This window comes from Chrysemys picta, chromosome 10 (genome assembly GCF_011386835.1).
Source record: "Chrysemys picta bellii isolate R12L10 chromosome 10, ASM1138683v2, whole genome shotgun sequence".
In the NCBI taxonomy this organism is placed as follows: domain Eukaryota; kingdom Metazoa; phylum Chordata; order Testudines; family Emydidae; genus Chrysemys; species Chrysemys picta.
In genome coordinates, this window is record NC_088800.1 from 54,600,570 (window position 1) to 54,824,881 (window position 224,312).

General features: G+C 42.7%; 1 protein-coding gene and 1 pseudogene across 11 annotated transcripts; one reads left to right on the forward strand and one right to left on the reverse strand.

The window, feature by feature from the left end:
• Positions 1-2,585: 2,585 nt before the first annotated feature.
• On the forward strand, positions 2,586-183,194 carry CREBBP (CREB binding protein). 11 transcript variants are annotated; one of them, XM_042854095.2, is made up of 31 exons: positions 2,586-2,806; positions 28,417-29,129; positions 85,162-85,338; positions 97,816-98,065; positions 98,688-98,801; positions 107,469-107,711; positions 108,455-108,551; positions 109,175-109,321; positions 109,990-110,107; positions 119,107-119,299; positions 119,511-119,564; positions 121,988-122,112; positions 123,005-123,193; positions 124,446-124,865; positions 125,554-125,733; positions 125,969-126,155; positions 140,441-140,559; positions 144,979-145,218; positions 145,725-145,813; positions 152,132-152,242; positions 153,047-153,103; positions 154,044-154,121; positions 154,662-154,729; positions 165,287-165,437; positions 166,305-166,451; positions 166,960-167,073; positions 167,642-167,807; positions 168,957-169,124; positions 178,078-178,239; positions 178,522-178,803; positions 179,972-183,194. In XM_042854095.2, the coding sequence occupies exons 1-31, from the start codon at positions 2,722-2,724 to the stop codon at positions 182,144-182,146; spliced, it is 7,419 nt and encodes a 2,472-aa protein (XP_042710029.1). In that variant the 5' UTR covers positions 2,586-2,721; the 3' UTR covers positions 182,147-183,194. The 11 variants fall into 11 exon arrangements, with proteins under 11 accessions (XP_042710029.1, XP_005306237.1, XP_042710030.1 ...); XM_005306180.5 differs by having other exon boundaries at positions 152,162-152,242; XM_042854096.2 differs by having other exon boundaries at positions 124,449-124,865.
• LOC135973724 (DNA (cytosine-5)-methyltransferase 3B-like) lies at positions 127,508-131,917 on the reverse strand (annotated as a pseudogene).
• Positions 183,195-224,312: the final 41,118 nt, after the last annotated feature.

Genomic DNA, 224,312 nt, shown 5'->3' on the forward strand with positions numbered 1-224,312 from the left:
CATTGCATGGAGCAGCAAGGGGGTGCACAGGTAGATTGGTGTTGTGGGGAGGCTGTCTGGTGTGTGCACATGCTGTGGGATGGCAGCATGGGGCTGAAAAGGTGGGTGTGCAAGAACTGCAGCGAAGCAGCATGATAGATATGTGGGCAAGTGTTGTGTGGAGGTCTGGATGCTGCAGGGATTGGGTATGTGTGGATGGAGAGCATCACATAGACATTTAGGTACCATAGGGAGGCAGCCTGGGAGCTGTGGGTGGACACCATGGGGAAGTCATGGAGTGGGCACAGGCTGGTGCTGTGGGAAGGTATGGACACCACAGAGAGGCTGCATGAGGTGGCATTATGGAGAAAACAGTATGGGGAGTATGGCGGGAGCATTATGAGGTGGAAGGGGGTATGGGTGAATGTTGCTAAGAGGTTTGGGTGCTGTGGGTAGGCAGCATGGTGGATGGTGCACCATATCACACCAGTGAGATGGGGTGTGGCTGCTATGGGGATGCAGCCTGGGGGCAAGAGATTTGGCTCTACAGCAGGGGTGGGCAAACTACGGCCCGCAGGGTGGATCCGGCCCTTCAGGGCTCTGGATCCAGCCTGCAGCGCCGCCGGCACCATGTCCCTGCGGCTCCCAGGTGGGGGGGGGCACAGGGCTCCGTGCGCTGCCCTTGCCTCCAGACACTGCCCCCCGCAGATCCCATTGGCCAGGAATGTGGAACCGCGGCCAATGGGAGCTTCAGAGGAGGTACCTGGAGGCGCGGCAAGGACAGTGCACGCAGAGCCCTCCGCCCTCCCTCCCCCAGGGGCCGCAGCACTTCCTGGAGTGCCGCGGGGCCGGGGACAGGGCAGGCATGCAGGGAGCCTGCCCTGGCTCCGGTGCACGCCGCTGCCACCCCGGAGCCGCTTGAAGTAAGTGGGACTGGAGCCTGAATCCCTCCTGTACCCCATCCTCCAACTCCCTGCCCTGAGCCCCTCGTACACCCCACACCCCTCCTGCACCCAATCCCCTGCCCTTAGCTCCCTGATGCATCCTGCACCCCTGTGCACCCCTACCCTGAGCTCCCTCCTGCACTCCAGCCCTGTGCCCCCTCCTGCACTCCAACCCCCTTCCCTGAGCCCCCTCATACACCCCGCACGCCTCCTCTGCCCCAATCCCTTGCCCTGAGCCCCTTCCTGCACACCGCACCCCCTCCGACACCCTAACCCCCTACCCCAGCCCTGCATACTATTTCCCCACCCAGATGTGGCCCTGGGCCCAAAAAGTTTGCCCACCCCTGCTCTACAGGGAGGCAGCATGTGCAGGGTATGGGCAGATAGGGCAATGGGGAGGCAGTGTTGCAGCCTATTGCACCAGTATTATAGGTGAGCAGCATGGTGCAGAAGCCTGTACTCCAGGTCTCCCAAGGCAACAAAAATCCAGCTTGATGTTCTTTGTAAATGTTGGTGGGTGCTGCACTCTGTTGTACCAGTGCTATGGGACCGTGGGAGTGGGTTGGCAGGAGGAGAGTATGCACTGCCCCATGGGGACACATGGGTGGCAGGCTGGAAAAGAAGGCAGGAGTGCTCTCCTCTGAGAAGACTATGGGGTGGGTGCTGCCCCCCTTGCACTGGTCCTATAGAAGGCGGGCATACAGGACGGGGTCAGTGCAGAGAGGGTGTTTGAGGGGTGCATATGCTTGGGGGGTGCTGTTGGACCAGTGGGACAGCAGAGTGCCCATCCTATGTGGCTCCAGGTGATAGGCCCCTGGGTAATTTAGTAGGCGCTAGAGGGGAGGGATTAATTTACATGTTTATTTACATACAATTGCATCCTTTCCTCCCGCAGCCAGGAGCCCTTTGGCAACTCAGGCTCAGTTCGGTTCTTTCCGGTAGTGCTCGCGTTTTTACGGGAGCGGCGAGGAGGGGCGTGCCCGTGCGCGGTGACGCAAAACGCAGGCCCCGCCCCTGCCCCGCCCCCATGGTCCCTGGAAAAGAGAAGAGAAAAAAAAACTTTTTTTTTTAATTGAGGAATCAACAGCCGCCATCTTGTCGCGGAGCCGGAGCGCGGCGCGGGCGGGAGCGGGGCCGGGCCGGGCCGGGCCAGGGCAGCGGGGCCGCCCGCCGGGGCACGGGCAGCCGCACGGAGCGCCGCGGAGGGGCAGACGGGCTCGGCCAGCGGGGCAGCGCCAGCCGAGGGGCGAGCCGGGCGCCGCCGCCGGGACCGGGAGCAGTGGCCGCCGCGGCCGCCGCGCTGCGCTCATTGTTTTTCTTGCCGGCGGTGGCGGCTGCTCCTGGGCGGGCGGGGGTCGAGGGGCCGAGTGAGGGCCCGGCGCGGGGCCGGGGCGAGTCCCCCGCTCGGAGGGGAGGGGACGGGGCGAGGAGGAGCGGGGTGGGGGGGCGCTATGCTCCCTGAGTGACTGACTGAGCCGCCATCCGGGCACCTCCTCGCTCGGCAGGGAGGGGGAGCGGCCGGGAGGAGCGAGCCAGGCAGGGAGGGGGCGCTGGGCTCTCTCCCTACCCCGCCCCGAGCCCTCCTCCCTGCGGCCTGCTGCGGCGGCGGCCCGGCCCGGGCATGGGGCAGCGGGGGCCGCCGCCGGCCGAGCACTGAGCGGCGCTGTTGCTCGGCCGAGTTTTCCCGGGCGCTCCGCGCGGAGTCTCTGTTGGCGGCTGCCCGAGGCCGGGAGCGCAGGATCCGGGCGGCCCCGGCGGGCGGCGCGGGGCTGGAGCTGTGACCGCCGAGCCGGCTACCATGGCGGAGAACTTACTGGACGGGCCGCCCAACCCCAAGCGAGCCAAGCTCAACTCGCCGGGCTTCTCCGCCAGCGACAGCACAGGTGAGGGGGTCGGGGGCAGAGGGGGACGGGTGGGTAGCCCAGCGTAGCGCAGCTCCACTTCTTCGGAACCGGGCAGGGGGCGGCTTCATGGGGGTCGCTTATACACCAGAGCCGCCGTCTCCTTGGGGTGCGCGCAGCAGTCCCCAGGTGCAGACCCTGCCCCGAGATCGGGAGAAACGAGCCTCCCCGCGGAACCGGCCAGGGTGACTCGCACTTAGCGGGGTCCCCGCCCCCTTGCCAGCTGACAGGGCAGGAGCGGAGGCTGCCCTGCCGGAGAGCTACAGCCTGCAGCTGCCTCCTGGGGCTCGTCCAGCTGAGCTCCATGGTCGCTCGGTCGGACCCTGTGTGTAACTTCAGCCCGTAACCATAGACCTATAAACAGTGAAGGGCTCTAGGGCGTAGTAAGAGCTGACGGAAGCGAGGGGGATTGTTCCAGCCTCACCTTGCGCTTGTTTGTGCCTGAGAAACAAGTGTAAGTTAACGATAAGAGTCAACCAGAACTTTAGAATTTCTGTGTTTTTCTCGGACTGAGGCAACATCTTCAGAGGCTTTTTTGGTTCCTCAGGTAAACGTGTATTCAGACAGATTTATTCCTGCATAGCCTGTGCATGTATAACTTTGTCAAAACCGCATAGTTACCCAGTGTGATGGAATAGCTCCTATCTGTTCAGAAATGCGGTATAAATATGTGGGAATCAGTGTGAAGTGCTTCAGAGAAGTACAGTATGCGTTTTTCGTTCACAGTAACTGCTTTCAAAAGTTTTGGCTTTGGATAATGTTTTTTTCAGAGCACATGATGTCGTTTTTAAACACCCTGGGTCAGAGTATTTTATAGGCTGTCAAATTTCCTCCCTTAAAATATAACTCTGTGCAGTACACACACATTTCTTTTGTCTGTGCATCCAGTTTAATCCTTGAATGTATTATTACGAACCTGTTCTTAACTAAAAACTGGGTTTAATAAATGGTTGACTCAGTCTGCTCTGAGCAATTTTCCTTTAAAAAAAAAAAAGTGCATATCTTGTTAAGCATTTCAGTTGTATGGTACATTATCTTGTATATCTGAAAACACCCCCACTAGTTTTGTAGTGTTTGCACATTAATGTGGTGTAAATTTGACAGCAGGTTGTCTTTCAGCCATCTTTGCTGTTTCTCTGAGCCTTTCACATAACAGGTGGGGAGCAGAGGAACACTTGAAAAAGAAAATGTACAAAAATTGGCAAAAGAACTCTAGGTCAGGTGTAGTACTTAGCCATTTTAAGTCTTTTTGGAACTGACTGGAGTTGACAGTGAATGACAGTACATACTGCTGTGAAATGCACCACGTAAACTAAAAAAATTGAAATAACTTTTTCTACTCTTTCAGTCACTTTAGGTTGTAACAACAATAGATAAAATATTTGAAACAGTGTGAAGTTTGAAGGTGATAATTTTGGATGTTCTAATTTTAAAGAGAAACTGTGTGCCAATTTTTCATGTGGGTAGTCTCTAAACAGAATCACTCCGGTAGATAAAGTTAAGCATGTGCAAAAGTGTTTGCGGAGTTAGGGCCTTGGTCAATGGAAAAATGACAGTGTCAGAGCAAGTACTACATGTCTGACAAATAGGAATATCTCAGTAGGCACAATGTCGAAAATAACTTTAAAGATAAAAATTAAGATAAAAAAGTTGCAGGTAGCATTGGTTTTGTTGTTGATCTTAAGTATTTTGAAAGTGCTTTTTACAATTAAATGTTTTTATATTTGTTGCCATTGCTAGTAGGCAATACAAATTGTTAGGGTTCTTATGTAAAATATTACTGAAAACTCTGAACTTAAAATGGGATCTTCTTGCCCGTTGGTTTAATAACAAAGTAGTGTTGCAACTGTGAAAGTTGCCTTTGACCAGTTGCTCTGGTTGATGCTTTTGAGGGCACATCACTCAAACCTAGCAGGCTGTATATTCTGCTATTGAATGATGGATAAAGCCTCAGTCCTGGAAATGCTTACAGTCATGCTTAATTTTACTATTGTGAGTAGTCCCATTGCAGGATTGGACTAAAAATTTAATGAAAATACCATTATTTATAGCTAAGTTCTTCCTTGTTTCTCTTTCACATGCTGCTTTCTGTAGCAGTTAGTAGATTTAAGCAGCCCGTTTTCCTTGAGATTAGAATATGTAGAATTTTGGTTCTTTCCATTTATTCTAGGGTGATGTAAGAATTGTTTGAGGCAAATCTTCCTTAGTGTATTGGAGTAATGTTTGTGTGATTGAAGTTAGTTAGTCTTGTGAACTTTTTTGTTAATGTCATAGTTCTGTAAATTTTAAAATTACACTTTGATTTAGCATTTTATTAACAGTAGAAAATCAAGGTATATTGATAGAATTAATACAGTGTATATGTCATAAGTCAGTATATTAGTTGGATTACTAAGGTGCTTGTGTTCTTAGAACAGCTACACAGTACACTAATCAAAGCTAGTTACTGGGAATACAGCTAGCTGCCCACTAATTGCCAAGTTTCATCCATATAACTAAGCTAATGAGTTTTTAAAATATCCACGGGAAAGGGATTTCATTTATCTACCTAACCAGGAGGAAGGATCAATGCGTTTTGTTTCTGTATAATTATTTCTTTCTTAAATACTAAGTCACTTTCTTGTTGCACAACTTTAAGCATTTAACTCTCATTTCATCTGGTATTTATTTCATAACACCTAAATTGTAAAGTCTTCATAAAAATATTTAATATAAAAAGTAGGTTTATGGTAACTTGGTTATTGCAGTCTGTTAATTTTAATCTTTGAGGGCCATAATCATTTAGTATGTTGTCAGTATTCACATTTTGGCATGATGTACAGTAAACCATCCAGATTTTTAAATTAACATCTCTGGAGCCAATGCATGCTGTGTGGGCACTGATGATGTATTAATTAGTAGCATTTTATATAAAGACGTAGCAAAATGGGCATTCCTTAAGATGCCTAAAAGCGCCAGTATAATGTGGCTGCTGTGATTTTTTTTTTTTTTTTTTTTTTACTACTGTATACTATGGTGCAAACAAGGGAATGCATCTGTATTTGTTAAATGCCTTGCAAACTTTTGGTGCTGTAGAAATATATTATTTTCAAGAACTAATAATTATAGTCATTCAAATTGTTTTATTTTATAATCTTTAAAATTTTAAATGTTTACACTCACCTGATTTAGGGAAGTTAGGATGGCTCAAGTGAGTTAATAAGTTGCAGTTTCAACATTGAATTGCCTGGTGTTTTTTTACAACTTCAGATTATGTACTGATTAATAATTATGTCTGTTTCTTAAACATCCAAACAAGTAGTTGTGACAATTAATGACGTTTTGTGACTGTCCGGTGTATACATTTTTTAAACATAAATATTTTAGTATATTTCAAATTATTTAAAATAGAAAAAAATGACCTTGTTATTAATCTGCATACTTTTAAATTAGCTGTATTTCCTATTCATTATTTTTTTAACTAAAACACTTTTAAGAAGTATACGCATTTTACTTTGACCTTTTTTTCTACACTGTACCCAAGAAATATGGATATGCACTTCAGGTATCATTTCTTTCAGTTTAAAAGAAGTTAGTTTAATAAAAATCATCCAGCTTTTAAGGCCCTGAAATCTTTAAGATAATACCTTCTATTTAAATTAAACCAGACTATGGGAGTAAATATTCATGTACCTAACTGAATTCATATGACTTTACAAAGTGGTTTAAACCTATCTCCTTTTGTGTGCCATGTGAACATTTGTGTATATATACTTTAAAAGCATTAACTGTTATGCACAGCTAATAAAATTTGCTTCCATGAAACTTACTGCCTGTATGATCAAATGTGCAAACACAAAAGGTCACTTATACAATACAAGACTTTCTTGGATTTACATTCATGCACAGTCCCAACAGTAATTAGCGCATTTGAATTCTGCTGAGAAAAAATTATGAAATAAATGCTTCTCTGGGAAAAAAGGTACAGATGAAGAAGAAATGCTTTATATTGTGTTTTTAAATTGTTCTGTAGAATGTATTTACATTTATTTGCAACACATTGCATTCCATTATCCTGAAAACTTTTCCCATGACACTTAAAGCATGTCAAAAAGTTTCTTCCCCTTGGACCTATAGAACTCAGTGCCATAAGATGTAATTCAGACCAAGAGCTCAGTAGGATTCAAAAATGGATTATGTGTTTGGATGAGAACACCCAGAGTTACACTAGATAGGATAAAAATATATAAATGAGATAAAAACTTATGCGTTGGGATATAAGAAAAACATACTAACAGCATGATGTTCAGAAGAGAAATTCCACTTGCCATCTTATTCCAAAATTATCCATTATGGGGTTTCTTGCACTGTCCTCTAAAGCATATGATGATAACCCTGTGTCAGAGGTAGGATACTAAATGGATTACAGGTATGATCTTGCATGGAAGTTCATATGGGAGGTATTTTGTGTTTTGCATTGTTAATTTGGAATTCATTTTGAAATTATATTTTGAATTCTAATTGTACATGTGCCCAGAAGTTTATCAATGGGTGCATTTTTTTATGGCTTTATAAATGTCAGGATAAATTCTGCCTTGTGCTGTGGAACAGACACATTACCCATGTGTAATCCTTTGCAGAACATAGACAGGAATCTAGGGCAGGGGTTCTCAAACTGGGGGTCGCGAAGTTATTCCATGGGGGGTCATGAACTGTCAACCTTCACCCCAAACCCTGCTTTGCCTCCAGCATTTATAATGGTGTTAAATACATAAAAAAGTGTTTTTAATGTTTGGGGGTGGGGGATGTCGCACTCAGAGGCTTGCTATGTGAAAGGGGTCGCCAGTTTAAAAAAAAAAAAAGTTTGAGACCCACTGATCTAGGGGTTATGGATGAGGGGGCACACTTTGCTGCACCTTTGAGGTCTCCTGCTATCTGTTAGGGTAATTCTTGAAGCTTTCTTTGTAGAGGTGATTCCATTTCTATTCCTGCTGTAGTTTCCTGACTTGGTCATAACCATGTGTCCATACCATCACAGTTATTTCCACAGCAATCAATGTGATGTATCAAACAGAATGTTATGACTTCAGTTGAAGAATAAGCAGTCAGAAGAGATGAACTATTAAACAATGATCTTGTTTTCATGCAAATGTCTCTAATAATAAAATGTGAAGAAAGATGCATACAAAAATCTTGCTACATAAGCAAAACTTTGTTTTTATGAAACATCAGCAGAAGAAATTCAGGTTATGGCCCTGTACGGTGAAATAACTGGGACAGCTTAGGAATCTGACATCTTCTTCTTCACTTGGTTTACACTTTCAACTTGAAAAACTTCTGTTAATTCATGCACGTTATAAGCATCATAAACTGTGCAAAAACTCTGTGAAAGCCAGAAGAGAACTGGTTTCAGAGTGGTAGCTGTGTTAGTCTGTATCAGCAAAAACAATGAGGAGTCCTTGTGGCACCTTAAAGACTAAGGACTCCTCGTTGTTTTTGCAGAAGAGAACTGTCATCTTAATTATTGCTGCAAGTTACTAAATATTAAATTCTGAACCAGATGTAATTAATAGTCTGTCACTACTCCACTTCATCTTGCATTTACCTTCTCCTTTGGCACACGAGAAAAATAAGTTTCTACTCCAAAATTTAAACCGCTTGGTAAATACAATGTACACTTTTAGTGCAATAACTTTTCAGTATTCATATAATAAAATAACAGGTGTATAAGCATAGTATCAAGTATGACCTGGTGAGAACTCCCAGAGTAAGTCTGATACAGTAACTCCCCACTTAACATTGTAGCATGTTCCTGAAAAATGCGACTTTAAGCGAAAGGATGTTAAGGGAATCCAATTTCCCCATAAAAATTAATGTAAAGAGGGGCGGGGGGGGGGAGGGTTAGGTTCTAGGGAAATTTTTTGTTTTTGCCAGACAAAAGGCATTATATGCAATTTAATACAGGTATTTAACAGGCTGGCAGCCCCCCCATCAGCCCTCCTATGCCCCGCCCCCCCAGTGCCTCTCACCCGTCAGCGGACCCTGCGGATCAGTGCCTTCCCCCTGCTCCTCTCGCCTCCTGCCCACGGCAATCAGCTATCTTGCGGTGTTCAGGAGGCTGGTGGGAGGAGTGAGGCTGTTGGGGGGGGCATAGGGGAGCTGCCAGCTGTGGACAAAGCTGGCAGCTCCCTGCCCCCTATGTGGACATAGGGGAGCATTGCACAACTTTAAACGACCATGTTCTGTAATGGAGCAGGGACATAACATCGAAAGAACATTAAACAAGAGGACGTTAAGTGGGGAGTTACTGTATAGCAAAATGAACTGTTTTGTCTGAGAGGTGAAAGGCCTACATCATCCCCACCAATCACATAGGTAGAAATAATTTAGTTCTTATCTGTTGTTAAAAGCATATTTGGTGCAATGTTTTGGGGCAGCAGTCTTCTCTTGCGCAGTGAGAAGGAAGTTGGAGCATCCTAGGTCAGGATACGTTTTTCTGCCACATATAAGCAGGCATCTCACTATTTCAGGAGTTACCCTTATTCATAAGGATAAATTGGGGTGTGTTCACTTCCTCTTTGTGTAATTTCTGCTTTTGTGTACTCTTATGGGATAAAGCCATGAATTAATACAAAACTAGGATCTTCTAAATATTGAATTTGAATCTATTTTGTAGTAGCAACAGTTCCTCCCCCCCCCCCTAAATTTCAGAGATGCAGTTCAAAGATGTACAGAATCTTTGTATGGTTATACAGGATAAGGGCCAATGAGGGGTTGACCATCTTGATGGTGCTGACTAGCCTCAACTCATTGAAGTAAATGGGAATTGAGACTACTTGGCTTCTTGCAGGTTCAGGACCATAGTGCTTTACACAGGCTTGACTATCATTCTGGTATGATGATGTTGGTATTTTTATGCAGCACATTGAAAGTTGAAGGTTTCTTACAGTAAAGTGTAGAAAATCACTGTTTCCAAGTCTACTGTGGGCATGTGATCTCTTTCTTATGTATATTTGGAATATGCTTCAGTGCTGTACGCTTTTACACAGGCTCTCAAAGCTAAGATGCCAAGCAAAGGAAAAAGTGCCCTTCAGGGATTTAGAATTTAACATAAAAATACAACATTTGAGGCCACATTTATACAACCTAAAGGAGCAGTAAAGAGCATAAGTTTTTTTCATTGTTAATTTTTACAATGTGTCATGGGTTTGCTGGTTTATAATGTTGCTTAAAATTATCCTTTATAGTAGGTTACGGTAATGATTAAATTACATCTAAATATGTGTATTGTATATCTACATTAAAAAGACAGTTTGTGGGAGAGACTTTCAGAATATAATGTGTATATATAATGAGGGTATAGTTGCATTAAATTGATGTATCCTTTTAGATGAAGGAATGTAAACCCCACATTTCCTTGAACAGAAAGAAATGCTTTAGGAGCTTTTATGATTCAAAAGGAGATATGAGCAGGTAGACTTTTCACCCCTTTAATATTGCCAGTTGCCAAAAAAATAATTTGAAGCTAATTTAAAAACTAAATAGTAACTATTGTGCTACATGTCTGACTTTGACAGTAATTTTACAGTTATGCAGCACTACAAATATTTGCCTGGCAAGAGAATTTCCTCCCATTGAGTTAGTATCTGTTCATTCTTCAGAGGTGGGTTGTGTCTCCTTCACTGCACTATGTGGAGGCTGCAGAGCTGTCAGTTTATGGAGGCTAAACCAAAGGGACTCGCCTGTTGACTTTCTGTCCCATACAGTTTGTGCATTTCATGCTTCTTTCAGTAAGAGACTGCTTTTAATTTTAAACATTCTTTTCTTATAATTCCACCTTTTTAGAAGACCAGAATCAACTTAAATTTTGTGTGTGAAAATGTTTTACCTGCTGTTACAAGCAAGGCTGAAAAAATGCATTCACTGTGTCACTTGTGGTGAGACAGGAAGCTTTCCTAGGTGAGTGACAAATTTTGAGATTTAATTTTCAAACCCTGAAATTTCTAGTCTTTATGGCTGTAAAGATATTATACTAAGTTTATGTTTGGAACTAATAGTGTGTCGTCTTGGTCAGTGGATAGATAGCTTCAGTGCCCTTGCTGCTGTTCAGAGCGTTTGCAAGCTACAGCAAATAAAAAATGACATGTTTTTTGGCTGTAGCTTTTCAGAATCCAGTGGGCAGCTTGATGTGACAAAAATCACATCAGTTTTGCTGATGCTTTTGAAATATGAGCAATAGCAGAGGGAGGATCTGGAATTACTCACGGGACCAGAGGGACTGAGAGGATCTGAGTAGTGAAGATACACCTCTAGCAGCAGCCGGAGAAGGGACGGAGCTGTGGAGAATGCACATCACTCAGCAGCAGGAGGCTCTTTGGTGTCAGAGGGAAGCAGAGCAAGTGTGCTGCTTTTACCTTTCAGCTGTTAGATAAAGTTTTTGTGGAATCCAGAGGTTGATTTGAAAGATGATTACTCCCTACTCCAATGATGAGTCTATGGCAAGCATCTTGATAGGAATTCCACTATCATCTTCTTTCCGGCAGCTCGAGGTAGGGGAAGGTTGGTTTCTCACCTGGGTGTTACCCCCGTTTTTCATTTTTACTTCTGGCTGTTAACTGTGAATGTTAACTGGAGTTATTGGAGTGAAGGGTTTTTTAACCCTGACTGGTATTCTTAAACCTCAAGCTAGTACATGTCAGGTAAATTTATGAAATAGCAAATGTGACCCTTTATATTATAGAAGAAAACATTTTTTATCTAAATCTTTCAATTATTTTACTTTGTGCAATCAGTTTCAGTATTTGAGGAGTCAGTCAGTTCCTCCTTTGTTTGGGTTTTGCACACAGCAGCCAGGGACAGGGCAATTTTTTAAAAAAAATAGGAAAATGTTGGCCCTGAAATTACTTTTAACTCACATTTTGAGGTTAACTACATTTTGAGTTGGGAGTGTCCTTTTTATCTCTGACTATTTACACCACACATCTCCACTTTTACCCAAAGATCTGATTGCCATTCCTCTTGCCTGGGATACCACTGTGTTGCTAGAAGAGAAAATGGCAGAATAAAAGGAGACCATCCCTGCTCAAAGGTCAAAGTCACCCTCTCTGTTATATTGGGGGGTTGGAAGGGAGACTGTTCTGTGCTCATGGCCTTGCTCTGTTTGTGGCCCTCTTCTCAGTAGGCTCCCTAATAAGCTGGATTCTTTTGTAAAGATGGACCTATTCATGGTATCAGTTTTATTTCTCTAGAGTAACCAAAGAAGAGAGCCTTGGTAACTGATGCACTGGCTCAGAAATGGGCAAACCAGATTCTGTCTTTCAAGAAAGGTGTTCAGAAGTTCAAGTGCTAAGGAGTCTGGATAGTTATCCAGTCACCTATTCTGTTATGCAGGCTGTGGCTTACAAGATTCCATTTTCAAGATAAGTACTACTTTTGCATGCAGTCATTTTTGCACCGTTTTTTCCAAGAAAAAAAATCCACCAACCAGGTATACCCCAAGAGTTGGAAAAAATTCATATTCTGCTGTAGAAAAGCCAGGTGTTTTTCAGGAAAAAAATCAAATCAGTTGTTTTTTAAATTGTTCATTTTCTTTGAACATCTATTACACTCATTCATTTAAATGAATATAGTATGTGTATCTGTTCTATAATTTTGATACTGGAAATAGGCTCTAATATTTTTGTGCATGAAATTTTAACTGTTCTAAAAAGTTGAGTGTTGAGGACCTAAGTGTGCTTATGCCTGTTAGGAAACAATAAGAGTTTTATTAAACTGTCTGGGTGCCTAGAGGTGATGGGAATGGGACAGACTGGAGAGAGCAGCATGGTTAGTGGGTTTGTGTTCATCCTGGAAATCCAACATTGACACAGATCAGTGGAAGGTTATGCCATAAAATCTGAAATGTCCCACCCTGATCTTGGTAGTGTCACTTGTCTGTTATGCTAAATAGCATCAAATGAACAATAAATAAAAAAAAAACAGTTGAAGTATTTTGCTTAGAATATAGTCTTCCAGGAAGATCTAAGCTTGTATATCCACTAAATACTGCATGTGGAAAAACAGGAAAAAATAAACAAAGAACTAAAGAATCAACAGTGATATTAATGGATGGTGGTTGGCTGAACACAAGAAATGATCTGATAATAGTAGTAAGTATTCATACAATGGAAAATGTGTCCCTTCTAAATGCTATTGATTCTCTCTCTGAGAAGCAAATGGCAGCGTAAGTATCCAAGCTGCTGAAGATGCCATCCAAGAATGGAGAAAAAAGTGTAATAAATAAGTCTTTTTCCTTTTTTCTCAGTATACAAACAAAAAATGGAAATAGATTAGAGAACTTCTCAGGTGCAGCCATCCAAACATCTAATGCATGAATATTCCATACACTATTTACTACTGTCTCCACAAGGCTTTATACCTAACTTACAGTGTGGAAGCTTTGTCTCTGCAACAGCCATCAGGTCCAAGATTACAAGATTTACCCCAGGCATGAAATATATCATGATTTTTCCAGACTTTCTCCACTCTAAAACCAGCTACAGTTTTATTGCTTTAACCCCAATCCCAGAATCCTTTGTAGGATTAGGGTTGAGGTGCCTTGGATGGATATTGAGTGGAGTGAATCATAGAATCCTAGAAGCTTAGGGTTGGAAGAGACCTCAGGAGGTAATATAGTCCAACCTGTTGCTCAAAGCAGGACCAACCCAAACTAAATCATCCCAGCCAGGGCTTTGTCAAACCGGGCCTTAACCTCTAAAGATGGAGATTCCACAGCCTCCTAGTGAAATAGTTTTTCTAGTATCCAACCTAGACTTCCTCCACAGAGTGCTTCAGCTTCTTGCCCCTTCCCTTCTGTCCCTCCCTCCTGCACTGCTCTGCTTCAAGGATGCATAATTGTAAAATGGCATGAAGCCATTTGAGTGATTTGATGGGGGAGGATGGGGTGCAGGTGGTCCAAAGTAGTTAACTCTTAGCATTGTCTATTGCCCCTTGGAGGCACAATCTCAGTTTGAGACATGCTGATCTAGATGTATGAAGTACCTTAATCTCTATCAAAGACTGTTTTTCCCTCCCCCCCACTAATCCCATCAGCACTGCTCACTATAGCCCACCTGTTAAGGATAGGAGACACTAACCTGAGAGACTTTCCTTATCTCAGTTTCCTCAAACTAGTCTGTTGCTCCACCAACCCTCCCCGAAGCCAAGGACCTTAACTGTACTTTGTTAACATTTATCTTTCTAGGGTCATTACTCTTAAGAGAGACTTTGCTTGCATTTACCATAATTTTAGTATGGGTTTTAGCTTTGAGAGTACTGTATTTGATACAGGAGTCAGTGAGACAGGAGCCAGCCTGTGCCACCTTCATGACAGCTCTGCTGCTTCCTAGTGACCGAACTGGAGGATCAGCAGTCCCTAGTTCTGTAACAAGGAAGAAACATTTTTGTTTTCAGTAAGTATGGAATAGAGTAAACTTAAAAAAAGAAACTGGTGTCTTTTGTTTAAAAAAAAAAAAAAAAAAAAGCAAACCTTACTGATTATTGGGAGTTGAGGGAAACAAGCTATTCTCCAAACACTGACGTTAATTCTTTCTGAATTTAAGGTAGTTGGATTATTTTCAGTCTCATACACAATGTGACATACCAGTACCTAAGTTTGGTTACACAAATGACAAGAATGTTAATTTTAAACTGACCTCATAAAACAGCCCCAAATAATTAACTAAAAATTAACATGCAGAGACAGAGACATGGCCATCATATTCTGTCTGAATATTGATTTATTACTTTGCTGCTTTTTCTGACTAGATTACAATTTGAATTTAAAAGGTTGTTTCAATCAATTAATTTTTCTAAAATGTAAAAGGTGGTGTACATTTAACTTTCAGAAAGTTAAATTAAAAAAATACAAAATTCTAAAGCAAATTATTTTCTCTTTTGTAAGTGTTTGTATAAATTCTCTGTAGCTTAGGATATGTCTTCACTGAATATGTGACAGCTGTGCTGCTCTAGCATTTCATGGTAGACACTGCCTCTACTGTCAGCATAGATAATCCGCCTTCCCAAGAGGTGGTAGAAGTCTTTTGTCGACCAAGCACTGTTTTCACCTGGGGTTAGGTCGATATAGCTATGTCTCTCAGGGGTGTGGATTTTTCACATCCCTGAGAGATGTAGCTGTGCTGATGTAAGATCCCAGCGTAGACTATCCATTAGTCTAGAAAGACACTACTTTATACAAGGTCAGGGTTGCAAAGAGAAACTTGGTAGTAAGTAGTTTATCTCCAAATATCAGGGTCATTATAGGCTGCTATTGAAAATACTAAGTGTTGATAGCAATTACTGATATGTCTTTGTGCTTATGTGCTCTAGATGTAGGATCCTTTTCTTTTGGTGATCAGAAGGTTTTGGATTCTTCATAAAAACCTATGGTTCCTCAAAAATGAGATTCTAGCGGTATCCACCAAAATCATGAGATGGGCTTAAAAATCCTGAGATTTTACAAATTGGATTTTGAGATTGTAGGGTGCACTTGGGTTACATTTGTAAACTGTTCTGTGCAATGAAGGGATAGAAACTTTTTGTATATGAAAGCTGAAATTCGCACTGAATCACATTCCTGTAAGGGCTGGGGCTCTTAAGAAAAACACCAAATATTGTGATACTTGTGATTAAAATTGCAAGAGTTGGCAACACTGATTTCTCTTCTGGTATGTCTTCACTGCAGAGTTACCCTGGGCTCTTACTTGGGCGTTGGCCCTTACCACTCTCCCATCCCCACACACACAAGTCACTCATCAGAGTTAAGAGGTGCTTGAAAGTTTGAAAACTGGGCTAGCTAGCACAGCTGAGGTTGTGGGTTAGAGTTTGGGTTCTGCTTTCACTCAAGCTGGTAACCTCCCTGTTTTGAAGTGAGCACACAGGCTAAATCAGTTGATTGTAGATAGTGCTTCAGTGCTTTCCAACATTTCCCGCTGCCTGGAAGGACAGACAGAATATCCCACAATTCATTGGGAAAGAACCATAGAGTTTACTAAGTATCAGGGGGTAGCCGTGTTAGTCTGTATCTACAAAAACAACAAAGAGTCTGGTGGCACCTTAAAGACTAACAGATTTATTTGGGCATAAGCTTTCGTGAGTAAAAACCTCACTTCTTCGGATGCATAGAGTGAAAGCCCTTTCACTCTATGCATCCGAAGAAGTGAGGTTTTTACTCACGAAAGCTTATGCCCAAATAAATCTGTTAGTCTTTAAGGTGCCACCAGACTCTTTGTTGTTTTTATAGAGCTTACTGCAGCCCAGAGAACTGTAGGATGCCCCCCAGAAAGCCTAGCAATATACAAGGAAGAGTGCCGCACCAGTGAGGACACAGTAACTTGGGTAGAGTTTTGCAGGATGGCACTTCACACTCAGGCAGGCTAATGGGGGTGTTCAGACCTGGATGCTGATCACTCAGACTAAGTGACTAGTCTGCACTTTTTGGACCTGCACTTTTTGGATTCAGAACCAAGACGTTTTACTTCAGTCTCTTGTTAACTGCTGACATTCCTTGGATTTGAAAATGACAGACATAATAGAAACTAACAGAAAAGTTTGAATGTAAGCAATTGTGTTTGAGATTAGATTTTTGTTTTTTGTGGGCGGGGAGGTAGGGGGAGTGAGTGTGTTCATCTAACATGAGAATTGGGTCACTTACTCAGCCATTTTGGCAAGGAGTATTGTTTTATAGCTGTTGAGAGAATCACTTGCCTTTATGGATTTGTAGCAAAAGTGCATATGCAAACTCGTGTTCTATTGCATTTTATTATAACTATTTTAAAATGGATCCTGTATGTTGATGGGTTGTTTTTTTAGTGAACACAACACTACCGACTGAAATATAAAAACAGGAAACGGAATCATTATCTTAATGGGAATTGAATACTGAATGTTTACAAATCTACGGTGTTAAGCTTTATGCTTGGTTTTTTCTTACGTGCTTGCTTTTGATTGTCAATAAGGCACAAACATTCCATTGTTTAGAATAGATTTGTCTCATTTTGCAGGACATCAGGAATGGATAATATCTTTTTAGGTGTTCAGCGGATGTCTTCTGTTGCATTTTCTTATCTTTTGTATTATGTTTATAAAAATTCTTCCAGTCCTTATGGTGTGTGAGTACTTGGCTCTCAGGTCTCCCAAGAGCATGCACAGTGAGCAAGGAAGATGAAGCTTAGGGTACTTACGTTATGCTTTCCATCTGTTGGTATCAGAGCTTTGCAAAGCATCATTATCCTCATTTTGTGAATGGAGAAACTGGGTATGTCTGCACTACACAGACTGTACTGGCATAGCTATGCCGTTGTAGACCTGAAGTGTAAATACACCCTACACTGACACACAGTTTTTTTTTTTTTTTTTTTTTCTGTCCGGTGTAGGAACACCACTTCCCCAAATGAAGTTAGCTGAGTTGATGGAAGCCATCTTTTGTCAGCATCGCTGTATCTACACTGGAGGATGTGTCAGCATAGCTATGTTGGTCAGTGATACGGGTTTTTCAGTCTCCTGACCAACATAGTTGTGTGTAATTTTTCAGTGTAGAGAAGGCCTTAGTTACAGAGAAGTTAGTAGCTAAAACTTCCAAATTTGGGTGCCTACAGGTACACCTAAGCCCATATATAGGCACCTAAATAAATGGGAATTGCAGATGTTCAGCACCATTGAAAACTAGGTCATTTATTTAGTTGCCTAAGTATAGATTTGGGTGTCTAGCTTTTTGGCACCAAAGAAAATTTTGGCCTTACTGACTTGCTGAAGACCATGGTTAAGGCCATGACTTTGTCATGGAGGTTACTGGAAGTCATAGAATCCGTGACTTCAGCCCCTGAGGCTGGGAGCTGCAGGGTCCTGTCACTGCCTGCTGCGGTAGTGAGCTTTGAGGTATCCCGCTGCCTGAGGTACCCAGCTGCCATGGGCAGCGGGGGTGCCCGGGCAGCTCCCCGACCACCGTGGCAGCGGCAGGGGGACCCCGGCAGCTCACTGCCCTGGGGCAGAGGGACACCTGCAGCTCCCCACCGTGGCAGGGGTACCCCCGCAGCCCCCTGTTGCCACAGAGGGGCAGGGGGACACTGACAGCTCCCCTCTGCGGCAGTGGCAGGGGGGCCCCCGGAGCTCTCCTGCCACAGCAGCAGGGCAGGGCAGCCCCAGGAACTCTGAGCCCCCACGGGTAGTGGGGGCCCCAGAGCTCCCAGCCACCCGCAGCTGCCCCAGTCCCTTCCCAGTTTATCATGGATATTCTTAGTAAAAGTCAGGGACAGGTCACGGGCTTCCATGAATTTTTCTTTGTTGCCCATGACCTGTCCCTGACTTTACTAAGAATATCCATGACACAATCGTAACCATGGTTGGTGGCAGTGACTGTTCCCTTCTTCCCCCCGCCCTGTTGTTTTTCAAATCAAGTGAAAGTAAAAGCCAAAACAGAATCTTATGTTGTCTTTCCCCATTCTCCTTCTGTTTTCATCTCCTTTTTATTTCTCTTTTTATTCCTCAAGTGTGTAGCATCAGCAATTTTATGAGCCGGGCTTTAAAAAAATGTATACTTCTCTGACATTTGGGAAGTTTGGTTGGGCAAGTGCCATTATCCTCTTCAGCATCTATGTTTTCATTTAATAATAATAATAAAAAAAAAAGGGGGAGAGGGGAGCTTGTAGCCCTTACGGTTTTTATGGTAAGCTTCAAACATGGGCCAGGTGTAAACTGATGCATTATTGCCTTCCTGTGTCTGCAGACAGATGGTTTAATTAGAACTGGAAAAAGTACAGAGAAGGGCAACAAAAATGATTATGGGTATGGAACAACTTCCATAGGAGAGATTAAAAAGACTGCAACTGTTCATCTTAGAAAAGAGACTACTAAGAGGGGGTGGATATGACAAAGGTCTATAAAATCATTAATCGTGTGGAGAAAGCGAATAAGGAAGTGTTATTTACCCTTCCATATAATTTAATTGGGTAACCCCTGGTTCATGGGTTACCCAATGAAATTAAAAGGCAGCAGTTTAAAAAAAAAAAAAAAGCAAATACTCCTTCACATAATGCACAGTCAACGTATGGAACTCACTTTCAGGGGATTTTGTGAAGGCCAAAAATATAATGGGGCTAAAAAAAAAATTAGATAAGTTCATGGAGGATAGGTCCATGAGTAGCCGTTAGCCAAGATGATCAGGGATGCAACCTCGTTCTCTGGGTGTCCCTAAACCTCTGACTGCAGGAAACTGGGATTGGATGACAGTATATAGATCATTCGATAATAGCCCTGTTCTGTTAATTTCTTCTGAAGCATTGGCCTCTGTTGGAGGACAGGACACTGGGGTAGATGGACCATTGGCCTAACCCAGTATGGCCATTCTTATGTTCGTTGCTATTCAGAGCTTGACTAAGCTTCAGCAGAATCAAAATTAACTAGAGTCTTGTCAGTCTTGCTGTTGCGAATAAGGTTCTGAACAGCAGGAGTGAAAACTAACAATGAGCAACTTAGCTTTGTTGCTTGGGAAAGCAATAAGTAGCACTGAAAGTAAGCACTACAGTTGTTCACTGGGGCCAGTGGGGCATGGAAATGGGTTGGATGGAGAGATGATGGAATAATTTAGAAAAGAGAAATGTAGAGAGAAATCTGGGAGAGAAGAAGCAGAAAGTAAAGAGGCAGAATGGTGTAGAAGAGAAATATAAAGAGGTCATGTAGGGAAGAGAGAAGGAAAAGATTAAATATGAACTGAAGACAACATCTTAAGGTATACAGTGATCTCCTGTAGGAAAGAAAATAAGTAATTTTTCCTAGGTTGGTAAGAGAAATTAACAAATTCAGTGTAGTAAGTAGGGTTTGAACAAAAAATCAGCTAAGTAGAAAGTTGATAATGTTACAGTTAAAGAGTATACAACAGCATTCAGGAATTTGAAAGCAGTAATAAGGAAATAAGTATGTAAGAGTGTTCAGCTGAAATCTGAGTCGCAGCTAGACCCTAGCCCAGGGGTCTCAAACATGCGGCTGGCGGGCCGCATGCGGCCCGCAGAGTTATTAGCTGTGGCCCACCAAGCTCCCCTCCCCTGCCACCCTTGCCCCCTCCAGTGTGCCGCATCCCTGCTCCTCTGCCTATCTCCAGGTGCTTACGCTTTCCAGGGGAGCGGGGTGGAGGAGCAGGGAGCCGCGTGCTCAGGGGAGGAGGCGGGGCAGGGGTGGGGATTTGGGGAAGGGGTTGGAATAGGGGCGGGGGGGTGGAGTTGGGAAGGGGTGGCAAGGGCGGGGCCCCATGGAAGGGGTGGAGTGGGGGCGGGGTGGGGGGGTGTCAGTGATGTGGCCCTCCAGCCAATGTACTAGGCCTCACGTGGCCCTTGTGGTGATTTGAGTTTGAGATCCCTGCCCTAGCCGGCTCACATGTATAAATACTTCGCAGGGAGAAAATACTAGATACTAACAGGTTCTTGACTATAGCAGAATAATGGCTGGAAGCAGAAGCCAGGCAAATTTAAATGAAGACAGACCCATGTTTTTAGCAATGCATGATTAACCATTGGAACAAATTACTAAGATAAGTGATAGAGTCTCTATCTCTTGATATCTTCAAGACTGGATACCTTTCTGGAAGACATGTTTTAGCCAATCAAACACAAATTATTGGGCTCAGTATTCGGGTAATTGTGTGAAATATAATGGCCTGTAATGTATGGGAGGTTTGACTAGATGATCTAATGGTCCCTTCTGGTTCTAAACTCCATCTGTGAAAATGACTGCCTCATTTTTTTTTTTAGTCCAAATAAGTTATACAATACAGGGTTTGTTCCAAAACCATGGTTTTCAACTTTTTTTCATTTGTGGACCCCTAAACATTTTTGAATGGAGGTGCATGACCCTTTGGAAATCTTAGACATAGTCTGGGGACCCCGAAGGTCCGTGCACCACAGTTTGAAACCCACTGTTCTAGAATATGAATTATGTGCCTCTCCCTCAATGACAGACTGCTGACCTGATGGATACATATGCCCTGTGCTAAAATGTTTCATTTAATTAAAACCTGTCTGTTAACAGTCACAACTAATCGTATTGGGAAGGGGCCATTTTGGTAAAGGGGTGTGTGCAGAAAGGAGGGTGGTAATCTGGGGAAGGGGAGCTGAGTTAAGGTTAAGATTGTAGTATGTGGTAGTGGTAAAGTGGGTGGGGGAATAGAGGGTGTGTACGATTAGTCTTTGATGTCTTTTTCCACTTCCTTTTGGAGTTATGTCACTTGTGTAGCAACCTTAAGTATTGCATAATGAATTCTTTTGTGGATAAATAAGCTTATTGGCATAGGCCAATTTTTTATGAAGCTAGTATTCTAATGTGTATAGCCATCGAAGTGAGCTATTTTAAAACTTGTAAGCATCTAGAACTGTGTATAGGCTTTTAAATAATCAATCAAGAAACATAAATTAAAATTATAGGGAAATTCCCCTTCAAGTGACAAAGGTGCATTTTCAGCTCTTAGTAATGTTGGACAGATACAAAGTCAACTGTTCATTTATTCAAAATACCCAAATCAGGACATGATTATGTTGGTTTAGTAATTTAAAAAATAACTGTGGTTTAATATGAAAGTGAAATGGCTGAACAATGAAGGCCCTTTTCCAATTGTGAAATCACTCTTAAAGCAAAATGGGAATTGTTTTACAGTTTGACGTTGGGGGGTTGTCCCCATTTATCATTACTTTATATAATATGGTCACTATCAGCAGGAATGTTCTTATGGCCATTTAAATAAAAACCTGAATTAGTGGGTATTTTTGAAGGTATTAGCACATTAACTTTGAAAATACTATTATGAGGAAAATAATGTAGTTCTTCTGTATAATGTTTTGGGGATGATTCATCCTTCACATAGTCTAGTTATTTGATATTGAAAAATGTTGATGAGGACATTTTTAAAAGGCCCTTTTCAGTTAGGACATAGAATGATAGAACTGGAAGGGACCTCGACAGGTCATCTAGTCCAATCCCCTGTACTCATGGCAGGACTAAGTATTATCTAGACCATCCCTGACATGTGTTTGTCTAACCTGCTCTTAAAAATCTCCAATGATGGAGATCCCACAGCCTCTCTAGGCAATTTATTCCAATGCTTAACCACCCTGGCAGGATGTTTTTCCTACCATCCAACCTAAACCTCCCTTGCTGCAATTTAAGCCCATTGCTTCTTGTCCTACCCTCAGCAGTTAAGAAAAACAATTTTCTCCCTCGTCCTTGTAACAACCTTTTATGTACTTGAAAACTGTTATGCTGTCCCGTCTCAGTTTTCTCTTCTCCTGACCAAACAAACCCAATTTTTCAATTTTCCCTCATAGGTCATGTTTTCTAGACCTTTAATCATTTTTGTTGCTCTTCTCTGTACTCTCTCCAATTTTTCCACATCTTTCCTGAAATGTGGCGCCAAGAATGGATATAATACTCCAGCCGAGGCCTAATCAGCGCAGAGTAGAGCAGAAGAATTGCTTTTCGTGTCTTGCTTTCAACACTCCTGCTTATACATCCCAGAATGATGTTTGCTTTTTTTGCAACACCATGACACTGTTGACTCATATTTAGCTTGTGGTCCACTATGACCCCCAGATCCTTTTCCGCAGTACTCCTTCCTAGGCAGTCATTTCCCATTTTGTATGTGTGCAGCTGATTGCTCCTTCCTAAATGGAGTACTTTGCATTTGTCTTTATTGAATTTCATCCTATTTACTTCATCATTTCTCCAGTTTGTCCAGATCATTTTGAATTTTAATCCTGTCCTCCAAAGCACTTGCAACCCCTCCCAGTTTGATGTTGTCCGCGAACTTTATAAGTGTACTCTCTATGCCATTATCTAAATCATTGATGAAGATACTGAGCAGAACCGGATCCAGAACTGATCCCTGCGGGACCTCGCTCGTTATGTCCTTCCAGCATGACTGTGAACCATTGATAACTACTCTCTGGGAACAGTTTTCCAACCAGTTTTGCACCCACCTTATAGAAGCTCCATCTAGGTTGCATTTCCTTAGCTTGTTTATGAGAAGGTCATGCAAGACAGTATCAAAAGCTTTGTCAAGATATACCACGTCTACCGCTCCCCATCCCCCATCCACAAGGCTTGTTACCCGTCAAAGAAACCTATCAGGTTGGTTTGACACGGTTTGTTCTTGGCAAATCTATGCTGACTGTTACTTATCACCTTATTATCGTCTATATGTTTGCAAATTGATTGCTTAATTATTTGCTCCATTATCTTTCCGGGTACAGAAGTTAACCTGGCTGGTCTGTAATTTCCTGGGTTGTCCTTGTTTTCTTTTTGTAGATGAGCACTATATTTGGCCTTTTCCAGTCTTCTGGAATCTCTCCAGTCTTCCATGACTTTTCAAAGATAATCGCTAATGGTTCAGATATCTCCTCAGTCAGCTCTTTGAGTATTCTAGGATGTATTTCATCAGGCCCTGGTGACTTGAAGACATCTAATTTGTCTAAGTAATTTTTACCTTGTTCTTTCCCTATTTTAGCCTCTTCTGATCCAACCTTATTTTCACTGGTATTCACTATGTTAGCTGTCCAATCACCACCAACCTTTTTGGTGAAAACTAAAACAAAGTCATTTAGCACCTCTGCCATTTCCACATTTTCTGTTATTGTCTCTCCCCCCCCCCCCCCCCCACCCACACATTGAGTAACGGGCCTACTCTGTCCATGGTCTTCCTCTTGCTTCTAATGTATTTGTAGATTGTTTTCTTGTTACCCTTTATTTCTCTAGCTAGTTTGATCTCATTGTGTACCTTGGCCTTTCTAATTTTGTCCATACATACTTTTGTTATTTCCTTATATTCATCCTTTGTAATTTGACCTAGTTTCTACTTTTTGTAGGACTCTCTTGATTTTTAGATCATTGAAGATCTCCTGGTTAATCCAAGGTGGTCTCTTGCCATACTTCCTGTCTTTCCTATGCAGTGGGATAGTTTGCTCTTGTGCCCCTAATAATGTCTCTTTGAAAAAACTGCCCGCTGTCTTCAATTGTTTTTCCTCTTAGACTTGCTTCCCATGGGATCTTACCTACAAACTCCCCGAGTTTGCTAAAGTCCGCCTTCTTGAAATCCATTATCTTTATTTTGCTGTTCTCCCTCCTACTGTTCCTTAGAATCATGAACTCTGTCATTTCATGATCACTTTCACGCAAGCTGCCTTCCACTTTCAAATTCTCAACCAGTTCCTCCCTACTTTTCTAAATCAAATCTAGAACAGCCTCTCTCCTAGTAGCTTTCTCCACCTTCTGAAAAAAAAAAATTATTTCCAATACATTCCAAGAACTTGTTGGATAATCTGCGCCCTGCTGTGTTTTCTCAACAGATGTCTGAGTAGTTGAAGTCCCCCATTATCACCCAGTCCTGTGTTTTGGATGACTTTGTTGCTTATTTAAAACAGGGTAGATTTCATTTAAATCACTAGTCAGGAAGATTTGTTTTAATCATGGATTTCTACATAAAAGTGCATTCTTGTTGGTTGTTATAACCTTAATACATATTCTTCACAACTCAGAGATGGATGTAGGTTTCATTTTTAGAAGGTATATACCATACATTTTTAAAGTGATTTATTTTGAAAACTTTTCAGATTAGTTTTATAGCTATATGAGAAAATGAATGATTGTTTAGTTATTTCATTTACCAAAGGTAATTAAAGCAGATAGTTCAGCTCCCAATGACTTCATAAATATCTCCAATTCAATAGGTTAATCATTAATATTTGGAGGCTTTTCTTGCCATGCTGTATTAGGAGAACATCACCTGACAGACATTTAAATTGTTTTATTTAACTAAAACAACAATGTTATGTATTCTGGATTTTTTTTTCTTCAACAGCAAACATATAATATTTTAGCAAAACAAGCATTTGAATTTTTGAATTTAGTTAAACATTCAAGTTTTTTAAAATCAGGTTTGTTTTTGTTAAAATAGTTTTAAACTAAAGTAGTTAAATGAATTATTTAAAAAAACAAAAATTAAGTTGACTGTCAGCCAGGTCAACATGAGAAACTTAAAATATTGGCTTTTGCAGCTAACTCAGTTGTCTTCACCTTCATTTTCCTGTTTGTTCGTAATCTGGAAAAGAAAAACAAACTTTCCTGCTTTTTCAGGTCCCAAACGATTTCTCAGTTTGGAATGAATTAGTCCAAAGGAAGAAAATATTCTTTCTACACCGGCAGAAGAAGCTACTGCTGTTAAGTGAGATTATCACTTCAACAGTCTCTGAATCCAAGTGCTTAAGTGACTTCCACCAGTTCACTGGTGTGACTTTCTTTAAAACATCATCACCAAACATATATTTCTTGAACGTTTCACCTTTAGCTCTGAAGTTTATTATAGTTGGCATTATGGAGGGGTGATTGCTGGATGTCCATATCATAGCCAACTCCTCTTCTTCAGCAGTTAAGGTTTGACCCTGGTACCAAGTATTGAGAATATTAGCAAGAAAATGAGCTGGAGATAGTGCTTGTCCCATTCGTTTTTTTAATGCTTGTAATTTAACTCTGTCATTGCATATTTCTCTTTTTAAGATCTCACTCCGTTCCTTCCAAATTTCAACAGTGTCAGCAATAAACCATCTATTTCCCTGCATCTTGTTGAAGGCTACAGAAATAGGCTTCAGGGTACTCAGCATGTGTTCAACATTTCTCTTAAGCCCAATGTTGAGAACTTTGGCTGTGACAGTGCCATCTATTATTTTTCACTATTTTGTTCACAAACTGTCATCAGATTAGGCTAGTTCTTGATATAGTGCTCAAAACAGTCCACTACTGAGTTCCATCGCACATCTTGTGGGAGAGTTAGCTTGGTTCCTCCCACTTCTTTCAGAGCAGCTGCTGCAGAGTGGTTGTTATGGAAGTATTTTGCAATTTCAACAACATTAGCCTTTATTTCTGGAACACTGAAGTCTTTGGCTAGGAGGTGAATCAAATGAGCACTGCAACCATATGTTATTAGCTTGGGACTCTCTTGTAAATAGTTTAGTCTCATCTTGGATACATTTGCAGCATTGTCTAGTACTAAGTCTGTACTAGACATTTGAATTTTTTTTCCACAGTTTGTTATAGCTTTTACTGCTACTTCTTGTAAGTATTCTGCTGTGTGTGCATTTCCTGATGTATCAATTGTTTCTGTAAGGAAGACATTCCCTTCTTCTGTTGTCACACAAGCCCATTCAACAGGATCGTTGTAGACATTGCTCCACCCCTCAAGACTCAGGTTAACAATTTTACTCACTAGACCTTTTGCACACTGCTCAATTTCTCTTTCATATGCTTTATACAGCAATTTGCCTGCCACATCTGCTCTGTTGGGTGGACTGTATCCTGGTCTTAATGACTGAACCATGTTAGTGAAGTGTGGGTTCTCAATCATACAGAAAGGAGAGTTTGTTGCATAAACAAACTCGGCAATTTTTTCATTAATTACCTCTCTTTGTAATCTGCTGGTTCTTATCACAAACTTATCTCTGGTTGTTTCTGGATGATGGAGATTTTTTTTTTCCTTTTTGCTACAGGTGATATACTGTGGCTATGTGACATACATGAAGTGATTGAAACACTATCATAGACCTTAAGGTTAAACGGGACCATTATGATCATCTAGTCTGACCTCCTGCACAATGTAAGCCACAGAATCTCTCCCACCCACTCCTGTAAGAAACCTCTAACCTATGCCTGAGTTATTGAAGTCCTCAAATCGTGGTTTAAAGACCTCAAGGTGCAAAGAATCCTCCAGCAAGTGACCCGTGCCCCACTCTGCAGAGGAAGGCGAAAAACCTCCAGGGCCTCTGCCAATCTGCCCTGGAGGAAAATTCCTTCCCGACCCCAAATATGGCGATCAGTTAAACCCTGAGCATGTGGGCAAGACTCACCAGTCAGCACCCAGGAAAGAATTCTCTGTAGTGACTGAGATCCCACCCCATCTAACATCCCCTCACAGACCATTGGGCATATTTACCTGCTAATAATCAAAGATCAATTAATTGCCAAAATCAGGCTATCCCATCATACCCCATCCCCTCCATAAACTTATCAAGCTTAGTCTTGAAGCCAGATATGTCTTTTGCCCCCCCCCCACTCCCCTTGGAAGGCTGTTCCAGAACTTCACTCCTCTAATGGTTAGAAACCTTCGTCTAGTTTCAAGTCTAAACTTCCTAATGTCCAGTTTATATCCATTTGTTCTTGTGTCCACACTGGTATTAAGCTTAAATAATTCCTCTCCCTCCCTGATGTTTATCCCTCTGATATATTTATAAAGAGCAATCATATCTCCCCATAGCCTTCTTTTGGTTAGGCTAAACAAGCCAAGCTCTTTGAGTCTCCTTTCATAAGACCGGTTTTCCATTCCTCGGATCATCCTAGTAGGCCTTCTCTGTACCTGTTCCAGTTTGAATTCATCCTTCTTAAACATGGGTGACCAGAACTGCACACAGTATTCCAGATGAGGTCTCACCAGTGCCTTGTATAACGGTACTAACATCTCCTTATCTTTACTGGAAATACTTTGCCTGATGCATCCTAAGACCACATTAGCTTTTTTAACGGCCATATCACATTGGCTGCTCATAATCATCCTGTGATCAACCAGTACTCCGAGGTCCTTCTCCTCCTCTGTTACTTCCAACTGATGCATCCCCAAGTTATAACCAACATTCTTGTTATTAATCCCTAAATGCATGACCTTGCACTTTTCACTATTAAATTTCATCCTATTACTATTACTCCAGTTTACAAGGTCATCCAGATCTTCCTGTATGATATCCCGGTCCTTCGCTGTATTAACAATACCTCCCAGCTTTGTGTCATCCGCAGACTTTATTAGCACATTCCCACTTTTTGTGCCAAGGTCAGTAATAAAAAGATTAAATAAGATTGGTCCCAAAACCGATTCCTGAGGAACTCCACTAGTAACCTCCTTCCAGCCTGACAGTTCACCTTTCAGTATGACCCGTTGTAGTCTCCCCTTTAACCAGGTCCTTATCCACCTTTCAGTTTTCATATTGATCCCCATCTTTTCCAATTTAGCTAATAATTCCCCATGTGGAACCATATCAAATGCCTTACTAGGGAGACTTGAATAAAGGGAAGACTTATATGAAGAGCAATTTAGTTTGCCAGTTATCTCCTGTTCCCTGCTGAATTTGCAAATGTTTGAGGAAGCTAACATTGTTAAACCCATTTTCTTTTGTTTGATGCTGTAGTGAAGTCATAACTGATGTTTTGCAAAACAACAACAAAAACAACTTAGGACAAATATGTACATTTAGAGGGGAGTAGTTCCACTTAATCTGCCTTACAGAGTTTGTCACTTTGCATACATTTCAGTGCAGATGCACTTCCCATATAAAAACAATCTATAATTACTGGTGCATCTGCAGTCATTCTTTCCCTGTGGAGATATTGGTGGATATTAATGTATAATATTGTAGTAAAATAAGGCATACATTCTTGGATTTGTGTTAACGTATAATGTCTCTTGTTGTGGTTAAAATACAGCTATATGAACAAATAGACTATAGTCACTTTGCCTGTTCAGTGTATTTGGTGTCTTATATACATTTCTGTTTAACTTGTAGATTTTGGATCTCTGTTTGACTTGGAAAATGATCTTCCTGATGAGCTAATCCCCAATGGAGAGTTAAGCCTTCTAAACAGCAGTGGGAATCTTGTTCCTGATGCAGCTTCCAAACACAAACAACTTTCTGAACTTCTAAGGGGAAACGGTAGCTCTACCCTAAATCCTGGAATTGGAAATGTGAACTCAAATAGCCCTGTCCAGCAAGGAGTTGGTAGCCAAGTCCAAGGGCAGCCGAATAGTGCTAACATTAGTAATCTGGGTGCTCTGGGTAAGAGCCCTTTAAACCAGGGAGACTCTTCTGCTTCAAGCCTGGCAAAGCAGGCAGCCAGCACCTCTGGACCTACCACACCTGCATCACAAGCACTGAACTCTCAAGCACAAAAGCAAGTGGGGATGGTGACAAGCAGCCCTGCAACATCACAGACTGGACCTGGGATATGTATGAATGCTAATTTCAGTCAGACTCACCAGGGCCTTCTCAACAGTAACTCTGGCCACAATTTAATGAATCAGCCTCAGCAAGGACAAGGGCAGGTAATGAATGGATCTCTTGGGGCAGCTGGAAGAGGAAGGGGAGCAGGAATGCAATATTCTGCTCCTTCCATGCAAGGGAATGCAGGCAGTGTGCTGGCAGAGACTTTAACCCAAGTATCACCACAGATGGCTGGTCACACAGGCCTGAACACAGCACAGACAGGAGCAATGGCAAAAGTATGTACATATAACTTTATAAATTCTATCTGTCTAGATGCATATTTTTTCTCCAGGTATCTGAGAAACCGATTTTAGTAACTGATAGAAATTCAGGTGCCTTGAAAGTATGTTTTTTTTTTTCAGTTTTTATTAGGTGTAAATTAGATATCCCTGGTTCATGTAAAACTAAGATACAAGACTTTTTGTAGCGGTGAGTGTAATTTAACTGACTGTGTGCTAAAGATCCTAAACAGATCACATTTCTGAGCGGAAGAGGAAACTTTTGGTCCTGCTTAAGTAATCTATTTATCATGTGAAAATTTTAAAGGTTTCATGCTTACAGTAAGATATGTGTAATTTAAAGAAAATTGGGTTTTGAAGTTACATTTTAAAATTAGCCTAAGACTATAAATTCTATGTATCAAGTCTTTTCAGCAATGAATACGTTTCACTGTTTAAAAAAGATTCTGATTCAACTCTGATTCTCTTATAGCTTATTGCATTCCATTGTGTGTAGTAAGAAAAATAAAAGAGGAAAAATATGCTTTGTGAATTCTGCACTTATCCGTTTCAGGCATTAGAATGTCCTGAAAATGAGACACTAAAAACAGTGATTTTCATTGTACTATCATAAATGAAAATGTCTGTTTAGAATCTCTTTGAAGAAGGCTAAAACTAGGACAAAATCTTGCTAGTAAGTTATTGGAAGAGAAGAATTTAGTGGTCCAAAAAAGAGAAAAGGTGACTTGCTGACCATTTCTGTATGCTTCACTGTAGCAAATAGAAAAAGTGTATATTTAAAGCTAAGCAGATTTAGTACTGATAAAGGTGCTGGACTGACAGGCTTGAAGATATGTACCTGTTTACAGAAAAATTACAGAATAGGCACAGGCAATACAAGCTTCTCCATACTGCCATGTCAGTGTGATTCCATTGAAGTCTTTGGCTTCTTTGCGTAAAGACAGGTACCAATTAGCAGAATTATAGTGACTGTTTTTGTTATGCAGACACCTGTCTGTCAGAGGGCTATGAGACCATCAGAGACAGTACAAGTGTGTGAGTGGCAAGTCACCCATTTATAGCATCCTTTTTCCTCTCTCTCCCTACAGCTGAAGAGCAGAGTCAGAGTTTTTGTATTTATTGCGTTTATTGATCTGGTCTATAACAAATCTCCTATTGGTGGGTGGGGAAAAGTCATGTTTCACAAGTTAAACAAAACTGCTATTGTCAGTCTCCTTTCATATTGGAATCTCAGGGACCCCACTTTTGTATTTTGTTGCTGTAGTTACAACTTTGAGATATTGGAAAAGTGTAAAAGTCATGTGCTAGTTTTGGAGACTGACATCCTATTTAGCCACTGAACACTGAACAAGACAGATTTAATTTCCATTCCCACTCAGTTCTTTACACTTCTGCTGAAACTGCAAACAAGAATGCATTGAGTAGTTTGGTGATGTGGCTACATATCCTCTTGGGTTCTGTTCTGAAGACTGTTCATTTCATATAGGCCACTAGGCTAAACATGACAGAGCAAGAACATGTTTTCTGTGTGAAGTCGTCTAGTCTACCAGCCACTTCACTCCTTCAGCAGCTGGGAGTGCAGAGCTTTCCAGTAAGGAATTTCCCTGGACTCCGTCTGAGGGTTGGGGATTATTTCAGTATCACTCTTGGTTGCAGTGTGTTAAATTTGTTGGTTCGTTGCTGACAGAAGTTGGGGCACAAATTCTTCTCTTCCCCGTTGAGGGATGATTTTCTTTATTTTTAAAGGAAGGGAAGCTTAAAGGTCTAAACAGATTGGCAGCGTGATGTAAAGCTGAGCATACTTATCAGTCTATGGACCTAAACATTTAGATGTGCTTTGTATAAAGATTAACTGCTATAGTTACAGGAAAAGAATGGTTATTGGGAGGTAACTAGAGAAAGGGGTAGGTGATTATTTTCTCTTACTAGATTTGTTTTTCTCTGAAATGTGTGGAAACGGAATGAAAATATCTAATTATTTGGCTTATTTCCATTTTTTTTTAAAAGTAACCCATTGGAGCAGGTTTCTTTAACTTCTACACGGCTGTGTGTTATGTAGGTTATAACTCGCTTGTATGCACTTAGGGTGAAATGGACCTTGGGGCAGAGATCCTTATTTAGGCCCTCTGCCCTGGAGTTAATTTTACCAGTTTTGAATAAGGATGACTTATCTTCCTACTGTATTTTCCACTACCTGCATCCAATGAAGTGGGTTTTAGCCCACGAAAGCTTATGCTCAAATTTGTTAGTCTCTAAGGTGCCAGAAGTACTCCTCGTTCTTTTTGCTGATACAGACTAACACGGCTACCACTCTGAAGCCTGTCACCATGCAAGGCACTGCATTTAGCTGTATGAAGTGGAAATCCATCAACTTCATGAAAAACTTGTACAGATACAGACCGACATCATCTTCCTTTCCAAATGCAAACTGATGGACATCATACCAAAAGGACTGAAGGTAAAAAATCCATTACAATCTACATACCATACAGACTATGCTGACAGATTATGCGACACACTCTCAAAGAAACTGCGGAACCACCTGATCAACATCCTATACAGCAAACGGAAAGATCAAGAATGAGCTCTCAAAACTGGATACTCTCATAAAAAAACAACCTTCCGCACAAACTTCCTCGTGGCTTGGCTTTACAAAAACTAGACAAGTCATTTACAACACACACTTTGCTTCTCTACAAAGGAAAAAGGACACTAAACTATCTAAATTATTACATGCCACAAGGGGCCACAACAGTGGTTCCCTTAACCCACCCAACAATATTGTTAATCTATCCAGTTAGATTCTTCTGCTGTATGTCCTATCTTGGGGCCTCTCCTTCTGCCCCTCCACCCCCATCGAACGTGATACAGTTCTGTGGTGACCTAGAATCCTACTTTCGATGTCTCCGACTCAAGGAATATTTCCAAAACACCTCTGAACAGCATACTAACCCACAGAAACCTTCCTACCAACACTACAAAAAGAAGGATTCTGCGTGGACTCTTCCTGAAGGTCGAAACAACAGACTGGACTTCTACATAGTGCTTCCGCCGACGTGCACGGGCTGAAATTGTGGGAAAACAGCATCACTTGTCCCATAACCTCAGCCGTGCAGAACACAACGCCATCCACAGCCTCAGGAACAACTCTGACATCATAATCAAAAAGACTGACAAAGGAGATGCTGTCGTTATCATGAATAGGTGAGAATATGAACAAGAGACTGCTAGGCAGCTCTCTAACACCACATTCTACAGGCCTTTACCCTCTGATCCCACTAAGGGTTACCAAAAGAAACTACACCATCTGCTCAAGAAACTCCCTGAAAAAGCACAAGAACAAATCTGCACAGACACACCCCTAGAACCCCTACCAGGGGTATTTTATCTGCTACCCAAGATCCATAAACCTGGAAATCCTGGATACCCCATCATCTCAAGCATTGGCACCCTGACAGCAGGATTGTCTGGCTATGTAGACTCTCTCCTCAGGCCCTACACTACCAGCACTCCTAGCTATCTTCGAGACACCACTGATTTCCGGAGGAAACTACAGTCCATTGGTGATCTTCCAGAAAACACCATCCTGGCCACCTATGGATGTAGAAGCCCTCTACACCAACATTCCACACAAAGATGGACTGCAAGCCGTCAGGAACAGTATCCCCGATAATGTCACGGCAAACCTGGTGGCTGAATTTTGTGATTTTTGTCCTCACCCACAACTATTTCATATTTGGGGACAATGTATACCTTCAAGTCAGCGGCACTGCTATGGGTACCCGCATGGCCCTACAGTATGCCAACCTTTTTATGGCTGACTTAGGGGAAGAGAGCTGAGGAAGCGTTGTTCTAACGCCCCTACTCGTGCTACATTGATGACATCTTCATCATCTGGACCCATGGAAAAGAAGCTCTTGAGGAATTCCACCATGATTTCAACAGTTTCCATCCCACCATCAACCTCAGCATGGACCAGTCCACACAAGATCCACTTCCTGGACACTACAGTGCTAATAAGCGATGGTCACATAAACACCACCCTATACCAGAAACCTACTGACCGCTGTACTTACCTACATGCCTCCAGCTTTCATCCAGACCACACAACACGATCCATTGTCTACAGCCAAGATCTAAGATGCAACCGCATTTGCTTCAACCCCTCAGACAGAGACAAACACCTGCAAGATCTCTATCAAGCGTTTTTAAAACTACAGTACCCACCTGCTAAAGTGAAGAAACAGATCGAAAGAGCCAGAAGAGTAGCCAGCAGTCACCTACTACAGGACAGGCCCAACAAAGAAAGTAACAGAATGCCACTAGCCATCACCTTCAGCCCCCAACTAAAACCTCTCCAGCGCATTATCAAGGATCTACAACCTATCCTGAAGGACGATCCCTCACTCACAGATCTTGGGAGACAGGCCAGTCCTCGCTTACAAACAGCCCCCCAACCTGAAGCAAATACTCACTAGCAACCACACAACGAAAACACTAACCCAGGAATCTATCCTTGCAACAAAGCCCGTTGCCAACTCTGTCCACATATCTATTCAGGGGACACCATCATAGGACCTAATCACATCAGCCACGCTATCAGAGACTCGTTCACCTGCACATCTACCAATGTGATATGTGCCAGCATGTGCCAGCAATGCCCCTCTGCCATGTACATTGGCCAAACCAGACAGTCGCTATGCAGAAGAATAAATGGACACAAAATCAGATGTCAAGAATGACAACATTCAAAAACCAGTCAGAGAACACTTCAACCTCCCTGGCCACTCAATTACAGACCTCAAAGTTGCAATGCTCCAACAAAAAAACCTTCAAAAACAGACTCCAACAAGAAACTGCAGAATTGGAATTAATTTGCAAACTGGACACGATTAAATGAGTCTATAATGACCCATCCACTTTCAATCTTTATTCAAGCCTATTTCCCCAGGCTAATTTTTCCCCCTACTGTTACTCAGACTTTCTTGTCAACTGTTTGAAATGGGCCATCGTGATTATCGCTACAAACTTTTTTTCTCCAGCTGATAATAGCCCACCTTAATTGATTACTCTCGTTATAGTTGGTATGGCAACACCCATTTTTTCATGTCCTTTGTGTATATATATCTTCCTACTGTATTTTCCACTGCATGCATCCAATGAAGTGGGTTTAGCCCACGAAAGCTTATGCTCAAATTGTTAGTCTCTAAGGTGCCACAAGTACTCCTCGTTCTTTTTATCAAGCTGAATGGAGGTCATGTGACTTCTGTTTTTTTTATTCTGTGATGCCATTCTATTTTCATTTTTTAAAAAGAACTTATCAGTACCGCTCGATTGCACATATGCTCCTGCCCTCCTCATGCACAGAGCAGGGGACACAAAGGTGACATGGCTGCTGCCTCCCTCTCGGTTCCTTCTTACCGCCTGTGGTGGGAGTTGGAGCTTCCTGTGTCACTCGTGAGCCTTGGTTAACCAGTTTAGAAAGAGAGATTCTCATTTGGTATATAGTTCATTTAATTTAGTTATAGTATTAGTTAGTTGATAGTTTTTTTTTTGTTTTTTTTTGGTATGCAGTAATCCCTTGGATTTAAACAATGTGCCACGTGCAGGGCTTTTATCCTTATCACTGGTAGACACAATAGTTACCTGATTTGTTTTGGTGAGGGATCTATGCCCTCTCTGTACCATGCTCCCCATGAGAATGAAAAAATAGGAATTTCCGCCTTAAGGTTCATCATCTTAAAAAAGTGACATATCCCTCTTCAGGGCCTGACCCTCACAACGAGAAAGCAGAGAGCTCCTCTACGGGGAGTGCCCTATTTGGTTGCCACTACTTTGAAGCCTCTTTCGGGTGAGGAATGTAGATCTTCCTCCTCTCCCGCAGCTTCCTCAGAGTGCTCAAAACCTTCTGAAGCTGATGGGCCATGCTCCTTATCTCTCAGAAAAGCACAAAAATAGTCCCCTGGTACAGAGTCGCAGTCTGGTTGTAAGCAACACACTCACCAGAAATCTGAGGTGGCACTGTCAAATACGGATCCAGTGGGGCTGCCAAACATTTCACAAAGACAAGGTTTCTCTTAGGCATAAAGTTGGGGTCTGGTTATATCTGCGTTCCACTTCAATCAGACCATTCATCTTCTGGTATGTGTTCCAAAACCTTGCTCTAGTAAAGTCATTGAGAAGCTCCCTACTTTGGATGTTGGAGAGCTCTATCCATGTGGTCCACAAAAGTTTTTTAGGTTATCTCCTAGACTCTTTGTAGGCTCATTCTACCCCAAACTCTTTAGTAGTTCGGCAAATGAACAGTCAAGGAAGTTGTTCCCCAGGTCTATACTGAAATACAGGGAATTTAAGAGATTGGATTTATATAGTAAAAGGCCTATACTACTGTGAGCCTTCAAATGAAGGTGTCATACTATCAGGCTTTATTGGCTAAGTATTCCTTTATTAATTGGTCAGGAATTTCTGTATTCACAAACCAGTTGTCAAAGGATTATAAAGAGCAGTTCTTGATCATTGCCTCTGAAGGTCACCTCACTGCCTGGACATCTCTCAAAGGCTATCAACGCATCTAACGTGGCTTTATGTTCAGTGGCAACAGGCATTTCAGAGGTGTTCTTCTTGGTTGCAGGCCACCAGCATCCAAAAGGAATGCTTGGACTTGCTATTTGAGGGCACCACATTTTGTTTTTTCAGAAGACCAATGATGCCATGCACATGTCAAGAGTCCCATAGAACTCTTCACGCTCTGGGAGTTTATACCCTAGTGACAAACACGACAAGCACAGCATAGACCTTGCTACTATTCAAGTCTTCAGGATGTCCCTAGATGGAGATATAAACTTCCTACATATCACCTATCAGCTTTGTTCACAGCAGGCCCTTCTCCTAGATCTTGGCTTCATTAGGGTCATCTTGTCATCACAGTTGTGGACAGCATAGAGACTGTAAATCATCTTAAAAAAAATTTGACATCTCCCTTCATCCCCCAGTTTGGAAATATCTATCTTTCTTTTACAGGGAAAGGACAGCAATCCTTTTCGACAGTTGGGATTTCAGCACTGTGCAGGAGGGAAATGTTATCTAGTTCATTTCCGAACCCTTCCCAAACCCCGCTTCCCATCCCTTTTCTGGGACCCATTTCACAAGGCTATATTCATGTTAAGAGACTTTTAGTCTCTTTTTGATCAGAGAGCAATAGCAGAAATTACTTACCAACACAGAGGGAAAGGGTTTTATTCCCGCTATTTCCTGATTCCCCAAAAGGGAGGCTCTTTGGCTCCTCCTAGATATAAGAAAGTTGAATATATTAATCAAGAAAATCAAGTTCAAAATGGTTACCCTTGCATCTATTATCCTATCCATAGTGATGAGGGATTGGTATGCTCACTTTCTGTTGCCAGGATTGAAGGATCTTTGATACGAAGTAGGGAATGTGCACTACCAGTATGCGGTTCTGCTCTTTATTGAAAGAAGTAAAGTGGAACTGGTTACAGACTAGCGTGTATATCGCTGCATTTCTGACTTTATCAAGCTCTGTTATAATCTAGCAAATGTTGTTCTTCCTTCTAGAATAACAGCCCATTCTACAAGGGTTCATTCCAGTTCATCAGCCTTCTTGAGTTACATACTGATGTGGACATTGGCAAGGCAGCAATGTGGTCATTGGTAGATACCTTCTCCAGACACTGTTATCACTCATGCTTTTCCAGGCAATGCCAATTTTGGCAAGTCAGTGCTACCGTCTCTCTTCATGTAATCCAAAGTTTCATCACCTGTAAGGGAATAGCTGATGAGTCACCTTCACTGGAATGTATATGTGCACAATCACTTGAAGGATTGAAAATGGTTTCTTTCCTGTTCCGTAACTACAGTTCTTTGAGATTGTTATGCATACATACATTATACAATTGTCCCACTATCCCCCTAGTTCAGGTATTAGACGACTGTGTGAAGAAACAAGGAGGCAGCACCATGCCCCTTTATGCCCTCTGCTCACTGCACAAGGATGCATTTGTCTCCTAGTGGTACTTCTGGCAAAAGTCTCTAACTTGAGTTAATTGGGTGCATATAAACCTACACTGGAATGTGTATGTGCACAAGATATCGCAAAGAGCAGTTAACATACAGGGAAGTAACTGTTTTCTTGCACCATAGCTTTTAGTTTTGAGGGCCTTTCAGGATTGCTCTGCTCTGACCACCTCTTTCCATTTTTCTTCTCACTGGTGTCAGTCACAGTAGTTCATCCCATGTTAGTGAAGCTTTTTTGGTTTGTTTTCTTTTTCCCATGGTTTTTCCCTCTATGATAGAGGGGAAAATTTGAGAAAGGCAGAAAGTGCCTCTATGAACTGTTTTGAAGCTGAAGCTTGTTCTGAAGGGAAGTGGAAGTTGGATTGGCATTTACATTGAGCTACATCACTGTGCCCTTGGGATCACACATGTCCTATCCATCCACATTAATGTGTCCTGGATTCTCCTAAGATCTTGGAGGATAAAGCTTGCCTTTGAATCAGAACTAGAAAGGTGCATGGTGAGTGATCGGACAGTAGGCCTCCAGACCTTTAAGAAAAGAACATTTTTTTCCCATGCTCTTCACTCCTTGGCTATTCAGTCCCAGGAAGATGTTGCCAAATTAAAAGGATATTGGAGAAGAGCAACAAAAATGCCTAGGCAGTTGCAAAGGGATTTACTTACATGGGACAAATATAAGCAAGATGTGCACAGACTGGCTAAACAGTCTTAACACCTAGCAGTTAATATACTGGAAGAATATCAGCACCAAGAGTAAATATTTAGATACAATTAGAGCTAATGTGTTGAACATCAGGAAAAATTTCATCACATGAGATCTGTTAGGCTGGGAGATGTTGTCCCAAGTGCAGTGGTTGGAAAGCATGATCACTTGGACCACTTTAAAACAGACAAAACAAAGCGTTATAAATATACGGTAAGGGAACAATCTTGTAGTCTCCGTGGAATGACCTAGATTAACTAGTGTTCTTCTTTGAATAGTGTCCCTATGGGTGCTCCACTGTAGGTGTATCTGAGCCTCTAATCGGAGAATTTAGGTAACTGTGTCCGTTCAGCCTACACATGCGCTCTCCCTCCCTTGTGATCTGCCTCCAGGCTATCTAGTACTGCGCAGGTGAACCTCCCTCAGTTCTTTCTCGGCCGCCTTTAGCCAGGCACGGTGTAAGCAGTAGTCCCTTCCTTCTTGGCATTGATAAGTGTTTAGTAGAAGCAGTAAATGTTCTTAGACTTTCCGCTTTCGTGTTTTTTTTTTTTAATTTTTCACATTTCCTGCCCTTGTTCAGGGGGGATCACCTTCTCATGGACATTTAGTAGTTGAATTAAGTTTTTCAGTTCTTTAAATAAAAAAACAAAAACCATACCTTTCACGTTTCCCTGCCTTTTGCGGGTGATTGTCCCAGGAGAGGCATGCCTGGTTCCCCTGGCTTCAAGAAGTGCCTCTTTTGCAACGAGGCAATCCCAATAATGGACAGATACTTTCATTGTATCCGGTGCCTGGGGGGGACACACACATTCTTTCCGCCAGAAGCTAAAGGCGAGATCTCATAAGAACCGGGAGCTCAAGTTAAACTTCTAATGGAGGGTTCTCTTCAGCCGCTGACTGAACCCAGTTCTCCAGGACGAAGATTGTCCACAGAGCCTTCAACATCCAGAGGGGTAGAGTTGTGAAAGAAGTTGTCTGATTCCCCTCCCGTCCCCTCTCCCCCGCAAAGCCTCTAGAAAAAGGGCTCCAAGCCCTCAAACGTCAATCCTTGGCCAGACAGAGGGGATCCCCGGTGTGCTTGGCCACCTTGTTACTGACGGCTCCGAAGCACAGTACCCAGAAATATCAGGGAACTGCCTGTATGAGCTCTGCGGCACTGCCTAGGGACCTGATGGGCAAAGGTGTGGAGGCAATGTCACCACCTCCCAGAGATAAAGACAGAGACCGAACAGTCTCTAAAAGATCAGCACAGACAAAACCATCCTTGTTCACAGAGTGTGGCAAAACACCCCTCATTGTAGCGTTCCTCCCATAAACAACTTGATACCAATGAGTTGACACCGACACTCCTCAATGGTACTGAGTGTATCAACAGTATTGCAAGAGTTCTGTTCTTGAGGGACCTGGCAGTCACCGAAGAACCGGAATCCCCACTACTTGGCACCAGAGCCCTGGTTCCAAGCATGTCTAGGTCCCCTGAATCACAGCTAACACTGGGCCATTTACCCACAATGCCCCAGTCAGCACCACCCTTCTCCAGCGAGGAATCTGTCATCTTGGTCACTGTCCATCTTTCCCTGTTCTCTCAAAATGTCCCACCATTGCAACATCAGGGACCTCCCCAACTGTTCCCTTATGCCAACCTTCAATCCAGTATAGTCCATCGTGAGTGCCACCGCTACCATTTCCATCCTCTTCCCCCCTTGGCCGTATTGGGATCCATGGGTGATGTATGGATTTATACCTTGCGAGCATCCTTTGTCTCTCATAAAGAATCCATCAGGTGGTCCCTACGGCTTCAGTGTCCAGGGGGCCAGAGCCTGAGGAAGAAACTTTTGAAGGGCAGGAGGCCAGACTTTGAAGTGGAGACTACCCCACCAGCAAACTTCAGACTCAGCCATATGAGGCTGTGAAGCCCCCTCCTTCATCACTAGCTGATGACTTGAGGCTCTTTCAGGACCTTACTAAGAGGGTGGCAGTTGACCTTCAAATTCCCCTACAGGTTGTGACAGATACACACCACAGGGTGGTAGATATTCTACACACTTAACAAGGTGCTCCTGGATCCTTCCAAGGTCATCTGGCAGACACCAGCTTCCATTGCACCAACGTGCAAGAGCTGAGAAGAAGTACTGTGTCCCCACTAAAGAGGCAGACTCTCTCTCTACGCACCCTCAACCTAACTCTATTGTTGTGGATGCAGTTAATGCACAGGGAAAACAACATCATGCCAAATCAACTCCTAATGATAGACTGGAAGATGCTAGACCCCTTTGGGAAGAAGGCGTACATGTTGGTGACCTTACAATTCAGGCTGCCGTACTACAAGCCGTAATGGCTAAGAACGAATACATAAATTATGGGAAACTCAGCATATTTATTGACTGCTTGCCGGAGGTGCAAAAAGAACAATATCAAGCCATTGTTAAATAGGGTCAGTTAGTAGCTAGAATAGTGCTACAGAAGGCCCTGGACGCAGCAGATATGGTGGCCTGCTCGGTCTTGATGGCAATGGTAATGAGACAAGCATCCTGGCTACACCTCTCCAAGGAAGTGCAGATGATGGTCAAAGACTTCCTGCTTGAAGGGCCCAAACTCTTTGCCAATAAGACTGATGTGTCACTTCACATGTTAAAGGCCTTCAGGGCTATGCTCTGCTCCCTGGGAATCTACGCAGTGGGGCAGAAGACAAAATATGGCTCACAACCACCTCACAGATCCCAAACACCTGAGTTCCCACTGTCGAAGTAGTAGTACAAGTCACAGCGTAAGACCCAGGATGCAAGAGGAAACAGTCACCCAGTTCTCAACCTCTCAACCCTCATCCTCTAAATATCGGTTTTGATGCTTTAGTTGAGCCCCTGAACAGCAGCAGCCGTTGTTGTAAGGGATGGTTATCTATGGACCTTCCATGTCCCTTCGGAAGTTGCCTGACCCTCTTCCATAGGGTTGGGAGAACATCACCTTTGACAAATGGGTCTTGGAGATTTTTTTGAAGGGTTACGCCATCCACCTCACGTCCCTCCCCGAAACCCACCTTCCAACCCTATCCCTCTTCAGGGACCCTTTTAACTTGAGTCTACTTCATCAGAAAATAGATTTGCTATGCCTAGGGGCCATAGAACCAGTCTCTGTTTGTCTGTATTTCCCAATCCCCCAGGTGAACGGATATTGGAGACCCATACTAGATCTAAGGGCGTTGAGCAAATACATGAAGGCTCCAAAGTTCAAGGTCACGCAAGTAGCCGTTGTTCCAACTCTGTAGCAAGGAGATTGGGTTTTGGCCCTCAGTCGTCTTCCATTTAAATCTGGCCATCTCACAGGAGGTTCTTCCAATTTCCTTTGGGCAGGACAATTATCAGTATAGAGTGCTCCCACTCAGTCTCCATCTTAGCAGCACAACTGCAGACATTGGGTATTGTTATCTATCCATATGTGGAAGACTGCCTCCTCCGGGCTCCTTTGTTCGAGGATGCCTTGTAGGCCACCCAGACGACTATGTGCATATTTGCACAATGGCCTACAGCTCAATACCCAGAAATTGATCTTCACCCCTGGTACACCTGGAGTTCTTTGGGGCCGAGCTCGATGCAGTACAAGCAAGAGCGTTTCTCGTGCCACACAGATTCGCCACTCTCATGAGTCTCATAGAAACAGTCCAAGCCAGTCCGCAAACATTGTCCAGGAATTGTCTGCAACTTCTTGAACACGTGTCAGTGTGCACTTTTGTGACTCGACACACCCGGTTGTTCATGAAATGTTTGTAGATGTGGCTCAGATCTTTCTGCTCCCCGAGCAGAAACGCCTTGGATTGATGGAAGCAGCCTTCCAGTGTCCATGTGGGTATTCCATTCATACAACCCCCACCAATGCTGACCCTAACACTAGACACCTCCCTGATAGGTTGGGGAGCCCCTCTTAAATGACCACGAAGTCCAGGGCAAGTAGTCTTCCTCAGAAGCAGTCCTCCATATCAACTTCTTGAAACTAAGAGCTGTCAGAAACTCCTGCACACATTCTCTCCCATTCATCAGGGATACTCACAAAAGTCATGACAGACAGTATAACCTACATGTTTTACATAAATCACAAAGGGGGTGCCAGATCACCCTCCCTTTGTGCGGAAGCGATAAAACTTTACAATTGGTGCATCCGCCACAACGTATTCCTGGCAGGCAAGCAGCTGACATGGATACAGAAAGCCGACAGTCTCAGTCGGAACTTCTCCCACGATCACGAATGGGAAACTAATCCTGCGATGCTTCATGACATTCAACCTATAGGGGACCCTCACAATAGATCTTTGCCACTTACTGCTCCCTGTTACACCTATCCATGAAGATGGCATTTAGGTGGCCATTACTTAGCTCGAAGGATAGAGGAGAGGGTGGCATTGATGGTGCACCTGCTATTCATGGTCTTCTTTAAGGACAAAGTCACCTTGAGGCCACACCTCAAGTTCCTCCTCAGGGTAACCTCAACTTTCCATATGACCTAGCTAATTCACCTCCCTGTATTTTTTCCATAACTGCATCGTGCCAATAGGGAGGCCACACTACATATGCTGGATGTTAGGAGGGCCCTAGCATTCTATTTGGACAGTACTAAGGACTTTAGGAAATCTCCCAAGCTTTTCCTTTCAGTTGTGCAAAAATCCAAGGACTCCACAATATCACCCCACAGATTCTCCAAATGGTTCTCCAGTTGTATTAACCACTGTTACTATGTTCGGAACTTGCAACCCCCGTTAGGAATCTGCACATACTCCACAAGATCCGTTTCCACTTTGATCGCGTTCGTTAAAGATGTCCCCATCTCTGAAATCTTCAGGGCAGCAACTAGGCCTCTGCCCATACTTTCACAGAATACTACGCGATTACCTGTGACTCAGCCTCTGATGCCGTCTTTGGCTCCACAGTGTTATCATCAACAACTGCCTCCATTCCAAAGTTCTAGCCCTCCATGGGGGATACTGCTGTGACGTCACCTACAGTGGAGCTCCCATAGGGACACTACTCAAAGATGTTATTCACCTTGTGCAGTAATGATGGTTCTTCAAGATGTGTCCCCCTATGGGTGCTCCACAACCTGTCCCCCTCCTTTCTGCTTTGGAGTTCTCGACAAGGGACTCTGTAGTAGCAAAGGAACTGAAGGCAGTGCTAGATAGCCTCGAGGCAGACCATGAGGGAGGGAGAGCGCATGTGCAGGCTGAATGGACACTGCTACCTGAATTCTCTGATTAGAGGCACAGATGCACCTACCGTGGAGCACCTATAGGGACACTTCCTCCTCTTCTCCATCCCTAACTTTTCTATTCCTCCAGAGTTTATAGAGCCTTGACATCTAGAGTAAAATTGAATTCTAAGGACTTGGCCTACTTTTCTAAGCTACTAGCAAAAGTATATCGTTTTAACTTGGAACAAACCCTGAAACCTCCTGTGTGCACACCCCCTCAGTCACACATACCCTCAGTCTTTCCAGTTGACAGACCAGTGGGTATATCTATTTCATCTGTCTGGAATCTCTGTATTCCAAACTTTCTTCTTCACAGTGTATGTGAGCTTCTGCAAGATGCCTGGAGCTAAACAGCCTCTTAGAAGGCAGCCTTGCCAAGGAAAACCCAGCAATCACATCAGATACTAGCAACTCTTCCCTTTGTGTGGTGGGCAGTTTTACACCTAAATGATCCAAAGATGAGAAAATTGATAGGGTAGTCAGTCTATTCAGATGTCCAGTGGACTCTGCTAAAATGAGACAGACTTGGTTATGTTGGATTAATCAAGAAGGGTCCTTATAATATCACCTAGCAACAAGCAATCCTCATGTTTCACAGAATGCTCTTTGCATCTCCTCAGCACTTACTCTAGTTCTAATGGTGGCTTAAAACAGGGCTCAGTGCTTGGATTTAAAGGGTCTTCTGTTGTTAAATTGTGTTTGCAGCTGTTGTATGTGCCTACCCTTTCCTCCCCTACATAGTTTTTTTTGGAGCAGGACCTGAGTTTACTCAGCCAGTTTCTCCTGCTGGCTTTATAAGGTAGTTGAATGTATTCCAAGACCCAAGGATCAGAATAATTGATGGATCAAAAATGAAGGAAATCCCCAAGGTCTGAGATTCCTTCCCTCCTTCCTCACCTGCTTTTGTGACCTGTTCCTTTTGCCCCATGTGCACCACTATTGCTGCTTCTGTGGGTCAGCCTTGGGTTCTCTCCCTGGGCACACAGTGCTGGATTTCAACAGCCATAAAGCCTGAGGTGGTCTATCATTTAAACAGCCTCTTGGTCTTAGATGAGGAGCTGCCTCTCAAGCTCGCCCAGGCAAACTGCTTAGGGTTCTGAGACCTCATAGAAGACTTGGACAGTATTCTACCTGTCTCCCAGTAAGATTTTCAGCAGACCCAGCCCTCAGTCATCCTATTGTCAAATCCCATTTGAATTTCTTCAAATAGCTTGCTGTCTCAGAAACCTTCCTGGTCTACTCAGACCTTGTCCCAAGAAGGGAAATGCCTCAAGAAGAGTGGCAGCCAGCTCACTTTCTTGTTTCCTACAGGGCAGACGCTGAGCTGCTCAATTATTCAGTTTGCCTAAAAAATAAAATCCTTCCTCGTAGCCTTAAAGTAAAGATGACGCACAGACTTCTTCAGCCTTGTTTTCTTTCTGGTACCTGGAGAAAATCAGACTTCAAATGGGTCTTTTTGGAGTGAAGCAAGCAATCATCAGGGCCAAGTTTATACCAGTTACAACTAGGAAAGTCAGTCAGGTTCCCCTAGTTCCCACAAGATTCTTTTCTGCATCTCAGACAAACCTAGGGCCAGCCCAGAAAATTTCCGTCATAGTGGACGGAGCAGTGCCCTCAAAATCCATAGTGGACTGGAAGAGAGCTCATTAAAGAAGGGAATCTTCCCTCCCTGGCCTGTGTAGTTCCACATGCAGAGCCCTTTAAATAGCCTTCCTCATGTTTCATCTATAGCTTGAGAGGTTTCTTAAGGGCATAGCAAACCTCTTTCCACAACCTAGGCTTCCCACTCCCCAGTGGGATCTCAATCTAGTATTAAAAGGACTGATTAGACCGCCACTTGTTCACTACCTCACCTTTCCATGAAGACTGTGTTCCTCGTCGCTATCATCTCTGCAAGAAATGTAGGGGAGATAACGGCTTTGATGGAGCATCCCCCTTTTCGTGTGTTCTTCCCTGACAAAGGCACACTTACACCACATCCAAAGTTCACTCCCAAGGTGATTTCTGCATTTCACATGAATAGGCTTATTTAGCGTCCAGCCTTTTATCCCAAACCCAATGGGGATAACAGGGAATCCATCCTCTAACCGCTCAATGTGAGAATAGCCTTGCCTTCTATTTGGACAGGACAAGGGCTTTCAGGAAATCTGAGACTTTTCCTCTCTATTGCACATAGGTCAAAAAGTATAGTGATCTCAACTCAGATTCTCCAAGTGGGTCTACAGCCGTATTAAACTCGGTTACTAATTGCATAATGTAGCACTCCCATCTTCAGTATGTATGCATTCTATGAGATTGGTCCCCTCTTCCGTCACCTTCTCCAAGAAATCTGCAGAGCGGCTACCTGGGCATCTGCTCATACCTTTGCAGAACACTGCCATCCTGGTTTCCAAATATGGTGCCACAGTACTATCATCTATATCAGACTTGACTCTGAAGTTCCAGCATCCAGTGGTGGGTACTGCTTGGGAATCACCTACAGCAGAGCACCCACAAGGACCCTGCTTGAAGGAAGTCTCTGGGTTGGGCTAAAAGGGGTAAAAAACGAGGGTGATGTCATGCTAGGCGTCTACTACAGGCCACCTAACCAGGTGGAAGAGGTGGATGAGGCTTTTTTTAAACAACTAACAAAATCATCCGAAGCCCAAGATTTGGTGGTGATGGGGGACTTCAACTGTCCAAATGTATGTTGGGAAAATAACACAGCGGAGCACAGACTATCCAACAAATTCTTGGACTGCATTGCAGATAACTTTTTATTTCAGAAGGTTGAAAAAGCTACTGGGGGGAAGCTGTTCTAGACTTGATTTTGACAAATAGGGAGGAACTCATTGAGAATTTGAAAGTAGAAGGCAGCTTGGGTGAAAGTGATCATGAAATCATAGCGTTTGCAATTCTAAAGACAGGTAGAAGGAAGAACAAAAAAATAGAGACAATGGATTTCAGGAAGGCGGATTTTGGTAAGCTCAGAGAGCTGATAGGTAAGGTCCCATGGGAATCAAGACTGAGGGGAAAAACAACTGAGGAGAGTTGGCAGTTTTTCAAAGGGACACTATTAAGGGCCCAAAAGCAAACTATTCCGCTGGTTAGGAAAGATAGAAAATGTGGTGGCAAAAGACCATCTTGGCTTAACCATGAGATCTTGCATGATCTAAAAAATAAAAAGGAGTCATATAAAAAATGGAAACTAGGACAGATTACAAAGGATGAATATAGGCAAACAACACAGGAATGCAGGGGCAAGATTAGAAAGGCAAAGGCACAAAATGAGCTCAAACTAACTACAGGAATAAAGGGAAACCAGAAGACTTTATCAATGCATTAGAAGCAAGAGGAAGACCAAAGACAGGGTAGGCCCACTGCTCAGTGAAGAGGGAGAAACAGTAACAGGAAACTTGGAAATGGCAGAGATGCTTAATGACTTCTTTGTTTCGGTCTTTACCGAGAAGTCTGAAGGAATGCCTAACCTGGTGAATGCTAATGGTAAGGGGGTAGGTTTAGCAGGTAAAATAAAAAAAGAACAAGTTAAAAATCACTTAGAAAAGTTAGATGCCTGCAAGTCACCAGGGCCTGATGAAATGCATCCTAGAATACTCAAGGAGCTAATAGAGGAGGTATCTGAGCCTCTAGCTATTATCTTTGGAAAATCATGGGAGACGGGAGAGATTCCAGAAGACTGGAAGAGGGCAAATATAGTGCCCATCTATAAAAAGGGAAATAAAAACAACCCAGGAAACTACAGACCAGTTAGTTTAACTTCTGTGCCAGGGAAGATAATGGCACAAGTAATTAAGGAAATCATCTGCAAACACTTGTAAGGTGATAGGGAACAGCCAGCATAGATTTGTAAAGAACAAATCGTGTCAAACCAATCTGATAGCTTTCTTTGATAGGATAACGAGCCTTGTGGATAAGGGAGAAGCTGTGGATGTGGTATACCTAGACTTTATAAGGTATTTGATATGGTCTCGCATGATATTCTTATCGATAAACTAGGCAAATACAATTTAGATGGGGCTACTATAAGGTGGGTGCATAACTGGCTGGATAACCGTACTCAGGAGTTGTTAATGGTTCCCAATCCTGCTGGAAAGGCATAACGAGTGGGGTTCCGCAGGGGTCTGTTTTGGGACCGGCTCTGTTCAAGATCTTCATTAACAACTTAGATATTGGCATAGAAAGTACCCTTATTAAGTTTGCGGATGATTCCAAACTGGGAGGGATTGCAACTGCTTTGGAGGACAGGGTCATAATTGAAAATGATCTGGACAAATTGGAGAAATGGTCTGAGTTAAACAGGATGAAGTTTAACAAAGACAAATGCAATGTGTTCCACTTAGGAAGGAAAAATCAGTTTCACACATACAGAATGGAAAGAGACTGACTAGGAAGGAGTACAGCAGAAAGGGATCTAGGGGTTATAGTGGACCACAAGCTAAATATGAGTCAACAGTGTGATGCTGTTGCAAAAAAAGCAAACACGATTCTGGGATGCATTAACAGGTGTGTTGTGAGCAAGACACGAGAAGTCATTCTTCCGCTCTACTCTGCGCTGGTTAGGCCTCAGCTGGAGTATTGTGTCCAGTTCTGGGCACCGCGTTTCAAGAAAGATGTGGAGAAATTGGAGAGGGTCCAGAGAAGAGCAACAAGAATGATTAAAGGTCTTGAGAACATGACCTATGAAGGAAGGCTGAAAGAATTGGGTTTGTTTAGTTTGGAAAAGAGAAGACTGAGAGGGGACATGATAGCAGTTTTCAGGTATCTAAAAGGGTGTCATGAGGAGGGAGAAAACTTGTTCACCTTAGCCTCTAAGGATAGAACAAGAAGCAATGCGTTTAAACTGCAGCAAGGGAGGTCTAGGTTGGACATTAGGAAAAAGTTCCTAACTGTCAGGGTGGTTAAACACTGGAATAAACTGCCTAGGGAGGTTGTGGAATCTCCATTTCTGGAGATATTTAAGAGTAGGTTAGATAAATGTCTATCAGGGATGGTTTACAGTATTTGGTCCTGCCATGCGGGCTGGAGACTGGACTCGATGACCTCTCGAGGTCCCTTCCAGTCCTAGAATCTATGAAGAGGAAGTTACTCATCTTGTGCAGTGGTGATGGTTCTTCAGGATATGTCTCTATGGGTGCTCCGTGACCCACCCACTTCCCTCTACTTCGACGTTCTAGTAGTTGACTTTGCGGTAGAGAAGGAACTGAGAAGCGCATGCTGGCTAGTCTCGTGGCAGGTGAGGAGCAGCGCATGCGTGGGCGGGATGGACTTCAACCAAAGTTCTCCAATCAGCAGCTTGGGATTTTTTTGTAAAAGGAACCACGTTTTTCTCCGCTTCTCTGAAGAAAGCATATTATTCAAATAGGGACACGTTCTGATGATGGACAACTAGGAGGGCTGTTCCTATGGAGCTTTCCAGAGGTCCATAAGATTGAAGGCGCACTCAGTACTTTTTTTTTAATTGAGGTGAAGTGGCATCTTCTGTCAGTTTTTCAAAATGCTTTTCCCAGTAAGACTGGGTGCATTCTGGAAGATATGGTTTAGTCCAACATGAGTGTTTGGGATTAGTACAAGGAGTAGGTGGATGCAATTGTATGGCCTGGCTTTAAAATCTGTGAATTTATAAACCAGCATATCTGTGAATCTATAAACCAGCACTCTTCCCCCTTCTGATCTTATTCATATTTTGAAATTTACTTTTGTCATCAATAACTACCTAAGGAAGCTGACAAAGGTTACACCAAAAATCTTTTAAAAAAATTGTTTTAAAAAACAATATATACCCCCATTATAATCCTAAAAATGCAAACATCCTCCTGGATCAATATCCTAAATACAGTTCACTTCAAAATTAACCCTGATTTAGGCCTTGCTGGTCACTAGAAGAGTTCATGTGGTTAACAGTTTAGTTTTCCAGTGTAACATGTGAGCTCTAGATATATATTGCTTCAACAAAATAGATATTTGGATGAAGAAATCTATGGGTTGCAGCACGGAGGTGCTGTAGTCATAATGAACAGGTCAGATTATGAACAGGAGGCTGCCAGGCAACTCTCCAAGACCACATTCTACAGGCCACTATCCTCTGATCCCACTGAGGAATACCAAAAGAAACTACACCATCTGCTCAAGAAACTCCCAGCTACAGTACGGGAACAAATCTACATGGACACACCCCCAGAACCCCGACCAGGGGTATTCTATCTGCTACCCAAGATCCATAAACCCGGAAACCCTGGACGGCCCATCATCTCAGGCATTGGCACTCTGACAGCAGGATTATCTGGCTATTTGGAGACTCTCCTCAGACCCTATGCTACCAGCACTCCCAGCTATCTTCGAGACACCACCGACTTCCTGAGGAAACTACAATGCATTGATGTTCTTCCTGAAAACACCATCCTGGCCACCATGGATGTAGAAGCACTTTATACCAATATTCCACATGAGGATGGACTACAAGCTGTCAGGAACAGTATCCCTGATGAGGCCACAGCAAGCCTGGTGGCTGAGCTTTGTGACTTTGTCCTCACCCACAACCACTTCAGATTTGGGGACAACTTATACCTTCAAGTCAGTGGCACTGCTATGGGTACCCGCATGGCCCCACAGTATGCCAACATTTTTATGGCTGACTTAGAACAACGCTTCCTCAGCTCTCGTCCCCTAGTGCCCCTCCTCTACTTGTGCTACATTGATGACATCTTCATCATATGGACCCATGGAAAGGAGGCCCTTGAAGAATTCCACCTGGACTTCAACAATTTCCACCCCACCATCAACCTCAGCCTGGACCAGTCCACACAGGAGATCCACTTCCTGGACACTACAGTACAAATAAGTGATGGTCACATAAACACCACCCTATACCGGAAACCTACTGACCGCTATACATACCTACATGCCTCCAGCTTCCATCCAAGACACATCACACGATCCATTGTCTACAGCCAAGCCCTAAGATACAACCGAATTTGCTCCAACCCCTCAGACAGAGACAAACACCTACAAGATCTTTATCAAGCATTCGTAAAACTACAATACCCACCTGGGGTAGTGAGGAAACAGATTGACAGAGCAAGACGGGTACCCAGAAATCATCTACTACAGGACAGGCCCAACAAGGACAATAACAGAACACCACTGGCCATCACATACAGCCCCCAGCTAAAACCTCTCCAGCGCATTATCCACGATCTACAACCTATCCTGGAAAATGATCCCTCACTCTCACAGACCTTGGGAGGCAGGCCAGTCCTCGCTTACAGACAACCCCCCAACCTGAAGCAAATACTCAACTACACACCACACCACAGAAACACCAACCCAGGAACCTATCCCTGTAGCAAACCTCGTTGCCTACTCTGTCCCCATATCTACTCTGGCAACAGCATCAGAGGACCCAACCACATTAGCCACACCATCAGGGGCTCATTCACCTGCACATCCACTAATGTCATATATGCCATCATGTGCCAGCAATGCCCCTCTGCCATGTACATTGGCCAAACCGGACAGTCCCTCCGCAAAAGAATAAATGGACACAAATCGGATATCAGGAATGGTAACATACACAAACCACTAAGTGAACACTTCAATCTCCCTGGTCATTCTATTACAGATTTAAAAGTCACTATCATTGAACAAAAAAACTTCACAAACAGACTTCAAAGAGAAACAGCAGAACTAAAATTCATTTGCAAATTCAACACCATTAATCTGGGCTTGAATAGGGACTGGGAGTGGCTGGCTCACTACAGAAGCAGCTTTTCCTCTCCTGGAATTGACACCTCCTCATCTATTACTGGGAGTGGACTACATCCACCCTGATTGAATTGGCCCTGTCAACACTGGTTCTCCACTTGTGAAGTAACTCCCTGCTCTCCATGTGTCAGTATATAATGCCTGCATCTGTAACTTTCACTCTATGCATCCGAAGAAGTGAGGTTTTTACTCACGAAAGCTTATGCCCAAATAAATCTGTTGGTCTTTAAGGTGCCACCAGACTCCTTGTTGTTTTAGCACAAGCAAGGTTGTTTGATTTTCTTTTTTTTTTTTTTTCGTTTTTCTTTTTTTCCTTTCCTTTCCTTCTTTACATGTTTTTTGTTTGAGGCATTGGTCAGTTGAGATCAAAATTGGTCTAAAGGTGCAGAAAGAGAAATGTAACGTGATTGGATTTCTGTTTTCTCTGTACCAATTCAAAATAATCCTACCCCTTATTTATTGTGAGACTTATCATAAGCTAATTCAGTTTTAAGTCACGGTGTATCAGGGTGGATAAAAATCGATTATATATTTAAAATTTTAAATATTTTTTTAAATTAAAATAAAAAACCATGTTGAAAATTTAATTTGAAATTGAGAGCCTGTGTAAAGGCCTAAATTTAGTGTAATTTATTAAAATCATGTATATAAATTTTACTGCATCAGTGAGCCCTCTTCAAATTTTAATGTGTTAAAGGATGCTGCTTTTTAACTATATAAAGAACAAGGGGGAAAACATCTTTAACTTATGAGGTCAAGTCAGACTTTATAAATGCCATAATGTCATGTACTGCGTTAAGTATTTATTATTTTTGGTTTACACAGTGGAGGAAGTGGTGGTTATTTACATTTTTCTAAATGTAAGTACTTTCAGTTTCTGTTTTACAGAAAAGCTTTTGCTTTAATTTTAGTTTCAGTTTAGCTAGCAGGTGCAGAGAATATTTTCTTCATTTGGACTAGTTTCATTCAAACCTGAGAAAGTGATTAATAGTTGAGAAGTCAGGAAAGCTTGTTTCTTCTTCAAATCTATGATTAAAAATTAGGTGAGACAGGAGATCTACTAATTCTAAAACACAAAGGACATAGGGCCAGATTTTCACAGGTATTTTGGTACCTAAATACCTTTGAAAATCTGGCCCGTAATGACCAAACCAATTCCTCATTTTGCTGTTATCTACAGTTTGGGTTTGCTTTTCATCAATTCCAAATTTTTGTCCAAAAGAGCATGATATCATATCAGAGTTTTAAAAAAAAATCATCTTGTAATCTTAAATGCATCACCCACCATTTTCTAATATAAATTATTTTTTTAAATTCAGAATCTGAATAAATGAGTGTGCTGAGTTATAAAATTGCTTAAATAAATGTATTGCATCCTCCTGGTTAGCAAAAAGTACCTAATGTGGTGAAAAGATTGTTTTTTAGTTGCAGATCAACATGTTTTATTGGTTACAGCAGCCAATGAGAGTGAACCTTTCTTTAGGAAAATAACTGAAGTTTTTATGTTAAATGAGATTAAAATCAATTATTTAAGTTGTGGAAGCAGAGAAAGAACTGACAGGAAGGGGATGCAATGCATGACAGTTCGTTAGCAAGACTTAGGCTAACTGTAACCCTAATAACGCGAGATTTGTAGAAGCGAGGAATGTGTGAGGCAAGTGGGAAAGAACTGTGTGAGAACTCTGTTTTTCTCCGACAAAATGAAGGTTTCCTACTTGCTGATTTAAATCATGATGATGTTGGTGATCGCTGATGTAAATCAGTTCACCCTGTGGTGCATGAATTCAGTTTTGTTGGATTTTAAAATTGTTACTCTTAAGTGCATGTTGTAGTAGAGAAAGAGTTTCGAAGAGTGTGGATTGAAGGAAAGGGGGAGCTCTGAGTAGGAGTATGAGAGTAGGAGAATACACCAAAATTGTGTGGTTAGTGTCTACCAAGGAGGAATAACCAATCCAACCTTTTAAAGTTGATGTGCAGAGAGGTAGAAAGAGAATAGTTGCTTCCTATTTAGACTTTTTGGTAAATAGGATGTAGGCAATAATAAACTATCAATATTTTTATAAGAAAATAAGTAATGTAACCGCACGTAATTGTTCACCTGGTGATGTTTTGACATCATGCTAATTTTAGGCAAACTGGAGAAATGTTGGAAGAAGTAACTGTTATGAGGATCAAGAAGCCTCCGATTTCCTCTTACATGGGTAACATTTTCATTAAAAATGTAAAAAGCAACAGAGGGTCCTGTGGCACCTTTAAGACTAACAGAAGTATTGGGAGCATAAGCTTTCGTGGGTAAGAACCTCACTTCTTCAGATGCAAGTCATTAAAAATGTAGTTATGGCATTTCTCTTGTGTATCTTAAGGAGTGTACAGTATAGAACACAGCTGATGCAGAAATACGGTATGCTCCCTGTTTAAGCACTTTGCCAATTAAATATTGTCTTGCCCTGAAACAGATTTAAACCTAATGACACTTGCTGATTGCTGCTTAATGAAGACAACTTGAGGTGTTTTTGTGTTTCTTAGATCTTCTGTATGTTCCAGTCATGCGATGGTAGTATTTGATCCTCTAATAGTTTTCAATCCGTGTATATCTGTGAAACTTACATAGTGTCTGAATTGCTTTATCACTGACTTTCTGTTAATTTGCTGCTTCTTCGAGTGCTTGTTCATGTCCATTCCACATTAGGTGTGCGCGCATTGCGTGCACGAGCGTCGGAAACTTTTTCCCTTAGCGGCTCCCGGCGGGGCTCCCGCCAGAGTGGCACCACTGCGCCGTGCATATATACTCCCGCTGTCCCGACCCCCTCCAGTTCCTTCTTACCGTCCGTGATGGCGTTGGAACAACCTCTTGCTCTCCTAAGAGAAGCAATTCCCTTAGCCTTAGTGTTGCATAGCTGTTATCAATTAGTTATCAGTTAGTTAGCGTTTCATTGTTGCTGAACTCTTAATAGATTAGGTGCTTGGAGGACTCCGGCACCCGCCCTGGGCTGCGGGGCATGCCGCAGGCCCATGGATTTAAGGCTTGCGCCACATGCCTCAAGCCTATGCCCGTTAGTGACCCCCATGATTCCTGTCTACGTTTCCTGGGGGAAGCTCACCAAATAGAGAGGTGCAAGATTTGTAAGGCCTTTAAGCCAAGAACAAAGAAAGAGAGACTTTCGTTTAAGGCACCTGTTGATGGAGGCCGTGCTGCAGCCACCGGGCCCGGAAGGCCCGACGCCGGCCCCAGCCTCCTCGGTGTAGAGCGCCCGGAGTCAAGACACCCGGTAGCTGCCAAGCATCATAAGCCGTCGGCCTCGGAATGCCAAAATAGGCCCCGGCACCGCTCATCCTCCCTGGTGCGGTCCAAGGCAAAACCAAAGGAGGGATGCGGATGCTCCCCGCAAAAGAGACAGGCGCCATCTCAGGCCCCAGGCACCGGGAAGAGCGGAAAGGATGCTGCACCTACTCCAGCGCCAGTGGCACCGGCTCCACAAGTCCCACCGAGTCCAGCTATGAGTGAGCTCAGTGTTGGACGCAGGGCTTAAGGCATGATAGATCAGCCCTCTACGCCTGACACCTTTGAGGCTGCAAAAGACCTCATCGGATTGTCGGCGGCAAGCCCCCTCCTGGCCAGGGAGATGCCTCCGGCACCTGGACCCAGGTTGCCGTCGAGGGGAAAGCCAGCAATGGTGCGCCATTCGAGGTCACCATCCCGGCACTGGTCCCAGTCGAGCTCTGAGTCCGTGGACTCCCAGCTACCCTTGACTCAGACAGAAGTCTCGATCCCGGAGATGAGTCAACACACGGGGTTAGTGCAGGACACACGGTGCTCTCCGGGGTCCCCCAAGACTGGCACCAGCAGGAGTCGAGCTGGGAGTCGCCGAAGGCGCCCAGAAGGCACCGGTCTCAGGAACACTGGTCCTGGTCCTGGTCCCGGTCTAGAGAGCAGCGGTCCCGGTCCCCGTCAGCCAGAAGCCGATCATCAGCCTCCTGCTGGGACAAATTGACGGCACCGCCATGGCCCTCATGCTCGGTGTCGCTGGAATCCGGCGCCGACTCAGGCTGATACAGCTACCCGGAACGGGCCCCGGACAGCAGGGAACAACAAACTGGCTGGCTACCACAATGGGGACCGCCAGGACACTGGCCCTTCTGGACCCCGTGGGCCTACCACCAGGTTCAAGGTGCTCCCTCTAGGGCCAGCTATTCGGTACAGCGGGTCCCGGTACCCGCACCGATGCTCTCCTGTAAGGGAAGCTATGGTATCCAAGCCGCCTGCAGCCTCGCCAAGCAAGAGACCGGAGAGCCCGGCACCGTACCCAGTGCCGTCCCAGGACCACTGGCCCTGGCTCGAGCTGGAAGCCCCTCCCCCCGGGGGAGGAGGACCGGGGGGACCAGCAGGAGGAAGCTGAGCGGCTGCTAACTTCATCATCCCCAGATGAAGCAGTTGCAAGCATGGCGGTGTCAGGACCTCCGCCATTAGGCCACAAGGCCCACCAAGAACTGCTTCATAAGGTGGCCCATAACTTGGGGTTGCAAGCCGAGGAGACGGTTGAGCAGGAAGACCCCATGGTGGACATTCTGAGCCCAGAAGGTCTTTCCAGAATAGCACTCCTGCTCATTAAGACCATTCACTCTAATTACATGACTATATGGCAGACCCCGTCATCCAGCTCACCAACGGCCAAAGGTGTGGAGCGCAAGTACTTTGTCCCGTCAAAAGGTTATGACTTCTTGTTCTGTCACCCGAGCCCATGCTCATTGGTAGTCTTGGCGGTGAATGAGAGAGAGCGCCATGGGCAACAAGCCATGGCCCCCAAGGCCAAGGAAGCAAAATGCCTAGACCTGTTCGGCAGGAAGGTGTATTCGTCAGGAGGCCTCCAGTTGAGGATTGCTAACCAACAGGCCATCCTCAACAGGCATAACTTCAACTCCTGGGTGGCGGTGGGGAAGTTTAAGGACAACCTCCCGCAGGGCTCCCAACAGGAGTTCACGGCCCTAGTGGAGGACGGCAAGGCCGTAGCGAAAACCTCCCTCCGAGTGTCCCTGGACGTGGTGGACACGGCAGCCAGGACGATAGCATCAGGCATGGTCATGCGGCGCTCAGCGTGGCTTCAGGAGTCAGGTTTGCCACCTGAGGTCCAGAATTGGATCCAGGACCTCCCATTCGAAGGGTCTGGACTTTTCTCGGACCAAACTGATTCGAAGCTACATAGCCTTAAGGACTCACACTCAAGTCACTGCGTATACATACCCCAGCAACTCAGAGGAAGCCCTTTAAGCCGCAACCTCCTCCCCAGCGCCAGTACCAGCCTCGTCCTCGGCAGGAGCCTTACCACAGGCGACAAAAGGAGGTGGCGCAATAACAATTCCAATAGGCCGGGCCAGAACCAACATAAGCCTCAGCCGGGCTCTAAGCCAGGCTTTGAAGGCGCGCTCGGGGACAGCGTACCAGATCATCCACCGGATCCATCCCCGTGTTTCTTCAACCGCCTGTCCCGCTTCTCCCGTGCATGGTCCAGCATTACGTCAGGTCATTGGGTGTTACGCAGGGTGCGAAGCGGATACATGCTACAGTTTTCCTCCCTGCCTACCCCACACACCCCTTCCCCGTCCCTCTTCAGGGACCCTTCTCACAGGCATCTCCTAGAAAAGGAGGTTCACTCGCTCCTAGAGGCGGGGGTGGTACAGACAGTGCCCTTAGACCTAAGGGGGAAAGGGTTCTACTCCCGCTACATCCTCATCCCCAAGGCCAAGGGGGGCCTTCGTCCCATCCTAGACCTGCGCGGGCTCAAGAAGTTCCTGGTCAAGACCCGGTTCCACATGGTGTCTCTGGGTACCATCATCCCCTCCCTGGATCCGGGAGACTGATACGCTGCCCTTGACATGAAGGACGCGTACTTTCATATTGCCATCCACCCAGCGCATCACCGATTTCTGCGCTTCACCGTGAACCAGGAACGTTACCAGTTCACGGTTTTACCGTTTGGCCTTGCTGCAGCCCCACGGGTATTCACAAAATGCATGGCGGTGGTGGCAACATGCTTGCGGAGACAGAGGATTTGAGTTTACCTGTACCTCGATGACTGGCTCCTGGCAGGTTCGGACTTGCATACAGACGGCATTGAGTCTATTCCGCAAGCTGGGGCTCCTGGTCAATGTTCCCAATTCCACCCTTGTCCCAACACAGAGAATGGAGTTCATAGGGGCGGTCCTAGACATGGTACAGGCAAGGTCGAGCCTCCCAGCATCATGATTCCTGGCCCTCCAGCAGGCGGTGAGCTCCCTGTGCCAGTTTCCCACTACGACGGCCAGATGTTGCCTGCGACTGCTAGGCCACATGGCAGCTTGCACACATGTGGTCAAGCATGCCAGACTAAGACTCAGAACTCTGCAGGCTTGGCTCGTCTGTGTATACTGCCCTGGCAGGGACCCCCTAGACTTGATAGTGACAGCCCTGGGGGATGTGCTGGACTCATTGAGGTGGTGGCAGTCTCAGACCGTAGTTTGTGAGGGCATCCCCTTTGCCGCACAACAGCTGGACTTGACGCTGGTAACAGACGCGTCAGACCTCGGATGGGGAGCTCACCTGGGGAACCTCAGAACTCAGGGCTCGTGGTCGGGGATGGAGCAATCACTCCATATCAATGTGAAAGAGCTCAGGGCAGTTCGTTTAGCATGCCAGACCTTTCACGCCACTCTGAGTGGTCACAGCGTGACAGTTCTGACAGACAACACGACCGCCACGTTTTATATAAACAAGCAGGGTGGATCCCATTCCTCCTCGCTTTGCCCCGAAGCTCTCCTCCTCTGGAACTTCTGCATAGCCCATGCCATTCACCTCTAGGCGGTGTATCTCCCGGGGGAGCAAAACGAGTTGGCGGACCACCTCAGCAGGTCCTACTGCATGCATGAGTTGACGCTCAAAACGGACGTCATGCTTTCACTCTTCCTGAGGTGGGGGTTTCCCCGGGTGGACCTGTTCGCTACCAAGGACAATACCCAGTGCCCACATTTCTGTTCGTTCCAGGGTCGCAACCCGGGCTCAACAGCCGACGCATTAGCGATCCGGTGGGGAAGGGAACTAAAATACACCCCCTCCCCCCATACCCCCTAGTGCACAAGGTATTACTCAAGGTGCACAGGGACAGGGCGTCCATCATTCTCATCGCCCCGGCATGGGCCTGCCAGCATTGGTTCACCACGCTCCTGGAGCTGTCGGTGGAGGCCCCGATAAGCCTGCCCCTACACCAGGTCCTCATTATGCAGGAAGGAGGGTGGCTTCTCCACCCCGACCTGCAATCACTGCATCTGACGCCATGGAAGCTACGTGGTTAAATGCTTTGGAGAGCCAGGGCTCCCTTCCTGTGCAGCAGGTTCTACTTGGTAGTAGGAAGCCCTCTGCCAGGGCGATTTACTTGGCCAAGTGGGAGAGGTTTTTGTGCTGGTGCAGGTCACAACAGGTGCAACCACTCCAGGCCCCAGTTCCGACCATTCTGGAATATCTTCTGCACCTTAAGCAACAAGGGCTGGCCCCATCCTCGATTAAGGTGCACCTGGCAGCTATTTCTGCCTTTCACCCAGGGTTTTTACGTAGTTGTTTTTTCTCCCACCCAATGGTGGGACGATTCCTCAAAGTTCTGTAAAGGGTGTTCCCTTACTCACGCCCGGTCCTGGAGATCTGCAGGGTGGCCACCTGGTCATTGGTGCACACCTTCACGACCTACTACGCGGTCAACCAGCAGGCACGGGAGGATGCAGCAGTTGGCGGGGCGGTCCTCCGATCGATTTTTCGTGACTCCTACCCTCCTCCAAAGGTAAGCTTGTGATTCACTTAATGTGGAGTGGACGTGAACAAGCACTCGAAGAAGAGAACGGTTACTTACCTTTCGTAACTGTTCTTCGAGATGTGGTGTTCCCGTCCATTCCACCACCCACCCTCCTACCCCTCTGTCGGAGTCACTGGCAAGAAGGAACTGGACGGGGTTGGGCCAACGTGGGTATATATGCACGGCACAGTGGCGCCACTCTGGCCGGGTCCCTGCTGGCCCGATGGGAGCTGCTAAGAGAAAAAGTTTCCGACTCTCGTGCACGCAATGCACGCACACCTAATGTGGAATGGATGTGAACAACACATTTCAAAGAACAACAGTTATGAAGGGTAAGTAACCGTTCTTTCTGCCACTCCAACTATGGCTATATCTTCACTGTTTGTTAAGCAAGAGGAAAGCAGTCATGGGGCAGGTTAACCTGTGGTAGCCTAACTTGCGATAGTGCAACTACATTACTGTGCTATATCTGGCCGCAACAAGTAAAACAGTTATCTGGGCACTACAAGCTTTGTAGTGCCACAGCTCACTGCACCAATCTATGCTTACATTTGCATGGACAACTTGTCTGCTCACTATGGGGATTGTGGGAGGAAATGGCCTACACCAGTAAAATTAATTTCCTGGCATGTTCTCTCCAGGAATCTCTCTACCCCTCACTGTATGTGAGTGAGGAAACCATTTGGGATAACATTATGTTCCTTCCCCAAGGACAGAGTCTTCTTTCTGCCCTGTCTTTGCGAGGGCTGTGTCTCTTCCCTCCCCCCCCCCCCCCTTTTAAAAGGGTCCTCTATTATAGGCAGTAGGGATGTAAATAAGGTTTAAAAATAGTAACTGTGTAACTTATTAACATTCTGTAGGTTAAATGGTTAACCGTTAAGGAGCCCACATAGGTGGGGAACTAGGGGTGCAGATTTTCTGCAGGGTCCCGGCTGCTGGAGTCCCGCGTGCCTGGGGCCAACAGTGGAGTTTAATCCTTAACCGAAACCAATAAGACTGATGCTTATTGGTTAACCGGTTAAACTTTTACGTCCCTAATAGGCAGCAGCTTCATCACTGCTGTACATGTATCTTGGTTTTTTCCCGCCCTCTGGTAGGAATTGTGTATTACGCAGTACTCAATGCATCCGAAGAAGTGGGCTGTAGTCCACGAAAGCTTATGCTCTAATAAATTTGTTAGTCTCTAAGGTGCCACAAGTACTCGTGTTCTTTTTGCGGATACAGACTAACACGGCTGCTACTCTGAAACCTGTCAATTGCTTCAGTTTCCCCACACTGAGGGATGTGTGTGAAACTGGAGAAACTGCAGACTGCAAGTAGGAAGCTGAGCAGAGGCAGGTTGATAGTAAACTTCTAGTTAAGGGGCTTATGAGAAGGGATTGGAGGACCATCAGGTCTCAATTGTTGAGATTGCCCGTGGTTGCACATCTTCACTGCATTTACCTCAGGGTAGCAATATGTACTGACAGCTACCTCAGCGTCTGCCCTATAGTTCAGGGAGGGAGTGTTGCTACTGTGCTGGGTGATTCTGATAGAGGCATGTGCAAACACGGAGCATGTTAAGGACAAAACCTATGGTTGAGCTGGAGTTAAATCTGCTGTGAAGACCAGCCCTGAATGTACTGGACTGCCAAACTGAGTGTCTAAGCTACCCTACTTCTGTCAGTGATAAGGAGCAGGCCCAGTTCCTATCCCAGTGCAAATAGTACCTCTTCTCAACTCCACAGGAGAGACTAAGGCTTGCCAAAACTCTGCAGCTCTCTGCTGAAAGTGTTCTGTCATCTGTTAATCGTTAATTCTTGTCTATTGGGGCAAAAGTCAAATTGGGACACCCTCATTAAGATCTTATTGTAGTGAAGAAGTATTTTTGTGTTTAGTGTAATTACATGCAGAATTTAAACATACAGAAACACATAAGACATCAGAATTGATTGTGTGATTTTGTAATGGAGCTAAAACATTTTAAAGTGAAATTCTATTCTGAAATGTCATGTAACAATGAGTAGTTCTTACTCCACAGATGTTTCCTGTAGATACTAATAAGATTAGGTGACTTTTAGTGACAAATGAGTTTTTAGTACTTTTTTGCCTGTTACTCTTTTTGGAACCAGCATAGCTGAAAGACAGTGAGCTGGATCCTATTTTTTGTGCAACAGAATTGTTTACTAAATTCCAGTTATGCTTGTGCATACCCACTGAAGACAGTAGTGGTGGTAACTGAGTACATAATCTGAATGTAATAGTTTGCACAGGTGTGTCTAAGTACAGTTTGGCTTGCATAGTATTTATTAGAAGTAATGCATGAGAGAGAATAAACCCTGTTGACTGAGTCTAGATTGATTTTGCAGGGCTGGCAGTTAGCAAACCTATCTTGTTACTTGTAAAATGAGCACATTTAATCTGAAAGTCAGATAGTAAACCAAAAATGACCTTTTTAGAGTCTCTTTCAAAGTAGAACTACACTTCAAATGGTCTACTGCACGGGTTCTCAACCTTTTTCTTTCTGATTTCCACCCCCCACCCGCAACATGCTATTAAAAACTCCACGGCTCAGCTGTGCCACAACAACTGTTTTTCTCAAAAAGAACAGGAGTACTTGTGGCACCTTAGAGACTAACAAATTTATTACAGCATAAGCTTTCGTGGGCTGCAGCTCTATGCATCTGAAGAAGTGAGCTGAAGCCCACGAAAGCTTATGCTGTAATAAATTTGTTAGTCTCTAAGGTGCCACAAGTACTCCTGTTCTTTTTGCGGATACAGACTAACACGGCTGCTACTTTGAAAGCTGTTTTTCTGTATATGAAAGCCAGGGCTGGCCTTACGGAGTAGCAAGCAGGGCGATTGCTCAGGCTTTGGCCGGCCCCGGGTGGTGGGGCTTGGGGCCCTAGGCTTCAGTCCCATGCAGTGGGGCTTTGGCTTTCCGGCCTCGGCCCCAGCGAGTCTAACATTGGCCCTGCTTGGTGGACCCCCTTAAACCTGCTCACGGTCCCCCCAGGGGGGTCCCGGACCCCTGGTAGAGAACTGCTGGTCTACTGGAAACTGCAGTAGTTTAATGTGAATCATTCACAAGTGAGAGCTTTGTCACTAATTGCAAGTCAGATTGGATTATTTTTGTTTACTTGTAATTTTTTTTGCAGTATTACTAGTAATATGAATATAAATGTGGTTCCCAAACTCTTTAATAGTCCACACGTGGCAGAAGTGTAGTTCTGATTTTCAGGCTTACCCGTCAGTATTCCTGAATACCTTTCTGCTGCTGTTTGGCTTCTAATTTTTATTACCCTTTAGTGGTATGAATCAGATGCTGAGGAGGGGGAACGCATACGAATTTAAATGTTAATCAGTTGAAATTAGGAAGTGCATGGGTAGCTGAATGTCAGGAACAAGTAGCTTTATCATAATAAGTTTTCTAATAAAGTTCTAATAAAAATTCACTTATAAATTCTGTTATACAGTAGCACTTTTCTGCCAAGACTTTTTAGCATCTTGAAAGATTTCTGCTTGCTTGTTTCTGGTAGTTGGCAACAAAGTGTGAACCTGTACAGAATGGTGTAATTAGAAACAGGTTTGAAGAGATGTCAAGGCAGCCAACATAATGGTATATAGATTGAATGGTAATGGCTCAGTTCCTTGGAAAGCAACAATATTTGACAATAGAATAAAGTTTCAAAACCACTATGTATAGTGTGCTACAGCAGAGCTGACTACAATGGGCTGTGTGTGGGGTGGAGGGAGGAGTAGATTCAGCAGAAATGTTTCAACAAATTCCAAAGCACTGTCCCATATGTATTTTAACAGTCTTGTTTCTGTCTTCTGAATTTTCGGTGTGACTATTTTTGAGAATTTAATTTGAATTTTTATTTCAAAAATTGGAGAACATTCTAGTTTTGAAAATAATCCCGTGTAACTAAGATAACCAATCAGAGGTTACATACTGGTGAAGTGAAAAATGGAAATAGAAGAAATATTTTAAGTAACACCCAGCAGGCTAAATTTTTTATTTTAAAAAAAAAATTGACAAACTTTAAATAGGAAAACATAGATTTAGAAAGAAAACCCTGCTCTTAAAAATAAAAAAAAATCTGACTGGCTCTAGTCTAGAGTAACATAATTGTTGGATTTTTACTGTTCAACACTATAAGGAAAAGATTTATGCTAAAACTCTTCCCTTGACTCTCAGGGAGTTGCTCTGAGGAAATAATCATCCTTATATGTTGTTGTTTTGGTTAGCAAATCTCAATTCTTTGTCTGGTTGGTGTTGACAGACAGTTTTGACTATTGTGAGAAAGGTATGTTGCCAGGTTTTCATGAATGTTGTTGGATGAATTTTCTTTCTTCTTTCCTCCTCCTTTCAGCCAAAACAAATTCCCCCTTTTAAAGTTCTTGAGATGAAAAAATGACACACAAAATGCTACACTCTAGCTTACAAAAAACATTCTCACTGCTGTGCGTTCGCAATATATCTTATGTTCTGAAGAGCATGAAGATCTGAAATACTTTGTAGAATTGTAATGCTTGAACAGGTAGCAATTTAAATATTCTTTGCACTGTCTATATTTATAAGTTTGCCTCGAAGGCAAAGTCATCTACATAGCAGTACATCCAAAGAGTCATATATGCCACATTTCTGAATATGCATTCTATATATACTAAATTTACAAAGTGAAGTTAAGATAAAGTAGATGCTTAGCAGCCATCACTGTGATTTTTCTATTTTGGAGTGTTTATTTAAATGTTTGAAGTTGCTACTAAATAAGAACCACATACTTTACTGTAAAATGGCTTTAGTAGCTCCCCTTGGATAGTGCACATCACAATACCAAGGATGAAGCACATGAGAGCTGAGCATTCTTGGTTAAGAGACTCTGGCTATGGAATAAAGTTTTAGAGGAGATTAGGCAAATCTGGAGTTTGGTCGTCTTTTGGAAATGTTGCAAATCCTCCTTCTTGGACAAAGTATTTCCACGATAACAAGAATAACACTCGCAGTACTAACTCCCCCTTCCACCTGCCCATTTACCCCCCACTCCCAAACAAATCAACCAAACAAAATCATAAGTGCTACCACAAATGTAGTTTTTATGATCTAAAAAAGAGAGGAGCCAGAGAGTAGGTCATGACAAGCTTCCTTACTGTTAAAATGTGGGCCCTAGGTTAAAATGTGTTTGTGCATGATGTAACTGTGTAAGCTGTTATGAGCAATCCTCAGCATGCGTAACTAGTTTGCTCCTGCAGTTTGTTGCATTTTCAGTGTTCATTTTAAACAAGACCATCAATGTAGCAGCTTTTGAAAAGCAACAGAGTAGGTCTTCTGTCCGCTCCATATGGATTGTTACATCCTCATTATTGCTTTTCAGATATTTGCGTAGAATGACTGTAAAAACTATGTATTGTCTCTAGTTTCAATGTCTTCAAAAGATACACATGCTTTTGTTATAAGAGCATTTTAAAAAAGTATTCACATTAATAAACTTGTAAAATTATACATTTAGTGTAATATTTCTTGGTGTTCCTAATCAGAAACAGCAAGGTACTAGTTTTGTGTGATGTAGCCATTTCGAGTAACCTGTGTGGGTGACGTCTTGTGTAATTCTTTGTGTGGACTTCTCCATTATTTTCTCTTGCATTTGATCTACTGCTCTGGATTGAAATAATTCTGGGGGCATTTCTGTCCTATCCAGCTTGAATAGAGGCTTTTTGTTTATATTTGGAAATGTAATCTCCCCCTTATGACATACTTGCTGAACCTGTCCATGACTCCTCTAGCGTATTTACCTCTGCTAAGGAGAATAGGTACTTCCATTTCCTTGAGCAAGGGAATCTTGGAGCAGAAGAGGATTTCTTTCCTCTCTCTCTCTCTCCCCTCCCGCCCACCTAATTGAAGACATTTTTAACTTCCCCCATTATTTCTTCTTTTCAGACACTTGTTCATCAGAGGAAATGTTTCTGAAACTATCTGATCTATCATATGGCTCAAACACTCAAGAATGGGCAGTGGGCAAATTGTGCAGGATGAAAGAAAATTACTTATTTTCCTTCATACAGTAATTGATCTAGAGGTATTACCTGTCTTCCCCCTCTGTTGTTAAAGTGGTTGAGGCTTGATATGCAACCATCTGTTTTTTCTCTACCCATCTTCGAAACATCATTAAGAGCTTTAGGCTTGATTTGGATTTCCAGTGTTGCTGATTGTAAGTGGATTTGGCAGTGTCCTCACATTCTTAGATTGTCTCCTTTCAGGGCCTGTTGGACATATGTGGAAAGGGCTGTCAGGAAGACATTTGATATAGAAGGTACAGAAACAGTTATTGGCATTATTGTTCTGTGTTTTCAGAGCTACTATGATCCACTAACATAAACAAGAAAAAACTCTAAATAATCCACAAATAGATTAGCACATGAGGTGCCATACTAGTACCCATGGTGGCTTCTTTTAAGGTAAAACTCTTTCAAATCTGATTTAAAAAAAAAATATATAATTTGGATTAAATTAAAATGTTCACCTATCGTATTGGTCATTTAAAAATGATTAAATGCTTTAATGCCATCAGCATGAGGTATAAAGGCTCCTTACATCTAAAGTAGCCAAACACTATTTCTTAAGACTATTAGTAACAGATAATATTTTTTTTTTAATCTCTTAGAAGTGTTGGTAATGGTGTTAGAAAATACTTTATAGACTGGAGAAAGTAATGTGTACAAAACAGGTGGATTACAAGTTTCTGCATAAAACCATTTCTAAAACCCCTATTCAAAATACTAAGTCTTTCATATGAGATCCATATTTAATTTTAAAAAATGCTGATTTAATATTACTATTGTATGTATTGTGGTAGCTCCTAGAGATATAGACTAGGTTGGGTCCTCATTATGCTAGGCACTGTACACTGAATAGTATTGGATGAAACTCCTATTTTATCATCTATTACCAGAATATGAGCCCTTTGTCTGCAGGTTGTATTATAATAGTGTGGCAGGGTTAAGGGCTAATGGCTGTCTGCCTGTAACATGATTCAGCAAGGGTTTAAAGGAAGGGGTGTTCCATCTTTCCCGTCAAGGAGAGTTGCAAAAGGAAAGGGCTCTTGGCCCCTGCAATCTGTTTTGGGCAGGGAAATAGCTTAGTTCTGTGTTAACTTTTGAGTTTTTGTTCGAATAATAAACTAAGCCTTGAGGCACACGCCTGAAGGAGACATGAGCATGACACTGGTCCTTTCCTGGGCTAGTGAGGGAGCTCACTTAACATATCGGTGGTGCAGAATGTGGGCAGTTGCCACAGCCTGAAGGTAGAAATGAATCCTGAAGTGCCATTGATATGTTTGGGGGAACACGATCACTAGCAGCTCTTGGCACAACAGTAACAGTACCAGCAGCTGCAGCAACAATGGTTATAATTGCAGCAACATAAGTTCCAACAGAAACAGGAAAGCAAGCAGCAGTTACTTCAACTACTGGATCAGGATGACTGGGACTCGTAATTTTAGTGTGATGCCTCAGTTACCCTTCGGTGGGGTAGGTGGGATTTCTCACTAATATGGGGCCAGAGGACAATCATGATGCCTTCTAGAAGATCTGTGAATTGGTGTCAGCTGCCTACTGATGGGCCCAAGAGATGTGGACTATCAAAATTGCCCCCTACTTCACAGGGGGAGTTCCAGGCAGATTGTGCTAAGGATAGGATCTGAGTAAAGGACCATGGAGAGCTGGAAGCAAGGAAGGACTTCTGTGCTGGTTAAGACAGGAACAGTTTGTCCCAGAATCTTTGCCTTGAGCAGTATCTCAACAATTGTTGGGCTTTTGCTCTTAGTGGCTAAAATTGGATATATGGTCCCCAGAGGAAATCAAGGAGGTGATGGCACTGAAGCAGTTTTTCAGCTCTCACCAGCAGGGCCCAAAGAGTGGGTCTGCCATCATGCCTGAATGAGGTGGTGGTGTGCCTCATGGAGAATTTGCTGAAGGCAGAACTGGACTGCAGGGCTATTGAAAGATTTCTGAGTGGGATCAGTGGTGGCTGGTTTTAGGGGGGGGGGCGGGATTACAAGGCTCCCTCCAGGAAGGGTTCTTCTGGTCTACAGGACCTGATTATGATACCCAAGGAGGTTGAGATCCAAGGTAGCCCTCAGTGTTAGGCCTGGGTTAAAGACTGGAGAAGAGGGACCTATGGTGAGAGTGTTCCTGTCAAAGAGAAAAGGGGGGGGGGGCTCCATGTTTGGGTAGTCTCCTAATTTGCTTCCTCTGTGGGCAGGAAGGCTATGAGTACTAGTATTGCCCCAGTATGGAATGTAATTATGCCCAAGTGTGTGACTCTCTGAATCCCAAGGTGATCCACATGATCCAAAAGGTTATGAAGTTCCAGTCATAGTGATGGGAACAGAGGTGTTTGTGGAGGAACAGCTGATAACCTCTGAGACTCTTTGGCTATATGTAGGCTGCGTCCAGGGGAACATCTTGTCCTATGTAATGACCGAGGTTAGGTTGTCTGTGGGAGGCTGGAATACAGAAATGAGAATAGCCATGGTAGACCTTGTAGCCAACCCAGTGGTGGTGGGCTGGGCCTGGTGCCCCATAACCACTTTCTTAAGGGAAGCAGTTGGGATGGATCCAGAGACGGGTGTCAACACTCAAGGGGCGAATTAGCCAGAAGAGAGATTTCTCTTCTCTGGTTCTGAACTCTGCAGTCCCTAGCCCAAGTTTCAAAGGGATCCTCTTTGTGCTAGGAGGGAGGCTCTTGGGAGACCAAGGGGCCACAGGGAAAAGAGTTGGGAAAGTCACAGCAGTGTTACGTAATCTGGACCCTATGGGGTGCCCCTTTAAGGACTGGACTTCTCAGGTCCCTACTCAGGGCAGGTGCTCAGTCCATCGCTAGCAGGCCTGATTTTATTCAAAGTGAGAGGGATGGTGCGGTGTTCAGGTGACTGTGGGGACTGGCTAGGGTGAATGGGGTACTGTCAGTGCTGAATGGGATTCTCAATACACCCCCCCACTTTGAGCTTGAGGGGGACATTCTGATAAGAGTGGTCCAGGATAGTCAGACAGGATTATGACAAACTCATCCTTGTCCTCAAACCATACCAGAGAAAGATATTGTACCTAGTACATGGTGTATGGTGGGCAGGCCATTTACGGGGAGAGGAGACCCAGGAGAGGGTGCTAGCTTGAATCAAGGCCTGCAGTAAGGGGAAGACCGTGCTGGAATCTCCAGTCCCCACTATGAAACAAGTGAAATCTTTCCTTAGGTTAGGAGGGTATTTATTACTGCCACTTTGCCAAGTTTTCCACAGTAACTGCTCACTTAATGGACTTCTGCGCACGAAGGCACCCTGCAAGACACATTGGTCTCCAGCTTGTTCAGATCCTTTTGGAGGTGATCAAATGAATCCTCTGCAGTGAATTGATTCTGCAGCTCTTGATTTCTGCACATCAAACAGGATACTTTCATAGATACTCCTTCATGGAGAGGACAATTGCTTGGTGATCAAGAGAGTGTTTAGTGGTGAAAAGGGCTTGTGATAGATTAGATGATCTAATGGTCCCGTCTGGCCTTAAACTCAGAATGTGAATTTATCCTACAGACAAATGCCTCTGAGGCCTGGGCTACACTACAGAGTTAGGTCAAAATAAGGCGGCTTACGTCGACCTAATTATGTCAGTGTACACACTACAGCCTTGTCCCACCGATGTAAGTGCCCTACTACACCGACATAACTCAACCTCCACGAGAGGCATAGGGCTTATGTTGGTGTAGTTAAGGTAATGCAGTGTCTGTGTAGACACTTCATTACTTACATTGGCTGTTGGCTGTCTTGTCAATTTCACAGCTCCATTCTGGAGCTGTGAAATTGACAAGAAAGCCAGGCAGCTAGAGCTTGGCTGCCATGGCTCCCTACTTCTAGCCAGGCTGCTGCCTGCAGGCTCCCTGCTCAGGGAGCCGAGAAGCACAGGTGGCTGGAAGGAGAGGGTAGTGTGGACATCAGCTAGTGCAGTAATTACAGCAGTGGCTGTAGGTCGACCTAACATAGCTCTGTAGTGTAGATGTGCCCTGAGGAGAGGCTTGAGGCCATTTTGTCACAGGTCCTAGATGAAGGCAAAAACATCTGCTGTTATCTTAGTACAAAATTCATTCCTGGAGAGGACCATTGCTTGGTGGTCAAGAGAGTGTTTAGTGGTAAAATGGGCAGTTATGGCCTTACAGTATTACATCCTTGAAGCACCTTTTACTCTGATAATCAGCCACACCCCTCTGAAAATGGCTGCAGTCTGAGAAGGAGGCCAGTGCCAGGCTGACATGCTCTGCATCACTGTGTTTTCACAGTACACCACAGGTCTGGTGCAATCCATGTAAATGTGGATTTCTTCTCCGAGGAAGGGTGAAGCTTGTTGGACAGAGTGCGTTTTGGACCCCAGTCTTGGACAGAAATGAGAGTGTGAGATTATAGAGTGAAACAGCCAAAAAAGGGTTTAGGGGTCACACAATTTAGTGTTGATTTAAAGGAAGGTGCATGCCCTTTTCAGGGTGAAGTTCATTAAATCACCAATTTTAATCTCGTTTTCTTTTGTACTTTTTAGTTGTTCTCCCCCCCCCCCCCCCAAAAAAAAAAGTTGATTCTCACTGGTAACTATTAGCACATGTTGATGTGTAACTATACATAACCTTTACACTAGATTTGCTAATCAGGAGGCTACACAATATGCATACACATTTATTTAAGTATATATAGCTTAATGTACATTTATTCAGATTCTTAATTACTTTTTTATTGTTAGAAAATGGTGCGATTCTTATAAGAATTTCTTAGTTGGAATTTGTGTCAGGCTCTACTTAGTTTTATTAACTAAAAACATCTTCAATGTACTGGATACATTTAAAGTTTATCAAAACATATTTTGCATTTAAAACTAACTGATGTATTAAACAAAGGAAGTAACTAACTAATTGAACTGATTGTTTTTGGTCATCCTGTCCAGGACTTTAGAGCTATTAGATCTCATCCTCTCACACCTAATTAGAAGAGGAAAACAAGTTTTCCTGCTTTTTCATCATGCAAATTGGTTTCTTAACTTCAAATCAGCTAGTCATTGAACTGAATTAGTTGAATAACTGAAATGAAAATATTCTCTCTGCACCTGCAGAAGAGGCTACTGCTATCAATATCTGTTTTAGCACTTCAGCAAACTCTGGTTCCAAGTGCTTAGCGAGTGATTTGCTAGTTCAGTGGTTTGACTTTTTTTTAAAATTTGGGCAGCAAACGTACTGCTTGATAGATTTTAATTTAAAATTGCCACAATTTCATATTTAATTTTAATTAGGTTTATTTTTTAAATGTGTATTTAAATAAATATATCAATTTTTTTTATTTACAATTTGATATTTCTTTTTAAATTCAATCTGGCCCTTTCTCCTGGGAGAAGTAATGCAAGAAGAAAGGCCTCTGGGCCCCTGTAACCTGTTTTTGCTCAGGGGAGTAGCTTTGTTTTATGTTACTTTGTGAGTTTTGTGTTTTGAATAATAAACTGCCCTGAGGCAGGGGCCAGAAAGAGTCTTGGTCATGGCATTGCTCTTTCACAGTCTGGTGAGGGAGCCCATTGGTGTTATAAGATTCTATAGAACAACTGTCCTCACTATTCATATATCCTATGATTTAATCACAGTTTGGACATAATGCCACTGAACTGATTTTAGTACAGGTGTCTAGAAAATGATTGGGAGAAGAAGAAATAAATGTGCTTGGAAGCTTGAATTTTTTATCTGCATCACTGACCTAATCTTATTGTCAAAATAAATTATACTAATATCTTGAGAAGACATGTTATTAGTATTTTGTCCTAAACTTGGATTTATTCAAAAATTCTTGAAAAATAATTGGGTTTTCTTCAAACTTGAGAAAAAAATTCATTTGTTGAAGCTTTGTTTGAAATTGATATAATTTCTTGATATTATTTCATTCTGTATTTGTGTATGTACTGGAACAATGGCTGTGTTCAGATGAACAAAAATTAGCTTTCTGCTTTGACCTAATAATCATAAAAGAGAAATTTGAGCTGATTAGAACACACGGATTAATCTTAGCTAAATACTTAGAGCTGCTGCAAAGTTTCTATTTTCAGAGGTTGTATTTTCCACAAATTAAACATCTTAATGCTGTTTTTAAGACTTTTTTGATCAGACCTGCAAGCCATGCTGTTTTGCACATGAATATTTTAATCTTGAATATACTATATTTGGTATTCAGTTTCCATGAATGCGATACAATCATTAACCAAAATACAAACTCCAAAATTTGAGTTCAGATAGTCTTATAAAAGCTTCATGTAGCAATCGGCGTGTGTAACTTCCTAGCAAAGTGTGGATTCTCAACTAATCAGGGTTCATCAGAATTTTTCCTTTGTTCTTCTTTGCCTACTCAGTTACTTTCATGTAATTCTTCCCAACTCTCAAATGGAGATAAGGTAATCGAGTTAATCTTCCTGTGTAAAATGGACTTGTATTGGAATGTTCAAGCTTTGCCTGCAGCAGCTGGTCTGATGACTGGCATTGTGAAAATCTCCCCGTAACTTTTACCAAATCTGTCCGTCCCTAAAAAGAATGGTAAAGTTACAGTTGTCACTGAGACATTGAATGTGTTTTCGGGAGTTAAAATAACATTAACTCTTAACAGCATGACGTTTTGAAAGCTTCATGGCATCCATTCCCTTGTCAGAGAACTATTCACAATGACTTCAAGATCTCCTTCTTGAGTGGTAAGAGCTGATTTAGACCCCTTCATTTTGTATGTATAGTTGGGGTCATGTTTTCCAGTGTGCATTACTTTGCATTTATCAACATTGAATTTCATCTGCCATTTTGTTGCCCAGTCATCCAGTTTAATGTGATCCCTTTGTAGCTCTTGGCAGTCTGCTTTGGACTTAACTATTTTGAGTAATTTTGTATCATCTGCAAATTTTGCCACCTCACTGTTTACCCCCCCTTTTTCCTGATAATTTATGAATATGTTGAACAGCACTGGTCCCAGTATAGACTCCTGGGGGACACCATTATTTCTCCTCTCCATTCTGAAAACTGACTATTTATTCCTACCTTTTGTTTACTATCTTTTATCCCGTTACTGATTAATGAAAGGACCTTCCCTCTTATCCCATGACTGCTTACTTTGGCTAAGAGCCTTTTGGTGAAGGACTGTGTCAAAGGCTTTCTGAAAGTCTAAGTACACTATCTCCACGGGATCATCCTTGTCCACGATTGTTTACCCCCTCAAAGAATTCTAATAGATTTGTGAGGCATGATTTCCCTTTAGAAAGCCATGTTGACTCTTCCCCCAACAAATTGTGTTTGTCTCTGTCTGATAATTCTGTTCTTTACTATAGTTTCAACCAGTTTGCCTGGTACTGAAGTCAGGATTACCCCCCTGTAATAGTTGGGATTGCCTCTGGAGCCTTTTTAAAAAAAATATCATCACATTATTCTGTCATCTGGTACAGAAGCTGATGCAAATGATAGGTTACATACCACAGTTAGTAGTTCTGCAATTTCATATGAGATCCCCTAGAATTCTTGGATGAATACCATCTGGTTCTGGTGATTTATTACTGCTTAATTTTGTCAATTTGTTCTCAAACCTCCTCTAATGATGCCTCAATCTGGGACAGTTCCTCAGATTTGTCACCTGAAAAGAGTGGCTCAGGTGTGGGAATCTCCCGCACATCCTTTGTAGTGAAGACTGATGCAAAGAATTCATTTAGTTTCTCTGCCGTGGACTTAACTTTCTTGAGAGCTGCTTTAGCATCTCAGTCGTCCAGTTGCCCCACTGGTTAGCAGGCTTCCTGCTTCTGCTGTACTTGAAATTTTTTTTGCTGTTTTTGCTAGTTGCTCTTCAAATTCTTTTTTGGCCTGCCTAATTATACTTGACTTTCCAGAGTTTATGCTCCTTTCTGTTTTCCTCAATAGGATTTTACTTCCAATTTTTAAAAGATTGCCTTTTTGCCTCTAACCACTTCTTTACTTTCTTATTTAGCCATGCTGGCACTTAAGTCCTCTTACTATATTTGTTAATTTCGGGTTTACATTTAATTTGAGCTGCTATTTAAGTGTTTTTCAGAATTTTCCATGCAGCTTGCAGGCATTTCACTTTTTGGGACTGAACCTTTTAATTTCCATTTAACTAGCTTCCTCATGTTTGCATTGTTCCCCTTTCTAAAGTTAAATGCTACTGTGGTGGGCCTCTATCAGTGCCTCCAGTGTGTTTGCCCTGTATTTAGGTTGATGAAACATTGAATCCTCACGCCTCTAGATGCCTTGTGTGTTCCACCGCCTTCCCTCAGTTTAAGCAAAAGTGGAAAATCGGTTACTCGACAATAGCTAGATTGTCCACCTCAGATGTTTGGTTTCTCATGCAAAGGATGAACAACAGTAATTGTGAGATTCTGCTTTCCTAGAGGAAGGCTTTGACAACCTCTGCCAGTAGTGAATTCAGTTCTTCTGTCCTGGTCTTCACCGACCAAGGGGAACATAGGTCCAAATACAAGTCCTATAATGAAGGCTTCCCACATCTCTAGTACTCCAGTGAGTGTTACTCCTCTAAATTCAATCAGAGAAGACTGCATTTGTTGCTGTCAGATACCATTCTGCTTTTATCTATAAAGTAATCAGATATAATGTAATAGGATGAACTTGGCCATAGAATTAAAACAGCTCGGATTGACCAAGTTGTCAACCACACTTTGGGTGTAGAAGGAAGTGGTTTGTGATAGAGTACAGGGTAACTCTGTAAAGCACCTAAAAACTGATGTAAAGAACTTGACAAAGCTCTGGATCTAGAGAGGAAGCCAGGGAATGGACTGAGGGAGGAGAGTTTCATGGTTGTAATGAAGCAAGAGGTGATAATTTCTGGCTGCTGCAGAGTTTTGGATAGAAAGAAAAGAGATCAGAAAGAGTGAGGGTGGCCAGAGTGGAGGTGATTATAGTAGTAGAGGTGAGTTGAAAGCCAAAATGTGGAATATAGTTTTAGCAGTTGAGGGAAATTCCGATTTTAGTCAGATAATAGAAAATGGAGAAGTTGGACTTGGTGAGAGTTTGGATATGTCAGCCTAGTGAAAGAGGCAAAAATGATACAGCTTTCAGTCTTGCTAAGATAAGCATAGTCCATTTCTCTTTTTTCCCCCTCAAGCCCGCTTCTCTTTTCCCCCTTTCCATAGTGGCTCAAGAAGTATTTTGACACACCAAACCATATTAATCTCTTAGCATCTAATGTGTGCCTAAAGTGTACCAGTCTATTTGTATCAAACCCAATGGGGTATTCGTTAGTGCTCTGGGACATAAAATAGGCTTTGTATTGGTCATAATTTTCATACCATGCCAATTCCCCACTGGTGTCCAGAGAATGATCCTTACTGTATTGATGCCATGGTAGGTGACTTAGCACAAAACGAATATGAATGTAAAAAAGATGTTTTTCTAACTGTGAGCCCTGCACGTTCCCTGGAATCAGAGAGTTATTCTGGGTTCTCTACTTCCCACCCACCATCCCTGGTAGTAAAGAGTCTGGTGGTCAGATTATGCCTGTAGTGATACCTGTGCATCTTCATTGGTTTTTCACAGGTGTAACTGGCAATAAAAATAATTTGTGAACAGTTTTGATACACAGGGAATGGAATCTGGCTGGCACCGCAGAATTAGACATTACTAAACTTGTTTTTGTCAGTAATTCAGCAGCTCTGACCCTGAATTAAAAAGATGGTGATATTTTTTCCACAGATTCTTTAAGATACACACTAACCTACCAGCAAGTTGCAACAGCATGCACAGCATTCCCTCCAAGCACTTGCATCCCTGGTCTTTGTAACTTTTACATTCATGTAATTTATACCACCCATGAGTGTGGCTCACTGAGTTTGACCGAGCAATGGGATAACCATTATGAAAGCAAACTGGCAGTGATGCGGCAGTAGATGCAGAGTGATGCAGAAGAAAGACTAGGAGTGATAGAGGAGAATTTGTTTTAACAAAGGTGGGAGTGGATGAGACAGACCACACAAAGAATGGAGTGAGTAGAGGATTTCGGATTGAACTCTCAGAGACTGATGGGGCCAGAAGGGAGACACAGAGCCATGAAAGGAGACTGAAAAAGGATTAAGGGACAAGGATATAATAGAGTTGCAAAAGTGCAAGAAAGGGAGGTTCTCAAGAAAAAGGGGATGGTCCACAGCATTGAGTAAAGAGAATCTGGTTTGTGGGAGTTTTTTGGTGACTTTAATGCTGGCAGTTTCAGGTAGAGAGGGGTGAGTAGAAGCCAGATTGAAGTTCAAGAGGAGCCATAACCTGTGAAGCAGATCTGTAACCCCAGGTGGTAAATCCAGTGAAGACCTTGCCTGTTAATTGTGGATATTGCTGCCTTTTGAGAGGCAAACTTGCCAAACTCCTTGAAAAACTTAGTTCTTCATGATCGGACCAAGAGTTTCACATTGCAATATATATACCATCACCGTATCTAGTGGAAAATTATATTACTACTTTAACTTTTTATCTTGTTTTTGGTGATCTGTAATTAGAAAGTGTAATTCTTCTGAACCACTAACTCTCCAGAAATTTGAGAAATATGAGAAAGCAGATCTATTGAGAATGGCGGTTATTTTGTGTTGCTCACAGGTATGTGGGTTGAGGAAGCGCAGTGCTGAATTGGAACAATCTGGGTTTCATTCACCTTAAAGCTGTTGGTTTCTCAGTCTGAAAAATAAGCAAAAATACTGCAGAGATTTTGCATTTTAAATTCTGAATAAATGTGCAAGCTCGTTTTGAGATTTAACAAGCCAGGATTAATTGACACACTTCTTGAAATGGTTAACTACTTTAAAATCTTCAGATACATAACTAGGAAGCACAGAATTACCCCATTTGACTCTGGATATTTTTGGTGTGTGAAAGTGCTTGGCCTTAGGTGGGTCCTCTAGATTCCTGCCTTCATTGTTTTTTTCATCTTTCTTGTTCAGATTGGTGTTACCTGCTTGGCCAAGAAAAACTGAAACTGGTTCTCTCCAAAGCAGTTACTGTCAATCTGTAGTTGCTGGAGTTGTTGCTGTAGGAATGATATGAACCGTACTGCTTTTTGGACCAAGAGTACTGCCTCAGCAGCATTGCTGACTCTAGAAGATCCACTCTGATTCTGACCTGCTGTCTGGCACCAGGTTGCTCTGCTACTGAAAGAACACCATGCTGGTCTTCTCTTTCTTTGTTTGAAATTAGTTTTTAAACACGATGGCAAAATGCAAAAAAAAACAAAAAAAAAATAAAATTGAATTATATTATGTGCATTCCTTTGTCTCTGGAAATCATAATCTAGTTGCTAATATGTATTCTTTGTGAGGCTTTGACTAAAAAAAGTAATGGTACAATTATTTTGTGATAAGACTATAGACAATAGAATACAATTAGATATTCCTGACAAACTACTCTTGCATATGGCCCCTTTCTCAACTTTGGCTTTATTTTGTACTCTCTATTTTTATTCTTATAGGAAAAACATGACTTTTAGACTGAAACATAAAAGAAGAAAAGGAATTTTCACCTCTTCTGAGTTTTATTTTTGTATTACCTTTGAAGAACTTCCACCATAAAAATGAAATCTTATGGTTATCTTTAAATTTTAATAGCAGTTTAAATAAATGTTTTAAGCCAATTCTCATAACATAAGCTTTCTATGTTATAGAGAATGTTCCTCTTACTAGTCCCAGACTGATTAATGATTTTCTTTGTTCTAAGATACATTAATACATATCTGTTAATGCACAATTTGATTTTTTGTTTAGGTGGAAGGCAGGTAATAAGGGATTTGAAAATGTTGTCCCTTTATAACTTTCTCCTTCCTGGTAGTTTGAAAGACTATTTTCTGCATGGCAGTAAAACGTTTGTTTTAATTTCGAAGCAATGATAATTGAAGTCAAAGTGCGAAAGTAACGGTGATATACCAAGTACTCAGGTTAAGAAATTCCAAAAGTTAAGTTTTTGCTCCAGCAATGTTGGATTTGGCAAGTTTATATCTGAAACATGATATGGTAAGCTTAAAGGACAGAAGAATTGGAAATTGTAGGTGGTGCACGTGGCACTATTTATAGGTTAATAGCACACCACTTTCCATTTTAAAACAGTTTTTTTCAGTTGCTTATAACTTGGCCAAACTTAAACTACTTGGGCTGACGTTTTCTATGCTAGGTTTCTACCTGAGACAGGTCTTTTAAAAAAGCTTTCAGCTAAAACAGATTGCCATTTCTGAAAAAGAGGTTTTGGGAAAAAATACTGTTTTGCCTGTGTTTAAAAAATATCTTAAAGTAGTTACATTTGAGGAGCTCTAACGGCGCCAAGATTTGGAGCAGAGACTTGAAACTTGGCAGGGGGAGTATTGGTTTTGTGTCAAAGATGTGCCTTTTGCTGTCCCTCTGAAAATTCACCCAAAGTTGGCCAGGTTCAGGGTGGATTTGATTTAAATCACTAGTCAGGAAGTTTCTACATAAAAGTGCATTCTTGTTGGTTATAACTTTAATACATAATCTTCACAACTCAGAGATAGATGTAGGTTTTGTTTTTAGAAGGTACATACTATACATTTTTAAAGTGATTTATTTTGAAAACTTTTCAGATGAGTTTTACAGCTATATGAGAACATGAATGATTGTTTGGTTATTTCATTTACCAAAGGTAATTGAAGCAGATATTTATGAAGTCAGTGGGAGGTGAATGATCTTCAATTCAGCAGGTTAATCATTAATTTTTGGAGGCTTTTTTTTTTTGCCATGCTGTATTAGGAGGAGAACATCACCAGACAGACATTTAAATTGTTTTATTTAGCTAAAACAAAAATGTTAACGTAGTCTGGATTTTTTCCTTCAACAGCAAAAATATATTTTAACAAAATAAGCATATGAATTTTTGATTTTTAGTTAAACATTCAAGTTTTTTAAATCAGGTTTGTTTTTGTTAAAATCGTTTTTAACTAAAATAGTTAAATTAAATATTCTTTAAAAAAACCCAAAATTTAAATTGACTGTCAGCCAGGTCAACATGAGAAACAACAAATATATTGACTTCTGCAGCTAACTCAGTTGTCTTCACCTTCATTTTCCTGTTTGTTCGTAATCTGGAAAAGAAAAACAAACTTTCCTGCTTTTTCAGGTCCCAAACGATTTTTCAATTTGGAATGAATTAGTCCAAAGGAAGAAAATATTCTTTCTACACCGGCAGAAGAAGCTACTGCTGTTAAGTGAGATTATCACTTCAACAGTCTGAATCCAAATGCTTAAGTGACGTCCACCAGTTCACTGGTGTGACTTTCTTTAAAACATCATCAGCAAACGTATATTTCTTGAACGTTTCACCCTTAGCTCTGAAGTTTATTATAGTTGGCATTATGGAGGGGTGATTGCTGGATGTCCATGTCATAGCCAACTCCTCTTCAGTTAAGGTTTGACCCTGGTACCAAGTATTGAGAATATTAGCAAGAAAATGAGCTGGAGATAGTGCTTGTCCCATTCGTTTTTTTAATGCTTGTAATTTAACTCTGTCATTGCATATTTCTCTTTTTAAGATCTCACTCAGTTCCTTCCAGATTTCAACAGCGTCAGCAATAAACCAGCTATTTCCCTGCATTTTGTTGAAGGCTACAGAAATAGGCTTCAGGGTACTCAGCATGTGTTCAACATTTCTCTCAAGCCCAATGTTGAGAACTTTGGCTGTGACAGTGCCATCTATTTTTTTACAATTCTGTTCACAAACTGTCATCAGATTAGGCTAGTTCTTGATATAGTGCTCAAAACAGTCCACTACTGAGTTCCATTGCATGTCTTGTGGGAGAGTTAGTTTGGTTCCTCCAACTTTTTTCAGAGCAGCTGCTGCAAAGTGGTTGTTATGGAACCTAAATAATCTATGCAGAAGTCCCTGAACCCCATAAGATTGGGTTCCTAATCCATGAACTACTGGAACTCATTTACAAAACTTTTCTTAAACATTATATGAATATATTGTCTCATACTATAGAATTAGAATTTATAATCCCTATTCCATGATGGCATATCTTTGAGCTATAATGTATCTTAATTAAAACTCTCTTTAGATAGGTTTTTTCCTCAAATGCATTTTATTAAAGTCTGATTTAAATACAAAAATCATTGATTTTTATCCACCCTGCCCAGGTTAGAAGCCTTTGAAATATCTGTGTGCACATGCTCAGTAAAGATTTGTTCTTCTTAGAGTTCTTGCTCATGTAAGGTGTGTGTGCTCTCCACATGCATTGGTGCCAGAAGTTTTTCCCTCAGTGGTATCTGAAGGGGACTGGCTCTGGCACTCTCTGGAGTGATGCGCGTATACGCTAGTATAAGGGGCACTGCCGGCTCCCCCCTCCCTCAGTTCCTTCTTACCGCCAGTGGCAGTGCTGCAACATCTTGCTTCGGCAAGCTTTCCTTCTCAACTGTGCCTAGTTATGAATTCTCTTATATATAGTTCTTAGAAAGTTTGTGTAGTGTATTAGTTCCCTTAGTGTATGTTAGAAATAGTTAGTCCCCTGTGGGACTTAACCTAGGGATGGGGCATGCTCCGGTTCCCAGGCTTTAAGCCTTGCGACTGCTACAGAAAACCTATGCCAGTCAGTGATTCTCCATCAAAGCTGTCTGAAGTGTTTTGGGGAGACCCACTTGAGCGACAAGTGTCACATTTGTAAGAGTTTCAAGCTGTCTACCAAACAGGAGTGGGACATTTAATTTAGAGTATTCCTTATGGAGTCGGCCCTCGCAGCAGCCTTGGAGCTGGCTCAATTCTGCTCCAAGGACACAGCTTCGGTGCAGAGCACGTCACCAGCCTCCGTCCGGTGCTAATCCCCATCCCGGGTACCGGCTAAAAAGCAGAGAGAGGCCGGGAGAGGGCATTCTCCTACATCTCATAAAAGGAAGGAGAGAGCTGGAGGAGAGCGAAGACCCACTCGGGGCAGATCTTCCCCTCTGGCTGGTGGCCAGGCTTCAGCACCTCTTCAGCTGTCAAGCCCACTTTGTGACCCACCCGCCACCCCGGGAAGGGGTAGAGGCACGTAGCAATGCTGTCCACGCCGGAGGCCTTTTAGGCTGCTACAGACATATTGTCTCTTCTGATGCTGCCCACCCCAGCCAGCAAGGTGCCCCGTTTGAGGGATAAACTCACTCTGGGATCTTTCCAGCAGTCCCCATTGGTGCGACACCGCTCCCTGTCTCAGGGAGTGCCCTGCCAGTGCTCACCAGAGTAACACTACCAGTTTACCCATCAGAGTTCCCAGCTTTGTTCCCTGGACTCGAGGCAGTGTTCCCTGGGATCCCGGCGTCGTTCGCTGGCTGTGTGGTGTGAACACAGGGCTATGGTCAAGAGCGGAGCTCACATTTTACATAAACATCAGGGAGCTCAGAGCCATCCGTCTAGCTTGTGCGGTGTTATTTCCTCACCTATCCGGTTGGGTAGAGCAAGTGTTGACAGAGAACACGGCCTCCATGCTCTGTCAACAAGCAGTGGGGAGCTCGTTCGTCAGCCCTTCGCCAGGAAGCCCTTCACCTGTGGGACTTCTGCAATCCACCTAGAAGCCTTGCACCTCCCCGGTGTCAAGAACACGCTAGTGGATCACCTCAGCAGGTCCTTCTTCTCGCACCACAAGTGGTCCATCCACTCGGAGGTTGTCAGGATGCTCTTTCAGAAGTGGGGAGTTCCCCGAGTGGACCTGTTTGCCACCAGGCAAAACAAAAAGTATCATCAGGTCTGCTCCCTGTAAGGCCTCAGCAGAGGCTCACTCTCCAATGCTTTTGTCAGGAGACCTGATGTACATCTTCCCGCCAATCCCACTCATCAGCAAACTCCTCTTAAAGATCAAGAGGGACAAAGTCATTATGCTTGCCCCAGCATGGCCTCGCCAGCATTGGTTCGGGATGCTCATGGACCTGGCCGTAGCAGCCCCATGGGCACTTCCCAGCTGTCCAGACCTACTATCTTAGGATCACGGTCGGCTGCTGCACCCAAACCAAACCTCACTCCACCTCACAGCTTGGATGCTGTGTGGCGGAAGCCAGAGGAACAAGCCTGCTCTAGTGATCCCTCCCAGTGCCCGACACCAGAGCAACTTACCTGGCAAAGTGGAAGCGTTTCTCATGCTGGGCAGCAGAGCGGAGTATTTCCCCGACCCAGTCATCTCTGCAGTCCATTCTGAATTACCTGCTTCACTTAAAGCAACAGGGCCTTGCTTTCTCTTCGATCAAGGTTCACCTGGCAGCTATATCTGCTTTCCACCCTTGCCTCCAAGGTAGATCGGTATTCTCGCATGACATGACGCTTAGGTTCCTGAAAGGCCTTGAAAGACTCTTTTCACTGATCTGGGACCCAGTCCTCCAATGGGACCTCAACCTGGTCCTCTCCAGGCTCATGGGCCTGCCCTTTGAGCTTTTGGCTTCTTGTTCCCTTTCCCACTTGTTGTGGAAGGTTGCATTCCTTGTAGCTATTAAAGTTCTTATTTGGGAGCCTCTGTACACAGTATTCTACAAGGACATGGGTCCAGCTGCAGCCCCATCCGGCCTTCCTGCCAAAGGTGGTGTCACACTTCCATGTCAACCAGGATCTCTTCCTCCTGGTGTTCTGTCCAAAGCCTCGCACGACCAATGAGGAGAGGCGGCTCCACGCTCTAGATGTCAGGCGCGCTCTGGCATTCTAACAGGAGTGCACCAAGCCCTTCCGCAGATCAGCTCAGCTCTTTTTATTGCGATAGCTGACAGGATGAAGGGCCTTCTGGTGTTCTCTTAGAGGATTTCAAATTGGATCACCACCTGTGTCCATACTCGTTACGAGTTGGAGCAGGCTGTGTTTCCATCGATACTGAAGGCTCACTTAAGTAGGGCTCAGGTGTCTTCGGTTGCCTTTCTGGTGCATGTCCCAATCCAGGACATCTGCAGGGCCGTGATGTGGTCTTCAATACTCATGTTCATGATGCATTACATCATCGCCCAGCAATCCAGGGATGATGCTGGATTTGGCAGAACTGTGTTGCAATCGACATGTCCAGGAACTCCTACCCACCTCCACTGGTACTGCTTGGGAGTCACCTACAATGGAATGGACATGAGAAAGCACTCGAAGAAGAAAAGATGGTTACTTTTCGTAACTGTTGTTCTTCGAGATGTGTTGCTCATGTTCATTCCATGACCCATCCTCCTTCCCTCTGTTGGAGTTTCCAGGAAGAAGGAACTGAGGGAGGGGGGAGCCGGTGGCGCCCTTATACTGGTGCATACGTGCGCCATTCCAGAGGGGGCCAAAGCCAGTCCCCTACAGATACCACTGAAGGAAAAACTTCTGGTACCAGTGCATGTGGTGAGCACACACAACTACAATGGAATAGATATGAACAATGAGTCTCGGAGAGCAACAGTATGAAAAATAAGTCTTTTAGAGTTTGGCACCTAATTTCTCTGAAGATTGTCTGTCTGTAGTGAGCAGGCTCCGTTCCTTCACAGCTCCTATATGGTTACTGAAATGTGCATGTCTCCTCTTCCCCCCCTGCCACCCCCCTCCCCAACCCCACAGAGTGACTGAGCATACGCCATCCTGGGGCTGCAGGGGCTGAACAGGACTTTCCCTGCAATTACTCCTTCAGGCTGCTGTGGCACAGAGCACCAGAACTGAGAGCAGTCCTCTACTCTCAAAACTCCCTCTGCTGGCACAATTTTTTCCTGCTGAAAAAAAATAGTGTGTAATCATGTAATTAAAGACTGTCCTAATGCACATGCACCAGGGGCACAAATTAAGGCTGGAGAGGCGGCCTTAAATATGCCATTTCCTAATTTGAGTGCTTGACTTTGCAACCTTAACGTTTTTCTAGTTTAGCTTGTTTTGGATGAACATTCTCTGTAGAATATGGCTAAATTAATGTTCCTGAAGCAACATTAACTTTGAGTGTTTTGATCTGAATGCTTGTTCACTCTGGTGACTGTACGGGCTGCTAGGAAAGTCTGTGTTGGATCTATTGCTCTGGATAAAAGTAATGTGTGTTCTTGTCCTGTAAAGTTGAATTGCAGGCTGAGTGCCTCCTTTTTATTTATTTTATACTGTAATAACTTCTCCATCTGGATTGTTCTCTGAACTAACCCCACTGTTTTTTGCCTCAGAGGAGGGTCGATGTTTTTTTCCCCCTGTTCCATGTAAGGTCCTTTTTCAAGGAAATCTCTTGTTCTAATAAACTAGTTCTCTTTACTTTTCTCCTGATAAGATTCCGAACTGTGATAGATTCCCTTCAAATGATATCTGACCACTCTGTGTAGTGCAAAAGGGCTGGAATCTGGTTGCAAATGACCAGTAGGGAATTCAGTGTGGTGGGAGCTCTGTGATGGCATAAGCTCCTATGAATGTCTCCTTTGCCAGCCACATCAAAGCAAGTAGTGTTGCAGAATTGGGAGATGCTTAATGGACCCTTTGCCTGTGGTGCAACTTAGAGTAGCCCCCCATTGACTCTAAAGCACACTGAGGAGAGGGCCAGTGTTGATCACCCCCACAGAATCAGGGAGCCATTACCAGCTCTGACATCCGTTCCTCACCTGTATTGAGTTCACAGTCAGGGGGCTCTTACACTTGTAAGCCCAAACACAGTTCTTCCCAGGTAGGGAGACTATGCCTTTTTGATTGGTGCTTGGCTGCATGCTAAACATGCAGCTTTTGCTTTCCAATCAACTGTACTAATGCAGCAACTTAGAGGTGGGAAAGGCTTGTGAGACTTCCTGCCCAATAACTCTGTCCATGCTGAGCGCTTCATAGCTGGCTGGCTATTTGACTGTTTTACTCCCTTCCCCTAATGACAGTAAGGTATGCATGGAGAATTGCAAAGCTGAGTCAGTGATCTGTTTAATTTGTCATCCAGGTACTAAGTACAGAACACCTAGCATTTGCTTCCTGTTTCTTGTTTGAAGCATATTCAGCAATGCTAGAGGGAAGGAGTGGGAGGGAGTCCTGCTCAGTAGCATCCACTAGGAAAGGCAGAAAGCTGACCTGACCTTGAAGGGGGATAACTTTCTCCCTTTAAAGCTTTCCCTCACTTTTTCCTCCTATTGCCAGAGGTGACTATGTAGGAGCGTAAAGAACCAGGGCATGGGAACACTAGAGTGCGTGTGGGAGGGAAGGGCAAGCGAGATCATCGGAAAGGGAAACTGGAGGTTGTTAAATATTTAAAATATGGACTCTTCAAATGTTTGAATTTACACATATGTAAGACTTTTGAAGAGTAATGATGGGGATGTGTATAGAATTCCTCCCCCTGATAAGAGTTATTTTTTTGACTTGTCACACTGATTTGCTGACATGGGCTTTATAAAGCTAGTGATAGAAAAGAGGAAGTAAATTATCTTGCTCTTCCCCTGCCAAAGGAATAAATTCCCTACCGTATATTTAAGTGGTTTTCTCCAGTGTAGTTCTGAATGACTCCAGTGATAGGGCTTCCAGCACTTCTCTTGGGAGACTCTTCCACAGGCAAATAGATCTTATGGATAGACAATGTTTGTTACTCATACAAGGGAAATTTTGTGTTCTGCTGGCTATTGTTAAATTTATTTGTTTTTGTAATTTATGGCAAGGGTGCAAAGAAGCTGAGACAGGTGTCCTTTTTACATTTTTGTATTAATCTAAAGAAACACATTCTACTTTGCTTTTTTTCTGTTTCATGTTTATAGTTCTTGTTATACTCCCCTTGGATGCACCTAACAATTCCTCTCCTGTACTACAGTAGAAATCCTCCTAAGTCCTTGTACATTTTTGCCAATGTTATATAAAAGAATACAGTCGTATTAAACTTGACTGCTATAAATACAAGAAGAGAAAATAAGCAATCACCACACTTGATAATCAAGCCGCTCCCATCTTCCATCCCCATTTCATCCTTGTTTGGAAGACAAACTCATAACCTTTAAAAATGTTATTTATGACTATCAATTAAATTTTACATAAGCAATCAATTTATGAGATCTTATACTCAGAATTTCTTGTTGGGTTAGTATGCCATATCTGATGTAAAGTAGGTTGGGGTTTTTTTGGTAAAATTTCAAAATGTTTAAATAAATAATTAAAAGAATAAAAAACTACTATATAGTCCTTTTATTTCCCCATGTGCAATTTGTGTACAGAGTTGCATCTCCCGCACAAAAGAGCGCACACACAAAAGTTACCTGCTTTGGGGGTCTGTTTTGTCAATGCATTATTGGAAAGAGTAACTCTTTTCCTTCAGAGTTTTATCGTGCTTTTATAAATTGGACTGCAACAAAGGGCATATGGATAAAACCAGGTGTCTAAATTTTATTGCCTGATCAGATAACTTTGAAATAAATGAGTGACACCGCAATGTCAGGGAAAGGGGTTTTTAGCCATGTGGATCAAAGAATATGAAGATGGATACTTGCATCTACTTTTATCATATTAAAAATGTTTGTAGATAAATAAAAGTTAATAGTAATATATTTGTTTCTATTCCAGATGGGAATGACAGGTAACACTAGTCCCTTTGGGCAGCCCTTTAGTCAAGCTGGAGGGCAGCAGATGGGAGCTACAGGCGTGAACCCTCAGTTACCAAACAAGCCAGGCATGGCAAATAATTTGCCTCCCTTTCCTACTGACATCAAGAGTACTTCAGTTACCAGTGTGCCAAATATGGTAAGTTGCATTTAACTCGTATGTCATTTTCCCCTTCCTTGTTATGCATTTTCAAAATATATTCCAAGTCCCCATGTATAAAGTTATATCTAGTAAAAACTGAATTCACATCATACTAGTTTAGATTTTAATGAATGATATTGAAAACTCAATCTGATTTCTTTTCTCAGTAGTATTGGTCAGCAAAATATTAAAGGTGAATTGTAAAACAAAAATGAGGTAAGTCCCAAATATGCAAAGTGTGCCCGCTATCCAGCCTATGGTGAGCATGAAAGACAGAAAGAAGCTTCAGGATACTGGGCTCTATGGACCATTGGGCTGACCTGGTTTGTCTATTCTTATGTAACTAGCATCCACCCTCCCAATAGTTTTTCACCTCAGAAATTGGTACTTTGTTTCACTGAAGATATCCCAGAATTCATTGTTCTCTGGTATCACAGACACTAGGAATTGCATGGGTTCCTCTGAGACAGTATTGCATTCTGTCATATCCCCAGTAAACTGGGAAATAATCAAGGAAGTGGGGTGGGGGGATTTAGAAGCTTGTATAAAATTTATTTCTGTGCTCAGTAACCCCCATTATTGGTTACCGGGAGCATTTAGCAAAAAGGACACACTACAAATTTCCATTTTTTGAAATATTTTCTTTGAGTATCCCTAAACAGTATACTCTGCATTTCTAAAAATTATTAAAACTAAAATTAAAGGGGGGGGGGCTGTCTCTGTTCCCTGGTGATGTTCAGAATTGAGTGTACCTGAGAGCAACATCACCGACCGTGCTCAGGCCTGCACCTTTCCTTTTCTTTTTGTGCACATTACCACCTGCTGCCTCTTCAGTCTGTTACACTTTCACCTCTACTGCTGTAGTTGAGTCTGTAGAGTCTGGGGAAGGATTTGCAAATTCAAAGAAACAGTGAAACTGAATTCACTAAATGCTGTCAAATGCACCCAGCAAACTGAAAAAGAGAAGATATTTTCCTTTCATCTTAGGGATTCTTTATAAAAATATTGCTACAAAATTTTCAATTTGAGAACCTCCCTCTACATTAGTGTTCATTTTTTGTTTTGCAGATCACCTTTAAGAAAAAGCTTCTTTACCAAAATAATCTGCTCCTTCCTAATTTTTTCTAGCTGTGTTAGAATGCTGCTATAAAGGCAACACTGGATTGTGGCATCACTGAATGAAGGCACAGCTGATTAGAAAGGAGGAGGAGCTTTTTGCATACAATTTTGGAACACAAAAGTGAAAGGAGAAACAGGGTGGAAAACAATCAATTACAACAGTTTCTCCTAAAATGATTACAGAAAAATTTGTTGAGCTTTATAAATCAAGTCATCCTTAAGGTTATAAGAGAAGTCTGCGAATTCAGTTATTTATACTATGTGGTATGTAATCATAAGGCTACTTCTAGAATAAGTTTCAGTGGTTCTCAAACTGTGGGTCAGGACCCCAAAGTGGGTCGTGATCCTATTTTAATGGGATTGCCAGGGCTGGCTTAGACTTGCTGGGGCCCAGGGCCGAAGCCCAGGCCCCACCACCCGAGGCCAAAACCGGAGGGTTTTAGCCCTGCGTGTTGGGACTCAGGTTACAGCCCCTCCCCATCTCCAGCCCCGCCCCCCTCCCGCCACCCCCACCACCCAACCCCCAGCTAGGGTTGAAACCCTTGTGCTTCAGCTTTGCCAACTCCCCTCTTGCCCACGGCAGTGGGGCTTGGGTGGGCTCAAGCTTCGGTCCCCTCTCCTGGGGTCGCGTAATAACTTTTATTGTCAGAAGGGGGTCGCGGTGCAATGAAGTTTGAGAACCCCTGAGTTAAGTAACTATAAACTTGTTTATATTGGTGGTGAACTTATAGTAAGGTCCAGTATCTTAGGTTGTGGTATCGTTACTTCATAAACTGTGTTTTCATATTTATTACTGCAAAGTTAAAGTGCCCTGTTGTGCTTAAATTTATCTAACTGTCTGCTGTCATCTTACTGTTAGTAAGAGATGCCGCTTCCATCCACAGTCTTGACAAAAGACTGAGAGCAAGAGCATTTTGACCACTCTATTGTATTTTAAATGAGAATTGTGTTTTAAAAATGCCATAATAAAATGAAATGCCCTTTTCGTACAGATTTTTAGAATTACACTGTGGTATTGGTCACCTTTTAGAACATTGAAGCAACAAATTTGCTTTGCAAAGTTCAGCCATGGTTTCTGAAACATTACTGAACTTACTTTGATCCTGTCTGCACTTGCCATTTAAACTTCACAACGGTTCACCTGATCCGCATTTTCAGCAATGGGTAAATTTTCTAATAATATAGACAAAGTTTGTATTTAGATAGTTGTGCAGTAAATTAATTCTCCAGGTATGCTGTATTGTTTGTCACAAAGGGTTGTATTTGGTTTTAACCTTGTACACTAAGTCCCAAAATAGATGCGGGAAATGTTGTGTTATGTAAGTTCTATCTGCACCACTACAAGTGTGTGTAAATTCCTAAAACAGTTAGAAGTTTTGTTTTATGTACAAAGTGGACTGTTTGCTGATAGAGTGAATACTATCTCTGATATCATTTTGGCTCTGATATGGGAAGCACACTATTGAATGCTCTCATGTTTCTGCTGTGCAAAACAAATTACTTCTAGTTAGTGCAAATTGCTTGTGAGAATAGTTCTTGTTAGTATGCTTTTAAAAAATATAATTTACTTTGGAAATTGTGGATATTTAGAATATTGCAAACTTGGCTAATTTCATGTGATATTTTCTGTTCTTGCTGCTTCTTCACAAAGTAAAATTAAAATATCACCACTTGCTTTAATATCCCTCAATGTATTAGGAATAATTTAATTGAACTGCTTGTATAGTTTCTATGGAAACTACAAATTCAGTTATGTTTTATGCTCTTAAACATGATAGCAGTTACTATAGAAACTGATAAAGCCTCTCCATGAGATGCAAATTACTTACTGTTGGTTGACAGTAGAAACATTGCCATTCTTTAGCAGAAGCATTGATGCACAGATTCCATCCTTGTCTTCTAGATAACTCTCTTAAATCTAGCAGGAATTTCAGGAATCCTCGCTTCAGGCTGTGTCTGAAAGGAAATGTAAATGGGCAGGAGAGGATATAAATCTCATAAACTTCCAGGTCTTAGTCCCATCCAGTTGTCAGAGGAGTGCTCCTTCATCTCTTGTTTGTGTTCTCTTAAAAATCATCTATATTTTGGTGGTGTGTTTATAGAAGGGGGCTGGTTGCCACGTGGTAAAGTCAGAACCCTGTTTATAATTCTATTATGAAGACATTTGCACAGCTGCATAATTCCTTTTTGAAACTGCAGTTTAATGCTATAGAATCTAAACACTTCTGCAGACAGTTGGGTTCTGGAAATTATCCATCAGGGATACTCCATAGAGTTTCGCTCCTTCCTGCCTCTCAAACTCCCTTCCTGGTTCCACATTGGGGACCACTCTCATGAGGTGATTCTTCAACATGAATTAGAATCCCTTTTGCACCAAGGGGCAATAGAGCGTATCCCACCTCATCATGGGACGGAGATCTACTCCCCGTATTTTCAATTTCCAAAAAAGACAGAGGGTGGAGACTCATCCTGACTTTGGCAATTCAACATCTTTATTTGAAAGCTGAAATTCTGGTGATAGTGGCATTGATAATCTCTTCCCTTCAGGAAAGGATGTGGTTCACAGCTCTTGACACAAAGGATGTGTATTTCCACATGGACCTTAACCCATCACACAGGAAGTTCCTGCATTTTACGGTTGGCCAGGAACAGTTTCAGGTCCTCCCCTTTTGGCTCACTACAGCACCCAGAACATTTACAAAGGTTTTCTCTGTGGTAGCAGCCCAGATGAAGCACCAGGGCTATACAGCGTTTCCATACCTAGACGACTGACTCCTGGTAGGCCACTCTTGTTAGGAGGTCAGGTCAGCGACAAGGCTTCTCGTACAGCTTCTATCAGCCATAGATGTTTTGCATAAACAAAGAAAAGTCCATTTTGTTACCCACGAGGACAATAAATTTAATGGGGGTGACATTGGACTCAGTTTCTGCAAGAGCATTTCTCCCCGCAGACAGGATTCATAAAATAACCAACGTGATTTCATGCATTACCTGCAGACCACAAGCTACAGTGCACAGGTATCTTTCACTGTTAAGCTCATGGCCGCACGCACTTACATGACACTGTTTGTCAGACTCCACTTGTGGTGTCTTCAAGCTTGGCTCCATTCAATCTGCCAACTGAACAAGGACCACATCAATTCCAAGGTGACTGTTTCCACCAGAATTATCACCTCCCTCATTTGTTGGTCATGGTGTGGGTTCCCTTCAGCCCTCCCACACCCCTGGCCACCATTGTGGCAGATGCCTTCCTCCTGTGGTGGGATGTTCACCTGTACAATCACATTGGTCAGGGTATCTGGACCTCATGAGAGAACAGGCTACATACAAACGTATTGGAAATGAGATCAGTCTGCCTTGCGTGCAAAACCTCTCTTCCACTCATATGCTTATTCCATGTACAGATAATGTTGGACAGTATCACCACTGTGGTATATATCAACCAACAGGGAGGAGCAAAATCTCATTTCCTCTGCCTGGAAGCTATCAGACTTTGGAACTGGTGCGTCAGGAAGTGCATCACGATACAGGCCGCCTATATCCCCAGTATTCACAACTCCCTTGCAGACAGACTAAGCAGAAGCTTCTTGGCAGACTGTGAATGGGAGGTTCACGACAATCCTAAGTAAGATACTTACGCAGTGGGGTACTCCAATATTTGCATCCCAAGCTAACAGAAAGCTCCCCTTATTTTGTTCCGGAGGAGCCATGGATTGTGACTCCCAAGGCAATGCTCTTCTGCTGCCTTGGACAAATGGCCTCAGATATGCCTTTCCTCCCATTCCCCTTCTACAAGTCATGGGGAAGATATGTCATGACAGAACCAGTATCATTCTCCTAGCCGCCTACTGGCCCAGACCATTCTGGTTCATGGAACTTCTGAAGATGTCTGCCTGCCCACCCACCAATCAGAGTCTGCCCATTCCCAGATCTCCTAACCCAGGATGGGGGCGGGGGGGGGGGGGGAATAAACCAACCCAATCTGGGCTCACTCCACCTCATGGCCTGGTGTTTGGATGGGTGTCGGAAATAGAATGCTCATGCTTGGCCCCCATTGAGGAGATCCTTAACCAAAGTAGAAAGGATTCTACTAAAACCTGCTATCTGGCCAAATGGAGAGACTTTTTTTTGTCTGGATTCAACTGCACCAACATTCTATAGATACCTTAAGCATCCCAGTTGTCCTAAACAATCTCTTGTTCCTGAGGACTTCAGGGATCGCTCTTAGTTCTCAGCAAGTACACCTAGCAGTGATTAGTGCCTTCCTCCCTCCAGTGGAAGGATGGTCCATCTTTACTCACCCTGCTTCAGCACAATTTATAAAAGACATGATCAGGACCTTCTGAGTAGTGCTTAAACCTACACATCAGTGGTACCTTAACCTTGTCCTGTGGACACTCTCAGGTCCGCCCTTTGAACCCATGGCAACATGTGCCAGGACCAGCCTGTCTGTGAAGGTGGCTTTTTGTGGCTATCATTTCTGCTAGGAGGGTCAGCGAGCTTGGAGCCCTCATGGCAGATCCTCCTTATACAGTGTTTCACAAAGAAAAGGTTTCTCTCCAGCTACACCCCAGATTTCTCCCCCAGATTGTTTGAGATCCACCTCAATTCAGTGATACTTACCTGTATTGTTCCCAAAACCCCACGCTGCTTCTGAAGAGAAGAGATCCCACTCCCTTGATGTCTGGCATGCCCTGATGTTCTACCTGAAAAGAACCAAACCTATTAGGAAATTACCTGAAACTTTTTATTGCCATAGCAAAGAGATTGCGTGGGCAAACCAGAATCTCCCAGAGGATTTCTAAGGGGTTTCGTTCGGGATGCATCTTGGAGTTCTATAAGATAGCAAAAATTTCTTCCCCTGGGGCTGTCGCAACTCATTCCACGCAAATAGACATGTGGAGGCAGCTTGTATCTGACGTCCTGCTCCAAGGAAGCTACCAGGAGTTCTGTCCCCACGTTTGCAGCACACTACACTCTAGTTCGTGCCTCAGTTGCAGATGGGATCGGAAGTGCATTGCCTCAGACAGCGATAGGATTGGAAGTATTGCAAGCATCTTTGTTACCAGCTTCCTGCCACCCACCTCCAGTCTGAACAGTGCTTGCCAGTCACCCCCATGTGGAATACACATAATTAGTAGCCCTCAAAGAAGTGGAGGTTACTTGCTCTACTGTCGCTTCTTTGAGATGTGTGGTCCCTGTCTGTATTCTACTACCCACCCTTTGTCCCATCTCCTTTTGATGCTGTTGGATTTGCGGTAAGAGGAGGAACTGAAGGGGCATCAACCCGCAGTGCCTCTTCTACCCTCGGTTGGGAGCACAAAGAGAGCTACTGTGCATGTGCGGGCCTATGGACACTGCTTTGAAGAATTTCTAGATTCGGGCACATGGTGCACATGCACATACCTTCGTGTGTGGTCCCTATCTGAATTCCACATTTTGAAGAACCACCAGTTACGGCAAGTAACCTCCACTTTAAGTGACTGTCCTAATATCACACAGGAACTGTGTGGCAGAGGTAGGGATAGAATATAGTTCTTCAGGCAGACATTCAATTGTCTTAACTATGAGATCATCCTTTCTCTTTCTTTATTCACTATGTATCTTGAAACTTCTGCAACAAATGAGTCAGGAGTCCTACAAGCAACAGCCTCATTCACTGTACAACTTTGATTTCTCAGAGCGTGGTCTGTCCTGTAAACTGATTGAAACAGGAATTCTGTGGAAATAGCAGTATGTTGTCATGTAGCTAAAGACTGTGTCATGATGCAAACACATAAGGGAGCAAATTAAGGTGACACAAGAAAACATAGTACTGGCATTTCCTAATTTTTGAGCACTTGATTTTGCAACCTTAATGTCCTTTTAATATAGATTGTGTAATTTCCTAGCTTTATAAAACCAAATTCCTTCATGTGGAATCATCATAACTTCACCTGGGTATCAGCATGGTTAGAACCTTTAGATCCACACCCCAGACCTCCAAATTCAGGTTAATAGCCCTGCCCTTAAAAGACAGCTTTCTTTTGATAGTGAAAGTGGTTCTTTGAAGGATTAAGGATTATTGCATTGCCTCCAAAGCCTACCTTAGAAGAGGCCTAGATAACCCCAGGGTAGAATCCAACAGGAATGAATCCAGGGAGACTACAGCCTGCTGTTCATGAAAAAGAGGTGAAGCCACTTGAGGAAGAAAGCAAGCTTTATCAAGGTTAACTTCTTTCAGTGCCAAAGAGGTAACAAGGAGAACCCTTGGCATTTTAAATGGTAAGCCTTAGGGTAAAAGGGTCTAGGCACAGAGTCTTAGCATCAGGACAAGCGAAGGAACTTTTTCTCTTCCTGGGTCCAAACAATATCTGAGCAGTGGATACTGGAGCTACATCCATTGTTCTCAATAATGGCACTGGATTGATAGAGATGTATATTATGAAAATATCAATTTGCATGTCAAGAACAAAAAGTATCTTTTTAACAGCTCTTTTTCAAAAATGTTGGGGGGATAACCAGCTGTAATTAACTGATATAAGCATTGTATAACTGCTCAGCACACTATATAGATTCCAGCAGTGAGAGCTATCTGAGTACCCAGAGCCCTAGAAGGAGAGCCTGAAGCCTCTCATGACTGTCACAGAATACAATCAGTATTGCTTTCAGTGCAGGGATTTCTGGGTTGAATAGTTACTGGGGAAAAAGGAAATTCCCTCAAACCTCAACTTCAAAGGATGCTGCAAACATGCTGATAGACCTTGTTGAGATTTAGTATGATTTTAGTCGTCTTTGTTTTATAGTTGTAATGGTGGATCTATCATCATAACTCATGCTTTTATTGGGGATGTTGAGGTGATCCCACCCTATATTATTAAATGAAGGAATTAAGCAACATTTTGCAGGTTGTGGCATGCACAGCCCTGTGCAACTGAGCTACAAGAGTTTGTGACCACCCTTTATTTGTCAGACTGTTTTGCAAACCCCAATGCGTGTAGGCACATTGGCTATAAGACAGTAACAGAGTGCCTTTTTAAGTTTTGACCCAATTTTTTCAGTGCATCCATTTCTGCATGAATCAAGTTTTTAAGAGTATTTTCTTCAAGGAAAGCACAGATACATCTATAATGTTCTCAGTGGGCTGTTTAGACAATGATTGATATGCCCAGGGGTTTGGCTACTGTACATTACAAATACAAGTTTAGATTTTACAATTATTCTTCTGACCAGCAGATGGAGTTCAAGAATATTACTTAAGAAGCTAATATAACCACCCAGTCCTAAGCTTTCTCAGTTGTTTTCTCTAACGTGAATTGGAGCAGCTCTCTTCTCCTTCTGACTTAAGTTTGTCAGAATGTTTTATAGCAAACTTAGTCTGCTGAATCTCAGCATTTGATCTTGCATGTTCCTCTATGCTCACTCTCAATAAACTTGGTTGGTTCTCTTGGTTTTGCATAATGTAGTGATTTTGATAGAAGAAATGATGAAATTGAGAGGTTTTGACCCTGCCCGTAGGGGAGTATATAAAGAGCTCAAATAATTTTGGATGTTGTCTACAAAAACTTTCTGTGGCTCAGCTCAATTTTCAGTAGTATTTTAAAGGAACTATAATTTAACAAAATATCTTCCCAGTAATTCAGTTTTCTGTCATGCAGTGAAATTAAGCAATGTGTAATCCTGACTATCATAACCAACTGAACAAAAGCTGCCAATGCAAAGTTGTGACTAAGAGGACTAATGTGATTCTTGGGTGTACAAACGGGACTATCAAGTTAGGAGTAGGGAGGGAAACGTGGAATTTCTTTGGAGTGCTGGTCCTGGTGTGTATTCCACAAATGGGTATGCGTGTGCACCATACACCTAAGACCAGAAAATCTTGCAAGTCCACAGAAATCCATTGGTCCACAGCTGCATGTTGGATTTCCTTGTGCTCAGCACTGAGGCAGTAAGGTGAGGTGCAGATCGACCATCTCTTCAGTTCCTTTTCACTGCTGTGTGGCCTGAGTCTGAATGCTCGGCCCGGAGCTATTCTTGCATTGTCTTAATCTCTCTAAATATAATTGTATATAATGTTAGTGTTTTTATAGTATTCTTATCGTTAGTGTAGCTTTGTTTTTCCCCACCCCAGGGACCCTCTCTCTCTTACCTTTTGAGAGTAGGACTGTGCCCAGAATCACATGATTTAAAAACTGTCTTGTGTTCTTGCTCCTTCTCAGTCAGCAACTACCACCAGTACTGCCTTTACTGCTTTACTTCCCACCCCAGACCTGAGGGGGACGAGAGCTCTGACTGAGGAGGTACCTCATGGAGAAAGCCATGAGACGCCAGTCAGATCCATGCCAGGAGATGCCCCTATACAACCGCTACAGTCCTCAAGCAGGGTACCTCCAAGCATGAGTTCTGGAGCAGAGGCCGGATCAGATAAATCTACCCATTATCTCGGGATTCTCATAAGAGTAAAGGGGTATTCTGACAAATATAAAAACAAATTCTCCTCTAAGTCTGTTTCCAAGAGAGAGGATCCCTTTCCGAGCCCTTCCAAGTCAGGTGAGTCTTCACATGCGGGTCCCAAGGACTTCAGTCTCCCTAAGCCCTCGTGACCATGAAGGGAATGCATGCAGGAGCAAGGCTCCAGTGGAACTGCCACCACTGTTGACAGCATTGACGACCGTGGCCTCTCGCAAGCCGCCAACGTCCTCTGGTATGGACCAAGAGCTACAGACAGGACTCTTTTTCCAAAGGTAGACTCTGCCAACCACTAAGTCTATTGCGGCACTGTATCCAGCAGAACCAATAACTGGGACCCTTTGTGCTCCAGGACATACTGAGACATATGCTACTCCAGAGAATATCTTCAACCTTCCAGACCCACAATCTCCACTGGTTTTGGGCCTGGTACTTCAGAGGAACATTTTAATGCCAGAAGAGGATACCATTTCAGAAAGAATGATTTATTCCCCTTCTCCATCCATGAGCCAGAGTTTGCTTCCACCGGCACCAGTAGTACCTCTGATGGAGATAGATCCAGCCTTCTTGTCAGCTGAATCCGATGTCCAGGACAAACTACCATCTCCCAGAGAGGTTAATCCAGACAGGGCTTTGAGAGTTTCCTGGACCCATCCTCCATGCAAGTAGGATTACTCTCCAAGGGATCATGGGTACCTCGTGCCTTCCCCCACACCAAACCAGTGTTCAACCCTTCATACAGGCCCTATTGGAGTCCTTGGAATCTTTATGCATTACAGCTTGGATCTGTGCACTCTAACAGAGTGTCACATCCCTCTCCTCTTAGGCAATTATAGAGTGGTATAGCATACACTTGTAATGTACCTCTACCCTTAAAAGGGCTGAGAAATACTACTTTCATGCCTGCAAAAGGGGAAGTATTCTTGTTCACCTTCCCTGCCCCCAACTCCCTAGTATTACAAGCAGCCACAGATTAATCCAGGTAGCAACACCCTAAAGCCATCCCTGTGGACAAGGGAGTGAAACACCTGGATCGTCTGAGGAGGAGGGTATTCACATCCACTAGCATTCAGTTCTCAGAATCTCTAACTACCAGTCCCTGTTTATAAAGTCATATTTTGCTAATTACTTGAAGTTCCTGGAGTTCAAAGACAAACTCCCCCAGGAGGACAGGGCCCAATTCCAAACCCTTGTTAAGGAAGGTAGCCTCTATGCACCTTGCAATAAGATTTTAGCTGTGGACGCATCTGGTACCACAGTAGTAATGTAGTGTGTTGTGATTTCACTCTTTGGGGTTGCCTAGGGAGATTCAGAACACCATTGAGGACTTGCCTTTTCATGAAGCTGGTCTTTTCAGCAAGAAAATAGACAAGCCTTTGTCTCACTAAAAGACTCCAGAACAGCACTCCTCTTCCTGGGCATTCATGAGCCCCAAAGAAGCATCATCATAAACAGGTGTATAAGCAAAGATTCCTTTCACAGCCTTTCTATCACCAATAAGAATATGAACCACCACACAAGCATCAGAGTGCAGATGACAAGGTATGCCGAACTGTCCACCTTGGTGATAGCCACCCAACCTCATCCAGCTGCTAAAAGCTATTTTTGATGGGATGCTTGAGCATTGCAACCTTGAGGCCATTCCCACCTGTTTCTGTAGTGCATTTTGGTGGCTGTGTAGCATATGTTGCCCTCAACTGGAGGGCTATAACAATGGACCTGTGGGTCCTAGATACCATCCAGTTTGGCTATACAATCAAGTTTGTTTACCCACCTCCTCCAAAAACACCTTTCCCGTCTCTTCAGGGAGCAGTCTCATGATGAGACCCTTCAGCAGGAGATGGAATTTTCCCTTGAATGAGGTGCCATAGAGGAAGTGCCATATCAGCATCAAGGGAAAGAGTTTTACTCTATTTCATAGTTCCCAAGTAAAAGGGAGGATTGAGGCCCATTCTTGAGATCATTTTTATTCTCAACTAAAATTCTGCATGGTTATGCTGGCATCAATAATTCTCTCCTTGGAAAAGGACACATGGGTTGCAGCTCTTGACATGAAAAATGATTACTGTCAAATGAACCCACTGACCCATCCCTCAAAGGATTCCTGAGGTTTCTAGTAGGACAGGAATGCTGCCAGTTCAAAGTACTACAGTTCAGGCTGGTAACAGCATCCAGGGTCTTCACAAATGTTGTCATCTTAATGTTAGTAGCACACATGAGATAAAATGGCTACACCATCTTCTTGCACTTGGACCACTGGCTTCAAACAGGCAGATGCCAGTCGGAAGTTCAGTCGGCAACCTTATCCTTGCTCTACTTCCCGGCATCCTTGGAATCTGGGTATACATGGAAAAGTCTATTCTGACTCCCACGTAACTCATAGAGTTTATAGTGGTGACCCTGGATTCAACTGCCACAAGTTCCTATCTCCTTGCAGACAGATTCCATGCCATGGACACTTTGATAAGACACTCACAGACCTTGAGCAACAGTGTGGATCTGTCACTTTCTTTGGCCACATGGCCTCCTGTACGTGTGTAATGCCATTAGATACTAAAGTTGTCAGTTTGAGAGTAGATTCAGAGTGCTGTCCCTGCTGAGGATGAAGGCATCAAAATTTTAACAGTAGAGGCAGAAATACTTTTCACTATAAAGAATCTAACAGCAGCAGCCTTTTCCAGGTTGGCTAAATGTGTTATCAAGATAAGAATAATCTGACTTTTGAAAATGGGTGACTAAATCTATATTTAGACTCTTAAATGACTGTCTTGTTTCCAAGTGCTGAGCACACTCTTCGCTCATTGAAATCAAGTGTCACCTGTTTTATCTTACACATTAATGCTGTTCTCAGTTACATGTATGTGAAATGTACTTGATAACACATGAAAACAAAATATTTTCTCCTAGTCACAGATGCAAACCCAGGTACAGCAGGTGGGCATTGTACCAACACAAGCAATGGCAGCTGGACCAACAGCAGATCCTGAGAAACGCAAACTGATACAGCAGCAACTGGTTCTACTGCTTCATGCCCACAAATGTCAGAGACGAGAGCAAGCAAATGGAGAGGTGCGAGCCTGTGCTCTCCCACACTGTCGAACCATGAAGAATGTCCTCAATCACATGACACATTGTCAAGCTGGGAAAGCCTGTCAAGGTAAGAGCAAATTTTTCTTTCAGAAGATCAATATAAGAGTTCTTTACTACTCTCCAGTGGGTTTTTTCTCTACTGTTTTTGCCAGCTGACAGTGACTTTTTCCCCTGGCATAAAAGTTCCTTTCTTTAAATAGCTGCTACACCTTTTTGCTTTTTTCCCCTTCCAGTTTTGCCACTTGTTACTGCCATCATACAGTTGTTCTTAGCAGAAAGAGTAAAATATTTAATCTTTCAAGGTCACTGTTAATACTATTTTACTCCTGAAAGAGTAGCATGTTTCACTTCTCCAGTCACAGATCAAGGATGTCACATCTGCAGCATACCTGATCTCTACTAGCTTAGCATGTGGAAGCCATTAGATTGTTGTTGAACTAGTTTCCTTCATGTCAGAGCAGCTGAACTAGTTTTTGGGGTTTCAGAGCAGCATCTTCATTAATGTACTCTCCGGAGAAAGAGGTGTTCATTATTTGTTCAAGTCCTGACATTTTGTGTAGTTGTATTTGGGATTTTGGTGTTTGTAGCACTATTTAGTAAAGAAAATGAGGGTATTGGAAATGGAATTCGTTTATTCAGAGCCATAAAACCAGATTTAACCTTAGTTTATTGCTTCACTCTTTTGATAGTTGCTCATTGTGCATCTTCACGACAAATCATCTCTCACTGGAAGAATTGTACTCGGCATGATTGTCCTGTGTGTCTCCCTTTGAAAAATGCCAGTGACAAAAGAAACCAACAACGTAAGTGATCATTTCTACTTATCAGCTACTGTACAAACATTAGAATGATATAGGTAAAACAAACTGAATCAAATATACCGTACTATGAAGGACTTTGAGTTATAGTGGTTTGATAAACTCATTTGCTGTATATGGTATTCTGTTATAAAAATACATTTGGGCAGTTCCCTTTTTGATCATTCTATTCAAGTTATTACTTTTAATATCTGATTCATGACACAGGGAAATTCCCAGTCCAGAAAGACAACATCCATTTTGCCAAGACAGGATAATTTCTAGCTGTCATTTTGTATTAAGGTAGGTCAGTCAAATTATTAGTGAGTCTAGTTTATTATTCCCATAAATTGTGCAGTACATTATCTGCACACAGATGGCACTTGAGAAGATGTAAGATTCTTTTCTATCTTTCATAATATCAGAAATAATTTCAAGTCTGGTCCTTAGCCAAGGGTGCCATTGATCAATGTAGGACAAACAAATTTGCATAAATGGAAACAGGTTTGTGGAGAGGAAGATCTCATGCATGTGTCCCAGCGATTAATCCTAAGAAGTAAAACTGCATTGAACTGTATATTTAACCCTAAAGAAACTGAATGAATGGCTGAAATTCTAGTAAGCCTTCTTGTGAACTCCACCATAATAGCTTAATATTACAGTTGGGTAATATTTATTTTTTAACTTCTGGTCTTTTGTGTTGTTTTGTCCTCGAAGCAGATAACTGTTGAAATTATATTGGTGGGTTTTAAAGGATTGCTGGGCAGGATTAAAATAAACTGAGATAGAAGCTCTAACAGTGTGCCAGTGTGCATGCTACAGTCTGTTAAATGATATCAAGCAAAAGTAAATTTGAAAAGGAGATAAAAAAAAAGTCTCAAGTCATCGAGGGAGGTGGTGGGAAATAACTGAGGGTCAGGGATGAACTGCAAATTTGAGTAGTTGTGTTTTGAAAGAGTTCTACTTAGTTCTGGTTTAGGCGCTGAGACCACAAGGAAAGTGTGGCAAGCTAATAAGCCATGTAAGAGAGAGATGGAAGAGTTTCACCGAAGGCAAAGGGAGTTAAGACTGGAAAGAAGCTACCAAAAAAGTGATTCTACCATTCTCTTTTGTTTAGGTTAGCTTAGGTTGAAAAATTCCTGTGCAAGTTACTCAGATTTGGAACATATTGATAAATTTGGACCAAATTGATAAATTAAACAGTAATAAGTCACCAGGATAGATGGCATTCACCCAAGAGTTCTAAAGGAGCTCAAATATGAAATTGCAGAACTAAACAAATGTGGTATGTAACCTATCACTTAAATCAGCCTCTGGTATCAGATGACTGGAGGATAGCTAATGTGTCACCAATTTTTTTAAAAGGCTCCAGAGGCAATCCTGGCAATTATGTGCTGGTAAGCCTAACTTCAGTACCAGGCAAATTGGTTGAAACTATAGTAAAGAACGGAATGATCAGACACAAAGATTAACACAATTTGTTGGGAAAGAGTCAACATGTTTTTTGTTATGGGAAATCATGCCTCACAAATCTATTAGAATTCTTTGAAGGGGTCAACAAACCTGTGGACAAGGGTGATTCAGTGTTTATAGCGTACTTAGACTCTTAGGCTCTTAAGCAAAGTAAGCAGACATGGGATAACAGGGAAGGTCCTCTCGTGGATCATAACTGGTTAAAAGATAGGATGCAAAGGGTAGGAATAAATAGTCAGTTTTTAGTAGTGGTGTCCCTCAGGAATCTGTACTGGAGCCAGTGCTGTTCAACATATTCATAAATGATCTGGAAAAAGAGGTGAACAGTGAGGTGGCAAAGTTTGCAGATGATAAATTACTCAAGATAGTTAAGTCCACAGCAGACTGCAAAGACTTACAAAGGGATCTCACACAACTGGGTGACTGGGCAATATTGAAAAATGCAAAATAATGCCCATTGGACAATGTAATATACTCAAGAAAAAGATCTTGGAGTCATTGTGAATAACATATCTGCTCAATGTGCAGCAGCAGTCAAACAAGCTAGCAGAATATTAGGAACCATTAGGAAAGGGATAGATAATAAGACAGAAAATATCATATTATCACTATATAAATCCATGGTATGCCCACATCTTGAATATTGCATAAAGTTCTGGTCACCTCATCTCAAAGATATATTAGAATTGGGAAAAGATACAGAGAAGGACAACAAAAATGATTACGGGATTGGAACAGCTGGAGAGGTTAAAAAGACTGGGACTATTCAGCTTTGAAAATAGACTATTAAGGGGGGATGTGATAGAGGTCTATAAAATTATGAATGATGTGGAGAAAGTGAATAAGGACGTGTTATTTACCTCTTCATATAACACAAGAAGCAGGGGTCACCCAATGAAATGAATAGGCAGCAGGTTTAAAACAAACAAAAGGAAGTACTTCTTCACACAATGCATAGTCAACCTGTGGAACTTGTTGCCAGGGGATGTTGTGAAGGCCAAAATAATAACATGGTTCAAAAAGAGCTAGATAAGTTCAAGGAGGATAGACCGATCAATGGCTATTAGCCAAGATGGTCATGGATGCAAAACTGTGTTCTGGGTGTCCCTAGCCTCTGACTGCCAGAAGTTCGGAGTGGATTACAGGCAGTTGATCACTCAATAATTGCCTGTTCTGTTCATTCCCTCTGAAGCACCTGGTATTGGCCACTGTTGGAAGACTGGTTAGTGGGCCAGATGGATGATTGGTCTGACCCAGTTAGGCCATTCTTATGAATAGATAATATAAATTAACGCATTTTGAGGAATATAATTAGCCCTTTTATGCTGACTGTTACTTGTTTTACCAATCACCTCCCTGGTCTCCCTTTCTTTTAGGCATGGTCAATTGCTAGTGATTCATTTCTGCAATAACTGATTTTTGAGACATTTGCTGGTAGTTTTAATCTTAAAAAAATAGCAGCTTTAATATCTGATCAATTCCGGTGAGAAATCCATTCAGAGCATTTGCTCTCAAGTTACTAACTACAGAATTTCTAGCAGTCATAATGCAGGTGTTATCATGGTGATCTTCTAATTTAAGTCACTGCAGAACACTTGGCTGTGCATTGTTCATACATTCATTGTTTTGTCACTTGTGTGATTTATCAAACCAGTAAAAGACTTGAATTAAAATAAATTTTATGTAAAAAGCAGTCTTCGTTATTAGATCTCTGAGTAAGATGTTTTGGCTTGGATGCAACAGAAAGATGGAGGGTAACTGCAGAATTTGCCATCTTTTCTTGGAAGGAGAAGGCAATGCAAATCTCAAATCCCACCTCCTTTTCCTCAATTTGTTCGTAATTCAGCACTACTCACCATTAGCACTTTACTGTCTAGCAGTGCACTGATGTGCAAAATTCTTCAATCTGAAATGCATGTCTAAGTGATATGCATGACTTCTCATGGCTTGTACTAAGCTAAAAAAATTAAGTGTTTGAATATTTACATTTTATTTATTTAGATTTAGAACACAAAGGCGCACCTGTCTCACGCTTTAGGCCCTCTTAATGTAATATTAAAATTCAGTTAAATTAATGGGGTGCAACTGAAAATTGGCACATTAGCAACATGATACACAAGGATGTAAACAAACATTGGTGTGCTGATTCACAACATCCCAAATTAAATTATGCTTGCTTTTAGATGTGATTACTTGTCATATCTCCTGTAATTGTTAAAAATGTCCATGGCAGAAAATGATGGAAAAAACTGAAAAAGAAAGGAATGGAAAGAGCAGTAACATTTACTTCTCTATCAAGTTGTGATGCAAACAGGATAATGTTTCAGGATAGCCATCTGGTGATCCATCAGAGCACTAGAATCTGTAGCCCTGTTCCATTGTCTGTCTTAAAATTTGCACTTTGAATCCCTGTTGCATCTGTGCTGGGCTTTTATGTGGCTCCACCTTCTGAATTGTTGAGTCTGTGCTTCCCAATGTTTTTAATGCTTTCCAAATTTTGGAGCATGCTGGATCAGTCACACCTCACTGGTATCTGGAACACTTCAAACTCCCTTTGAGTTCTAGAGGGTCATTCTGAAGCAGAGGTGCTATATACAAATACAGCACAGATGCATGTTGGTCCTCAGAACTATCTTTTAAAGATAGGGAAGGGGCAGCTTCAGGGGGAAAGAGCACAAAACGTAGGAAGATCTGGTGGATACCCCCTCCCTGTAACAACCACCTCACACTTGCTGATCCCCAAGCTTCTGAAATCTTCTTATACCCTGCAGTAACTCATGTTCCAGCCAGACACTCCTCCATTTCATTAACCTTTCTCACTCCTGGGACAAATGCCTCTACCTAGCCTCCAATCCCAATTGCCAAGATCTTCAAGATTCACTGTAGCAAATTTTCTAAAATCTTTACACCTGTGCATGTGTAAACCTTTTCATTTCTGGAACCCTCTGCATTACGTCAAGAATCCAGTGCCTCACATGCTTATCAAATGAATGGTGTTAAGCTATATCTTTTTAGGGTATCTTACTTAAGTCTGCGTGTTTGGATTTTCTACAAGGAATGTATGTATCTGATCTCAACTATATCCTTGATATAAAATGTAATCTTAAGTATCCTATGTACTCGTTCATAAGCCGAATTGTTTTAGTGTAAAAAAAGGGAAGCACCAGAGAAGGGGGTCAGCTTATGAACGGTTATAGAGAGGGAGAGGTGGGACACAGCCGCTCCCCCCAACAGTGGGAGCAAGGAGAGGCAGCAGAGCCAGAAGGGAAGAGGCGGGGCCAGAGTCTCTCCACTTCTGGCCACGCTGCTCTCCCCCCGGTCTCCAAAGCAGCTGCGGGGCTGGCAGGCTGCAGCCGTGCCGCTCGGCCCCGCCCCCAAGAGCAGGCTGTGGCCACACCGTCCGGCCCGCCGGAGCATGCTGCGGCTGCGCCACCCAGTCTGGCCCGCTGGAGCAGGCTGCGGCTGCGCCACCCAGTCTGGCCCGCTGGAGCAGGCTGCGGCCACGCTGCCCAGCCTGCTGGAGCAGCTCCAGCCAGGCCAGAGTCATGCTCCTCTGGCCTTCCCCAGATAAGGTGGGAAGGGATGGGATGGGGAGAGTGTGGGGGTCCCAGGCGAGGGGTGGGGTAATGTGGAGGGTGGTCACAGGGGTTACTCTCCTGACTCCCAGCTTCTCTGCCCTCCCCCCCCCCCCCCCCAAAAAAAATGTCCCCACTAGTTGCTGTAAGCAGCTGGCGCACCTGGACACTTTGTTTACTTAGGTTTACCTCCTTGCCTGTGGATGCTCGAGGTAAACAAACCATCTTGGCCCACCAGCGGCTTATCCTGATGGCTCGGGAGCCAAAGTTTGCTGACCCCTGAATTATAGGGTCGGCTTATGAATGGGTTATAAAATTTTTCCATTTTTACTTATCCATCTTGGGGCGGGGGTCGTCGGCTTATAAACGAACCGGCTTATGATAGAGTATATACGGTACTTATTTTTATTATTAGAGGTAACACCACCTATATTAAGGTTGTATGACACTTCCTCTTATAAGACCCTGTTGGAAAATTTCAGATAAAATGGTTAAGGAATTTCCAAGAATGAGGCTAGGGGAAAATGCATTGCTGTGCCCATATTAATAAATAAATCTTGACCTTTTGGACACGTCTGGTGCCCCCATGCTTTGAGGTAGTGACTTAATTTGGCAAGGGGATGTCAAAGAGATGACTACTTCTGTCCCTTGAAAATTTATGCAAATTTGGACTAGTTTACGAACCTATGAAAAATTGCAATTCACACAGTCTCAGCAGAGACGTCTTTGATTTTTAGCAGTTAAGTCTTTGAAGATTCTGTACTCACTAAGCCTACATGAGCCTCTCACTATTCCTAGTGCTGCCCAACCTCGCATATGCCATCCCTACAGAGCAACTGAACACTCTTCATCCCCTCACAGCTCCTACATGTGATTGGCATTCACATGTGCCATCCTCATACAGCGACTGCGCATGCTCCAGCCAAGGGCTATGGGGACAAGAATACTTACCCTATAATTAATGCTCCCAGTTTCTCTGGGCCAGGGTGGGGACGGGCACCAGAACTGAAAGCAGAGAATCTGTATTTCCTGTACTCTGTGATCCCATGCTAACACATAAGCAGCATGTCTGAGGAGGAAATTGCGTGATTCAACTGCAAAGGGGACAAAAGGGAGGGTGAGGGAGAGAAGGATAAGACAAGGAGTCTGGGACCGGAGTTCGGGGAGAGAAACTGTGACCGAAAGTTGGTGGGGAGGCTGGAGTGGAGGAGTGAGGAGTAGTCTGGGATTGCTTGGGCAGCAAAGCTGGGACTAAGAGCTGGGAGTGGAGAATGGGACTGGTTTGGCAAGGACTATGGATCTGGAAGCTAGGTAGGTGGTGGGAGGCTGGATCTGCCTGCTTGAAGACGAAGACTGGGACTGGGAGCTAGGAGGAGACTTGGACTGCGAGCAAGTGTAATGGACATAGGTTGGAAATATTTTTTTTTTTAAATGAAAAAAACACTGTTGCTTCAAGTTTTATCGGCTTTGGTAAATATGCACATAAGCTTGGAACTTTTGAAGTACACTGTCCTTCGAAATTGCATGCATGCTGCCTATATGCTAGTGTCCCACTACCTCAGGGCATATGAAGGGGCATAACCCCAACCACCACTCTCTTCTTCTTGACCATCATTAGCAGCATCTAGAAATGATGTCCATTGCTTCACCGTTAGTCCTCTTAAAAATTAATTAATTAATTAATGGAGATATCCCATCTCCTAGAACTGGAAGGGACCTTGAAAGGTCATCGAGTCCAGCCCCCTGCATTCACTAGCACGACCAAGTACTGATTTTGCCCCAGATCCCTAAGTGGCCCCCTCAAGGATTGAACTCACAACCCTGGGTTTAGCAGGCCAATGCTCAAACCACTGAGCTATCCCTCCCCTTGGGAAAGCTTTGCTTTTTCAGTAAAATAGTTAATTGTTGTTAAAAACAGTGTTAGAGTTTTCCTCTGTTGGGTGTTTCAATGGAGCCTAAAGAAAATTTAGTTTCCTCAGCACTGATGTGGGTGCTCCTGTGTAGTTGCAGAAACTAAGACAATAGGCTTCAAACAGTGCCCCTCATATGAGAGTTTAACATCCTGTCATGGAGAACCACACAGGATGTCTCTTTGGTTTAAGAGACGGGCACCTTTCAGATCGGTGCTCAATTCATAAATCCATTTCTACTCAGCTTTGTTACATCCAGGAGAGTTGACTCAGACTAAGCTTCTTAGAGGAGGCCATGTGAGTATCTGTCTTCGGAGCAGAAATGCCAGCAGAATCCAGTCTGAGATCCTGGTCGCACTCAGCTGAGTCTGCATCTGGAAGTGTGTTCTGATCCTAAAGACACTCTGGCACACCTTGATCTGATTTATGCTTCACAGCCCCCAGTGCTGAAGATGAGGCATCTTCACATATCCTGTCAACCTCACAATCCCATTCCCAGAAGCTCAGAACTGTGAACATGAAGGGATTGACTCCTCTTCCAGATGCTGCCTAAGATTCTGTGTTGAATTTTTGAGGCAGGCCTTCAGAAAACTGATGCCACTTGGTAGCTGGGCCCTTTAAAGGGAGCTGGACTCAACCCCACCTGTGACCATTTGCTTGCCTCTCCAGGTGGAGAAAATGGGTAATGCCAGGTGACAGGCCTTTTGGGGAAGTAGTAAGGAAAGGCCTATGGAAGAGTTCCCCCCCATCACCACCAAAAAAAAAAAAAAAAGGGTGGCCAGACAGGCCTCTCCAGAGGGTGAAGGGAAACTGGACACAGGAGGGCTGGAAGAAGATCCTCCAGATCTAAGTCACCCAAATGCCCCTCTCTAGAGGAGTGGGCTTACCCAGTTTCCCACATGACTGAGGCACTCAAACTTACCGTAATGGAGAGTGAGGCCTGGTCTACACTACGACTTTAATTCGGTTTTATCAGCGTTAATTCGAATTTACGGATATTCCTCCTCCGGAGATGGCTCCCTTCCAGTTCAGCTTTCTATCCTAAAGATAGTCAAGATGATTGTGCTGACCTACATGCTTCTACAACAATCCCAAGGTCATTCAGGAAGCTGTACAAGCTGGAATTCTCCTTCTATAAGATCTGTGACTTTCAACTGAAAATGGGCCAAACCATTTCTTCACAGCTTGCCCTCAAATCCGGTGTCTCCCTTAAGAATCCATTTGAAAGGAAAGTGAAGAACTCTGTCAGATACACCTAGAAACTAGGTTGCCCAGATTTATCAGATTTATAGCACAGTTGACATCTTTACATTGGTTCTAACCCAAGAAATGGGCCAGTAGATTTATTTATTTATTTTTAAGAATTCTAATATGCTTTTCTGCTTGAAGTTTCTCTCTCCTCTCCTTTGACTGCACATGCATTAGGCAGCTGGTTTGGTCTTGAACCTAAAATCAGTACTTCAAGGCAAGAGGGGCTCATATTGTGTAGGATTGAAGCTTGTGTTTCTCTAGTTTGGCTCTTCAGATGATAGGAAAGCCCAAGTTTATTTAAACTAAAATGAAATATATCTATAATATGCATGTTTCATTTACTTGCATGAAAGATATCTTCTATTGCCGTATCAATCTCATTTTGACTTTTTTCTCTTACCTCCTTAATCCCCCCACTCCACTTCCCTTTCTTATTTTTTTTATTTTTTATTTTTATTTTTTAGCCCTTCTAGGGTCTCCAGCTGGTGGAATCCAGAATTCTATTGGCTCTGTTGGAACAGGCCAACAGACTACTCCTTCATTAAGTAATCCTAATCCGATTGACCCCAGCTCCATGCAGCGAGCCTATGCTGCTCTTGGACTGCCATATGGCAACCAGCCACAGACACAGTTGCAGCCACAGGTACAAGGCCAACAACCAGCACAGCCTCAAGCTCACCAGCAAATGAGGACCATAAATCCATTAGGTGGGTGAAGAAAATAGCAGTAGAAATGTGTTCTGTAATAAACTTAATTGCAGCCTAATCCAGAAAATGAGGAAAGTTCAGGCATACTGATATGATTGCATATAGATAATGACTTTTTTTGTTTAGATTGAGTAATGAAACAAAGTTTTATCTTTAAGCATACTTTCGTTCAATCTGTTAGAAAAGTAGGAGGTTCAGTTTATGCCAGATATAGCTAATGATAGCTACTTTCAGAAAAGTATGATTAGCAGTTAAACATATCACCGATTTTGTTATTGCTCATAGTGCTGTTTGTATTTAGGCATAATTCCTTATGGATTTTATCTTGTTTAATAAAGCATGTAAATCACTCATATTAAGATTGTTCCGCTTCAGCAGATACTGGATAGACTGAGTGAATATGATGGATAAATTGTCAGCACTCTTTTATGTTCTCTCTTGTGGTTATGTAAGCTCATCTCAGATCTCATGACGTTAGAATTTTAACTGTCAGTTTTTATAATGAAAACAGGTGTGCTAAAAATTATAGTATTTCTAATTTCCGTCGATGAGTAGTTTATTTCAGGAAACGCCATAAGAATTAGATGTTCATGGACACGTGTTTACCCGATATAACAAAAAAAATGTTTATTTCTCATTTCTTAACCAAGTTCAAAATGCCATTTATGTGACATTTATTATCAAAACTCTGAAGTAAACCTAAGCAACCTTCTATACCAGTTTTGTTTCATTTTTTCCCAAAGGAGCTAACCAGATGAACCTTTCTGCAGGAGGGATAACAGACCAGCAAGCTAGTCTAATCTCAGAAACTGCTCTTCCAACATCCCTGGGGACAACGAAGTAATGCACACGTTTTATATTCTTGCTAAGTTAAAGATTTGTTTGCATGGAGAGTAAGTTTTTAAATGAAGAATATGCATTGTGTAATATGATTTTATTGCCATTGTATCTTCTGTTGTAACAATGAATGCTGCTCTTTGGCCACACGCTATCCCACCCCCATTGCCATTTCAAACCTGCACACCTCCCACCACAATTTTTCTTCAAACTTTTGACTTGAAAATGCATTTCCAAAAGTAGAATATTTTATTCTTTTGTGTACTTGTTCCGTATACTTAACAGCCGTGATTCTGTATCTCATAGATTGCCTGTCCTTTCATCTTTGTTCCAATATCTCACAACACCTAAGCAGTTTTAAAAGAATTAAATTAATGAGCCTCTTGACAATGGCAAGTAGCATCAATGAAACCTCTGGAGTGGTAGCAGTTTCCTTTTCTGCCCTCAAATTCCATGATTTCATTGCTTTTTATATTGCAGTTCGATGGCTTCACAGTTTCATTTTAAAATCTTTGTAACTGAAACTGTCAGTGAAGAAAATTGTTTTAAAAATAAATCTATTTCATATATGAAATGGGCAGTTTTGTTCCACACTATAACATTCCCTTGTTTGTCTTCCTTTTCAGTCCACTAATGAATGATGGCACAAATTCTGGCAATGTTGGAAACCTCAGCTCGTTGCCAACAGCTGCACCTCCTTCCAGTACGGGGGTAAGGAAAGCATGGCATGAACATGTCACTCAAGACCTACGCAATCACTTAGTCCATAAACTGTAAGTATTTACCATGATGGGAGACTTTTTCCTAAATATTTACATTCCTTGATTAGTGACTTGCTGTATGGAAGTGTCTGAGTTGGGAAATTGTGGGAACCACATGAGTGGATTTTGATGTTACTAATTGAAATATCTCTAATTAATGAAGTTTGATGTATCCAACCAATGGCTCAAGAGATTGGTAATGGGATTATTATAGCAACTGAAAAGTGAGCACCTGATAGTTGAAGGCCTACATGATTTTGTGGTCTTGGTTCAGTTCTTGTTGGGGAAATGTATACACCATAAAAACCAGCATCACAGTTTGCACTGATGGGTGCCCTGCAGGAAATCTCAGCAGATGGCCCTTAGAGATTGAGTTACCTTCTTAACCCTATTATCTCTCCAGCTCAGGTTTTAGGTTCTGAGGACAGTGCTAGCAAACATCCATTGCCTCTGCCCTTGCTGTATCTGTTTTGTAAATAAAGGACTTCATTCACTTGCATTGACAGACTAAACGCATTTCACCATTACTAAATTCACTTAAATAATTGTAGGGGAGTGGTTGGACAATGGTTCTCTCTCTTAAATAGTGTTAATGTATGTTATGTGTATACAAAGTTTAACGATTGTAAAGAATTCTAAATGTACATTTAAAGAGACGGATTTTGTTTTTTCCCCTGTAGCGTCCAAGCCATCTTTCCCACTCCTGACCCAGCAGCACTGAAGGATCGCCGCATGGAGAATTTGGTGGCTTATGCCAGGAAAGTGGAAGGGGATATGTATGAATCTGCTAACAGTAGGGTATGTTACCTCATTGCAGGCATTCACTACACTTGAGTGAATTGTTCATATTTTAAATCTGACATGTACAATGAAACCTGCTAAAAACCTTTCTTTTCATTTCACTACACGGCAGAAAATCTCCCAATGCTTTCAATGTATATTAGGTTTTCTGCTATAAAACAAGGTAACAAACTCAACTGCTTAGGTGGTTTTTGCAGTCCCAATTATCATACCCCATTCATCCACCAAACTAGGTCACTATTGGGAGACTCTTCCTATCTGCAGAGAGGAAACAGGCCCTCTAAATCAGGGTTTCTTAACCTATGGGTGGAGACCCAAAATTAGGTTGCCAGAATGTTTCTGGGGGTCACGTGACAGTTCCTGTGGCTCCTATCCCACAGGGTTGGCTGTACTCGCTTCCCTGTGCCAGGCTTTGCAACCTCTGGGGTCCCAGCACCACTCAGGTTTGGCCCAGCCATCATGATGATGGGGGTCCAGGTAGGCCAAATTTGAATGAGTGGCACTGCAACCCCATGAGCCAGGTGACAACTCCATTCACATAAGTTAGGTCCAGTCGGGGGCAGAGCCACACCCGAGCAGCGCTGCAACCCCAGAGGTTGCAACACCCGAAGCGGAGAGCCAAGCCCAGCCAGCTCCACAGCATAGGAGCAGCAGGAGCTGCCACTTTATGGGGTGAGTTCTGGGCAGGACTCAACCCCCCCAGAGGGCAGGATCTGACTGAAACTACCCCAGGGCATGGTCATAACAAGGGTGAGGTGAGTGGGACAGCAAAGACCTGGGGTGACTTAGGCCAGCCCTATATGGCAGGGCTTGGGGAAGAAGTACTACCTCCTCCCCCTGACTCATCTCAGTGAGCCACCGAGCCTCTCTGGGTTGTACGGGGTGCAACCACCACCATGTTCCCCCTGTGGTAGGGGGCACAGCTATGCTTACTTGCCCCAGGCTTTAAAATGTCCAGTTACTGGTTCTGCCCCAGGGCCTCCATTCCCAGACTATTTACTAGGTTGTGACAGGCCATAAACATTTACAAATGGGTTCTGAACCCAAAAAGATTGAGAACCAGTGCTCTAAATAAATGTAAGTGCATAGGAACTTCCTGTATATCTCAAAGTAGTGCTAAAATGTTCCAGTATTCTCTTTCAAGAATTGTGGAAATGGATCCTCGCTCTTTGGATGTCTCCCTCTAGCAAACTAGTTCAGAAGCTTCCACAAGCCATGTGTGCTGGGACCACTCCCCTTACTTTAATTTTTGGGGGTCGGCCCAACTGCACTTCAGTTTCTTGGGACTGCTTGAAAGTGCACTGGGCTTGGAGTACACAGCCCAGCATCCTTGCTGGTTCCCTGGCTGGCTTTGTCCTTCCTTTTCCCTTTCGTTTTGACCTCTCTTATTTGTAAATAGTCATTTTAAAGGTTTCAGAGTAGCAGCCGTGTTAGTCTGTATCCGCAAAAAGAACAGGAGTACTTGTGTCACCTTAGAGACTAACAAATTTATTGGAGCATAAGCTTTCGTGGGCTACAGCCCACTTCTTCGGATGCATAGAATGGAACATATATTGAGGAGATATATATACACACATACAGAGAGCATGAACAGGTGGGAGTTGTCTTACCAACTCTGAGAGGCCAATTAAGACAACTCCCACCTATTCATGCTCTCTGTATGTGTGTATATATATCTCCTCAATATATGTTCCATTCTATGCATCCGAAGAAGTGGGCTGTAGCCCACGAAAGCTTATGCTCTAATAAATTTGTTAGTCTCTAAGGTGACACAAGTACTCCTGTTCTTTTTAGTAATTTTAAAGAACACTTTTAAATTTTCTCTGTCCATGCCATTGAAGACATTGTTCTGCTGGATCCTAGCCCTGTTAGGCTGCTTACCCTTCCCCTGTTTGCAGCCTTGTTAGGATTTCTGAGGGAGCATTGACTCAACCACCATCATGGCTGAGGTGACTAAAAAAACTAGCTTTAATCTGTGTGCTTCATAAGATGCTGTGATATCAGTTACCAATACTTATCTGTGTTGCTTGGAAGAAGGTCGTAACAAGGACTGGTGCTCAGTCTTCCTCACTTTCTCTGAACCTATAAAAATCTGGATAGTTGCCTCAAACTACTAGAGATGGGGGAACTCAAAGTCTGGTCGACTGAGGTACTGAGCATCTGTTTTCAATGTTGGGCATGGGGTGAAAGCCACTTATTCAAGCCTGCCAAAGCCATATAAATGTGTCCAGCAATGGCAACCATCAATGAGAAATCTTACCAGACTGGGGTCCCTAAGCCGATGCCTAAGGAGAAAGATGCTAAGCAGCTGGTTCTCCTGGGACATGACCCACGTTGTTGTTGTTGTTGCTGCTGCTGCTGCTGTTCCTCAACCACACTCCAGATGAGGATTGCGAGCTTCCAGGCAGTAATAGCAAAATATGGGCTCCCTATCTGGGATGAAAAAATGCACTTCTTGGATCAGCTCCCTGAAGTGTAGAAGTGTCAGGACAGATGACCTGCAGCTAGCCTGGTTACCTGTTACCAGCCAGTTTAGGTGCCACTGCGTCCCACTTGAGCTACCTGATTGGCCAAACAGCCCAGTTAGCCAAAGGCATCAACAGACGTGCTTTTTAAGACCACCAGCAGCAGAAGGGCACTGGCTGCTCAAAGCATTTGCCCACAGCTTCAATAGCTCTTGTGCCTGCTTGTTCCCAGCCTTGTCTCGCTCCAGGTACACTCTACTCAGACGTCTGATGGGCTCTGACCCTTAGTTCTGGTGCCTGGCCTGAGACTTCGGGCTCCAATTCCTGACTACTGACTCATGCTCTAACCACTAGGCACGGCTGCCCACATCCTAGTCACTGACAAGATGCAGTGCAAGTCTTGTGGCAGATGGTGTCCAAACACATACTGGACATCCATCTAATGCTTCTGCCAGATCAGTGCAATGGCAGGGTTCTGATGCTCTTCTTAGTTAAAGAGCCACTGGTCAGACCCAAATGGAAGACTTTCCATTTGAGAATCCTGATGTCTTTTAGTATAGAGACAGAAGATGAAGGATTCCCAGGCAAAGCTCAGATCTCTTGGTCTCTACACTCTGTCAATAAGACAGAAATCCACTCATCTCTTCCCAACCTTTGGGCCAGATGTTGACTCAGAGGCACTTTTTTTCAGGTGGTGGTCCAAGCATTCTTACAAGAGGTCCCATTGGGGAATTCATCTGCTGAATTTAATTCCAGTATGAAAAAAAAAAAATTAAAAGGGAGTCTGTATAGTCCTTCTTGTGGATTTTTACCTTTCTCCTCTGAGGGCCATCAATTCCACTCTGACAACAGAAGTAGAATAATGTGATGGGTCCTAAGAACAGATCATGCCATCCTATTCCACTCTGGCATTACACCCCCATCTTCTCTGCCATACATTCTTTTTCAGGAATTATCGTGAAAGTGCTATGGGAACCATAGAGTTGGTCCCTCACCCATATGGGGGAAACAGGCTCTATACCAGTTATTTTCTGATACCCAAAAGAGCAAAATGATTCTACCTTCCATAATGGATCTGAGGTAAAATATTACAAAAGCTGAAGTTCCATGTGTTGACATTAGTCTCTATTGTACCTTTAAGTCCATAGGATTGGTTTGCGGTTCTCTACTTGAAGGATGCCCACTTCCCCTTCTCTGTCCATCCAGCTCCTGGGAAGAATCTACAGATTTAGAGGGAAGGAGGATTTGGGGAACCACTACCACTACCCACAGCAGTATTGTTTGGGTTACTTTGATTTCTGTAGAAAGCCACAAATCTCTGCCTATGATGGCTGTTTTCTTCAGACATTTAAGACTACCCTTATTTAGATGCTTGGCTTATGAAAAAAGTTTTTGCCTATTCAGAAAGTCCTCCAGTCCCTGTGACTTCTCAGACTATAAGATTTATTTTCAACCCACAAGAGACAGAGTTAATTGGAACCCCGAGAGAATCCTTGAAGATTTTCTCTCCAGAGGACAGATTCCATACCATGAGTATTATCTGAGATCACAGTGTTGGCGAAGCATATAATTCTTCCTTGTGGCAGTTGGGCACATGGCTTTTTGCATTTAGGTGATATTTTATGTCAGTCTGTGTCTGAGATCTGTGCAGGGGCTATCTGCAAAAAATATCATCCCTATGCAGACATATGGATAGCTCAAGAGGAGTCAAGACTTGCTGCTGTGGTGGACTACGGAGGAATAGCTGTGTCAGGGAGTTTCCTTGTCACCTCCTTTGCAAACTGATGCAACCCTCTTCTCCCCCTCCCACCCCCCCAAAGTACACTCTGTACCCAAACTGTGTCTTGAAGACCCCTAACCCCCTTTGGGGGGTGTTATACCTCATGCAGCCACACATCTCCTCAGCCATATAGAATTGGGAAAGGAGAAGCAGCCAGAGCAGAGCCACGCTGAGACTCAAGATGGCAGGCATAAGTTCAGAAGCAGTTTAAACATACTTTTTGATATTGATGTGATCACACTATGTATTTTACAATGACTGAGCATTCTTTCCACTCTGCTGGCTGACTTGACGGCTCAAGTTCCTTCCTTCAGTCATTTCCTTTCATCCTCCCTTCACGTACCTTTCGTACTCTTTCCCCTCCTCCTTTTCTTGTTTCTCTTTCTAGCTAATCCCCTTCTGCCTTCCTTTCTCACATGCTCTTTCATATTTCATATTTCATATTTCATATATATATATATATATATATATATATATATATATATATATATATATGAAAACAAATAAAATAAGCAAAAACGCACCCAAAATTTTAAAATATACAAAATAGCGGTCAAGTGATTAAAAAAATTAATTCGATTAATCATTTGATGATAAAATTTATCATGCTATTAATCAATAGAATACCATTTATTTAAATATTTTTGATGTTTTCTACATTTTCAAATATATTGATTTCAATTACAATACAGAATACAAAGTGTACAGTGCTCACTTTATTTGTATTACAAATGTTTGCACTGTAAAAAACAAAATAAATAGTATTTTTCAATTCACCTAGTACAAGTACTGTAGTGCAATATCTTTATCGTGAAAGTTGAACTTACAAATGTAGAATTATGTATGAAAAAAACCTGCATTCAAAAATAAAACCGTATAAAACTTTAGAGCCTACAAGTCCACTCAGTCCTACTTCTTGTTCAGCCAATTGCTAAGACAAACAAGTTTGTTTATATTTATGGGAGATAATGCTGCCCACTTGTTAATTACAATGTCACCTGAAAGTGAGAACAGACATTTGCCTGGCACTGTTGTAGCCGGCATCGCAAGGTATTTACATGTCAGATGCGTTAGATTCATATGTCCCCTGATGCTTCAACCACCATTCCAGAGGATATGCATCCATGCTGATGACGGGTTCTGCTCAATATAGATCCAAAGCAGTGCGGACCGACGCATGTTCATTTTCATCATCTGAGTCAGATGCCACCAGCAGAAGGTTGATTTTCTTTTTTGGTGGTTTGGGTTCTGTAGTTTCTGTATCAGAGTGTTGCTCTTTTAAGACTTAAGAAAACATGCTCCACACCTCATCCCTCTCAGATTTTGGGAGGCACTTCAGATTCTTAAATCTTAAGTTGAATGCTATAGCTATCTTTAGAAATTTCACATTGGTATTTTCTTTGCATTTTGTCAAATTTGCAGTGAAAGTGTTCTTAAAACAAACATGTGCTGGGTCATCATCCGAGACTGCTATAATATGAAATATATGGCAGAATGTGGGTAAAACAGAGCAGGAGACATACAATTCTCCACCAAGGAGTTCAGTCACAAATTTAATTAACGCGTTATTTTTTTTTAACAATCATCATCAGCATGGAAGCATGTCCTCTGGAACGATGGCCGAAGCACGAAGAGGCATATAAATCTTTAGCGTATCTGGCACGTAAATATCTTGCTACGCCAGCTACAACAGTGCCCTGCAAACGCCTGTTCTCACTTTCAGGCGACGTAATTAAGAAGTAGGCAGCATTATCTACCGTAAATGTAAACAAACTTGTTTCTCTTAGCGATTGGCTGAACAAGAAGTAGGACTGAGTGGACTTGTAGGCTCTAAAGTTTTACATTGTTTTGTTTTTGAGTGCAGTCATGTAACAAAAAAATACATTTGTAAGTTGCACTTTCGTGATAAAGAGATTGCACTACAGTACTTGTATGAGGTGAATTAAAAATACTGTTTCTTTTATCATTTTTATAGTGCAAATATTTGTAATCAAAAATATAAAGTGAGCACTGTACTTTGTATTCTGTGTTGTAATTGAAATATATTTTAAAATATAGAAAAACATCAAAAATATTTAAATAATTTCAATTTGTATTCTGTTTAACAGTGCGATTAATCACGATTAATTTTTTTAACCGCAATTAATTTTTTTGAGTTCTTCACACAAGTTAATTGCAATTTAATCCACAGCCCTAAAAATAAATCATGAAACTAATGTGGATATCTGTAAACCAATACTCGGTTCACTCTGCTTGTGTGTTATATCCCTTTCTCCCACCCTTTTTGTCTTCTCTATTTAGAACATAAGCTTTTTCATGTAAGAGTGATCTTACTCTGTACTGTGACTAGAACAGGGGGGCCCCAGTCACTGCTTCTTGAATACTAATAATATCGGTAGTAATATTCAGACATCTTTTGAATGGGCTGGCATGTCCATCTTGATAATGACACTCGTCAAGGTTTGTGGGCTCTATAGGGCACGATGATACACATCAGATAAGTCTAAGAATTATTTATCTAGCTTATGAGGCTTTCTCCCTGTCACCAGTTCCAAATTATTTATTCATTAATTGTGTTAATGTAAAAAAAATACATCAGAAAGATGGTCTTTTCCCCGAAAAGCTTACTCTTTAATTAAACCTGCCCATGCCACAATGCTGTATTACACTAACCAGCATGGAGGATGTATGGCTCATCAGCCTTGACAAGAAGCTGTCTTGATTTTGAAGTGGAGTATTCACCACCAAATTCTACTGTGGCACTCTGCCAGGAGAGGACAATGAATTAGCAGACTTTGAGCTGAATGTACACTTGGCAGCCCTAATAGGCTCTCAAGGATTCATTCCTGCATTCTCTTTTGTGTAAAAGGGCATACCCCAGTTAGATAGTTTTATCATCAATGAAAGTGCCACATGTCTGGTTCTGTTCCAGGGTGGGCAAGATCCATCATCTCTGAATGACACTTTTCTCCTGGATTGGAGTCTAGAATATTTTTGTGACTTCTCTCCATTCTCAGTAATTTTGAAGGCTATCTGGAAAGTCAGGACAGGGCCGACATGCTGTTAAATGGCCCCAGCTTGGGCACTGACAATTTCATTTCCCCAGTGTCCTGGAACTGATGTCAGAACCGGAAAACTTGCTTCACAGTTTACCAGACTTCTTGTCTGTGAATCAGGGCAGAATTTTGCACCTGGATTAGAAATCTTTCAGTCTCATCACTTAGCTTCTGGGTTGCTGGGGCACAGAAGTATAGAAGATTCTGTTGGAAGTGAGGTATCAGGGGGTAGCCGTGTTAGTCTGTATCTACAAAAACAACAAGGAGTCTGGTGGCACCTTAAAGACTAACAGATTTATTTGGGCATAAGCTTTCGTGAGTAAAAACCTCACTTCAATGAAAGTTTTTACTCACGAAAGCTTATGCCCAAATAAATCTGTTAGTCTTTAAGGTGCCACCAGACTCCTTGTTGTTTTTGTTGGAAGTGAGGAATCTTTGATCAGGGAAACCTACTTGATGAAGTGGAAGAGATTCTCCAAGGCATCACAGAGGGGCATAGACTCAAGACAGTCATCCACGCCTTTAATTTTGGATAATCTTCATCAAACAGTCGTATTGCCATTTCAGTTGGTACAAGATGGGCCTTTGAATATCACCGCAATTTATGGCAAAAATGAAATCTGTTTTAGTTGAATCATGAGAGCCCTTCTGTCTTTTTGCCTCTGTTCCCTAAAAAGGTGCAGGGCATTAGTTTTGTTTTCACAGAACACAGGCAGTTCTGCAAGTTAAATTCAATCATTCTTAATACTAAGCAAAAAAAAGGAAATGGAATCTCTGAAGATCAGTATTTCATACTAGGTGAGAGCAATCATATCCTAAGCATACAAAAAATCCAAAAAGCTCTCCAGGAACCATGAGCACTATGTTCACAGATGCATGACAGCTGCATAGACTGCAAGGAACACAGAATCATCTACTGTTACAAGCAGGGTAGCAACATGTTCATTTGTTGACTCTTTCGACATCCTTAACAAAGTGGATGTTTCCTCATCTGCAGATGCAGTGTTTGGTTGCCTGATCCTCTAGGCTGCTGTTTCTCACTAATTCTTTAAATTTTCTCCCTTCCCATGTCTCTCTTATGCTTCCCAGTAGTGACTCTGGATTGGTAGATTAGTTGTGTATATGAAAAAGGCAGTTTTATTCTTTTCTTGTAACTTGATCTTTTCCTAACAGACTAAGCTACCAGTTTAGAACATCTGCCTTTCTCCTGCAGATCTGTGCAGGTAAGCAGCTCCTATCATTAGTGACTCTGGATTGGTGGATAGGTGTGTTATGAAAATACCAACTTTTAAATAAGAATAAAAAATGTCCCACCGAAGAGTAAATTGTATCTTCATATTGCTTTCTCTGCCAGAAAGTGGCAGGCATCCTACCACAGTCCTTTTCATAAAAACCTATACATGATTTACAAGGGCCTATTCTTTGGAAGACAGACAAGATGGACAGTCCAGTCTGTAAAGTAAACTTCCCTTGTGTTTTTTTCCAAAAGATTCACTGTTCGTCTCCACTTAAGAATTACAAGGAGTCTCATCTCCATATAATAGTTGTGACAAGAAATGTAATTCTTGTTCAAATAGGCAGCTCTTTATCTGCAAGAGAATGTAAATGACACACTATTCAGGTGAATTAATTTTACCTCGTATTTTTGTAATTTTTTTTTGTAATAATACTGAATATTATCTTTCTCCTTTATAGGATGAATACTATCATTTATTAGCAGAGAAAATCTATAAGATACAAAAGGAACTAGAAGAGAAACGGAGGTCTCGTTTACATAAACAAGGGATCTTGGGTAACCAGCCAGCCTTACAGACCCCAGGGGCTCAGCCACCTGGTATCCCACAGGTGGCTGCTGCCATGGGCCAGGCACAGCCCGTGAGACCTCCCAGTAAGTACTTGCATATGGATTAGATGAGATGGGGCAGGGGAGATGGAAGAAGAGAGTGGGAGAGTTTTTTACATTTCGTTTATTGAATTCAAATATTTCTGCTGTGCAGTGTCAAGGTTGGCTGAAGTGTCATTGTGCCTTTATACTATTTCTGAATTAAAAAGAAAACAGAGAATTTTTTTCTTTGACCATTCTTTTGATTCTGTTACAGATGGGCCTATGTCCATGCCAAATGTGCCTATGAGTCGTATGCAGGTCTCTCAAGGTATTTAACTTTTTTCCTCCAGTACATTGCTTTGTTGATTCAAAACATAGCTTTTCTAGGTTGCTTTTCTTCTGTGTTTTCCTTCCCTATTGTTTATAATTTTAGGGGGAAGGATATGTGTGTGTGAGAGACTCTCTCCCCCTTCCTTCTTTTATTATTCGTATTCACCATAACAAAGTGTAATGCTTTCTGGAGTGACTCAGGACCATGAGTGTCAACCTCAGGGCACACTGTCAAGAAGCAGAATGAAAACCCCAAACTGGTTGTATATTCAATATTTAGATTTCACCAGACCAGTAACAATTGTGAACTCCTAACACACTGTAACAGTCTTACCGTGGAGTCATTGATAGTCTCTTTAGGCATTCCATTTTATCTTGTCAACCAGGCAAGCTTGACTTTTTGATAGATGGTCACTTTACACCAAAAATCACAACAATATTCAGATTATTCGCAGTCCCAAAGGACCGGTCACTTATCTCAAGTCAGTTGTATTCAAATCTCAAACCAAAGACAGAGCTTGTAGCCAGCCAGTCCTGTAACAAACAAAAAGATTTATTAACTAAGAAGACAAATGAATTATTTATAAGCCTAAGCAGATAAACATACACACAAATGAGGTATAATCTTAAATTCAAAAAGTAACAGAAGCTTCGTTAATAAGCAAGCTATTATGTCCTTTAGGGCTAACCCAAGCCTAGCAGCATGGGGATCTCTTGCTTATATTTAGGAATCTTTGCCCCTCAGAGTCCAGACAGCAAAAAGATACTAGGGTCTCCTTAACAGGTATCTTTATTCCCTTCCACTGGCATTCAAGCTGTGATGGGACACAGACTTGTGGGGGAAGCAATCAACAGTTTTTTGTCCACAATGGCTCATCTAATGTGTGTAGACCTTCCTTTGTTGGGGAGAAGATAACACCTCTTGTGGTAAACTAGGATTTCACACGTGGTAATGCTTCTCCCCTGACTGTGGGGAATTTACAGTCTTAGCAAACACTTTTACAGTAACAAAGCAAATATATAAACATTAACTTGTAACATGGGATACAGATATAAGTAGGATTAATACATGCAGCATCCTATAATCATTCCACAGTCTAAATACAAACACATTTATTAAATTCTAATACCTATTTTAATAATACTAACACACAGGTAAGCCAGACTGGTTTCCAACTGTGCATTTGTCAGTGTTCAGTGAGTCTTAGGAGCCTTGGCATGAGCTGGCATCTGGTCTGCCAGCATCACACACTTTACCAGGCTTTATCAGAGTGGTATCTCAAGGGCTAACAAGACCTGTCCAATAGTTTTTCCACAACAGGGATAATGTCTGCAAAGGGTTAGAGAGTAATTTAGCACCTGTGAGAAAGGAAGGGAATCAACAGTACCCTCACTTAACTTATCTATCAGTGCTTCTTTGTCAGATAATCCTGTTAGCCCAGAAAATACTTGTAAACTGGGAATTTTCACATTAATTGGTTGATCCCATGCACATTCTAGAGGAATGCAGTAGCCTTGCTTCAGCTGCTTTTTCCTGAAAAGTACTGAAAGTTGAGATGTTTCATCTTCCTAAGTAGTAGTCCAGGTTTTATCTGCTTCATGAATTAATGTTTATTACGGAATCTAGTAAACTGAAACCTGTATCGCAACCTTTGGAGCTATGATGTGGTGCTCTCTGTTTAATGACATGTCTAGCATTTTATTTTGGGTAGGAAAAGAAAAGTTCTTTGAACAGGCACATGTATATCTGTAAATATTATTGAGCCTATGATAAATTTATGCCTGTTACCAATGCATGGTTTGTGGGGTGTGTTTTTGAGGAGGAGGATGGTGGGGAGAGGGAACTGCTACCTTTTGTTTTAGTAGTTGCTGGTTGTGGTATTGTTTTGGTTTATACTTTGACTTAGGGAATGTGCTTGCCTTCATTGTGTCCTTTATATGGCTTACTTTGAGAATTACTTACAGTGAAACCTAAATAAGGGAACCTTTTTATGCAACTCCTGTCTTACGTACCCCTCCCCTGCAAATTTTCCTAAAAGTATTGAGTATAGTACTACTTCGTTTTTAAAGAGCATCACCTCCATTTGTTTGCCCCTTGAGTGGTTGTTTAAGACAAGTTTCAATGTTGGTTTTCCCTAAACATTTCTCCCTGTCCAGCATGTCTGTTAGTGACCATTTTGCAGTAAGGAACAATATTGACTTTTTAATGTGAAGAATGGTTATTGCTTTTCTGACAGCCTGAGGCAGAATTGTAATCAATTGCATATAATTACACACCTCACTTGCTCTCTGACAGTGTGTGTGGGCAATGCTTTTTACGATAACTGATTTGAATTATGATACTGTAGGCTGGTGACTGTACTAAATGTAAGTGCTTGATGACTTCTTCCTAATGAGCTGTTTTGGGGGTGCATTTTGCAGGAATGAATCAGTTTAACCCCATGTCCCTAGGGAATGTACAGATGCCACAGGCACCCATGGGACCCCGTGCAGCTTCTCCAATGAACCATCCTGTACAAATGAACAACATGAGCTCTGTTCCAGCGGTTTGTATTTGCTTTCCTCAAGTTCTTCTTATAGTTTAATTCCACTTAAGAATTTCCTTAGTTTTTATAACACAGATGCTCTGAGAAAAGCCATATTCATACTAGTGTAGAAAACTCGTGTTTCTGATAGTCATAGAATCATAGAATGTCAGAATTGGAAGGGACCTTAGGAGGTCATCTAATCCAACCCCCTGCTCAAAGCAGGACCAATCCCCAGACAGATTTTTGCCCCAGATCCCTAAATGGCCCCCTCCAGAATTGAACTCTCAACCCTGGGTTTAGCAGACCAATGCTCAAACCACTGAGCTATCCCTCCCCCCTCCCAGTCCATTTGAATTTCATGCTAATTAGCTTCAGGGAAATTTATCTTTCATCTTTGCTATCATACAGTTTTTGTTTGTTTATTTTCGACATTTAAATTTGACATACTGAACATAAATACTTAAGGTGGGAGGAGGACATCAGCGATATAACAGTAACTAGTGTTTTCTGGGAGAAAGAAGCTTGGTGCTTCCAAGTACTATAGCCATCCAGTGTAAAAATCACTGGTACCATTTAAAACCTTGATTTCATTTTTTTCAGCAAATTAAAATATATTTTAAGAGTTCCAGCATATTACTTTTCTGTGTTAGCCCAAAGAACAGAATTATAGAATTTAGCGTTCTGAATATAGCTTTAGTATTTTCTCCACTTTGAGTAGCTCGTTAAATGTTGTGAGGCAATGCTGCCATCATACATGTGTACAAAACTCCCTTTGATTTACGAGGTCAGTATTTTTTCTCAGATCTTATTGCCAGTTATCTAGTTTGTTTTTCCTTTATCGCTACCCAATTCATTTCTTTCTACACAATTAATTTATTTAATAACTGATATTTTTGTTTTTAAATATTAGATGGCAATGTCTCCTTCCCGAATGCCTCAGCCACAAAACATGATGGGAGCACATTCCAGTACTATGATGGGTCAGGCTCCTACCCAAAACCAGTTCCTCCCTCAGAATCAGTTCCCATCATCAAGTGGGGCTCTGAATGTGAACAATGTAAGCATGGGTCAGTCGACAACCCAGACAGGAGTTTCACAGGTAGAATTCATTTTCTGAAATATGGATTATCATAGTCTAATTTAATGGGTGGCCACGCTCAGCCCCCAACAACAGAAGTTAATTTACGGTGTATGATTGTGCTATTTTCAGTGTTCACCCCATTGTATCTGAGTCATCCATATGCTCCTATTTTTTTTCTTTGTATGCAGACTTTAGTAGCTATTATTTTAAATTATGGACTGCAAAAAAGTGTGTAATCAAAGCAGCCCTCTTAGAATTATTTTTTAAACTAGTTACATCTGAATGGGAAACTGTTGTCTATCACCAGTTGTCTTCCATGTTACTACAGAAGTTCAGTCAAATTATTTGTAGCTGAACACTTCTGCATGTGGCTTTTTAAAAAATAAAAACATCCGCCCTCCTGGAGAAAGTCTTGAATCCATGATGGATAGAAAAACAGTATCCCTCAAAAAAATATTTATAAGGCAATATAAAAGCATTTTAACAATTTGACATTTTACTACCTATAATTCATTCATATTTCTTTATATTGTTTTATTTAGATTTATACAAATACTTAAAAATACTTGTATGAAGATTTTAAATAGAAATCAGATGAAGGCATATTAGCACGGTCTACTCTCCCTGATTCTCCCTCCACCCATTCTAGTTTGTCTGATGCAGCATTTAGTAAAATATATAGTATTAAAACATATGCACATGCACCATGTTATTTATCTTGTACTATTTCAATTTTATAATGTTGCTTGACTTTGAAATGTGGATCCACAATCTTTTTGAATATCCAAAATAGTCAAGTCAGGGTAAAAACAATTACATTTTCAGGTGTATTGTGTATAGTAAACACAAGGGACACAATTCTGAGATGCCCTCCTGATCAATGTAGCTCAGTAGGTGCAGCCTAGGTTGTGGGGAGCTTTAAGCCACTTTGTGTCCTCTGAATCCTTGCCTCTACCCAGCCCGTGGCACAACGTAGCTCTTGAATGGCTGCCTATGGGGAGTGCTATCTGGGTTCCATCTCCTTTATGCTAGTAGAACAATATAAAAGGAGCAAAAGCTATTGAAAATTATTGGTGATTTTATGTGGTCAGAACCTGTGCATTTGAGATAGCAACCCTGTGTTTATTGTAAATAAATAAAATATTAAAAATATATGGTGATCTAAACTGCTACTCTTGTAAGACATTTAATGCTCTTAGAATGTCCAAGTAAATATGACTAAATTTTGGAGCAGCATTTTTGGAGTACATTAAGAACTCTCTTTTTATAGCAGGGGCAGGTTCCCAGTGCTGCTATTCCGAACTCCATGAATATGCTAGGACCACAGAATGGTCAGCTATCATGTCCACCAGCGACCCAGCCACCTCTACATCAGACTGCACCTCCTGTATCCAATGCAGCTGGCAAGCCACCTATCCAACACCAAACCCCACCTGGAATGACTCCTCCTCAGCCAGCAGCACCTACTCAGCCATCCACACCAGTCTCCTCTTCAGGACAGACTCCTACACCAACACCTGGCTCTGTTCCAAATGCAACACAGACACAGAGTACACCTACAGGACAAACTGCAGCACAGGCTCAAGTTACACCACAACCTCAGACTCCAGTACAACCCCAGTCTGTGCCAACCCCACAACCATCTCAGCAACAGCCAACATCTGTGCAGGCACAACCTCCTGGCACTCCAGTAAGTATCAGCTAGTTTATTTGGTCCAAATGCAACTGAAACCTAAACATTCAACAATGAACTTTCCCCTGTATAGTACAGTGCCATAGAATTACAGATTGCAGAATCCTTATGCCATAGCAACAGTAGCTTCTGTTTTATCGTGGAAGATATATGTTAGAATAGGTATTTATTTATGTATTTTGATCCATATGCAAACAAAATGCATTCATCCAAATGTTCTCAGCAGCCATGTTAGTTGTGATTTCAAATACTAGGATTAAAAATACTACAGAATGTTTCTACAGCTGTGCGTGGGAAGCTTGTACATAATCTGCCTGTGCTATGTTTGGCTCTAGTCGGGATCATTAGTCTTTCACCTTCATGATCATTAAATTCACACACCGTTTTTAAAGATGGGTAGAAAGAGACTGCATGGTAATCAGTGTGTACTATCCACCGTACAGTTGCTTTATCAACAGAAGATGCTAATGCATCAGATGATAAACTCATTCCTGACTTTACTCTGTATAACTCGAGATCTGTGTTCTGGTATCCAGAGTTTAGTTTTAGTGAGTATCAGACCCAGGAGTGGTGGTATTTCAGATGATCCTTTTGTGTATAATTTTGTACTATTCCTCTTAGCAAGACAAATTAATATTTCTATATATTTCCTCAATGTTCTGATTTTTGTACCTTTTTACATCAGCTATCCCAGGCAGCAGCTAGTATTGATAACAGAGTGCCCACCCCCGGCTCAGTTGCCAGTGCCGATATCAACTCCCAGCAACTGGGACCTGATGCACCAATGCTAGAAAGCAAACCAGAGATTAAAAATGAAGAAATTGAGCCAGAGCCTTGTGAAACACAAGTGGAACCTAAGACTGAGGTAAGTGAAATTCCTTCACAGTTAATTAGCGCAATAATATATAGGATGAGTGTGAATCAGTGAGCCAAGCTGACAAGAGAAAATATTAGTTAATGGAAAACTCTGATTTTCACTCTGGTGGAAGCCCTATGTATCGTGCTTTATTGTGTATCAGGCTACTGACACTCCAAACTTATATAGTGTCTCAAACTACAAATTCTACGTGTAGTTTCATCTCATCTCTTCCTTTCTTAAGCTGGAGGAGGATTTACAAGGATCTTGCCAAGTGAAAGAAGAAATAGATGTGGCAGAGTCGAAACAGGAGCCAATGGAGGTAGAAGAAAAGAAACTTGATATCAAGGTAGAACCTAAAGAGGAAGAGGACAGTGGCACTAATGGCACCACTTCACAATCTACATCACCATCTCAGCCCCGTAAAAAGAGTACGTATATAAAAATGGGAGTCCTTGCTATAATTTTTTTTGGTTTTGTCTCCTGCAGTCTTTAAGCCAACCAGGAGGTCCCTCTGTTTGCGCGTATGCACTAACACCACAAATGGGAGGCTGAAACAATGAGTTAATGTGCTAGCCTTTTTCCTCTTGGAAAGCAGTACTCTTCTATCTTTTCTTGGATCACAAATGAAAAGTAAGGTTTTGATGTCATCCTGATTTCCACTTAACATTACTGTCAATGATAACATCAGTTTGGCTTTTTCACAATAACCAGTCTCTGTGCAGAAGGGCCAAAGCCAGGATAGTAAGGGATTGGTTTCAGTTCAGGACCGAGGTGAATTGTAGGGTAATTACGTAGGTAGGTGTTGTATGCACGTATCTGACTTTAGCCAGTGCTATTTCATGAGGACTGAATTCACTTAGAACGTTTTCCTACAGAGGTCCTCTAAGTCCTGTGAATTCTTTCCAGGTTCTGTTTTCACTTCATCCCTGCTGTCCAAGAACTCTTGTTGTGGTGACATCCTCCAGCCAGAAGATCATGTGGAAGTAGCTCCCTCCATAACCTCTCCTTGATTTAGTCAGAAGGATTATTGATGAATCACGGGATACACTCCTTTCCCTCAAGAGGCTGTGTGCGCAGCGTCCATATTGTCATTAGCCCTTGTTGGCCTGAGAATTAGGGACTGAACTCAGTTCCTGAATTTAATTTTTTTACAGTTAGACTGGTATACTGGCCCTAAAACTTTTAAAAGGAAAAATACCCAGTGCAGCTGCCTTGAGAGTGCCATCACTTTAAAAGTGTGCTGGCCCAAAGCCTGTTCCACAGAAGTTTGCATGATGGTGACCACCACTCTGATCAAGTCAGTCTACAGAATTAGTGTTTTGGATATGGTTAGTTTGAACATAGATTGTTGGTACCTATCTGCTATATTTTCCTCTCTAGTTCAAAAGGAAAAAGTAGTACTATCGTGGCTAGCATCGACTTATTGAGCGGTGCTGTGCTATCCCACGGTTCCCGCAGTCTCCAGTGCCCATTGGAATTCTGGGTTAAGCTCCCCAATGCCTGATGGGGCAAAAACATTGTCGTGGGTGGTTTGGGGTACACGCCATCAGTCGCCCCTCCCTCCGTGAAAGCAACGGCAGACAATCATTTCGCGCCTTTTTTCCCTGGGTTACCTGTGCAGACACCATACCACGGCAAGCATGGAGCCCACTCAGCTCACCGTCCCTGCTGCTGTTGTGGGCAAGTCTACTGTGGGGGCTGCTGTGATCCAAGTAGCCAATGCGCAATCATTGACGTTCTGTTATCAAGGGTAGTGACTCTGGGAAATGTGCGGGCCTTTTTAGATTGTAGGTGCATCATATTCCTGTCCTTTGTCGCTGGTGAAGAAATTTTGCAGCCATACATTCCAGTCTGGTCGGCGCTGTAACATCCCATAGCACTTCTGTGGTTGACACATGTAACAGCTCCAGGGCTCTTGCTCTTTTGCTTTGGCTGAGGTACCTTGCCCTACCAGGACCTCCAAGCATTCGACACAGAAGCACCTGCGGCAGCTGGCATTGCTACACAGCAGCAGCTCCTTGCCTTTGCAGCAGATGGTGCAGTAGGACTGGTACCCGTCCTCGTCGTACATGTAGAAGAGCTCCAGGAATCGATCCCTGCAAGTCTGTCAAAGGCCCCCCTCAAACAGCGGGTGGAATGTGGCTGGGTTTTTTCTCCCGCATGATAAACAACTGTCTTCAAGGCTCCTGTTGTTGTTTGTGACTTCGGAAACCATTTGCTCTCTGCTCTGGTCCTCCTCCACCCGCTCCTTGCTGTTGTTGCAGAAGTTAGTCTTTAGCCACTTGGCCGGGAGTTCTGAGAACATCTTCTCTGCCCGGCTCCTAGGAATCTCCAGGGCATGGTGTACAGCTCGTCGATAGGAGACCAGCTTATTAAACGTGGAGTGGTTGAAATGCTGCCTAAAAGCCATCAAACCCACCAGCTTGTCTGCTGAAACCTCGGAGAACTTCCCATCCCCAAACCATTTCACCCAGTGCATTCTGGAGATTGCCTGATGTTTGGACGTGACTCTGTAGGAGACGATGATTGCAGGCCACCAGGAGAAGCCCTTGATCTTCCCCAATTCCAAAATCTTTCCCATCCTGGTATTCCACCACTTTCCCTGCAACTCTGCTCTCCTGCTCCCCAGCGATGAGCTCGGGGGATACATTCTGGTCCTCCTGGGTGCTGCTGGCAGATGTGGTACTGCTGCTCTGGGGGGACTCCTTGGAATCCTCCTCAGTGAGGTCGATCAGGGGCACCTGGACAGACATGGCCATACTCCTCTTAGAGCACCGACTGGGAGCCAGAGACTCCAGGTCATTCTCTTCAAGTTTCATCTCATGGAGATTCAGTCCTGCCTGGAATATCATGTGAGCTGGAGACGTCTGCCTCAAGCTACTCTCCCAGCCGGCAGCACCACGCGGTCGCACCCTTACCCCTTGCTCACATGGCTCATGAAGCCTGGACAATAGTAAGGAGCAGTTCAGCTATAGGCTGAACAAGTTCAGAATGGTGGTTGAATGTGCCTTTGGACATTTAAAAGCTCGCTGGCGCTGTTTGCTGACTAGATCAGACCTCAGCGCAACCAAAATTCCCATTGTTATTGCTGCTTGCTGTGTGCTCCATAATATCTGTGAGAGTAAGGGGGAGACGTTTATGGCAGAGTGGGAGGTTGAGGCAAATCGCTTCGCATCCGATTTTGAGCAGCTAGACACCAGGGCAATTAGAAGAGCACAGCAAGGCGCGCTGCGCATCAGAGAGGCTTTGAAAACCAGTTTCATGGCTGGCCAGGCTTTGGTGTGACAGTTGTGTGTGTTTCTCCTTGAAGCAAACCCGCCCCGTTTGTTGATTTTAATCCCCTGTAAGCAAACCATCCTCCCCCCCCTTCGAAATAAAGTAACTATTGTTTTGAAACCATGCATTCTTTCTTTATTAATTTAGAAAAAAAAAAAAAGATAACCGACAAGCTAGCCTGGGTGGGGTGGGGGAGGAGGGAAGGGCAAGGCCACATTGCTTATTGTAGCCACACACATAATCAAACTGTTTGAATGACAGCCTTCTGTTGCTTGGGTCATCCTCTGCAGTGGAGTGGCTGGGTGCACGGAGCCGCCTTTTCTCCCCCGCCTTCCTGGGCATCTGGGTGAGGAGGCTATGGAACCTGGGGAGGAGGGTAGGCGGTTATACAGTGGATGCAGCGGGGGGGTGTGCTCTTGTTGGCTTTCCTGCAGCTCCAACAGACGCTTCATCTTGTACGTTTGCTCCCCATTAGCCTCAGCATCGCGTCCTGCCTCCGCTCTTCGCGCTCACTTAATTCTTTCCTGGCCTCTGCTACTGAATGCCTCCATGCATTAAGCTGTGCCATACCAGTGCGGTAGGACTGCATGAGCTCGGAAAACATGTCATCGCAAGTGCATTTTTTTCGCCTTCTAATCTGCGATAACCTCAGGGATGGAGATGTTTCTATGCTCTACAATTCTGGGGGGACTGCATGGTCACCTGTGCTGCTGAGTTCGCCACTCTGACCAAACAGGAAATTAAATTCAAAAGTTTCCGGGGCTTTTCCTGTGTACTTGGATAGTGCATGGGAGTTCAAAGTGCTGTCCAGAGCGGTCACAGTGGAGCACTCTGGCATAGCTCCCAGAGGCCAATACTATCGATTTGCATCTGCACTACCCCAAAGTCTATTTTAAGAGCCCTTTATGTCGACAGAATGGGGTTGGTTGTGTGGACGCAGATATTTTTACATTGACCTAACGTGGCTAAATTCAACCTAACCCCGTAGTGTAGACCAGGGCTAAGAAATAAAATAAGGATTTTTTTTTTTTTTTGAGTGATGGTCCCTATTGTATTCCTCTGAGGGTTATACACATGTGTCTCTGCTTCCACACCACATCCGCCACGGCCTGGAGCATTGTCCTTGCGACCAGTTTGCCTTTCTCCAAGATAGTCAGGAAGGAGGCACGATTCTGTTGGGGGAGGCTTGTCTGCAAAGTCCGCCAACAAGCCATAAGTAAGCAAGTCATATTTAGCTAATATGAGGGAGCTGATGACACCACAGCATCTGAGAATGATGAAGGGAATCACTCAGTTTCCGGCGGTGCCGGTGGAGCCAGGCTAAGCAGTTCAGCCTCCAACACTGGTTCTGAACACCTACTCGATGACTGTCAAAGAAGGGTGATGGGCACTCCTCTCATGCTGAATGGGAAGGCTCTGAAGGTGTATACTGAGGCCAGGACACCCAATAGGGCCCAAAGGAGGATCCTTCATTTGCTGTGGTGGGTCCCGAGGAGTGGGGTACCAGTGGCTCCTTTGCTAGGGAAAGGGAAGGTACTCTCACTGAGTCAGCAGAGCCTTTGGATAGTTGTATCAACAGTATGGGAGGGGTGGACCTGTGCTACATCCAAGTCTCTGATGCCAAGAAGTCAGAGCCTGGTTCTAATGGTGGCACCACGGGAACCACATGAGCTGGAAGAGAGCAGGCAGGAATACTGGGTGCATTTGTTGTTGATATGGGAGGCAAAGAGGCCTGTGGTTGGAGTCCTTTATCGGGTGAAGGACTATGACTATGGCGTCGTGGAGTTCCCATTCAGGGTCAGCCATGAACTGCCTGCTCAGAGTCTACAATCACGTTCTGAGTCCCCAGAAGATAGGCCGCTGGCGACAGGATTTTGTGGGCGATGCACCAATCCCACAGACTAATCGTTTCTGCACAAAGCACTAGCGATCGCATGCCCCTTTGTTTGTTGATGTAATAAACAGTTGCGGTGTTCTATAGAACAAGGTTTCTTTGCGTATGCGCCCCAAGTTTCTGCCAAAGGTCATATTTCACTTTTACCTTAATCAGACGATACATTTACCTGCTTTTCTTCCCGAAGCCTTGCGCCTTAGCGGAGGAGAGCGCCTTCACTCCCTCAACGTCTGCAGGGCCTTGGCTTTCTACCTGCAGAGAATGAGATCATTCAGGAAGTCTCCCTGACTATTTATCATTATAACAGAAAGGATTAAGGGATAGGCGATATCCACTCAGAGCATTAAGTAAGTTTTGGGGTGCGTTATGCTCTGCTATTGGTTATTGGGACTGTCTCCACCCCTTGGTATGAGCCCACTCCACAAGAGCGTAAGCATCAATTATATCCGTGCTTCAAGATACACTGCTTATGGACATACGTAGGGCGGCCACCTGGAGTTCGGTACATACTTTTGCTTCACATTACACCTTGGAACAAGATTCTGTGATGAATGCCTCATTCCACAGAGCTGTTGTCCAGTCATCAGTTCTGTTATCTCCTCACGCACCCCTCCTCATGACTAGGTACTGCTTGTTAATCACCCTCAATGGAATACAGTATGGACCATCACTCAGAAAAGAAGAGGTGATTACTTACCTGTAACTGCAGGTACTTAGAGTTGTATGGTTCCTATTTGTATTCCAGTCCCACCCTCCTTCCCTTATGCTGTGGATCTCTCGTGAATTGTGGTGGTGAAGGAACTGAGGGCATGGTTGGTCCGCCCTGCCCTTTATCGCCGCCTCAGACAAAACCATGAGGTGGAGCAAGGGTGCATTCACGGACCAACGGACACTACTGCTTTCAAAATCTCCAGCTCCGGACATGTGGAGCATGTGTGTTACCCTCAGTGGAATATAGATAGGGACCACTCATCTTGAAGAACCTCCAGTTACAGGTAAGTAACAGGTACTTACTGCCATGATTCTTCTTCAGTGGATTGTTGTCCACTTCTTCACGTGAACGCTGTTGCAGGCTCTGGTGTAGAAAAACCCATCCCTCAAGCCAAAAAAACACCACCTAATTATGCTCAAAAAAGCAGCAATAAAAGTTAAATGTGAAAGTTTTAAGCCTGTTTTGTAGAGAGAACCTCATGGCTTTGTGGAAGTAGGGAAGCTAATTCAGAGTATGTGTGATCCTCCATGGAGGCCAAACGGAACTGGCAGGGTTTCAAGAGTGGCCAAGTTAAGCCCTATCTCAGTGATTGATATATCTTCTATGGACTGAAGGCAGGATGACAAGAAGGAAAAGCCCACTGTAGTAAAAAGAACAGGAGTACTTGTGGCACCTTAGAGACTAACAGATTTATTAGAGCATAAGCTTTCGTGGACTACAGCCCACTTCTTCGGATGCATACAGAGTGGAATAAATATTGAGGAGATATATATACACACATACAGAGAGCATAAACAGGTGGGAGTTGTCTTACCAACTCTGAGAGGCCAATTAAGTAAGAGAAAAAAAACTTTTGAAGTGATAATCAAGATAGCCCAGTACAGACAGTTTGATAAGAAGTGTGAGAATACTTACAAGGGGAGATAGATTCAATGTTTGTAATGGCTCAGCCATTCCCAGTCCTTATTCAATCCTTTGTTGATTGTGTCTAGTTTGCATATCAATTCCAGCTCAGCAGTCTCTCGTTGGAGTCTGTTTTTGAAGTTTTTCTGTTGTAATATAGCCACCCGCAGGTCTGTCATTGAATGGCCAGACAGGTTAAAGTGTTCTCCCACTGGTTTTTGAGTATTATGATTCCTGATGTCCGATTTGTGTCCATTAATTCTTTTGCGTAGAGACTGTCCGGTTTGGCCAATGTACATGGCAGAGGGGCATTGCTGGCACATGATGGCATATATCACATTGGTAGATGTGCAGGTGAACGAGCCCCTGATGGTATGGCTGATGTGATTAGGTCCTATGATGATGTCACTTGAATAGATATGTGGACAGAGTTGGCATCGGGCTTTGTTACAAGGATAGGTTCCTGGGTCAGTGGTTTTGTTCAGTGATGTGTGGTTGCTGGTGAGTATTTGCTTTAGGTTGGGGGGTTGTCTGTAAGCGAGGACAGGTCTGTCTCCCAAGATCTGTGAGAGTAAAGGATCATCTTTCAGGATAGGTTGTAGATCTCTGATGATGCGCTGGAGAGGTTTTAGTTGGGGGCTGAAGGTGACAGCTAGTGGTGTTCTGTTATTTTCTTTGTTGGGCCTGTCTTGTAGGAGGTGACTTCTGGGTACTCGTCTGGCTCTGTCAATCTGTTTTTTCACTTCAGCAGGTGGGTATTGTAGTTTTAAGAATGCTTGACAGAGATCTTGTAGGTGCTTGTCTCTATCTGAGGGACTGGAGCAAATGCGGTTATATCTTAGAGCTTGGCTGTAGACAATGGATCGTTTGGTGTGTCCTGGGTGGAAGCTGGAGGCATGTAGGTAAGTGTAGCGGTCAGTAGGTTTCCGGTATAGGGTGGTATTTATGTGACCATCACTTATTAGCACAGTAGTGTCCAGGAAATGGACCGCTTGTGTGGATTGATCTAGGCTGAGGTTGATGGTGGGATGGAAATTATTGAAATCATGGTGAAATTCCTCAAGGGCTTCTTTTCCATGGGTCCAGATGATGAAGATGTCATCAATGTAGCGCAAGTAGAGTAGGGGCGTTAGGGGACGAGAGCTAAGGAAGCGTTGTTCTAAGTCAGCCATAAAAATGTTGGCATATTGCGGGGCCATGCGGGTACCCATAGCAGTGCCGCTGACTTGAAGGTATATCTTGTCCCCAAATGTGAAATAGTTGTGGATGAGGACAAAATCACAAAGTTCAGCCACCAGGTTAGCTGTGACATTATCGGGGATACTGTTCCTGATAGCTTGTAGTCCATCTTTGTGTGGAATATTGGTGTAGAGGGCTTCTACGTCCATAGTGGCCAGGATGGTGTTTTCTGGAAGATCACTGATGGATTGTAGTTTCCTCAGGAAGTCAGTGGTGTCTCGAAGATAGCTGGGAGTGCTGGTAGCGTAGGGTCTGAGGAGAGTGTCCACATAACCAGACAAGCCTGATGTTAGGGTGCCAATGCCTGAGATGATGCGGCATCCAGGATTTCCAGGTTTATGGATCTTGGGTAGCAAATAGAATACCCCTGGTCGGGGTTCTAGGCATGTGTCTGTACAGATTTGTTCCTGTGCTTTGTCAGGGAGTTTCTTGAGCAGATGGTGTAGTTTCTTTAGGTAATCCTCAGTGGGATCAGAGGATAATGGCCTGTAGAATGTGGCGTTAGAGAGCTGTCTAGCAGCCTCTTGGTCATATTCCAATTTATTCATGATGATGACAGCACCTCCTTTGTCAGCCTTTTTGATTGATGTCAGGGTTGTTTCTGAGGCTGTAGATGGCGTTGTGTTCAGCATTGCTGAGGTTATGTGGCAAGTGATGTTGCTTTTCCACAATTTCAGCCTTTGCACGTTGACTGAAGCAATCTATGTAGAAATCCAGTCTGTTGTTTCGACCGTCCGGAGGAGTCCACGCAGAATCCTTTCTTTTGTAGTGCTGGTAGGGGGGATTCTGTGGGTTAGTATGCTGTTCAGAGGTATGTTGGAAATATTCTTTGAGTCGGAGACGTCGGAAGTAGGATTCTAGGTCACCGCAGAACTGTATCACATTCATGGGTCTGGAGGGACAAAAGGAGAGACCCCGAGATAGGACAGACTCTTCTGCTGGGCTAAGAGTATAGCTGGAAAGATTAACAATATTGCTGGGTGGGTTAAGGGAACTACTGTTGTGGCTGCTTGTGGTATGTAGCAGTTTAGATAGTTTAGTGTCCTTTTTCCTTTGTAGAGAGGCAAAGTTTGTCTTGTAAATGGCTTGTCTAGTTTTTGTAAAGTCTATCCATGAGGAAGTTTGTGTGGAAGGTTGGTTTCTTATGAGAGTATCCAGTTCTGAGAGCTCATTCTTAATCTTTCCCTGTTTGCTGTATAGGATGCTGATCAGGTGGTTTCGCAGTTTCTTTGAGAGTGTGTGACACAGTCTCTCAGCATAGTCTGTGTGATATGTAGATTGTAATGGATTTTTTACCTTTAGTCCTTTTGGTATGATGTCCATCTGCTTGCATTTGGAAAGGAAGATGTCTGTCTGTATCTGTACGAGTTTTTTCATGAAGTTGATGGATTTCCACTCCATACGGCTAAATGCAGTGCCTTGCATAATGACAGGTTTCAGAGTAGCAGCCGTGTTAGTCTGTATCCGCAAAAAGAACAGGAGTACTTGTGGCACCTTAGAGACTAACAAATTTATTAGAGCATAAGCTTTCGTGGACTACAGCCCACTTCTTCGGATGCATACAGAGTGGAATAAATATTGAGGAGATATATATACACGTATACAGAGAGCATAAACAGGTGGGAGTGGTACTACTACCACTGTAGTAGTAATGAACTTAATTATGAAAGAGAAATTACCTCCCATCACTCAGGCAAATTATTGTGTAATCCACTCAGATTAGTCTGTACATGTGTAATTTGATTAGTATACCTGGATGAGCAGCATAAGTGGATTATTCTGCACACTGCAATCATGAACCTTTTCTAATATTTAAGTTATTAAAGCAACATTATGAACCTTAATCGCTCATTACCAGTAGTTAGACACTCATGCTACAATTAATAGTTATATATTGCCAAGTGCTAGCTACTAATGGTAATATTTATTACTGGGATTTCTGGTACATAATTGCTGCATTCCAAGTTACTGTAGAGAATGCTTTAGTAATCAGATTATAAGGGAAGGAAGGAAAGAGTCTCAATAGAAACTTCTGCACGCAATTAAAGAAGCTTCACTGATTGCAGCTACAATGTTGTCACTTGATTTACTGTTTGTATTGTTAATAAAAAAAAATAAGTAAGAAAACCAGTGACAGAACAGATGGGTTGGTAAGATTCTGTATAACATTTTGTTATATGCACTTAATTGTATTTTACTCTTCCATGCTTCTTGAATGCTTAATGTAATTCCATATAAATACAAAATGAAGGTTAAGCAAAGCACTCTGAAAAAATACCGAAGTTGAGATTGTATGCAAAACCTTCCCACTGTCCATCATGTTATATGCATTATAATATCGTCTATAATTTCAGTGTAACATTATTTCCCAATCATAACATATAAACTTTTTCCCTAAAATCTTGCAAAAACTATTACATGATGTAGTAACACAAATTTCATTGTCAGAATGGTCTAGAATATCTTTATTGACAAATTCTGTAATGTTTTCTCTCTAACCAAGTATTTTAATAACTTAGTCCTAGCCACGTATTATACAATTTCTTTTCAAACAGCAGCAAAGCTTCCCTTAACTGGAAATGTGAATGATTTATATATGCCAAAACATTTTAACTATTACTCTGTTAATGGTTAGTCTGCATTAAGCTGTGGCTTATTGTGTACTTTTCATTTAAATGACTTTCATGGATTGGTTAGAATGCATGCTGGTACACAGTACTACAAGACCTATAATTGTAGAAAAATATGGCATTTCCTGATTAAATTCTGAAGCATGCAACTGTAATGCTCTCTTAATGTAACTGCCTTTATGAAATTTCTATTTAAAATATAGATAAAAAAGAAGCTTCATTCTCCTTGTCTTTTGAAGCTCTGCTCAGATACCAAAAGTCTACCTTTGGTCAGAGACCAAGCATGGAAAATTTCAGCCCAAGTAACGGGACTTAAGGGAAGGTTAGGAGTGACTGAAAACAGCTCTCATTATAAAATGACCAAAAGTTATTTTGCAGGCTCTTCACAAAGCGTGCATTACAAATGCGGGCAACCTCTCCCATATCCATTTTCTCTGAAAATGAGGTTCTGCCCCACTTCAAATACACCATGGAAGGGAACCTTTTTTTTTTTTCTTTTGCAGGCTGAGCTTTTTCCTGTCCCTCTCTCTCCACCCCCTTCCTTCACAAAGCAAGGACAGTTTGGAATGTTTATTAATTCAAGACTGCTTGATATCTCTCCCTGGAATCTTCCTAGGTAGACTTGAAGGAGCACTTCATTTCAGCTGTTCAGAAGCCTCCCAACTAAGTTGATATCTTTCCCCACCCAACAGGATCCTCTACTGAAAAGATTACAAGTAAATAGAGAACCAAAAATACTGTCTTCAGTAATTTCAAGGATGCTGCTCTAATCTTCTCTAAGAGTTTTCCCCTGAATGACTTCAACCAGGACTCCCTCTAAAGCAATTTACGGTTTAATGTTGGTACTTAACAGATAATTGATGATGATGATGATATAGGCAAAGGTCATGTTTCTTTCAGCCATCACACACCAAGACAAAATGGGATATGTGGTGGTTTAACGCTAGCTTCTGTTCATCTTTCCCATATTCACAGGACTTCTTTCCTGAAAAGGAAAACCCAGAGAATTGTTTCTCAAAAAGAAAAGCCCTATAAAAGGAATTTTTTTCCCCTCTGGAGGAATCTGAACAGCATAGGAAGAAAAGAAGAAATCCCCTGCCCACAAGCATTCTTCGCCTTATTTTTCATACCTTAAGAAGCCGACAATTCTGAAGATGAAACTAAAGAGGTTTTTTCCTCCTAAAACTTTGAAGGCTAAATTGTGAAATGATCAGTTACCTATATATTTCGGGGGGAAAGGCATAACAAGATCCAGTGTCTGTAAGCTGAGGTGTGTTTAAAAAAACAAAAAACAAAAAAAAACATTCAGACTGAAAATAAGATGCAGATTTTAACAGAGAGGGTAATTAAACATTAAAACAGCATATCAAGGGATATGGTAAATTCTCCATCTCTTTTAGTCTTTTAAAGACTGGATATTTTTCTAAATGATGTACTCTAGCTTAGCTACAGGTTAGTGGGCTCAATGTCCAGGAAATTCTATGTCCTGTTATGCAGAAGGTCTGGCTAGATTATTATAGTGATCTCTTTTGGCCTTAAAATCTATTAAATGAAATAATCCAGAACCATTAAATTCCAAAGTATCCAAGCCACACCACCAAGACTGCACAGCCAGTAGGAGGAACTTTCTCTTTTCCTCTAAAAAGAAATTCCACATCCCATTTCGTTCCTTCTTGGAGAATGCCACAAAATGTAAGTGGGAGTTTCTTAATAAAAGACTTTCTAAGCAATCTCAAAAGTTCTCAGGAGAACGTGGATCCCTTCGGAAGGAGAATTCCTGCATATGATACTCATGACTAGGAGACTGGAATGAGCACTCCATGAGGTCTGCAAGGTGCTGGCCGCATCCCAACTGTCTTGTAGCTTCCACCTGCTTTGCATGAATTATTTTTGCCTTGGCTGACAGTTTCCAGGAGGAAGTGCCAAAAACAATCCAGGGAACTTAAATCAGTGTTTCAGAGATTTCTTCAGCAGCAGCAGTTATTTAAGACTTCTTTCTGGATTCATTTCACTTCTGAAGACAGTTGCAATGGGCAGAAGGCACCATTAGTTAAGATAACGAAAAACAGATTTATAAGTTAAACATCTCGTGTCAGGTTCCAAATATTCTTGGGGAAAGCTTTTCTGGAAGTTTCTTGTCAAAGTTATCAGTAAAGAAATCGTTTCCCTCTCCAAAGCATTAAGGTAGGGATTACAAATCCTTTCGCAAGAATAAAGGAATTCTTAATACCTAGAGGGAGTTCATCCTGTGTTCAGCTGGCTGAGCAGGAAGTGGGTGAATCCATGGAATGGAGTCTCTACTAGTCAAGAATGGCAATAGTTGGAACTTTTTACATCCAAACAAAATACTAAAAGCATGCTGTTCTTTACCAGACATGCTGCCTTAGACACTGTCTCCAAAGCCTATCTAAAACAGCTCCTATCTGTCCTTCAGCATCTCTGATCTTCAGAACAGATGAGATCTGACTGAGAAAATCCTCCATTTTATTAGTGGCACCTCTCTGACCTTGGTGGCCATGTTATGCAGATTTCACCTCAAATAATCCTCTCTTCTACCTCTGCTTCTTTTCTTCACAGTCCTCCCGAAGAGAGATATTTACTTAATGTTCCTTTTACCACCCAGAATCTGAGCCCCATTAATCCACTTGGATATTAAGAAGCAGCAATTAAAAAAATAGTTACTTGAGTCTGTGGTTATAAACTCATTCCAACTTGCGTCTGATGAAGTGGGCATTCACCCACGAAAGCTTATGCTCCAATACTTCTGTTAGTCTGAAAGGTGCCACAGGACCCTCTGTTGCTTTTTACAGTGTCAAGATGGGGTCAAGTTCTATCCAATCATAATGACAGCACTTGATACCACTTTGCAGTATAAATTACAGTAATATCAAGCTCCTTGTCTCTAGGTCTGAAGGCCAACACTCTGTGCTAGCATACTTTGACAATATCAAATATTTTGGGTGTGGACAAACCGACTAATCTCCTCTCCACGTCCGGCAATTTCTGAGGACAAAAACCATTAATAAGCTGTAGAAGGCTATACAGAGTAATCCCCGAAACTCTCCACCTGGATTTGAATGCCTTAACAAAACTTCATCTTGGACCTCTTCACCAAAAGTCTTCATCCTCTCAGCAACGCAAATTTTTAAACTGTGTGGTGGTTTTCCTACACCCAACATTCATTCCTAAGGTTAATGCGCATTTTTCACTGCTGTCAGGAGGAAGTCTTCCCTCCCTCCTCCTTTTTGTCAAGGCTATGTTCATCCAAAATAATCAGTCTGATATATTTTGGATGTGCAAAGAGCACTCCATAATTATTTCAAGATTTTTCAGAAAATCTCCTTTCTTGTCCAGTCAATCCACTCCTGAGAGCAAAACAAGGCATCAGAATCATCTGTTACTGGGTGGCTGAAACTGTGTTTCAGGAAAGTGTAACTGATTTTGGAATACTGATACTGTTACTAAATCCTGATCAGAAATTTCTTATGCCACTTATCAAGCTATCTGGTAATTTGTCCATATTATAGACAATAGAACTTGGACATACAGTTTTCTGCAGATTTTAGTCCCTCCCTGCAGTTTTCTTTGTTTTAAAAATCTCAGTAGGGGTAACAGACATGGCTGTATTTGGGGGGCGGAGGGGAATTGTTCTTAACTGATTATCTTTTCTTTGACTGGCCAGGTGCTCTATTCCATCCCTCATTAAAAATTTCCCTCTCTGCCCAGTAGAAAGATCTCTTTAACAGGGTAGGATTGTTAATCTGCAGTCATGAAGTTAATAAATATGTTGAAATTCTGGAAATACTCTCTGGCAAGGTTTCAAGAAAGGCAAAGCCAAAGTGTCCTAGTGATTCAGGTCTAGTTCTGCCTCCGATCTGCACAGCAGAATGAAAAAAACACATTAGGAATAATGAACCTAGTTGTTTGGAGATGAGAAATTATTTGATAATGACAAAATTCTGTCTTAAAGTATATAGAACAGAGCAGTTTTAATATCTGAGGGAAGTTCTTTTCTTTATATTTTAACTGTGTTTGGGGTTTTTGTTTCTTTTAAAACAGTCTTTAAACCTGAAGAGCTGCGCCAGGCTCTCATGCCTACCCTTGAAGCATTGTACCGGCAGGACCCAGAGTCCCTTCCTTTCAGACAGCCTGTGGATCCTCAGCTCCTAGGGATTCCAGTGAGTTAACATTAAAAGCCTTCGTGGTATATGTATATATGCATGTATGATATCTCATAATTCTTATTTTTGTAAACTCATTTGCCTAATATCTTTGTGCTTGTTCAAGTTGTATATGGCCATGGGAACATCAGCTGTGTGCCCTTAAAGTTTTCTCTCCTTGAGTTCCAGTTAAGAGGTAAGAATGAATGTCTGAATTTCCATGGGAACCAGAATGTACAAGTTGCTCTTCTTCGAGTAGTGACCATATGGGTGCTCCACTTTAGGTGCAAATGGGCTTCTCAAGCCCCTTCATTGGAGACGTTCCGTTAGCAGTGTCTGTTTGGCCCCCACCTGCACTCTATACAACCTTGGGCCACCTATCAAGGATATATAGGGCTGCACAGGTGAACCATCCTCAGTTCCTTCTTCGCTGCCTTGACCTGAGATGGAGCTCTAGCATGTCTGCCTCGTCCATTCTTCAGCGTGTTCTACAGTTGTTCTTTTTGTAAGTTTAGTGTTTCTGATTAGTGTTACTTGCTATAGTATAGAATTGGTTAGATGATAGTGAGAGGATTGACTTTTTCCTCTCCCTTTTTCAAACACTACCTCTCTTGTCAGGAGGCTATCCCAGTCAGCAACGGTCACTCTTAGTGCATCTGCTGCTTGGGAGAGTTCCGTATCTAGCAAAAGTGTAACTTTAGCTTAGCTCTCAAATCTAGAGTATGGAAGAATTGAGAGATCAAACGGAGACTTCTGATGATGGAGCATTCCCTCCCTTCCACCTGCTATAAAGTCATGTCAGGGGACACATTCCCCCCTCCCCTAGTACATATGTTTCCAGACAGATCCAGTGCCCTTCCGACCTCAGCCCAGGTCTCCCCTAAGAAGGGGAAGACTTTGGAGGACTCAGGGAAAGCTCCAAAGAAGAGAAGCTCAGTCTCCCACCACAAGAAGCCAGCTCCCAAAGGCCCCAATTGCATGCTAAGTCTGTGGTGCTGGAGGTCTTGACCTCTTGGCTTGGTACTGCGGAGGCAAAAGGTTCTTCCTCGAGTACTGGTGGAGCCGGGAGATTCTAGAGCACTTTGGAGAAGCATGGCTCTGGCAGGCCCCCAGTACCATCTGTGAAGGACAGGGAGGTGAAGTCTAGGATGCACACTCCTTTAGAATGGCAGTGTCTGTCAGACTTACCATTTCATCAGTACTGGACTAATGAAAGCACCAGACACTTTCAGCCTCGGCACCAACGTGTTCCAAATCGACAGTACCATCCACCTCAGCTATTGCACAGTATCGATCCACTCAGTACCACAGGCATTTACTCCAGGGACTTGTCTCTTTTAGATAAGCCAGAGTCTCCACTACTTCTGGGTGCCAAACAACTTGGTACCAAGATCCTGGGTACCAGATTAAAATTGTTTCCCAGTACCACAAGGCTCTCCACCTTTTTCTGCTGATGCCCCACCATTGAAGGAGATAGGGGAGATGGACAATTCTCCTCAATCAGTGTAGTGTTCCACTCAGCATCCATACAGGAACCTGTATCCTCATCCATGACAGGGAAGGTGGGATTAGTCCTGGGCACCATCCACTCTCTGGTATGGGGCCCCCCAGTTACTGTACTGGGATCCTTGGGTTGTGTCAGCAGCAAGTTGCCAGACCTCTGGCTCTGTTGCACTAGGGGCGGGGAGTAGGGTTGCACAGTTCCTTCTTCTCATGTTGGGGGTTCAGTAGACATTTAAAGAACAGGAGACTAGGGCTGATAAAGGAGGCTGCCCATAAACTCCTGTTTTATCCTCCTATCTGGCCAAAGCAGTCATGTCTCCACCACCACTAATAGCCAACAATTTTGAACAATTCAGGGACCTTGTGAAAGAGGGTGGCTGTCACCCTTCAGATACCTCTTGAGGTCAAAGACTCGCAACACAAGCTGCTGGACTATCCATTAATTAAGCGCTCCTGGATCCAACAAAGACTGTGACACACACTCTTGCCACTATCCCAACAACTTGTAATTTGGTGGGTGAGAAATACTATGTTGCTCCTAGAGACCCAGAATATTTGTTTTTGGACCCTACACCTAATTCCCTGGTGGTGGATACTGTAAATAAGTGGGCAAACAGCATTACTCGAGATCTACCCCCTATGAAAAAAGCCAGAAGAAGTTAGACTTTTTTGGTTGACATCTTTTTTGAGATGGGGCGACCAGAACTCCATACGCTATTCAAAGTGTGGGCATACCATGAATTTCTGTTGTGGCATTATATTTTCTGTCTTCGTATTCTTTTCCTAATGGTTCCTAACATTGTTAGCTATTTTGACTGCCACTGCACATTGAGTGGATGTTTTCAGAGAACTATCCAAAGACTCCAAGATCTCTTTCTTGAGGGGTAACAGCTAATTTAGATCCCATCATTTTGTATGTATAGTAGAGATTAAGTGGAGAATCCATAGGAAGAATGCTCGAAGAAGAACATGTTGGTTACCCTGTGGAGTAACTGTGGTTCTTTGAGGTGTGTCCCCCTATCGGTGCTCCACTACCCACCCTTCATCCCCTCTGCTTCGGACTGTTCTTTGTTGAACATTTGGATAGAGAAGGAACAGAGGGCCGTTTGCCTATGCAGCCCTATGTACTCTGTGTGTGGCACACGGTTGTGTAGTGTGCATGTGCAGGCTGGACAGACACTGCAAAATCTCTGATCAATGGATCAGGAGGTGCATGCGCACCTGAAGCAGAGCACCCATCACACATCTCAAAGAACTATAGTTCTGCACAGGGTGAGTAACCTAACTTTTCCCTTCCTTAAACGAAATTATCCCATGTATGTTTTAAACACTGATTATTTTTTCTTCTGAAGATCTTCAGTCATCATTTGGATCTAGGAAAATGAAAGTTATAGCGGAGTTATTCTAAGAATGTATTCAGATTTTATAGCACAATAAGATTTTTGGTGTTTTATAGTCACCAAATAAGACTGTAGCATAAAATCGTGTCTCAAAAGCTGCATTTTTGCATCCCTCCAATACTATAGAGTGAGGCCAGATCTACACTAAAAAGTTAGGTTGACCCAGCTATGCCACTTGGTGGTGTGAAAAATCCAGACCCTGAGTGACGTAGTTAAGCTGACCTAACCCCTGTTGTAGACCATGCTAGGTCGACAGAATAATTCTTCTGTTGACCTAGCTACTGTCTCTCAGGTAAGTGGATTAACTGCAGCGATGGGAGAGCCATCTCGTTGCTCTAGTGAGTGTCTACAATGAAGTGTTACACCAGTGCAGTTGTGCTCCTGTAGCAGTTAAAGTGTAAACATAGCCTAAGTAGGTGATGGCCTCATCGGATGGCCATCTGGAATGTAGCCAAGTTGTGACAAGGCTAATGATGATTTTTAATAACATATTTTCTCTGCACTCTCTGATAACTCTACACACTTTGCAGAGTGCCTTACAACAAAATAAGAACTAATGCAATATAATAAAAGATTAGATTCTTAAAGTACAACCACACAGAAACAAGTGAAGGGGCCATGCTTGAAAGAGGAGGTAATAAGTATAGGGGTCAATAGTGATCATTCAACAAACACCTTTGAATGTGGGTGGATGAAGCTTCAAAATGTTCTGTTTTTTGTTTAAGTGGAGCTGGGATGAGGGAATTTCATGGGGGAGCAAGTTCTGCACAGTAGACCAACACAGGAAAAATGTGATCATCTGCTACCTTAGGTTCTGTGGTGGAAACTAAACAGCGCGTTGAGTGCGTGCAGGTTCCCATCAGTTCAAGACTAGAAGAATAACTTTCAAATATAGCTAGGTCAAGCACCCATCACAGAACTTGACTTGTGAATTTGTCCATAGTGTAGTTTGAGCTTTTTATGTCCGTGAAACTTGGTGACTTAGTGATCTTTGGATCTTGGTTTTTATATTTTTGTTTTTAAATCTCTGTTTCCCAAAATTCGAAGTTCCTTTGAGATCTATTAAAAGTTTGAACAACTTTAACAAAACAAGCACAGCAGTTTTCTCAAACTCTATCTGTTTTGAACTCCTTAAAGCATCCTTTAACTTGGCCTATGGATTCCAATTTTAAAGACTCAAGTGAAGACATTTGAAAGGAGCAATAGAAGTGTTATAGACCATGGATAAAATTTTCAAAAGCACCTAAGTAACTTAAGAGCCAAATCCTATTGTCTTACAGTGAAACTTTGGATGCTAAGTCATTTGGGCAATTTTAAAAATTTTAACCACTGTCCATTATGGTGGGTCCAGTTCATCTCTGTGTAGGGGGTCATTCTGCTCAAGGCCCAAACCCCATTTAAACTCCAGGTAAGCCTGAAAATAAACTACTTTGCACATATTTGTGGAAACATTTAATCCTTTTGGATGTGTTCAAAATAGTAGGAACTAGAAGTGCATCTTAAAATAATGGATGATATTTCTTGTATTTTGAAGGACTACTTTGACATTGTGAAGAATCCTATGGACCTTTCCACCATTAAACGTAAATTGGATACTGGGCAATACCAAGAGCCGTGGCAGTATGTGGATGACGTTTGGCTAATGTTTAACAATGCCTGGCTTTACAATCGCAAGACTTCCAGGGTCTATAAGTTTTGCACTAAACTCGCAGAGGTCTTTGAACAAGAGATTGACCCTGTCATGCAGTCACTTGGATACTGTTGTGGACGCAAGGTATATTTTTCAAGTTTATTATTGCTGAAAAACTAAATAGTTTGACAAAGAAGGTAAAAAAAGAAAAATCTCCTTTAGATATTTATTTTGAATAAAATTAAACTACTAGTTGGAATGGCTAGTAAAAATTAGACTTATGTCAACATAGTAAGGAAGTGGAAAATATCTAAAGGATTCTAGCCAAATTTCTATCACTGGTGGTGATATCATTTTCAGTATGAAGTGTTGAAATATTTTGCTATTATACACAATCCCACATATCTTGCACCTTCTTATGCAGATACAGGATCAGATCCTGAGCTGGAGTAAGCCATTTTGGCTCCATTGAAGTCAAGGAAGCTGAGCTTTTTTATTCCAGCCAAGGATCTATCCACATCAATCCATATCCATTTGAATCTAATAAACACATCTCAGTATATTACAATATACTTTTATAGCATGTTCACTACGTTGCATATTCACAATGTAAAATCACATTTTAAAGTTTTTTCGCCTTTGTTTTGCAGTATGAGTTTTCTCCGCAGACCTTGTGCTGCTACGGGAAGCAGCTGTGTACTATTCCCCGTGATGCTGCCTATTACAGTTACCAGAATAGGTAAGTCCAAAATTCCTTCATTAGCTGAGGAAACGAGATCCAGTGAGTGACAAGACAAGTTTGTCTTTTTGTAGCCTAGCACATATTAAGCAGAATGATGATTAACGTCTCATTTCCTTTTTCTCTACTAAATCAGCAGAAAATAAGCCTATTGATTGTCCTTCTGTGTGCAGCCCTCTTGCAGATAAACCCTTTGTTTTTTTACATTGCAGCTTATAGTACATGGTATTTATATGCTTGTCAGTATATAGACTTTACATGGCACCACTTAACTAAAGTTGTTTGTATTTTTCCATGAAATTTTCAGCATGACTTAGGGAGGGGGAGAGAAAAAGGCAATTTAGGAGAACATATCTTTTGCCTTGAGAGAGTTCTGAATAAAAATGTGCAGACATATCTTCAGATCACTGTCAGAGAGATATCAACTTAAAGGTTTATGTTGGAAAGAAAATGACTTTGTGGATCACTCCAATTAATTTGTATCTGGGTATTTTTAATATGTTGGTGCACAAAATTAGAACCTGGAGAACTTGTTAGTAAAACAAAACTTCTTAATTCAACTCAGTTTCATGGAGAAGTCTTCGTAATCTTAACAAAATTGAGTCTGTTGTATTGCATATTCATAGTAACTGTGCAAATGTAATGTAAAAGGTTTTCTTTGAGAGTTCATGATAAGTTTGACTTCCATAATAACACCCAGGATGTCACCAGGAGCTGGGAGGAAAAATAAAGTTACTATTTAAAATATAGTCCTCTGGTTAATATAGGGAAGAGTATATGATTCCATCCATGTTGGTGGTCTATTTTATTAAACAGTGTTTGGAATTAATTTAAACATCAAAATGACACAGCTCTATCATTTTTGATATTTTTATCTCTCCCCCCCCCCCCACTCTTAGAAAATGCATCTATAGCAATTGAGTGCAGCTTCTATTTAGTGTACTTTAATTCATCAGTGCTGCAGTGAGTAACATCTGTTAAAAGAAGAAAGGAAAAGTTAGCTTTTAGCTTCTTTTAAAAAAGGCTACTAAATGTAAATTAGCTGTGGCTCTAAAAAACTATAGGAGATGACATTTTTCAGGTTATAGTGTGAAACTTTTTCTTGTCAGAGATTTGACAAAGCCTGAACCATGCCAACTTGGAGGTGTACTGCAGATTGCCTTTTAATTTAAGTTATGAAGTAAACATTGACAGTCACCACTTTTAAATTTGATCTCTCAGTTAGACCACTCTCTGCACTAAGAAAATCATGTTGGCACTTTACAAAACTGTAGCGTCCAACACAGGTGAAGCAGTTCAGTCTTAGACTAAATGGGGCAAAACCACATTTTATCTTTATTCCTAAATTGCGCTACTGTCTCGTATTTTGCAGGGCTGTAGCACAATTAGGAATATACTCAAAACACCAAACCATATTTAACTGTCTGCCATTTTCATGTAGTAACGTGGTTCTGCAATACAGTTGATTTTTCATTGTGTAGACATGTGACTCTTAGGGAGGAGTGGATAATGTGGCACCTTTTTATGGGGCATTTTATGTATTAGTAATTTATATGTCCTCAGGTGTATCTGATGGTGATATTATTATACAAGATCCTTCCATGATGGACACATTATAAATGTGTGCGGTAGTAATGTTTCACTAGTTTATTACTAAATACTTTGACTTTTTTTTAACAAAAATGGATTGTGTCTGAAACACTTAAAAAAGATAAGGGATAAAAGAGTTCTTTGGTTCAGATGTCATGGATTTACGATGGTGATGGAGCTATTCACAGATGCTTTAATTTAGTAAAACAGGGAAGTAGCTTCTTAGATTATGGATTGGGCCTTACTGATCCTATGATGTTCAGTCATCATTAATGTGTAGCACCTTTACCTGAAGACTTGCCTTGTAGATGGGTCATGTGGATTTGTTTCTTCTGACTTTATTTCAAAATTTTAAAAACATAAAAGGTACTGTAAGGCATGCAGCTCAACAGGTGGTGTTTTGCACTGACACACACACATGTAAAAAGTGTGTTTTTTTCCCCACAATTGCTAAGAGAGGAGAGAACTCATTTGTAAATACAAGATCTTGGGATAAGAATTTCAAACTGATCAGACATTTCCTTCTGATTAAACATCCAGCTATTTGAATGTCCTTTTTAAATAATGCTTCTTTTTTTCAAGAGGTGATAGATCACTAGGATTATTCTTTTAAATGCAAATTCAGTTGTTAGCATGCCAGATGTATGGGATTGATAGAGCATGGATATGTAATACTTTAAAGGGGGGGGAGGGGAAGGGGCAACATTTTATTTGTTGACTAAGAAGTATAGTGCAGTCTCATTTCACTAGTAATTAAACAGATGGATAGTGAGAGACAGTCTTTCCTCCAAAGAAGTTCCAATCTAAATAGACAAAAAAGACAAGGTGGAGGGGAAACAGACACAGGGAGGGAATGTGACTTGTCTAGAGTCACACAGTAGGTCAGGGTATGACTACACTGCAAATAAAAACTTGAGGCTGGTGTGTGCCCGCTGACTTGGGCTCCCGGAGTTTGGGCTGCAGCCCGAGCTCTGGGACCCTCCCACCTTACAGAGACCTGGAGTCTGAAAGTCTACACTGCAGTTAAATTGCCCCTTAACCTGAGCCCCACAAGCCCTAGTCAGTTGGCACAGGCCAGCCTCAGGTGTCTAATTGTCGTGTAAACATACCCTCAGTGACAGAGCAGGATGTTGAACCCAGATCTGCAGAGTCCCAGTCCACTGGGCACTGTGTTCTGGTTGAATGAACAGCAGTTCAGTTAGTTTCTTTTCCTAACAGAATACAAGTATGTGCCAAGTCATGGAAAGCCTATACTCTACTGCGCTTATTCACAGTAACAATTTCCTTGTATAATTCCCTTACCAAAATCCTAGCTTTTCCCCCAGCCAAATAGTAAATTAGCATGAAACAAATTGTATGTTTCTAGCAAATCAGCAATAGGCTAAATATCCTTGTTTTTCAAATTGTGTAGTAAATATCATTACTGGGGATTGTATAACAGTGTTATCTGTTTAACTAAATCCTGACAAAGAATGCTCAGGCATTGTGGAACTCAGGCATTTCAGTTAAATAATGGCTAAAAAATAATAAATTAATAGGAGAATTTGGTCTTCACCTAGTTAGTTCAAACTTGAGTTTTAAACTAAAGGAAATATATTAATTGTTCTGGAAAATATGCTTAATATTTGAGTACAGATTTGAAACTGTTGATATTATATACATGATCAATTCCAATGTGCAGTTATTTACTTAAGGTATATATGAAGGAAAATTATCTAATTTCAGTCTGGAACTTTGAACCATTAGAGATGTGTATGCAAAGATGTTTGAACCTTTCCTTGATTTGAGCCACTGAAATATAGTGCTATCTTTAATAAGAGGGATTCACAGTTATCTAAACAGTCTGCATTTGAAAAGCTTTTCATTTTCAGTGTGTTACAAGAACCACATTGCTTGTTTTTGTATGACTGGAGTAACCACAGTATTGTGTTCTTGCTGTAGATTTTAATCTTATAATATTGACTGCATGCATGCAAAATTGTTATAGAAAACTCTGAAAGCTACAGGCAAGTCTCATTTCTTCTATGCAATTCTGTATTCATAATAATGTATCTATAAATAGAGTATCATCTGGGCGATCTGATTGTATAGCCCTTCAGAGCCTTTAGGTATCATTGTATTTCAGTTTTTTGTTTTCTCATTTTAATTATTTCATGGGACTCAATCCCTGTGAGTAGTTAACTCTGCAGGAGGCTGTGAGCTCTGGTCCTGATCCAGCAAAACACTGCAGAATGTGCTTATCTTCATGCAAATGCATAAGTGCTTTGCTAGATTGGGGTAGGAGTGCTCAGCATCTTGCAAAATAGAATCTGTAATGGTCACAGTATGAATAATGGATTGACTAGCCCGAGAGACTAATTGGATCAGTAAAATATGTAAATTTTATTGCCTTCACTATTTGATTTAAGTGACATGCAGTCTAGGGTTCCATCGTGGTTATTTATTGCTCAGTCTCATAAGTGTTTTCAAAGACTATAAACTTAATCTGAAAGTATATCGGAATTAACAATTTCCAAAACTATTTGAATGCAAAAAAATTCAGTGGAGCCATGACCATTGATTTCTCTAGTTATAGCAGTACCTATTTGGCCTGGGTGTTCAATTTGACTTGAAAATGAGCAGTCTTACTATAAAGAAAAGAAGGGAGTTTGCTGTATCTGAGAAAATATTAATATGTACACTCTCACACACCAGTATTTATTCTGGCCCAAGTGTCAGAAATAGGCAGAATTCAGAAACAAAGTTCGTAGAAGTAGGGTATGTGCAATTAGTACTCTCTGCCAAAATGCTCTTCTGCTTAATTTAAAAATGTCTATTGTCTATCTTAATCTCCTACAATCAAAAGGTAACAAGTTAGATCTGCCCCCTCTGCATCATTCTGGCAGCTCCAAAGTCCCTCCTTCATTTAGAAAAGAGGCATATTTTTAGCTTGTATTAAAGTAATTCATGTTAACTGATGCACACAAAATCCTAGTGAAGACGAGGCAGTTACTGTTTTAACCCATGTTAGCTGGTTGAGATAAACTCAGGGAGAAAGTGTAGGCTCCAAGATTTGGGACCTTCAAATGGCTCCTTTGCAGCTCCATTCCTCAGCTGCATCCAGTGCTTATTGGGCACCACTGAGGAATTAAGTTCAATTTGTTTGAATTTGGGTTGTTTTACAAATGCTTTAAAATTTACATCTTACTAGTAGCATAATGGTTAGTGCCAGTCATAAGAAGAAAGTTCCACTCAATATACTTCAGTAAGAGCCTGCAAATGACTTTGTTGTCTCCATGAAAATACAGCATCAGAAAGCTGTCACCTGGATTACAGTAGTGGGGGAAGGGAGGTATTTGAATGAATGAAGGGGCAAGCAACCCTATTTATTTCCATCCCATACATTGTTGGTTCAGTGTGGCCTTTTGAGTCCTATTCTGATGCCTTTTATGCTCATCACTCTTACCTATAGATCTGGTGTTGAGTATTAAAACTGCATTTTACTGTGCTGCCATTGCTGCTTATACTGTCTTCTCACTCTTAAACCTTCATACAGCTTTTTTTATTATCCTGTGTGGCTAGTTTTATTTTTTACGGTCATGGCCTATATTTGTTAACTTTGTTCATGTTTTAAGTCATACCCTTTCCAAACATTTAGGTGTTTTTTTTTCTTTTGTATTCTTTACAATTCTGACAACTTTGGTTCCAGTTCATCTGATACCAAAAAAATCTGTGTAACTAGATTTTTTTTTTTTCAAATGCAGATTGTATCTTTAAGTAGATCTCTGATTTACTCAACTTGGTTTACTAAATCACAGCAGTGTTTTTGCCGAGTATCACGGATTGGCTGACAGTTGGTCTAGTGACCCAAAATTGTAACCTGCTTCACATTCAATTTGCAAAGCTTCATTGCAGATCTTTAATGTACTACTTAAATATATTGTATGTATGTGCAATATATAAAAAGTTGTTCACATATATACATATATTACTTATATTTATATATAAATGGCTGGAAACTCTGACCCATAAGTGCATTTCTGTTAAATGTTTGTCTAGAGTATGGATTTGGTTTCATTTGTATTAAAATACAGTTAGCTGAGCAGTTGGTCACATTTCATTTTATAAACCAAATAACTTTTGAATCTGTAATATTTTTATAGATTTTTCAACATTAGGATTATTTCTGCCTTTGCAGTTTTACTAATACATCACTGAATGCTTTTGGCATATCTTCCCTTTTTTTTGTTACTCTCTGTGAAAATATTTTTCAGGCTTTTTGACAAGGTGTTCTTTTCCAAGGAAACTCAGTAATTCTTAGGCCTGAAATTATACAGCATTTTCTCTAACTAATGAAAATCAAATCCAAATTCTTAAATTTGAAGGATATACAAATGTAGCACTTAACAGCTACTTATAAATCATTCCAAAATTTTGAATTTGATTGACAACCTATTATTTGTTAGTACTGATGGCCTGTAATGTATAAAATGAGACCGAATGCTAATCTGTGCTTTGCCTTGGCTTTCTGCTCTGTGTTGTCTTGGTGTTTGCATCTTACCTCTTATGTCTGTGCTGTTTGTTCCCTTCCCTGTTCTCTAATCCTGCCCTTCCCTTCCCTCTGTTCCTTTTAATTGTCCACACTGACCCATCAATCAACCAACAACGCCCCCCCTTTCGTCGTGGTGATCTGCCCTTCTCTGATTGATGGCTCCGTTGCTTGGGTGGCTGTGTAATATGATGGACCAGTTCACCCAAATATGGCCTTCTTGCTGACAGGTATCACTTCTGTGAGAAGTGTTTCACTGAAATCCAGGGGGAGAATGTTACCCTGGGTGATGACCCTTCACAGCCTCAAACGTAAGTAATCATGATTCTTCTTAATGCTACATTTAAAATAATGGAAAAGAATTTTCAGTCTTGATTTGGTTGTCTGAAATTGACCATTTACTGCTTTTAGGGTAAACTAAGGGAAGGTGCAGTGTTTCTTACTAGGAGAAGGTTTATATGTGTACAGATGATTTACTGTTATAGTGTCAGACGATTATCAGTATTCTGTCTTCATTTCTTCTATTTGCCACACTCCCAGATAGCTGCCCATGTACTAATGATTTCAGAGACTGCAGACCCTAAAAAGTATAAAGAAAAAGCAAGTTTTAATGATTCATTAATCATTTGCATGTGCTAGTGAAACAAGGCAATACTTCTGGAAAGCCTGATCTGTTACCTTCTTGAAGCACTCATTTCATGAATGAATGGTATAGCTTGTTTTCAGCCTGCCAGACTGGCTTGAAGTGAGGTGCAACAAGGCTTACAGTCAAGACCAGCTATTTTTGGAGAGAGCTTCTTTACTTACTGCAATTTTTCTAGGTTTTTTTGCATCTTGTATTGGATCTTACATTGTATATATTTGCGTAGTAATCATAGTGCTTTTAGCTTAATACACAATTAACTAATTATGCTAAGTGTGAAAAAATACACACTAAAATAAAAATGAGTGGAATTGCTTTGTCTAAACAAAATGTGAATTCCCCTGGTGTGCTTTCTTCTTCAGACTTGAGATTTCAATCATTTGCTGCAATTCATGTAATCATAATAAGGTCTTAGCTTCATCTGATGTAATGCTGGCAATAGGAAAATTTCATGTTAATTCTTTCTCTTTAGAACAATCTCAAAAGATCAGTTTGAAAAGAAGAAAAATGATACACTAGATCCAGAGCCGTAAGTATTATGTCATTTTTTTATTAAAAAAAAAATTAACCCGACTTTCTGACCATCACTGTGTAGTTATTACAGCTTCCTTCTGTGGCCAGCATTTCAGAAACGGGAAATTATATAGCCAGAGCAATCCTCTTCCCCATCTCCACCCAAATAGGTAGCAAAATCTCTGTATAGAGTTCTTAGCTGTTTGTATGGCAACTTTTAAACATATTATATTTGGGGGAAATGTGCCTTTAATATCTTGCACTTTTATAGAACTTTTCATTAAAATGGGGTTGCAACCCACTTTGGGGTCCTGACCCACAGTTTGAGAGCCACTGAACTAGGTGTTAGGATGATAGTAAGCTTGAGCAACTTTACTCAACCTGTGTTGCAATGGTTAGTTGAAAACTAAAATAGATGGAGGTCATAGAATACCTGTTGTTTGCAAGCAGAATTACCTACTGCAGTCAATAGGAAATTCAGCTTAAATATGGATGACTGGTAGGACCCAGGGAAAGCGTCTAGAAAGTAAGAGTTTGGACAAAGGACCATTCTCAGTCTCTTTTGGGCCCACAAAATTTTGACAATTCCTTTTTAACTTACGTGTATTATACACATTTTTAGATCTTAAATATAATGGCAGAATATTTAGTTGGGGTTGGTCCTGCTTTGTGGACTAGATGACCTCCTGAGGTCCCTTCAAACCCTGATATTCTATGAATATATCCAGTTCATTTTGGTGTAGAAGTATTTTTCATTGGTCTATAAATTTGGCTTAATGAGGTTACTAGCAAGGTAATTATATTTAATTGATACCCAGCCACACAATCTTGTTTTATTGTTGAAAGGTAGCCCTCTGGAGAATTACCTGCCTAATAAGCATTGACCTGGTTTTTGTAGTTTCATACTCTTTACCTCTAAGGAAATTAAGGTAGCTTTTTTTTCATTTTCTTCCAAGCTTTGTTGATTGCAAAGAATGTGGTCGGAAGATGCACCAGATTTGTGTGCTACATTATGATATTATTTGGCCTTCAGGGTAAGTAGCCTAGATGGGTTTTAGCCTTTCTTCTGCAATTATAATGAAACTCTTAACTGTGTAGATCCTGTTGAACTGTTGATTTACACACAATAATCCTCTTTCAGGGACCACATATAAAGAGACAAACCACGTGTAAATGAATTTTTAATTTGGTTGTTAGTAGCTCCTTTGCATATTCAAGCTAAAATATGTGGAGAGAAACTTGTTCACAAACATTGTTTCCTCTTTATGGATTATTTACTGTTTGTAAAAGTTGGATAATGGTAGGGGATAAATATTAAAAGAAATATAAAATGAATGTGCAATATTAGTTACTCATTTGGTGGAATGAGTAAACCAACTCTAAAGCATCTAACATTTTCTGAACTTGATATACTTAAATTTGTTCCTAAACCATATTACATGATGAGACGGTAGTTTGGGATGCAAGTCATTTTTTTCTGAGTACTACAACTAAGAGTAAAAGTGTTTAATGATGGATTAAGCTACCTGGGGCTGTTTATACTAAATTATCAGCAAAAAATTGTTGTTTTACAGCTTTGTCTGTGACAATTGTCTGAAGAAAACTGGTAGAACACGTAAAGAGAACAAATTCAGTGCTAAGAGTAAGTGTGTGTGGTTTATTATTCATATATTTTAGAATTTCTTCAACCTTTATCTTGCCTGTGCTCCCACCCTAGTACCTTCCATTACAAATCCTAGTATATCTTAGGCTTGCAGAGGAGATCTCCCCTACCACTGGTGCAGCTTCACTAATGCTAGCAATATTAGGAGTACTAGTGCAACAGTGGCTGCCATTATTTTACTCAGTGTCATGTAGACCTGCTCTTCACAGGTCTCGATCATTAATGCCTGTGCCCTGGAGTTGCACCATGGATAGTGCATTGGTGAGAGATTTCTCAAAGGCTAGTGTATGCAGAACTCAACGAACAGCACAGAATTCACTGTTAAGTGGAAGTGATTATATTGGATGGTGCTGAGAGCTGAATTTCTGATTTTGAGCAGGTTTTTTTTGGGGGGGGGGGGATTGTTTGTATTTTAAAATATAAATATAGTATTTTTATTTCTGAGGTATAAAATAAAGCAGAAACTCAAAACTAAACACATAGATAACTGATGAAACTTGACTAGTTTCCATGTAGCCTTAAAACAGAAATAAATGTCTGACATTTCTGTGCTCGGCAATCAACAAGAATTAAGATATATAAGTTGTGCAGACTCATACTGTTGTAGTCCATGCACTTCTGGTATAATTCAGGAATGTTAAATGATCAGTTGTTTTCTTTTACAGCTCTCTCTGCTTTTTGAATTAGTATAACGTAATAGAAATTCTCAGTCTGAATAGACGTCATATTTAGTTGTCACGTTTTTATGTCTAGAGCTTTTCTAAAATAAATTATAGTTTCAAATTTTTGTCATGCGGTAGCTGAAATATTAATTAAAAAACAAAAGCTTTTAGGCACTTAGGGCAAAATGTTTTTCAGTTTGCTGTGCTAATCTTTATTGCAGCTTGTGTACACATTAACTCCACAGAACACCAAATGATGTCAACAAAAGTTCCAAGTACAGTAAAAGTGCTGAATATACAATAAGGATCAGCACTGCAGAATATGGCATTCATAGTGTAGAGTGGAAAAACAAATTAAACATTAGAAACCTAGGAAATTCAGAGTTAATTTAAACAAATCCAAATGTTGGAAAGTATGGAAAGGCATACAGACAACCTTAACTTATTCCACTATGATGATGCAGCCTCCAAACTTTCTTCCTTTTCCTTTTCATATTTGAGGCCTTTATTTTGAACACTGTAGTTTTGTAATTAAGGGTTTGCAGAGTAAGCATACACCCCACGTTGTATAAAGTGGTATTTTTTGGATCCAGGACATTTTTTTAAAAGGTTTAAGAAATTCACAGACTGGAGTGAACATCTCTTCAGTTTGTAAAAGCCAGAGTATTGATCCAGTGATTACAACTCACTGTACTCCCATCTTCTCTTTGTTATCTTTGTTCGTAAAGGCAGTCCATGCACAGACTTTTATATACAAGTTGTAACTGTTCTTTGTCAACACACTCATTTTCACTTTTTTCATGCATGTGCCATACATTTATGAGCTAGTCTTGGGAGATGTGTGTAAGTAGATGCAATAATTCTTCTTTACTGATATTTCATTAATTGGTGGCATATGGAGTTTTAGGGAGGGATTTTCATTGGCCTAACTCGGCTTTTATTGACGTCAATGGCAAGTTTTACCATTTACTGTAGTGGGAGCTGTTAGGCCAGTGCTGCGTGCTTTTGAAAATCCCATGCATAAAGATCATGGAATGGTGGCCTTCAGTATTCTGTTTGTCTACTCCGGATTTTATTAAGTACAGTTTTATTCTCTGGACATTTTATGACTGTACAAACCCCAGCCATTGTAAGATTAAGAATAATGTATTCTGGTGTTTGTGGTTGCTGTTGAGACTAACCTGTTATGGGTGGGTAAGGTTTTTTTTAGAATTTATTCCCCTTTGCCTCCCTCAGGACATCACTACAGGGGCAGAGTTAAGATTGTCTGAGTGTATTTCTGTACTTGGAAATGTTTGATTTCTTTTAAGTTCATTCACAACTTTGAGTTTCCTGGTGGATGGTGTGTTTTTGTGTGTGACAGTATTCTTGTAAGATTTTTTTACCCTTAAGCTGGTGGTAATGCATCAGTAACCTAACTTTAAGTGGGTTTTTCCTTGGTTTTTATTGCATTTTTGAAGTATATATGTTTCCTGGGCACCATGCTGGAGGGGAACTGGGACTCCCTGCATGCCTCCTAGAGGGGGTGTCTTGAAGTGGTGAGAGGACTCCCCCACGTCTCCTTTTGCCCCAACCCAGCAAGCCTTGTATTAGTCTCTTCTTCCATCTGACAAGTGTAGTTAGGCTCATAATCATCCTTGACAAGCCAAAGTTTCCCCTCTTTGATTTCTACCACTTGTTCTGCCTAATTTCCCTTTATTGCCCTCTTCAGTCCTCACATCTCACTTCCTCACACTTGGCTCTCTTCTTTCCTTCTCTGATCCAAGAGGATTTCTTCAGTCCTCCAGTGCCATCAAAAATAGTAATAAACAGGCATGACACCTCCCAGCAAAATGAAACTGGATTGTCTAATTTGATCTCTTCATACTCTCCATAAGAGTTAAGGTTTCTAAATAATTTGTCTGTAGAAGGTGTTCTAGGGATTAAAAATACCTAATTCATGAATTCACAAAGAGCTGCATCTGTGTGCAAAGTTTATAATTCTTAAAACCTACCATAACCTAAAACACGTGGGCCAAAAAAGTACAAGATGCTAGAGGACAATATAAAACGCATGTATTTTTATAAAATGGCATATAAAGATGATTAATCCTGCACATTCCTCTTCGTTTAATTTCTTATTCTATTGTAAGCATTCCAATTTGCAAAAAAAAATTTTTTTTATTATTTCTCCAATAAAAAGTTAGCTGTACACTGAAAATAGGGCTAGTTAACCCCAACACAGAGGCGCTTGCAAGGTTCTTTGCATCACTTAAGTCCTTAATACGAGGCATTGTCCTAGAAAGGACCTTGCACAGTCTAGCTGCACGTGGGTGGCTTTTCAGAGGTCCTGGCCAGTATAATGGGTAGCAAGAATTTTCTGTGGAATCCAGTGGGGCTGGAATTAGGGATGCTGCTTCACCCCGTGGCTTGAAATAGTAATAACAAACACCAAATACATGGTTTCCATCATCAGCACCCCAACTGTAAAAATTGTTCCAGGACCCTTAAATCCCTACAAAAGCTGCAGTGATGGCATAGGAAGAAACATAATGCTTCCCAGGGTTCCCAATAGCATTACTTAAAAGGGAGGAGGGAGAGAGCAGGGAAGTATATCTAATGAAAATATTATCTTAGAAATTAACGATAAAGAATTTTCAGGTTAAAAATGTTAAAATACAAAAAGAAGAATATAATTTTTTAGATTTAAAGTGGGGGGAAAAAATTAAACCATGAAAAATAACTAACTTCCACAGTTACTTAGCACATATGAGGTCCAGACTTTGTTTCTCCTATCTCTCGGCTGGGGATATTAATAAATTACATAAAAATTGCATGAAAAGAAATACATATTAAAGGAAAAGCAAGCTCTAAGTAACGAGAAATGAACAAGAAAGATTGGAATTGAGAGAGGAATGTATTTTGTTCTTTAGAAGTCATAGGTGCTAACAGTTCAAAAGGTTTTTATTATGGTTTAAAACTGGAACATACTCCTATGTTTGGGAATTTATAAACAGATATTTGATACTTCTATAGTTCACCATTTAAACTATATTAACTTGTAAAGCAGTGAATTACAAGTTACATTTACCACTCAGAGGCTTCATATGCCTAGATGCTGAAAGGATCTCATAAATGTCTGATTTTACGTGCTATACAGTATGCTATGTTACCAAGGCACAATAATTAATACAGTGTCCTAAACAGCCTGATTTACTTGATTTTTGTGGCATTGTCTGACTGCTGGTATTTTAATAGTAGGTAAAGAAAGACAAATCCTGTATAAAACCAGACTTCAATTTAAGTTTGTAAGGTGATGGTGGTAGTTTGATATAAAAATAAAAATTTTATTTAATCTTATTTTTGAATCAATAATGTCTCTTCTCTATGGTTGTTTTTTGCATTGGTTCCATGACACACATTTTCTTAAACCAGAGATTTTCAAACTCTTTCAGAGTATGGATCATATTTTAATTGATATTTTGCATTTAATTTAATATAAGCTTTGTCGGGGCTGGGGGGATAATTTTTACAGTTTCATTTTCTTCTTCAGTTCATCTTCCCTATCCCATGTTCCTCTCTCCTTTCCCTGCTCTCTTGTAAATATTGCCTGGCCATCTGGTTTCCTCCTTCCCGTGATGTTACTCTCCTGCTGGCAGCCCCCTGAGGTGGCTAGCAATCCTAGCACGCTGGTGGCTTCAGTTCCTAAGAGCAGCTTCAGCTTCCCTTCTTTCTCCCACTTTCCCCAATTTGTTTTAGTAGTGGCCCGTTCTAGAGATGTAGAAACAAGGATGAGAAGATGAAAAGTCAGTTCTATGTAGACCACAAGTTAAGAACCACTAACTTAAACAGCAAAATTTGCAAATAGTGTAAAAGAACAGGGCTTTAAAAATGCATTTGCCCATAGAAAGCTTTTCTGGACAATTGCTGTCAACTTCTACAATATCCAAACTTCTTTTTTTCTTTAATTTCAAACATTCCTGGTTGCAAAGATAAACTTCCAAATATAAATCTAATTTAACTGTTACAGTGTCATCTTCCTAAATACGTAGAGAGATGGCTCCAGTATCTCTGTTGCTGCTCAGAGCTCTGGTCAGTTTTCACTCTGCTGCAGTTTGGCAATCTTGTCAGTGTTCACTATGCCTGTTCAGAATCATTTGGTCATCTGAAAAACTGACAAGACTCAGGTCAGTTTTACTTTGCTACTTGGGAGAATTATGATCAGCAACAGAGGAAGGATCTGGAACTGTGCAGTGGGGGAGACTTGTAAACTGACTACGGAAGAGTGGACACGTCCCCATTCAGCACCCAGAAAACTTAAGGGAAGGACAGAGTAGCAGAGACAAACTTTCCCTCACAGAAGGCATTTGGTTAGAAGAAGGTAGAGGAATGAAGATCCCATGCCATCATCACAGCAACCAGGAGGCTCTGTTGAGGGAGAGACCAGAGAGAGACAGAGGGTCCTGTGGCACCTTTGAGACTAACAGAAGTACTGGGAGCATAAGCTTTCGTGTGTAAGAACCTCACTTCTTCAGATGCAAGTAATGGAAATCTCCAGGTATAAATCAGTGTGGAGATAACGAGGTTAGTTCAATCTGGGAGGGTGAGGTGCTCTGCTAGCAGTTGAGGTGTGAACACCAAGGGAGGAGAAACTGTTTCTGTAGTTGGATAGCCATTCACAGTCTTAGTTTAATCCTGATCTGATGGTGTCAAATTTGCAAATGAACTGGAGCTCAGCAGTTTCTCTTTGGAATCTGGTCCTGAAGTTTTTTTGCTGTAAGATGGCAACCTTTATATCTGCTATTGTGTGGCCAGGGAGGTTGAACTGTTCTCCTACAGGTTTTTGTATATTGCCATTCCTGATATCTGACTTGTGTCCATTTATCCTCTTGCGTAGTGACTGTCCAGTTTGGCCAATGTACATAGCAGAGGGGCATTGCTGGCATATGATGGCATATATAACATTGGTGGACGTGTAGGTGAATGAGCCGGTGATGTTGTAGCTGATCTGGTTAGGTCCTGTGATGGTGTTGCTGGTGTAGATATGTGGGCAGAGTTGGCATCGAGGTTTGTTGCATGGGTTGGTTCCTGAGTTAGGGTTGTTATGGTGCGGTGCGTGGTTGCTGGTGAGAATATGCTTAAGGTTGGCAGGTTGTCTGTGAGCGAGGACTGGCCTGCCTCCCAAGGTCTGTGAAAGTGAGGGATCATTGTCCAGGATGGGTTGTAGATCACTGATGATGCGTTGGAGAGGTTTAAGCTGAGGACTGTAGGTGATGGCCAGTGGAGTTCTGTTGGTTTCTCTTCTGGCCTGTCTTGTAGCAGGAGGCTTCTGGGTACACAAAACTTCAGGACCACACTGATTTATACCTGCCTCTGGAGATTTCCATTACTTGCATCTGAAGAAGTGAGGTTCTTACCCACGAAAGCTTATGCTCCCAGAACTTCTGTTAGTCTCAAAGGTGCCACAGGACCCTCTGTTGCTTTTTACAGATTCAGACTAACACGGCTACCCCTCTGATACTTGACACAGAGAGAGACAGTGTGCCACTTCTGCTTTAGGTTGAGCATTTCAGATTTGTCAGACACCAACTAGCAGGAAAAGATGGAGATCCTGAACAGCAGTTTGCATTTTCTTTTCCAGTGGCTGGTTGGCTTCTCATCTGAGCATTGCTCTTAAAGAATGGTATTGGTATTTGGCTATTAGGTATAGTCCTCTTGTCATTTAAGTGTCTGTTAAGATGTACCTATCCCTGTGTGTGAGGGGAGACAGAAATTGGTGGAATAGATTAGATAGGAATATTGCAGAGAGAGAGCGAGAGATTTGGGGCAAAGAAGTGAGAGAGAGAGCATTCAGAGCTAGACAAATTCAGACTGGAAATAAGGCATACATTTTTAACAGTGAGAGTCATTAACCATTGGAATAGCTTTCCAAAGGTTGTGGTGGATTCTCCATCCCTGACTATTTTTAAAACAAGATTGGATGTTTTTCTAAAAGATCTGCTTTCAGAATTATTTTGGGGAAGTTCTATGGCTGTTAGACAGGAAGTCAGATTAGAATGATCACAATGGTACCTTGGTGCTTTGGAATCTATGAATCTAAATGTAAAACTAATCTTTACCCAGTCTTCTCTACAATACTACCCTTACTTTCGTACTTCTGTTTGAAAAGCCCAAACCAAGCATGTTTCTTGCCAGCAGGGAATAATCATTGTTATACCCAGAAAAAGCACTCTGATACTATGGTGATGGTGTCCACATAAGAACCTAGACAGACAAAATATAGGGGAGACAGGTAGAGAACACAGTGTAGGGTTGGTAAGGGAGTCAAGAGGCTGGAGGAAGAGAGAGAAAAGAGGAGGCAGACACCAAAATCATCATGGAAAAAAGAAATCATGATCTGTCATAGGAAACAAAATTAAAATTGAACGAAGTATGGAGGGAAAAAAGGTATAACACAAGCAAGAAGCTTCATGGACTGCTGGCAAAGTGGGCAACTTCGCATGGGAAGGGCTCTGCCTCCCCCGCCCTGCACCCATGGGGGAGGTGCTCGGGGTGGGTTCGAGCTCCCCAGCCCCCAGAGGAGGGGTAAAACCACCCTCGGCTGCATCAGCCACTGGAATTGTGCCCCGGCCAAGCTCCACACATGGAGACACGTGACCCACAGGCCATGCAGGTATCAGCCTTCGCCTCCCCAAGCCCGCTGGCTTGCAAGGCTGGATGAGTTTGGGGGTGGGCCCAGTGGGATTGGGGGCAGCAGCTGTGGGAGGTCTGGGGCAGCGTGACACTCCATCCTGCGGGGCGCAGCAGGGTCACGGGGTGGAGGCTCGGGCACCTCTCCTGCTAACTTACAGTCGCTCATTAAAATCACCAGATGAGTTGGCTGCAGCACAGTGGGCGGGGGAGCCCCTGCTTGGCTCGGGGTTTTAATTCCTTTCCACTGTATGTAACCCGGCCCTAGCAGCTCCAGTTGGGCTGGGGAAGGGGCACCTCTCCCCGCCTGAGTGGCCTGTGATAACCTGCTGCGTGACCACACGACTGAGAGGGAACTTAGCCCAAAGGTACCCCAAGCTCAGGGTAGTAGGTGCCAGATATGTTTTTCAAGCTTTAGTAAGGATTGTCTTGAAAAAGAAGTTTAAAAACTCCTTCCATAGCTTTTTATAGTAACTATGACCTGTAGCTGACAGCCAAAATATAGTAGCCTGTTAACAGAAAGAACATTAACGTTTTTAGAGCAGTCAAAATGCTTGGCTCTTAAGGATTATATTTTAGGGTAAATGAAGGATTGATAACATTGTAAAGAAATATAGCAATGCTTGGGTTGGCATGGATGTTGGTAATCTCTTGCAAACATAGTTATATTCTTGCTCTGTACATCTGTTAATTTGGCCTTCTCCTTAATTTCCGTCCCTTAGTGTGTAATAGCACAGAGTAATGAAATTACCTTGAAAGGAAGTGGGAATCACTTGGTAGAATTACCCATTGAAAGATGTTAAAATGAGGGCAAAATAATTAGTAGAATTAATTACAACTGCTAGCTAAAAATATGCTGGATGCAATTAATTAGTTTCATATAATGGAACTTTGCACCTTTTTTTCTACGTTCTCAAGATAGAAACATTGCCAAAATGAAATACCACTTTTAAAGATGATCTGCAGATGTAAACGTCAAAGCCCAATCCACTGTAATATGATGTACGGAATGTCCCACATCATGATTCAGCGTATTAGTATTAAAAGTGGAAATGATACAGTTTTCCTTTTATCGAGTTCCTCTGGAGTCCGCACGCAGTCTCCCATGTAGTGACACTCCAGCGTGTGCTGTGCTAATATCCTAACCACAGAATCCCACTAGATTGTGGAGTTAGACTATCAAGGTGTTTAGGAAGTGGTATACTTAGGGTTAATTTTTATAGTCATATTTTTATATATTGTATATTTTTTTATATTTTCATATGAAATAAAATCTTACAATGTAAGCTCTGTAGGTAGGAATGGTGTCGTCTTTTGCATCATAACTGTCAGTGCACTCTTGGGTTTTAAAGTAATCTTCAGGTGGGTATTCATTTCCACTACAATGTGAATACCCTAGATGGTCAATTATAAGAGACAGCAGTCTTGCCTCCTGGCTAGATGGCAACTGATTACGGCAGGAGTCAGCAACCTTTCAGAAATGGTGTGCCGAGTCTTCATTTATTCATTCTAATTTAAGGTTTCGCATGCCAGTGATACATTTTAATGTTTTTAGAAGGTCTCTTTCTATATAAGTCTATAATATATAACTAAACTATTGTATGTATGTAAAGTAAATAAGATTTTTAAAATGTTTGAGAAGCTTCATTTAAAATGAAATTAAAATGCAGAGCCCCCCAGACCAGTGGCTAGGACCTGGGCAATGTGAGTGCCACTGAAAATCAGCTCATGTGCCGCCTTCGGCACACGTGCCATAGGTTTCCTACCCCTGGATTACGGTTACAATTTTGGCATGGAAGGAATTTTTAGTAAATTTCATTGCAGAGGTGAGGGGGGGAAAGAAGATAAGTCATGAAAAGGTCACCAGTTAATGTAGTTTTTGCTACATAAATGAGGATGGGTGCTGAATGGTGAGGCCTCTGCGGGGGGAGATTGAAGAGTAATCCCACCCTGCACTCACCCCACAGACTCCTGTCCCACAGAGTTGGGCCCAGCTCCAGGCATTCCGAACTGGCATACGGGGTTGCAGCACCACTCGGATTTGGCTTGTCCACCTCTATGGAGATGGAGGGGTGGACAGGCCAAACATGAGTAGCACTGTGACCTTGTGTCCAGGTCACAACACCATTTGTTCTGGGGGCCTAAGCAAATGTGCTTTTACAGCCATTTTTCCAAGATTTCACTGACTTTATTCAAATTCACATTTTTGTGACCTCTGTGACAAATCACATAGCCCTACAACTGATGAATAGTAGCTGCAGAGGACTGTAAATTAAATGTAGCAGGGTAAAATGTGTGACCATGAGAATGCATAAGTGAATTATGCCACCACTTTGATTTTAGGTAGGGAGGAAATATGCTGATAAGATTTGAAAAATTAAATACAAATTACTACTTGGCAAAATGTATGTAAAATTGTATAAATGATATAAAAAAGCAGTAGCAATAAGCCCTACAACATAAGGAACTCTCATTTTCACAGTTTAAATGACAAGGGTTATTTTTCTTTAAAAGTAAAGTTTTGAATTTATTAAAAATTGTATCTTTTTGTCTGTAAAGTGTACTTTTTTTATTAATAGTTTTTAAATGTTATGTTAAAAAAACTGAGTTAGTGGAGCAGGGATATACAGTATGTGGACTTCAACCATTAGGGGCTTCTTTGCCAGGGCAAATAACAATTAAAGCTCAATATGAACATTTTTATAATTATGTAGATTACTCAGACTAAAACGTCTGTTTTAAAAACAGTAAACGCTCCATTGAAGTCGGGAGGCTTTTCATTTCTGTTAACTTGCTTTGCTTGAAAAGGTGTGGCTGGGAGCCAGATTTATAAACTGATGTAATCTCTGTCAAACAGCCAGATGAGTGTTTTTCTTACAAGAAAAATTTTGCAGTATTTAAAAAAATCTCGTACAAATTTTTAATTACCATGAAAGCCTCCTTTTATTAGTGCATTTACAAAGTGTTTTTTCCACTGTGGTGTGGTTAGCTTGCCTATAAGAGTTGTGTAAATTTAACTTTCGCTAAAAAGGTGACTCTTTATTTTGGCTGTAGAAGGTAACTCTAATTCTCATGCAATAGTAAAGAAAACTGAAAGCATCATTCTAGGAGCAGTGAGTCAGAAAGATCTCTCTGACGCTGTGTTTCAGTTTCCCCAGACTTTTTATCACTACTTACTTGGTCTTTGATATTTTTTCCCCCTTAGGGCTTCAAACTACTCGTTTAGGAAATCATTTGGAAGATCGAGTAAACAAGTTTTTGCGGCGACAGAATCATCCTGAAGCTGGGGAAGTTTTTGTCAGAGTGGTAGCCAGTTCAGATAAGACAGTAGAAGTAAAACCAGGAATGAAATCCAGGTTAGTCCTCTTTTTATGGTAGTATTTTGAAGTATATATCTTGTGTAACTTTTTGCCTGCCTAGATATAGTAGAACCTCACTAGTTTGCACTGATTTGGAGACGCTTCATAAATTACCAAAGCTTGGTAATTGGCAAGCAAGTGAACAAACATAATGAAGATAATACACCATAAAATGTACTTTGTTAATTTATTTTGGTAGTTGTATTTTAACTTTTAACTTACTTATGACACTGATATATTCTGTAGTATATTTTTTAAAAATAATGGGATCTTAGATTATGCAACATTGAGGTCTTGTATTACTATTAAATCTAGAAGAGGTGAGGGAAAACTACTGGTTTTGTGCAGATTGTAGGATGCATAATTTAGTACAGTGCAGATTAATAAAGTTCTACTTTAGTAACATTTCATTAACTATGTTGCCTTTCTGTATACATTGGCTTCTGGAAATGCTTTTATAGTAAATGGGCTATTTCATGATAAATGGGATGGTTTTTGAAAGGCTTTATCCATAAAAGTACTTTAGTTTTACTCCACAGATGGCAAAGTGTTGACTGCATTTCACTTAGTAACTTCAGTGTGTTATAACTAATGTACCATTTATTTAGAGGCTGGCAGTTTCTTTGGACAATCTTGTGCTTTGTGTTTGCATGTTCAATCATAAGTTAATTGTATGGGAAAACTTTTGTCTCAAGGCTTTATGGAAACTGACCTTGCACTGTCATGGTACCATTTTAATATGATTCTATACTCTGCCACAACTGGTACTTAAATATTTCTGAAGAATTAAATAATGTTGTAAAGATCTGCTTCCTTTTTGATAAAATTTTAGAGTCCATTGATAGATTTCTTCCTTTCCTTCAGGTTTGTGGATTCTGGTGAAATGTCAGAGTCCTTCCCTTACCGAACCAAAGCTCTGTTTGCTTTCGAGGAGATAGATGGAGTGGATGTGTGCTTCTTTGGCATGCATGTACAGGAGTATGGCTCTGACTGCCCACCTCCAAATACCAGGTACTTTTTCATTTCTAGAGTGACTGGTGCACATGGAGCCTTTTAATACTTTAAATACAGGCTAGCTACACATACTTCCACATACTGAAATATTCGTGGCACACACAGTCTTACTATAAGGTTAAGTGTGTTGAAGACTTTTCCACATCAAAAAAAAAAAAAAATTGACAGTCAAAATGTTAGGAAGTACATAAAATTCAAATCTGTCTACTTCCATGCTTGCATTTTCCCTGGTCTCTCAATATCTTTGCCTGTTGTCCAAAAGGTGAAACACTAGCAATATTTCACTTTTATTTCAGCAACTTTACATCATGTACTTTGACATGTCTCTTTGGTCAGTGAAAAGTGCTTCTCCTCTTTGAAATCAGCTGCAGTCTTTATTTTCCAGGTCCCTGCCCAAAGCAACCAAGTCAGTGGCTATTGTAAAAGCTGAACACCAGCCTATGAAATCTAATGTGGTTTGTATTTGAATAATTTTCTTTTTTTGTTTTCTCCCTGATCCTCACAGGCGTGTGTACATATCGTATCTAGATAGTATTCATTTCTTCCGACCCCGCTGCCTCCGAACTGCCGTTTATCATGAAATCCTTATTGGATATCTGGAGTACGTGAAGAAACTTGGGTGAGCAAAAGTTGTCTGAATTCTCTGCAAAGTGATGCTGTAATTCAATGTCATGTGAACAGTATGGTTATTCTATGTAACTTTTTAATTAAAGAGTAGACTTCTCTCCTATTTTGATTTGTTTAAGACCATCTCTTAGCTTCCTTCCACCGTCTTCTCAACAGTCTTATGAAACAGACACCTCTTCTCCCGCAGTGGAGATTAGGGTTTGGATTTCTGCACCAGTGAGCGTATAGTGTTTTTTTCCCCATACTGGGAACATTTTTCCTAAACTTCTCTTTCCCTTTTTAGACTGAGAGAATCTCACTCCCTCCAGCCACTAAACTGGTGAGAGAGGTGGGTACTAAATAGCCCAGGAAAAGCCTAAGTTCCATGATTAGACCATGGGCCCTTGTAGATATAAGCTATTACTGCCATAAAACTCCCCAACATCTTTATAAGGTAGTGAGAAGTCTGAATCCATTTCTAAATGTGGTTGGGTTTATGTATAGAAAAGGCAAAGGAAGTTAATTAAAATGCCAAATGAGTGTTAACTGAGATGTTATTGGTTTTTGCATGTAACCTGCAGGTATGTGACAGGTCACATTTGGGCCTGTCCCCCAAGTGAAGGAGATGACTATATTTTCCATTGCCATCCCCCTGATCAGAAAATACCAAAACCCAAACGCCTGCAAGAGTGGTATAAGAAGATGTTGGACAAGGCATTTGCTGAGAGGATCATTCATGACTACAAGGTTTGTATACCTTTTACTGGCTGGATTGATTTTACAGTGTTCGTTATATCTAGGCTACTTACTACACTTCTTCAATATAAGGGAAGAGGCAATGACTGTTCTGGTTAATGTTTTATAAACATTTACATTTTTAGCCATTATCTTCCCTTGCTTACAGTTTTCTGCAGCTTTCACCTCTGAGGTGACAGCCTTTTAGTCTTGGTCTCTGCCTTTATGGAAATTTTTTGTGAACATTTGAGCAAAACTAATTCAGCCAGGTTTGGCTAGAGTGTGGGAAATAAATAAATATAAATATCTAGATAGATAGCTATACAGTATATGGATATATATTTTAATCAGGCCTATTTGAACAGCAGTGGTCCTGAAATGCCTGGAGTTGAAAGATGAATTTTGGCATGGAAATAGCCTTTGTCAAGGAAAAGTGCTATGGAGGATGGTGGCAAAAATTGGTTTTGATTTGACCAAGTTATGACCCATTGAAAATCTCAGGCGAAGGTGTACAGTACATTTGAAAGGCATTTTCTCACTAAGTTTATTAAGTCTGATGCTAAGGAAAGTTATGCTGTTCACTCTTAATTAGCTAACTTAGCTGAGTAGTGAATGAAAGGCTCCATAATGCTTTGTCACATTCATTGCTTATCTTGTAATGGAAAAGCTGTGCCACTTGTAAGTTTGTAGGGGAGATGTTCTTTCCTAGGGGTATAGGACACATGGCTAACGTTTAGCCTAATAGCCAGTTGTTGTTTTTTCTTTCAAAAATCTCTACTTTGAGAAAGAGTTCTCTTCTTTCAGTAATGGTCCCTATTGTATTCCACTGAGAGTTACAAAGGAGAAGGCTGCTAGAGAATCTGTTCTTTTCTGATCATGCAAATACTTTGTTTTGAAAAAACTAAACATATGTATATATTGCTAATAACTTTATAATCATTAGGTGTGCAGTTGTATTTGTGACAGTGTTTTAGAATACACTGTAAACTCCTCCATGTAGAATCAGTTCCTTCCAAGTGTCCTACTGTGTACTTAAAAAAGCTTTAAGCCATGTGAGTGCAGCAGGTGTGCCTCAGGTTCTGCTATTGATTTCAGGCTCTTTTTTTTTTTTTTTTTTTTGGTACTTCATTCAATCTTACCATTGTGTGACACATTTAACAGGATATCTTCAAACAAGCAACTGAGGACAGGCTGACAAGTGCCAAGGAGCTGCCTTACTTTGAAGGTGATTTCTGGCCAAATGTGCTGGAAGAGAGCATTAAGGAGCTGGAACAGGAAGAGGAGGAGAGGAAAAAGGAGGAAAGTACAGCAGCTTGTGAAACAACAGAGGTAAGTTAACCTTTGCATACAATACTTGTCCCCAAATCAGAAGGTTGTCCATGTTGCTAATCTCAGCTAGAGCTCATACCCGATACTGATGATGCAATTCAGAACTAGAAGAAAAAAATATTTTTTGTCTTTCAGTTGAGTTTTTAAACCAAGGTTCCCATCAGCTACAATCCTGGCTTCTTTCCAGATAAAAGTTAAAAATTCTGTGGCTCTTTTTAAATAGAGTAGTAAAAACTTCCATGTCACAGACAACGTTCCTACTTTCTTTTAAAATGCTTTCTAAAATCCAAGGATGTCTGTGAGCTATTTTGGATTGCATAATGGCTGTCTGGTTTGCTTTACAGCCCTTTCGCTGAATTTCTAAATTCAAGCTACCTTAAAATATCTGCATTTTGAAAGACACTATTTAAAGTCTGAATTCTTCTTTCTATAGCAAGCTATTCATGTCAATTTGCAGTGATAGAGGATTGAAATTCAAATGTTAGTACTACTAATTACTAACGTTTTTTCATTGACTTAGCCCATGATTCTAGATGGTATAGTTTCCTCCAGTACCGAGCATGTTCCAGTCCCCAGAATCATCAATGGCACCAGGGTGTTTACCTCTACCTTCCCTATCAGCCCCACCCTATTCCAGCAAGGAGTCAGTGACCAAGATGACAACCTCTCTCTAGTCTCACACCATGCCCCATCATTACAACAACTGGGACCCTCCTAGCCACTTTCTGATCCTCAGCCCTCCTGGTATGGCTACCCTTGGGTGCAGCCACTTTCTTCCATTCATCAGGGATGCTCTCAAAAAAATCATGACAGACAACATTGTGAAGGGTTCAGTCAGAGACCCCCTTTGGACTGTCACCTGATGTGCTGAAATTACCTTTGAGCCCGTTTTCCCTGCCAGCTTGGGACTCCAGAGCCCTGCCTTGTTGAGCTGAACACACTAGCCTGCTGCAACGCAGACTCGGGGTCTGGGCCACGCCCCCAAAGCTGCAGACTTTAACCAAAAACAGCTCAGCAGGTTACCTCGCCAACATCCATACACCCGGTTCCCAATGGGATCCAAACACCAAATAAATCCATTTTACTCTATATAAAGCTTATACAGGGTAAACTCATAAGTTGTCCGCCCTCTATAACACTGATAGAGAGATATGCACAGCTGTTTGCTCCCACAGGTATTAATCACTTACTCTGGGTTCATTAATAAACAAAAGTGATTTTATTAAGTATAAAAAGTAGAATTTAAGTGATTTCAAGTAATAACAGACAGAACAAAGTAAGTCACCAAGCAAAATAAAACAAAAACACACAAAATCTAAGCCTAATACATTAAGAAACTGATTACAGGTAATATCTTGCCCTCAGAGATGTTCCAATAAGATCTTCCAAGCTATCCCTCCAATCCCTGGCGGGGAGGAATAGCTCAGTGGTTTGAGCATTGGCCTGCTAAACCCAGGGTTGTGAGTTCAATCCTTGAGGGGGCCATTTAGGGGTCTGGGGATTGGTCCTGCTTTGAGCAGGGGGTTGGACTAGATGACCTCCTGAGGTCCCTTCCAACCCTGATATTCTATGATTCTATGATAGACTCCTTCCTAGTCTGGGCCCAATCCTGGGCTCCACCCCTTTTTATAGCTTTGGCACAAGGCGGGAATCTTTTGTCTCTCTGGGTCCCCACCCCTCGTTCTAAATGGAAAAGTACCAGATTTAAGATGGATTCTAGCATCATGTTACATGGTCACATGTCCTGTCAGACCCCAGCCTCCATTTTCCTTGGGCTGGCCCACACATACACAGAAAGGTTTGCAAGTAAACAGAGCCATTTACAATTCATTGATTCTGAAGCACCCTTAATGGCTTCCACTTAATATGTTTACATCAGTAATACAAGTTTATATCTTATTCTCCTAAATCCTGACACAGAAATAATACATACAAACAAATAGGATGAACACACTCAGTAGATTATAAGATTTGTAATGATAGCAAGAGACCTTTTGCATGAAGCATATTCCAGTTACATCATATTCACATTCATAAGCATATTTTCATAAAGCATATGGAGTGCAATGTCACAAACATAAAATGCATGTTTTACATACATTGTCATGGAGGCGCCAGGTCACCCTCTCTTTTGCACGGAAGCACTAAAACTCTGGAATTGGTGCACCCCCACAGTGCTATTCAGAGCCCCAGAACCTCAGGAGGACACTTATGAGGAGCAGGAGGCCAGACTGAAAGAGGAGACTACATGACAAATATCTCCTCTTCCTCTCTGGATGAGGCAGTGATGCCCCTGGACATATGGCACACCTCCTCCTCTTCAAGAATTGCTCTCTCAGGCAACAAGGCGCTTTTAGATCCTGCCAAGATTATCTAGCAGACACCAATCTCTGTTTTGCCAACATGTAAAAGGGCCGACAAGAAGTAATACTTGCCCCCAAAAGAGGCAGACTTTTTTTACACATGCTCAACCTAACTCTATTGTGAATGCCATTAATTCACGAGGACAGCAACACCGTGCTAAATCGACGCCACATGATAGAAACTGGAAGAGGAGAGACTTATTTGGAAGGAAGGCATGCTCTTCAGCAACTCTGCAATTCAGGATTTCAAACTGCCAAACCTTAATGGCGAAGTACGACCACATGAATTATTGAAAACTCAGTGCCTTTATTGACCACTTGCCAGAAGCACGAGAACAGTTTCAAGCCATCATATGTGAGGGCCAGCTGGTAGTGAAAACGGCACTGCAGACCACACTGGATGTCACTGATACAGCGGCTCACTCAGTTTCGATGGTGATGGTAATGAGGTGGGTTTCGTAGTTGCATCTCTCAGGGCTGCCAAAGGAGTACAGATGATGGTTGAGGACCTCCTTGTCGAGGTCTCCAGACTCTTCGCTGTCAAGACTGATGCCTCACTTCATACTTTGAAGGATTCCAGAGCTATGCTGCGCTCTCTAGGAACCTACACACTGGGACAGAAAAGGAAATTCAATTCATAACCATCTCATATATCCCGACAACCCCAGTTTCCCCTACCACTGTGATACTGCGAGCCACAAAGAAAGAGACCTAGAGCAAAAGCAGAAACCATCAGCCCCTCAATCCTCAACATCCCAGCCCTCGATATCAATAAACCAGGTTTGACACCTTGGTCGAGGCCCTGAGCAACCATTCCTTACAGCAATATCTGCAACCCACGGGCCTTTCCACATCCCTTCAGATGTCACTTATCTCTTTTCCTCAGGAATTAGGAAAACATCACTTCCAAAAAATGGGTCTTGGAGATCATTTCCAAGGGTTACTCTATCCACTTCAACTCTCTCCCTCTTCATTCCTCTTCAGGGAACCTTTTCACGAGAGACTGCTACGTTAGGAGATAGATCACCTTCTATGCCTAGGGGCCATAGAACCAGTCCCTGTACACTTCAGAGGCAAAGACTTTTATTCCAGATATTTCCTGATCCCCAGGAGAAAGGAATATTGGAGACACATAGTAGATCTAAGAGCACTAAACAGATGTGTGATGGTGCAAAAGGTTCAAGATGATCACACTAGCGGTTGCTATTCCATTTCTGGAGCAGGGAGATTGGTTTTCAGCCCTCAACCTACAGAATTCCTACTTCCACATCTCAATCCTACTATCCCATAGAAGATTCTTCCAATTTACCTTTGGGCAGGACCACTACCAGTACAGAGTACTTCCATTTGGCCAGTCCTCTGCACCCAGGTGTATTCTCCAAGGTCCTCTCCATCGTAGCGGCACATCTATGAACAGTAGGTGGTATTTACCCATATCTGGACAATTGCCTTCTTCAAGGTTCGTTCCTTTGAAGACCCCCTAGGAGCTACCCAAAGGACTATGCACATATTTGCACAATTGAGTCTACAACTCAATATCCAGAAATTGACCTTGACTTCAATACAGTGTTTGGCATTTATAGGGGCCAAACTCAACACAGTGCAAGCGAGAGCGTTCTTCCCGCAGCACAGTTTCGACACCCTGACAAGTCTCATAGAGACAGCCAACAAATGTCAGCCAGAAATTGCCTCAGCTTCTTGGGCACATGGCGGCATACACGTTTGTGACATCTCATGCCCGACTACACATGAGGTGTCTACAGGCAGGGTTCAGATCTGTTTACACTCCAAACAAAGACAGGCTAAACAAGCCGTTAGTGATACTCTCCAGAGTCAAACATTCCCTGGAATGGTGGAAAGCCCTATCCAAGGTTTGCGCACGGATCCCATTCGTGCAACCCCCACCAATACTGATTCTAACAGACACCTCTCTAATAGGCTGGGGAGCCCACCTGAACATCTGCAGAGTTCAGGGCAAATGGTCCCCCACGGAAGCTGTACTCCACATCAACCTTTTGGAGGTAAGAGCCGTCAGAAATTCCTGCACACACTTTCTCCCATTCATCAGGGATACTCTCACAAAAATCAAGACAGACAGCATAGCATGCATGTTTTACATAAATTGTCAGGGAGTCGTCAGGTCACCCTCTCTTTTGCATGGAAGCACTAAAACTCTGGAATTGGTGCATTCTCCACAGTGTACTCATATCAACCATCAATATGAGCTCAAAGGCTTTCCAAATGGGTCTCAAAGTGCATTAACTGTTATCATGCCTGTAACCTGCTGCCTCCATCAGGAATTAGCACACACTCCACATAATCCATCTCCACCTCTGTTGCATTTGTTAAAGATATTTCCATCTCAGTAATCTGCAGGACAGCAACGTGGGCCTCTGCTCATACTTTCGCGGAACTCTATGTAATTACTTCAGATTCTGCTTCTGGTGCCAACTTCGGCTCATTGGTGTCATCAATAATAGACTCCGTTCCAAAGCCCCAGCCCTCCTTAAGGGACACTACTGTGAAGTCACCTACAGTGGAGCACCCATAGGGACACTACTCAAAGAGGAAGTTATGCACCTTGTGCAGTAACGATGGTGCTTCGAGATGTGTCCCCCATAGGTACTCCGTGACCCGCCCTTTTGCCCTCTACTTCGGAGTTTACAACAAAGGGGCTCTGTTGTAGAAAAGGAACGGAGAGTGGTTCGCCCACACAGTTCTAGGTAGCCTCATGGCAGAGCACAAGGGAAGGAGAGCACATGTGCAGGCTGAACGGACACTGCCACCTAAAATCTCGAATCAGGGGCGCAGATACACCTACAGTAGAGCACCGATGGGGGTACACACCTTGAAGAACCATAATTATTGCACAAGGTGAGTAACTTCCTCTTCTCATTTTAAATGTAGTCCATGTGAATACTGCAGGTAGGTAATTAGTATTCATGTATTAATGTTTGATAATTATTTAATTTATCTGACTCAACGTAACTTAGATTGAAGGAAGTAGTAGGAAACAAGTGATTGACTGGACAAAGAGAAAATCATTGTCATCAAAATGTGGTTACAGTAATTTTTAAGTACAGGTCTTCCAACAGTTTCTCAACATAAATTTCCTTCAGGAGTAGTTTTTTCGTTTTTAACACCTTCAAAATGGCAAAGATCAATCTGCAGTAAAGACAATCAGCAATACTAACGGAAAGTCAAAGATTTAAATTTGATTAAGTTGCAGGCTTCTTTTATGTTTCAACATAGCACAAAATGAACAATTTAAAGAAATGATTGAAGCACTTCTCTGAATATGTAGATTTGAACTTTTAGGTTCACTACCTGATGTTGCAAGTGAAGAAAAGAGAAAAAAATTACGAGCCAAAAGAACCAACAATTGCATTAATGCAAGATAGCTGGCTGAAAATGAGAAATGGTCTGATAAAGGCTATAAGCATCCATACTGGGGGGAAATGTGTTCCTACTTAATGCTAGTGTTTCTATGTCTAAAAAGAAAACATAACATTGTATCCAAGTTGCTGAAGATGCCAATCCAAGAATGGCAGAGAAGTGTAACTGAAGACTTTTCCCTTTCGATTAGAAAATGCAAACAGAATGAAAGAGTGCAGACATCCTAAACTTCTCAAATGCATTCATCCTAAACTTCTGTCACTGTTTCAAATCTCATTGAGAAGGAAATTGCACCTAATAACGGGAATGTCAAAACTGTGGCCTCTTGATTTGTTTACGTAGCTCACATGACATAGTCAGATTGTCCAAAATCTTTAAATTTCTACCTCTCACGTTTTTGAAGAGCAGCTTCCAAATGTGAGCTGAGCATAACTGATGCAGTGGTGATTGTCTCAGTCTACTGGCTGCCTGAAACCATGAATGAGAAGTGTGGATGCCCCGATGCCCTATTAATCTCTTTGAAGTGTCATCTCTGCAATCCAGTGAAAACATTTCAGTGTCAAAATTGACTAGTTCAGTGCTGAGCATTTTAGCAGATAGACTGAGCGGGAGAGTGGGAGTGAAGCCCACAGCAAAGTTGGAATTAGGAGTTGTTGCAGAGAAGGAAATGCAGAGGGAACAACATAGGTAATACAGACAGGGAGGAGGGAAAGAAACAGAAGAAAGAGGTTGGGGAACCAAGAGAAACAAAGAGCAGAGATAGCAGTGACCCCACTGTAAAGTGTATTTTCTCACTGAGTAATGCGAAATGCAAAAATAAGATCCTGAATAAAAAACAAAACAGAACCCCTAAAAGTTTAGTTACTGCATAAAAGCCATATTTGCCTCTTGATCTCGCTGCAAACTTCCCAGTGACAGTATAAGCAATTGCTATGGATCGAAGGGAGTACAGAGTCCTAAATTTATATCAGGGACCATAATTTACCAGAGAATTTGGCACCCCTGCATAACACAATCCTCAGGTACATGATGCAACCATGATGGTTGGCAGCCCCTACCTTTCCACAGCCCCCCAGCTCATGCTTTCCACACGCACTCACATGGGGAAAAGCTGCTCTAAATTCAGACAGCCACTAGAAGATTCACCACTCCCCTTGTGTTAGGAGGGTTTGTGGGTAGCTACTGTTGCATCTCTTCTCCCACCACCCTCCAAGGCTGGAGCCTACGCTCCGCTGACACTTGGCTACCCTAATGCTCCCTTGGTACAGTTGGCACCCAGCACAAATGAGTCTCTCTCTCTCTCTCAGGCAGCTCTCATTTACCACAGGGACCATCCTGGTGCCTGGATGGTGCAGAAAGAGGGGAGTGCAAAAAGGCACCTTTACTCTCTCCTCTGCTCCAAGCTGCACTGAACTGTTCTTGGTTGCTGTTGAAGACAAGCCCTGTTTTTCTGCCTTTGCACTCAAACATAAATGTTAAGTCGCACTGAGTAGGTGGAGGACTTGGATCAAAAAATACCAACATTTTACTTATCAAGGGCCTGTATAGACAGGCACGATATGTACAAAAGCAATTGAAGGAAGTTTTGAAAAACCTTGTCAGATTACAGGCTGATAACACGATCACCATCTCAGAGGGAAATCTAGTTTGGTCTAATTGACAGCAAAGAACTGGAAAAGCAAAAGGACAAAACCAAAAAATTATTTAAGGAAGCTATGGAATTAATGACTGATCCCATACACAGAGGTCATAGGTTGTTCACAGACTAGGAAGAAGATGCTGAAACATGGCTGAATATAACCCGGACTTTCCTCACTCTCCTAGCCTTTAAGAGTGAAAAGTTAGATTTCTGCCCTGAACATATGGTTTGCAAAGGAGACTGTATCATTGTTGCATTAAAATTTTGGAAGGAAAATAAAGGAATGCAGGGCAGTTGCATTCGGAATGTGATACATTTTGAAAAGACCTGCACTTCCATCTGACTCCCATCAGCAGCACTATAGTGTGTTTTTAATGCATTCACATGGGCTTGATCAAAATTTCAGTACAAGGTAGATGCTGAAAAAATGAATGAATTGATAAAAGAATATTGGTATCTAAAGGCAGAAGCAAGAGAGAGATAATCCTAACTTGTTAGAAGAGTGGAGACTTTATTATGTTTATTGAATTGCAAGCTTTTCAGTTTAGATGGTGTTTGCCTTCGTGTTGGAATAAATTGCTTACAAAGAATATAAGTGTGTGTGTTTCATTTCATAGAATTTTCATGGGTGCTTTTGAGTTGTGGAAATCATAACTCGGGGAGGGGGTGTTTTGAGAGGTTTTTGACTTGGTGTTCATGTTTTAAAATAATTGTCAAGGGCATCTAGTTCCAAAGAGGCAATTTTTTTTGCCTGGTCTTATAAATCTAAACATAATCTGATCTGTAAATGGGCATAGAAATGCTTTAAAAATTATTATTCATACATAAAATTGATCCCTCAGTCAGCTGTAAAAATCCATACTGATGGGTTTTAAAAGGAAATTATTGTCCCTGTGCTTGCCTCTACCATTTAATACACAGTCATTACGGTCTGATGTGTCACGGCATCTGCCTGGCATATGCCTTGTTACGAAACTTCTAGTGGAAAGAATTGTACATGCGCAGTAGCCAATTTTCTGAATGAAATAGTGTAGTCTTTTTAATTTTAAAGCCCCCAGAACACTCATCCTTGTCTGCACGTTGAGCCTCAGGGTGCACAGAATTTCAGAGAAACAAAGCTGTTCGAAGTGATAGAGCCCAAAAAAACGTCTGAAATCCCAAGGCCAAGGCAATTTTGTTAAACTCCTAAAATATTGGTGTTGTGTAAAGAACTGCTGGCAAGCTGTGAAAGGTGAAGTGTGCAAAGCTTTCACACAAAAGTTATAATGAAAAGAAAACTGCATAAAATCCCAAATCCTTAAATGAATATATGTATATTTAAATTACAAACACATTTGTTACTTTAAATTGTTTGAAAATTGATTTTTTTTCCCCTTCCCTTGCCTGACAGGTTTTAAATTCATGCCTCCGATTTCTCCTGGAAGACTGTAGTGTGGCTAATTTACATAAATTGGAACAGAGTCTCAACTCTTGACCGCAAAGGGCTTGAGTAAAACAATAGTAAATGGAACCAAGTTTTACAAAGTTTAACATTCTTCCAACATATTTATTGCAGGGGAGCCAGAGTGACAGCAAGAATGCCAAGAAAAAGAACAACAAAAAAACCAACAAGAATAAGAGCAGCATCAGTAGAGCTAACAAAAAGAAACCCAGCATGCCAAATGTGTCCAATGATCTGTCCCAGAAACTCTATGCCACCATGGAAAAGCATAAAGAGGTACAGTCAAAAATACTGCTGAAATAGGAGATAACATTTTTGTAAAATGAGGCTTGACAATAGTTAAGTCAAAACAGGAAGGAACAATGCTTGTGACTGCAATTACTTTTATTTTTCTTTTACAATACATATTGAAGTAGGTTACCTTCAACTAAATTAATTAGATTATACTATATCTGTGGTATGGCATAAGCTTTGTTTCTCTATTAAAAAGCTTTTATTTCTAAAAGATGTTTTGGAGTTATTTTTATAACCCTAGTCATTTTTCCCATTTACTTGCAGGTCTTTTTTGTGATTCACTTACATGCTGGACCTGTAATAAACACCCTGCCTCCCATTGTGGACCCTGATCCATTACTTAGCTGTGATTTGATGGATGGACGAGATGCCTTCCTTACCTTAGCAAGAGATAAGCACTGGGAGTTCTCCTCATTACGCCGATCCAAGTGGTCCACATTGTGCATGCTTGTAGAACTACATACTCAAGGGCAGGACCGTTTTGTCTATACGTGCAATGAGTGCAAGCACCATGTGGAAACAAGGTGGCATTGTACTGTCTGTGAGGTATGTGCATATGTGTCTGACTCTTTTTTTCTCTTTCCACTTCTCCTTCTAAATGTGTCTCCTTCTCCCCCAAGTTAAATGTTCTGCTAAGAACTGCCTATAGATCCAGAAACTAATTCTGAGTTAGGTGTGGGGATTGTCAGCATGGGTATATTGTCATAGCAGAGTAATTATTCATGCTGTGCAAGACACGGGTTTACCTAACCCCTGCTGTAGACGAAGCTAGGGTTGACAGAAGAATTATTTTGCCAGCTGAGCTATTGCCTCTTGAGTATTGCTGCCATGGAAAAACCCCTTCTATCACTGTCGTAAGTGTCCATGCTACAGCAGCGTAGCTGCCACGCTACAGTTGTGCCACTGTGGCACCTGTAGTGTATACAGTTTGAGTTCTATGCTTTAGCTTGAAGCTCCTCAATATGAAGGTTGGTTTGGGGGATAAAATTTTGATTTAGGGGTAATAACTAGTTTCTAATCTAACTGCTATAGGAGCAGCTAAATGTACAGCAGTCAAGTAAGCAATCAATTTCTGAATCTAAGGTAGATTTAGCTTACTGTTAAACTCCGATTCTGAGCTAGGTTTAACTTGATATTAAAGGATCTAGGACCTTTAGACTCATTGTGCTGGTCTCTGAAGCTGGACTTCAGGAGGCTATCATGTCCTATCCCAGTGAAGCAACTGTAACTGATGGGGTGGAAACTTACTGTCTCATAATACCGTCTGAAAAGGACAGAAGCAGGCAGGGCAATTAGTTGCTGGGGATAATATCTGAGTAGTTTCTAAAGAGGTTACTTGCTCTAGAGTGACTTAACTGGAATATTTTCATAAATAGAATCCTAGGGTTAGAAGGGACTGCAAGGATCATCTAGTCTAATCGCCTACCAAGATGCAGGATTTGTTGTGTCTAAATATTGGGTGAGCCTAGCATTTCCTCTCTTGAGGTGGCCCAGTTCCTACAGCAATAGCACTGGGTGTTGGGCCCTTCCAGAATGTGCCTTAGTTGGCATTGAGTGAAGCAAGACAGATCCCACCCTGCAAAAAACCCCACAGAACAGTAAAGCCTAGTTTCACATCAAGAATACGTTGGCATTACCTCTTTAGCCCTTGTAGTATCAAGAGCTTTATGCTGTATTAAGATGCTGAACTGAGTGGGTTTTTCTTTATTTTTAGGACTACGATCTTTGCATTAACTGCTACAACACTAAGAGCCACGACCACAAGATGGTTAAATGGGGCCTGGGTCTGGATGATGAGAGCAACAGCCAAGGAGAGCAACAGTCAAAGAGCCCCCAGGAATCGCGGCGACTAAGCATCCAGCGCTGCATCCAGTCCCTGGTCCATGCCTGTCAGTGCCGCAATGCAAACTGCTCATTACCATCCTGCCAGAAAATGAAACGGGTTGTTCAGCATACCAAGGGCTGCAAGCGTAAGACAAATGGTGGCTGTCCTGTATGCAAACAGCTAATTGCTCTTTGCTGCTACCATGCCAAACACTGCCAAGAGAACAAATGCCCTGTGCCATTCTGTCTCAATATTAAACACAAGCTCCGGCAGCAGCAGATTCAGCACCGCCTCCAACAAGCTCAGTTAATGCGCCGAAGGATGGCTACCATGAACACCCGAAACGTGCCTCAGCAAAGTTTGCCTTCTCCTACCTCAGCAACGCCTGGTACTCCCACGCAGCAGCCAAGTACGCCACAAACGCCGCAGCCGCCTCCTCAACCCCAGCCCTCCCCTGTAAGTATGTCACCAGCTGGCTTCCCCAGTGCAACAAGAACTCAACCCCCTACTACTGTTCCAACAGGAAAACCTACAAACCAGGTGGCAGCACCTCCACCTCCTGCCCAGCCTCCCCCAGCTGCTGTGGAAGCAGCTCGGCAGATTGAGAGAGAAGCTGCCCAGCAGCAGCAGCAACTCTACAGGGTCAACACCATAAACAATGGTTTACCTCCTGGCCGTCCAGGAATAGTAAACCCAGCAGTGGGTTCAGTGAACCAGATGCAGCAGGTTGGCATGAATGTACCCCGGCCTAACCCCGTAAGTGGTCCAGTAATGTCCAACATGCAACCTGGACAATGGCAATCATCTCCAATGCCACAGCAGCAAACAATGCAGCCGGGAATGCCGAGGCCTGTTATGCCAATGCCGCCACAGCAAACTGTAGCTGTGCCAAGAATGCCAGGTGTGCAACAGCCACCGCGCAGCATTGCACCGAATGCACTTCAGGACTTATTGCGGACCTTGAAATCACCTAGCTCTCCACAGCAGCAACAGCAGGTTCTTAATATCCTCAAATCCAACCCTCAGCTTATGGCAGCTTTTATAAAGCAAAGAACAGCCAAATATGTCGCAAATCAGCCTGGGATGCAACCACAAGCAGGCATACAGCCTCAGCCTGGGATGCAGCAATCTCAGCCTGGGATGCAGCAGCAAGGTATGCACGCACAGCCTAGCTTGCAGACCATAAGTGCAATGCAAGCAGGAGTCCAGAGACCGAGTGTTCCTCCTCAGCAGCAGGGAATAGGTGGCATGAATCCCCAGGGGCAAGCGATAAACATTATGAACCCTGGACACAATCCTGGCATGGCAAATATGAGTCCACAGTATAGAGAGATATTGAGGAGGCAATTACTACAGCAGCAGCAGCAACAACAGCAGCAACAACAACAAGGAAGTGCTGGCATGGCAGGAGGGATGGCAGGGCATAATCAGTTTCAGCAGCCTCAAGGACCTGGAGGTTATCCTCAAGCCATGCAACAGCAACGAATGCAGCAGCATATATCAATACAGGGGGGGTCCATGGGACAGATGGCTCAGATGGGACAGCTGAATCAGATGGGCCAACCTGGCATGGGGGCAGATGGCACCTCCAACATTCAGCAAGCACTGCAGCAAAGGATTCTGCAACAGCAACAGATGAAACAGCAGATAGGGTCCCCAGGCCAGCCTAATCCCATGAGCCCCCAGCAGCATATGCTCTCAGGACAACCACAGGCATCTCATCTCCCCGGCCAGCAGATTGCCACATCCCTCAGCAACCAGGTGCGATCTCCAGCACCTGTTCAATCTCCCCGGCCCCAATCCCAACCACCACATTCCAGCCCGTCACCAAGGATACAGCCCCAACCGTCACCTCATCATGTCTCTCCCCAGACTGGTTCCCCCCACCCAGGACTTGCAGTTACTATGGCTAGCTCCATGGATCAGGGACACTTGGGCAACCCAGAACAGAGTGCAATGCTTCCACAGTTAAACACCCCAAACAGGAGTGCATTGTCTAACGAATTGTCTCTGGTTGGTGATACCACAGGAGACACACTAGAAAAATTTGTGGAGGGTTTGTAGCATTATGGGAGCATCACTTTTTTCCTTTCGTGTTCCTGGACATTTTGTACTGAAAATTCAGACATCTAGGTTGTTTTGAATCCTAGATGGAACTGCTACTTCCTACACATGGAAGAATGAATTGCTGTTTAAAAAAACAATACAAAGAATATATTTTTTGTTAAAGCCAGGCGGTTAAAATATCTGGTCTCTTTTGTGGGGTTTTTTGTTTTTGTTTTTTTGGGTTTTTATTTTTTTTTGTTCCTGTTGACTCATATCTTTTTTTTAATGGGAAAACAAGTTCATTATATTCATATTTTTATTTGTATTTTCAAGACTTTAAACATTTGTGTTTAAAAGCGAAGAAAAATAATATTCAGAAACTGTTTCCTGAAAAATGCAACATTATAATGTATCCCGATAACTTTGACATGTTGCGGGAAGATTTTTTTTCTATAGTGAACTCTGCAGGCATTTGAAGTATTACCCCTGGAAAAAATAGGAATTGACTCTTGCACACACAAATACACACATTGGCTAATGCCAAAATCCTTGTCTTGCAGATGTAGAAATTGTTGCTTTGTTTCTCTGGTAAAACTGGTTTTAGATGAAAAAAAATAGGGATGATCACTCTTAGACCATGCTGATTTCAATAGAGAAGAAGCATTCTTTTCTTTCATTCTTTCTTCTATGTGAAACTTGAAATGAGGAAAGCAATTCTAGTGTAAATCATGCAAGCTCTATAATTACTATAAATAAGAAAATCCAAGAAGATTCAATCACTGTATAGAATGGTAAAAAAACAAAAAAAACCTCATTTCTTACTTATATATCATATTGTTAAATAAACTGTGTGCAACAGACAAAAAGGGTGGTCCTTCTTGAATTCATGTACATGGTATTAACACTTAGTGTTTGGGGTTTTTTGTTATGAAAATGCTGTTTTCAACATTGTATTTGGACTATGCATGTCTTTTTTCCATTGTATATAAAGTATTGCTTAAAATTGATATAAATTACTGAAGTTTTTAACATGTATTCTGTTCTTTAAAATCCATGTAAGAATGTTTAAGGTTTTTATTTATTTATATATTTTTGGGATCATGTTCTTTGTAAGACATGGCTATGAATATTCACTCATTACACAGAAGCAGCCAGTGGCATTGATAGGCGAGGCACGATACAAGGAGTACTGTCAGTAGCATGTCTGTTTTACCACACCCTTTATCAATTGTTTCCTTTTTGGGGAAGGGGAGAGGAAGAGAATCTGTTCCCCATACATTTAATACTTACAGGCATTCATCCAGAAGGGTTAACTGGAATAAATTATTAACAGCCGTTGCTTTTTTAAAATGCATTGAATTTAGAGAAGGATCACCATTGGAAGAGAGAGAGAAAGTACTGAGTTAATTCTAGGCTAATTTATTTAGTCTATAGCAAAATATGAACATAATATGAACCTATTGACTTTAACACTATTTTTCTGCTGTTAACTCCAAGTCTAGATTTGAGGGTTTTCTGTGGAATAAAAATAACTAATCATGTACGTGTTCCCTCTAATATCCTGTCGTCATGCCCTGATGTTCATGGGCACAGTCCACCACCCAGTAAATTACTTTCTTTCTGAATTTAAAACTGAGGAAACTCTCCAGGTTTAGGATGTGAAAGTTAAATCCACCGTTAGCCTAGGATTACAACACCTTAAATTTTAGTCATGTGGTTTATGTGAACTTCAAAGGGGATTTGCAGCAAATCTAGAAGAATACCCCCTAACCCATGGTCTGGTGTTGCTCCGGTTGGGAGCATCTGGCTTGCTTGGCTTTTTACATGAAGTTAACACTTCCTCCAGTATTACATTTTTTTTTATTGGGACAGTGTTTTAAGGAAAAAAAGCAAATGTATTAACTTCTGGAAGTGGAAGAACTTTTTGCCCCATACTGTGAAAATAGTAGTGCACCACAGCACTGCTTAATCTTTTTTAAACTGTAGAGGGTCTCTGCTTAACTTCTTCTGCAAATCTAAACTGTTGTACCAACATCACCATCTTTGGACTCACCTTCCCGTGCAACTATCTTCAGCAATCAAGATGTCAAAATTCTGGGCTGGGGTGAGGTCACTGAACACTAACCCAGAGCTTGTCCAAAGGAAATTGTTGTAAAAAGGATGGAAAGCCCTGATGCTGTGTCTCATGCTGTATACATAAAAGGAGAAAAATACTATATTTGTGATCAAAAAGAGGAAACTTGAAATGTGCTGGTGTTTCTAATAAAAGCTGGTAAAACTGCTTGGATTGAAGGATGGTTCCAACTGGCTAGTGCCCATTAGGATCAGCTGAATCTGAACGAAGGTTTAGCTGGCTGTGCTGAGTCCCGTGTGTGTGTGTGTGTGTGTGTGTGTATGTATATATATATATTAAAATTATTTTAAAAATCCATTAGCACTATTTCTAAAGCTGTATAAGGGAAACCTGAGGGAGATGAGGCTGCTTTCATGTTACAGTTCAACTGGCTTCCAGCTGTGGAAAGTGTACAAGAAAGTCCTTATAGAAAACAGGGAAACATAATTAAGTTCTGATACCCCTGTTGAGAGAATGCTGCTAATACTGTAAGTATGGGGTGGGTGTGGGAGGGAGAATCTAGAATGCACAGTGTCACTATTCCTGATCCCATATACTTTGCAGCCATGCTGAATGCAGTGGCACATAATTTCTCTGGCATCTTCAAATAAATTCAGAAATTAGACGTGGTTCTTAAGCATAGACTTTAGAATGCTTTAGATAAAAGGGTGAATTTTACAGGTGGGGAACAGGTGCTGTCCCACTTTGACTCTGGCAGAGCTAGGAACAGATCCTAGATCATAAGGTACCAGCTGCTTTGCTGTACACTATTCTCTGCAGAGAGCTTTGACAGTCAGTATAGGCTTCCTCGACTTTATTTTGGCAAGAAGCTCAGCATAACTTTAGTTCTGGAATGTTTTTCAGTTTTGTCAAGCCCTGGATTTGAATGCGTTGCAGAGTTTTATGCTGGCAATAAACAATTGCCTTGTAGAAACCTTGAGAAATTTAGGGCTTCTGCAACCTGAAGGCACGGGAGGCAGGTTTGAATCTTTTGGCACTGAGGTGATTAGGGCTTTTAGCTCCAAAGAAGGGATGTATCTCCTTTCTTTCCTGTCAAAGCCAGGAATCGCTTAATTATTTTTGAGCGGAAGGGGCCTTGAATTCTGAATTGCCTCTTGCAACAACTTGGTCCACTTGCCTCCTTGTCCTCCCTTTCTCCACCATGCTATCTATCAAGGATGGATAGTCACATGTGCTGTGTATTTCAGCTAAAGTCAGCAGAGAAATAGCAATGTTAACAGATAAGATGTCATCGTTATGATTGAGTCAACACCCGAGATGAGTGAGAGCATGGCTCATCCCTTGCAAAGATGTTGTTTCAAACTCTTTACAGATTCAAGATAGCTCTGCACTAGTTCATGTTCACTTTGTTTTGGAAGGTTTTCTTGGCAATCTGAAGGGCTAGAAATTTTCTTTTAATGGGAGCTGCAACTGATTCTGCACCATAAGTTCCTGTGTATGGTCTGATGCAGCCCTGCAGCATACAATCCATCCTCTGGTAGGAAGTAAGGAAGTTCTAATTTAGTACTGAGATTCAATTCTGCCTTCCCCTACCCTGAAATGTACTAATAGCAATGTTAGTTTGAGGGCAGTACACTGTAATGATCAAACTGGAGCTGTAGTACCAAAATCAAGATAGCATAAATACACAGCGCTGAAAACAGCCACTGGAGTGGAGGGCTGCACTGTATCTGATGTAACTTGTGTATATTATATGCATGATAATGTACATTTGAGATAATCAAGATGGATATGATAAGGGAAGCTACTTGAGAAAAAAAATCTGTATGTGATAGAAAACAAGAACTTGGAATGCAATGCTGTAGCATCATAGCTCATCCATACCACTCTGGGATGGATTAGAGATGGAGATGGTGATGACTACAGTAGCTTGCTCAGGCATTTCTATTCTAAAAGGAAATCTTCAGTTTCTTTTAACTTTCCTGAATTTTCACCTTGTTTGAAATTTTGGATGCCCTGCTTTCAGTTAGGAATCCATTTATTTTCTGCAAGCTTCACCCAGAACTCTTGAGCCATTCCCAAACATTGGCAGACTGGGAACAAATAGTTCTACCAAACATTCTGCAATTGCTTTCTGAACAGCTGTAGTCCTTAGGTCACACACATGCCTTTCCTGGGGTTGGTAAAAAGTTGGTTTTGATTTACCTAAGTTGTAAGTGTTCACATGCACTGCTTTTGTTTAATAAAGTACGGCATCTGCCACTGTTCCATTAGCCCTGTCCAAGCAAAGCATGTAAATTGAGAGGACGTTTCTGCAATATAGATGTCTCAGTAGTCAATTAGCATTACACCCATGTACATAAGAAAGTTAAGAATGTCAGTTTTAATGCAAACAGGCTTATACAATATAATCTGTGAAACTGTATATTCCATAAATTCTACTGAAGAGGCCTTTCCACATAGGGAATGAATGTATGAAATAGTGCAAAGGCTTAGACCTCCTTTATTTCATATACTGTACAGTGTATCTGGTGCTTTATTGCAGTGATGCAAATAGCTGTATATGATGGCATTTTTCTTAAAAAAAAAATAGACTAGGAAATCCCTTATAAAAATCATTATAGTCAAAGAATATAAAGGTTGCAAAGTGAAGGAGGCAGCAGCCAAGAAATTCCAAATTTGTTTCCCATTAAGTCTGCCCCTTGTGCACATGGATTAGTGTCATCTTTAATTTCACTGTCATACTTTTCCCCTTACAATCCTTTCTTCATTCTGTGTGCAAGTTGGTTAGTACTCAGTGAGGCAACTGTTCAATATTTATATTTATCCATATTGTTAATTCAGTGACTTTGTTTCATCCACCACACACCTTCCACACACAGCCCTGAATGGGCTTTTTTTGTTTTTCCCTTCAGAGGGTTTTCTGTAGTGCTCTGCATTGTTGTGTATCAGCCCCCTACAGACATTAATGATTTATCCTCACGGTCAGGTCAGGAATTATCTCTATTTATTGGAAATTAAGTGATTTGCCCAATGCCATGAAGGGAAAATCTGGTTGAGGTCACAGTAGAAGCCACTGTTTCATGAGCCTCAGTCCAGTGGCTTAAGCACAAGACCAGCCTCATTCAATAAATACCAACATGTGGAAGTGAGTGAGGCATTGGTGCTCTGGGTCTGGCCCTTTTCACTACACAACCCTGGCTAATAGACTCACCAAGTGACAGACAAGGGCACCCACAGAAAAAAAAACTAATTAAACACGATCTCCTGCATGTGCTCAAAAGAGCACAGCAAAGGTTTCATGGGCACCATCAATGTTGGGGTTTCCTAACCTTTGGTTGCTTCACTTTACAATTCTATTCTTTAAATGGGGGTGAGGTGGTTAATGGACTATAGAAACAACAAGGAGTCTGGTGGCACCTTAAAGACTAACAGATTTATTTGGGCATAAGCTTTCGTGAGTAAAAACCTCACTTCTTCGGATGAGGTTTTTACTCACGAAAGCTTATGCCCAAATAAATTTGTTAGTCTTTAAGGTGCCACCAAACTCCTTGTTGTTTTTGTAGGTACAGACTAACACGGCTACCCCCTGATACTGGAATATAGAAAGTTTCACATAAAAGTAGGGAAGTTGTGCTGCTGCTCTATATGGGCTCGGTGCTATCACCCATGCAGTGGAAGTAGCTCTTGTCCCTGTAGAATAAGCATATTTAAAAATTCAAAAAAAGGCCATTAAACTGAGTCACAGGGTCTGACATGGAGAGGGACCCACTTAATAAGCAGTATAGAAAGGTGATGCAAGTGGCAGGCTGGGACAAGAGATCTCCTAGCGATCAGTTATTCAAGTTAGATGCAAGTGACAAAACAAGAAGGCGTAACCCAAAACTGAACATGGAAAGAACAAAGAGATGGGCACACAAGCCTTAACAGTGAGAGCAACAAACTAGCAGGGAAGGAATGGGAAGTACTTCTCACGGGTTGTGCTCATCAGCTAGTCTGCGAGGGTGGTAATGAAAAATATCCCCTGTCCGCCCGAGCAAAAGAAGGTCACTCTGTGACCCAAGGCCTACGCACCCCTCTTGCAGTGTCAATGCATTGGATTGTTTAGAAGTTTCATTATGTTATAGTTTTGGCCTTTGTTCCACACAAAGTGCCGTACTTTGCTTTACAAAAATACCACCGTGTCTAGGGGAAATCTTCCTATTCCAGTGCTGGAAAGCTGCCCTAGCAGGGTGACTGGATTCCCCTGGACCTGGGGGAGATGTTGGCTGTATAGTGATAGCACAGTTAGTTATTTGCTATGCTCTCCATGTAGGGAACCTGGCACGAGCAGGCAGGGACACAGCTGGAGCATGCTGGAGTCTTAATCCCGGACTGTTCTAATGGACCCCAGGCAGCAAGCTACAAACTGGCAGAAGCAGCAGCCATTGCCTCCACTTCAATTGCACTAAGTGGAGCACTAGCATAGCCCATAATCCTTGTACCCAGTGTATGAAATGTAACTGAACTCCCTATGGTTGCAAAGTTCCTGATTATTTGTAAAGAGAAAGGAAGTAACTAGCTATTTAAGCACAGAATCATAGAAATGTAGGGCTGGAAGGGACCTAAGGAGATCATCTTGATCCTGCCTCAGCACATGGGGCTGGACAAGTAAACCTAGACCATCCCCAATAATTCTTTGTCCAACCTGTTCTTAAAACTTCTAGTGATGCGATTCCACAACCTCCCTTCCTATTCCACCACTTAATTAGCCTTATAGTTTCCTAGTATCTAACCTAGATCTCCATTGCTGCAGATTAAGCTCGTTACTTTTTGTCCTACCTTCGGTGGACATAGAGAGCAACTGATCACCATCCTTCTTATAATAGCTCTTAACATATTTGAAGAGTTTAGCAGTGCCGTGCCTCCTTCCCGCCCTCGCCCCTCCCCCCCCATCTTTTCTCAAGAGTAAGGGCCATTCTATACTGAAAACTTACATGGGCATAACTTGTTTCTCAGGGATGTGAAAAATCCACATCTCGTTGAGATGCAGCTATCCCAACCTGATTCTTTTGTCAACCTAGCTACCACCTCTCAGACAGCTGGATTAACTGCAGCAATGAAAGAGCCCATCCAATTGCTGTAGTGAGTCTGTGTACTGAAGCACTACAGTGGAGCAGTTGCAGCACTGCAGTTGTAGCATTTTAAGTGTAGACATACCCTATGCATGACCAGTTTTTTTACCTTTCCTTATAGGTCCTTTAGTTACTAAACATTTTGTCATTTTCATTGCTTTTCCCTAGACTCTCACCAGTTTTTCCACATCTTTCTGGTGCCCAGCTGAGGCCTCACTAGGGCTGAGTAGACAATTATACTCCCATATCTTACATATGACTCTCCTGTTCATACACCCTAGAATTTTAGCCTTTTTTGCAACTGCATCTCAGTATTGATTCATATTTAATTTGTGATCTACTATAACCCCTGGGCTTAGATCCTTCAGCAGTACTATCGCCTAGTGCGTTATTCCCTATTTTGTAGTTGTGTGTTTCATTTTTCCTTCTATGTTTAGTACTTTAGTGAATTTCCTCTTGTTGAGTTCAGACCAATTTGTCAAGGTTGTTTTGAATTCTAATCCTGTCCTCCAAAGTGCTTGCAACCCCACCAACGTTGGTGTCACCTGCAAATTTTATAAGCATACTCTCCACTCCCTTAACCAAGACATTAATGAAAATATTTAATAGTACCTGACCCAGGCTGACTCCTGTGGGATTGCTAGATATGGATCCCCCAATTTGACAGCAAACACTTGATAACTACTCTTTGAATACGGTTTTTCAACTAGTTTTGCACCTACCTTAGAGTAATTTCATCCAGACCACATTTCCCTAGTTTGCTTATGAGACTCTCATGTGGGACTGGGTCAAAAACCTTACTCAAATCAAGTTATATCACATCCACTGCTTCCCCCTATCTACTAGGCCAAGTAACCCTGTCAAAGAAGGAAATTAGGTTGGTTTGGCATTATGCTTGACAAATGCATGCTGGCTATTCCTCATAATCCTTTTATCTTCCAGATGCTTACAAACTGATTGTTTAATAATTTGTTCCAGTATCTTTCCAGGTATCAAAGTTAGGCTCACTGGTCTATAATTCCCCAGGTCCTTGGTGTTCACCTTTTTAAAGATAGGCACTATGTTTGCCCTTCTCCAGTCTTCTGGGACCTCACCCCTTGTCCATGAGTTTTCAGATATATTTATAAAAGGCTCATTTTCTGATCATCGCTTTCTGGAATTACCAGGTGCATTTGCAAGCTGTTTGGATTATACTAATTATGGATGGTAAGGGGAGTGGTTCTTGGTTTCATCTAAATAGAGTGAGTACTTTAAGATAGGGCAGTGGTTTTCAATCCGTGTTTCGCAGACCCCTGGGGGATCTGCAGACTATGTCTAAGATTTCCAAAGGGGTCTGCACCTCCATTTGAAAATTTTAGGGGTCCGCAAATGAAGAAAAGATTGAAAACCACTGTGATAGGGACACAGGCAGGGGTGAACAGTGCAAAATACCAACAAGGGTGGGTTTTGTTTTTATTAATTAAATCTGAAAACCCAGTAAACCCCACCCAACTAGAAACAATGGAGCAGGTCTAGTGCCATTGTATTAAGAAAGATGTCAGTTAGGCTAGCTGAGCAATCTGATTAGGTGTAGAGTTTTAGGTTCTCTGTAATTTGAATTTTGATTTATAACATTGAAAGACACACACGGTACACACCCAGCTGTTTTTAATAAAATCAACAATGGCTACATCATCCCAAAGTGGTAGGGTGACCAGATGTCCTGATTTTATAGGGACAGTCCCGATTTTTGGGTCTTTTTCTTATATAGGCTCCTATTACCCCCCACCCCCGGCCCGATTTTTCACATTTGCTGTCTGGTCACACTACAAAGTGGCAAGGAAATACCTGGTAGAGCGAAACTTACAAGAGGTTCATTTTTCATATCAATTATTCAGCAGTGAACAAGCAAGTAATTATTAATTGTGACCTCAATGCCTCTTTCTAGCAACCATAACCATAAAGACTAGAAAAACTCTGGCTATCAAAGGAATGAGAGTGCTCCAATGGTAAGTCACTGAGCCTGTGAGGGGAAAATGAGTTTGCGTGTTGTCATAACTATAAAGGGAAGGGTAACAGCTGTCCTGTGTACAGTACTATAAAATCCCTCCTGGCCAGAGACTCCAAAATCCTTTTCCCTGTAAAGGGTTAAGAAGCTCAGGTAACCTGGCTGGCATCTGACCTAAAGGACCAATAAGGGGACAAGATACTTTCAAATCTTGGGGGGGGGGGGAAGGCTTTTGTTTGTGTTCTTTGTTTGGGAGGGCGTTCGCTCTCGGGACTGAGAGGGACCAGACATCAATCCAGGTTCTCCACATCTTTCTAAACAAGTCTCTCCTATTTCAAACTTGTAAGTAAATAGCCAGGCAAGGTGTGTTAGTTTTCCTGTTTTCTCAACTTGTAAATGTACCTTTTACTAGAGTGTTTATCTTTGTTTGCTGTACTTTGAACCTAAGACTAGAGGGGAGTCCTCTGAGCTCTTTAAGTTTGATTACCCTGTAAGGTTAATTTCCATACTGATTTTACAGAGATGATTTTTACCTTTTTCTTTAATTAAAAGCCTTCTTTTTAAGAACCTGATTGATTTTTCCTTGTTTTAAGATCCAAGGGGTTTGGATCTTGATTCACCAGGAGTTGGTGAAAGGAAGGAGGGGAATGGTTAATTTCTCCTTGTTTTAGATCCAAGGGGGTTGGATCTGTATTCACCAGGAGTTGGTGGGAGGAAGGAGGAGGGATGGTTAATTTCTCCTTGTTTTAGATCCCAGGAGGGTTGGAACTGTATTCACCAGGAGTTGGTGGGAGGAAGGAGGGGATGGTTAATTTCTCCTTGTTTTAAGATCCAAGGGGTTTGGATCTGTATTCACCAGGGAATTGGTGAAGGTTTTTCAAGGCTTCCCAGGGAGGGAATCCATTGGAAATGGTGGCAGCGGACCAGAGCTAAGCTGGTAGTTAAGCTTAGAAGTTTTCATGCAGGCCCCTACATTTGTACCCTAAAGTTCAAAGTGGGGATACAGCCTTGACATGGTGGCAGAGCGGTGGGATCATTTTAAACCCAAAAGCCAGTGAGATTTTTTTTTCCTTCTAGCTGCTTGGAAAGCAGAGCTGGAAGTAGATGCATATCTTATCTCTCCTTGCCTGAAGGCAGAGGTGTTAAGTTTTTTTAACAAGGTCCTTTGTTAAGAGAAGTGTTCAAATGAGCAAACAAAGGACAGGGTAAAAAGAATTTACAAGCTGAATTGTGTTTTTTTTTTTCTTTTTACATCCTCGGGAGTAGCTAGTTAGAAAGTCTCTGTTAACTCAGCAGCAGCCAGAGCTGAGTACATCCCAGTTTCAGTCAACTGCAGAGGGGGTGACCCAGCACAAGAAAACAGGAAAATGACTACCAAAGAAATAGCTAAAAAAATAGAACTGGCCAAACTAGAAGCAGAAGAAAATGAAAGAAAACATCAGAGACTGCTTCAATTAACAAAACTCGAGACACAGCAGAGAGAAAGAGAAGAGAAAGCCAAAGAAGAGGCCCACAAGAGAGAGATGGAGGAGAAAGAAAAAGAAAGGAAGCGTGAACTGGAAGTAGCAAAGGCTAAGCCGGATACAACAGCCCATCCCAACAACCCCTCTCCAGGTACCACTTCCCATCCCAGAAAATTCCCCACCTACAAGGCAGGCGATGATACTGAGGCCTTCTTAGAAAAATTTTGAAAGGGCTTGCCTTGGATACAGCATCGCTGCAGACCAGTACATGGTAGAGCTGAGGCCGCAGCTCAGTGGACCCTTAGCAGAGGTGGCGGCTGAAATGCATAAGGAACACATGAACAGTTATGAACTTTTTAAAAACAAGGCCAGACTCAGAATGGGGCTAACACCTGAGCATGCCCATCGGCGGTTCAGAGCCCTAAAGTGGAAACCCGATGTGTCATTTACCCGGCATGCCTACCACATTGACAAAAATTGTGATGGCTGGGTATCAGGAGCAAATGTTAAATCTCTGGAAGATCTGGTTTCCCTAGTAAAAATGGAGCAGTTTTTAGAGGGTGTTCCTGAAGAAATAGAAAGGTACATCCTAGATAGGAAGCCCAAAACTGTAACTGAGGCGGGGGAGATTGGAGCAAAATGGGTGGAGGTGGCAGAAAAGAAAAAAAACTAGTAGCAGTTGGAGCGAATATCAGAAGGGGCAAGCCAAAACAAAACCTTACCACCGGGGACAACCCAAGGCCCCACCCACATCCCAAGGGAGACCCCAGACGCCTTCTCACTCCACCACACCAGTCTCCACCAACCAACATCGCCCCGGTGATACCTTAGCAGGGCGATGTTTTAAATGTAATGAACTGGGACATATAAAGGCTCACTGCCCCAAGAACCCCAACCGATTACAGTTCATTACACCCCAATCACACCAAAGATCCCCAGACCCAGATGCCTCTCTCATACCCTCGGAGCAAAGGGAAACCTTGAGAGTGGGCGGAAAGAAGGTTATCGCTTGGAGGGACACTGGGGCACAAGTGTCAACTATCCACCAATCCCTAGTGGACCCCAAACTCATCAACCCGGAGGCTACAGTGACAATTCAACCCTTCGTGTCACAGTCTGTAACCTTGCCTACAGCCACGTTGCATGTCCAGTACAAGGGCTGGTCAGGAATGTGGACTTTTGCAGTTTATGACAATTATCCCATTCCCATGCTGCTGGGGGAAGATTTGGCCAATCATGTGAAGCTAGCCAAGAGGGTGGGAATAGTCACCCGCAGCCAGACTAAGCAAGCTTTCACCCCCATCCCTGTTCCTGAGCTGTCCACCAGGGCCCCGTCTGTGTTACCAGAGACCCAAACAAAGGTAGTGGAACTGGATCCCCTGCCAACGACTGCAACAACCGTAGTGGATCCAATCCCAGAGACCCAGCCAAAACCAGTCCCAGAACCGGAACTGGCAACGCAACCAGCACCAGAACCATTGCCAGCACTGAGTCCAGTGCTTGCAAACCCGTCTACAACTCCAATGCCAGAGGGCACCAGTGAGCCTGACCTGGCAGAAGCAGCAGATAACCCTACCCAAGAGGCTCAGCCAGAGCCTGAGATACCACATAGTGCACCAGCGGACAGCGGTTCACAATCAATGGAAACAGCCCCAGCACCTGCATCACTTCCAGAGGGACCAAGCCCCAGTCCACAGTACAAGAAGGAACTGATGTCTCCAGCATCAAGGGAACAGTTCCAGGCTGAGCAGGAAGCAGATGACAGCCTTCAGAAAGCTTGGGCGGCGGCGCGGAGCACCCCACCGCCTCTCAGCTCTTCTAACCGATCCCGGTTTGTTGCAGAACAAGGACTTTTATACAAGGAGACTCTTTCTGGTGGGCACCAGGAAGACTGGCATCCTCCAAGACAGTTGGTAGTTCCCACTAAGTATCGGGTAAAGCTCTTGAGCTTAGCCCATGATCATCCCAGTGGCCATTCTGGGGTGAACAGAACCAAAGACCAGTTGGGGAAGTCCTTCCACTGGGAGGGAATGGGCAAGGACGTTGCTAATTATGTCCGGTCTTGTGAAGTGTGCCAACGAGTGGGAAAGCCCCAAGACCAGGTTAAAGCCCCTCTCCAGCCACTACCCATAATTGAGGTCCCATTTCAGCGCGTAGCTGTGGATATTCTGGGTCCTTTCCCAAAGAAGACACCCAGAGGAAAGCAGTACATACTGACTTTCATGGATTTTGCTACCCAATGGCCGGAAGCAGTACCCTTAAGCAACACCAGGGCTAAAAGTGTGTGCCAGGCATTAACAGACATTTTTGCCAGGGTAGGTTGGCCCTCCGACATCCTTACAGATTCGGGAACTAATTTCCTGCCAGGAACCATGGAAAACCTGTGGGAAGCTCATGGGGTGAAACACTTGGTTGCCACCCCTTACCACCATGAAACCAATGGCCTAGTGGAGAGGTTTAATGGAACTTTGGGGGCCATGATACGTAAATTCGTAAATGAACACTCCAATGATTGGGATCTAGTGTTGCAGCAGTTGCTTTTCGCCTACATGGCTGTACCACATCCTAGTTTAGGGTTTTCACCATTTGAACTTGTGTATGGCCGCAAGGTTAAGGGGCCATTACAGTTGGTGAAGCAGCAATGGGAGGGGTTTACGCCTTCTCCAGGAACTAACATTCTAGACTTTGTAAGCAACCTACAAAGCACCCTCCGACACTCTTTAGCCCTTGCTAAAGAAAATCTAAAGAATGCTCAGGAAGAGCAAAAGGCCTGGTATGATAAACATTCCAGAGAACGGTCCTTCAAAGTAGGAGACCAAGTCATGGTCTTAAAGGCGCTCCAGGCCCATAAAATGGAAGCGTCGTGGGAAGGACCATTCACGGTCCAGGAGCGCCTAGGAGCTGTTAACTATCTCATAGCCTCCCCCACCTCCAACATAAAGCCTAAGGTATACCATGTTAATTCTCTTAAGCCCTTTTATTCCAGAGAATTAAACGTTTGCCAGTTTACAGCCCAGGAAACAGATGATGCGGAGTGGCCTGAAGGTGTCTACTACGAAGGAAAAAAGGATGGTGGCGTGGAAGAGGTGAACCTCTCCACGATCCTTGGACGTCTGCAGCGACAGCAGATCAAGGAGCTGTGCACAAGCTTTGCACCAATTTTCTCAGCCACTCCAGGACGGACTGAACGGGCATACCACTCCATTGACACAGGTAATGCTCACCCAATTAGAACCCCACCCTACCGGGAGTCACCTCATGCCAAAAGTGCTATACAAAGGGAGATCCAGGACATGCTACAGATGGGTATAATCCGACCCTCTAATAGTGCATGGGCATCTCCAGTGGTTCTAGTTCCCAAACCAGATGGGGAAATACGCTTTTGCCTGGACTACCGTAAGCTAAATGCTGTAACTCGTCCTGACAACTATCCAATGCCACGCACAGATGAGCTATTCCCAGGGAGGGAATCCATTGGAAATGGTGGCAGCGGATCAGAGTTAAGCTTAGAAGTTTTCATGCAGGCCCCTACATTTGTACTCTAAAGTTCAAAGTGGGGATACAGCCTTGACACGTGTATAGAAAAGGGTGTGGAAAATTGCAGATAGTGAAGTGAAATACACAGTAAAGGAGGCCAAGATGCACTGACCATAAAGCAAAAGCCTGGTGCTTTCCAGTGCCTGTATGTAAAGAAGAGGAGATCCTCAGCAAATGGTTCATTCTTTGGAGTTGCTCCCTCCTGACTGGGATATCAGGATTCATCTAATTGGGAATCTCTGGCCCCATTGGTGTTATCAGTGGAATGTTAGAGATCAGGTATTCTACAGTGGAAACATGGGGCTAGGTACTCAGGCACCCCTTCCGAGAAAGAGGAGGAACAAGGAACTGGCTGGAGACTATTCCCACAGCAGAAGCCTGGCGGCTTACTTTGAAACCTCTCAAAATTAACTCATGATCTTTGTCCAGTTTCAAGGGGATAGATGCGAGAACAAAGGGTTGTCATAAAAATCATCATCACAACTGGCATTAACTGGTTAATGAGAAACTAAGGGCAACTTCCATCATGATGCCAAAATCGAATGGACCAAGTAGACTGAACCCCTGCGAGAGAGCTCCTCTGGGTCACAGTATAGGTACATCACTGAGCTGATTTAGGGGAAACCTGCAATGTCTGTTCTAGGACTTAAAGGCCTTGGGTCTTGGGGGGCTGTCAGTTGGGCACCTTCCACTGTGGGCTCCACCTCTCTCTCATAGGTCAGATAGGCTGCTACCTATCGGGAGAGGGATAGTTCAGTGGTTTGAGCTTTGGCCTGCTAAACCCCGGGTTATAAATTCAATCCTTGAGGGGGCCATTTAAGGGTCTGGGGCAAAAATCTGTCTGGGGATTGGTCCTGCTTTGAGCAGGGGGTTGGACTAGATGTCCTCCTGAGGTCCCTTCCAACCCTGATATTCTTTCACTAGCACTAAATTAACTTTAAAAAAATCCAATGTACAAACTTTATTGTTGGTACCAGACAAGTACTATCAAAATCATCAGCAAGAATCACCAGTGATCAGTATTAACATTTCAATGGTCAATTACTGCATGAGGGACATTCATATTTCTCAGAGCTTTGGAGTTAGGTTACAGCCAGGATGCAAACAGTTGCACAATCCTGTCTCCACCCCCTGGTCCTCCCACATGTACACCAGGTCATAATGGGAAGGCTTTCTTTGCAACTGTCCACAACCTCATTAGCTTCTTGCTCTACTTAAGGCTCCATTTAGACTAGGGACAAGCAGTGCAATGAAGCACGCTAGTGCCTATTTGTCTATAAAAGATTGTGTTATTCATTATTTCTATTGTAGGTGTATCTAGAGATCCAAACCAAGATCAGAAACCCATTGGGGTAGGTGCTTACACACACAGTCCCTACCTCGGAGAACTCTCAATCTAAACAAACAAGATAGACAAAGGGTGGGGACAGAGAGGTGAAGGCACTCAGCCAAGGTCACACAGCAGTTCAGTGGCAGACACAGAACTAGAAGTCTGGTCTCCTGATTCCCAATCCAGTGCCTGTTCACAAGACCAGGTTTGATTTTTCACTTAAACCAGGCATCTCACCTTCGTGTGTCATCTGAAGACTGCAGTGTATCTTAACCAAGTTTATAGCATTTAATCAGTAAGTAATTGAAAATTCTCAGAAATTTTGCTTATTTATTGTTTAAAATTAATTAAAAATGGCATCTTTAAGAAAAAAGTCTGGGAATGTCAACATTTTAATCTTGTTTGCTATTGTTCACATACAGACTAACACGGCTAACACTCCGATGTGTCTATGTTGCTCGACCACCAAGTGATTTGCCATTACAGCCCACCTGCCCCCTTTGCTTTCACCTTTAGCCATATCTTCCCTGAGGCACAGATCCTCTGCTAGTTTAAACTGTTCTCGCTCTATTGACTTCAATGGAGTGAGGACGATTTACACCATATGAAGATCTGCCGCTGAGTATCCATACTAACTTCTAAGTCTACTTCCACAGGGCATCCTTAAAGCTCAGTGCCTCCAGCAAACACAAAGACTACTCTTGGTGATGTGCATTAGCTGAATTTCATGTCATCCTGCTGCCAAATTCCTGGCAGAGCAAAATTCATCCCTTGTGTAACTTGGTTGATTTGTGTGCAAATCCAAGTGGAGACTCTCAATTTATTTTTAATTGCCTATAACAACTGTGCTTCATCAGCAGATTGCATAGACTTACTGGCCACTTCTGCCCCATCTCATTAAAGAATGCTGCTCCCAATGCCACGAATCTTTTTTTCCACACAGAGGAACAGCTGGGCACAGTTATCAGTCTCCAGGAAATCCCTTGAGAAAGAGGACTCAGAAACAGCCACATAACCTCACAGGCCACCATGCTCCCCTTCTTCCTCCCCTGAACACCTCACGTGAGTTTCATCTCTCACCCCAGCTCTGACTCCCACTCCCTGCTGTCTTCTGCACTGCCCACAGCATTGCTCCTGGATCACTAAAGGGCTGCTTTCTAGTGCTCATTATTACCATCACCTGAGCCTCATAACTGGCTCTCAGAAAAGCACAGTGCCCCGTTTAGCGCAGGAGAGACAACTGAACTTCAAGTCACACAAAGCTATGCTCGCGAGCCATAAAGAGCATATCAGTGACACAGTACAATACCTTTTTGTTTGAATAAACCAACGTTTCTCAAACTGGGATCCATGGACCCCTGGGGGTCCGTGAGGGTACTCCAGGGGCCCCACAGGTCTGCTGATCAACTCCTCCCCTTCCCTCCCAGTGCCTCCTGCCCGTTGCGGAACAGCTGTTCCCTGGTGTGCAGGATGCGCAGGAGGAGGAGGAGTGGGGATGGGGCTTGCTCAGGGGAGGGGGCGGAAAGAGGCAGGGAAGAGGAGGTGCAGGGTTGGGGCAGGAAGAGGTGGAGCAGGGGTGGGACCTTGGGGGGATGGGGGGGGGTCTATGAAAAACTTTAAATTAAAATGGGGTCCTTGGGTTGCCAAAGTTTGAGAACCGCTGGACTAAACGGTTCTATATGGAATAATGTTACAAGATGTTGGGCTGTGGGCTACGTCCCACATTGTTAAGCAACTACTGGAAAGTTAGAGAGGGGACTGAATAGGACATCAGAAATACTACCAGGAGCAGTGGCTATCTCAGGGGACTGACTGGGGGCTATGGTGACTAGTGGCCTGTATGAAATAGACAGGAGAGTCCCAGCCTGCCCCACTTCCACTAAGACTTACCAGCCGTCAGTGGTAGCCCATTAGGGCCCTAAGCAGGAATATCCCCCCACCCCAACAAATACTAATAATTAATGGGGAGCTCCATGAGCTGCTTGGGGCCCTAAGCAATTGCCTAATCTTAGTCTGTTTATGCCTAGCGCCCGCTACGCTGGCTGTGGAGGGGGTAAGCAGTGGGAGCAGCTGTGTCTAATGGCTCTGGCCTAGCCCAACTCGCCCACACACAACCGCCACAGTGCGAGAGTGGATTATATGAGTGGGCACTTATTTAAAATGTTGCTGTAAGGATGGGAAGGGAAGAGACTGGTGGGTGGGAGGGGGATACTGCCATCTTACGCTCTGTGAGGATGAGAACCTCATCTAGTGAGACCGAGCAAGAAAATCTGGCTCCCTCTCCTGGTTGACCCAACAGTGGTAGGCTGGATAGTGACTGGTGACAATAGCTCCCAGGGTGAGGCTGAGAGACTCATTAGGGAAGGAAGGGCTTGTCTTTCACTAGAGCGGCTGAGTGGGTAGGGGAAGTATATGTGGTAGGCGATGAGAACCCCATGAATTACAGGGTTATAATCCTCACCCGTCAGAGGAGAATGGTTTCATAAGAAGGTGGGAAGAGTGTTATGGGAGGATGTGTACACCGAGCAGGTATCTTGTGTGTGAATTCCTTGAAGCATGAGAAGTTCATAGGTTTAGGAAGGGTTTAAACAAAGGGAGTTCAAGTTTAGGGTGAGTTGCCTTTTGTTGCTGTGGAAGGATTGGCATTAGCCATTGAATAGAGCTTGATATGGATTTTGCCCTGAAAATGACCATTGTTGCTGAACTTGGAGTCCTTATTTGGAGTCCAGCTGCATTGTGTGTGACTGCGAGGGTAGAACGATGTATGCTGGGGCCATCGATACTTCGGGTAGGATGACACTGTCTGCAGGCCTGGTCTTGGCTCAGGTATTGCTCACTGGGTATTTGGTGCTGCACAAACCAGATTGGGAGATGTTATTTTTTGCATCTGGTCTTACAAATCTAAATACATAATAAACCCACCAGAAGCACAGACAGCACATTTGATGGCAGTTGCAGCAGAGAGAGAAAGATTAAATAGGCCCTGGAGAATGACATTCCCTCTTTCTGGTGAGCTCTCTGGGTCAATGTAGAGGCACAGTGTGGCAGGGGGCAATGTGGGGAAGATTTGCATTGCTACGGCTCATGCTCTACTTGTTCTGTTGATAGAGGACTCAAGGGCTGTCAATCTGTCACCTTTCACCAGTGCTAAATTCACTATGAAATAAAAACAAAATAGGTGGAAATCTTCAAGGTGACCTTAGGAGAGACAAAAGCAGTGCCTTATGAAAATAGTGCTTATGAGGGAAGGTTAAGAAAATGCATTTTTTATTTTTTGTAGGAAAGAGGAGGCTTCAGCGTGTTCCTAATGGTTTTTATAATAAATAAATCGATCAAGTTTGGAGAGCAATGTTTTTACCTTTTTACTTTGGTAGGAAGTTTAAAAACAAATAGGAAATTCTGGTAGAAAAACTTCACATTAAGCAAATTGGAGGGTGGGTACGTACATGGGACAGACGAGCAAGGAAGGAGATTGAAGCAAAGAGTCAAATGACTTCAGAAGACATCTGAAGAAGGAAGTGATTGACAGCTACAGAAAGCGGAGCATTCCAACATCCTGGCCATTATGTGTTGCTGCAATGGCCTCAATGAGTCAATGCAGCCAGGACTTACTCTGACCTGCATCAAGACTGAGATGGTGCCAGCAGTTCTATGATGTTTGTGTGGGTAAGTTGTCCCCCCTCAGTGGCTGCATAGGGATTTGCACCATTGCAGAGAAGAATTTGACCCTGGCAGAGAGGGTCATTTTTATTCATGCTATTTAAAATTATTTTTTTATTTTAGACCCACTTGACTCAACTGTCTAAATAAACAGCTGGAAGAAAAGCTCTTTTGCTAAAGATTCATCATCCCTCAACCCTTCAATTAAGTCTGAGGGCCTGATTCTTTGCTGCTTGAAACCTGATTTAGCATGTATACATGTCCAAAATGGGTGTCAAACGCTACTGCAGGTGTGAGTTGAGAGTTTTCATTTTACACCAAAAGGTGTAACGCCATTATTTAAAAAGGGCTCTAGAGGTGATCCCGGCAATTACAGACCGGTAAGTCTAACATAGGTACCAGGCAAATTAGTTGAAACAATAGTTAAGAATAAAATTGTCAGACACACAGAAAACCATATACTGTTGAGCAATAGTCAACATGGTTTCTGTAAAGGGAAATCGTGTCTTACTAATCTATTAGAGTTCTTTGAAGGGGTCAACAAACATGTGGACAAGGGGGATCCAATGGACATAGTGTACTTAGATTTCCAGAAAGTCTTTGACAAGGTCCCTCACCAAAGGCTCTTACATAAATTAAGTTGTCAAGGGATAAAAGGGAAGGTCCTTTCATGGATTGAGAACTGGTTAAAAGACCGGGAACAAAGGGTATGAATTAATGGTAAATTCTCAGAATGGAGAGGGGTAACTAGTGGTGTTCCCCAAGGGCCAGTCCTCAGACCAATCCTATTCAACTTATTTATAAATGATCTGGAGAAAGGGGTAAACAGTGAGGTGGCAAAGTTTGCAGATGATACTAAACTGCTCAAGATAGTTAAGACCAAAGCAGACTGTGATGAACTTCAAAAAGAACTCACAAAACTAAGTGATTGGCCAACAAAATGGCAAATGAAATTTAATGTGGATAAATGTAAAGTCATGCACATTGGAAAAAATAACCCCAACTATACATACAATATGATGGGGGCTAATTTAGCTACAACAAGTCAGGAAAAAGATCTTGGAGTCATCGTGGATAGTTCTCTGAAGATGTCCGCGCAGTGTGCAGAGGCGGTCAAAAAAGCAAACAGGATGTTAGGGATCATTAAAAAGGGGATAGAGAGTAAGACTGAGAATATATTATTGCCCTTATGTAAATCAATGGTATGCCCACATCTCGAATACTGCGTACAGATGTGGTCTCCTCATCTCAAAAAAGATATACCGGCACTAGAAAAGGTTCAGAAAAGGGCAACTAAAATTATTAGGGGTTTGGAACGGGTCCCATATGAGGAGAGATTAAAGAGGCTAGGACTCTTCAGCTTGGAAAAGAGGAGACTAAGGGGGGATATGATAGAGGTATATAAAATCATGAGTGATGTGGAGAAAGTGGATAAGGAAAAGTTATTTACTTATTTCCATAATACAAGAACTAGGGGTCACCAAATGAAATTAATAGGCAGCAGGTTCAAAACAAATACAAGGAAGTTCTTCACGCAGCACACAGTCAACTTATGGAACTCCTTACCTGAGGAGGTTGTGAAGGCTAGGACTATAACAGCGTTTAAAAGAGAACTGGAAAAATTCATGGTGGTTAAGTCCATTAATGGCTATTAGCCAGGATGGGTAAGGAATGGTGTCCCTAGCCTTTGTTTGTCAGAGGATGGAGATGGATGGCAGGAGAGAGATCACTTGATCATTGCCTGTTGGTCCACTCCCTCTGGGGCACCTGGCATTGGCCACTGTCGGTATAAAGGATACTGGGCTAGATGGACTTTTGGTCTGACCCGGTATGGCCGTTCTTATGTTCTTATGTGTAAACAAATGGAGAACTGGTGCAAGGCATTGACAATCCAGCCTGGATGGCAGAAAATGAATGTCTGGCTCCCACAGAAATACTCAGGATTTATGGTGGATTTGACTGAGCATGAAACAAAGAACAGGAGCTAAAAGCTATGGCTGTGATTGACTGACTAGAATGTTTTGGAGGAGAATCATGGCCACGCCATGTGCCAAATATAGTCTAACAAAAAGCATGGACTCTGACGACTCAGCAAGACATCACCTCTATGTCTACCAATAATAAAGAAGTGACTTATAAATGAATAAGAATTGATGATTAATTATATTTTTGGAAGCAGAGCAAATCTAGGCAATAAAACTGACTCATAAGGTGGTAATGATTCCACAGAAGCGATTAATAGAACAGTATTTCAGTCACTGTGGAGATTCAACAGTTATTAACTTCATCTTACTAACCCTTCCTTGCCAAAAACCGGGCACTCTAGCCAAGGCAGAGAGCATGTTGCATGCTTCAAAGTCAGTAGCTGAACTAAGAAGTAGCTACAGAAATATAATTTTAATACAGAGCTGAAGAAAACTGTTTCCTAATGGCAGAATTTAGATCATTAACAGGCCTGGACATCAGATCAAAATCTATAGCACGTCCTCTCCAAAGCTCTGGATTGCAGATATAAAATCATTTACTGAAGCACAAGAGGTGCAATTAGAAAAGTGCTGTTAAAAATAGTTCAGGAGGCGAGAGCCAGACGGCCCATCAATAAATATTCCACAGCTGATAGCTACTGTTAAACTCAAACAGCGTAAGAAAGGAGTAAATGGCTTCTGAATGCAGAAGGAGTGCATTTCTACCATGAATAATGGCAATTTCAGTGCAGCAGGAAGAGTACACATCACAGAGAAACTTTTCAAAGTGGGTTTTAGATGCTGATGCAATTTTTACAGCATCTGAAATACCTGTGTGGAAATGTACATGGCTTCTTCACTCACTGACTTAGAAAAGGACACAAAAATCCAGACATTCTGCACATACAGATCCAAGGGCAGAAAATCAAATACAATGGGGGACAGCTTTTTTATATGTTGTTTTTCCTTTCAGGTGCAAATAACCCAGCAGGGAAAACATCTGATTTAGGCACCTGGAGATTTCTTAGCCCTCATAATCCTGACCTGCAACCTTTTTCTGGGTTCACCATTGAGGCCATTTCACATTCCTCAGAGAAGGACCAGTTCACCTAGTGCTAAATGAGAAAATATGTCTGCCCAGCTGCTACCCCCCCAGGGTTGTGCTGCAACTTGTGATACCTAATGTGTATATATAGCAGAAATGGGGACATAAAAGATGAAGGTTAGTGAACACAGGAATTGGTGTACCGGATCAAACCAGTAGTCTGTGTTGTTCAATATCCTGTCTCATGTAGCGGTGAGTTCCAAATGCTTTAGAGCAGGGGTTGGCAACCTTTCAGAAGTGGTGTGCCGAGTCTTCATTTATTCACTCTAATTTAAGGTTTCGCGTGCCAGTCATACGTTTTTAGAAGGTCTCTTTCTATAAGTCTATAATATAGAACTAAACTGTTATTGAACGTAAAGTAAATAAGGTTTTTAAAATGTTTAAGAAGCTTCATTTAAAATTAAATTAAAATGCAGAGCCCCCCGGACCGGTGGCGAGTGTGAGTGCCACTGAAAATCAGCTTGCGTGCCGCCTTCAGCACACGTGCTATAGGTTGCCTACCCCTGCTTTAGAGAAAGGTGTAAATCATGCATAATGGACAATTATACAATAACATGCCTATGGGAGAAGCAATTTCCTCATCCCAGGCAGTTAGTGGTTGGTTTATGTCCTGAAACATGAGTGTTTGTTTCTTATAAATATTAACCCAATATTTTCAAAGTTAACATCTTGACTCCTCAATACATAACCGGATTTTCAAATATATTAAGAACCCAGCAGCTCCTTTATATTGCAGTGTCTTCAGGCAGCCTCCAGTAGGTGCAGAAGCAGCAGTCACTAGTCAGGGAGGAACTCATCTGGCCCCGCCCTACTACTAAAAGCAGACCAGGCCTCTTCTGCTCTGGAGGAGCCTAGTCTGCATGGGGGATACTCAGCTGACCTCTCTGGCCTTTTAGCTCCATCAATTGGATTGGTGGGTGGGGGGTAGATTGTGGTAGTATTCTCCAAAACACCAGCCACTTCTTGCACCAAAACAAAATGTCACTGACTATTTTGTGAAGATCTTCCCTATAATCCTCTTTCTTCTTTCTAATATGCTTTGATTAGCAGTAAAGTAGTTAGCAAAGTTGACACAATACTGGGCAGTTCACACCTCAGACTCATTTAATAGATTCACACACTCCAAGGTGGGAAGGGAGCATTGTGATAACACTGCTCTACAGCCAAAATGCTTCTGAAATAAATGTAGTCAAACTTTACTAATTCTGGGTCACTGGAACAAAAATTATGCTTAAAATTGTTGATTGGCTCTAGTTTTCAAGATATGCTATTGGGTCAGTATATACGACCCTTGACTTGGGAATGGCGGAGGATAAGTGAGTTATAAAGGGAAGGGATCTCAATTTAAACCACAAATGACTAAAATACATCTTTGACTGGATCTATGAATAAATCTATGACTGGGTTTGGACAGTACTTGCTTTTTAGGCAAAACAGTGAATGATGCAATCTGAAGCTGGTATTGCATCATACATGATATGAATTGCATCATGTTATTCCTAGAAGTCATGGATGATGCAATCATAACGAAGCTTACATCACTCTGCTGAACAAATTGCCCTATATCAGCTCTAGAAATCATACAGTGTCGTGCTCTCTTATTTGTCAGTGTTTGATTTTGCAAAGGGACACATTTCTGTTTAGCCAAAGTGAGCAGAGATGCCTTGTACTTGTGTGAACAGTGCAGATAACTTCTGCTATGTTTGTGGTGAAGTGACTTTTGCATCACAAAAGCGCAGTATAAACACTATGGTTAGGAAAGCCTATCACCTTTATTTTGGCTGCAAAATTGGAGATCAGGACAAGAGGTGGGCCCCACACATATGCTGCAACACTTGTGCAACAAATCTTTGCCAGTGGTTGAATAGGAAAAGGAAATCTATGCCTTTTGCAGTGCCAATGATTTGGAGAGAGCCAACAGATCATATCAGCAATTGTTACTTCTGCATGGTGCCTCCAGTTGGGAAAGGTGTGTCAAAGAAGAAAAAGTGGACTGTGCATTATCCAAACATTCCATCAGCTATACGCCCAGTACCCCACGGAGAAGGACTGCCAGTTCCTGATGCACCAGAATCATTCTCACTTGAGTCAGACGAGAAAGAGGATGAAACTTCTGGTCCTGAACCATCAATGTCACAGGACCCACATTTTCTCCCATCCTCCTCCTCTTAACCACACCTCATAACACAAGGTGAACTGAATGACCTTGTCAGGGATTTGGAACTACCCAAGAGTAAGACAGAGCTGTTGGGCTCCAGACTACAGAGGTGGAATCTCCTGGCAGGTGATGTTAGGGTTTCCATGTTCCGTGACCATCAAAAGGATCTTGTCCCATTCTTCTTCATGGAAGGTGATCTTGTAGCCTGCAACATCATCGATGGTGTGATGGCAGCCCTCAACATCGTTCATGATCCAGATGAGTGGAGACTGTTCATTGATTCATCGAAGACAAGTCTTAAAGCTGTTTTACTGCATAATGCCAATGTTTTGCCATCAATTCCAGTTGGTCATGCAGTCCATATGAAGGAAACCTATGATCACATGAAACAACTTTTGAGGTGCATAAACTATGACCAACATCAGTGGCAGCTTTGTGGCGATTTGAAGGTTGTTGCTCTCTTGCTTGGTCTGCAGACTGGATACACAAAGTACTGCTGTTTTCTCTGCGAATGGGATAGTCGTGCAAGAGCTTCCCACTACATCAAGAAAGATTGGCCACTCCGACAGTCATTGGAGCCTGGGAGGAAAAGTGTTCAGCATCCAACACTTGTTGAATCAAGGAAGATTTTATTACCACCCTTACACATCAAGCTGGGTCTGATGAAGAATTTTGTCAAGGCCATTGACAAAACACGAGCAGCTTTCAAGTACCTCCATGGAAAATTTCCAAGGTTAAGTGAAGCTAAGATAAAGGAAGGTATCTTTGTTGGTCCTCAGATTCGTGAACTTCTTCGAGATGATGCATTTGACCATGCACTGCGTGGCAAGGAAAAGACGGCATGGAAAGCCTTCCAGTTAGTGGCAATAAATTTTCTCAGAAACAACAAGGCAGACAACTACAGGTTGTTGGTGGAAAACCTCCTCAAGGCATACAAAAGCCTTGGTTGCAACATGTCACTAAAGATACATTTTTTGCACTCTCATCTAGATTTTTTTCCACCGAATTGCGGAGCAGTGAGCGACGAGCACGGCGAGTGATTTCACCAGGACATTGCAACAATGGAGAAACGCTATCAGGGCAAATGGAGCCCATCAATGCTTGCAGACTATTGCTGGACAGTGACAAGAGATGCTCCATTTAATGAATACAAGAGACAAGCCAAGAAGCGCCGAGTAGACACTGACTAGGACTAAACTATGTACATAATAGTTTTTTGCCTTTTGTTTCATAATAAATTTTATTTATATAACCCTTTTGCTGATTTTTAAAGTGTGAGGTTTTTACCCACGAAAGCTTATGCCCAAATAAATCTGTTAGTCTTTAAAGTGCCACCAGACTCCTTGTTGTTTTCATAAACACATGACAAGACCTAGGTTTACAATTTATGATTAAAACTCTACTATCTACACAATATACATAGACATAAAATGTAAAAACTTAAATATCTTAGAAACAGTAGCCAATCAGTTGTTTTAATTGTCATATTTGAATTCGGCACATCAAAATACGTAATAAATAGCACATTTTATCTCTGAAGCAGACGACGTCTCAAAAATTGTAGAACAATGTAATTTAGGGCAGGGGTTCCCAAACTTGGTTTGCGGCTTGGGCCAGGCCACCACTTCCCACAGCTCCCATTGGCCGGGAACGGCGAACCGCAGCCACTGGGAGCTGCGAGCGGCTGTACCTGCGGACGCTCAGGTAAACAAAGTGTCTCGCGGCCTGCCAGGGGCCTACCCTGAACAAGCCACGAACAAAGTTTGGGAACCCCTGATCTACTGTGATTTCCTACATAACATAGGCCATAGAACTTCCCCAAAATAACTCCTAGAGTAAATCTTTTAGAAAAACATCCAGTTTTGAATTTTAAAATGATCAGTGATGGCGAATCTACCATGGCATTTGGTAAATTGTTCCTAGGGTTAATTACTCTCACTGTTAAAAATGTATGCCTGATTTCCAGTCTGAATTTCTCTAGCTTCAACTTCCAGCCACTGGATCGTGTTATACCTTTCTTTGCTAGATTGAAGAACCCATCATCAAATATTTGTTCCCCATGTAGGTACTTTTAGGCCCTGTGTACACTAGCAAGTTTCTGCACAGTAAAGTAGCTTTCTTCTTCGAGTGATTGCTCATGTATATTTCACAATAGGTATGCGTGCTCGCCACATGCACCAGTGCCGGAAATTTTTCCCCTAGCAGTACCCATAGGGGAGCGCCCCTAGCAACCTCTGGAGTGGCGCTTCCATGGCGCCCCACCGCCTACCCTCAGTTCCTTCTTGCCACCAGTGAAGGTGCTTCGGAACTGCTCTGCTGCAGCTTGTCTGCAGCTTCCGTCCAGAACTCTTGTTCGTTCAGTGTAGTAGTACCTGTAGTTGAAGTAGTTAGATTAGATTAGTTTAGTTTAGTGCGCCCAGGCCAGGGCATGCCCCGTGCCTCAGGTTTTAAGTCATGCAACACTTGTAGGCGGCTGATGCCAGTGAGTGATCCCCACGCGGACTGTTTACGCTGTTTGGGTGAAACCCATCTCAGCGATCGCTGCAAGATTTGCAGGTCTTTCAAGCCTCAGACCAAGAGAGAAAGAGACATTCGGCTCCGGGCTATCCTGATGGAGTTGGCGTTGACCTGCAACTCTGGTGCGCCGCTCCGAGTCAGCACCAGTTACCGCAGCATCAGTGCGTGGCGACCTCTCGGTGCTATCTACCAGTCGGCACTGCTCCCCATCCACAGGACATGCCAAGAAGGCTAAGAAGAGGCCTTCTCCGCCGTGGCACCAGGGCAAAACCAGGGGAGAGGCTAGACCTGTGTTGGGCAGTCCTCGGTCCCCATCGGCCTCTAGGCCTCCGACTCAGGTCAAGCAGAGTAGCCTGGCCCATTCGGAGCAGGCTTCCCCGGATGTCCGGATGCCGTCCACGCCGGAGCCCTGCAAGTGGCCCGGGACGTTATGTCCATGCCACTATCAGAGGCACCGCCAACGCTGGCTTTGCGGTCTAGAGGCAAGCCACTGCTGGGATCTCTGCAGTTGCCCCTCACTTGGTACCGTTGCGGTCATGGGAACGTTCCCGATGCCGTTCACCGTTCAGCGACCGTCCCATGCGTAGTCCACGCCGGTCACCATCGACCCCATCAGGTTGTCTAGCTGGGTACCGACTGACTGGGGCTCCAGGCACTGCTCCGCCTCAAGGAGCAGGCCCCGTTGAGACCGAGACAGATGGTACCGAAGGTCTTCGTCTCCGAAGGGCTACCGTAGCCAGTCGCGACACGAACGTCGACACCGTTCCCGTTCGTTGTCTCGCTCCAGGACCCCGCCATGACACCACTCCCGCAGTCCTGGGCGTCGATCGCCGTTGCAGTGCGGATCCACCCGCCAGAGCCGGTCGCAGAGCAGCTGCTACGGGGGTACTGTTCCTCCACGTCAGGATCGCGGTCTCGTGGTCAGCACCGTTCCCACCGCCGCCATGCCTCCTGGTGCAGGGACAGTGGCAGGTCGTACGCCAGCCTGGCCTCCCTTCGTAGTCGTTGATCCTTGGGACAGGCCATTTAGGCTGAACAGCCTGCTCCCCTGATGCCACAGCAGGTGCATTGGCACCGGGCTCCGTGGCTGGCGCCGTGGTACCAATGGGTCCCGTGGTCCCCCAATGCAGACCAGTGGGGGCTCGCTCGGTGGCCGGAGCCTCGGAACGGCTGTCGGCCTCCCTGTCCCAGCCTCCGAGAAAGGAGTCGGTGGGACATGCATCTTCGGGCCGTGCCCGGAGGACAACCAAGTGGTGGGTCCTCCGGTACCAGTGGACATGCAAAGTACCGCGCCTGCCTCACCCTCCCCTGATAAGGCAATTACAGCCCCTCCCCCCTGTTCTGCAGGAGGACTCTAAAGACCACCAGGAACTATTGAAAAGGATGGCATCAAGCCTCAACCTTCAGTCCGAGGAGGTGGAGGAGCCCTCGGACTCTCTCTTCAACGTCCTATCTGCCTCGGTACCGGGCAGGGTGGCCCTTCCACTCCACGAAGGGGTGGCAAAAATTTCAAATGCCTTGTAGCAAACCCCGGCTTCCTTGCTCCCCATCTCTAAGAGTCTGGAATGCAAGTATTTTGTGCCCGCCAAGGGGCATGAATACCTGTACACCCACCCTGCCCCCAACTCCCTGGTGGTCCAGTCGGTCAACCACAGGGAGCAGCAGGGCCAACCAGCCCCTACTCCGAAAAATAAAGACTCAAGGAGGCTGGACTTATTTGGGAGAAAAATGTATTCATCCTAGAGTTTCCAGTTATGGGTGGTGAACCATCAAGCTCTCCTGGGTTGGTATAAGTTCAATTTGTGGGGCTCTCTGCCCAAATTCGAGGACTCCCTCCAGGAATGTTACAGGAAGGAATTCAAGGCTCTGATGGAGGAGAGTACAGCGGCTGCCATGGCAACTCTGCAGGCAGCATCGGATGCAGCAGATACGGCTGCATGGTCTATGGCCTCCGTGGTATCCATGAGGAGGGCGTCGTGGTTCCTGCTGTCTGGGCTGTCCAGTGAGGCACAGAACTCCTTGCAGGATCTCCCGTTTGATGGCAAGGCCCTGTTTGCGGAACAGATGGACATGAAGCTGCACGGCCTGAAACATTCCCACACTATGCTTAAGACACTGGGCCTCTATGTTCTGACTCCAGCTAGGCCTAAGTTTAAGCCGCAGCAGGCTCCCACCAAGGCCACCCATTCTAAATACGAACCCCCTTATAAAAAGTCAGGGGACTATAAAAAACGCCTGCAGAGGCAGTTCTGGTCTGCCGCCCAGCCTGTGTCCTCCAAGGGCAAACAGGCAGGGAAATGGCAGTTTTGATGGGACGCCCGGGGGCTACCTACCAGTTCACGCCAGGGATCCACCAGCAATACAGGTTCCCTTTTCCAACCGGTTGTGTGCTTTTCTCCCAGAGTGGTCATGGCTGACCTCGGACCGATGGGTCCTCAACACCATCTCCCGGGGCTAAACCCTCCAATTTACCTCTACCCCGCCCAACCACCCTCCACCCCCATCCCTCCTGAGGGACCCCTCTCATGAGGCCCTGCTCAAGCAGGAGGTGGGGCAGCTCCTTGGCTTAGGAGCAGTGGAAGTGGTGCCTGCGGAGTTCAAATGCCAGGGGTACTCCTGCTATTTCCTTATCCCACGGAATCACGTGGCGCTCCTCCTGTCCACGATGCCCTCCTCATGGACACCGCGGAGGCCATGGACTGTGCAGCCGTATCTGCTGCATCCAATGCTGCCTGCAGGGCCAAAGGAGGGCTCAGGCCAATCCTGGACCTGCGAGGCCTGAACCAGTACATGGTAAAGCTCAGGTTCCACAGGGTCTCTCTGGCCTCCATCATCCCCTCCCTGGATCCCAGGGACTGGTACGCTGCCCTTGATCTGTAGGATGCGTACTTCCACATCCATAGATTCGAGGGGCACAGGTGCTTCCTCCGTTTCGTGGCTGGGCATCAATTTACGGTCCTCCCATTTGGCCTGTCCACTGCTCCCAGGATATTCACAAAGTGCATGTCTGTGCCCGAGCCGGTGATTGCCTCCCTACAATGGTGGTCCTCCCCGGGGAACATGCTCCACGGGGTCCTGTTCAGTGGCAGGCCCCCATCGGTGGAGCTGGTGTCCGACACTTCGGACCTGGGGTGGGGAGCCCATGTGGGGGACATTCAGATCCAAGGTCTGTGCAGGACCTTGTCCTGCATATAAATGTCAAGGAACTCAGGGCGATCCAGTTGGCATGCGTGGCCTTCCGCTCGCACCTGGAGGGCAGAGTGGTCAGGGTCCTCACAGACAACACGACCTCGATGTTTTACATCAACAGGCAAGGTGGGTCCCACTCCTCTGCCAGGAAGCCCTCAGGCTGTGGGACTTCTGTATAGCCCATGACATTTGCCTACAGGCCTACCACCTACCGGGCGCCTGGAATTCACAGGCGGATCGCCTGAGCTGAGACTTCTTCTCTCAGCACGAGTGGTCTCTACACCCAGAGATGGTGCATGGACTTTTCCAAGAGTGGGGAACTCCTCAGGTGGACCTGTTCACGACTTGACAGAACTGCTGGTGTCCCCGGTTCTGCTCCAGGGGGGCTGGGCATGGGTGCTATCTCCAATGCCTTCCTCCTATCCTGGTCAGGCCAGTTTCTCTATGCCTTCCCACTGATTGGCAATGTCCTGGAAAATATAAAGACGGACAGGGCCCAGGTCATCCTGATTGCCCCGGCGTAGTCCAGGCAACATTGGTACAGGACCCTCACGAGCCTAGCGGTCGCCCCACCATGGCCGTTGCCATCCCGCCCAGACCTGCTCTCCCAGGACCAGGGCCACCTCCCCCACACTTTCCACAGGATTTGATCATTATGGAAGATATCTGGCTGCTGAGGGTGAGCAGGGAATCCGCCCTGGCCCCTATGCAGCTTGCCTGTGTGCAACAATGATCCCCCTCTCACACCCCCATGACAGCACAGTGGCATGGGAAAATTACCATTAATGGGGCAAGAAACAAAGCAGGTCTGCTGAAGAACCTATGGCAGCAAATTGCCCAGTATCTCCATGAGAGTTTCCTGGAGATCTCTGAGGGAGATTCCAGTGAAGTGAGGGAGTCAATCAAACCCTGTTCCGCCTCTCAGACTAGGCGTGTGGTGGGAGACAAGCCTGCTTTCTGCAACCCTCCTGCCCCCAACAACTAGCTTCAGCGATTCCCAAAATCAAATCCACTTACCAGGGGCCTCCTCTCCTGTTTGCACTTTGCCAACATCCGACAGCTGTGACTGGCTAGCCTCCTCTGGGATAGAAAAGAGCTCCTGGTTACATGCATCCTCTGAGCCTCTACGGTCCAGCCCTGAGTGAGTCCAGCCCTTCCCGTCACAAATATTATGGAGCATACAGCACGCGGCTATAAGCATAGGAATATTGTCATTGGCCAGGTCCAGCTTCCCAGAGAGGCAGCGCCAGTGGGCCTTTAAATGGCCAAAAGCACATTCAACAGTTATTCTGCATTTGCTCAGCCTGTTGTTGAACTGCTCCTTGCTGTTGTCAAGTTGCCCCGTGTATGGTTTCATAAGCCACGATATTAAGGGGTAGGTGGGGTCTCCCAGGATCATAATGGGCATTTCGACTTCCCCTACGGTGATCTTCTGGTCCGGAAAGAAAGTCCCTGCTTGCAGCTTCCTGAACAGGCTAGTGTTCCGAAAGATGCATGCATCATGCACCTTTCTGGACCAGCCTGCATTAACATCTGTGAAACGCCCATGGTGATCCACAAGCACCTGGAGAACCATTGAGAAATACCCCTTGTGATTAATGTACTCGGTGGCTAAGTGGTTTGGTGCCAGAATTGGAATATGCGTGCCATCTATTGCCCCTCCGCAATTAGGGAAGCCCATTTCATAGAAGATTAGGGTTGGAAGAGACCTCAGGAGGTAAACTAGTCCAACCCCCTGCTCAAAGCAATCCACAATGTCACACACATTGCACAGAATCACGGGTCTTTCAGAGCAGGATGCAATTAATGGCCCTGCACACTTCCGTCAACACAAGTCCAACGGTAGATTTTCCCACTCCAAACTGATTAGCGACCAATTGGTAGCAGTCTGGAGTAGCCAGCTTCCACAGTGCAATTGCCACGCGCTTCTCCAATGGCAGGGCAACTCTCAGTCTCGTGTCCTTGCGCCGCAGGGCTGGGGTGACCTCCTCACACAGTCCCATGAATGTGGCTTTCCTCACATTCGAAGGTTCTGCAGCCACTGCTCATCATCCAGACCTGCATCACAATGTGATCCCACCACTCAGTGCTTGTTTCGTGGCACCAGGAGATGCTGGAGGGAGGGCACAGCATACTCGGGGAGGAGGTGGAACTGGGTGGGGAAGGGGAAGGGCAGGAAGAGGTGGGGAAGAGGCGGGGTGGGAAGAAGCAGGGCACGGGTGGGACCTTGGGGGAAGGAGTGGAGTGGGGGGACAGGCCTGGGGCGGGCACACCCTGGTAGATTAGAAACTTGGCGCCTATGGTTCCTGCACTCTCAAAAAGGCTTATTTAAAATACATCCGGCTCTCCTGGACTCCTTTCCCCCTCATATTAGCCTCCCAGGGGATCCTGCCCATCAGTTCCCTGAGGGAGTCAAAGTCTGTTTTCTGAAGTCCAGGGTCCGTATTCTGCTACTCGCCTTTCTTCCTTTTGTCAGGATCCTGAACTCAACCATCTCATGATCATTGCTGCCCAGGTTGCCACCCACCTTCTACTTCCCCTACCAATTCTTCCCTGTTTGTGAGCAGTAGGTCAAGAGGAGCACGGGCCCTCGTTGGTTCATCCAGCACTTGCAGCAGGAAGTTGTTCCCAACACACTCAAAAACGTCCTGTAAGTCATCAGCATTATTACTTTATCAACCAAACCTGTAAGCTCATAAAAAAAATCTATCACGTTACTTTGAGAGATTCTGTTTTCCATAAACCCTTGTTGATTGGCATTGATTATATTACCATCCTTCACTTCTTTATTAGTTCCGTATCAGCTGTTCCATTATCTTGCCCAGGATCGATGTCAGACTCACAGGCCTATAATTAGCCAAGTTATCCTGTTAACCCTTTTAAAATACCCGTCCAACATTAAGTTTCTTCCAGTCTTCTAGAACTTCCCTGATGTTCCAAGATTTATTGAAAATCAGCATTACCAGACCAGTGAGCTCCTCAGCCAGCACTTTTAAAACTATTGGAGACAAGTTATCTGGACCTGCTGATTTAAGTGTGTAACTTTAGTAGGTGCTGTTAAACATCCTCTGAAATACTAGTATATGCTATATGATACGACTACTTCATCGCTTTCCTTCCCAAATACAGAACAGAAATATTTATTGAATGCTTCTGCCTTTTCTGTATTATTATTAATTCTAGTAATGGAGAAGTACCATTGTTTCAAATATTTTTGTTCTCCATACACTAAAAAAAACTTATTGTTGTAACTTTGCCAACCGTAGATTTTTGTCCCCTTGTATCCCTTTGGTGCTTTTATCAGCTTTCTACAATTTATAGCTTCTGATTTATATTCATCACTATCAACTTCTTCTTTCTTCCATTTGTTTTTTATTTATATAAATATATTGTTTAATGCTCTCTGCAGACTCAGGCAGACACCTCTACATCAGTTACACATGATTCACAGTATGAAAGTTTTCTTTGCAACTTTGACGAAAATTACTTTTTATACAGAAAGTTGAGGTTTTAGCTTACAAGATGGCAACTTCAGTCACGGAACTGGATTTTTGACCGGCATGACCCAGACCAATCTGAGTCCTGCCTCCTGCTCTGTCTTCTAATGAACAAGCAGGGGAGTGACAGGGGCTGAAGCTCCTGCCTGGCAGGCTTGTGTGCAGTGTGAATTATCTGGTTAGGTGGAGCAGAACAAGAGCTGGGGTCAGAACAAGGCACTCAGGACAAGGGGTTCTGATGTCCCCACAATCCCTTGGCCTGCAGCTGTGGGACTTGAAGCAGGCAAGACGAGGCAATAGGGCGTGTGCAGTGATGAGCTGCCAAAATATTAACAACCGGTTCCCTCCTTCTCACCCCACTAGGGGGTCGTGCCCCCCCTGCCCCGGGACTCCTGCCCATCCAACCCCCCATGTTCCTTGACAGCCTCCCCCCTGGGACCCCTGCCCCATCGACCCCCCTTCCCTGTCCCCCGACTGCCCCCTGCCGCCCCATCCAATCCCCTCCTCTCATTCCAGATGGCCCCCTGGGACCTCTGCCCCATCCAACCACCCCTTCCTCCCTGTCCCCTGACTGCCCCCCACCACCCCATCCAACCCCTGCTCCTTCCTGACTGCCCCCCCGGGACCCTTGCCCCCATTCAATCCCCCTGTTCCCTACCCTCTGACCACGCCGTCCCTAATCCACCCCCCCCAACTCCCCTGCCCTCTATCCAACCCCCCACCCCCCACCCCCTTACTGCGCTGCCTGGAGGTGGGGGCCGAGCTGGAGCTGCGCCACCCGGCCGGCCGGGGTCGGGCCGGATCTGTGCAGCGCCTGGAGCCCTCCTCAGGCCCCCCGCCCCAGCTCACCTGCGGGAAGCTGCTGCTTCCTTCTCAGCCCTCCCAGGCTTCCCACGCGAATGACTGATTCGCGGGAAGCTGGGGAGGGGGAGGAGAAGCCGGGGGAACGTTCAGGGGAGGAGGCGGAGGTGGAATGAGGTGAGCTGGGGCCAGGGGAAGGGCAGGGAGCTGCTGGAGCTTTTGTTAAATTTAAAAGCCCTTTTAGAACCAGTTGTCCTGCAGGCTTCTAAATTTAACAACAGGTTCCCGCGAACCAGTGGGAACTGGCTCCAGCTCACCTCTGTCCCTAGTGCCCTGGGCAGCTGAGGTAGCCTCAGCAGTAACTGGCCCTGGGTTTGGAAAGGAGGGAAGTTGGCTTTGCCTGTGCTACCACTTTTGTTGGTCAGGGATGTGAAAAAAACAGCCCCCAATGGACATAACTTTCTACAACAAAAGTGCTGGTGTGGACAGCACTATGCTGGCAGGAGAGACTCTTGTGCCAACGTCGCTACTGCTGCTGGTTGGAGCTGTTTCAATTACTTCAGCAGGACAGCTGTCTCCTGCCAGCGAAGAGCAGTTACACAAGGTCTGTAGTGTAGACATAGCCTATGGGAACTTGCCCTATCTGTAGTTACCAGTGCTGTGAAAATGGATCAGTCACTTCCCTTGGCCAAGCCCTGTGATCTGACAATAAGGAGTCTCAGTACTAGCACAATAACTTCAATGAAAAGAAAAGATATACCCCTTATACAATATATTCTCAGCAGCAGGGTAGTTTACTGCACAGGAGGACAGAGGAGGATTATTTTAACACCAATGATTATTATGCATACTAAACAAGGGTAATCTTTCAATGGAAGTTAGGAACCTAAATACTTTTGAAGATCTGGACCTGAGTGGCTTTGCTGAATGTAACCCTGCAAAACTCAGTCTCTGAATCTCATACCAAAGGTAGCCATTGAATGCTTTTCAGTATTTCAGGCTCCTGCAATGGTTTTACATTTTAAGCATTGAGAAAACTCATGTTGGGCCTTCTGGCAAGACTATCTGAAATAAAAATCCCTAATAGCCCTTATTTCACATATGCAAAGCTTGGTTATGTATTGGGGCTTTATTGGGGGATGGTTCCTGGGATTCAAATAAGCAGCCAAGTTTCCACCTTTCAAGATCCATAGGTCCGACACATGCCTATCACAACATGTGGTGTAGCTCATCCACTGCATCAAATGCCCCAACGTCCAGCTGAAACCAGACAATCACTGCACTCTCAAATGAACTCACACAGAAAACATTTATTAAAGTTAATGTTTAAAATTAAATATACACAAGTTAAGAGGGAAGGTATGGTACATCCGTGGTCCGGCTTGAGTTATGAGGGATTACAGGTATCGGTTACAAGGATGAAGAGATACATACATTACATATATAACCAGCATAGACCCAGATTGGGGTGCAGGAGTTTTTAGAGCGTCAGTGGATAAGTGGGCTCGGGTACACCACCCATGGAATGTATTAAGAGTCCAAGTCAGTATCAGCGGGGCTGGAGTTGAGTGTGGGTGGGCCATGGACAGAAAAGGTTGGACAGGGAGCTAGGTTCCCCCCAGGAAGCTTTACCTACTGCCCATGGTTGCTAGCTAGCCATGATAGTGTGACAGATGACAGAACAAGAAGCAATGGTCTCAAGTTGCAGTGTGGGAGGTCTAGGTTGGATATTAGGAAACACTATTTCACTAGGAGGGTGGTGAAGCACTGGAATGGGTTACCTCGGGAGGTGATGGAATCTCCATCTCCATCCTTAGAGGTTTTTAAGGGGTTGGATTAGATGACCTCCCAAGGTCTCTTCCAACCCTAATATTATATGATTCTATGATGAGTTGACCCCCTCAACGTAACAGCTTCTAAATTTGAAACAGCTTCGTAACTACATTTAAAACAACACTTCTTATTAGTTGCAAATGCAGAATTGAAAAAAAGAAAAGAAAAAAGGCTTATCGTGCGTGGCACGCATGTCTACCGCTCAGAAGTGTTTCCTATAGACTACAGTCATAGCTAGTGCTCTCCCGTTTTCTCTTTTTATAATAAAAAATACATACCTAGTTAGCTAGCTGGCATTAACAAAGAGTGACGAACCCGAGCCATCTAAAAAGAAACCGAAAACGTACAACTTCCATTCGGAATGGGAAAGTGAATTTCTATTTGCAACAATGAAAGATAAGTGTGTATGTCTTCTCTGTCACACAAGTATATCGATAAGTAAAAAGGGGAATTTAGAAAGACACCACAAAAGGACAGTTTCCCTTTGAATAATGCACTCCGTACAAAGAAAGTTAATGAATTGAAGGCCGTTTTGAAAGCTCAACAGTAATTTTTTACTAAACCATCAGCAAAAGGGAAGGTCTCTACTGAAGCATCGTTACGTGTTTGCCATCTGCTGGCAAAACACAAGAAATCATTTACGGATGGAGAAGTATTTAAAGACGCAATGACTGTGGCATTGCAAAGACTTTAAAAACAAAGAGGAAATAATGACGGCAATCCCGAGCATATCACTTGGTGCTTCCACAGTAGCAGGACGGGTGGAATCTTTGTCCGAAGATGTCTTTCTCCAACTACAGGAGGATCTGAATGACTGTGAATGCTTTTCATTGCAGTTTGATGAATGAGTCAACATGACCGACACAGCCTAAGTAATTGTTTTTGTTTGAATGGTTTTTAAGGAAGAAACAGCTAAAGAGGAACTTCTGACTGTTTTGCCCCTTAAAGAGAGAAAAAGAGGTGAAGATATCTACAACTAATTCAAAAAGTATGTGTTTGAGAAAATCATTCTAATCAAGAAACTTGTTTTGATCACAACGGATGGTGTACCCACCATGCTTGGCGCACATGCTGACTTTGTTGCATTTTGCAGAAATGATCCAGATTTTTCTTCATTTGTGGATTACCAGCGTATAATCCACCAGCAAGCACTAGCGAGTGAAGTTATGGACTTCTCACATGTAATGAAAATCATTGTCAGAATTGTAAACTCAGTTTGAGCAAGAGCCCTCCAGCACCACTTGTTTAAATCCTTACAAAAGCAATTTTCCCTCTCTTGGTATTGATACCTCCTCATCAATTATTAGGAGTGGACCACATCCACCCTGATTGAATTGGCCCTGTCAACACTGATTCTCCACTTGTAAGGTAACTCCCTTCTCTTCATGTGTCAGTATATTTATGCCTGCATCTGTAATTTCACTCCATGCATCTGAAGAAGTGGGTTTTTTACCCACGAAAACTTATGCCCAAATAAATCTGTTAGTCTTTAAGGTGCCACCGGACTCCTCGTTTTTTTTACTTGATGAAGTGGATTCTGCTTACGGTGAGCTGCTCCTCCACGTGGATGTGAGTTGGTTAAGCAGGGGGAAAGTCCTCCAAAAATTTTTTGGATCTAATGCCCGAAATCATCACTTTTCTAAAATCAAGGAACGAATTGTGCAATGAACTGTCAGACAATGCGTGGCTGCTAGACTTCAGGTTCCTCCTTACTGACATAACATCCAAATTGAACAAGCTGAACAGCAAACTGCTGGGAAAGGATAGAGACTTATCACATATGATCAATGCGGTGAATGCATTCAAATTGAAACTAGGTCTGTGGTGTGACTAGTTCGGTCACAGAGACCCCCTTGGGATTGTCACCTGACGTGCTGAGATTACCTCTGAGTCGGTTTTCCCTGCCAGCTTGGGACTCCAGAACCCTGTCTTGTTGAGCCAGACACGCTAGCCTGCTGCAACACAGACCCAGGGTCTTGGCCATGCCCCCAAACCTGCAGACTAAACTGAAAACAGCTCAGCAAGTTTACCTGTCTCCAGCACCCAGACACCCAGCTCCCAATGGGATCCAAACCCCAAATAAATTAGTTTTACTCTGTATAAAGTTTAAACAGGGTAAACTTATAAATTGTCCGCCCTCCATAACACTGATAGAGAGAGATGCACAGCTGTTTGCTCCCCCAGGTATTAATCACTTACTCTGGGTTCATTAATAAACAAAAATGATTTTATTAAGTATAAAAAGTAGGATTTAAGTGGTTTCAAGTAACAGACAGAACAAAGTAAGCCACCAAGCAAAATAAAGCAAAAACATGCAAGTCTAAGCCTAGTACATTAAGAAATTGATTACAGGTAATATCTCACCCACAGAGATGTTCCAATAAGCTTCTTTCACAGACTAGACTCCTTCCTAGTCTGGGCCCAATCCTTTCCCCTGGTACTTTCCTTGTTAGTTCCAGCAGACATCTTAGGTGGAAAACAGAGGTTTTCTCATGACTGGAACCCTCTTTGTTCTGTTCCACCCCCTTTTATAGCTTTGGCACAAGGTGGGACTCTTTTGTCTCTCTGGGTCCCTCCCCCTCCTTCTAAATGGAAAAGAACCAGATTTAAGATGGATTCCAGTATCAGGTGGCATGATCACATGTCCTGTGAGACCCCAGACTCCATCCTTTCTGGGCTGGCCCACAAGTACACTGGAAGGTTTGCAAGTAAACAGAGCCATTTACAACCAAATGTCCTTGTCAATGGGAGCTATCAAGATTCTAAACCACCATTAATAGCCCACACTTTGAGTAATTACAATAGGACCTGAGAGTTATACTTCATATTTCTAGCTTCAGATACAAGAATGATACATACATACAAATAGGAGGAATATATTCAGTAGGTTATAACCTTTGTTATGATACCTTACAAGAGACCTTTTGCATAAACCATATTCCAGTTACATCATATTCACACTCACAAGCATAATTCCATAAAACATATGGAGTGCAACGTTACATGTGGTCCTCCCAGTTAAAGGATAAAATGCTGCAGCAGTTCCCGAGTCTGGAGAAAATATTAGAAAAAATTTAAGACAAAGAAAAATGGTTCCACCCAGAAAAGTTCTGTGCATAGCTGACCAAATTAGCAGAGGAATTCAACAGGTGATTTCAAGAATTAGACATGATGGAGCCAATCGTCATGTGTATCTCAAATCCGTTCCTTCCAGCAGACATTGGTGGATTGGCTGGGACATTCCATCAGGTGTTTGATTTACAAAGTAGTGGAATTGATATGGAGATAATTACCATGCAAAGTGACATTGAACTGAAAGCCAGATCAAGGGACAGCAATTGTTGGAGACTCGTAAACCAAGAAAAGTACCCCCTTCTATTGTCCTGTGCTTTAAAAGTGAAAGCTTGGTTCCACCTATCTGAGTGAGACGGCGTTGTCACAAATGAAGATGATCAAGTACAAGTATCGCACCCATCTCACAGATGCTCATCTGCAGGACTGCATACAATTAGCTATTTCAAATTACAACCCGAATTTTGAGACACTGGCCAATAATGTGGAGTCACAAGTGTCACACTGAGACTCGGTAAGTAGGGAAAATGTATAATTATGTATATTAAGCAGTTGATCTCAGCTTTATATAACAAACTGTTATTTCTACATTTTCTTTGAGGTAGATCCTGGGTTCCACTTAAATTCCAAAAGTGATCTTGTGCTTAAAAAGGTTGGAGACCACTGCACTACAACAACCTGTAACCCACTAGCCCTCCCCCCTCTTTGTCCTATGACTGTGTTATGAGAGAAAGGGACTTAACATAACAGCAGCCATTTTGTATGCTCAGATACCATTAACTGGAAGCAAGACACCGCATAGTCAGAAATAATTTGGCTTTCACTTAGGCAGATGAAACCGCTGCTTTGTCACGAATAAGGACAAATAAAGTGACAGACTCATGAGAATGAAAGGGAATGTGGTTAGCTGACCTTGGATGTGGGTGTCTGACTCTGAGTTTCTTGCTGGGAATTGCGTTTGCTGATAAGTAGAAATGATGTGTTCTTTGATGTTGGTTGGGAAATTGTCAGCCCATTAGGGGTTACTATAAATTGTGGGCTTTGTTTTTGAGCAACCTATAAAGATTAGTTAAGTGTGTGCAATTTGGAGATAGTTGGGAGAAGTTCGGAGAGAATTTCTACAAGCTAGAAAACTGACATCTAACTCCCTGGCAGCTAGGAGGAAGGTGGCCGGCCACTGGAACCCTGATGCTGAGCATTCAACACCATCTCAGAATTTGGGTAAGTGTATGTAGGGGGTTCTAGATTATTGCTATTTTAGATGTATGCTGTAGACTCAATAAAAACAAGGATTTGGGGGTGAAAGCACTCATGCATACCAATCATTCATCAGACAGAGGAGCCATGTCCCTATTGATTTATGTCCTGACAGAGTCTGGAAAACAGACTAGTTACCATAGTTTCTGATTCAGAAAACCCCAGGTAGTAACTGCAGAGGTGTTAATTGCCCACTTCATCTTGAATGGTCTCTTGCCATATATGTTAACTCCTTATGCTTAACAATGTGTTACATCTTGTATTTAGCTGTGACACACAGACCTGAAGTAGACGGAGCTCTGTGTAGCTCAAAAGCTTGCCTCTTTCACCAACAGAAGTTGGTCCAATAAAAACTATTACCTCACCCACCTTGTCTCTCTCATATCCTGGTACCACCACGGCTACAACACTTCAAAGTGCCAGGCATTCCGGGATCCTTAAGACACAACCTGTTTCCTCAGAAAGCACACACAGCCCCTCTGGGTTGACGATTGCATAGCAGACCTCAGAACTGCCCCTAAAGACAGTTTTCGAACGTTAAACTGAACTGGAGAATGGGCAGGAATTCTCTTGGGAAACAGGCTCCTGAGCTGCTGTCTATCCCAACCTAGGCCAGAAACTCTGGATAGTTTTAGATCTCTGAAATGGCTTGGCTCCACTTTTTGTTGAAATTATAAGGTGCAGAGGACTGGGATTTAGGACTTCTGGGATCTATCTCCAACTCAGATTCACTGTGTGCCCTCGGACAACTCATCTACCCGCTGTGCCAGCTTTACCGCTGGTTAACTGCAGACAATACTGACCTACTTCACAAGGGGTTGGGAGAATTAGTATTTGTAAAGCAAGATAGAAGTGCTAAGTATTATTAATGTCTCCTGAGTTCTCTGCTTTTGGAAACAATGGCCATTTCTGCCCTTAATGTTTTAAACAGTTGCTGCTGGAGGAGCTTAGACTGCAGATTCCTGGCTTGTGGTTTGTCTGTAAATCACAAAGCTGGACTCTACCCAAGACTCTCTCTTGAATGTTTCAGCAGGAAGTCTGGATGAAGAAAGCTCTGTTCTCAGTTATGTGGCCCAGTGAACTACTTTATGAGCTGGTCCAGTTTCAAGGTCCCAGCCAGACCTGCAAGGGATTCTGTCCAAGTCTCAGGCACGTCCTTCCAAACTGGATTTCACTGCCTATAAACATTTTGCGTTTCCTGTGTTGAGGATGTATGTGACTCTGCAGTAGTGCCTGTGGATCAATTGACCAGCCTCAGAAAAAGGAGGAGGCTTGAGAGCCCAATTTATTACCCCTGTGAACTACATAAAAACTTAGGGCTTGTCTGTACACAGAATTTGAACTGGTTTAAACTTATTCCAATTTAGTTAAACCAGTATTTAGATCAGTGTAGCTTGAAGCACAACCTAACAATCTTAACTGGTTTTGAACCAATAGATTGCCCACACACAAAAGTTGCAGTGGTTTAACTAACTCGGAATAAAATCACACCTTATCGTACAATGGTGTGTAGGCCTGGACTTACTACTGCTTGTAGCCATGAATCAAACAACATGGATGGGGCCTGAGTACTTCAGAGGACCCCCATGCTGTCCCAACTTGGGTCCTGGTGAAATCTGGCATGGA

Bases quoted from the DNA above. Each gene is read 5' to 3' on its own strand.
- CREBBP (XM_042854095.2), top strand. From the start codon at position 2,722: ATGGCGGAGAACTTACTGGACGGGCCGCCCAACCCCAAGCGAGCCAAG. The intron at 2,807-28,416 runs GTGAGGGGGTCG...TTTAACTTGTAG, and splicing joins CTCCGCCAGCGACAGCACAG to ATTTTGGATCTCTGTTTGAC. The intron at 165,438-166,304 runs GTTAGTCCTCTT...CCTTTCCTTCAG, and splicing joins AAACCAGGAATGAAATCCAG to GTTTGTGGATTCTGGTGAAA.